The sequence below is a fragment of the Choloepus didactylus genome, chromosome Y (genome assembly GCF_015220235.1).
Source record: "Choloepus didactylus isolate mChoDid1 chromosome Y, mChoDid1.pri, whole genome shotgun sequence".
Lineage (NCBI taxonomy): Eukaryota > Metazoa > Chordata > Mammalia > Pilosa > Megalonychidae > Choloepus > Choloepus didactylus.
Window position 1 is genome coordinate 52,927,187 of NC_051335.1, and position 255,155 is coordinate 53,182,341.

The following is a 255,155-nucleotide window of genomic DNA, read 5'->3' on the forward strand; positions in this document are numbered from 1 at the left end:
AAAAGTATCAATCACAGGCTAAATAACTTTAAATTAGCAGGGTCAAATGCTTCAGGGAGGTCAAGGAGGATTCAATGTGTCAGCTCTTCTGCCGCTCTCTTTTTTCTTTAAGCATAATAATTGACTGTCTTGAGGACTCTATACATTTCAATTTCAAAATATTTCTTGCATGTCTATCATTTACAAAACCATATACTAGACTTGTGGGGGGTGCAAATTGCAAAGATCTGTAAAACCAGATTCTTGTCTTCAAAAATACGTTTCTCTTCCACTCTCTTCAGTATCCCTTCCCTCTTCTATTCATATGCTATATAATTTTTCAAAGGTTATTCAATCAGAAAGCCAAGTCAGTGACATACAATTTTAATTATTGCAAATTTGTATCCCTATTTATGAGTTGTAATATTTTGGTGGGCAAATACAGGGTGCAGGTGGATGGTGTCTAGCGTTACTAGACTGAACTCTTAAATTGCCAGTGAAGCAAGAGGCTACTTCTTATTTATAAGTCCCTGATCCAGTTTTTCCTATCCTGTTTCATCACTTAGATACTCTGCCTTGCCTCATGCATTTCAATGTTCCTTCTCCAGGTTTTGAATTTTTGTATCCTAATACTCAAAATATAATTGTAGATGTTCTCAAAAAGCTTATAGTGAATTTCTCTAATCTCTTTAATTTTAATATATTTTCTTTGCCCCAGGAGGCATTAAGTACAAGCTAAGGAGAAATGTTAGAGCTGGTACTGGCCAAGCTCATGAAAATCATTTAGCATGAATAAAATTTAACACTTGATAAGATAGTTCAACTTAAAAGAGTACTTGAAAAATAGCTGATGTATGTGTGTATGAATGTGTGTGTGCCTGTGTATTATACATATCTCCTGAGCCCAATATTGAGAAAAACTCCAAGTGAATATCCAGGGAAATGTTGTTTTTCTCCCTTTCTCATTGGGCAATGTATTTCTGGTCCAGGCCAGGTGGGGACCAGAGGATAATCTTAAATCCAGGTGTTCCAAAAGGCCTACTCTTGGAGGACTTGAGACACATTCTATATTAACCTAGCACTTCAGTTTTATTCTAGGGGAAATTGAGGACTTCAATTTAGACCAAGATCCCTTGGAGCATACCAGCCTTCCCCAGAGCAGGCTCAAATCATTTTTCCCAGTTTCAGAACACTCCAGTCTGCTATGTACCTAGTAAATGCTGTGTACCTAGTGGATGACCAACCTCTGGGTCAGATTTCCTGGGACTGTTCAAAGACAAAGCAATATCTAGGACTAAGGGACTGCTCAACTTTTGGTGGTATGGGCAAATTTTTCTTAGTCTTAGTCACCAGTCTCTCTTTAACTCTGAAAGCAAAATCTGAAATGAATTTGCAAAATCAAATTCTTAAATCATTTTAAATATCTGGATCTCTCAGAAAAAACAGAGCTATGGATTTGGCTATGTGACAACAGTCAAACCATAACTTTCTATATTTCATCATCTTAAAAAAAAAGATAGGAATATGTGTGTTCCAGTTTGCTAATGCTGCCAAAAAGCAAAACACCAGAAATGGATTGGCTTTTTAAAAGGGGGTTTATTTGGTTACACAATTACAGTCTTAAGACCATAAAGTGCCCAAGGTAACACATCAGCAATAGGGTACCTTCACTGGAGGATGGCCAATGGCATCTGAAAAACCTCTGTTAGCTGGAAAAGCATGTGGCTGGCATCTGCTCCAGAGTTCTGGTTTCAAAATAGCTTTCTCCCGAGACATTCCTCCCTAGGCTCCAGCTTCTCAAAAATGTCACTCTTAGTTGCTCTTGAAGCATTTGTACTTTCTTAGCTCCTCCAGAGCAAAAGTCTGCTTTTAAAGGCTATCTCCAAAATGTCTCTGGAAGCTGAAGCTCCTTGCTCAGCTCCTGTGTGTTCTTCAGAGTGTCCCTCTTGGCTGTAACAAGCTTTCTCCTTCTGCCTGAGCTTACATAGTGCTCCAGTAAATTAATCAAGGCCTACACTGAATGGGAGGAACCACATCTCCATGGAAATTATCCAGAGTTATCACCCACAGTTGGGTGGGTCACATCTCCATGGAAAAAAATCAAAGAATTACAATCTAATCAACAGTGATGCATCTGCCCACACAAGATTGCATCAACAACAATGGCATTTTGGGGGACATACATCCAAACTGGCACAGTGTGCCATCCCTGTCTGTCTCTCAAGGCTATTGTGAAGATTCAATGAGATGAAGGGGAAAGTACTTCAAATATCCAACATTGTAAAACAAGCTAATATGTTATTATAGGCAGAGAAGTAAAACCAGTTTTTTATCATTAAACACTAAAAATAATGTGCTAATTTATTCTGAATATCTTTTGTACATTTAAAATATATATCTTTCAGAAAGAAGCAAGCCATTTAAAAATAACATTTGAAACTTTTTAGTGTGTAAACTTTTAACCCCTACTCTGTAATTGAATAAAAAGACAAAATAGCACAGTTCAAATAGTGTCTATTTTGTTCATTTTAAAAATACTGTTGTACTGTGAAAGGTCTCTAGTACATTTTTAGCGTATTTTACCAGTGGCTTATCTCTCTTTGGAAATTTTTTTTTTTACTTTTGTTGCTTGTAAAAAATGTAATACATAAAAGGATATTTGGCCACAGCCTACACTTGGGATTGCCCAAAATATGTCTTAATCTGGTGTAAATATGGTACCCTGTTTTCATACTTTCCATAAAAATAATTATTAAATTTTCAAGATGTATGGGTTTAAAGATTCTTTTAAAAGTCTTTGAGTGGAACCTAAGATGGCGGCTAGGTGAGACAGGGCAAAAAAACACCTCTGTGAAAAATACTAGATAAAAACCAGAAGGTGACCCAGAATACTGGTTTCAGTGATGCACCAGCTGGACAAGGTCTGCTAGAACCACAGGGGCCATACAATTCATGAAACTGGGAGTCTGCATTCTGAAATGAGTGAGTAAGTCATCTGAAAGACCCACAGCCGTGCTGCAGTGTGGGGAAGCCAGGGGTTGGCATTTGGAGATGGACTGATTCTTTAAAAAACAAAAAAAGGGGAAAACCCAGGAGCTGCTGCAGTTGCGACGGTGGGAACCATGCAGTGAAACACAGCAGGAGTGGGCTGAGCTGGGCTCTCAGTGTCTGACGTGGAGGATAGCCTGCTGCAGATTCCCTCAGGGCCAAGGGAGTGGAGGAGAGAGCCAAAAGGAGAAAGAAACCTCGCTGCTTGCAGCTGGCTTCCTGGTGGGCTGGAGACACTCCTGCCTGGGGCCGTGCCCACAGCCCAGAGCCGTGCCAGTTGTCCTGGAGCTGGGAAGGAGGAACTGTGTGAGGAGGGGCGGGGTTGAGATGCCCCATTCAGCCATCTTTGCATCAGGCTGAGAGCGCCCCTGCACGGCCTGGCAGCCCGGGGCTTCCCTTGAGGAATGGCATGCACTTGTGACATAGCACAGCCTTCCCTCAGCAGAGGTCCTGGAAGATCACAGCTGAGAAGGGGGGCCCACTTGGAAAACCCAGGGGTGCAATGTCAATGCTGGTGGTTTGTGGGTCAGCAACAGAGAGAGTCTGGGGCAGAACTGAACTGAAGGCTTAGACTCTTGCAGCAGCCTTGATTCTCCGGGAACACCTCGGGGGTTTGAATATTAAAGCTGTCCTGCCTCCCTAGCCACCCAGACACATGCCCCACATTCAGGGCAGATGGCTCCAGCAACACAGCCAAACTGAGTTCACCAACTGAACCCCACAAGAATCATCTCCCCACACACCACAAGGACAAAGTTGAGGAGAACTGACTTGAGGGGTATAGGTGACTCGCAGATGCCATCTGCTGGTTAGTTAGAGAAAGTGTACACCACCAACTTGTATTTCTGAAAAATCAGATTGGTATTTTTTTTACAACTTGAAAGAACCCTATCAAGCAAATCAAATGACAAGAGGCCAAAAACAACAGAAAATCTTAATGCATATGATAAAACCAGACGATATGGAGAACCCAATCCCAAACACCCACATCAAAATATCAGAAGAGACACAGTACTTGGCACAACTAATCAAAGAACTACAATCAAGGAACAAAAACATGGCAAAGGATATAAAGGACATGAAGAAGACCATGGCACAGGATATAAGGGACATAAAGAAGACCCTAGAAGAGAATAAAGAAGACATTCCAAGAGTAAATAAAAAAAATAGAAGCTCTTATGGAAATAAAAGAAACTGTTGGCCAAATCAAAAAGACTCTGGATACTCATAACACAAGATTAGAGGAAGTGAAGAACGACTCAGTGTCCTAGAAGCCCACAGAACAGAAAATGAAAGAACAAAAGAAAGAATGGAGAAAAAAACTGAAAAAATCGAAATGGATCTCAGGGATACAATAGATAAAATAAAACATCCAAACTTAAGATTCATTGGTGTCCCAGAAGGGGAAGAGAAGGGTAAAGATCTAGAAAGAGTATTCAAATAAAATGTTGGGGAAAATTTCCCCAACCTTCTACACAATATAAATACACAAAGCATAAATGCCCAGCAAACTCCAAATAGAATAAATCCAAATAAACCCACTCCAAGACATATTCTGATCAGACTGTCAAACACTGAAGAGAAGGAGCAAGTTCTGAAAGCAGCAAAAGAAAAGCAATTCACCACATACAAAGGAAACAACATAAGATAAGTTGTGACTACTCAGCAGCCACCATGGAGAAGAGAAGGCAATGGCATGACATATTTAAAATTCTGAGAGAGAAAAATTTCCAACCAAGAATACTTTATCCAGCAAAACTCTCCTTCAAATTTGGGGAGAGGTTAAATTTTTCACAAACAAATGCTGAGAGAGTTTGCCAATAAAAGACCTGCCGTACTTCAGATACTAAAGGGAGCCCTACAGACAGAGAAGCAAAGAATGGAGAAAGAGATATAGAGAATTTTAAAAGACATATATAGAACCTTACATCCCAAATCACCAGGACACTCATTTTTCTCTAGTGATCATGGATCTTTCTCCAGAATGGACCATATGCTGGGACATAAAACAAGCCTCAATAAATTAAAAAAAAATGGAATTTATTCAAAGCACATTCTCTGACCACAATGGAATACAAATAGAAGCCAATAATTTTTAACTGTAACTCCACTATTTACTTCCGATGTGATATAAAATACACAAACTCTAATGACAAATCAGTGGTTTTGAACTCAATGTAAAATATGTAATTTTTGACAAGAACTATATATAGGTGGGGGAATGGAGGAGTATAGGAACATAATTTATGTGTCCTATTGAAGTTAAGTTGGTATCAAAGAAAAACAAGATTGTTATGGATTTTAGAGGTTAATTTTAAGCTCCACAGTAAACACAAAGAAATTATCAGAGAATATGACCATAGAGATAAAAAGTAGAGTATGGGGTAAGAGGAATGGGGGAAGTGGCAATGGGGAGTTAAGAAATGAATGTAGGGTTGCTGTTTGGGGTGAAGGGAAATTTCTAGTAATGGACGGTGGGAAAGAGATAGCATTACAACATTCTAAATTTGATTAATCCCACTAATGGAATGCTAGGGAGGGGGTGGAATGGGAAGATTTAGGCTGTATATATGTTTCCACAATTGAGAAAAGAAAAAGAAAGAAAAAGTCTAAATAGGCAATGACAATTAAATTCCAAGGATGATCCTGGATGGGATCTGAGGATGGAGGAGAGGAGGCTCAAAGGGACACAGTTGAGACATAAGGAAAAGGAAATATAGAATGTAAGCTTTGTATCAATGTTGAATCTCTTGTACTTCTTAGCTGCGCTTAATGGGATCACATAAAAGAATGTTCTTGTTCATGGGAAATGTATATGTGAATTATAGTGTTTGTTCAAGGATGTGTGCAGCTTGCTCTCATATGTTCAGAAGACAGAGCAATAGATGATGATAGGGAGGGAGAGAGGGAGGGAAGGAAAGAAAGAAATGGTAAAATGACAAAATATTAAGGTTGGTAGATCTGGGTATTGGTGGAGGAGGTTGGGGTAGGCTGGAGTTCTGTGTATGGGGTTTGTTTTATTTTTGCAACTGTTCCTATAACTTTGAATTTATTTCAAAATAAAAGAAAAGAAAAAGTCTATGAGTAGGATGGGGCATAGGAAAGTGGAGGAGCATAGAGGGATTTGGAGAAACAAGCTGGGAAGAAATATGTATATGTATGTGTTTGTGTATGTATTAAAGTAAGATGTAAAAGTAGGTAAAATTATAATAGGAGATCACTAAATGAAAGTCTAACTGCTAATATAAATTAGCTACAACTTTTAAAAGAAGAGTTAGATTTCTCAAACATATTTGCACATGCAAAACAGAGTATTTTTAAAAGGATATATGGTAAAATATTTCAAGGAAATTTCTTCATTATTTTTCCTCTTGGATTGCAATTTCTTAATAACAAGGATGTGACATTCATCTTGATGTTCCTTTTTCTTATATAAGTGCTATGGACCTAGTGGATGCTCAATTAATATCATTTACAGATGATAAAGAGTAGAGGAATCTAGTAAATAGTGCTCCTTTTCACTTCTCACTTCCAACTCTCATACTGTATCAAAGACAAAGAAATATCTACATCAGTGTGTGGCCACCAGATTAGCCACAATATTCTTGGATTTTCTATTCAATTACAGAATGAATTTGTTGATCACACAATTGATTAGATCACCCATGAAGCACTATAATTCAGCCACTAGAATGATCAAAATGTCCCAAATTCTATCATGTTCCAGTTATTTTTTGTCATATATACCAATCACATAAACTGTAAATTTCATTTCTGTTAGCTTTGCTGGAATGTTCTGTGTTTGAAATTTTCTATATCCAGTTCTATCTACTTGAATCCCCAGAAAACTTGCTGCAAAGGGACTCCTTTTTGGAAGCAGACAAAATTTTGATCCAGCAGTTTTGTTGTATTAAAAGGTCTTTGTTCTGGTCCTGGCACTGAAACGTGGTAAATTCTGAATAGGTTTGGAATAGTTTTCAGCTTCCCCAAAATCCAAAGCTTAAATGAAATCACATAAAATCTGACAGCTGCATGGCACCTAAAAAGGGAGGCACTTTGTGTATCTGTTGCTTCAGCACCTCCCCTCTTAGATAAAAGTTCTCTATGAAACTAATGCTAACATCCATTTTAATCATATACAGAATTTTCAGAAATCAGGCACAGCAAGATATCTGTAACACAAGACTATGAATACTACTTGGCAAGGTTTGATATTCAACTGGTATTTATCACTCTAATATGGGTATTACACAGTTGGAGACAGAAAACTGATAACTGTGCAACGTAGAATAGCTAATGGCAGCATTAGAAAAGTGAATGTGCACAGAAAGCAACTTCTTGCCTATTCTTTAATCACTTCCTTGCTGATGAATTCTAATTTCTTCCCATATTAATCCATTAGTAAATTAAAAATATGATTGCCAAGCTCCTATTTAGAAATGTAAAAGTTTAAAAAATTTGAGCATTAACATATTCATGCTTATTCTTTTATTAAATTAAAAATAAATATAATGCCCAGTCTCAGACTTTATAATTATTTCAGGTTGGGATTTAATAAAACATGTTTACTCTGAAATCATGATTATAAAAAAGCTATATTGACCAATAGTTCCTGTATTTGTTATAATGAAATACAGAGAAAATATTCTAGGCTATAAGATACAAGAAACTAGAATTTACAAAATCAAAATCAGTATCTAAGAAACTTCTTTGTCTCACAAGGAAGATTCTTTTCAAATAACCAATGTTCAGTAGTATCTGTTGTCTTTGAATAAGTTAAAGTCATGGTCATCTGATATAAAATATAAGAGTGATAATAATTATATACCAACTCAGGAGTATCTACAGATGGATAGTCCATATGCTTTGACAAATATCCCAGCTGGATAAAGGTTATGGACTTGCTTCTCAAGAAACTCAATCTAGCTTGTATTATACCAATATTAGGTGTAACAATAGTATTAAGATTACTCACTCACAAAACTATAATAATAATAAACTTTTTTCAGGGTTAGTTTTTCAAATTGTTTTTTTCAAATTTAATAATTTTTCAAATAGCACTTAATAAAGGTACTAAACAGAACTATGAACATGAATGACAGCACCTCTTAGATAATAGCCAATCAAATATTTACTAGATGTTAGAATAACTATTTTGCTTTTTGATAAAATTAATGAAGAATTAGAGCTTATTGATTTAGCACTTTCACTTAATAGTGTTATCACAAGACTCTATCATTCACTCAAAAAAGAAGCAGGTTTAAAATTCTACCACAAATTAATGAGGCCAAGTCTTATACGCTAAACACAAAAATCAGCCTCATTTTATTATAACAGACCAATTGTGAGTAACGCAGAAGAGCTGATGTATATGTGAAAATGGAGGAGTGTTAGAATAATGTCAAGTGAGTAATTTCATGTACCCTAGAAGGCAGTACTTCTATATACATGGATTTCAATCAACAAACACATTTCTGTGCTAAGTGTTGTAAGACAAAACGATAAGCATAAGATATATTTCTTCCCCTCTACTACCTTATAATAAAGTTGGATAAAACAAAGCAACATATGTACATTTAAGTACAGTTAAGAGCTACACTTACAATAAGAACAATAGAAGTTCAGGGTGAGGTATTTTAGTTAGTTTAATCATGGTGAAGGTAAAGTTGAGTTGGTTCTTGGAGGATCACCCGAAGTTGTATGTGCCAGTAATCACTAATTTACTGAGCTGAAAGGTCCACATCAATCTATAAGAATTAACATGCCATATTCATTTTTTCGAGGTACAAATAGATTATAGTCTCAGCCTGGACAGAGTGCAGATTTCAGCTTTCTCTGTTTTCATTTTATGAACTAGTACAACAAATTACAAGGAAAGTCACAACCATCCTAATAAGATACAGCTTAAATTTACATGCCTATGGTTTCAGAAGAAAAAATGATGTAACAACTAATATAAGCCTTGCATTACTATGAAAAAATTAAAACTAAATGTACATTATGTGGCATATGTTGACCTTTGGTCATAAGAGAATTGCTAAAGTATTGAATAAGAATCAAAGTCAGTGTTACAAGTATAACTGGGTGGTGCTATCATTGTTTCCTTGGCAGACATTTTCAGCCTCAATTGAGGTCACTAGTTTCTTTTTAAAATGTGAATGTATCACTTGTGGTTCAAGTAAGAGAAACTTGATGTTCTCCAGATTTGAAGCTGATTTGGGCACAATGCAGAGAGGTCAATGGATGGCCAAGCCTTAACAATTACTGAAGTTATAACTTTGTGGTAAATACCTCTATGAAGTATACAGCCAATCTTCTGAAGCAGAGATACAATCAGGAAGAGTCAGTGCAAATGCTCTTGGCCAAGAGGTCAAATATCTGGCACCTATTCAAGTTTTGTGACAGAATACAATGGGATATGGTGATTTAGGGATTTCTTATTGTGTTTTCTCTTCTGTCTTCCCTGAAAATATTTAATGACTTTATCTTTTAAATTCCTTTTAAATGATCTTTCAAAATACCTTATATCTGCTACAAACACTTAGCATGGTAATTCCATTGAAAGCTTAATCTGTCTCAGTAAAAGTTACTCATTCAAGTTACCCAAAACTGAAACATGGGCTTGATCCTTGATTCTTCCCTCTTCCTCAGTTGCCACATCAATTACCAAGTCCAACCTTCTGCCTTTCATATCTCATAAATTCATCAACCTGTCTCCAACTCCTTTGCCACTTTCTTAGTTTAAGCAACCACCATCTTTTACTTGGCCTATTACTGCAAGCTTCTACTCCTTCCCACCCCAACCTCCAACATCTATTCTCCATAATTGATCCAGCATGAGCTTTCCAAAACATAAATCAAATCTTGTTATTCCCATGACTAAAAATGTTGTAATGGTGCTCAGTAACATACAGGATAAAAACCTTATTCCTTGGTGTGAGTCTTAGTTTTCCAGTTGCTAAAACAGATACCATATAGTGGTTTGGCTTAACAACAGGAATTTATTGTCTTACAGTTTCAGAGGCTAGAAGCTTGCTTCCTTCTGGAGTCCATATCTTCTGGCTGATTGACAATCAGTGGGGCTCCCTGGCTTTCTGTCACATGAAGTACATGGCATCATCTTTTTCTTCCAAATTCTGTTGACTTCAAGCTTCTAGCTGCTCTTGAGGCTTCTCTTCCATGCCCAATTTCTTAAGACCCACCCTCATTCAGTTTGGGCACACCTTAACTATTAACCTATTCAAAGTCATATTTACAAACAGGTTCACACCCACAAGAGTAAGAGGTGGGACCTGATCCTTCCTTTCGTGGGAGATACGATTAAATGTTCAAGAGTATGGCTTACAAAGTTTTTCTGAATTGGCTCCCTGACTTCTTTTCCAACATCATTTTCTATGACTTTCCTTCTACCTATCATCCTGTGCTCCAACCATTTCAAGGTCATTTCAGTTCCACAAACACTCCCTATATTTTCACACTTTCCACTCTTTGTAATTGATATTTTCTCTGCCTGTAATGCCCTACCACTTCTCTGATTCCTACTCCTACTGCCACATGACATGACAAACCCACACATCCTTCAAAGCTTAGTTCAAGAAACATATCCTTTGTAGAACCCTTTACTGATAAAGTTAGACAGTCATTTGCTTCACCTGCTGCTCCCACAGCACCTAATATACACTACCACTATGGTACATGCTACAGAGAATTACAAGAATATACACCTATATTGCCCCATTAATTTGTGGCTCCTTGAGGCAGAAACTTTCATACATTTCTTCATTCCTAGTTCCTAGAGGATTGCTTAGCACCTAGTAAACTCTTAAAAATTATATGCTGGATGAGTTGCTTGATATATTTATAGATGACATTTGGGAAATGAGTTACAGACAACATACCAAAAAAAAAAAAAATGAAACAAATATGTGTATTTTTAAGGTCAGAGGAAGTAGTTTTAATCTTAAGTATGTGATCACAGCTCCACTTTTGATACTTTCACTCTAAAAAGAAAGTACAAAAATAAAAACTAAGGATTATAAAACAGTTTTCACTGAAGGCAAGCCATGGTTATAACTTTAGTGAAAGTTACATACTGTGAGAAGATATACAAATGTCAGGACACAATGATACTCTATAGTCCATATCATTCATTCAATAGATGTTGATTACAAGTACTGTGCAAAGTGCTAGAGACAAAAAGTTGATTATAACAATCTCTGCACTAAAACTCACAGTCTAATAGGGAAAAAATGATGTTAATACAATGTGATCAATGCTGTAATAGAGAGATACTCACAGGATACTATGTGAACCTATATGTGCCTAACCCAAGAAATGTTAGAGAACGCTTTCCAGAGGAGTAGAAGTTATTCAGGCAAACTAACAAAGATAATCCAAAGACAAGGGTCCATTCAAAGGCATAGGAGTAAGTGCAAGTGCGGCTTATTTGAAGAGCTGCACACAATATATTCCTGTTCTAATATACCTGGAGAGTAGGGGGAATGGATAGAAAAGACATGGTCTAGTTCAATAGCATGGTTTATGTCATCTTAAGGGATTTTATCCTGAAGAAAGTGTCAGAAGACAGGGAGTTGGGGGAAAGAATTGAAAGATTTTAAATAGAAGAGTATGATGTGATTTGCATTTTAGAAATATAACTGGTGACTGGTTGGATATGGGTGGGAGTGGAGGGAACTGTTTACAAGATTGGAGACAGAAATGCCAGTTACAGTCAATACAATTGGTGGTAAGGGCCTGAACTGAATTAGTAGTATTGGAATGAAGAAGAGATTCAAAAGATATGATTACAGGTCTATTAGGATGTGTATGTTTAGGAAGAGGGAGAGTCCAGAATATTGGTGTAGGTTTCTGATTTGGGGTTATTGATGTTTGGTAGTACCACTAGGACTGGCAATAAGAAATGAAAAACATATTTGGAAACAAAAGCTTTGGCCCTGTTAAATCTGAAGGACCTGTGGGTCCTGCAGGTGGAAACAAACAGACAGTTGAATATATGGGTCTGCAACTTAAGAGATAGGTATTGTCTATAAATATTGGTTTGGGAGACATAAGAATAGAGATGGTAGTTAAAAAACATTGGATTAAGTGGTTCTCAAATCTTTGTTTTTAACCTAGGCATTTAGTCTGTGCTCTAGACTCAGTTAACACATATTTTCACTGAACTTGAGAAGGACAGAAAGAACATGATAGCAGACTGAGAAGAAAGTAGGTTGTAAAAAGTGGATATTGTGTTTAAGAAGTGTTACAGGATATCAAGTGCAAAGAGCTCAAAAACCAGTGTTATTCCTGGAGAAAATTTATAATCAAAGAGGAGATAGAGGATTAGGAATCAGAAGGAAGAACATATTTTCCATTGAAATTCAGAAAAGGAGATAAAAATGTGTCTGGATAAAAATACTTTTGTCTGTGCGGGCTCAGAAAGTTGAAGGCACGTTCAAAATTGCATTTTACAAAAATCACCATGACAACAGGTAAATATTGAACTGGAATAAGATGATTAATTTCAAAATTGTGTGTATTCCTCAAGAGTGGGAAAATAACAGAGTTTCGGCTCTTCAAACAAGAAGGAGAACATGGCCAACCCAGTCTTACAAACTCACAATAACCACAAGGTTGAAAATGATAAGAAAGAGATCAGGACATAAGGTCAATATACAGATGTTAGTTGTGGACTTCCAGGGAAGATAGTGGAGTAGGAAACTACAGCACTTAGTCCTCCCACAAAAAGCAACTATTAAACAGGCAGGAACTGTCTGAAACAACTACTCTGAAACTCCAGAGGTTACAAGAACAGTGTACAGCATCCAGGGAAGAGTGGGAGGAAGAGGCAGATAAATTAGATAAAGAACTGTAAATTGCTCTTGCCATACAGTGGCTACCAGTGCCTATCACACACTTATGTGGCAGGCCACATTGGGGTCCAGTACTTGGCTAGCTTCTGTGACAGAAAGGGATATAAAAATCCTCTTCCCCAAGAATGGGGTGGGCATGGCCAATTGCTGAACGTGGCTTTTGATTCACAAATTTGGATCTCTGGTTACTGGCTTTGAAGGCAGCAATTGTTTCAAACCACCCCAGACAGAGGCATAAACAGCCATTGTTCAGCCTCACCCTGAAAGAGGATTTAGCAGCCATTGTTTCAACCCTCCATGGACAGGAGCAGAAGCAGCAGAGATTTAAAGGTATAGCACTTCCTCAGGGCTGCAGGAAACAGTTAGCTGCAGGGCTGCTTTTGCTGGGCAAGCCAGGAAAGCTCAGCTTTGGGAAGCCATCTGAGAAGGCTTTGAAGATCTTCCTGGTTCCCTCCACAGGATACTTTGGAGATAATCTACACCCCTTTGAGGGTCACTGCCCCTGTTTTGGCTGGGAAACACTGACTTGTGAAAGGCCTCTCTGGAGTGACACTCCTCCCAGAATTTGTCCCTCAGGGAAAAGCAGCATAAGACAAGTAAAGGAGTGTAATAAACCCTAGAGGTAGACAGTCTGGAACAAAGGCCTGCCAGCATCAAATACCCAGGAAAGGGAGGTCTGTCTCCTGGGAAACAGAGGGGCAATAAAACTCATGTACAAAGGGGAACTCCAAAACAACTAACAAGCAAAATCCCAGGACAAGACAGAGGCCCAGAAAGACAGGCAAAACCCTGCATTTGCCTTGAACAGGTTTTCCTGATGGGACGGTGGAAGCTTAAGAAAATCTCTGCCTTACCAACAGCTGATAACAGCACCCAAAACAGACATTCTGGGGAGTAAATCCCAGAGTTAACATTTAAAAAGATTACAAGGTACAGTGTGCAACAAAAGATTACAAGACAAACAAAGAAACAAGAAATGATGGTCCATCTATAGAAAACACCATCAAAGGAGACAAGAATGTGGGGATACAGCACAAAGTCTTTAAAAAACTCTTACAAATGCTTAAGGAAAGGAAGGAAAATATAAAGGAAAAAACTAAATGATCAGGAAAGTGAGTGAGCAATATGAAGGTCTAAGTAAAGATAATTTTAAAAAGGAATCAAACAGAAGTACTGGAGTTGAAGACCACAATAACTGAAATGAAAAATCCCGAAAGGGTTTCAAGAGCAGACTTAGCTGGCAAAAAAAAAAAAAAAAAAAAAAAAATCAGTGAACTTGAAGACAAAACACATAAAATAGGCGAGGCTGAGGAACAGGGGAAAAAGAAATATTAAAAGCAAAATAGCTTGAGACAGCTAAGGGACACCACCAAGTACACTGATATACTCATTATGGGATTCCCAGAAGGAGAAGAAAGAGAGAACAATGCAGAAGGGATAGTCAAAGAAATAATGAAAGAGAACCTCCCACACTTACCAAAAGATATAAATATGCACATCCAAGCAGCTTGGAGAACATCAAACAAGAGAAACGCAAAGAAAAATACACCTTGTCATATATTGATTACACCATCAAATACAAAGGACAAAAAGAGAGCTCTCTTCTGCTGACAAAAGCAATGGACTATGAACAAGGGAGCCCCAATTAGATTCATGCCAATCTCACATCAGAAACCATGAAGACAGGAAGGAAGTGAAGAAAAACAACTGTCAGCCAAGAATTTTATAGCTGGCAAGACTATCTTTCAAAAATGAGGGAGACATTCACAGATAAAGAAAAAATGAAGGAGTTCATTATCTCTAGACCTATCATACAAGAAATGTTAAAGGGAGTTCTTCAGACTAAGGGAAAGGTCACTAGATAGTGGTTCAAAGCATCATAAAGCAATAAACACCTGGTGGTAAGGTTTAGCCATTTGAGTAATTATAAATGCCAGTAATATCATGTTATATTGTTTGGTAAGTAAACTCCACTTCTTACTTCCTACAGATGTTAAAATGCAAATGCCTAAAAAGCAATGATAAATCTAGGTTTTTGGAATACAATGTACAAAGACGTAAGTGGTAACAAGAACATAAATGGTGGGTAGACATAGGGGTATAGGAAAATATATATGCGTGCTTTTGAAATTAAATCAGTACGCCAGCAAATATGATTGTTATATATTTAGGATGTTAAATATTAAGCCCATGTTAACCACAAAAACATAGATAAAAAATGTATCCAGATAGAAGTGAGAAGGCACTCAATGTGGTACAACACAAAAAAGCAAATGAAAATAAAAGTAAGCTTTACTGGAAGTGAGAGACAAAAAAATATATAAGACTTACAAAAGCTAAATAGCACATTAGCAGAATAAAGTCCTGTGCTGTCTTTAAATGTAAAGGGACTAAACTCTCCAGTCAAAAGGCAGAGATTGGCAGAATGGATAAAAAATTCATGGTTCAACTACATGATCTCTGCAAGAGTCTCAGCTGAAAGTCAAAGACACAAGTAGGTTGAGGGTTAGGGGATGGATAAAAATATACCATGCAAGTAGTAACCATAAAGGCACTGGAGAGGCTTTAATAATATTGGATAAAATAGACTTTAAGACAAAGACAGCTATGAGGGAAAAAATGGTCATTATACACTGATAAAGGGGACAATTCATCAGGAAGATATAAAAATTATAAATACATATGCACCTAACAGCAGAGTCCCAAATTATATGTAGCAAATACTGACAGATTTGAAGAGAGAAATTTATGGTTCTACCCTAATAGTAGCAGACTTTATCACAACAATCTCAATAATAATTGATAGAACATCTAGTCAGAAGACAAATAAGGAAGCACAGAACTTGAATGATACACTAAACCAACTAGACATAACAAACATATAGAAAACTGCACCCAACAAAAACAGAATACACATTTCTCTCGAGTATACATGGATCATTCTCCAGGATAGACCATATGTCAGATCACAAAACAAGTCTCAATAAGTTCAAAAATATTTAAATCAAACAATGAATATTCTATAATAACAGAATGAAGCTAGAAATCAATGACAAGGAGAAATGGAAAATTCACAAATATACAGAAATTAAGCAACATATGCTTAAACAACCAAGGGGTTAAAACGGATCAGAAGTAAAATTAGGAAATATCTTGAGGTGAATGAACATGACACACAACATACCAAACCTTATAAGATGCAGCAAAAGAAGTGCTGACAGGGAAATAAATAGCTGTAATTGCTTACATTAAAAAAGAATAAAATTTGATTTAACGAATGTATATAGAACATTACATTCCAAATCACCAGGATACACATTCTTCTCTAGTCTCATGGAACTTTCTCCAGAATACACCATATGCTGAGACATAAAACAAGCCTCGATAAATTTTAAAAAAAAATTGAAATTATTCAAAGCACATTCTCTGACCACAGTGGACTACAATTAGAAGTCAATAGCCGTCAGAGAATTAGAAAATTCACGAATGCCTGGAGGTTAAACAACACACTCCTAAACAATCAGTGGGTTAAAGAATAAATAGCAAGAGAAATTGCTGAATATATAGAGACAAATGAAAATGAGAGCACAACATATAAAAACCTATGGGATGTGGCAAAAGTGGTACAAAGGGGGAAATTTATAGCACTGAATGCATACATCAAAAAGGAAAAAAGAGCTCAAATCAAAGAACTAATGGAGCAACTGAAGGAGGTAGGAAATGAACAGCAAACTAATCCTAAACCAAGTAGAATAAAAGAAATAACAAGTATTAAAGAAGAAATAAATGGCATAGAGAACAAAAAAATAGAGAGAATAAATAACACCAAAAGTTGGTTCTTCGAGATCAACAAGATTGACATGCCCCAAGCTAGACTGAAAAATCAGAAAGAGAGAAGACCCATATAAATGAAGGGGATACTATGAACTGTATGACAACAAACTGGATAATGTAGAGGAAATGGACAATTTCCTGAGACATATGAACAACCTAGACTGACCAGAGAAGAAATAGAAGACCTCAACCAATCACAAGCAAAGAGATCGAATCAGTCATAAAAAAGCTTCCAACAAATAAATTCCCAGGGCCAGGTGGCTTCACAGGGGAAATATACCAAACTTTCCAAAAAGAATGGTCACCAATCTTACTTAAACTCTTTCAAAACATTGAAGAAAATGGAACGCTACGTAACTCATTTTATGAAGCTAACATCAATCTAAAACCAAAACCAGGCAAAGATGCCACAAAAAAGGAAAACTACAGGCCAATCTCCCTAATGAATATAGATGGAAAAATTCTCAATAAAGAAATCATAAACCATGATCAAATGGAGTTCATTCTAGGCATGCAAGGATCGCTCAACATAAAATCAATCACTGTATTACAACACATTAACAAATCAAAAGAGAAAAATAAAATGATCATCTCAGTAGATGCTGAAAAAGCATTCAACAAAATCCAACATCCCTTTTTGATAAAAAACACTTCAAAAGGTAGGAATTGAAGAAAACTTCCTCAATATGATAAAGAACATACATGAGAAACCCACAGCCAGCATGGTACTCAATCGTCAGAGACTGAAAACCTTCCCTCTAAGATCAGGAATGAGAAAAGGTTTGCTGCTGTCACCACTGTTATTCAACGTCATGATAGAAGTGCTAGCCAGGGCAGTCTGGCAAGACATAGAAATAAAAGGCATCCAAATTGGAAAGGAAGAAGTAAAACTGTCATTATTTGCAGATGGTATGATCTTATATCTGGAAAACCCTGAGAAATCGATGATACAGCTACTAGAGCTAATAAACAAATTTAGCAAAGTAGCAGGATACAAGATTAATGCACATAAATCTGTAATGTTTCTATATGCTAAAAATGAACAAAGTGAAGAGACATTCAAGAAAAAGATACCATTTTCTGCAGCAACTAAGAAAATCAAGTACCTAGGAATAAATTTAATCAAAGATGTAAAAGAACTATACAAAGAAATAGAAAGGGACCTTAAAAGATGGAAAAATATTCCATGTTTATGGATAGGAAGGCTAAATGTAACTAAGATGTCAATTCTACCCAAACTCTTCTATAGATTCAATGTAATCCCAATCAAAATTCCAACAACCTATTTGCAGACTTGGAAAAGCTAGTTATCTATTTATTTGGAAAGGGAAGAGGCCTTGAATTCCTAAAAGCACTCTAAAAAAGAAAAATCAAGTGGGAGGACTTACACTCCCTGACTTTGAAGCTTATTATAAAGCCACAGTAGTCAAGACAGCATGGTACTGGCACAAAGATAGGCATATTAATCAATGGAACTAAACTGAGAAGTTGGAGATAGACCCCAATATCTATGGCCAACTGATCTTTGATAAGGCTCCGAAAGCCACTGAACTGGGACACAACACTCTTTTCAACAAATGGGCCTGGGAGAGTTGGATATCCATGTCCAAAAGAATGAAAGAGGACCCCTACCTCACACCCAATTCAAAAATTAACTCCAAGTGGATCAAAGACCTCAATACAAAAACAGTACCATAAAACTCCTAAAAGATAATGTAGGGAGACATCTTCAAGACCTTGTGTTAGGAGGTCACTACCTAGACCTTACACCCAAAGCAAAAAATAGATAAATGGGAACTCCTCAAGCTGAGAAGTTTCTGCACCTCAAAGGAATTTGTCAAAAAGGTAAAGAGGCAGCCAACTCAATGGGAAAAAAATTTTGGAAACCATGTATCTGACAAAAGACTGATATCTTGCATATATAAAGAAATCCTACAACTCAATGACAATAGTACAGACAGCCCAATCATAAAATGGGCAAAAGATATGAAAAGACAGTTCTCTGAAGAGGAAATACAAATGGCCAAGAAACACATGAAAAAATGTTCAGCTTCACTAGCTATTAGAGAGATGCAAATTAAGACCACAATGAGATACCATCTCACACCAATTAGAATGGCTGCCATTAAACAAACAGGAAACTACATATGCTGGAGGGGATGTGGAGAAATTGGAACTCTTATTCATTGTTGGTGGGACTGTATAATGGTTCAGCCACTCTGGAAGTCAGTCTGGCAGTTCCTTAGAAAACTAGATATAGAGTTACCATTCGATCCTGCGATTGCAGTTCTCGGTATATACCCGGAAGATCGGAAAGCAGTGACACGAACAGATATCTGCCCGCCAATGTTCATAGCAGCATTATTCACAATTGCCAAGAGATGGAAACAACCCAAATGTCCTTCAACAGATGAGTGGATAAATAAAATGTGGTATATACACACAATGGAATACTATGCAGCAATAAGAAGGAATGATATCATGAAACATATGTCAGCTTGGATGAGTCTTGAAGACATAATGCTGAGTGAAGTAAGTCAGGCACAAAAAGAGAAATATATGCTACCACTAATGTGAACATGGCTGGGAGAGAATGCAGTGGTATTGAACTTCCCCACCTCGATGGTTGCTGATGTGCTCACAGACATAGGGGACTGGTGGACTGACGGGCTGAGCCCTCAATCATGGGGCTTGCCCTTGGGTCAACTGTTACTGCAGAGGAGAGGCTAGGCCTGCTTATAATTGTGCCTGTCTCCTCCTGAATGCCTTTGTTGCTCACATGTGGCCCTCTCTCTAGCTAAGCAAACTTGGCAGGTGAAATCACTGCCCCCCCCCCCATGTGGGATCTGACACCCAGGGGTGTAAATCCCCCTGGCAACATGGAATATGACTCCAGGGGAGGAATCTGTACCCGGCATCATGGGATGGAGAACATCTTCTTGACCAAAAGGGGGATGTGAAATGAAATGAAATAAGTTTTGGTGGATCAGAAATTCCAAAAGGAAATGAGAGTACATTCTGGTGGGCACTCTTACACACAATATAGATAACCCTTTTTAGGTTCTAATGACTTGGAATAGCTAGCAGTAAATTCCTGAAACTATCAAACTACAGCCAGAACCCATGAATCTTGAAGACAATTGTATAACAATGTAGCTTAAGAGAGGTGACAATGTGATTGGGAAAGCCATGTGGATCACACTCCTTTGTGCAGTGTACGGATGGTTGAGTAGAAAAATGGAGGCAAAAAAAAAAAGCACCCAGTGTTCTTTTTTACTTTAATTGTTCTTTTTCACTTTAATCTTTATTCTTATTACTTTTGTGTGTGTGGTAATAAAAATGTTCAAAAATTAATTTTGATAATGGACACACAACTATATGGTGGTACTGTGAACAACTGATGGTATGCTTTGTATGACTGCATAGTATGTGAATATATCTCAATAAATTGAATTATTAAAAAAAGAAAGAAAAAAATAGAGATCAACAAAGTCCAAAAAAAAAAAAAAGAATAAAAACTTCAAATCAGAATTCTCACCTCAAAAGTGGAAGAACCAGTAAAAGAAGAGAAACTAAACACAAATCAGGAAGGAAGGAAATAACAAAGATTAGAGTAGAGATAAAAGAGTAGGAAAAAAACTGTATTGGGAAACAACAAAGCCAAAAGGTAGTTATTTTTCAATAAAATTTACAAATATTTAGCAAGATTGACAAAGAAAAAAAGAGAGAGGATACAAATAATCAAAATCAGAAATGAAAAGGGGGAATTGCTACCTACACTGCTGAAATAAAAAGGACTCTAAGAGGATACTATGAAAAAGTGTATGACAATATATTTGATAACCTAAATGAAATGGACAAATTCTTAGAACCAAATTTTCTACATTGACTCAAGAAGAAATACAACATCTTAACAGAACAATTAAAAGTAAAGGGACTGAATCAGTAATCAAAACCTCCCCCAAAAGAAAAGCCCAGGACCAGGTGCTATCATAGGGGAAGTTAACCAAACATTCCAAAAAGACTTAATTCCATTTATGCTCAAACACTGCCAAAAATTGAAGAGTAGGGAACCCCACAACTCATTCTACAAGGCCAAAATCACCCTCAAACCAAAGCCAGGGGAAGATACCACAAGAAAAGACAGCTACCAATAAATATCTCTAATGAATATAGACACAAGAAATCATCAACAAAATACTTGCAAAGCAAATCTAACAACATATTAAATAATTATATACCAGGATAGTGGTTGTTTGGAGGTTTTATAGACCCCATAAAAGATCATGTGCTTTGATTTAGTCCATTCCTGTGGTTGTAGACTTAAACTGTAGTTGGGACCTTTTGATTAAGTTATTTCAATTGAGATGTGACCCAAGGTTGGTCTTAATCCTCTTTCTGGAGGCATTTATAAGAGGATAAGACACATACAGAAGCTAGGAGATGAAATTCAGAGAAGCACCCAGAGAAACTGAGAGATGGAGCAGCCAGAAGCTGAAAGCAATGCAACCTAGGAGAGAAGGAACAGCAGCCATCGCCATATGCCTCACTGTCTGACAAGAGAACTCAAGCTCAGAGGAGGTTCCATCCTGTTAATGCCCTAATTGGGACATTTTCACAGCCTTAAAATGGTAAATTTGTTAATCTAATAAATCCCTATTGTTAAAAGCCAGTCCATTTCTGGTATATTGCACTTCATCAGGTTTAATAAACCAAAACAGATTTTGGTACCAGAAGAGTAGGGTCCTGTGAATTGCAAATACCAAAACTTCTGAAATGGCTTTATAAATGGATAAGGGGAAGTTTTGGAAGAATTGTGATGTGCTTGATAGAAAGTGCCTAGATTTCTCTGAAGAGACTTTTGGTGGAAATATGGATGATAAAGGTACTTCCAGTGAGACCTTAGAAATGATGAAAGTTATTGAAAACTGGAAGAAAGGTGATCCTTGTTTTAAACTGGCATAGAATTTGGCAAAATTGAGTTCTGGTGTAGGAAGGAAGGCAGAATTTTAAAGAGACAAGCTTGAATATTTAGCTGAGGAGATTTTCAAACTAAATGTGGAAAATGCAGCCTGGCTTCTACTTGCAGCTTACAGTAAAATGTGAGAGGAAAGGGATAAGCTGAGAACTGAACTCCTGGGTACAAAGAAACCAGAAATTGGTGGTTTGGAAAATGCTGAGCTTCCAGAAAGCAATTCCCCAAAGAATAGTGCTCCATGTAAGGATTCAACTGAACATGGAACCAGTGATTTTATTTGAGTCAGTATTTGAGATGGAGTTATCCAGAATAGATTTCTGCAAAGTACTATTTTCTGATGGGTGGGAATACTGTGTGCTGAATGCAAAACCAACAAATGTTTTGTGAGATCTGTATGAACAAAACCACTGCCAGCCTGGACTAAAGGGACAGAAAAGGGACAGATTGAAGGAAAACTGACTTCAAAGGCAGAACCCTGGAAGCTGAGGTCTGGAGCAAAGACACCTCTGTGCAGGAGAGTGGATCCACCCATGTATGCAGAAAGGGTGAGCTTGCCCCAGAGCTTGCAGGAGACGGGCCTTCCACCCCATTGTTCAGGAAGTATTACCAGCCTAGGGCTCTCAGATGCCTGGGGAACTCAGGAAAGCTTAGTCACCCAGTTGTTCAGGAAGACTGCTGCTGCCCCTGGCCTCAGAGAGGGTTGAACACATTCCCTAGGGATTGGGGAGAGTCTGGCCGCCACCCCAATGCTTGAGGAGAGGAGCCTCTAGTCCAGCTGCCAGGCCATTGAAATGTTCACAATAGGCAAATTCAGAGACACAGAAAGTAGATTAGTGGTTTCCAGGGGCTGAGGGCAGGAGACATGTGGAATGACTACCAAAGAGTATGGATTTTACTTTTGGGATAAAAGGATTACAGACTCCATAAAAGAAGGAAGCAATATTATTCTCTTTGGTCCTTAGCATGAATATGCACTCAGTGGTACATATTAGATATAATTATTCATTTATTCTTTCAACATTTAATGAATGTCTGCTATGTTTTTGGAACTGTTCTATACACTGCAGATACATTGATATCTAGGATTAAGTCCTGCCTTCATAGAGCTTACATTATAAAAGGGGGTAGGACAAAAAATAAGCAAGCAAATAAGATAATTTCAGATTGTGATGTAACAATGAATTGAGGGCAAGCAATGTTACATGAAATAGTTAAGGAAGACTCTTTGAAGGGGTGATAATTGAACTGAGACTGAAAGGCTGAGGTGAGCCATTCCATTAAAAAAAAGTTAATTAAAGAACTTTCCAGTCAGAGAAAAGAGAAAAGCAAGTACAAAAACCCTAAGGGAAGAACAGCCTTAATGTGTTCAAAGAAAAGAAAAAGTCCAACTTGTTGACAAGGTAGTAAGATCATGTTGGGCTTTTTAGGATATGGTAACATTTGGATTTTGTTGTCAGTCCAGTGGCAAATCACACTGGAGGACTCTCTCCAGAGGAATGATCCTGGCTGCTATGCAGAGAATGGATTGAAGGGAGTCAAGACTGGAATCAGGAGGAAGAGCTCAGAATCTGACAGAAGCCCAAGAAAGAAATGACGATGTCTTGAACTAGGGTGGTGACAGTAGAGATAGAGATAAGTGCACTTCAAGATCTATTTTAGAAGCACAATAAGACTTTCTGAACATGGGGCATGAGGGAAAGAGAGGAACCAAGGAGGACTTCATGGATTTTGTTTTGAGCAACTGAGTAGATGACAAATACTGGAGGAGAAACAGGTTTTGGGATTGGGGAATGTTCTAGTTTGCTAATGCTGACAGAATGCAAAACACCAGAGATGGATTGGCTTTTATAAAAGGGGGTTTGTTTGGTTACACAGTTACAGTCTTAAGGCCATAAATTGTCCAAGGTAACATATCAGCAACTGGGTACCTTCACTGGAGGATGGCCAATGGTGTCCGGAAAACCTCTGTTAGCTTGGAAGGCACGTGGCTGGCATCTATTCCAAAGTTCTGGTTTCAAAATGGCTTTCTCCCAAGACGTTCCTCTCTAGGCTCCAGTTCCTCAAAAATATCACTCTTAGTTGCACTTGGGACATTTGTCCTCTCTCAGCTTCCCTGGAGCAAGAGTCTGCTTTTAATGGCCATCTTCAAACTGTCTCTCATCTGCAGCTCCTGTGCTTTCTTCAAAGTGTCCCTCTTGGCTGTAACTCCTCTTCAAAATGTCACTCACAGCTGCACTGAGTTCCCTCTGCCTGTCAGCTCATTTATATGGCTCCACTGATCAAGGCCCACCCTGAATGGGTGGGGCCACACCTCCAGGGAAATATCTAATCAGAGTTATCACCTACAGTTGGGGTGGGGCACATTCCATGGAAACACTCAAAGAATTCCAACCTAATCAGCACTAAAATGTCTGCCCCACAAGATTGAATCAAAGATAATGGCATTTGGGGGACATAATACATTCTAACCGGCACAGGGAATTAAAATTTCTGGTTTTAACATGTTAATTTGGAGATGCCTATAGATATCCAAGTGGAGATATTGAGTAGGCAGTTGGATATATGAATCTGTATCTTGGGGCACAAGTATGGACTGAAGATAAATATTTGGCAGTCACCAGCAATGGGTGCTATGTCAAGTCATGTTACTGAACTTGTGGCAAGAGTATAGCTATAGAGAAAAAGAGAACTTAGTACCAATCCCTTAGGTGCTCCAACATTTAGAGGTCAGATAGAAAATTAAAAACTGGGCTGGCAAAAAGAAGTGGGATGTTTCAGCCATAGCAGTAAGAGAAAAACCAGGGAAGTGTGGTGTTAGGGAAGTAAAGTTAAGAAAGCATTTCAAGAATTGGAGAACTGTCCACTGTATTAAATACTACAGAGAAAACAAGTCAGATAAGGACAGAGAAATAAGAATTGGATTTCGCTACATGGAGGTGATTGATAACCTTGACAAGAGTTTCAGCAGAGTAGTACGGACAGAGGAAAGTCCCATGTGGATGAAAATGTTGAAGAGAGACAAGGGAATGGTGAAAATGATGAATGTGGACAACTATTTTGATATGTTTTCAAGTGATAGGAAGCAGAAAAATGAAACAAGAGCTGGGAGAAAATGTGGAGTTCATAGAGGTTTTGTTTAATGCACATTTGTATGTTAATGAGAATGATAGAGTAGAGAGGAAGAAAGTGATACTGTAAAATGGAACCGGAATAATTGTATGAATAAAGTCCTTGGGAGGCAGAAATAGGGATTCTGAGCCCATTTGCATGGGTTGGACTTTTGATAGAAGCAGAAACACTTAATCCATGTCAGAGGATATGGATACAGATGCAGGTAAGTTGGTAGATTTCATGATGGGAAGATGAAATAGTTCTCTTCTGATTATTTCTATTTTCTCAGTGAAATAAGAAGTAAGGTCATCAACTGAGAATAAAGAATACAAAAGAGAAGTTAGAGATTTGAGGAAAGATGTGGTGTTGAAATAGTTGTCTCAGAGAGTGGGAGAATAAATTAGCTAGGTAATTGTAGGATGACTGGGTAGTGCTGTTGGACCCTCTGGTGATTTTTACCGTAAATTTTAAAAACTGAAATTTGTCTAACTCTCTGAGGTGCAGTGCCCTCCTGTTTCCAGATATTGCTACACTAGATAACAGCCTTTACTCCACAACAACTGGAAAAGCTTCATGGCCTTCAGGAGGAAAATGAATAGGGAAATGATTTTTCCTATGACTTCCAATACTTGGGTTAACTAGTCAGTCTGTTCCATACGGATTAGATGGACCAGAAAGACTCAAGTGTGTCTTTCTCCACACAAATTGTGTGTTTGGTTTTGTTGTTGTTGTTGGAATGTCATCAGCAAGTTCCAGAAATTTCTCTTCATTTCTTTATTCTTCCCAACCTCCAGATGATATTTTGATCTTCAGTTACAGACTTAGATGAGAATTTGCTGACTTTCCTACACTTATCATGTCCTAAGAAGCTCCTTCAAAGCTTTATCTTTGTCCTTTGAAATCAAGCTGTACCGTGGTTTAATGCCCCACACACTCACAGAGTCAACTTCACTGTGGGTGCTGAAAAATGGAACCCATGATTATGCCTAAATAAAACTGAATAGGTTGTTTCAAAGTTTTCTGAAATAAGATATGGAAGAGGAATTTCTTTTGATGGATAAAGCGGAACCCATATTGAATGTGTTTCTGGAGATCATGAAGAGGCTTGCTTTGGATCTAACAACAATGACATCAAGTAGGGTGACCAGGACAGTCCCAGTTTGTGCCAGTTGTTCCAATTTAAACGTTAACGGCTTCTTCTGTCACTCTCATAAGCATTTTGATTGGAAAATAAATTATATGGTCACTTTACCTCAGTAAAGTCACTTCTAGAATAAACTGTCTTCATTAACTAGCTGCTGTTATTTCTGAAGCCTCATATGCTCATAAGAGGGGAATGCCATGCTCCTATCACCACTCCAATCACTTTCACCCCTGGCACCTAATCTAAAAAAAAATCTCACCATGTCAGACTCCCACTGGCCCTGCCTTCTGTTCTTTTCAACTCTTGAGTTCTGCCTGAGACACTTTTCTACATCTACCTACTTGAATAGAAGGTCAGATATGTATTAATGAGTTTAACTTTAGGCCAATGCTAGACAAATGACAGGTACACAGTCCTTCTATATGCTGAAACCCCTACTATTTCTTATGGGATCCTACTCCCCAGTACACTCATACTTCTGAAGCTAAAGAATCTGTTTTTCTGACCTCCAAATGCAAATTTTAGATAGGCCACTTTCCATCTCCTCAGACTTTATATCCCTCTCTTGCCAGCGGGAGAGAGAAACCTGGACCAATGAAGTTAGGTCCACCATGGAAGAAAAGGTAGCCCCTTTAAGACCTGAAGCATGGAATGGTCAGGAACTTTTGATTTTGGCTACTGTGACATCAGGGAGGAAAGATCAGAGGGACTGTCTGTAGACGTAAGTGAAGCTTTCTTGCCAAGCTTCATTGAAATCAAACTTTTAAGAATCATGGTTTTCCTTTTTTGTTTTTTTGTGGTTGTTTGTTTTATTTTAAGGAAGATTGTGAAAACAAAGCAGAAAAGAAAAGCCCAAAGACAAAAGAAAGACATCTGAACAACGGAGAAGAAACATTGGGTCTGTCTCATTCTTCCTGTTTGTATTGGTTTGTCTTTCCAGATGATACCTAAACTCTATCTCATTCCTGATATTATTCTCACCCCTAATTCACCCAGGATCCCACCCCTACTCCACCCCAGTTGTTGTGTAGATGAACTGAAGCTTAGGGATTGGTAATGGTGTCTATGTTACATACTACTTAATTTTTTTGAATCAGAAAAATTTTATGGATTTCCTCAAAATTTCCATGTCAAAATAGTTACACCAAAGTGAACACATAAAAATATCCTTGATTTCAAAATGACTACATCAAAATGGCCATGCCAAAATGTTAAGTACCTACCCCTAACCATTCTGGATATAAGAATAGGCTCTGTGTAGCCCTGATCTGGATATACTGCTATATGCTTCATGTCTGTACCAAAGAGTCTATTTCTTGCTTCAGTGCTCATATTTATACAGTTTAGTCTTTGCTTATATACTTACTCAAAGTATGATCTTTAAGTATCAAGTCTTTATCATTTGACTTGTGTGGATTAGGTTTTCTCCAGTGCTGTTTGCAGTATGCTGTGGTTGTTTGATGCTGCTTCTCTCTATGTTCAGCCTATGTATTCTATGTCTAGTTATTTTTGTCAACTGTATTCCCTCTGGGGCATAGATATTTATCACAATATGGTAATGGGAAAAGGGATTTAAATTTAATCCTTTTGACTGGATCACTTGCTCTTTAGAATTGAGGCTGAAAGGGATACTCCATTTACATTTCCCTTTCATTAAGCATTCTATATCATCCATGGATAGATAATTAAGGATATTAAAAATGTGGAGAGACTTGCTAAATTATTAACATAATATCTAAATCATTGCATTTAACAATTGCCTTTGTTTATTTGTCATTTATATTATGATCAGGACTGGAAGTATCTTGATATTTAGATATTTAGCATGTAGAATCAAAGTGCACTATTTTGTTACAAATTTCCTTAAAATTGTGGCTAACTTTCTTCTCTCTTCCTTAAAAAAAAAACAAAAACAAAACAAATGAAAAATAACAATATGCAGAATCCCTGGAGCTCATCCCTTCAGAGGGCCCTTCCTAGAAGTTCTGTCTCTCCACCACTACAGTTCTTTGGAAGAAATTACAAGTAAGTGCTCTCTTTAAAGGGAAGTTAAAACTTATTCGGAAAGAATTTTTGTAGAGAGTTTTAATTAATGTTTTCATTTTTGGTAGGAGGTGGGATTGCAGAGAGGAAGGGGCATAATCAGAGATAACAATGTTTCTGATGATGACTACATAACTGTGTCAATGCCTAAGTAGATTAAGTCTTTAAAACATTTTCTGAGAAAAAGTCAGCATTGACCAAAATTAATCTGTAAGACTTTTAAATTGTACTTCCTTCATTTCTCTAAGATTAATAATTTCTCAGACATTCTGAGAAGAAAATAAAATAAATATTTCCCAACAAAATCCTTAGGTTAGTGATAAATAGAAGAATGGTTTAGTTCTTTCAGTTTTATGAGGATGCCATTACTTTATTGTATCTGCTATATAAATATAATGTGACTTCCTAATGACTTCATTTATTGCTTCCTAAAGAAAATATTCATAACAATCTACTTCATCATAACACTTAACACTTTGTAAATGACTTTAAGTGTTCTCAAATTTGTCCTGTTTTTTTTTTTTTTCCATTTAAAATTGCTTTATGACACAGGAACCCAAAGAGGACAATCCTTTTCCAGCTTATAATTGGGATGGCTACCAGGGAACAGCTAAACCTGATGCAAATTATGGGAACAAGTATTCTTCAACCTTGCACATGAAGCCTCTCTTCGTATTGTTTTATGCATCTCAATTTTTATGTGGTTATAATCACCGTAATAGAATTAAAAGTAACATAATGAATCCTAAGACTTCATGACATAGCAGAACAGTGTGACAGAATCAGTCAAGAAAAAGGTATGGGAAATTCAGCTTGTATGACTCTATCACTACTATTTCATTTTGTAAAATGGGATTAGAAAATATGAAGGGTCAAAGGTATAGCATATATTTATATATAAACACTTAAATTTGTGAATATTAGAAAAATTTAAGATCAACGGAAATGGGTTAAATGTCATGAGACTAACTCAGAGTTCAGACAGATCTTATGTCGTAGTCATTAAATTGTCATAATTTAACAAGGCCACTGCTATTCTGTTTTACTGTACTTAAATAGTACATTGCTCAACCTAATACTAGGCATTAGGTAATTGTTGATCACTAGTTTTAAGACATATTAACAATAAATACAAAGTGCAAACTGTGTTTCTTGGCAGAAGTAGTTAAAAATAGCAATCAGAGAAAATTTTGTGGAAATGGATTATTACCTGAAAGCTGTCTTTATACATTTTCTTGAGAAATGGAATGAAGTATAGAAAAATGTAACTAATTAACAAGAAATGAATATCTGGTGTTTCTTTACATCTTGAGGCTTTTTTTTTTTTTTGGTGGGGGGAAGTTATGGTTGAGTTGAACACATGGCAAAATAGCCTTCCCTGAAAAACTCACGGTGAGTTGATGAATGATTGACCTACAAAAGATAAATTAAGGAAATGCAAATGTGGGGTGTTAAGGATAATGATTGTTCAAGAAGACAAAATGCATGATTGAATAAAAATCTATTTTTATTGTGTTTAGCAGATATTAGCTATATGTGCCACCTATGTGGACTACTGATTTTGCAAAATAGAACTTGGAAGAAACTGGGAATTTTAATGGGCACATGAATTCAGTAAGGAAAGGAAAAAAGAAATAGTGGGAATGAACACATAGATCAATATATGGAAAAATCCTAAAAGAGAATACCTGAATAGGAAAACAAGAAAGGCTAATATTGAGAATATAGAGGGGAATCTGGCTAAGTTTAAATGCAGGTGCCTCAAGGAAATCAGTTTTGATCCGTATTTTTTCTGTATTACTGAAAAAAATATTATAAGTCTTAGCAAATTAATGCCCATTATCTCAAAATTTCCATGTCAGGAATGTGGGCATGGCTTAGCTGGGTCTTCTGCTGAGGGTCTCACAATCAAAGTGTTGGGAGGCTGCCTTCTCATACAGAGTGTGAAGTACTCTTCCAAGCCACATGGTTGTTGGCAGAATCTAGTTCCTTGAAGTTATATAACTAAAGTCCCTCCTTCTCCCACACCTTTTCTTGCTGGCTGTCAGCTAGGGAAAACTGCGAGCTCTACATTTGGTTGCCATGTAGCTATTAACAGACCCTCTACCACATTGCAGCTTACTTCAAGACCAGCAGAAGAATTTCTCACTTCATTCTGCTGGGACAGAGTCTTATGTAACATAACCTAATCAAGGAAGTAACTATCCCATAATCTTCTCCATATTCTATTGGCTAGAAACAAGTCACAGTTTCTGCCAACATTCAAGGGGAGGGTTTTAGATAAGAGCATGGCATATTGGGGTTGCTCATTAAGCTATATCTAGTTAAATAGCATCTTACCCTTTAAAGGGGACTAAAATGGTACTAACTGAAAATAGCTAAGTTTTTTACTGGAAGACAAGATGAGCAAGAAAAAAAATAATTACTTTAAAGGGTCAAGATTTTGGGAAGCTTGGGCCAGATTAATCATTTAAAACTGAATGAAGCTAACTGAATAATGACATTTTTCATTCATTCAAACAGCATTCACTGGGTGCCTATTATGTGCCAAGTACTGTAGTAGTTTAAACAATGAAAGAGCTGTTTTTTTTTTCCCTGCCACATGGGACATGTAATATAGGAGGGGAAAACAGACATTAAACAAGTAAACACATACATGATTACAAATTGGGATAAGTGCTATGAAGGAAAAGCACAGAGTACAATGAGAATTACAAGGGTGGTACAATCAAATGCAGTGCAGTATTATATCAGTATTACCCTTAATTATGGACACTAAAAGGAAAGCAATAATAACACAGGAGGGGACAAGAGACTCAAAAGGAAAGAAATGGGCCATAGTTGACTTTTGTGGCTATCAAAATTTGTGGCAGTAGCTTGCTGTTGACCAAGATGGTGACATTATATATATTCCAGGGTTCCATTCCCCCATAGAATCTTTGAACAACCAGCAAAATCTGGCAAAGCCATCTTAAGCAGAACTCCAGAAAACAGTTAAATAGATGCAATAACTGGGCAATGTCGAATCAAGGAAAAACAACCTTTAAAATGGTTAATAAACAACACTGAATTATATATTGAATGTTATTAAAAAGGGAAAATTTTAGGTTGTATATATGTTACTAGAATAAAAATTTAAAAAGCAATATAGAACTATACAATACAAACAGTGAACCCTAGTGTAAACCACAAACTATAGTTAATAGTATAATTATGGAAATTTTCTTTCATGAATTGTGACAAATTACCACACTAATGTAGGGCATTAGTAATATAACAATAGGGTGGTATATGGGACATCTTTATTTTATGCATAATTTTTCTATAAACGTACAACTTTTCTAATTTAAAGTAAATGGTAGGAAGGAGGGGAAAGATGGCAGCATAGAGAGAAGTGGAATTTAGTCATCCCCCTGGAACAAATAATAAACAACAAGGAACAACTAGTAAATAATTTAGAATAACCGCTGGGGGACAACCGTGACTGTCCACACATCATACACCAACCTGGATTGGGAGGAATGCCTGAGACTGCAGCATAGAATCCGTAAGTAAAAGTTGTGGAAATGTGCTAAGGGCCCCCTCCCCCAACAATGGGTAACTGCCAAACCTCGCTGTGATAGAAACTAGCAGCACTCTCCAAGCGAGCAAATATAGCTCAGCTGAGGTCCACTGGGGTTTTAATTAACAACTGTGGCTGCTGAATACAAGCTACAAACTGCCAACAAACAGACAGAGGCTTTTAGTGATGGCTGACCTTAAAGAACAAAAATATTCATCTGTCCTGGAAGGAGGAGCCCAGAAGACTGGGTATTACCTCTGGCTGATGAATGAAACTGTGAGGCTGTGTGCTGGCTCCAAAAGGGGGCTTTCTGTCCCTTTTTCTCTCTCTCAACCTGAGGGGCTCAGAAGAGAGAGCTGCAACCATTTTCAGTTTGCAGCAGTCTGACCCAGACAGAGTTAGAGATAACAGAGTCAGAGAGACTATCCAAATGCAGGTGATAACTACCCAGGGGGTGTATCTTCCCTAAGAGTAAGGAGGTGTGGCCCAGCTTTCCCTTAAGAACTTTCCCTTAAGAGACTGGGGAAAAACAGCCAAAATAGAAACTGAATTTGCCATATTTCCTTACACCAGTCAGGAGCAACAGGTTGACAGGCATGACCCACTGGACAGGTTAGAAAAAGCACAGCAAACGGAAACCTCACAGGAAAGTCTGTCATTCCTCTAAGATGCACCCTGAATATAACCCCACTCTGAGACCTGAACCCATTCTGATCTGGGAAAATCTGACTGGGGTAACCAAGGAAACCAGATGCCTAGACAACAAAAAACAACAAACTATACTAGGAAAAACAAAGATATAGCCCAGTGAAAAGAACAAACTTACACCTCAATCAAGATATGTTGAGATCTTGTTTCACTTTAACGAAAACATGTATTAAAAATTTTCAAAGAAATATGGTAAATCAAATCAAAAACCAAATCAATGAGTTCAGGGAAGATATAACAAAAGAGATGAAGGCTATAAAGAAAACACTGGACAAACATAAGGTAGAAATCAAAAGTTTGAAAAAAAACCTGGTAGAATCTATAGAACTGAAAGGCACAACACAAGAGATGAAAACAACAATTTGAGACATACAACAGCAGATCTCAAGAGGCAGAAGAAAACACTTAAGAACTGGAGAACAAGACACCTGAAATCCTACACATAAAAGAATATGGAAAAGAATGGAAAAATATAAGCAATGTCTCAGGGAATCAAATGACAAAATGAAGTGCATGAAAGTACGTGTCATGGGTGTCCCAGAAGGAGAAGAGAAGGGAAAAGGAGCAGAAGCAATAATAGAGGAAATAATGAAAATTTCCCATCTCTTATGAAAGACATAAAATTATACATCCAGGAAGCACAGCATACCCCAAGCAGGATAGATATGAATAGACCTATGCCAAGACATAGGTTGTCAAACAGATTATCAAATGCCAAAGACAAAGAGAGAATCCTGAAAGCAGCAAGAGGTAAGTGGTACATCACATACAAAGGAAGCTTAATAAGATTGTGTGCAGATTTTTCAGTAGAAACCATGGAGGCAAGAAGGAAGTAGTGTGATATATTTAAGATACTGAAAGAGAAAAACTGTCAACCAAGAATCCTTTATCTAGCAAAACTGTCCTTCAAATATGAGGGAGAGTTTAAAATATTCTCTGACAAACAGATAATAGAGTTTATAAACAAGATACCTGTGCTACGGAAATACTAAAGTGTGCATTACAGACAGGAAAATACAGGAGTGAGAGGTTTGGAATGCAATTTTAAGTGATGGTAGCACAGTAATGTAAACACACTGAACAAAGGTGACTGTGAGTATGGTTGAAAGAGGAAGGTTAGGAGCATGTGGGACACCAGAAAGAAAGAGGAAAGATGAAGACTGGGACTGTATAACTCAGTGAAACCTAGAGTGTTCAACAGTTTTGATAAAATGTAGAAGTATGTTTTTACATGAGGGAGAACAAATGAATGTCAGCCTTGCAAGGTGTTAAAAATAGGGTGGTATTGGGGAAAAATACAATGAATGCAAACTAGAGACTATAGTTAACAGAAACTTTGTATTATGCTTCCTTTAATGTAACAAAGGCAATATACCAAAGCTAAATGCCTATAAGAGGGGGAAATAAGGGAGGGGTATGGGACTCTTGACATTGGTGATGTTGTCTGCCTCTTTTATTCTACTTTACTTTAATTCTATCTTTCCTTTCATTGCTTTTTACCCATCATGTTTTTTTTCCTTGCTTTGTCTTTTTCTTTTCTCTCCCTACCTTCTTTAATTCTTCCTCCTTCTTTATGGAAGAAATGGAGATGTCTTTATATAGGTAGAGGTGATGGTGGTGAATACATAAATATGTAACCCTACAGAGAGCCATCGATTGTTTACTTAGGACAAAAAGTATGGTGGGTTAACAAAGCCATCTTAAAAAATAGGTTGATGAAGAAACCTTGAGAGCACTACATTGAGTGAAATAAGTCAGACACATGAGGACAAATATTGCATGGTCTCACTGATATGAACTTATAATATGTAAACACATAGACAAGAAATATAAGTTAATAGGATATACGATGAAGCTAAAGAATGGGGAGTTGTTGTTTATTATGAGCATAATATTCAATTAGGTTGAACCTAAGTGTTTGGAAGTGGACAGAGGTGACTGTTATATGCTATTGTGAGAATAAGTAACAGTGATGAATGGTGTTTGAATGTGATGGAAAGGGGAATCTTAGAGTCATGTATGTCACAGAAGGAAAGTTGTAGGTTAAAAGATGGGAATGAATAAAACAGTGAATCTTTTGGTGGACAATGTCCATGATTAACTGTACAAATGTTAGAAATCTCTTTCATGAGCTAGAACAAATGTATGACAGTATAACTAGAAGCTAATAATAGAGGGGTATATAGGGAAAAAAGATACTGTTCTAGTTTGCTAATGCTGTGGAATGCAAAATACCAGAGATGGATTGGCTTTTATAAAAAAGGGGTTTGTTTGGCTACACAGTTACAGTCTTAAGGCCATAAAGCGTCCAAGGTAACACATCAGTAATCGGGTACCTTCACTGGAGGATGGCCAATGGCGTCCGGAAAACCTCTGTTAGCTGGGAAGGCACATGGCTGGCGTCTGCTCCAAAGTTCTGGTTTCAAAATGGCTTTCTCCCAGGACGTTCCTCTCTAGCAAGCTTGCTCCTCTTCAAAACATCACTCATAGCTGCACTGAGTTCCTTCTCTTTGAGTCAGCTCATTTATATGGCCCCACTGATCAAGGCCCACCCTGAATGGTGGGGCCCTGCCTCCATGGGAATATCTCATCAGTCATCACCCACAGCTGGGTGGGGCACATTCCAAGCAAATCTAATCAGCACCAAAAGGTCTGCCCCACAAGACTACATCAAAGATAATGGCATTTGGGGGACACAGTACATTCAAACTGGCACAGATACCTATTGCAAACTATGTACTACATTTAACAGTATTTTAACATTGTTTCATCAAGTGTAACAAATGTACTATACCAATACTATGAGTCAATAATGGAGGGGGTGGTTTGTGGTAGGGGAGAAATGGGTCATTATTTCTTTTCTGGGGTAATTAAAATGTTCTAAAAATTGGGAAAAAATTAGTTGTGGTGACAGATGCACAGCTCTATGATGGTACCATGACCAGTTGATTTTGCACTTTGGATCTTTCGATTATTGTATGGTATGTGAAAAATCTCAATGAAATTAAATTTAAAAATAAAAGAAATGATAGGAGATACTTCTGGTTTCCTTGCTGGCTGCTGCCCCACCCCCATCCCTGGCATGGTGTGGAGCCAGCATGAGTTCTCATTGTTGGTCCCTGGCCCTGTTCCAGAGGTAGCAGAGCATTATGTGCATACTCAGGTGCCTGTTTACTGGTTCCAATCTATCAGGTAGAAGCCTGAAGTTCTGAATCAGGACACTTGTCTTTGGGTCACCGTCCCAGAATTTGCTTGCAAGCCAAACAACTTCAAGGCAGCTAATGCAGTGAAAGAAATGATCAAATCAAAATATCCTGGAGCAAAGGATTACCAGTTTCAAGACATACAATAGCATACCCAAGAGGGGGAAAGTCTATTTCATAGGGAATAGATGGAACATTGGATCCCTGCCAATTGGGGAATTCCTAAATCCATGAGCACATGCCAAAGACAAGACGCATGGTCTAAAAAAATGGATAGGCATCCATGTTTTCACCTCAGGCTGTTCTTAGCAAGAGAGCTAAATTCTGTAAAGGAGCACCAGCCAACTCAGATCCAGTTGGCCAAGATTGTGAAATGTGTTTCTTCCATTTTTTGTGTTTGTTTTTGTTAACTCCTGGATAACATCAGGAACAGACAACTCAGAGATTAGGTCCCAGAGTTAATACATTAAAATATTAAAATATACAGTGTGCGAAAGACTACAAGAAAAACAAAGAAACAGAAAGTGATGGCCTATCCAAAGGAATAAAACACTACTTTGGAAGCCATCAACAAGGAAAACAAAGACTTTTTAAAAATTATCTTCAATATGTTCAAAGATGTAAAGGAAAATATGGAGAAAGAACTAAAATATATGAGTAAAGTGATAAATGAACAAAATGAGAACCTCAATAACGAGAGAAAAATTATAAAAAGCAACCAAACAGAAATACTGGAGTTGAAGAACTCAGAAACTGAAACAAAAAAAAAAATTCTATTTACGATAGCAACTAAAAAAATCAAGTATTTAGGAATAAATTTAACCAAGGATATAAAGGACTTGTTTATCGAAATCTACAAAACATTCCAAAAAGAAATCAAAGAAAAGCTGAATAAATGGGAGGTTATTTGGTGTTTATGAATTGGAAGACTCAATATTGTTAAGATGTCAATTCTACTCAATGTAGTTTACAGATTGAATGCAATTCCGATCAAAATTCCAACAGGCTTCTCTGCAGAAATGGAATAGCCAAACATGAAATTTATATGGAAGGGTAAGAGTCCTGAATAGACAAAACTATCTTGAAAAAGAAGAACGAAGCTGGAGGACTCACATTTCCTAATTTTAAAACATATTTCAAATCTACAATAATCAAAACAGCCTGGTATACTGGCACAAAGACAGATGTATAGACCATTGAAATAGAATGGCAAGTTCAGAAATAAACCCTTACATCTATGTCCAGTTGATTTTTGTCAAGGATGCCAAGGACACTCAATTGGGAAATAATTGTCCCTTCAACAAATAGTGTTGGGAAAACTGGGAATCCATATGCAAAGGAATGAAGGTGAACCCCTACCTCATGCCATATATGTAAAATAACTGAAAATGGATCAAAGACCTAAATAAAAGAACCAGAACTATAAAACTCCAAGAAGAAAATATAGAGAAGTCTCTTCAGAACCTTGTGTTAGGCAATGGTTCCTTAGACTTCTTTTTTTTTTGTATTTTGAATTTTATTAGAAACTTTCAAACAGTTTTCCAAAATGATCAAACCATTTCTTGTGTCCTTATCACATGGATTCACTGCCCTTCTTGATTGCCAGTCCTCAGTTTTCATTTTCTTCTCTCCATAAAACTGCCCTATGACTTCACACTAGTTTGTATGCTGGGGCTGAGAGGGGCTGCACTGGTTCTCACCGGGGAAAGCAGATTCCAAAATGCCTCCAGCAAGCCAGCAAGGAACTGAGCCAGCAGACCCAAAGGACCCGAATCCTGCCACAACCATGTGAATGTGGGGCCTTCAGACCAGACCCACCTCTGGATGATGCCTTGATGCAGCCCTCGAAGGATCCTATTAGTCAGTGCCGGGATTCCTGACCACCAAAAATTGAAAGATGATAAATGCGTGATGTTTGAGCCACTGGGTTTTGGTGATATTGTCACATAGCAATAGATAACAGATAGCTTTGTAATACTGTTACAGAGCAATAGAGAACTAATGCACTTATGCAGACTCTTCTCTACATCCCTCAGAGAATGGTGCCTGAAACAAACAAATCACTGTGGCCACCATGGGGAGAAGGGGGGACTTCAAGTGGATTTCTGAAAAGGGCATAGGCTTTTTTTTTTTTTTAATCTTCATTTTATTGAGATATATTCACATACCACGCAGTCATACAAAACAAATCGTACTTTCGATTGTTTACAGTACCATTACTTAGTGGTACATTCATCACCCAAATCAATCCCTGACACCTTCATTAGCACACACACAAAAATAACAAGAATAATAATTAGAGTGAAAAAGAGCAATTGAAGTAAAAAAGAACACTGGGTACCTTTGTCTGTTTGTTTCCTTCCCCTATTTTTCTACTCATCCATCCATAAACTAGACAAAGTGGAGTATGGTCCTTATGGCTTTCCCAATCCCATTGTCACCCCTCATAAGCTACATTTTTATACAACTGTCTTCGAGATTCATGGGTTCTGGGTTGTAGTTTGATAGTTTCAGGTATCCACCACCAGCTACCCCAATTCTTTAGAACCTAAAAAGGGTTGTCTAAAGTGTGCATAAGAGTGCCCACCAGACTGAACTCTCGGCTCCTTTTGGAATCTCTCTGCCACTGAAGCTTATTTCATTTCCTTTCACATCCCCCTTTTGGTCAAGATGATGTTCTCCGTCCCACGATGCCAGGTCTACATTCCTCCCCGGGAGTCATATTCCACGTTGCCAGGGAGATTCACTCCCCTGGGTGTCTGCTCCCATGTAGGGGGGAGGGCAGTGATTTCACCTTTCAAGTTGGCTTAGCTAGAGAGACAGGGCCACATCTGAGCAACAAAGAAGCATTCAGGAGGAGGCTCTTAGGCACAACCATAGGGAGGCCTAGCCTCTCCTTTGCAGCAACCGTCTTCCCAAGGGTAAAACCTGTGGTAGAGGGCTTAACCCATCAAACCACCAGTCCCCTATGTCTGTGGTCATGTTAGCAACCATGGAGGTGGGGTAGGCGAATACCCCTGCATTCCCCACAGGCTCCTCAAGGGGGCACTACATCTTTTTTTTTTCCTTGTTTTTCTTTTTTTTTTTTTAACTTTCCCTTCTTTTTTAAATCAACTGCATGAAAAAAAAGTTAAAAAGAAAACAAACATACAATAAAAGAACATTTCAAAGAGACCATAACAAGGGAGTAAGAAAAAGACAACTAACCTAAGATAACTGCTTAACTTCCAACATGTTCCTACTTTACCCCAAGAAAGTTACCTAATATAGCAACATTTCTGTGAACTTGTTCCTACTATATCCATCAGAAATTAACAGACCATAGTCATTCCTGGGCATCCCCAGAACGTTAAATAGCTTATCTGTTCTTGGATTATTGTTCCCCCTTCCTTAATTGCTCTCTATTGCTAGTTCCCCTACATTCTACATTAAAAACCATTTGTTTTACATTTTTCAAAGTTCACATTAGTGGTAGCATATAATATTTCTCTTTTTGTGCCTGGCTTATTTCGCTCAGCATTATGTCTTCAAGGTTCATCCATGTTGTCGTATGTTTCACGAGATCGTTCCTTCTTAATGCCGCGTAGTATTCCATCGTGTGTATATACCACATTTTATTTATCCACTCATCTGTTGAAGGACATTTGGGTTGTTTCCATCTCTTGGCAATTGTGAATAATGCTGCTATGAACATTGGCGTGCAGATATCTGTTCGTGTCACTGCTTTCCAATCTTCCGGGTATATACCGAGAAGTGCAATCGCTGGATCGGATGGTAACTCTATATCTAGTTTTCTAAGGAACTGCCAGACTGACTTCCAGAGTGGCTGAACCATTATACAGTCCCACCAACAATGAATAAGAGTCCCAATTTCTCCACATCCCCTCCAGCATTTGTAGTTTCCTGTTTGTTTAATGGCAGCCATTCTAACCGGTGTTAGATGGTATCTCATTGTGGTCTTAATTTGCATCTCTCTAATAGCTAGTGAAGCTGAATATTTTTTCATGTGTTGCTTGGCCATTTGTATTTCCTCTTCAGAGAACTGTCTTTTCATATCTTTTGCCCATTTTATAATTGGGCCGTCTGTACTACTGTCATTGAGTTGTAGGATTTCTTTATATATGCAAGATATCAGTCTTTTGTCAGATACATGGTTTCCAAAAATTTTTTCTCATTGAGTTGGCTGCCTCTTTACCTTTTTGAGAAATTCCTTTGAGGTGCAGAAACTTCTAAGCTTGAGGAGTTCCCATTTATCTATTTTCTCTTTTGTTGCTTGTGCTTTGGGTGTAAAGTCTAGGAAGTGGTTGCCTAATACAAGGTCTTGAAGATGTTTTCCTACATTATCTTCTAGGAGTTTTATGGTACTTTTTTTTATATTGAGATCTTTGGTCCATTTTGAGTTGATTTTTGTGTAGGGGGTGAGGTAGGGGTCCTCTTTCATTCTTTTGGATATAGATATTCAACTCTCCCAGCCCCATTTGTTGAAAAGACCATTATGACTCAGTTCAGTGACTTTGGGGGCCTTATCAAAGATCAGTCGGCCATAGATCTGAGGGTCTATCTCTGAATTCTCAATTCGATTCCATTGATCTATATGTCTATCTTTGTGCCAGTACCATGCTGTTTTGGCAACTGTGGCTTTATAATAAGCTTCAAAGTCAGGGAGTGTAAGTCCTCCCACTTCGTTTTTCTTTTTTAGAGTGTCTTTAGCAATTCGAGGCATCTTCCCTTTCCAAATAAATTACCAAAAATTTGTTGGCTTACAGCAACACAAATTTATTCTTTTATAATTCTGTAGGTCAAAATTTGGATGTCTCTCACTAGGCTAAAACTATGGTGTAAGCAGGGCTGCATTCCTTCTGGAGGCTTTAGGGGAGAATCCATATCTTTTCCTTTTCCAGATTCTAGAAGCTGTCTGTTTTCCTTCAATCATGGCTCCTTTCCCCTCTTTTCAAGCTCAGAACAGTGTGTTGAGTCCTTCTTGCATTATTCTGAACTTCTTTTCTGCTTACCTCTTCCACTTTTAAGAATTACATTGGGCCTACCTGGATAATCCAGGATAATCTCCTTATCTCTAGGTCAGTTTCAATACCTTAATTCCATCAGCAACCTTAAGTCTCCTTTTCCATATAATATAACATTCATAGATTTCAGGGATTAGGACATGGTAATATGTATTTATTTTTTAAGAGGGGCATTATTCTGCTCATTGCATTGCTCAAGCCAGAAATTTAGTAATGAATGTTTACTCCTTAATCTCTTTAGAATCCAGTGCCTCTTAGGATTGCATTTGTGTGCAAGTAAGAGAAATCCCAATTCCAGTAGCTTCAACATATGCATTTAATTATCTCACATAACACGAAGTCCTGAATTAGGCAGTCTGGGGCTAGGGCAGATACTCATCTTTCTAATCCACTGTTCTCAGCAGGTTACTTTCAATCTTATGGCTATAAGATGGCTGCTCTACCTACAGCCTCACAACAATGTTAAGGAGGAAAACAGAATAGCAAAGGGGTAAAAAGTGAAAGGCAAAGTACTTGTCTGCTGAATCTGTCTCTTTTAGAAAACTCTTCCTGAAAGTCCCATGAAACAATTTCCCTTTATATATCATTGGCCAGAACTGGTCACATGGCCAATCCTGATTGCAAAGGATTCTAAATGGGTAAGTTTTGCTTTGATCAAAATCAACATTGTATTCACAAGAGAGAAAGAGAGACTATATATTAGAAAGGCATCCAGCAACATCTGCCACATGACTCAAATCCAATTGTAACCCTTGCAGTAGTTCATTTTCCTCTTATTGAAAGGCAGATGGGAATGGATAAATAGGGGATTGGTTTAACTGTTTCTTCAACTACTCTGTTGTCTGCAAGAAAGTCTTCATTGCCATTTAGTACTCCACAGTGAATATGTTGCTACCCTTGTCAACAACTGGAAAGAAGGGATACACACTTCCTTTTTTGATGGGGTGCTTTGAAGCCTATGTTTCCCATGAGAGAATACACACTAATTACTTCTTTATCAAAGGGACTCATGTGATTGCTCCAAATTTGGGGGAAGAAAAATATGGCCTAGTGCTTCTGACAGCTACTTTATTCCCTTGTGTTGCATAAACGGTAAGATCTGCCTAGGCCTCCTCTGTGGAGAAGAGGGAGCATGTAACTACTCCTTGATCCTTTGATGAGTAAATCAAAAGGATCCTCCTCATTCCCTAAACCACTCCATCTCTTTGTTTCTCTCTCTTTCTCTGATCTTCCAGTACCCTTTTCCCTTTTTATCACCACTTCCTCAACTTTCTGGGTAAGTCATTCCTAGAAAGAGCCTTAAAGATATGCTCAAATCCTAAAACACATTTAGGATTTTGCAAATTCCATGACATCCAGTGTCATTTGTAGCATCTATTCAGGTTCCATGGATGGAGGGGGGAGGAAGAAAGTGAAGATGTCTTTTTGTCCAGGTTGCAATGAGTCTAATTCTCCTTTAGAGTATCTAAAATTAAACATATTTCTCCACACACTAATATACTAGCCTTATTAAGGTAAAAGAGAAATTGCCCCCTCTTGGATCTAGAAAGCATCACAACATGTCCAACACTAACTTGTCAACTCCTGGTTCTGTTCTTCCTCTATTTCTCTCTAATCTCTTGGTGTAGATGGGAGAGATGGGAAAAGAGAAGTGGTTGTCAACTCTTGGTAGTTACCAATCCCTGCCCCTTCTATTTCCTAAATATATCTCAAATATGTCCTATCTTCACCTTTATTTCCATCCACTCTGACATTAACCTAGTGTAATATAACACCATCTTCCTCTTGGTTTACTGCAACAAACTCCTAATTGTTATCCCCATATCTATACCTGTCTCTCTCCAATTCTTTCACCATAATAAAACCAGAGTAATATTTAAAATGTAAGTCTAACCATGTTATTTCCTTAAAACCCTTCAGTGTCTTCCAATAAACCTAGACTAAAGCTTCAAGTCCTCACCATGGTCTACAAAGTCCCCTAAGACTCCAAGACCAGGGGTCTCTCTATCTATAAACATATCTATACCTATATCCATATCTATATTCATATCTGTATCATATGTATATTTGTTTTTTAGTGTGTAATATTTACAGATACAATGATCCATGCATGTGCAAAATGCATTACATTCATTCCTCACAACATCCCTATGAGGTATGTATTATGACTTCCCTCATTTTACAGATGAGGAAACTGGAGATTTGAGTAGTTATTAGCTTTCCAAAGACCACACAATTTTGTCAGAGCCAGAATTCAACCACAACTAGCCTGACTCTAAAGTCTGTAGCAGCTACAGTATATTCTTTCCAGTTTCATCACACACTGTTTTCCATCATTTTCTGTGCTCTAGTCAGAATGTACTTTCAGTTTTTCTTTTAGGAAAGTCATACATGTTCTTTCAACCTGAATAACCTCATCAGAAATAAGTCCCTGGCATTCAGATGCTTCTTCTTTAGTAGCTGTGGCTATCCCACAAGTCTCTATGGTAGTCTTGCCCTGAAATAGCTCCTGGGTGGATGAAAGTTTCACATGAACTATCACTTAGTCGAGAACAATGAACTTCAGGTTGTTAAAAGTTTCCTTTATGTGGAGCCTGGAATGAGAGGAACAGCTGAGGTCAAAGCAAAATTTGTAAGTTTCCCTGACCAGGGGTCTGGCTCCCCTCTCCACCCAGACCCCATCGATGGTCTCACAGCTGGCTCCCTGAAGGGTAGAAAGCAAATCTGCTGGGAGCAAGAAGGAGGGATTAACCCAGCATCAACTACAGAATTAACAAATTATCTAACTTTCGGAGTTGGGGGTGTCCTGGGTTTTAGAGAAGGGCTAGGCTCCAGGAAGGGGGACACATAGAAGCAGACACCCATTCTGCAGCTCCAAAAAGTCTTGGTATTTTTTCTCTATTTTGTCCCTTTCCTCTATTCTCTGACTCCTTATCTTTTTACACTTCAGTAGCCCCCTGGCGAGGGCAGAATTAAAGCTGTTGGAGAAAACTACAGCTGGCTTCCTGAAGGGAAAAATACAATCTGCTGGGAGCTAGAAGAAGGGATCAACCCAGCCTCAACTTTGGAACTAATTAAATTAAATAATTAACTTCTGGAATTGGGGGCATCTGGGGCATTAAGAGAAGGGCTAGACTCCAGGAAGGGGGCCACATAGAAGCAGGCACACATTCTGAAGCTCCAAAAAGTCTTGTTTTGTTCCCTACATTTTGTCCCTTTTATTTATTGCTCTTTGATTCCTTATCTTTTTACACTTCATAAACACCCTGGCAGGGGTGGAATTAAAGCTGTTGGAGAGTAAATATCCATGTGAAAGAGACAGTAACCTAAAGTGCACATTTTTAAATGATCCATACTGATACTGGGGAAAGGCCTCAAAAGGGATTTTTTTCTTTTCCTTTTTTTCCTTTTTTCTCTTTAAAATAACTATTCTAAGTAACTCTTTACAGAAAGCCTCAGATATTTACAAATGGCCCCTGAACACAGGCAACAGAGAGCTGAAATAGATCTGACAGAAAAAAAAATCAACCTAGTGGAGGAGAAAATGCCCCAAAGAGCACAACTCCCCCAAGAAAAGAGGGACATGGTACAGCTCAATTGGCAGCCCTCCTTCAAAGAACTCAGAAACCAGCTTCAGTCAGCCATGCCCCTGACAGGCTCCCAGTCTGCAAAGAACTAAAGGCACTGCATCTCCTTACTCTGGGGGTGGGGCGGGGGGAGCTGTGGGCTGGCAAGCACCACCTGCTGGACATGATAGGATAAGCACAGAATCTAAAGGCATCATAGAAGGGTGTCATTCTTGGGGAAACTCGATATCCTCCTCCTGAGAACTGGGCATCTCTGGTCTGGGAAAACCTGACGGGGGTTGACCATATTTGAGGAGACCATATCACAAAAAGACTACATAGAAGCATGGCAAGAAACAGAAAACAAGAGGTGAAAAAACTCTGATCAATTAAATAGAACCTAAGTTATAGGTCTAGAATAAGTTGAACAGAACAGCAAAGGTTATAGAACAAAGCCAAACAACAAGAGTCAGTAGGAGCTCCAGAATAAACTAATCAAAAAATCAGATGCCCAGACAGCTTAAGATAATGAACCATGCTAGGAAACACAAAATATGTACCAGCCAAAGGAATAAACTAATATTTCAACCAAGATACAGGAGTTAAGACAACTAATGCTAAACCAATTCAATGAACTAAGGGAAGAACTAATTAAAGATGTTCAAACAAATCTCCCAAATCAATTCAAAAATCAAGTCAGTGAACTGAGGGAAGATATGGGAAAAAAGATGAAGGATATAAGGAAGATACGGGATGACCATAAAGAAGAATTCATAAACTCAAAAAAAAACAAATGACAGAACTTACAGGAATGAAGGGCATAATGGAGGAGATGAAAAACACAATGGAAGGATAAAGAATAGATTTGAACAGCTAGAAGAAAGAATCAGTGGATTGGAAGACAAGACACTTAAATTCATACACAGAAAGGAACAGATGATGAAAAGAATGAAAAAATACAAACTGAGCCTTAGGGAGGTAAGTGACAACATGAAGTACATGAATATATGTGTTATGTGTGTCCCAGAAGAAGAGAAATGGAAAGGGGCAGAAAGAATAACACAAGAAATATTAACTGAAAATAACCCAACTCTTATGAAAGACAGAAAATTAGAGAGTCAAGAAGTACAGCATACTACAATAGACCAACTCCAAGACACTTACTGATCAGATTGTCCAATGTCAAAGACAAACAGAAAATTCTGAAAGAAGCAAGCAAAAAGCAATCCATCCCATAAAAGGGAAGTTCAATAAGACTATGTACAGATTTATCTGCAGAAACCTTGGAGGCAAGAAGACAATGGTATGATGTATTTAAGGTACTGAAAGAGAAGAAATTCCAACTAAGAATTCTATATCCAGCAAAACTGTCCTTCAAAAATAAGGGAAAGGGGAGATGGGGCAAGATGTCAGAGTGGTGAGGTCTAGGTTGTAGTTACTCCTCCAGGGCAGTCGCTAAAAAGCCAGGAACTGCATGGACCATACATCACAGAGGAATTTAGGATTGGACAAACTTCATACAACACTCAAAAACATGTGGAACAGCTGAGATCAATGAAATCTGTAAGTTCTTGTGGCCAGTGGGCCCATGCCCCTCCCTGCCAGGCACCATCCTGAGGGAAGAGGAGCTGTCCATGCTGTGAACCAGGAGGGAGAACAAAAGCTACAACCATAGATAAACTGAGAGCACACACTGGAAAACCTGGGAGCAGTCAGCCCAGCAGAGAGGAAGGCTAGCAAAACAGAAAAAAAAAAAAAAGAAAACAAAATAAAAACAGACTTTTTTGAGTCAGGTGAACAATACAGAGAAGCACAGGGCTCAAACAGAATCAGACACGTATGCAATCCAGGAAGGGATGGCTCTTGTCTGAAAAGCCAGCTTCTCTGCTTTCTTGATTGCTCCTTAATCACCCTCAACTCTTGGTCTTTTAGCATTTCAATAACCTGTTAAATCTCCCAAGACTGTAAATAGTCCATACTGAGTCCTTCCTTTTTGTAATTTTTTTTCTCTTTTTCTAAAACAATTATTCTAATAAGCCCACTACAGAAAGCCTCAAAGACTTGCAATTTGGGCCCAGGCAAGAGCAGAGCTTAAATAATTCTGAGAGAAAAAGCAATAAGTCTAGTGGCAGAGAAAATTTCTAAACATGATAACTTTCCAGCACTTTGGGGAACTCAGATCCTAGGGTCTGGATTCCATTAACTAGCTTCAGTCAGCCACATTCGGGACTGGGTTAAGGTCACCTGGAGAACTAAATTCTCTCTGCCTTCGTACATGGTGGGGGAACTGCAGGCTGGCAAGCACCACCTGCTGGACAGCATAGGAGAAGCACAGAGTCTGAAGGCCTCACAGGAGGGTCTCATTTTCAAGGAAACTCCATAGCCTCCTCCCAAGACCTGGGTCTCTCTGGACTAGGAAAATCTGAATGGGGCTGACAATATCTCAGGAGATAACCAGACAAAAGTGCTACATAAAGGCAGGGCAAGAAACAGAAAAACAAGAGGTGAAAAATTCTGATCAACTAAACAGAATCTAAGTTAAAGGCCTAGAATAAGCTGAACTAAAGACTAAAGGTTAGAGAACAAAGCCAACCAACTAGAAAATCCTAGGTAAAAGAGTGAAAACAAGTTCAAAATAAACTAACCAAGAAAATCAGATGCCTGGACAACTTAAGATAATGAGCCATACTAGGAAATATGAAAATATGGATAAGCCAAAGGAACAAACTAATAGTTCAGTTGAGATACAGGAGTTGAAGCAACTATTGCTAAATCAATTCAATGAGCTGAAGGAAGGACTAATTGGAGATGTTCAAGCAAATCTAAATCAATTCAAAAATCAAGTCAATGAACTGAGAGAAGACATAGTAAAAGAGATGAAGGATGTAAGAAGGACACTGGATGACCATAATGAAGAATTCATAAACTTGAAAAAACAAATGACAGAACTTATGGGAATGAAGGGCATAATGGAGAAGATGAAAAAGACAATGGAGGGATACAACAGTAGATTTGAACAGATGGAAGAAAGGATCAGTGAATTGGAAGACCAGACATCTGAATTCACACACATGAAAGAAGAGATAATGAAAAGAGTGGGAAAACATGAGCAGGGTCTTAGAGAGCTTAGTGATAACATGAAATGCACAAACATATGTGTTATGGGTGTCCCAGAGGGAGAAGAAAGGGGAAAGGGAGCAGAAAGAATAATAGAAGGAATAATCACTGAAAATTTCCCAACTCTTATGAAAGACAGAAAATTAGAGATTCAAGAAGTACAGCACACCCTAAACAGAATAGACCCCAATAGACATACTCCAAGACACTTACTGATCAGATTATCCAAAGTCAAAGACAGAGTTCTGAAAGCAGCAAGAGAAAAGCAATCCATTACGTACAAGGGAAGCTTGATAAGAGTGTACACACATTTCTCCACAGAAACCATGGAAGCAAGAAGACAGTGGTATGATATATTTAAGATACTTAAAGAGAAGAACTGCCAACCAAGAATTCTATATCCAGCAAAACAGTCCTTCAAAAATGAGGGAGAGGTTAGAGGCTGGGCAAGATGGTGGATTGGTGAGCTGTATGATTTAGTTACTCCTCCATGTAAGTAGGTAGAAAGCCAGGAACTGTGTGGACTGGACACCACAGAGCAATCTGACTTTGGGCATACTTCATACAACACTCATGAAAACATGGAACTGCTGAGATCAGCGAAATCTGTAAGTTTTTGTGGCCAGGGGACCCTCACCCCTCCCTACCAGGCTCAGTCCCATGGGAGGATGGGCTGTCAGCTCTGGGAAGGAGAAGGGAGAACTGCAGTGGCAGCCCTTATCGGAAACTCATTCTACTGATCCAAACTCCAATCATAGATAGACTGAGACCAGACACCAGAGAATCTGAGAGGAGCCAGCCCAGCAGAGAGGAGACAGGCAAAAAAAAAAAACAACACGAAAAACTCCAAAATAAAAGCGGAGGATTTTTGGAGTTCTGGTGAACACAGAGAGGGGAAGGGCAGAGCTCAGGCCCTGAGGCTCATATGCAAATCCCGAAGAAAAGCTGATCTCTCTGCCCTGTGGACCTTTCCTTAATGACCCTAATTGCTTTGTTTCTTAGCATTTCAATAACCCATTAGATCTCTGAGGAGGGCCCTTTTTTTTTTTAATCCTTTTTTCTTTTTCTAAAACAATTACTCTAGGAAGCCCAATACAGAAAGCTTCAAAGACTTGCAATTTGGGCAGGTCAAGACAAGAGCAGAACTAAGAGAGCTCTGAGACAAAAGGCAATAATTCAGTGGCTGAAAAAATTCACTAAACACCACAACTTCCCAAGAAAAGGGGAGTGTCCGTTTACAACCATCATCCTAGTGGACAGGAAACACTCATGCCCATCAGAAGCCCCATACCCCAGAGCTGCACCAGACAACCCAGTGTGATGGAAGTGCTTCAGATTACAGGCACACACCACAAAACTGGGCGTGGATATTAGCCTTCCCTGCAACCTCAGCTGATTGTCCCAGAGTTGGGAAGGTGGAGCAGTATGAATTAACAAAGCCCCAATCAGCCATCATTTCAGCAGACTGGGAGCCTCCCTACACAGCCCAGCAGCCCAGAACTGCCCTGGGGGGGATGGCACTCACCTGTGACATAGCACAGTCATCCCTCAACAGAGGACCAGGGGGTGCACAGCCTGGAAGAGGGACCCACTTGCAAGTCTCAGGAGCCATACGCGAATACCAAAGTCTTGTGGGTCAGTGGCAGAAACAAACTGTGGCAGGACTGAACTGAAGGATTAGACTATTGCAGCAGCTTTAAAACTCTAGGATCACCAGGGAGATTTGATTCTTAGGGCCAACCCCCCTCCCCGACTGCCCAGAAACACGCCCCACATACAGGGCAGGCAACACCAACAACACACGCAAGCTTGGTACACCAATTGGGCCCCACAAGACTCACTCCCCCACTCACCAAAAAGGCTAAGCAGGGGAGAACTGGCTTGTGGAGAACAGGTGGCTCGTGGACGCCACCTGCTGGTTAGTTAGAGAAAGTGTACTCCATGAAGCTGTAGATCTGATAAATTAGAGATAAGGACTTCAGTAGGTCTACAAACCCTAAAAGAACCCTATCAAGTTCAGCAAATGCCACGAGGCCAAAAACAACAGAAAATTATAAAGCATATGAAAAAACCAGACGATATGGATAACCCAAGCCCAAGCACCCAAATCAAAAGACCAGAAGAGACACAGCACCTAGAGCAGCTACTCAAAGAACTAAAGATGAACAATGAGACCATAGTACGGGATATAAAGGAAATCAAGAAGACTCTAGAAGAGCATAAAGAAGACATTGCAAGACTAAATAAAAAAATGGATGATCTTATGGAAATTAAAGAAACCGTTGACCAAATTAAAAAGACTCTGGACACTCATAGTACAAGACTAGAGGAAGTTGAACAACGAATCAGTGACCTCGAAGATGACAGAATGGAAAATGAAAGCATAAAAGAAAGAATGGGGAAAAAAACTGAAAAAATCGAAATGGACCTCAGGGATATTATAGATAATATGAAACGTCCAAATATAAGACTCATTGGTGTCCCAGAAGGGGAAGAAAAGGGTAAAGGTCTAGGAAGAGTATTCAAAGAAATTGTTGGGGAAAACTTCCCAAATCTTCTAAACAACATAAATACACAAATCATAAATGCTCAGCGAACTCCAAATAGAATAAATCCAAATAAACCCACTCCGAGACATATACTGATCACACTATCAAACACAGAAGAGAAGGAGCAAGTTCTGAAAGCAGCAAGAGAAAAGCAATTCACCACATACAAAGGAAACAGCATAAGACTAAGTAGTGACTACTCAGCAGCCACCATGGAGGCGAGAAGGCAGTGGCACGATGTATTTAAAATTCTGAGTGAGAAAAATTTCCAGCCAAGAATACTTTATCCAGCAAAGCTCTCCTTCAAATTTGAGGGAGAGCTTAAATTTTTCACAGACAAACAAATGCTGAGAGAATTTGCTAACAAGAGACCTGCCCTACTGGAGATACTAAAGGGAGCCCTACAGACAGAGAAACAAAGACAGGACAGAGAAACTTGGAGAAAGGTTCAGTACTAAAGAGATTCGGTATGGGTACAATAAAGGATATTAATAGACAGAGGGGAAAAATATGACAAACATAAACCAAAGGATAAGATGGCCAATTCAAGAAATGCCTTCATGGTTATAACGTTGAATGTAAATGGATTAAATTCCCCAATTAAAAGATATAGATTCGCAGAATGGATCAAAAAAAATGAACCATCAGTATGTTGCATGCAAGAGACTCATCTTAGACACAGGGACACAAAGAAACTGAAAGTCAAAGGATGGAAAAAAATATTTCATGCAAGCTACAGCCAAAAGAAAGCAGGTGTAGCAATATTAATCTCAGATAATATAGACTTCAAATGCAGGGATGTTTTGAGAGACAAAGAAGGCCACTACATACTAATAAAAGGGGCAATTCAAGAAGAAGAAATAACAATCGTAAATGTCTATGCACCCAATCAAGGTGCCACAAAATACATGAGAGAAACACTGGCAAAACTAAAGGAAGCAATTGATGTTTCCACAATAATTGTGGGAGACTTCAACACATCACTCTCTCCTATAGATAGATCAACCAGACAGAAGACCAATAAGGAAATTGAAAACCTAAACAATCTGATAAATGAATTAGATTTAACAGACATATACAGGACATTACATCCCAAATCACCAGGATACACATACTTTTCTAGTGCTCACGGAACTTTCTCCAGAATAGATCATATGCTGGGACATAAAACAAGCCTCAATAAATTTAAAAAGATTGAAATTATTCAAAGCACATTCTCTGACCACAATGGAATACAATTAGAAGTCAATAACCATCAGAGACTTAGAAAATTCACAAATACCTGGAGGTTAAACAACACACTCCTAAACAATCAGTGGGTTAAAGAAGAAATAACAAGAGAAATTGCTAAATATATAGAGACGAATGAAAATGAGAACACAACATACCAAAACCTATGGGATGCAGCAAAAGCAGTGCTAAGGGGGAAATTTATAGCACTAAACGCATATATTAAAAGGGAAGAAAGAGCCAAAATCAAAGAACTAATGGATCAACTGAAGAAGCTAGAAAATGAACAGCAAACCAATTCTAAACCAAGTAGAAGAAAAGAAATAACAAGGATTAAAGCAGAAATAAATGACATAGAGAACAAAAAAACAATAGAGAGGATAAATCACTCCCTCACTTCTTTCAGATGTTTACTTAGATAACATATCAATAGAGTATTCCCTGATGCTGCTATTTTAAATTGCAAACCATTCCTCAAACCACATCTTTCTTCCTTTCTTTATTACTAACATACCACCTACTTTATTTAGTCACTTGTTTATTTTCTGTCTCTGATCTTCCTCAGTGAAATGGAAACAATATGAATCCAGGGATTTTTACCTTTTTTGTTCACTGACGTAGCCCCAGTGCCTAGAAGAGCATCTGGTATATAGTAGGCACTGAACAAATATTTTTGAATGAATCAAAGAATTTAGACAGCTAAGCTGTAGCCAAATCACACTAGCAGAGCCAACTTAGTCAAAGATCCTAGGGCCCATGATAACTTTATGGACTCATGAAAATGTTTAATTTTAATTTATTGTAAAACCAGAAGCAGGAACACTCATTAATTGTTGGTGGGAAAGTAAAATGGTGCAGTTGCTGTGGAAAACAATTTGGCAGTTCATCAAAAAGTTAAGTACAGAATTACTATATGACCTGGCAGTCCCACTGCTAGGTATATACACAAAAGATTTGAAAGTAGGGACTTGAAGAGAGATTTTCACACTGATGCTCTTAGCAGCACTATTTACAATGACCAAAAGATGGAAACAATCCAAGTGACCATGAACAAATGAATGGATAATCAAAATGTGGTATATATATTCAATGGACTATCATTCAGCTGTGAAAAGGAACAAGATTCTGATACATGTATCTACATAAATGAAACTTGAAGATATCATGTTGAGTGAAATAAGCCATAAGCAAAAGGACAAATACTGTATAATCTCACTCATAAGAGCTAATTAGAATATGCAAATTCTTAGAAACTAGAATACATGTTACCAGGGACTGAGCTGGGGTTAAGAAATGGGGAGTTAACACTTGATTGGTGTGGAACTCCTGTTTGGGTTGATGGAAATATTTTGGTAATTGATGATGGTGATTGTAGCACAATACTGTGAATGTAATTAACACCACTGAATTACATATCTGAATACAGTTAAATTGGGGAAATTTTAGTTTGTGTAACATGTTACTAAAATAAAAATTTAAAAAGAGAGGGACAATGACAATTAAATTCAATACATGATCCTGTACTGGAACTAATAGTGGATGAAAAAAGGCCCAAAAGGATTTTATTGGCACACATGAGAAACCTGAAATATAGACTGTTAGCTTTATGTCAATGTTCAATTGCTTGAACTTGATTACTGCACTTAAGGCAGTTACATAAGTGAATATCTTTCTTTTAAGGAAATGTGCATAAAAGTATTAAGTGTTTAAGGAATGTGATGTATAAAACATACCCTCATATGTTTAGGAAATTGATAGGTAGGTAGATAGATGATGGATTGATGGATGGGTGGATATAGGGATAGAATGATATGGCAAAATGTGGCAAAATTTCAAGTCAGTGGATATGGGTGTCTGGGTGGAAGGTATGTTGGAATTCTCTGTGTGGGTTTTGTATTATTGTGGCAATTGTCCTGTACATTTAAAATTATTTTTTAAATAATTTTAAAAATCAGAACAAAAAATGAATAAATTAATAATGAATTCATAACAATGATTCCAGTCTGGATTTTATTAGTCTTTATAACAAGGCTGTCACAAAATACAATTTTTAATATTGTATTATGGAGGAAGGCAAAGTTCCTAGGGTTCATGAAAGTCAGGATGTGGCCTTGCACACTGGGTTTTGTAGGCTAGGTTAAGGAACTTAATACTGTAGAATAATGGGGAGCCATAGGACTTTTTACGGAAGATAGTAGAGTGATTAGATTTGCATGTTTAAAAATAACCTTTATGGAGATAAAAGTTATAGACTGAAGGAGGCAGAACCAGTCAAGAGACATGTTAGGAAACTATTGCAGTGATACAGGTGAGAGAAGATGGTGGCCTAAAGTATCATATACATCCTGGAGATGAAGAATCCAAAACATATTTAGAAGGTAGAATTAATAGAAAAAATCCTTCAATGACTTCTCATTGTGAATAAAATAAAACCCAAACTCATTACAAGGTCTTGAATGATCTGGGCTCTCCTACTTCAACTTCATCTTTAATTGCTCTCCTCACCTACCATGATCTAGCCATGTGGGCCTTCTTTCAGTTTCTCAAATGTGTCCAATTTTTTTCTTGTCTTGGGGTCTTATCTCTGTGTGACAGTCTTTCCTCAACTCTTCTTCTGATTAAAATTTTCTCATACTTTGGGTCTGAGCCTCAATATTACTTCCTCAGAGCACTCATTCTGATAGCCTCTCCTTTTCCTTCATATAAATTACACAATTTGTATATATGTACTCACTTGTTTATTATCTGTCTCCCAATTAAAATGCAAGCTCCAAGAGACAGAGACATACTAGAACAGTGCCTAGCACATAGCAGGCATTCAAAGAATAAGAATGAATGAATGACTTTAGTAACTTTTTTGCTTCCAGTTTTGCCTATTTCAAGTGCTGCTACAACTGCTCTTGTATATAATTTTTGTCATACATATGCATTTCTGATGGGTATATACTACCTAGAACGGGAATTGCTAGGCATCATGGTATGTATATATTCAATTTTAGTAGACATTGCCAAAATGTTTTCCAAATTGGTTGTAACATTTTAGAGAACAGCACTTGTTTGGTCACAAGTTGCCTAAATTTTACTTGTTTTGAAATAAAGTGGATTCTTATTATAGAAATCCAGAAATTAGTAGGAGTATTTCAGTGGTGTCCTGGATATACTTGTACTGACTTAGATATTAGATGGAAAGCTTTCAGTCTTTCACCAGTGAGTATGATGTCAGCAGTGGGCTTTTCATATATGCAAAACAATTCATTGGAGAAAGGATATGCTTTCATCAAATTTTGTTGGAAACTTTGGTCATCCATATGCATAAAAATGAACCACAACCCAAATCTCACACCTTTATATAAAGAATAGCTCAAAATGGATCATAGAAAGTGAAATTATCAAAATGGCAATGTAAGACATCCCCTGGAAAAGTCTCCCCTCAGAGACAACTAACAAAATGATAAATCCCACTTGCTAGGATTTCTGAATGATAGATACTGGAGAAGGACTCCACAAATGCTGAATCAATTAAAAAGGAAAAAAAATCCAAAAACAAGGTAGGATATCTGCAACCCAGTCCATTCCTCTTCACTTGGTTCCAAGCAGCTTAAGAGTCACACAGAAGCAGCATGGCCTGGGGTCTTCCTGCCATGGATTCAGACCATAGAGCTACTCACAGAAGCAATTTAGAACCCCACACATATCCAGGCACAGGCACCCAAGGCTGCATAGAACCGGGACAGAACAAAAGCAACTGAGGAGTGCCACATACAAAAGTGTCCCCAGGGAAAAAAGAGACCATGGCAGAACTGTTGGCAAGAATTACACACACTCAATCCAGTCTGTTTGCTGGACCACATAAACTCAAAACAGACCTTTTTGGATTGACCCTATCTGGCTCCCTGGGAGGCAGGATACCCTAGTGGGAAAGTAATCAGAGGCAGAAAAGCTTCATGGAAAAATAAAATGGAAAACTGAACTACCATAATTCAAGATTGTTCCCAGGACTAGAAAGTATAATTAAATTGGGGCACTGAATGAGGAAGAGAAGTTGAAGCAAAATCACAGGAGATGGGGAGAAATTTCTACACAGAAATAAACAGAAGAGGTCAGGATTCTCAGAGCTGGAACATCAGAAAGGAAGCTTTCCTGGAGGTGAAACAATTACACACAAAAGGGCAATCTTAAAGTTGAAAGCATGTTCTGAAAATAAACAGGTGCAGAAGGCCTAGGAAAGTTTGAAAAGTTAAATAAGGGATTCTCTAATGATTCAGTATTGGTGGGACCAAGCATCAAAGAAGATCCTTAAGGCATAACCAATCTATGATAAAACCATAGGTAAGAGGCAGAAACTGACCCACAGCATTAACACATCAAAATAATCAGATGCCCAGACATCAGCAAAAAAATTAGAAGTCATACTAAGAAACAAGGAGATATGACTATGTCAGGGGAAAAATTTAAATTTTGGAGGAGACACAGACTTTGGAACAACTGGTCATGGAAATTCAAACAAATCTCCTAAATCAATTAAAGGAGATGAAGGAAAATATGGATAGAAATAAAGTATGAATAAAGACTAAATGATATTAAGATGACAATGTGTGAGCAAAAAGAATTAAAAATTTTAAAAGAAAACATAACAGAGATTACAGGGATGAAAGGAACAATAATTGAGATTATAAATATACCAGATGCATGCAACCACAGATTTGAATCAGTGAATTTTAATCAGGCAAAAGGAAGAATCAGTGAATTAGAAGACAGGACAATTGAAATCATAGAGTCAGAAGAACAGATGGAGAAAAGAATTGAAATAATAGGCTAGTGTCTAAGGGACATGAGTGACAGCATGAAGAGTACCAACATACACATCTTGGGACTCCCAGAAGGAGAAGATAAGGGAAAAGTGGCAGAAAGAATATTTAAGGAAATAATGGCCCAACATTCCTCAATTCTTATGAAAGATAAAAATAAATGTGTCCAAGAAGCACAACTACTTCAAAGAGAGTAAACCCTAACAGATCTACTCCAGGCACACATTAATCAGAACATCAAACACAAAAGATAATGAGAGAGTTCTGAAAGCAACAGGAGAAAATCAATTCATCACATACAAATGACCCTCAATAAGACTATGTTCCAATTCCTCATCAGAAACCGTGGAGGTGAGAAGGCAGTGGTATGATATGTTTAAGGTACTGAAAGAGAAAAACGCCAAAATTCTTTATCCAGCAAGACTGTCCTTCAAAAATGATGGCGTTTAGAATATTCATAGCAAACAGAAACTGAATTGCTAAAGCGAGTTCTCCTGGTTGAAAGGAATAGTCAGAGAAAAATGGGTTGGAATAGTGTGAAGAGTGAAGATCTTCAGTAAAGGTAATTATATGGGTGAATACAAAACCCAATAATACTGTATCCTCAATATATAACTCTACTCTTTAATTCTTATGAGTTAGAATGCAACTTAATAAGAAATAGCCACATTTCCTGAAAATGGACATGCAAAATATAATGTGTGAGAAAACAAACATAAAGACCCCAATGGAGGGATACAGGAGCAGAGAATGTGTACGATAATGAAGTTCAGTTGGTGTCTTTTAAAATTAGTAGGTTATATGTTTAGGTTGTTTAATACAAACTCCAATGCAACCACAAAGAAAATATTTTAAAAAGGCAGAGAAATGGAACTGAGAGAGGGATCAGGCAGAAACATCACATAAGATCATAAATACATAAAAGGAAGGTGCAATAGTGGAAAGGAGAGTCAAAAATATGACAGATAAACAAAGGACAAAATGGCTGAAGTAATTACTGTCTTTACAATAATAGCACTGAATTTTATTTTTAATTCAATTTTATTGAGATATATTCACATACCATAATACAATGCAGTCATACAGAGCGTACAGTCGTTTGCAGTACCATTACATAGTTGTTTATTCATCACCAAAATTAATTTTTGAACATTTATGTTACCACACACACAAAAATAATAAGAATAAAAATTAAAGTGTAAAAGAACAATTGAAGTAAAATAGAATACTGGGTGCCTTTTTTTTTGCCCCCATTTTTCTACTCATCCATCCATACACTGGACAAAGGGGAGTATGGTCCATATAGCTTTCCCAATCACATTGTCAACCCTCATAGCTACATTTTTATACAATCGTTTCCAAGATTCAAGGGTTTTGGTTATAGTTTGTTTGATAGTTTCAGGTATTTACTGCTAGCTATTCCAATTCATTAGAACTTAAAAGGGTTATTTATATTGTGCATAAGAGTGCCCACCAGAGTGACCTCTTGGCTCCTTTTGGAATCTCTCTGCCTACTGAAGCTTATTTCATTTCATTTCACATCCCCCTTTTGGCCAAGATGTTCTCCATCCTATGACGCTAGGTCTAGATTCTTCTGTGGGAGTCATATTCCATGTTGCCAGGGAGATTTACACCCCTGGGTGTCAGATCACATGTGGGGGGGGGGCAGTGATTTCACCCACCAAGTTGGCTTAGCTAGAGAGAGAGGGCTACATCTGAGCAACAAAGAGGCATTCGGGAGGAGGCTCTTAGGCACAATTATGGGGAGGCCTAGCCTCTCCTTTGCAGCAACAGTCTTCCCAAGACAAGTCCTGTGATAGAGAGCTCAGCCCATCAAACCGCCCGTCCCTTATGTCTGTGAGCACCTTAGCAACCATCAAGGTGGGGAAGCCCAACTCTCCTGCATTCTCCACCAGCTCCTCAGGGGCACTCTGCATATTTTTTTAATTGTTTTTGTTTTGTTTTTTAATTAACTATTTTTTAAATTAAATAGTAACTATATCAATTTTTTTAAAAAAATACAGTAAAAAACATTTCAGACAAAACATAACAAGGGAGGAAGAAAAAGACAACTAACCTAAAATAATTACTTACTTCCAACATGTTCTTACTCCACCCCAAGAAAATAACCTAATACAGCAACATTTCTGTGAACTTGTTCATACCATTCCCACCAGAAAATAACAAACCATAGTCATTCCTGGGCATTCCCAGAAGTTTAAATTTACCCATGGTAGCTTATCTGTTCTAATTGGGTTATTTTTCCCCCTTTGTTAATTGCTCTCTATCACTAGTTTCCCTACATTCTACATTATAAACTATTTATTTTACATTTTTAATGTTCATATTAGTGGTAGCATATAACATTTCTCTTTTTGTGCCTGGATGATTTCCCTCAGCATTATGTCTTCAAGGTTCACCCATGTTGTCATATGTTTCACGAGACTGTTCCTTCTTACTGCCACGTAGTATTCCATCGTGTGTATATACCACATTTTATTTATCCACACATCTGTTGAAGGACATTTGGGTTGTTTCAATCTCTTGGCAATTGTGAATAATGCTGCTATGAACACTGGCATGCAGATATCTGTTCATGTCACTGCTTTCAGATCTTCTGGGTATATACCAAGAAGTTCAATTGTTGGATGGAAGGGTAACTCTATATCTAGTTTTCTAAGGAATTGCCATACTGACTTCCAGAGTGGCTGAACCATTATATGGTCCCACCAACAATGAATAAGAGTTCCAATTTCTCCACGTCCTCTCTAGCTGTTGTAGTTTCCTGTTTGTTTAATGACAGCCATTCTAATTGGTGTGAGATGGTATCTTGTTGTGGTCTTAATCTGCATCTCTCTAATAGCTAGTGAAGCTGAACATTTTTTCGTGTGTTTCTTGGCCATTTGTATTTTCTCTTCAGAGAAATGTCTTTTCATATCTTTTGCCCATTTTATAATTGGGCTGTTTGTACTCTTGTCATTGAGTTGTAGGATTTCTTTATATATGCAAGATATCAGTCTTTTCTCAAATACATGGTGTCCAAAAAATTTTCCCATTGAGTTGGCTGCCTCTTCACCTTTTTGACAAATTCCTTTGAGGTGCAGAAACTTCTAAGCTTGAGGAGTTCCCATTTATCTATTTTTTTCTTTTGTTGCTTGTGCTTTGGGTATAAGGTCTAGGAAGTGGCCACCTAATGCAAGGTCTTGCAGATATTTCCCTAAATTATGTTTTAGGAGTTTTATGGTACTGTCTCTTATATTGAGGTCTTTTATATTGAGGGCTCTGGATCCACTTTGAATTAATTTTTGAATATCACCAAATTTTAATGAATTAATCTTCCCAATCCAAAGTCACAGGTTGGCAGAATAGATAAAAGCATGATAAAACCATATGTTGTTTTTAGGAGACTCACTTTAGACTCAAAGACAGAAATAGGTTGAAAATGAAAGATAGGAAAAGATAACCCATGCAAATTGTAACCAAAAGAGAACTGGGGTAGTTATATTAATATTTAACAAAACAGACTTTAAGTCAAAAGCTGTTATAAGAGACAAAGAGGGACACTATACATTAATAAAAGGGGAATTCAGCAAGAAGAAATAACAATCATTGATATTTATGCATCTCACCACAATGCCCCAAAACACATGAGGCAAACATTGGCAAAACTGAAGAGAGAAATAGACACCTCTACAGTAATAGTTGGAGACTTCAATACACCACTTTCATCAATAGATAAAACATCTAGACAGAATGCCAATAAGGAACAGAGAACTTGAATAATGTGATGAATGAACTAGACCTCACACAAAGATACAGAACGTTGCACCCCAAAACAGCAGGATACACATCTTCTCAAGTGTGCATGAATCTTTCTCTAGGATAGAACACATGTTGGGTTACAAAACTAATCTCAATAAATTTAAAATATTGAAATTACAGAAACATTTCTTCTGAACTCAATGAAACTGTAAATCAACAACAGGCAGAGAACTGGAAAATTGACAAATATATGGAAGTTTAACAAACTCTTGAACAATCAATGGGTCAAAGGAGAAATCAGAAGGAAAATCAGTAAATACATTGAGACGAATCAAAATGAGAACACAACCTACTAAAACTTATGAGATGCGGCAAAGTCAGTGCTCAAAGAGAAGTATCCAACCTTAAATACTTGCAATGGAAAGGAAGAAAGAGCTAAAACCAAAGACCTAAATGCACACCTGGAAAAACTAGAAAAAGAATAACAAGCTAAACCAAAAGTGAGGACAAGGAAAGTAATAAAGATTAGAACAGAAGTAAATGAAAATGAGAATAAAAAACAATAGAGAGCATTAGTAAAACCAAAAGTTTATTCTTTGAAAAGATTAATAAAATCAACAGACCCTTAGCTGGGCTGACAAAGAAAAAGAGTACCCAAATAAGTGATGTCAGAAATGAGAGAGGGGGGCATTTCTACTGATCCCACAGGAACAAAATGTCCATAAGAAGTCACTATAAACAACTGTATGCCAAAAAGTTAGAAAACCTAGCTGAAATAGACAAATTACTAGAAACATACAAACAACCTACACTGATGTGGGAAGAAACAATATCTCAACAGACCTATTACAAGTAAAGAGATTGAATCAGGATATTAGTTAGGGTTCTCTAGGGAAACAGAATCAACAAGAGATACCTGTAAATACAAGATTTTATAAAAGTGTATCACACAACTGTGGAGATGCATGAGTCCAAATTCCATAGGGCAGGCAACAATCTGGCAACTCCAATGAAGGTGTTCAATGAAGTCCTCAGTGAACTGACAACTGTGATGAAGGTGTTCGATGAACTCCTCAGGAAATGCTTTGCTGGCTAGCTGAAGAAGTGAAATTCCTCTCTCTCTCTCCCTTAAAAATCTTCAACTGATTGTATTAAATACAGCTGATTGAATTTTCTCATGTGGAAGACATGACCTTCATTGATGTAATCAGTCGCAGGTGCAGTCAATTGACTGATGATTTAATAAACCAGCCTTCTGGTTTATTAACTGGCCACAAATGTACTTGCAATAATGGTTAGGACTATGCTTGCTCAACCAGGCACCTAGATGCCATCACTTGGCCAAGTTGACACATAAACCTAACCATCACAATCAGTAATCAAAAACCTCTCAACAAAGAAAGGCCGAGACAGGGGAATTCTACAAAACATTCCAAGAAGAATTAACACCCCAAACCACAGCTAACTTCATACTTGATGCAGAAAGACTGAAAGCTTTCCCTCTAAGATCAAGAACAAGGGAGGGATGCCCACCATCACCATTGTTATTCAACATTCTGCTGGAAGTTCTAGCTAGAGCAATTAGGCAAGAATAGAAATACAAGGCATCCAAATTGGAGAGGAAGAAGAAAAACTTTCACTGCTTGTGGATGACATGATCTTTTTTTTATTCAGTTTTATTGTGATATATGCACATACCATACAATCACCCATGGTGTACAATCAACTGTTCACAGTACCATCATATGGTTGTGCATTCTTCACCCCAATCTATTTTTTGAACGTTTTCCTTATACCAGAATGAATCAGAATAAGAATAAATAATAAAAATGAAAACACCTAAATCATGCCCCCATGCGGGACACTGATTACGTGCTTCAACTTGGCGGGCCTGGGCCAGGGGACCGGATCCGCCCCTGGGGAGGGTGGTGGGCACGGGCGACAGCGCCCTCCACAGCCCCCCAGGCCTGGGAAAGTGAGGCCGGAGGCAGGCCCCATTTCCTCACCCAAAATTCCACCGTTAGGGGAGGCTTGCCGGAGGAAACCGCCTTTTCCCCACCCCCTTATCTTGCCCGGACACTCCCCGTTGCCAGTGCAACTCCCATCACCACCAGTGCGCATACATTGTTGCCAGACACCGTTGCCAGAGCAACTCCCGCCCCTTTTCAAACAACCTCCGTGCCCTCTTAGAACCAATCCTAACCTCCGCACCCTCTCAGAAACCAATCCTAGCCTTTATCCCCTCAGCATTGGCTTGTAACAACCCCCGCCCTCTATGCCAGCCTATATAACCTGTGCTCACCCCTAATAAACTCTCTTGGCTTCTTCACCCTCAAAGAACCGTGTCCTGCCTGTTCCTTCTCGCCGCCCTCCACACCTTGCACGCCTCCGCCGGGGACCGAGCCCAGTCCCCCGCCTCGCCCTCGCCTCCGGGAAAGAGCCCCCGCCGCCGGTACCCTCCGAGCAACGCCGAGAGCCGAGGGTTCAGCAACCGCCCCCCCCCCCAGACAAATCAACTGCGACCGCACCCCCACCCTTTTTTCATTTAGCTTTGGCCCCATTTATCTACTCATCTGACCATACACTGGATAAAGGGAGTGTGATACACAAGGTTTTCACAATCACACTGTCACCCCTTGTAATCTACATTGTTATACAATCATCTTCAAGAGTCAAGGATACTGGGTTGGAGTTTGGTAGTTTCAGGTATTTACTTCTAGCTATTCCAATACATTAAAACCTAAAAAGTGTTATCTATATAGTGCATAAGAATGTCCACCAGAGTGACCTCTTGACTCCATGTGAAATCTCTCAGACACTGAAGCTTTATTTCATTTCATTTTACATCCCCCTTTTGGTCAAGAAGATGCTCTCAATCTCACAATGCTGCATCCAGATTCATCCCCAGGAGTCATATTCTGCATTGCCATGGAGATTTACACACCTGGGAGTCAAGTCCCATGTAGGGGGTAGGGCAGTGAGATCACCTGCTGAGGTGGCTTAGTTAGAGAGAGGGGGCCACATCTGAGCAACAAAGAGGCATATGGGGAGCAACAGTTAGGCACAATTATAAGCAGGTTTATTCTCTCCTTTGCAGTAACAAGCTTCATAAGGGCAAGCCCCAGGACAGAGGGCTCAGCATGTCAAGCTGTCAGTCCCTAGTGTCTGTGTGAGCCTCAGCAACAATCCAGGTGAGGATGTTCAACACCTTCACATCCTCTCCTAGCTCCTCAGGGGGGTCCTGAATATATATTTTTATTTTCCTCCCAAATTACTTTGAGATGTGTTGCTATTTCACTCTAACTTATACAGACCTACCACATCTCACTTCCTATTCAAAGTTCTGATGACATGATCTTATATGTAGAAAATCCAGAAAAACTTCAGCAAAGCTACTAGAGCTAATCAGTTAATACAGCAAAGTCGCAGGCTATAAGATCAATATGCAAAAATCAGTAGTATTCCCACACACAAGTAATAAACAACAGGAGGAGGAAATAAAAAATCCATTTACAATAGCAACCAAAAGAATCAAGTATTTAGGAATAAACTTAATCAAGGCCACAAAGACCTATACAGAGAAAGCTACAAGAAACTGCTAAAATAAATCAAACAGGACCTAAAAAAATGGAAGAACGTACAGTGTTCATGGATCGGAAGACTAAATATAGTTAAGATGTCTATTATACCTGAACTGATTTATAGATTCAATGCAATACCAAGTAAATTCCAAAAACTTACTTTGCAGAAATAGAAAAGAAAAGAAATAGAAAAACTGATAACCAAATTTATTTGCAAGGACAAACTGCCTGGAATAGTCAAAAATATCTTGAGAAAGAGGAATGAAGTGGGAAGTTTCACACTACCTGACTTTAAAGCATACTGCAAACCTATGGTGGTCAAAACAGCATGGTGCTGGCATAAGGATAGATATACCAACCAATGGAATCAAATTGAGTGTTCAGAAATAGATCTTCACATCTATGGGCAACTGATCTTTGGTAAAGCTATCAAGCCAAAGCAGCTGGGACAGAGCAGCCTCTTCAATAAATGGTGTTTGGAGAACTGGCTATCCATATCCAAAATAATGAAAGAGGACTCCTATCTCACACCTTATCCAAAAATGAACTTGAAATGGGTCAAAGACCTAAATATTAGTGCTAAGACAATAAGATTTTAGAAGAAAATGTAGGGCAATACCTTAAAGATCTTGTGATAAGAGGTTGTTTCCTAGACCTTACACCCGAAATGTGAGCAATCAAAGAAGAAATAGATAAATGGGTTCTACTCAAAAATAAACACTTTTGCAGATCAAAGTACTTTGTCAGAAAAGTAAAATGGCAGCCTATGCAATGGGAGACAATATTTGGAAACTACATATCAGATAAAGGTTTAATATCTAGAATATATAAAGACATGCTACAACTCAACAACAGAAACATGGATAGACACTTTTCGGAAGAGGAAATACAAATGAGTCAAACACATGAAAAGATGATCAATTTCACTGGCTATAAGGAAAATGCAAATTGAAACTACAATGAGATATCTCACACCTACTGGAATGGCCACTATCAAAATAACAGAAAATTACAAGTGTTGGAGAGGATGTGGAGAAAGAGGCACACTTATTCTTTGCTGGTGAGAATGTAGACTAATGCAACCACTCTGGAAGACAGTGTGGAAGCTAAGTATAGAATTGTCATATGATACAGCAATTCCATTGCTAGCTATATACTCAGAGGAACTGAAAGCTAAGACATGAATGGACATTTGTAAACCAATGCTTTAGCAGCATTATTCACAATTACCAAGAGATGGAAAAAGCCCAAGTGTCCATGAAGAGATGAGTGCATAAAAAATCTGTTGTAGGTTCACATGATGGAATATGTGAACCAGCTGTAAGACAGAACAAAGTCATGGAACATATAATACCATGGATGAATCTTGAGGATGTTGTGTTCAGTGAAGTTAGCCAGAAACAAAAGTACAAATACAGTATGTATTTTATCTCATATCTCACTAATATGAGATAACATTAATGAGCAAACTTTGAGATTTAAAACCTGAGAATACAGGTTATCAGGAGATAGAATGAGGGTTGAGATCGGGCATCTTATGCTAAAGATTTATAGAATGTTCAACGGAATTGATTGTATAGATCCAGAAATGGATAGCATAACACTGTGTGATGTAGCACAATATTGTAAGTACACTGAACAAAGACATCTGTGAATAAAGCTGAAAGAGGAGGGCTAGGGGAAAGTATGACACCAGAAGTAAAGATAAATGGTAAAGCCTGGGACTGTATAATTTAGTGAAACCTAGAGTGGTCAATGATGGTGACTAAAGGTACAAATATAAAAATGTTTTTACATGTGGGAGAACAAGTGGAACTCAAACTTGCAAGGTGTTGAAAAGGGATGGTATTGGGGAAAAATATAAAGAAAGCAAACTGGAGTCTATAGTTAATGGTAACATTGTTCTATGCTTCCATAAAATGTAACAAAGGCAATATACCAAAGCTAAATGTCTGACAGGGGGCTATAAGGCAGAGGTATAGGATTTGTGGTAAAGGTGTTGTTGTCTGACATTATTAAATTGTATGGTGTTTTAATTTTTATCATTTTATTATGCTTTTTAAATTTTTTTTTGCAGTAATGAATATGTTCAATAGTGATTGTGGTGATGAATGCACAACTATATGATGATACTGTGAACAATGGATTGTACACTATGGATGATTGTGTGGTATGTGAATATATCTCTATAAAATTTCAGGGAAAATTATAAACAAGGAAACAAATGCTGGAGAAAATATGGAGAGAGGGATGTACCTGTTTACTCTTGGTGGTGAAGTAGAATGATATAGTCTATCTGGTGGACAGTGTGGTGGTTCCACATGAAGCTAAGTATGTGGGTACCATAAGGTCCCACAACCTCATTATGGGGTATATACTTGGAAGATCTGAGAGCAGGGACATGAGTGGACATTTGCACACTGGTGTTTATAGTGGCAGTATTCACAGTTTGCAATGGGTGGAGGTGGCCTAAGGGTACATGAATTGATGAACAGAATGATGAACTGTGGTGTATGCATGCAATAGAATATTGAGCAGCTGCAAGAAGAAATGAGATACACAACTAGGTGAATGGATCTTGAGGACAGCATTTTGAGTGAAGTAAGCCAGAAACCATAAGACAAACATTATAATGCCTCACTAATATGGACTAACTATAATGTGCAAACTCATAATTGAATCTTGGAGCACAGCTTATCAGCAGAATGTTTGTTGTAATGGTCCCTAGATTGTAAGCTCTTACAACAGTCATGTCTATTCCTGAGTTGTAATGTTTATCTCCAAATTCTCAGATACTGAGCTCTGTGTGTATAACCTGGTCAGTCTCTAGAACTTTAGGTATTTGTCTGACACCCGAAACTCAGAGCTAGAGCTCAGCAGTTATGAATGTCAGTATCACCTCATACAGCAATTGTTAAAAAAGCTGAAAGAGTTCAGAATTCAATTAGAAATATGAATGAAACAGATCTGGTTAGGACTAAGTCAAATCAGGCCAAAGGGTAAAGGATGATATTTTCTGTGTTTTAAAACTTCAACTTCTGTGTGACACCAAGGAAAGAGATATTTATTTGGTGCAGGATGCGTATTTTCTGTGGCACACTAGATAATTTAACTTGTGTGGTGAGTTTATGCAAACAACATATTTACATGGAGCTTTGAATAGGAAGTGAGATCTGGTAGGTTTATACAAGTTAGTGTGAAAGCCTGATATATCCTAAAGTAATTTGGACAGAGAATAAAAATATATTTGCAGGGTCCCCCTGAAGAACTGGGGAAAAATGTGGAAATGCTTAACTTCCCCAGCTGGGTTATTACTGATATTCTGACAAACATTGAAGACTAACAATTCAGTAGGATGAGCCCTTGATCTTGGGGCTTGCACTTATGAAGGTTGTTACTGCAAAGGAGAGGCTACTTATAATTGTGCCTAAGGGTCTCCCCAGAGAACCTCTTTGTTGCTCAGATGTGTCTCTCTCACTCTCTCTAAGCCCACTAGGCAGGTGCTCACTGCCCTCCCCCTTTACATGAGACATGAGTCCCAGGGGTGTAAATCTCCCTGGCAACATGGGACATAACTCCTAGGGATGAGCCTGGACCCAGCATCGTGGGATTGAGAAAGTCTTCTTTGCCAAAAGGGGGAAGAGAAATGAAACAAAATCAGGTTTCAGTCACTGAGAGATTTCAAATGGAGTTGAGAGGTCACTCTGGAGGGTATTCTTATGTGGTATATATAGATATCCATTTTTAGTTTTTAGTGTACTGGAATAGCTAGAAGGAAATACCTGAAATTGTCAAACTGCAACACAGTAGCCTTGATTCCTGAAGACAATTGCATAACTATGACTCTTACATGGTGTGACTGTGTGATTGTGAAAATCTTGTGGCTCACACTCCGTTTATCCAGTGTATGGACAGATGAGTAGAAAAAAGGGAACAACAACTAAATGAAAAATAGGGTGGGATGGGGGATGGAACGCTTTAGGTGATCTTTTTAACTTTTATTTTTATTCTTATTTTTATTCTTTTTAGAGTAAAAAAATGTTCAAAAATTGGGGTGGTGAATGCATAACTATGTGATAGTATTGTAAACAATTGACTGTACACCATGGATCACTGTGTGGTATGTGAGTACATCTCAATAAAAGTGAATTTAAAAAAATTATTTAACACCTATCCTGCTCAAACTCTTCCAAAAAATTGAAAAGGAGGGAACACTCCCTACCTCATTCCACAAGGCCAACATCACTCTCATATCAGTGTCGGATAAATACACCACAAGAAAAGAAAATTAAAGACCAATACTTTTTATTAATATAGACGTCAAAATCCTCAATACTATACTATCAAAATGAATCCAACAACAGTTTAAATAATCTTACACCATGATTAAGTGGGATTTAGCCCAGGTAAGCAAGGGTGGTTCAACATAAGAAAATCAGATAACGTAATACACCACATTAACAGAATGAAGGGAAAACAGCACATGATCATCTCAACTGGTGCACAATAGGCATTTGACAAAATCCAACATCCTTTCTTGATAAGAACACTTAGAACACTAGGAATAGAAGGAAACATCCTCAACATGATAGAGGGCATATATGAAAAAGCCACTGCTAACATCATACTCAATGGTGAAAGACTGAAAACTTTCCCTCTACCATCTGGAATAAGACAAGGATATCCACTGTCACCACTATTATTCAACATTGTCCTGGAAGATCTTTCCAGAACAATTACTCATAAACATTAAATAAAAATGTATTTGAATCAGAAAGAAGTAAAACATTCCCTATTTGCAGACACCATGATCCTATATATTGAATCCCCCAAAATCTGAAAGAAAACTGCTAAAGCTAATAAACAAATTCAGCAAAGTGGCCAGGTTTCTGATCAACAACCCCCAACATTAGCAGTGTTTCTATACAATAGTAATGAGCAACCTGAAGAGGAAATCAAGAAAAAATTCCATTTACAGTTGCTACTAAAAGAAACAAATATCTTTGAAAAAATTTAACCAAGGATATAGAGACCCTATACATGGAAAGCCACAAAACATTGCTAAAAGAAATCGAAGAATGTCTACATAAATTGAAGGATATTCTATGCTCATGGATCAGAAGGCTAAATATTGTTAAGATGGCAATTTTACCCAAATTGATTTACAGATTCAACAGAATCCTAATCAAATTTTCATCAGCCTTCTTTGCAGAATTGGTAAAGCAAATTATCTAATTTATTTGGAAAGGTAATGAGCCCCAAATAGCCAAAGCTATCTTTAAAAAGAATAATAAAGTTGGAGGGCTCCCCCTTCCTGACTTTAACAATTATTACAAAGCTACAGTGGTCAAAACAGCATGGCACTGGCACAAGAATAGATATATATATAGCAATGGAATCAAATTGAGAGTTTAGGGATCAACTCTCACATCTTTGTCCAACTGATTTTTGACAAGCCTGCCAAGTCCACTGGACTGGGAAAGAACAGTCTCTTCAAGAAATGGTGCTGGGAGACTTGGATATCAATATGCAAAAGAATGAAAGAAGACCCCTATCTCATACCATATACAAAAATTAACTGAAAATGGATCAGAGACCTAAATATAAGAACCAGGATTATAAAACTCCTAGAAGAAAATGTAGGGAAGCATATCCAGGATCTTGTGTTAGTCAATGGTTTCTTAAACTTTACACCCAAAACACAATCAGTGAAAGTAAGAATAGATAGACGGAAACTCCTCAAAACTGAAACTTTTGCACATCAAAGGTCTTTGGCACAACAGTGAATAGACAACCTACTCAGTGGGAGAAAATATTTGGAAACCACATATCTAATGAGGGTTTAATATCCAGAATATATTTAAAAATCTTACAAGTCAACAATAAAAAGACAAACAAACCATTTATAAAATGAGAAAAAAAAAAAAAAAACAAAACACTTGAATAGACATCTCTCAAAAGGGGATATACAAATGGCCAGGAGGGGAGAACCTAATATGGTGGCTAGGTGAGACAGGGCAAAAAAAAACACCTCCATGAAAAATACTAGGTAAAAGCCAGAAAGTGACTCAGAACACCAGTCCCAGAGATGCATCAGCTGGATAAAGTCTGCTAAATCCACAGGGACTGTGCACTTGTGAAACCAGGAGTCCGTGTTCTGAAACGAGTGAGTGAGCCTGCTGAATATCCAGCAGCCATGCTGCAGTGTGGGGGAAACCATGGGTTGGCATTTGAAGGTGGACTAGTTCTTTTTTAAAAAAACTCAGAAGTGGCTGCAGATACGGCAGCAAGAACCACACAGTGAAGCGCGACAGGAATGGGCTGTGCGAATGCCTCAATACCTGGCCTGGAAGATAACCTTTCATATACCCACTGCTAATTGTCTTGGAGTGAGGAAGGTAGAGGTTAGCCAAAAGTGGAAAAAAACCACACCCCTTGCAGCTGTCTTCACGGTGGGCTGGGAACACTCCTGCATGGCACAGGCGCCACAGCCCAGAGATGCCCCAAGGGACCCAGTGTGACAGAAAGTGTTTCCAGCAACATGAGCACACACCACAATATTGAGCATGGATAATAGCCTTTAGTGCACCCACAGCTAATTGTCATAGAGCTGGGAAGGTGGGGCTGTGCGAAAAGGGGGAAATTAACACGCCCCATTCAGCCATCCTTACAGCAGGCTGGGAACGCACCTACACGGCCCGGAGGCCCAGAACTTCTCTTGAGGGATGGTGCACACTTGTGACGTAGCACAGCCTTCCCTCAGCAGAGGCCCTAAGAAGGGCATGGCTGGGAAGAGGGACCCACTTGGAAATCTCAGGGACCATATGCCAATAACAAGAACTTGTGGGTCAGCGAAAGAGACTATCTGCGGTGAGACTGAACTGAACATTTAGATTCTTGGAACAGCCTTAAATCTCCAGGAACACCTGGAAGGTTTGATTATTAAAGCTGCCCTGCCTCCCTAAGCAGTCAGATACATGCCATACATTCAGGGCAGGCAACACCAACAACACACCCAAACTTGGCGCACCAATTGAACCCCCAAAAAATCAGACCCCCACACACCACAAAGACAGAGTTGGGCAGGAACTGACCTGAGGGGAATAGGTGACTTGTGGATGTCATCTGCTGGTTAGTTAGAGAAAGTGTACGCCACCAAGCTGTAGATCTGACAAATTAGAGATTTGTCCTTGAATAATCCTACATATCCTAAAACAACCCTATCAAGTAAAGCAAATGCTAAGAGACCAAAAACAACAGAAAATTTTAAAGCATATGAAAAACTGAGACGATATGGAGAATCCAAATCCAAACACCCAAATCAAAAGATCAGAGGAGACACAGAGCTTGGAGCAGTTAATCAAAGAACTAAAGACAAACAATGATAGCATGGCACAGGATATAAAGGACATGAAGAAGAGCATGGCACAGGAGATAAAGGGCATGAAGAAGACCCTAGAAGATCGTAAAGAAGAAACTGCAAGAGTTAAAAAAAAATAGATGATCTTATGGAAATAAAAGAAACTGTTGACCAAATTTAAAAGATTCTGAATACTCATAGAACAAAACTAGAGGAAGCTGAACAGTGAATCAGTGACCTGGAGGATGACAGAATGGAAAATGAAAGAACAAAAGAAAGAATGGGGAAAAAAAATAATCAAAATGGACCTCAGGGATATGATAGATAATATAAAACATCCACATGTAAGACTCATTAGTGTTCCAGAAGGGGAAGAGAAGGGTAAAGGTCTTGAAAGAGTATTCAAAGAAATTGTTGAGGAAAACATCCCAAATCTTCTAAATACCATAAATATACAAATCATAAATGTCCAGCAAACTCCAAATAGAATAAATCCAAATAAACCCACTCGGAGACATATTCTGATCAGACTGTCAAATATTGACGAGAAGGAGCAAGTTCTGAAAGCAACAAGAGAAAAGCAATTCACCACATACAAAGGAAACAACATAAGACTAACTAGTGACTACTCAGCGGCCACCATGGAGGTGAGAAGGTAGTGGCATGATATATTTAAAATCCTGAGAGAGAAAAATTTCCAACCAAGAATACTTTATCCAGCAAAACTCTCCTTCAAATTTGAGGGAGAGCTTAAATTTTTCACAGACAAACAAATGCTGAGAGATTTTGCTAATAAAAGACCTGCCCTACTTCAGATACTAAAGGGAGCCCTACCGACAGTGAAACAAAGAAGAGAGAGAGATATAGAGAAATTTAACAGACCTATATAGAACATTACATCCAAAATCCCCAGGATACACATTCTTCTCTAGTGATCATGGAACTTTCTCCAGAATAGACCATATGCTGGGAAATAAAACAAGCCTCAATAAATTTAAAAAAATGAAGTTATTCAAAGCACATTCTCTGACTACAACGGAATACAAATAAAAGTCAATAACCATCAGAGACTTACAAAATTCATGAACACCTGGAGGTTAAAAATGAGGGGGTGATGAAAACATTCCTAGATAAGCAAAAGCTGAGGGACTTCATCACCAGTAGATCAGTCCTACAAAAAATGCTAAAGGGAATTGTGTAGGCTGAAAGGAAGGGACACTAAACTGACTGAAACCACATGAAGAAATAAGAATTTCCAGTAAAGATCACATGGTAAATATAAATACCAATGCTACTGTATTTTTGATTTGTAACTTCACTTTTTACTCCCTACAGGATCTAAAAGACAAAGTGCAATGATAAATCAGTGGTTTTGGACTCAGTGTAAAATATGTAATTTTTGACAAGAACTACTTAAAAGTGGGGGAATTGAGGAGTATAGGAACATAGTTTATGTGTCCTATTGAAGTTAAGTTGGTATCAAAGAAAACAAGACTGTTATAGATTTAAGATGTTAAATTTAAGCCCCACAGTGAACACAAAGAAAGCATCAGAGAATATGATCATAGAGATGAAAAGTATGGTATGGGTTATGAGAAGTGGGGGAAGGGGCATTGGGGAGTTAATAAGAAAAGAATGTAGGGTTTCTCTTTGGAATGAGGGGAAATTTCTAATAATGGATGGTGGGAAGGTGATGGCATTGCAACATTGTGAGTGTGATTAATCCCACTAATGGAAAGCTCGGGAGGGGTTGGAATGGGAAGATTTATGCTGTATCTATGTTTCCACAATTGAAAAAACAAAAGACAGTCTAATTAGGTAATGACAATTAAATACCAAGGATGATCCTGGATGGGATCTGAGGATGGAGGAGACAAGGCTTAAAGGGACACAGTTGGGACATAAGAAAAAAATGAAATATAGAATGTAAGCTTTGTATCAATGTTGAATTTCTTGGACTTCTTAGCTGTGCTTAATGAGATTGCATAAAAGAATGTTCTTGTTCATGGGAAATGTATATGTGAATTATATTGTTTGTTCAAGGATGTGTGCAGCTTGCTCTCACATGTTCAGAAGACAGAGCAATAGATGATGGATGATAGAGACGGAGGGAGGCAGGGAAAGAAAGAAAGAAATGGTGGAGTGACAGGATGTTAAAGTTGGTGGATCTGGGTATCGGTGGAGGGCAGTTGGGGTATGCTGGAGTTCTGTGTATGGGGTTTGTATTGTTTTTGCAACTGTTCTGTAAGTTTGAATTTATTTCAAAATAAAAAAAATGGCAAGGAATCACATGAAGAAGATTCTCAACATTACTTGCTTTTATAGAAATGCAAATCAAAATCATAATGATATACCATTTCATATCCACTAGAATGGATATTATTTAAAAAAAACAGAACATTACAAGTGTTGGAGAAGATATGGAGAAATAGGATAACACATTCATTATTGGTGAGAATGTAAAATGTTGCAGCCACTGTGGAATACAGTTTGGCAGTTCGTTTGATAATTAGGCATAGATATATCAAATGATCTGGCTATCTCACTTCTCGGTATATATCCAAAAGATTTGAAATCCGGGCCTTGAAGAGATATTTGCACACCAATGTTCATGACAGCATTATTCACAATTCCCAAAAGGTGGAAGCAACCTAAGTGTCCATCAACCATTGCCTGGATAAATTAAATGTAGTATATACATAAAGTGGAATATTATTCAGCCATAAAAAAGGAATGAAGTTCTGATACATGCAGCAACATGGATGAACCTTGAAGACATCATGTTGAGTGAAATAAACTCGATACAAAAGGAAAAATATTGTATGATCTCACTGATAGGAAATAATTAGAATAAGGAAACTCATAGAGAGAGAACATAAGAATATAGGGTACCAGGGGCTGGCATGGAGGTAGGGAATGGGGAGTTCATGCTTAAATTTTAGAGTTTCTGCTTAGGTTGATTGTACAGTTTTGGTAATAGATGGTGAGGATGATAGTACAATGTTGTGAATGTAATTAACAGCACTGAATTAGATATTCTAATGTGGTTAAAAGGGGAAATTTTAGGTTTTATGTGTTACTGGATGAATATTGAAAAATTGTTGTTAACCGTGGACTATAATTAATAGTACAATCATATTAATGTTTCATAAATTGTGTCAAATATACTACGCTAATGCAAGGTGTTAATAACAGAGTGGTATATGGGAAGTCTGTATTTTATATGATTTTCCCATAAACCTACAACTTCTCAAAAAAAAATAATAATGTACTCTGGATTTGTATGTCTAGCCTGTCTTCCAAAATATCCTTCATGATTGTTATAAATGTTAGTATAGTAGTTGCTTGTGGAAGAAGGGGTATTGTGATTGGGGCGGCACACATAAGCTGTCTGGCAAAGATCTAGTCCTTGATCTGGGTAGTTTTGCCTTATAATAATTAATTAAGTTACACATTTGATTTGTGTGGCTTTCTTTATCTATATTTTATTTTACAATAAAAATTAAACTTTTATAAAATAGATCCTAGATGTAACAGTAAAACCTATGATTATAAAACTTTTAGTGAAAATACATGGAAAATATCTCTGAGTTTGGGTAAGGCAAAGAGCTCTTAGAATTGACACCAAAAGCACAATCTATAAAGGAAAAAAATGACAGATTGGGCTTCATCAAAATTAAAAACTTTTGCAGAGCAAAAAGACCACGTATAGTCGGGGAAATATATTTGCAAATTGTATATCTGATAAAGAACTCGTATCGATGTTCCAGCCCAGATTGTTCCCAGGACCACAGAACACACCTGGACACAGAGTTACGCATGAGTTTAATTAGGGACTTACACACAGGAGACGAGTCTTCTGGATTGTGGTGGTTCAGGAACACTGAAGTCAGTGGTCCACAGAGAGAGAGAGAGAGGAGCGCCAAGGGGGGACCCTATAAAGGTTTATGACAATGGAGTCTCTTGTGAGATTTGGTTACAACAAGGTCTTGTGAGGTTTGGTTACTAACAGTGATTGGGGGGGGGGGAGTTTTAATGCTTCCACCACCTTGGGGTGTGGGCCTGTTGCCTGGTCATGTAGGTGGCTGCATGTATCTCAGTAATGGAGGAGGGGTCAGGGCCCTGGACCCTGGGTCCTCACAATCCAGAATATATATTTTTATAACTCTCAAAAGTCAACAATTAGAAAAGAAACATCCATATTATAAGATGGGCACAGGACATGAATAGATGCTTCACCAAAGAAATTATGGCAAGTAAGCACATGAAAGCACTAGTGACCAGACAAATGCAAATTAAGATCACAATGAGATATCACTATATACCGATTAGATCAGCTGAGATAAAAAAAATAGTGACAATACCAAATGCTAGTGAGGATTCAAAGAAACTGATTAGAAGTTTACTTAAACATGAACTTTATAAACTTTATAAAGTTTTTCATCAGTCTTTCATTTAATGTTTCACCCAGTGATGATCATTGCCTGGATATTCATTAAGGACTGTAAAATGGTGATTTTCTGAATCTTCCATTTCATCTATATTTATTAATGGATTTCTTGCATAAAGAAGAACTTTACCTCATCAAACCAGGGATATTTCATTACCCTGAAATAGTTTGTACAGGAAAGACAGAATGCAGTGCTGAATTCTTTTCTTTTAATTGATTAGTAAGGGGATATCTTTCTCTGTCTTTGTCACTCTTGAGCACCATTAATCAACTCCTGAGTTTCTATGTACTCTATATGTTTCAATTAATTGCAGTTACTATTATTTTTTGATGCTCTAGTGTCCTTTTGAGATGATCCCATTCGTCTTTGAGGTTTTCCTTGCTCTCTGACCCAACAGTATGAAGCAAGATCATCTTATTTATTCCTATTTCCAACCTTGGAATTAACTATTTCCCCAAGGAACTGGTGTTTTTAGGGGGAAGAGTATTTGGAGACCTTTCATGTGTCATTTTGTATTTTTTACTATAGACTATTTTAAAGGGAAAAATTTGTACCCTCAATGTTGATTTCAATTAGTTTTATTATAATGTTACTTAAACATGAACAACATAGAGCTATGTATAAATAAATGCCTTAGGTTTACACTGCTTATACAACTATAAAAGCAAAACAATAAATGACAACTAATAGGTTAACAGTATTAGTTTAATATTATGCATTATATTGTTTTGCTGAAACTAAATTATAGCTAATAGCATGAATATGACTCTACAACAGCATATTTTGAGTGTAGCATGTCTTATTGAATGCTATGGGATGAGTCACTTCCCTCATCACTTTATTCTATCAAGAAATTTTATTATGTACAGCATGCTTGGTGGGACAACATAATTTACAAATGAAGTCTGACTCTCTCATTTCAATTAAGGTCCAAACAATTAAAGTAGAACTGTCTGGTGTCCATGTGCTTGCAAACACAAATACAAACGTGAGTGTTAATATATGACAGTATTCAGTTAAAAAGTGGTCTTCTAGACGATCTCGAATATGCTCATGCTAATTTATTTCAGATTATCTCCTTAGGAGATGGCCAGGTTTCAGTTAAAGCAAGAAGTCTAAGAAACTTCTCAGAGAAGAGGTTCAGGCTAAAGGGAGTGTAACTGACAACAAACTGAATCTAGAGGCATATGATGAAGAAGAAGGGACATTGATATTTGGTTTCTAAATGTACCATAGCAAAACACTATTAGTTGGCCAAGATTACTGGGGGAAGTAGATGGAGTGAAGTGAGCAAACCAAAAAACAAAGCAAGCTACAAATTACAAAGCAAGCCACATGAAACCGCAAAAATACTAAAGCCTGGACATAAAGACAGCACTTAACTATGTAAAAAATAGCACGAACAGCCATCCTTAAGAGTTCTTATTCCACACAGTATTCAGTTTACTCCTTTACATAAATATTGGCCAAATATCCAAAGGTCTTCCACATTATTGCCCATCTGGGGTTCCTGCAAGTCTCATTCTGTCCTTTCCTGGGTGTCATCCTTGACTTCCAGTGACATCTGACAACAATATTTTAGCAGAGGAGAGTCATTGTCAGTTTTTTTGTTTGTTTGCATGTTCTGGTATGGAAATGGGCTCTGTGGCTGTGTAGATTCTACACTGTAAAATGTATCAATCACAGTGAAGAGAGAGTTGGAGAGAAATGAGTCAAAAAGGTATTGTAAGGATCCAGTTTGTTCAGGATGCCAACTAAAGCAATGGCAGTGAGAATGTAGTGGGGAGGCTTGATTTGAGATATTTTTCTGTGATTGCTGATTTCAGGATTTGTTGAGTAAATGGACAACAAGGAACTAGTTAGGAGGGTGTTGCTCTAATCCATGCAAGAAGTTACATGAACCTGAACAAGATAATGGTATGAATGGAGAGAAAGGGATGGATTCCAGATATTAAGGAGATAAAATTTTTAGGACATTTTGATTGACCAGAAGTTTGGAGAAAGAGAGGGGAGCAAAGGTGATCCTTGAGTTTTAAAAATTATCCATCACGGTGTGTATTTCACAAAGGTGATTAATGTGCAAACTTCATGTCCTTTTCACATTTTTTCTATCAGTGCTCTATTGGAATTGTCACTGAGAGAACACCTTTCAAGAGTATTACTAAGATATCCAATATAGAAACATCTCACGTATGGGAATAAACTCATAAAAAATACCTTTCTTCATCTAGGAGGGAGAACTAAAGAGTAAATAAATGTAAAAAGAGTAAAAAAAATGTCCTACAGGAGTTAGCAAACTACAGCTTGCAATGCAAATCTAATCTGGACTGCTGACTGTTTTTTATGGTCCATGACTAACAATTTTTTTACATTATTAAATAGTTAAAAAAAATACAAGGAAGAATTTTTCATGAATTGTGAAAATGATATGAAGTTCAAATTTCAGTGTCCATAAAGGTTTTTTGGAACAAAGCCATATTCATTTGGGTACCAAATGTCTATGGCTGCTTTGGAGCTACAAAGGCAGGATTGAATAGCTATGACAGAGACCCTATGGTCCCTCAAGCCTAAAATATTTGCTATATGGTCCTTTACAGAGAAAGTTTGCCAATTTCTGGTCTACTATGAGTCAGGCACTGTGTTAGGGCTTTGACATCTTATCTCCCATAATTTCCTCAAAAATTTTAGTGGTATGTATGTATTAAGTTATAGCGACCTGGAGAAATTATCTAGTTAATACAGAATAATAAAATATTTTGCTTGTAAATATTCAAAATACTTAGACAATAGTAATGAGTTACTTTTTTTTTAAAGGATTGAAGGATCATATGCTTTCCCTGCTTAAACACTGCCACTGGTTCCAAATGCTTATGATATTAACGCTAAATTATCAGAATAAAAGACCCTTTGCAAATGTAATCTAGTCCCCACCCATCTTTTAGTCGCATCTCATCACTTTTTCCCCACCCCTTACCCACTCCCACCTTTCTAAGTGCAGACACAAGCTGAGAGTGACTCATTCAAGAGATATTTAGTGTTCAAGTCGCTTTGATCTCTTGTCATCTGCACTATGTTCACCTTTCTCTTCCACCCTTTCCTTTCTTCACTCTCCTTTACTTTCTTCATCGAATTGTCTACCATTACGAAATATAAAGGAACAAATGAACGGAGGGAAGAAGAGAAAATGCAATACATACAGACTTTATTATGCGTGGGGGGGGGGTGGAGCATACCTTTTATCACTCTGGTAAACCTAATCTGTCAAATCCTCGAGGATAGGGCAGATTTTTTTTTTAAACGACGTCCAACCTCCATTAGAGGTTCAACGACAGGTCATTTAGTCACTGACTCCCGCTAATCCCACCCCCACCCACCTTCCTCTCTGGAGAGAAACCTGGAAAACAAAATCTTCCCACTGAAACTCCTCAGGGGCGCGCCAATATCTGGGCTTGCGCACTTGGGTTTGGCGGATGCTGCAGCCCACACTGCAAGTCTGCGGGGTCCCAAGCACACATCCAGAACAGGCTTGAGGGTCTCCCGTGCAGGTGCGCGTGTGCTCCCCCTCCTGGCCCCTACCCTGCAGCAAAGGTAACGTGACGTAATGCAACTTCAGCATGTCAGCGGCCGTATAAACGAGGACGAGGCAGCCAGCGCAGCGCGCCTCCCAGACGCAGAGTAGCTTGTGATTGGTCCGAGCTGCGGGACTTCGGAAACCCGAATCTTAGGACCTTAAGACTCCACGACTGCCGCCCCCTGCGGAAATCCGAGCGCGGTCGGCGTCCAGTTGTCGGCGGCAGTTCCAGCAGGTAAGGAGATTCCTGAGGAGAAATTGGAGATGCTTGTGTCGGTTGCGCTCAGGGTCCATGTGAGGGGAGGAGAGGCTCACACCCAGCGTGTAGTGTAGGGCGAGGGGAACAGTGGAAGGGGCGTCTAGTCCTTAAGCTTTCCCTCCCCCTGGGACGGACAGTTTTTCTTCTCAGCCGCAGCTGGCGGCGAGTGGAGTTGAAAGAACTGTTTTCTCCTCAGACTACCTCTTCTTCCTGTAGGCCAGACCCTGTGGAGTGAGAGCCCTCTTAGAGACCGTCGGTGGTTTAGGGTGACGGGAAAATGGCGGAAAACAAAACAGTGAAGAATGCGGCGTCCCCTGGCATTTCTTTCGGCGTCACCCCCTTGCCCCACCCCCCGCCAGTATTCCTTCCACTTGCGCGCCCCCCACCTCACCCCCATGCCCTGCCTGCCGCTAATAGTAATCTTTGGAATGCGCGAGGGATGGCGGCGTTCGCGAGGTTGGTAAATGGATAAGGCATTTTAGGGAATAGGGAGCCATCAGAGCCTGGGGGGCCGTGTGCGGCAATTGTCGTCTCCATAAAACCACCATTTTGGTTCCCAGCCGTGTTCCATATAGCGGGGCACAGAGGGAGCCGGAGGATGGTGAGGGGTTGGCCAGCACGGTGTGGGTAACAGCGGTGGCGATCGCTGCACCAAGTGAGAGGAGGGAGGAGCAAGGGGCATTCTTGTCTTTTCGGTCTCTTCCTCTCTGCGGCGAAGGTTCCGTTGTTCTGTTTTAAGATTCAGTCAGATGGGTAATACAGGAGAGGACCCGTGTGTGCATACTGCTCGAAATGATTGAAACTTGGCATGGTCGTGGGAAAGGGAGACTTATGTGGGTAGAGGGCTGCGTCCAAAGCTGCAATACTGCTACTTGCCAGGGCTCCTTTGTCTCCTTTCTCTGCAAATACTACTTTAGCATTCTCTTGCTCTGCCGCCTTCGGTTTTCTCTTTTACCTCTCACCCATTTACATCACTGAGAAGCTAAGTCTTGAATGAACTGTTTTGAGGAGATGATTAAGGGTAAAAAGAAATTGTAATTTCTGCCCTCGTTACATCGATCGAAAATGTTTACTTGAAGCGTACTTGTTGGGTTACCTCCATTCACTAAGGATGTTAGATACACCCTTGAGAAGACTGAGAAGCCCAGCTATCTATTGGTTAGTGAATACTTAACACTTTACTGCTGTTTTCATACCTCATTTCTTATTATTGAGCTTATTGAATCTTCGTATATGGGTAAAAATGCTCCAGCTTGTTTATTTGGTATTCATATAGTGTGGTACTTCCCCAGAATATAGTATGTGTTATAGCTTTCACACTTCATTGAGCAATAGTGAGATTTTTCTCTGGATTTGACAAGAATAAAGCTTGCCCTTGATTCTCTTTCACTTTCCAAAATAAGGTGTTGCTAGTGATTTAAAAAATGTGCTTTAGAGAAGATATTTAATCAGGTAGTTGAATTTTAAGTGTAGTAAGGTTGCTTATGTTGGTAGTAGGTCATTACTGGAATTCTTTTCATTACTTCTTAGCTTAACACAGATTTGCACATTTGAACCCTTCCTAACCTCACTCTGCAAGTTAAAGTGTAAAGAAAAGCATTCTTAAGTTGTGTAAGAGATTTGAAGTGTTTTCTAATATCTAATATCGAATGTATTTTTACAATAGGTAAAGAGAACGTTTTCCCAAAGAAAATAACATAGCTCAGAAGGAAAGATAACAAAAAGAATTGCTGCAGATTTTATTTTACAATATATAAGAAAACCTACAATTTCTTCAAGACACCCGTATTAAGGTGATTAATAAACTACATGTTTTATTTTTAACAGTTAAATGAAATTAAGCTTTAAAAACATTTTAATGACATTTGTAATTGTTATATTAGTTATGTGATAAAGGAAGCAATTAATCTAAAGTCGAAATAGTACACAGTGTTTAAGTGTTAAGAAGAACTCCTAATAGCATTTTAATTTATCTGTGTGACCACACAGGTAGTTTATTGTCAACACTCTTGGCCTCATTTTACATAATAGCAAAGCAGAAAACAGTGTAATATGTTCAGAAGATAAAATACAGCCAAGAATTGCTAAAAAATTTGCAATTTTGCTCATACGTAGGTAAAATAATTTTGTCTGAATCGTTTAATACAGAGAAATGTCACCTATTGCTGTAGGATATTTATGAATACAACTCATTTATAGGGGTTACACTGTGAGACTTTACTGTGTCTTATTTACCTATAGAACTTTAAGGTAAGTAAAAAACCTTAGTGATCCCCCTGTACTTAATAAATATAAAAATAGATTTTAAATTGTTTTACATCACAGCTCTCTAAAACTTGATGCAACCTCATCTGTTATGCAATATAGCCCAATTTATTAAACACTAACTGAAATTGAGATAAACTCCTTATAAGATTGAGTCTTCTTGGTTGATTTACTTAGAATCTTATCTTTGAAGGGAAGTACATATATATAATTGTAAGAAATAAATTCAGTGGCAGCATCTGCCTTTATGTTTCATAATATCTGATGATCTTAAAAATAGGTTGTCATTTGAAATGAAATAGGTTGACCCTTGCTTTCAAAACCAGCATGAGCCTAGCATGACTTTATTAATCATTAATGAAAAAATCAGTTGTACAGTTACAAGTAAGTGATATGCTGCAAGAAACAATTTGCTGAATGTTTATATGTGATTGATTTTATCTTTACTATATTTAGGAAGCAGTCATGTTTCATGAGTCCTCAAAACCGTGAGATGAGAGAATGTAGTTGAGTGAGGCCAGAAGTCATTACTGGTTTAAAGAACTCCAGGGAAACTGAAATAGCACATTTTATATTATAAGTAGAACCCTGGGAGCCAAAGGTGAAACAAGTTTATCTGCAGAACTCGGCTGCAGGGCTGATCTGAGTCTGGAAGAAATGGATGAGAGCTTCTGGATGAAATTCACTAACACTAGACACCTGAGTCCTCTAGTAACGTATAAATATCCCAACTACTGTCTGTTGTCATCGTGTTTTTTTTCCTTCTTTTTTAGCCCCTTCTTTCATAACCAGTTTTTTAGTCAGAACCTCAACACTGCAGTTTTGTTCTTTTGCTTGCTTCTGTCACTTCCTTATGACTGATCCCCTGACACCTGTCTGGATCTTATTCTTCATCATTTTTTATTTACTTCCCTTAGTCCTTCTATTTTGGCTGTTACATAAAGCATCTAATCAAGGTTTTTGTTTGTTTATTTTGTTTTCCTGCGTCATGAAATTTGTATACTTGGATGAGAGACATTGTAAATTGCCTTTTTTCCCCCCAAAACTACTTACTTTGGCCTAAATGTAGTTACACTGTTCTAAAAACCATTTCTTTTACAGAGATTTGTGAATGAACTTTGTTGAGTATGGATTCCGGTGGTGGAAGTCTTGGATTGCACACATCAGAATCTAGAATGGCCCATACCATGATTTTGCAGGATTTTGGTAAAGCATTTTCCTTGTTGTATTTTTTCTTTCAGTTTTAAAAGTCAGAACATACTAAAAATTAAAAGTAAATTGAGGAAGGTGAGAAGATTTAGAATGAAAACTTGTATTTTATTGGAAAATATTGGTAAACATTTTCTTAAGGCTGTATGTTAGTAGTCTATTTAACATCAGTCTTCCAATTATGTGGGGAGGATAAGGTAAAGAAATTTGGAAGAGAGCTGTAAAATCAATTTGCATAATTATTTGCATAATTATATCACATTCTGATAGTTTTTATCATTTTTTTTACACGGAGGAAAATGTTAAATTGGCTTTCAAAATACATTTTAAATTGCATTGTTAATAAAGCTGGAAAAGGAGGGACTTCTATCAATTCAAATAAATTAGATGCTTATATAGTGATATGGAAAAAATCATGCGCTAGGTGATTGGTTATATTCTCATTGCTATATCCTCAGAAAGTCGTTACCAGCAACAGATTTTTCTTTTTTAAAAAAGAAGAGACTCCCTATTATTGTGGCCATGTTTTTCAGTAGCCTCTTAATTGTAGTCATTTTGATGAACATGCAAAACTATTGACAGTCGACAAAGAAACTGAATTTGGGCAGGGTTGGTCTGAATTATAGAGGAGACAGAGGTATCTGAAATATAAGAGGCAGGGTGGCATGACTAGAATTGAAGACAAGATTGGAATTAGTGCAAAGAAGACAAACTGGGATAAAAAATGAATAGGAAACATGAGGTATGTAGTTATTGAAGCTGAAATTATGGATTGGGGACCAGAACTAGTGATACTTTGCTGAATTAAGGAAACGGGATTACCGTCTAGGATAATGTAGTTGAATATATCATTTGGCTCCCTCTAGCAAAGCCCACTGTAAAGGGAGAGAACTAAATTCTCATCACAGGCAGTAGTATTAACTGGTTGTGTAAACTTGGGAAATTACTTAGTTTACCTTATAACGGGTAGGTTAGACTGGATAATATTTAAGATCCTTTTCGGTTCTAAAATTCCTCAACAATTCTGTCTGATGAATAAAGGTGGGTAGATAAATATTTAATATGATAAAAATGGAGAAGATGTGTAGTTAATTGACAAAATAGAAAGGAATCATGGATTTATTCTCATGCAGGAGTCAGAAGTATGTTGAGTTGATTATGGATGATTTAGAAATGATTTTGGGTGAAAAAATAACAGGAAGAAATTCTAGAGGAAGGACACAGGGCTGAAGAGTAAGAGCTGGATTACAGGTGACTTGATGAATTCTTTGCTAGTTTTCAGAATACTGGAACACTTGAACTTTAGTATGGTAAATACATTTTGTTTGAAATATCAATTTTAATATTTTTATCTTTTAAAATAATGTAGAAATTTTAAAAATGGAGGTAATACAGTATTTCCTTCCTTTAATGCAAAATATTACCTAGCCTGTAGCGTTTGGTAAAGTGTCAGAATCCCCTTTACTCCTGAAGAAGTTGTCTCTTAGCACCTGTAGGTGTGATTCCTTTCAGAGGATGATAAAATGTCTGATTAGTATTGATGAATATTTACTTGGTGCTCCTCTTACCTTATTTTCCATTGTTTTTCCTCAATATCTTGAGATTTAATTAATCCTTTATATCTAATACTTCATTTCCTTTTGATTGTTAATGAAGTGGAATGTACATATTGAAATATTTTGTATATATTCTTTAATTTTCACTAAGATATAATTCACTCATTTTAATATGTACAGTTCAGTGGTTTTTAGTATCGTCAGAGTAGTGCAGCCATGATTACTACCTAATTTAGATTATTTTGTCATTCTAAAAAGAAACCTCATACCTATTAGCAGTCATTCCCTATTTCTCCCTACCCCAGCCCTAGGAAACCGCTAATCTACTTTCTGTCTCTCTGGATTTGCCTCTTCTGAACAAATCATATAATAGTGGCTCTCTGTGTCTGGCTTCTTTCACTTAGCATACTGTTTGCAAGGTTCATCCATGTTGTGGCATGTTTCAGAACTTCATTCCTTTTTATTGCAGAATAATATTCCATTGTATAGATATACCACATTTTGTTTATCCATTCGTCGGTTAAGGGACATTTGAGTTGTTGAAGTATTTTTAATTCATTAGAACAATTTTGTGGCTGACCTACAGCTTTACATCTTAGGTTGTGGTTTGAATGCCTTTGGAGGCATGTGATGATGTGCCTAGGGCTACCTGAAGCCACAGGATAAACAGCATATCTTCTTGGAATCTCTTTCATTTGAATTGAGAATAATATACATGCATACATATATATCTATGCACAATTTATCTACATCTCCACATGTGTACTTGCATAGGTATGTTATGTGGTAGAAAGCAAAATTTTCATTCACTGCTCCTTATCGTTTTGGGAGTAAGAAAATAGAAAAGTTTGAGAACTACTAACCTATTAACTTAAGGTTTCCAGATTTTTTGTTCATATTTTCATAGTACCGTTTAAAGCCCTTTCTGAAAAGAATTTAATAGCATAAATCTGTTTATTCCAGAGGAAAGTTTAAAGTCATTTTTTTGTTAAAGAGCTATTAATAATACAACTACCCAGTAGTATCTTGTGGTTACAGTTTCTTTGAAGGTAGGTTCTTTTTTAATTCTATTTTTATGCCCTTTTAAATTAGGAATATAAATTGATAGCAACTAAGTACATTTTCGTGAGATTATTTTGCTGAATTTCCAATTAGATCAGGAATGGCTAATATGGATAATATTCAGTCATTTGTGTTTACAGTTTATGTTTACCTAAAATGTGTTATGTTCCATTTGTCCATGGAAATAGATTCTGAACTCTTAGAAAGTAGGAATGCTCTATCTTTTTTTTGATATACAGTTCTGAGTACAATTTAATACCTTGGTGTTTTCATTTTTTTTTTTTGGTATATTTTATAAAATTCAAAGATGTGAAACAGGGCTAAATCTAAAGGGAACTTTATGGGGAGGATTTTTGACAATGGAAATGTTGGCTCTGGTGACTTCAGTTGCTTCTGAAAGCAGCATCCCTGTACTTAGTTCTCCCCCCACCCCATTAAACTTTCTAAATTCTGAAATTTGGTTAGAAATTAGATACATGCTCCTTAAATTTCTATTAGCACCAAAACTTAGTATTTTCAACCTCCTAGAACAATTTGAAACATAATAGATTTTAGCATACACAGGTAGAGCTAGCCAAGTGAGTACACTGTGTGGCACAGGATCTCTAAATTCTACAAGGTTCTTGGTTGGGGGTAAGGGATATCTACTACATGTGCAACCTGAGACATAATTAATTCAGAAATTCATTAGGCCCATTTCTTTTAAAGAATATCTCAGGTTTAAAAATTTTCAACACTGATTTATGTGATCATTTTACTGGTATCTGGGTATAAGGTATAATAGTTATCCATAGATTCTGTGCCATTGAATTTAATATTAAGATTTTAGAGCTGCAACAAATCTGTGTTGTTTTGGGGCTTGTATAGCTAAATGGCCTTGGATAGTGGTCCAAGACAGACCCACAAAATAGCAAATTTTATGTTGTTATTCTGGTGAAGTTCTAGGTATTCACATTTAATGGAATAACTTTAGTAAAATGGGAAATGTTTAACATGAAGATTTGTTTTTTACTGTTACCTGACTAGCTAATTGATTTCACAGTTTTAACTTATTTTTATCTTATTTGTTATTTACTAAGCTACTGGGAAAAATTTAATGCCACATAATGCTGTTTACTAAATGCTTTAAAATTTAAATGGGATGACTATGTGATAGATTTTTTAACTCTTTCTGTCAAACTATTCTTCTAGGAGTGCCTCACTTTGTTAACCCTTATAAATCTTTGTAAAATTATTCTGTAGAGTAAACAAATTCTATTCTTCCCCTTCAGGTAATCAGAAAAAAAGCCAATCTGGAGTCAAGCTATGGGTTCAGTTCCCAGCTTAGGCAAGCTATTTTAATTCTCTGCACTGTAGTACCTACATATTTGAAATGGGGGATAACACCCACCTTATAGGGTGGTTTTGAGGATTAAATGAGATAATGTATGTAAATATATTAGCAGGTTGCTTGGTACATAGTCAGTGCTCAATAAATACAGCTAGTATATATCGAAATGAATGACTGTTTAGAAAGTTAATTGAATCTAACAGATGAGCTGATAAGAGGAAAAAGCAGATTTTAATAGGAGACATCTTGGATCTTGGTCAGAGTAATTTGCTAGTACCGTGTGGAGTTCTTGTCAGTTCTTGGTCTGGGATCCTTGAGATCATTTTGTTCAGGGTGAACAAGCAATTTGGATTTATTTTGGGTTAGATCTGATTTATTTTGACTTGTAAGTTCCTGCTGGAAAAATAGGAACTAGGTGAACTTAAAAGCACTTATTCTGTTCTCTTAGGAACCTCCCAACCAGGTTAATTTAACCCAGGCCAGCGCTAGCATTATTCTATGCTTCCATCCTTCTCTAGTGTTGTAGTTTGCCAGTGCTACACAGTGTGTTGGCTTAAGCAACAGAAATTTATTATCTCATGGCTTTAGAGCCTAGAAATTCAAACATCAGGTTACTTGTAGGGCTTGCTTTTTTCCGTTGTCTGTAGTGTTCTGCTAGTCCTCCATTCCATGGTCATCTCTCTTTCCTTATGTCTGCCCCTGTGATTTCTGCTGGCTTCTGGCTTCTACTTCCATTTTCAATTTCCTTTGCTTATAAGGATTCAGCCATAGTGGATTAAGGCCCACCTTCATTCAGTTTGGGAACAATTTAATGATAAGATATTCAAAGGTCCTATTTACTAATGAGTTCTCACCCACAGGACTGAGGGTTAGGACTTGATCATACCTTTTCCTGGTGACATGATTCAGTCCACAACACTTAGGAACCAAAATAACTGCCAGTAGTACTCTAAAATAAATGGAATTTCACATATTTTAAAACTTTGACTTGTGAAAAAATTTTATAAGATTTTAATTTGTTTATTGTTTATGTAGGTAGAATTCTAATACTTTGAATTTTACAGGCATAACAGTTTTTGTTTGCCAGTCTGGTTGAATGCTAAGTTTGAGATGTCCCCCCAATGTCTGAAATGTCCAGTGGAGTAAAAAGTGAATGGAAAGTACTTGTTTTATACATACTCTGTCTACTGGAGTTCCAGAGTTTGGGCTGTGACCTTTTGGAGTAATTGGTGGTTTAGGCAAGAGGTTGAGAATGGTGAGGATACAGTAGGGTCGAAGGGAAAATAACCCCAAGAGTCCTGTTGAAAGTGGAGCTCTCCCTCACCTTTGATGGATTAGGGTATTGGTAGTGTTCACTTGTTTCCATACTAAGTTGTTAACAAACTTCCATTATAAATTGCTTAATAATAGTGAATATTATATAGCAAATGGCATTTTTTCAGATACTACTTTATAGAAAGTGATCATTGTGTGGACAAGGCTTTGTACTGGATTATTTCTTGTAGATAATTTGTTACAACCATGTCCACAAACTATCTTAACCTGTTTACATTACTACCTTAGGAAGGCAGAACTTATCAGAATTCCTCATGGAAGGATTTTTATGCTCATACAATATTTATAAGAAAGAAGAAATTGGTGTTTACAAGTCTGCTCAAGAAAAAATACTATTTAAGCTTGAGTCCTTTACATTTACTTAGAATTTGACATAATTTAAAATTCATATATATGATTTTTAATAAAACCAAATATTAGTCTAAAATTGGTAGATTTTGCTTTTTCAAACCAGGGATTAAAAGATAACCTTCAACTTCTGGTTGTAATAATTCTTACAAGTTAAAGAAGTTCAGGACTTTAATATTTATAATGCATATTTTATAATGTATTAAGCTTGAAATATTTTATTAACTTCATCTAACATATTAGTACCTTTTAATGTTTGTGTCTTTTTTAATTTAAGTTTTTGAAATAATTTTAGATTCACAGGAAGTTGAAAAAGTGGAGAACCATGTATGTTTCACTCAGCTTCCCCCAATGGTGGTATCTTATGTAACTGTAATATGATTTCAACACCAGGAAATTGACATTGCATGTTTAGTTTTATGAGAAACTGCCAAAATGTTTTCCAGAGTGTCTGCTCCCATTTTGCAGTTCTACTAGCAACATACACAAGATATGGTTTCTCTTCATCCTTGCCAGCCTGTGTTATCATTCCTTGTATTTTAGCTGTTCCAATTGGTGTGAATTGGTTTCTCATTGTGACTTTTATATTTTACTTGAAAATAAAGTACATTATTTTTAAGATCTTAATTTAGCTTTCATGAACATTGATTTTATCCACCTCCACCCCAAATTTCTGGTTAGTGAGGGTTTTTATTGTGGCTAAATCATCATGATATATTTTAAATGATACATTTGGCCAATATTACTTAATATTAAACTCTTTTGTGTCATCTGATAGATTAAATGCAGTACTGTTAATAAAATAACTTTTTTTGGATAATTGTTTGTATTTTAGTGGCTGGAATGGCTGGTACTGCACATATCGATGGAGACCATATTGTTGTTTCAGTTCCTGAAGCCATGTTAGTTTCTGATGTTATCACAGATGATGGAATAACTCTTGATCATGGCCTTGCAGCTGAAGTTGTCCATGGGCCTGATATCATTACAGAGACTGATGTAGTAACAGAAGGTGTGATTGTTCCTGAAGTTGTACTTGAAGCTGATGTTGCCATTGAAGAAGATTTAGAGGAAGATGATGGTGATCACATCTTGACTTCTGAGCTAATTGCAGAAACTATTAGGGTACCTGAGCAGGTTTTTGTGGCTGACCTTGTTACTGGTCCTGATGGACACTTAGAACATGTGGTGCAAGATTGTGTTTCAGGAGTTGACTCTCCCACAATGGTATCAGAGGAGGTTCTTGTAACTAATTCAGATATGGAAACTGTGATTCAGGCAGCTGGTGGTGTGCCTGGTTCTACAGTTACTGTAAAAACCGAAGATGATGATGATGATGATGATGTCAAGAGCACTTCTGAAGACTACTTAATGATATCTTGTAAGTGAAACATGAAGCCCATAATTGCTGGGGAGATTGATTATATAACCTAGAAAGGTTTTCTGGCATTGAGAATGCATACAATAAAAATCATGAAGGAAATCTTTTTTAAAAACAATTTTTTTTCAAAGCTGTGTTGAGATGCTTTTAAAAAAATTATTTATTTTTGAAATTTGCTCAGTGGAAATTCATACCCAAAATGAAGTAAAATATTGCCACTTACTAATATCTTAGAGTAGAAATATAGATTTGGAAGATTCAGACAAGTACATTAAATGATAAAAACTTTTAATGGTGTGTATATGTGTGTGTGTGTGTGTGTGTGTGTGTGTGTGTGTGTGTGTGTGTATATATATATATATATATTACAAAATGGGTAGTTTCTTTTACACGGCCACTGCCTTCTTTTTAATATGGCAGGTACTGGAGTTGTCAATTCAGCATTGCTTAGGAATTTAAGCATTATACATTAAGAAATGTGTATTTTTTTAGTAAATATTTGAAAGCAAATCATAAACTCAGATTATGTTCTATAGTTCTTCCTGTGTTTATCTTCTTTTTGTCTATATGTGTATATATCCTATGCAAAAATACTTTAGGATGCTTATTTTAAACTGCTTTATCAGGTCTTTAAAACATACCATCTAAAGAAGGAAGATGAAAATATTTTGTTCTCATTTTAAGTGGTGGGTTTACCTGAGCAGCAATAATAATAATCTCATGACAAATTATTGATGGAGCTTGAGGTATAGAAGTGGGTCTTTTCTCAATAAAATTTGAAGGGATCATGCAAACTTCATTTTTCAAGGGAAGGTTTTTTGTTCTCTTCTTTTTAAATACAAAAATGGTTGATTGAGTACATTGCCACCAGGTGGAATGTGTGTTTGTGTGTGTTATGTGTATATGGAGTGATTTTGTGTTGTATGTGTGTGTCAGTGAATTTAAAACTAAAAACAAACTAGATTTAATTCATGAAAAAAAGATTCTGAAGTCTAGCTTGTTTAACTTTTTTTCTTCTATAAGCACTTTTGAATGAGGATATTTACAGTGTTTTCTAAAGAAAGATTTAAGCCACAAAAAGACTGTGCAAATCTTATTACCTGCTTTTAAATAGATGTGGATTGCTAAAGCAATTCCATTATTTCCATCTTAATATGACATAAAAAACTGGTTATTGTTATATAAAACGGTGTGGCAGAAGTTGGTAGTCTCTCTTATAACAAAATAATTCAATGTACCTTTAAATGGGTATTTGTCAGATTAAACTAGTATTAAATTGGTCTAAAATTTAAATGTCATATGTATTGTGAATTGTCACACATTAAGATATCTTCTGTGGTTGGATTCAGCAAGAGGTTTTTACAAATGAGTTTCTAGAATATTTTGTTAGAATATTTGTCTTGATATTACCATATATGTCAAATGAAAACAATTTCTGTCCCTCTAGTCTAATAGAATTAGACCGAAAGAGCATTGTATTGCTCTAATAATACTGGGATTGCTGAGGGATCATTTTAGAGTGGTATTCTGTATGAATTAACTACTTAATCATTAATAAACAACAATAACCTTCAAAACCCAAGTAATTTATTGTGGAAAATAAAGTATACCAATAAGCAAAAATTAAATATTTTTTGTATCATCCATTCTCCTCCCACCCAGGTCCTTGCCCATTTTCCAATGGTTATAATATTTAAATTGGAAATTTAATGTTAGAAAGTCTGACTCTTTCTTACCATTTCATTTATTTTATTTTATTGTATTTTGATTTAGCTCTTCCTGTTGTTTTATTTTTAAACATCTCTTCCTTAATCTTCACTGTCTTTGCATCTTGCTTAAGTGATTTCTGTTGGCCATTAAATCATTCAGGAGTTAGAGAATGAATTGCCTTGAAAGGCATTGATGTTATTAATTCAAGAGGTTCTCTTTGATTTTCCAAAATAGAGATTTTCACAATATCCAAGAGTTGAAGTTGAGGAGTTAACATAGACCAGAATTCCTAAATATTTCTATAAGGAAACCTCATCATTAATTGGGTTTTGGAAATAGGGAGTCTGTCTTCTCTCATTATCTGAGGTTCATCTGTGTTTTTCCCCTTTCAGGCCAAGCCTCACAAATTCTTTTATCTTATCAGATGGTTTGGCACTCCCACTTGTGCTAAGTAACTTGGAAATTAATATAGAGTAACCATTATCTGTTTTAAGTTGTCCCAGATTTTTTTTTAAATACATAACACCCATAAGACATTTATGGATGATTATTTTTATGAAAAGCTTCACTGGAGGAAGCAGATTCCTTCAAATAATGAGCCAATATAATGCATTTAAATGATCTTTTACTTACAAAAATCACTTTATTTCTTTCAGGAACATAATTTTGTAGAAAGCAACATATTTTCATGTGGAAAATATTCAAATCTCACCAATTTTAGAGGTAAAGGAGAACAGCTTTGTAATTTTTTTTGGCGTAACAGCTTTATTGAGATCCAATTCGTATACCATACAATTCACCCATTTAAAATGTGCAATTCAATGTTTTTTATTGTACTCACAGAGTTCTGCAACCAAAATCAATTGTAGAACTTTTTCATCACCCCAAAGAGAAACCCTATAAACTTTAGCAGTCACCTCCCCATTCCCCCCACCCCTCAGCCCTAGGCAGTCACTAATCTTTCTCTCTTTCTGTATTTGCTTATGCTGGGCATTTCATGTAAATTGAATCATACAATATGTGGCCTTTTGTGTTTGGCTTCTTTCACTTAGCATAATGTTTTCAAGGTTCATCTACAGTATAGAATATACCAGTAATTTGCTTTTTATTGTCAAATAATATTCCAGTGTGGAGATAGTACCATATTTTATTTACCCATTTGTCAGTTGATGGACATTTGGGTTCTTTCCACATTTTAGCTATTATGATTAAGTTTGCTATGAACATCCATGTGTAAGTTTTTATGTAGACATGTGTTTTCATTTCTATTGGATATATATGTAGGAGTGGAATACCTTTGTAACTTGAATATTGCTAATTTTGTTGTTTATTAACATTGTGCAATACAAATCCTATGCATATTGCCTTCCTCCATCCCTGTGGTACATCAGTATATCCTATTTTGGTAATATCATATCCAACATATAATTTTTGTAGATGTGTAACATAAAAGAGTTAATGTAAAAAGCCTACTTACTCTTGAAACTAATATTATATTGTAAATTCTGCTAAAATGGTATTTTGATAATTCAAATTTTGCCAGTGGGATATAAAAGAATACTAACTTTGCAGTGTTGGCAAACAATGCACCTTACACTTTTTTTTTTAATCATCATTTTATTGAGATATATTCACATACCACGCAGTCATACAAAACAGATTGTACTTTCGATTGTTTACAGTACCATTACATAGTTGTACATTCATCACCTAAATCAATTCCTGACACCTTCATTAGCACACACACAAAAATAACAAAAATAATAATTAGAGTGAAAAAGAGCAATTGAAGTAAAAAAGAACACTGGGTACCTTTGTCTGTTTGTTTCCTTCCCCTACTTTTCTACACATCCATCCATAAACTAGACAAAGGGGAGTGCGGTCCTTATGGCTTTCCCAATCCCATTGTCACCCCTCATAAGCTACATTTTTATACAACTGTCTTCGAGATTCATGGGTTCTGGGTTGTAGTGTGATAGTTTCAGGTATCCACCACCAGCTACCCCAATTCTTTAGAACCTAAAGAGGGTTGTCTAAAGTGTGCGTAAGAGTGCCCACCAGAGTGATCTCTCGGCTCGTTTAGGAATCTCTCTGCCACTGAAGCTTATTTCATTTCCTTTCACATCCCCCTTTTGGTCAAGAAGATGTTCTCCGTCCCACGATGCCAGGTCTACATTCCTCCCTGGGAGTCATATTCCACGTTGCCAGGGAGATTCACTCCCTTGGGTGTCTGATCCCACGTAGGGGGGAGGGCAGTGATTTCACCTTTCAAGTTGGCTTAGCCAGAGAGAGAGGGCCACATCTGAGCAACAAAGAGGCATTCAGGAGGAGACTCTTAGGCACAAATATAGGGAGGCCTAGCCTCTCCTTCGCAGCAACCGTCTTCCCAAGGGTAAAACTTATGGTAGAGGGCTCAACCCATCAAACCACCAGTCCCATATGTCTGTGGTCATGTTAGCAACCATGGAGGTGGGGTACGCGAATACCCCTGCATTCTCCACAGGCTCCTCAAGGGGGCACTACATCTTTTTTTTCCTTGTTTTTCTTTTTTTTCTTTTTTTTAACTTTCCCTTCTTTTTTTAAATCAACTGTATAAAAAAAAAAAAAGTTAAAAAGAAAACAAACATACAATAAAAGAACATTTCAAAGAGACCATAACAAGGGGGTAAGAAAAAGACAACTAACCTAAGATAACTGCTTAACTTCCAACATGTTCCTACTTTACCCCAAGAAAGTTACATAATATAGCAACATTTCTGTGAACTTGTTCCTACTACATCCATCAGAAATTAACAGACCATAGTCATTTCTGGGCATCCCCAGAACGTTAGCTTATCTGTTCTTGGATTATTGTTCCCCCTTCCTTAATTGCTCTCTACTGCTAGTTCCCCTACATTCTACATTATAAACCATTTGTTTTACATTTTTCAAAGTTCACATTAGTGGTAGCATATAATATTTCTCTTTTTGTGCCTGGCTTATTTCGCTCAGCATCATGTCTTCAAGGTTCATCCATGTTGTCATGTTTCACGAGATCGTTCCTTCTTACTGCCGCGTAGTATTCCATCGTGTGTATATACCACATTTTATTTATCCACTCATCTGTTGAAGGACATTTGGGTTGTTTCCATCTCTTGGCAATTGTGAATAATGCTGCTATGAACATTGGCGTGCAGATATCTGTTCGTGTCACTGCTTTCCGATCTTCCGGGTATATACCGAGAAGTGCAATCGCTGGATTGAATGGTAGCTCTATATCTAGTTTTCTAAGGAACTGCCAGACTGACTTCCAGAGTGGCTGAACCATTATACAGTCCCACCAACAATGAATAAGAGTTCCAATTTCTCCACATCCCCTCCAGCATTTGTAGTTTCCTGTCTGTTTAATGGCAGCCATTCTAACCGGTGTTAGATGGTATCTCATTGTGGTCTTAATTTGCATCTCTCTAATAGCTAGTGAAGCTGAACATTTTTTCATGTGTTTCTTGGCCATTTGTATTTCCTCTTCAGAGAACTGTCTTTTCATATCTTTTGCCCATTTTATAATTGGGCTGTCTGTACTATTGTCATTGAGTTGTAGGATTTCTTTGTATATGCAAGATATCAGTCTTTTGTCAGATACATGGTTTCCAAAAATTTTTTCCCATTGAGTTGGCTGCCTCTTTACCTTTTTGAGAAATTCCTTTGAGGTGCAGAAACTTCTAAGCTTGAGGAGTTCCCATTTATCTATTTTCTCTTTTGTTGCTTGTGCTTTGGGTGTAAAGTCTAGGAAGTGGCCGCCTAATACAAGGTCTTGAAGATGTTTTCCTACATTATCTTCTAGGAGTTTTATGGTACTTTCTTTTATATTGAGATCTTTGGTCCATTTTGAGTTAATTTTTGTGTAGGGGGTGAGGTAGGGGTCCTCTTTCATTCTTTTGGATATGGATATCCAACTCTCCCAGCCCCATTTGTTGAAAAGACCATTATGGCTCAGTTCTGTGACTTTGGGGGCCTTATCAAAGATCAGTCGGCCATAGATCTGAGGGTCTATCTCTGAATTCTCAATTCGATTCCATTGATCTATATGTCTATCTTTGTGCCAGTACCATGCTGTTTTGGCAACTGTGGCTTTATAATAAGCTTCAAAGTCAGGGAGTGTAAGTCCTCCCACTTCGTTTTTCTTTTTTAGAGTGTCTTTAGCAATTCGAGCCATCTTCCCTTTCCAAATAAATTTGATAACTAGCTTTTCCAAGTCTGCAAAGTAGGTTGTTGTAATTTTGATTGGGATTGTGTTGAATCTGTAGATGAGTTTGGGTAGAATTGACATCTTAATGACATTTAGCCTTCCTATCCATGAACATGGAATATTTTTCCATCTTTTAAGGTCCCCTTCTATTTCTTTTAGTAGAGTTATGTAGTTTTCTTTGTATAGGTCTTTTACATCTTTGGTTAAGTTTATTCCTAGGTACTTGATTTTTTTAGTTGCTATTGAAAATGGTATCTTTTTCTTGAGTGTCTCTTCAGTTTGTTCATTTCTAGCATATAGAAACATTACTGACTTATGTGCATTAATCTTGTATCCCGCTACTTTGCTAAATTTGTTTATTAGCTCTAGTAGCTGTATCGTCGATTTCTCAGGGTTTTCTAGATCATATCATCTGCAAACAATGACAGTTTTACTTCTTCTTTTCCAATTTGGATGCCTTTTATTTCTTTGTCTTGCCGGATTGCCCTGGCTAGCACTTCCAGCACAATGTTGAATAACAGTGGTGACAGCGGGCATCCTTGTCTTGTTCCTGATCTTAGAGGGAAGGCTTTCAGTCTCTCACCATTGAGTACTATGCTGGCTGTGGGTTTTTCATATATGCTCTTTATCATGTTGAGGAAGTTTCCTTCAATTCCTACCTTTTGAAGTGTTTTTATCAAAAAGGGATGTTGGATTTTGTCAAATGCTTTTTCAGCATCTATTGAGATGATCAATTGATTTTTTCCCTTTTGACTTGTGAATGTGTTGTAATACATTGATTGTTTTTCTTATGTTGAACCATCCTTGCATGCCTGGAATGAACCCCACTTGGTCATGGTGTATGATTTTTTTAATGTGTCTTTGGATTCGATTTGCAAGTATTTTGTTGAGGATTTTTGCATCTATATTCATTAGGGAGATTGGCTGGTAGTTTTCCTTTTTTGTAGCATCTTTGCCTGGTTTTGGTATTAGATTGATGTTAGCTTCATAAAATGAGTTAGGTAGTGTTCCATTTTTTTCAATGTTTTGAAAGAGTTTGAGTAAGATTGGTGTCAGTTCTTTCTGGAAAGTTTGGTAGAATTCCCCTGTGAAGCCATCTGGCCCTGGGCATTTATTTGTGGGAAGATTTTTGATGACTGATTGGATCTCTTTGCTTGTGATGGGTTGGTTGAGGTCTTCTATTTCTTCTCTGGTCAGTCTAGGTTGTTCATATGTTTCCAGGAAATTGTCCATTTCTTCTACATTATCCAGTTTGTTGCCATACAGTTGTTCATAATATCCTCTTATAATTTTTTTAATTTCTTCAGGATCTGCAGTTATGTCACCTTTTTCATTCATTATTTTGTTTATATGGGTCTTCTCTCTTTTTGATTTTGTCAGCCTAGCTAGGGGCTTGTCAATCTTGTTGATCTTCTCAAAGAACCAACTTTTGGTGATATTTATCCTCTCTATTGTTTTTTTGTTCTCTATGTCATTTATTTCTGCTTTAATCCTTGTTATTTCTTTTCTTCTACTTGGTTTAGGATTGGTTTGCTGTTCATTTTCTAGCTTCTTCAGTTGATCCATTAGTTCTTTGATTTTGGCTCTTTCTTCCTTTTTAATATATGTGTTTAGTGCTATAAATTTCCCCCTTAGCACTGCTTTTGCTGCATCCCATAGGTTTTGGTATGTTGTGTTCTCATTTTCATTCGTCTCTATATATTTAACAATTTCCCTTGCTATTTCTTCTTTAACCCACTGATTGTTTAGGAGTGTGTTGTTTAACCTCCAGGTATTTGTGAATTTTCTAAGTCTCTGATGGTTATTGACTTCTAATTGTATTCCATTGTGGTCAGAGAATGTGCTTTGAATAATTTCAATCTTTTTAAATTTATTGAGGCTTGTTTTATGTCCCAGCATATGATCTATTCTGGAGAAAGTTCCGTGAGCACTAGAAAAGTATGTGTATCCTGGTGATTTGGGATGTAATGTCCTGTATATGTCTGTTAAATCTAATTCATTTATCAGATTGTTTAGGTTTTCAGTTTCCTTATTGGTCTTCTGTCTGGTTGATCTATCTATAGGAGAGAGTGATGTGTTGAAGTCTCCCACAATTATTGTGGAAACTTCAATTGCTTCCTTTAGTTTTGCCAGTGTTTCTCTTATGTATTTTGTGGCACCTTGATTGGGTGCATAGACATTTATGATTGTTATTTCTTCTTGCTGAATTGCCCCTTTTATTAGTATGTAGTGGCCTTCTTTGTCTCTCAAAACATCCCTGCATTTGAAGTCTATTTTATCTGAGATTAATATTGCTACACCTGCTTTCTTTTGGCTGTGGCTTGCATGAAATATTTTTTTCCATCCTTTCACTTTCAGTTTCTTTGTGTCCCTGTGTCTAAGATGAGTCTCTTGTATGCAACATATTGATGGTTCATTTTTTTTGATCCATTCTGCGAATCAATATCTTTTAATTTGGGAGTTTAATTCATTTACATTCAACGTTAAAACCGTGAAGGCATTTCTTGAATCAGCCATCTTATCCTTTGGTTTATGTTTGCCATATTTTTCCCTCTCTCTATTAATATCCTTTATTGTACCCATACCGAATCTCTTTAGTACTGAACCTTTCTCCAAGTCTCTCTGTCCTGTCTTTGTTTCTCTGTCTGTAGGGCTCCCTTTAGTATCTCCAGTAGGGCAGGTCTCTTGTTAGCAAATTCTCTCAGCATTTGTTTGTCTGTGAAAAATTTAAGCTCTCCCTCAAATTTGAAGGAGAGCTTTGCTGGATAAAGTATTCTTGGTTGGAAATTTTTCTCACTCAGAATTTTAAATATATCATGCCACTGCCTTCTTGCCTCCATGGTGGCTGCTGAGTAGTCACTACTTAGTCTTATGCTGTTTCCTTTGTATGTGGTCAATTGCTTTTCTCTTGCTGCTTTCAGAACTTGCTCCTTCTCTTCTGTGTTTGACAGTGTGATCAGTATATGTCTCAGAGTGGGTTTATTTGGATTTATTATATTTGGAGTTCGCTGAGCATTTATGATTTGTGTATTTATGTTGTTTTGAAGATTTGGGAAGTTTTCCCCAACAATTTCTTTGAATACTTTTCCTAGACCTTTACCCTTTTCTTCCCCTTCTGGGACACCAATGAGTCTTATATTTGGACGTTTCATATTATCTATCATATCCCTGAGGTCCATTTCGATTTTTTCAATTTTTTTCCCCATTCTTTCTTTTATGCTTTCATTTTCCATTCTCTCATCTTCGAGGTCACTGATTCGTTGTTCAACTTCCTCTAGTCTTGTACTATGAGTGTCCAGAATCTTTTTAATTTGGTCAACAGTTTCTTTAATTTCCATAAGATCATCCATTTTTTTATTTAGTCTTGCAATGTCTTCTTTATGCTCTTCTAGAGTCTTCTTGATTTCCTTCATATCCCGTACTATGGTCTCATTGTTCATCTTTAGTTCTTTGAGTAGCTGCTCTAGGTGCTATGTCTCTTCTGGTCTTTTGATTTGGGTGCTTGGGCTTGGGTTATCCATATCGTCTGGTTTTTTCATATGCTTTATAATTTTCTGTTGTTTTTGGCCTCGTGGCATTTGCTGAACTTGATAGGGTTCTTTTAGGGTTTGTAGACCAATTGAAGTCCTTATCTCTAATTTATCAGATCTACAGCTTCGTGGAGTACACTTTCTCTAACTAACCAGCAGGTGGCGTCCACGAGCCACCTGTTCTCCACAAGCCAGTTCTCCCCTGCTTAGCCTTTTTTTTTGGTGAGTGGGGGAGTGAGTCTTATGGGGCCCAATTGGTGTACCAAGCTTGCGTGTGTAGTTGGTGTTGCCTGCCCTGTATATGGGGCGTGTTTCTGGGCAGTCGGGGAGGGGGTGTGGCCCTAACAATCAAATCTCCTTGATGATCCTAGAGTTTTAAAGCTGCTGCAATAGTCTAATCCTTCAGTTCAGTCCTGCCACAGTTTGTCTCTGCCACTGACCCACAAGTCTTTGGTATTGGCGTATGGCTCCTGAGACTTGCAAGTGGGCCCCTCTTCCAGGCCGTGCACCCCGGGTCCTCTGTTGAGGGATGACTGTGCTATGTCACAGGTGAGTGCCGTCCCCCCAGGGCAGTTCTGGGCTGCTGGGCTGTGTAGGGAGGCTCCCAGTCTGCTCAAATGATGGCTGAATGGGGCTTTGTTAATTCACACTGCTCTACCTTCCCAGCTCTGGGACAATCAGCTGAGGTTGCAGGGAAGGCTAATGTCCACACCCAGTTTTGTGGTGTGTACCTGTTATTTGAAGCACTTCCGTCATAGTGGGTTGTCTGGGGCAGCTCTGGGCTATGGGTCTGGCGATGGGCAGGAGTGTTTCCTGTCCACCAGGATGGTGGCTGTGAGCGGACACCCCCCTTTTCTTGGGAAGTTGTGGTGTTTAGTGAATTTTCTCAGCCACTGGATTATTGCCTTTTGTCTCAGAGCTGTCTTAGTTCTGCTCTTGACTTGACGTGCCCAAATTGCAATTCTTTGAAGCTTTCTGTATTGGGCTTCTTAGAGTAATTGTTTTAGAAAAAGAAAAAAGGATTAAAAAAAAACAGGGCCCTCCTCAGAGATCTAATGGGTTATTGAAATGCCTAGAGGCAAAGCAACCAGGGCCATTAAGGAAAGGTCCACAGGGCAGAGAGATCAGCTTTTCTTCGGGATTTGCATATGTGCCTCAGGGCCTGAGCTCTGCCCTTCCCCTTTCTATGTTCACCAGAACTCCAAAAATCCTCCGCTTTTATTTTGGAGTTTTTCGTGTTGTTTTTTTTTCTATGCCTGTCTCCTCTCTGCTGGGCTGGCTGCTCTCAGAGTCTCTGGTGTCTGGTCTCAGTCTATCTATGGTTGGAGTTTGAATCAGTAGAATGAGTTTCCGGTAAGAGCAGCCACTGCAATTCTCCCTTCTCCTTCCCGGAGCTGACAGCCCCTCCTCCCACGGGACTGAGCCTGGCAGGGAGGGGCGCGGGTCCCCTGGCCGCAAAAACTTACAGATTTCGCTGATCTCAGCAGTTCGACGTGTTCATGAGTGTTGTATGAAGTATGCCCAAAGACGGATTGCTCTGTGGTGTCCAGTCCACGCAGTTCCTGGCTTTTTACCTACTTTCCTGGAGGAGTGACTAAAACATACAGCTCACCAGTCTGCCATCTTGCCCCGCCTCTGCACCTTACACTTTTATGTTACATGTAGTGTCCAAGTAGAATTCTGTGGTGAACATAAATATTACCAGCTTATTACTTTGCTAGGATGTCGTGTGGGTAGAAGCAAGGCTATGGGGCTTTGATAATGCATGCCTTACAACAAGCCAAAAAATTAAAGTTGAATTTTAGGTATTTAAAGAGTTATATGCATTAAAAAGAGTCTTTGAGGATTTATTTCTGAAGCCAGTTGATTGTCTATTAATTTTTTAATTTTAATTTTAAAATTCGATAATTTTGCATTTCCTATAAGAAAGGATATAGGATAAATGTTAACCTAGCTGATGGTTTTTCTCTTAAAATTTCTGTCTGCATGCCAATGTATTTAATAGTCTTATCACCTTTATAAACTTTAAATATGGAAAAAGCTAAGTTGTAGTCAACACATACAAAACTTGTTCATTTAGAGGAATGTAACCCAATGCATATGTTAGTATGGAGCTTAGGTAGAAATGGAATCAGAGAGAATAGTAACAGTAATTTCAGTATTCTAGGCTAAAATTGTGGTGCAAAACTGATGAAGTGTGACAAAAATGCATGTATCATTTATGAGTTTTAATTTTGTGAATTATAGTTTTAATTCAGTTTATCACAGAGGGAAATGTGGTTACTTTAAAGCATTCAAGTGTAGTAAAGCAGTGTTTATTAAACAAGAGTACTTTTATTATTTCATAAAATTTACTGTAAGTTATCCCAACCTAAGAGATTCATATTTGGGACACTATTTTGAGTTTTTTGTATATCGTATGTCTTTATTTCTAAGAATGAGAAAGTACTTTTTTGTAAGCTTAACTTTCTAATTTAATTTTTCTATGCACTCACATAGTTTTATTCAACATATTTTTAAAAAAGAGAAACTGTTTAACAAATAACATCAGATACTTTATCATAATTTTTTCATTTCATTTCAATTTTTCCCATTGTTAAAAATTTACTTGCCGAAAAATGTAGTAATAGAATTAGGGACTGTAATGGCATAAAAATATTTTAGTCTATCTATTTTGCTCAGTTGGGTGCTTTCTTTTATAGACATGAACTATTTGAAATCTTAAATAGTGTGGAATCATTTAAATTTAACCAGAAAGTTAAAGTAGCTTTCTCTTGTAAAAAGGATATCTGGAATTTGTTATTTTTCACCATTTTGAGAAGTTGAAAGAATATTTTTGAAGTTATATCAAATTTGAAACTGAAGTATGGAAAATCTGGACTTTGACCCATCTATATCTTCCTGAAATTTGTTTTTCAAGAACACCAAGTTAATGAAACTTCTCTTATATCATTTTATTTTAATAGTTCTAGAATTGTTGGAGGCTTCAGGGTTTTATGTTTCATATATGATACCAATATGATATCTATAATAGGGAGGAGCAGATTTTCTATTTAGAATGCATTTCATATATTTTCAGTTTTTAGAGACATAAGCATTGAAATAAATTGGTATGCATAAAATATTTGGAGGAGGTATATTGTTATTTATGGTCAGGGGACAAAGTTTGTCAATATAATATATTCATTACATAGTTCATGATAGTACTCATGTGAAATTAAATGTTATCCTTAAACACTGTATAGCAGAGATTCAGATTTTGTAAGCATACTTAAAAAGCAAGTAAAATTCTCAAATACTGTATTACCATTGTATAAGGTTTTGAAATAAAGCATGAATTTCTAAATTGAGAAGTATGCAAAATTTCAAGTTTGAGGTTGTCTTCCATTGACTCAAATGAAATGAGAATATTTACTGAGATTTTATTTTTACAATAGTTCCTGAAAAGCCCTTTGTAAAAAGTCATTTAGGTGTTTTCTGTGTTTTCTCTTTTTATGCAATCCTAGATTTAATATGTTAATTGGTTTTAGAAGCAGCTGCTGTTTAATTTGTTGTTAGTGTTTAATTTGCTCCTCTTAATTTTAAGGAAAGTATGTATTTTATGTTCTAATTATTCTGTTTTTAAATTTGATGTTGAGATTTAATTTAAAATGTTGAAAGTTGTAGAAGATTACTTACTCTTTTCCCAAACCGTTTTCTTAAAGCTCTATGGTTATTGAATAGTTTGTATATATAAATTGAAATCTGTGAATAAGTTTTTAATATAATTCTTATCATGTTGTATATCTGATCTCATATCTGCTTTTCTATGAAACTTAACACTTTTAATGACTGCGTGGTTGGTTACCAAATGAATATAGGGGGTCGGTGGTTAACACATTATTTCACATTGCACTTATGCCCAAACACCCACTAAATGCCAGTAGTAAATTTTGACTGACAGAGTTTCCTGTTTGTGTTTTACAGTGGATGATGTTGGGGAGAAATTAGAGCATATGGGGAATACACCATTAAAAATCAGCAATGATGGTTCACAAGAAGATGTTAAAGGAGATGGGTTTGGTTCAGAAGTAATAAAAGTGTATATATTTAAAGCCGAGGCAGAAGATGATGTTGAAATAGGTACAAAGACTAATTTTAATTTATTATTTTACTAGTTAGGAATTGGAACTTAATATGTTTTCTGTGTAGTATGCTGAAATTGTCCTCAGAGTGCAAATGATTTTGTCAGTTTCTTTGGGGATGGTTATATAAAAAATTGTATTTGAATATAAAACAAGAATGCAAAATATGTCATTCTTAGATTTTTTCAAGCATGAGTAGTATATTGCAGCTGAAAATACCAAAACACTTAAGTAGAGAGGATTTGGTTTAGAGTAGGATAATGAATATTTAAGAACATGGATTCTAGAGGCAGTCTACTAGGGTTTTAATCCTGGTTCTTGCACTTAGCTGTGTGACCTTTGGTGAGTTTCTTAACCTCCCTGTTCTTTAGTCTCATACATAAAATGGCCATAATAGTAACTATGTCATAGGGCTGTTGAGAGGAACAAATGGATAAATATATGTAAAAAACTTGTACAGCACTTGGCATATAAGTATGATATGTGTTAATAATTGTTATCATTTCTTAGTGATGACTGAAAATTTGAAATGTAATCTGTATGCAAATTTTATTGACTCTTGGAAATTTATATTGGAATAATTTTTTAAAAGACAGCATTTCTTTAGATAATCTTATTAATTTAGGGAGTTTTTCCATGAAACTTCTCTATTTTGATATGTGTTTTAATTTTCAAGGCAGAACAGAAATTGTCACAGAGAGTGAATATACCAGTGGACATTCTGTAGCTGGAGTGCTTGACCAGAGCCGGATGCAGCGGGAGAAGATGGTTTACATGGCAGTTAAAGATTCTTCTCAGGAAGAAGATGATATCAGTAAGAATAAAAAGGCCTGTAGTGACTTAGCAGCAGTCATGATGCATTCTTTTAAAACATAGCAATCTCAGAGATACAAGCACTGTATAGAAACAAAGTTAATAAAATAAGCCTGACCCTTTGCTGTAAGTAATTTAAAGGGGAAGGGTCCTATTGTCTAATACATGTATTATTCATATCAGCAAACATGAAATACCATGTCTCAGGTACTATCCTAGGGATACAGAGATGATCAACATATAGTTTCTGACTTCAAAGGAGGTCACAAATATATAGAAGACTATTGAGTAATTGGTTAGTGCTAGGCATTATTGGATATGTTGCATATATATTATTTTATTTGATTATCACAATTCATCTCTGATGTAGGTGGTATTATACCTGTTTTATGGAAGGAAAAAGGTTCAGGGAAGTTAAGTAATTTGCTCAAGACCATTCCAATATTAAGTGAGGAACTCATATCTGTCTAACTTTAAAACCAGTGTTCTTTTCACATGGTAATGAACACTGTTGGTCTCTCTCTGGATTCAGCAGTGGAAGGGTTAACTGGTTGTTCTGTCACTGAGGGATTAGCTGAGCAAGCATTATCCCAAGCCAGGGTGCCAGGACCGTTACTTACTATGCTATTGATGGAGTCCAAGTAGTTGCTGTCAGATTTCCTGGGGCTGAGTACCACAGGGTGACAAACACTCCTCAGGTTTCCTTACCTACTGGGCTGCATTGTTCGTAAGTTATTTCTTTATTCTGTCCACTTTCTTCTCACCTTAGCACAGGAACACAGCTCTTCCCTAAGGCTATTTTAGTCCCCTTGCTTTACTGACACAGCCACTACTTTGTTTTGTCCTAGAGGGGCTTGAATCTCCACTTCTGCCACATTACCTTGCCAATATGGGGCTTTACCCGTGCTGCACTGTGATCTTCCTTCCTCAAGTTTCCTTCCTTCTCTAGAACCCATGGGGAGATGAATTCCAATCCTGTTTAGGAAACGAGTTGATTGAAATAATTTCTATTTGGTCTCCACATTTTTTTTTTTTTTATCTTTTTTACTCTTTGGTCTGGAAAGGAGTAAAGTAGGAGGTTGGGGATGGAGCTTAGATTATCTGAAGCCAGAATTCCATAGGGATGTTAGAAAATTTAGACCAGTGTCTGGTTAATGGAAAGAAGGGAAACTTAGAAGGAGAGGGACACTTTTTTCCCCACATTTCTGTTTCATAGTCAATAAAAGATCCCAGTATGCGAATCAAAGAAAAAGCATAAATTCAAGCCATTTTTAAATATCAGGTTATAGCTAAACAGATTATTTCACATAAAATATATTAAACGACCTCTAGGTTTAAAATTTTTTTCCCTACCACAATACTAGTTTGTTCTTTTTTTGTTGTTGTTAAATGAGCCTCACTTAATTTAATTTTTCCCCCCTCAGTAGTGTCTCTTTAAATATCTTGCCTCTTGAAGGGTGTCCACATTTTCTTGAGCACCAGCATTCAAGTTTAATGTATGTGCATGTGTATACATGTATATATGTGATTTTAATTATTTTTATTTAGTTTTTCTTTCAATTACTAGTTTTTTAAATTATTTTTTATTACATGGTACAATATTGCATTTCATTTATGGTATGTAGGATAGCATGGACCAGATTCTGGTATTGTTTCTAAGAAAATGCTTTCTGAGTTCCAAAGATATGTCAGGTAAACTTATGGAATACAAACCCTTTTTATAAACTGGTAATGCCTGATGGACTGTAAAATCAGTTAATATATTTCAAGCACACAGGTTTTATGTAATCAGAAAGCCATTTTCCTGGGATAAGTTCTAAAAGGAGAATAAGAATTTTATTCAATGATTATCTACAAATGGCACTAGCTTCCGAAAGTGCCTCTCTCTCTCTCTCTCTCTCTCTCTCTCTCTCTCTCTCTCTCTCTCTTTTCATCTTAGCCAAGATGAAAACTTGAAAGTTGAAAGATTTTAAATGTTTGGAATTTATTACCCATTTATCAGATATTTGGGGTTATAAACAAACAATTATCTCCAAAATTTAGGTTGTGCTGAAATAGCAGATGAAGTTTACATGGAAGTCATTGTAGGGGACGAGGAAGGAACTTCTCTCCCTGAGACACAGCTTGAGGACTCTGATGTTAATAAAATAGTTGTCCCTGTTGTCTGGGCTGCGACATATGGTAGGACACTGGCATTTTTTCACCTGATAAGTACATAACATATGTATTTGATCAGCCATTAGGCTATTAAATATGCTGTGCTAATGCCACCATGAGTTGGCTAATACATTAAAATGTTTTGCTGCGAACTAATTCATCTCAAGTTACTTTACATGATTTTCCTACCATATACCTTGTGTTATTTAAAATGAACCTCGCTTAATGCAGTGTTTTTCAGTAGGGTCTCCTACCTGTATTAGTGAGTGCCATAAAATTTTTTATTTCTCTAGATCAGGAATAACCTTTGAAAATTGATCCTTCCCCTTTTGGAAAAACTTATTTCGTATATTAGCACTGCAGATAATAAGATTTTTGGGTTTTGAAAAGGAACAGAAATCCAGGTGTGCTCTTTTAGGAAGTAGGTATACAAGATAAATTTATCATGCTTGTTCTTTTCTTTCTGTTTATTTTATGTCATTCCTACTTAATTTACAAGATGGTCTAGGTATAGTCCTTACTTTGGAAAATTCTGTTGTTCAAATGCATTATTTTATGTTTACTTGGTTCTCCCAAAAGTTCATTCATTCAACAGTCATTTATTGAGCGCCTTCACTGTTCAGGTACTCTGCAGAAATATCTATCCAGTTTCATTTAAAAAATTACTATTCTAGATGTTAACATCTCCAAGGATGCTGACAACAGCCCTTATTTACAGGGTTTGAAATTATATAATCTTTGGGAGTGGAAGAATTTAACAATTTTTTTTTAATCCAAGGAATGGTGGTCAAATTAAGATTTTGTAGATTAAGATGTGATCCACTAGTAATCATTAAATCAGCATATCTGTTTTTGAATTAGTCTTTTTTTTTTTAGGAGAAGAAAGAAGAGTTTCCCGAAGATATGAAGATTGTCAAGCATCAGGTGAGAGAGCATTATATATGAGATGTATACTGCTTGGTAAGAGTGAGTAGTGTGTGTCTGTAGACACAATACTTGGACTTTTGCCTGGTCAGGCTTAGCTAGTTACATAGGAGTTTGCCTCTTTGGGGAATTGATTAATTTATACATAGACATAATATGTGTTAATCTGTGAACGTAGTTCGTTTTAGATTTACCTCAAGATACAAGTAATGGGTAGCTTTCCACATGGTACATAAAAAGTTGCTATGAAAAAATTATAAAATAGAAATTATTTTGAAAAAAGTTAAATTATTTAGGATAACAAACACTTTTTAATGTCTTTCTTGGAGCTGAACTGTTTTCTTAATTTCTATGGCAATACGTAGATTTACATAATTGCTACATAAAACCATGTGTCAGTTTAAATTGGTTGTAGTTTTAATGAATGTCTTACAGTATTATTCCATGGTTGATAGCTTTTTTTTTTTTAGTAGGCAGAGAGACTTTTTCTCACCATAAAGTGTCTGATTGTTCTTGGAGACGTATTTGACTCTAAATTTAAATGTAGGCTTCAGAGGAATCAGTGAGAGACATATATCACAGCATATAAACCAAACTGACATTTTGTAGGTCTACATTTTTAAAGTAAATTGCATAAAACCACAACAGAACTGTAAGAACTAGGATTTTTTCCATCTAATATTTTTTATTAGACCAGTTGTAGATTTACAGAAACATCATGCAGGAAGTACCATTTCCCATATATACCCCTCTCACACACACAGTTTTCCCTATTAACATTTTGCATTAGTGTGGTACCTTTGTTACAATTCATGAAACAATATTATTATAATTATACGTGTGCTACTAACTTTAGCACACTGTTTACATGGTGTCATGAAGTTCTATGGGTATGTGTGTGCACATGCACATGTCTGTGTGTGCATAACTTACGTAACTTAAATTTTAGATTGCATATAAGAATCTAGGTTTTAGGTTTATTAAAGAACTAAGATTTTATTAAGAACTTTATGCATTGATCCCATGGATATTGCAGGAAATTATTTGCCACATCTATTTTAACTCTCAAAATCAATCTTAATACTTATTACTCTTCACATTAAATAAACTATTCTAAAGCATATTCACAAGAGATCTGTTTGTTAAACATTACACATAGTCAGCATGACTATACTGGCTCACTGATACATATATATATATATATACTTCTTGCTAAATTACTTTAATTTTATCAGCCTTCAGTGGTGAGAATTTGGTTTGATGCAAAGATTTTGTTTAGGGTGCTAAAATTCGGTTTCTTATACTACATTCTCCTTATCATTTTATTCCATTAGGATAAATAAACTGGTATATTTTCAAGTTAATTTCACATAATATGCTATTCAAATTACTTGCATGTACACGTTTGTGTGTGAGAGAGAGATATAAGAGAGTGTGAAAATCAGTATACTTTGTGAAATTTACTACCTCAGTGGCAACTTGGTGCTATGCCATCTCCAGTAATTCATCTAACCTAACCTTAAAAAGGATAAATATATGTAGCTTATTGGTGTATTAATTTTTTCAGGAAATAATTTGGACTCAGCATTAGCAAACAGAAGTAGTACAGCAGCACAGTACCTTCAAATTTATGATAGTATTAATACGAATAAAGTGCTTAAACAGAAAGTCAAGAAGAGGAGAAGAGGAGAAACCAGGCAGTGGCAAACAGGTAAAATACTTTGCTTTATGATTTATTTTAATAATTTGAGATGTGGGAGTACTTTTTGTAACTATAGAAAACAATAAGTCATTTGCAGTGTAGTCCTATGCCAGTGTACTTATTTGTGTATGATATAGATAATCAGTTTTTTAAAAGTGTGTGACTGATTGGTACTTAGTAAAACTATGTTTGCTCTTCACCCAAAAGATGCTTTTAAAGAGAGTTTTCAGACAAAGAGTGCCTGTTTCAGGTTTCCAAGTGTAATATAGCATTTTGGCAGGTAAGCCTTATAGTAGTTCTGCTCATTATATTGTTAGTATAGTTATCACATAGTGAATGTAAGCTAATGTTGGCACCTTCGTTGTAAAACCTGTTACAGCAGTCTTTGACCATATGTCACAACTTCCTTTTTTTTATCTAGCTGTTATAATAGGTCCTGATGGACAGCCCTTGCCAGTATACCCTTGCCATATTTGCTCAAAAAAGTTTAAATCCAGGGGATTCTTGAAAAGACACATGAAGAATCATCCTGATCATTTGATGAGAAAAAAATATCAGTGTACAGATTGTGACTTTACAACTAACAAGAAAGTGAGTTTCCATAGCCACTTAGAAAGTCATAAGCTTATAAACAAAGTTGACAAAACCCATGAATTTACAGAATACACACGAAGATATAGAGAGGCTAGTCCATTGAGTTCTAATAAACTTATATTAAGAGACAAGGAGCCGAAGAAGCACAAGTGCAAATACTGTGACTATGAAACTGTAGAACAGGGATTATTGAATAGACATTTGCTGGCTGTTCACAGCAAGAATTTTCCTCATGTTTGTGTTGAGTGTGGAAAGGGCTTTCAACATCCTTCTGAACTCAAGAAGCATATGAGAACCTATACTGGTGAGAAGCCATACCAGTGTCAGTATTGTATCTTCAGGTGTGCAGACCAGTCAAATCTGAAAACTCACATTAAGTCTAAGCATGGTAATAATTTACCATATAAATGTGAGCATTGTCGCCAAGCATTTGGTGATGAGAGGGAGCTTCACCGCCATCTGGATTTGTTTCAAGGACATAAGACACACCAGTGCCCTCATTGTGACCATAAGAGCACCAACTCAAGTGACCTTAAACGGCACATCATATCTGTTCATACTAAGGATTTTCCTCACAAATGTGAGGTCTGTGATAAAGGTTTCCATTGTCCTTCTGAGCTCAAAAAACATAATGATATACATAAGGGTAGGAAAATTCATCAGTGTAGGCACTGTGACTTTAAAACATCAGATCCATTTATTCTTAGTGGCCATATCCTTTCAGTTCATACTAAGGACCAGTCACTGAAGTGTAAAAGATGCAAGAAAGGGTTCAGACAACAAAATGAGCTCAAGAAACATATGAAGATACATACTGGAAGGAAGATTTACCAATGTGAGTACTGTGAATACAGCACTACAGACGCATCTGGCTTTAAACGACATGTGATATCAATACATACAAAAGACTATCCACATAGGTGTGAATTCTGCAAGAAGGGATTCCGAAGACCATCAGAAAAAAACCAGCATATTATGAGGCACCACGAGGAGGCCCTTTTGTAATAAAATCAATATGAAGAAAGAAGTTATTTAGAAATATTATGTGCTAATTGGGAGGAAAATCTGACAAACTATTTCATCTGGTTTCAAAGCTTGATATTAGATCATAACTTTACATAATTTGTATTAAAGATCTTAAAATTTTTGAATTAACAGGGGTTCTCATAGACTTTTGAAAATCACTTAAAGATTTGAAGAAGCACCATAGAATGGTTTCTGAAAATATTATTTAATAGTATTATATACATAGTTAAACTACAGAAGGGAAAGCAAAGACAACTACTTTATTTGGCTAATCATACTAGAGACAAATGTTCCTGAATGAGAATACACATAGAGGAGTTTAGCAGTGCTTTGCTATAGAAGGCAAGCCTCACTTTTATGCAATTTTAGAAATGGTGTGGGGAAATAAAATGCATTCATGCATCAGTTACTTAGCCATTGAGCTTTTCTCATTGTACTTGAATTCCAGATATAGAAATAGTTTTGTACATTCATTGAAAAAGTCTCACTGGAAAACAGGTTAGATTAAAAAAAAAGAATTTCAGAGGTGCTAATATTTTATCACAGGACAGGATGTTTAAAATACAGCATTCTGTGATGAAGTCTAAGATGAAGTTCAAGGATTAACGTTTCATGTGTGTATGTATGTATATATGTATGTACATATATATATATATATATATATATATTTTCCCTCTTATCTAATGTTCAAATTGATTTTTGTTCAGTATGGCATATGACAAAAGCATATTTGAGTCAAATGTGGCTTTCTAAAATGGATGCAACAGTAGTGTTGCAAAGTCAGCACTATTTTTTAATGATCTAAAGATTAAATCAAGAGAACAGAGTTTTCTTAAATACAATGTTTAGAGGTTTTTTGTTTTTTTTTTTCCTTAGGACAGTCTTGGCAAGTGTGATTGCTCTAGTCTTACTTGCTGTAATGTTTAAAGGTGCACTTTTATGCCATTATTGAAATGTTTGATTTTTAAAATCTATATACCATATTATTAACATGCATTTTCAATATGAGGCAGTATTTATGCAGTATTTAACAGACGAGCATGCTGCCAATAGAGTTTGGAAGTGGATATTCAGTTTACATCGTAAAAATTTAAAATATGCATCCCTTTAACAATGCTTCGTGTTAGCATGCTGCAAATCAAACTGGCGCTTAATATAAAAAGCTGGTTTAGGGCAATTTAATGAAAATCCTGTTCATAAATGTAATGCATATGATGTGTACTTTTAAAGTTTATTTTCTTCTTATTTACCCACAGCTGTTCAACATAATTAAAATGTAATTTTACTTCATCTATATTGTGGTTTTGTGTTTCAAATACTGTTCACCTTTCTGTTCTGCACCAGGTAAGAATCACTTCCTTGAGAATAATTTTTTTATCTTTCTTAAGTTCACAATATTAAATTTGGAAAATCTAAAATTGTGTGTTTATGTGGCTGTAAATGATGTACACACTGTAAAATAAGATTGTCAATGTTATGTGGGATTATTATTTCTAAATGTTACTCATTGAAATGAGCATAAAATAAAAAGCATTATTGCACTTTAAGGTTTTATGTGTTTATTTAAAGTTGTGTTGTAATGTTCACTCTATTAAAAGACTTTTCACTTAAAATTACTTTTAGGTAATTCAGTTGTTTTTTTAAACATCTTGTTGAATTTTGTGCATTAACAACATCATAAGCCAGAAATTTAAACAATTATGATGACTATAGCATGATTACCCCTCAAGAATGTATGTTATTTGCAAAAACTATGACAAAGTCCTTTAAGGTGCCCATTTAAGACCTCTTATTTTCTATTACAGAGAGAACTAAAAATGCTTAACTTGTTTAAAACATTACAATCCTGAGTAATGTATACATCTAATGATGTTCCCAGTATAAATATTCAAAAGAAGAATGTTGAATCAACTATTTGGGAAAGATTCCTGCAAACTGACATAAAAATAACTTGATGTGTTCAAACAGGTCAACACTGAGAAGAGTTCATGTAGTAGATAATACTAGTTCTTAAGACTTTATCAATTGAGTTTGTAATTATTCCTTAATAAGCAATAACAGAAAAAGAGGAAATCTATTAGCAATTACATGTTAGGCCAGTGCTTATGAAACTTAAATGTGCACACAGTCAATTTGGGGATCTTGTTAAAAGACAGGTTGTGATTCAATAGGAGTTTGCATTTCTAGCAAGCTCCCAGGTGATACTACCATGCTTTGAGTAGTAAATTGTTAGACAAGAGCCACCAGTGTAACTCTGGTACACTAGCAAGTTTGCTTAAATAGATATCTGTGGTGAGGAGATAGAGGCGGTCTATTAGGACATGGCATTTGAGCAGATGTTGTGGAAGAGCATTAATTGCAGAGAAATCTGCAAATGCAAATAACCTGAAGTGAGAAAAGCTTTGGCTGAGCAAGGGGTGCTGACAAGAGATGAGACCTGCGAGGAGATTGAAATGGGAGGCCACTGTTCGGTTTTAAGGAAGTCAGCAATGTAATCTGATTTACATTTTTGAGATCATTCTGGAGGCTATGTGAAGAATATATCATAGAGGAGCAGAAGCAACCAGGAAACCTTGTGGAGAGGTTTTTCCAATTTGTGGCTGCAGTGGAGCTGGAGAAAAGTATGTGGGTTTTCCTATCTTCCGTTTATAAATTGGGCCTAGAAAACCTCAGCCTAGGAGGAATTTATATGAATCCAGTATGTTAAAAACGAAAGATTTCCTTTAAGAAAACCTAATTTTTACAGGTGCAGGCCTCCTCTATATGCCCCAAAAATTTACCTAAAAAATGTAGATCTTCAGGTAAATGTACCTTCACGAGAAAGAGAAGTAATTTAGGAATTACTGAAAAAGTGTTTTTCCAGGACAGTTCAGGGCCGTTTTGTGGAGATGGACTTGTCTAATTGTCACTTCTAAGTGGCCTGTGCCATGATGGAGAGGAATGTACCCAGGAATGTACCCAGGAAGGGCCCTCAAGTGCAACTGTTCATGTCTGGTATGGAACAAATACCGGTTTGTACCTTGACCTACTCTGAAAAATATACAGGAGATTTTCTATATATATCTCCAACATATCTTTTATTACAGAAAATTTTCAAATATATACAAAGGTAGAGTAATATAATGAGCACGTATGTACCTATCACCCAGTTTCAACAATTATCACCTCATGGCAATCTTTCATTTATATTCCCCCTCCTCTCTTCACCCACCTACCGCTGACTGGCTTATTTTGAAGCTCCCCTCCCCCATCCACAGGTTTACTATGAAGCAAGTCCTAGACATCTCTTAAGAATTTTTAAAGGAAAGTAAAGTACAATTCTTAATTTTTATATACCTGCTTACAGGAAAAAATTTATGTGCCTATCATGAAGGCAGAAGAACAAAAACCATCCTCCTACTCAAATCCTGATTACCTCCTCTTGTGAGAACTATGGAAAAGTTGACTAGGCTTGGAATTCTATCCAATGTTTTTAGATTTATAAGGCTTCATTTAGAGTAAACACAGGACTAGATAAGAACCCTAGGGTTTCACTGTATTAGAGAATCTTCCCAACTTTCCCACTTTGTTTAGCCCTACCTTCTCCTTCCTAAAGAATTAACTTGTAAATTTGGAGCTGGTTGAGAAAAGTCTGTTAAAACCTGGGATCCTAGATAAGAACTGTATATTTTTATTGGCAATATAGAGGCCCTGCAGTAGAAATGTATTAAGTTGTAGGCTCAAGGCTCTAGCACTGGATAACCCAAACTAAAAATGTTTCCACTTTCCTAGTTTCAGTTGCTATGCCTTTCTCTTTGAGCATTACCCAAGTAACTACTACAAAGGGGACTCTGTTCCTTTTTTAAATCTGGGCCAGCTGACATATTGAAAACGATCCTATTTAACATGACATAATGTAAGTCTTGTGCACCTCCCATTCAACTCCCAAATCTTGTCATCCTAGATCCCACCACCACCCACGCATTGTAGCATGGCAGGCTCATTCCACCCCTTTAAGGAACTGCCTCAAAAATCTTATATATTCTTTCATTTTAAGAAATTGGTTGGCTTTGTGTATCTTGTCACACATGAACTAGGAATGTTTAACACACTGTGTTAGCAAATCAGTTATTGAATGAAAGCCTTATATTGCAAAGAACCTCTGGGGCATACCTTTCAATAACTAATTATTTTAATGAGGTGGGATAGGAAACCAAACATAAAGATCCTGAACTTAGCAACCCAACTTCTACAAGAAACCAATCCAAAAAGATTACCTAAGGAAGTCTGCCTGGCTATCATCTAATTCATATAATAATTCCAGTCTTCCTATGTAGACTCAAAAGAGGTATGTCTTATTCTGTCACTATATATTTATAAATGTTTATTAAGAAAGATGCTATTGTTTATTACATTCTTTATGTTTAAAAATCTTTTATTTATACTAGGATAAGCATAAAGTATTTTGTATTTTTTATATTGGACAAAAAGTGCTATAGAAATCTAAAACTTAATAACGGGGTGGTGATGGGAATATAGTTTGTAGGGAAATCTTCAAAGCACATTAAATTAAAAATAATTATGTCTACCTGTCATCTTCGTACATTACAATAATGGGAAAAGATTGAAAATAACTTTTTGTTAAGGTGATCTAAATTCGGTGGTGAGATGCAATTTTTAAGCTTTATAATCTTTGTTCGTTTTGTACTGCTTATGTTGAGAAAAGGTATTATAGTTGAACTACCATTACAAGGATGGAAAGAATGTTTCATGAAATCATGTTTGAAACAGGTGAGTTATGGGACTTAGAAAACTAGGTTTGTAAGCAAAGAAATTCTAATTTAAAGTTGATATTGGCATCAACTGGCGGTCTAACTATGTTAAAGTGGTATCTCTAGTTGTCCATGGGAGGAATTATATGTATATATATATATATATATATATATATATATATATATATAAAAGAGTGGTGGTATCTCTAGTTGTCCATGGGAGGAATTATATGTGTATATATATATATATATATATATATATATATATATATATATATATATATATATATAAAAGAGTGGTGTATGTGCTAACATGAACATTCACATGATGATAACTTCTGGCAAAAATAGTACAGCTAAGCTAAAAATTCTTCCTGCACATTTCTTGGACTTCCACAAAGACCATACAGATACATCACATATTTTATTTAGACTCTTAAACACATTACTTTGCATCCTTGCTTGACAACAACTTTGCAGTTTTCAGAGATAAGCTGTGTGAAACTTATGAGAGAAAAGTATCACTGCTCTTTCCACTGATCTTAATCACAAATTGAAAAAAATACATATATTTAAATAATATGACTCCATTCACTATGCATGGATCATGTGGACCAGTCACTTGGTAAGTAGTTGTAACTTCTTAATTGCCCCCTATTTTGTACTCTTGTTATTTGTGTTATTTTGAGTATTTTGGAAAAATCACACCTCTGATTTTTCAAATAGTGGTGGTAGACTTGTCGCAATCTAATAAAACTTCCACTTACATCATTTAAAATGGATAGTAACATGACATACATTTGTTACAGCTACACATGTAAGTCGTTTGCAGAGGTGAAACTGCTTTGTTGTTGCTATACCAAAAGAAAAAGAAATTAAGGACTATAGCTCATGAATAATATTAACATTTTCTGTCACAAATTGGAATTGTATCAATTCATGTCACAGAGCTTAAAATGTTAGCATAAGTATTAAGAAAACATAAACAATGTTTTTAACTTCCCATCAAGACTAATTTGAATATTTCTATAAAGCAGAATTAAAAGCATTTTTCTTCTCATTTATGGTTTGATATATGTAGTGCCTCTTCTGTTCCTATCTTAAGAATTTCTCAGTATAATGAATAATTATTACAATATAATTATAAAGCATGACAGAATTCTATACAGATTATTTGAAGAAATTTATCAATGCAAAACTTCAAATATATCTAACCCTGATATATATCTGTTTGCCTTATGCTATAGTTTACCAAATGCAAAAATTTTAGTTTTTGCTGATTCTTAATTTTAGCCAAAGAGGTTGAAAGTAAGAAATTTAATTCTTCTAATATGTTTAGAAAATGTATGTGTTCACTTTTGTTCACTTTGTAAGGTCATTGGAGCCCAATTGTTCAACCAACTTATAAATATATTAAATATCCTATTATAAAATCTCTCACAAGTAGGATACTTGGACACAGACATAAAAAATTTGTCATTCCTGTTCTTATTAGGTCTATGCAGTATTTCATGTTACATTTTATAGATCACTGTATATAAATTCATTACTGCAATATAGTAATATATGTTTTTAAGGAAGTAGGTGGGCTCATGCGGCGAGGATATATTTGAAAGAACAGATTTACAAAGGCACTAATATGTATTTAGAACCAGCATAGCACAATGTACATTTAAGTAGATTAGTTATTTAAAAACATATTATCCCACTTCCCTGCTAAATGAAATTAATGATCATCCTTGATTTTCTTATGTCTCCCAGTGGTGTAAACAGCATGTAATAAAACATCTTCAGTCACAAGATTTAATGTGAGACAAACAAGTATAGGCTGTATATATCATGCACTAAACTGCTTTTTTTTAACCATTGTCTTTTGCCCCTTCCTTTTTTGTTAAAAAGCAGTATTTAATGTTGTAGTTGAAGTGCATATCTAATATCAGAAAAAATTTTCTAATGGAATAACTTGTAAAATCTCTACCCTAACAAATTAATTCAATATCTAGGAAGTTCCTATCTGAAAAACAGTGGTTTTTGTTCTTCAGTATCTACAAAGTTTAAACAAGCAGGTCTCTTTCAGTTTGTTGCTATATTGAATACATGAGTGTTATAGAAAGGATTCAGGTGTTACAAATGACTGGAGAAGCTGTCACATGCAGAACTAATTAATTTCACTAGATTCATCGGTAGTAACATGGTTCAAAATTTTGACTGGCCTTTAGTAACAGAAAAGAACAGCTAAACTAATAATGCAGACACAGCAAAACTCCTTTTAGTTGTAATACTTTAAAGTGGATTCATTGATGGCTGAAAAAGAAAAAAAGAGTTAGCTTACAACTGATTCATAATTAATTTAAGCCACTGTTATTCTTGTATGCACACAGTTATGGAGGTGATTTAAAGTGATAAGTATAAAACCAAGGAAATGTGTTGCACTTTTGTGGTACTCATATGTATATCCAATGAAACAATGGTTTGTTTATCTGATCTTTAGTCAAGGTGTGCTTCAAATGACTTAAGCAAGAGTGAGGGAGGATTGAGTAGATTTCCTCATTGGTGTCATATTTGGAGGTTAGGTATTCCCAGACATCTCTAACGATTAATAAATATAGAATATATTCTTTATATTCTATATTTATATATAGAATATAAATAATATATCCCTTGAGATGTTCAGTTTGATATTTATTGCTACACATTATTAATGGATAGAGAAGTAATGTCAGCTATTAGACTCTTAATTTGGCAGGTCCTCATGCTGATGCCACCTCTGGGTGCATATGGTTATCAGCAGCATTTGCTTCTCAGCCTTAAAGTTCAGCATCAAATTATCTCTGAATGACAAATTATAAATCCTGTGCTGACTTTCTCTTGCTGCTAATCTGGCTCTTGAACCATCAAATACCCCTTATCCATTAATAATTACTAATAAATAATATTCAACTAATAAGTAATATTCAACTAATTAATGATCTAAGGAAAAACGTATCTTGAAGCTCAAATTATGCATTCACTTTTTGGATGTGGGTGGGTTACCAGATCTTGGCTGCTCCCATTGATGATAGACAACCATAGTTACACAATTAATGGCTTGATTTTGGTTAGAGAAGGGCTATCCTTCAGAGTTAAAAACTTTCTGAATATTTTTGCTTACTCAAATATTTTGAAGTTCAATGAAAATAATTTTAAGTGAGCTTTTTGTGAACAGATGGCTAATTTTTGTTAACTATACATCTGCAATGCAATCTAAAAATTTCTGTTAAGAGTTTCTGCAGAATAATTGGTTTGTATATCTGTTGCTTATCGCAGTATACCTAAGCAGTTTGAGATTTTTACTAAAGTATAATTCATATTCAGAAAACACATACACTTATGTGCTTATCACTCAGATCAAGAAGCAGAACATTATTAGCACCCTAGAAGCCCTTCAAATGCTCCCTTCCAATCAGTACCCCAACCAATCCAAGGATAACCACTGTGACTGGCTTCTGTCACGAATTTTGTCTGTTTTTAGAACTTGAGCAGTTTGACAAGTGAGGAATTTTAACAAAACAAAGGCTGTCATTTTCATAATGTTTAAGTCAGATTCAGTATGGTTTTGGAGCTGGGTTTATCAACCTTTCTCCTCCCCATTGCACCTAAGAGATATAACACATTCCCATAACTCTCCATGGCTCATTATCAGAATCTTCCTGTTAACAGTGTACAAGAATATAAGTAGGACAAAAACCCAAGGTCATTCTGATTTCTAATAGAATTTCTCAGCCTCAGCACTATTAACATTTTGTTAATAGTGGATAATTCCTTGTTGTGGAGGACTGTTCTTTGCATTGTAGTATATTTAGCAGCATCCTTGTTCTCTACCCACTAGATGTCAGTAGCTCCCTCCAAGTTGTGACAACAAAAGATACTTCCAAATATCGCCAAATGTCCCCAAGGAGGGCAAAATTCCCCCTTTTAGAAAACCACTGTGCAAGACAAAATATACTCCCTATTTGATGATCACTGCTGTAAAAGTTAATAGGTCAATAAGTAAATGTTTTAGGGAAGTAGCTTTCAGTCCTTTGTAAGAAGAGGGTTTTAATAATCAACCCCCTAAGGAATAGATTGGACTGCTTAGGAAGGTGCTGAAGTCCCTGTCATCAGATCATCTTGGAGTATGCTATAGAAGGTAGATATTATAGAGTAGATGACCTTTTGAGTACTCTTCAGCCTAATTATCATTGTGGGATTTAAAGCTGGAGGATCTTATAATATAGTGAGAAAGATAGACACATCTCCTCTCTGCTTTCAAACTTCTAAAAATTTATTATTTACAGGAATAAGTAACACATTCAATATTGCAAGATAAATACTATTAAAAATGCCTCTCCTCCATCTTCCATTCCCCTTAATTGTCTATGATATTTGCTACCTGCTTTAGAAAAAATGAAACTTTTTTTTGAAAATTTAGAATTAGTTCAATAACTCCTGAGATATGAAATAAAAGAAATAAAGTTAATATTCTGTTAATCTTATTTGGGGTAAACATCAACCTAGTTTATTATAGTTTGGATAATTAGATTACCCCATGTATTGATCATTTCAAAGTTTATTAATTCCCACTATATATCAGTAAGGAAAACATGGAAAAGCCTTAAGAGGGAACAAACAAACCTCTCAAAGTTACTTATTTTAATGATGTTTTATCTCAGTTTTTAAAGGATATTAACAAGATAGTCAAAATCGGACTAGAAGTGTCCATGTGAACTTACACCAGTCCATTTGTCTTCTCTTTGCTCAGTCACAATAGTTTGTGTGTCTCTACCTGGTGGTATACATTCATATTCATCATACAGAAGGCCTAGGATTGGATACTGTGTCTTATACCTAGACAGAAGAAAAGAGTTAGTTTACAGGTTGGATAAGAAAATAACTCATTTAATTTTAGTTGCTCCTACTTTGATTCCCCTTATTAAACTGGTTTGGCTCTGGGTGACTTTGTGTTTATAAAAATAAAATTCCTCTCTTAATGAACAAAGGTTTTTTACCATTATTTTCAAGAGTCGCTCTTGAGTAGCTTCTCCTTCTCGCTGTGATGGACTACTGGCAGTGCAAGACAGTGATTCTAGAGAAAGAAGGCTAATGTTGTGAGCCTCAGAAGTGCACAAGTCACTGCCTGGAGAAATTTTCCTTGATATAGGACAGGAAAACGGAAGGCAGACAGGTCCTAGCCTTCTTACCAAGTTGAGGAGATAGAGCTTAGCATAAAGGTATGCCAAGGCAGCCAGAATTTGTGGGACAGTATACCAGACAGGAGAAAGCTACATAGAGGTCAGGAGACCTGTACATGGTTCCACATGAGTCTTTGGCTGAGTACTGATCAGTGTATGCATGTGAGGTAGCCATTGAGACTGGGAAAAGAACCAGAAAAAATGAGCAGGCTAAGAATCCCTAGGGCTCACATAGGGACATAAATAGTTTGTTTCACTAGCTACAGTGGAAAGGCCTCCTATGGAGCAGGCATCAGGTGGAGATCTAGAAGAATATTGCCTTTGTAGCAGGATGATATTAACACTAGACTATAGGCTGCCTTAACAGAGCTTAAAAGCAAGATTTGAAGGTATAAAACTATTTTTTGAATTAACTTCATCTCAGAACAAACCCTCCAAATATTTAAAGTAATACCGAAAAGAGTCTAGAACCCAACAATGTAAAATCACAGTAAAAAGTTAGTAGGCCTGCATTGAAGCAGGAAGATGTGACAAATAGTGAAGAGAAAAATCAATTAGGTTTTTAGTAGAAATAGATCAAAAAATGAAACATTAAAAAAAAGAGTGGACCAGGGCTCAGCTATCAGAAATCTATACTCTCTATGTTCAAGAAGTTAGAGGAAAGCATGAGTGTGATGTATAAAAAATGTTCACATTAGACTACCAAAGATGAAAAATACATGTTTTAGATGAGCAGCAGATTAGTCACTGCAGGATAACAGACTAGCAGATTTGAAGACAGCAAGAAAAATGATCCAAAATGAAATAAGATAAAAAGATTGAAAAAGTGTACAGAGCACAAGTAAACTGTGGAAAATACCAAGCAGCCTTGTTTATGTGTAATTGAAGTCCTGAAGGTTTGACAGGAGACAGAACAAAAACAATTGTTATAACAAACAAATTGTTTCCAAATTTGATGAAAACTATAAACACAGATCCAAGACACTCAATGAACCTCGCAAAAAAGAAACGTGAAGAAAACCACAGACAGGTTCATCATTATCAAATTACTGAAAATCGGTGATAAACAGAGAATTGTAAAAACATCCAGAGGAAAAACAGGACATTGCTCAGGGAGGATCAGTCATAAGATTAACACCTGACTTCTTGTCAGATACATGAGAGTCAGAAGACAGAGTGGAGTGATATCTTTAAAGTAATGAAAGAAAACACTAACAGCTTAATAGTCTACACACAGCAAAAGTATCTTTCAGTAAATAAGGTAAAATACTCTTTTCAGGCAAAAAGCCAGGAGAATTCTTCAGTAGAACAGCATGACAAGAAATATTAAAGAAAATCTTTTGGGCTGAGGGAAAATCATAACCTGGAAATTTGTATCTAAGCAAAGAAATGAATAGCAGTAGAAAAAGTAAATAAGTGGACACATTAAAAATTTTTTTTTAATTTCTTTAAAAGGTAACTGGCTATTTGAAGCAAAACCAGTAACAATGTATTTGGGTGGCTATATGTAAAAATAAATATATATGACAAAATAGTTAAAAGATCATGAGGGGGAAATGGAAATATACTATTATAACTTTGCTGTGCATGATGGAGTATGATATTGTTTGAAGTAAAAACTGTGATTAGGTAAAAAAAAAACATACTGTAAACCCTAGAACAGCCATAAAAAGAGGTATAGCTAAGTTAATAAAATAAATAAAATGAAATCATGAAAAAATGCTTAATCCAAAATAAGAAAGTAAAGGATGATCAAAGAAAAGATGAGACAAACAGAAAACAGATGGTAGATTAAACTCAACCTTATGGGCTATCACATTAATTAATTAACCCATCCAATTAAAAGGCAAAGACTGTTACATTGGATGAAAAAGCAAGATAATGCTATCTACAAAACTCTCACCTTGATATAAAGACATTGATAGATAAAAAGTAAAGTGATGAAAACATGTAGCATGCATTGTGTATTCAAAAGAAAGCTGGAGAAATTATATTAATATCAGATGAAGTAATCTTCATAACAAGCATTATCAAGGATAATGAGGGTCATTTCACAATGATAAAGGAGTCAATACATCAACAAGATATAACAATCATAAATGTTTATTCATTGATAGGACATAATCCTTAATGTTTATGCACCTCCTTGCAGAAAGGAGAAATAGATAAATCCACAATTATAGTTGGAGATTTGGCATGCCTTTCCCAACAACTGATAGAAGAAAATACAGAAAATCAATAAAGGTATAGAATACACAAACTTAATCAAATTGACCTGACATTTACAAAACACCACACCCAAGAAGAATGGAATACTCATTTTTCTCAAGGTAATATGGAACATTTACAAAGAGAGACCATATTCTGGGCCATAAAACAAGTCTAAATAAAATGATTGAAATCAAACTATATTATATGATCAAAGCAGAAATAAATTAGAACTTGGTAAGAGAAAGATATCTGAAAAATTCCCAAATATTTGGAAACTAATAAACACAATTTTAAATTATCCATTGGTCAAAGAATAAATGACAAGGGAAATCAGAAATATTTTGAACTGAATGCAAATGAAAACAACTTGTGAAAATTTTGGGATGCAGTTGAAGCTGTGCTTAAGTGGAAATTTATAGCATTGAAGGTTTATATTTGAAAAGAAAAATGGTCTAAAATCAATGACCTAAGTTTCCAGCTTTAGAAACAAGAAAAGGAAGAGAAAAAATAAGTGGAAAATAAGCATAAGGAAAAAATAAAGAAATGAGAAGAAATTAATGAAATAGAATACAGAAAAATCAATTAAATCAAAAGCTGTTTCTTTAAGAATATTGATAATATTGATATAGCTCTAGCCAGACTGATCAGCAGAGAGAGAGAGAGAGAGAGAGAGAGAGAGAGAGAGAGAGAGAATGAATAATAAACCAATTTCAAGAAAGAAAGAAGGGCTATCACTAGAGATCCTAGAATCTTTCAAAGGATAGTAGAGGAATATTATGAATTTTGTGCCAATAAACTTGACAACTTCAATGAAATGCAAAACTTAAAAGAAAAACCACAAAAGCTCACTCAAGAAGAAATAATAACCTGAATATTCATACATCTATTTAAAAAGTTGAATTTGCAGTTGAAAATTTTCACATAAAGTAAACTCCAGTCCACTTAAGCTTCACTAATTCACTCCACAAGATTTTAATAATACCAGTTTTATTGGCATTATTTTATTTAGTAATACCAATTTTATTCCAGAAAATAAAACAGTAGGGGACACTTTCCAATTCATTCTATGGCGTCGACATTACACTGATGCTAAACCAGTCAAAGGCATTACAGGAAAATTAAAGTAAAAACCAATACTTTTCGTGAATATAATGCCAAAATCCTTAACAAAATTTTAGCAAATCAAATCTCACAAAATATACAAAGGATACTACATGACAACCAAGTTTATCCCTGTAACTCAAGGTTAGTTTTACATTTCCACATCAAGGAATATGATTCACCATTGTAACAGATCAAAAAGTATAAAAGCTTATGATCAGCAGTGGGATTTATGGAATGGAGCAGTAAGGCTCTCAGTATACCCTTAACCCAATGAAACAATTTAACTGTTGAAAATTATTAAAATAAGCAAACAAGTAAAAATCAGTCATTTAGCCTCTGGAAATTGTTCTCAGGGCAGACAGCATATAGAAAAATATTAATTCAAGAAAATGTACTACATTTTGGTAAGAATAGTGATAATCTATGGGATTTGAGCCACTACTTGTTCCCTTACCCCTCTCCTCAAGCTCTAAGCTGGTAAGGTGCAGCCAATAAGACAGAAGCTCCCTCTCCCACCAGCTTTCAGTCTGAGGCTACAGTTCCACACCACGAGAGACAGGCTGCCTGCATTTCTCTGTGCCTCCAAGAAGGCAAGAGTGGCTCTTTTCCTCCACTAATCCCCACTCATAGGGCAGAAACTCCACTCCAAGCACTGGGTCCTTTGTCACCCCCACCTGACCATGCTCCTTGGATGGAGATTCCACGAGAAAAGAAGATCTTGAGAAGATTAAGGGCTACCAATTCTCCCAGTGTCCACTGGTAGAGCAAGGATGTCACTCTGGAAAAAGCAGGCCCCTGCCCCAGCTCTGTTGCAGTAGCAAAGGAATTCTGCTTATGGGCCATAAGAATGAAGAGTGTCACAGCTCTGCCTGATGGGAGTGATTTTATAAGAAATAGAGAGTGGAGAACTCCATACATAAGAATGTTGTTGAAAACAATGGCAATCTTGGAGATTCCAAAGGAGGCTGGTAGATCTGTAAAACAAGCAAAATGGCAAAGCAGGCAGAAGTTTAATAGAACTAAACAGGGAAAGAGACAGTCAAGAAGAGTCCTCCTGGGATCACAGCCATATGTAGGGGTCAAGAAGGCTGTGTATATGTGTTAGGCTACACCCACTAAGAAACAATCACAACAGGACATAGGACAAACTTGAGAGACTCCAAAAGGGGCACAAAGAATCACCCACACAGGATAGAAAACTCACTGGCATAAGGTGCTAAAATGCTATCCCTGACCAAACACTGAACAATAAACTACTGTGACCCAGAAGAGATGCCTAGGAAGCCTGGCTGAAAAGGAAGATCAGGCTCATTTCTGGAAGATCAGGCAATCTGGAAGACTATACCCAAGGTTATGCGTTATCAGGCACAATCAGGGAGAGAACCTCCAGTCTACTAGGCTCTGGCTGAATACAGGCAAAAAAAAAAAAAAAATGTAAAGTCCCTGAACTGTGAATAAAAATTCCAAGTCATACACATATTCAGCAGTAAAGTGTAAAAATCCAACGGGCTAAGGTTGTATAAACACAACTTTTGTCTGTAAGTGGCTTATATAGAGCCAGGGGAAACTCTAGGTAGGCAGGATAAAAAGACAAAAACAGAAAAATGTCTGAACTGAGACATCAGATGCTGCACACATTGAGGAAAATAGACTTCAAAGAATTAGTTCAGTAAAGTCACTAAACAAATAAGCGTCAAGCAAACAAAAAACACAGCAATCCCCCAGTTGGGAATAGGGATCAGTATCCAGAGTTGCCTAAAATGTCCAGTTTTCAACAACAAAAAACAAGATGTACAAAGAATCAGAAAATTGTGACACCAAACAAGAAAAAAAAAAAAAAGTAGGCAAAAGAAACTACTTTAAAAAGGGATCAGGCAGTGGACCTAGAATACAAAGACTTCAAAGTAGCTGTAATAAATATGTTCAATGAGCTAAAAGAAACCTTTCTTAAAGATGTAAAGGAAGTTGACTTCAGTGAATATGACAGAGTAATGATCTCCAAAATTTCTCTCCTCCATAAAATCAGCTAGAAAACTGGCAAAAATTGTCAAAATCAACTTTTTCAGAACTCTGCAATTTATCCAAGGCTTTCAGCAGTCAGGGAGCATTTATTCAAGAAAAGTGACTAAATCTTGGTTAAAACAGAGAGCACTGTGGAGTTTGAACTTGTGCTTTTCCCATCCTGCCTCTCCAGCTGTGTGGTAGACTTGAAAACCAACAGCTCACAATCACAGTAAAAACCAGCAGCTTGGCAGCTACTAGAAAACACACAATGGGATGGTGTGCTTCAAAGTCTCATTCCAAGAGATTGTCATTGTTTGACCTGTCTGGTAATTCCATGGAATACTCCACTTGCAAGACTGTTTTTTTTTTTTTTTAACCCAACTTGGAGCTCGCACGGTGCAAAAAAACCCTTTCCCCAGGACTGTTTATACTCAAAACAATCTTCAGAAAGTGTTTAATATTGCAGATGCCTAAAACGGCTGTTAAGAGTTAGGGCAAATAAAAAGCTGACCAACAAATGTAAAAGGAAAAACTGCGGAATGAGATAGTCACAAACGGTTTTGAAAACTTCTCATATATTCCTGGGAATCTAGGAGGCCACAGTGTGTGTGGAGGGCTCTGCACATGCTCAGAAATGTATACATGCTCAAGATGCAGAGAAGACCCTAAGCTCTCACCCCTGGCTGACCATGAAACTTTGTGAAGCAGGAAGTGAAGGCTAAAGCAGAGTTGTAAATTGCCTGTCAGAGCATTCAAGATGTGCCTTAACTGCACAAAGAGCCTCTCAGCAAAGACTTGGAGATTTATTGGTCTCAGGAATTTAAGGAATTCTCTTTCAAATCATTAGCTCACCACTAAATTAAACTAGCAGAGACTTAAAAGGCCACACACAAAAAGAATACAGACATTAGAGAATAAGATCAGATAAAACACTAAACAAACATTAACAACAGATAGCAACAACAACAAAAATGCCACGAGTGAGGGGAAGAATCTGATTTCCAGAGTTGCCACATTATATTATTTAGAATGTCCAGGTTTCAATAAGACATCATGAGACATGCAAAGAATCAAGAAACATTATCTACACAGAGGGGAAAAAGCAATCAATAAAATCATCACCAAGGAGCCTAGATATTGGACTTGTTAGACAAAAATTTTAAATCAGCTATTTTAAATATGTTCAAATAATTAAATACCATGTCTAAAGAGCTAAAGGAATTTATTAGAATGATGCCTCACTAAATGGAGAATATCAATAAAAAATAAATTATAAAAATAAAACCATATAGAAATTCTGAGGTTGACAAGTATAATAATTAGAAATTTCACTAGATGGGCTCAACAGAAGATTCGAGTAGGAAGAATCTGCAAACTTGAAGGTAGGACAATTAGGGTTATCCAAATTGAGTAGCAGAAAGAAAAAAGAATGAAGAAAAATCAGAAGAAACTCAGAACTGTGGGACAGCATATGCATTGACTTATACACATAATGGGAATCCCACAGGGAAAGGAGAGAAAAAGTGGCAGAAAGAACAGGTGAAGAGGCAATGGCTGAAAACTTCTCAAATTTGATGTAAAATATCAATCTACACATCCAAGTAGAATGAAATCAAAGAGTTTTACACCTTAACACACCATGATCAAATTCAAGGGCCAAAGAAAAAGTAAGAATTTTGAAATCAGCAAGCAAGAAGTAACTTACAATGTAAGAGGGAGTCTCAAAAATCTGATTTGTCATCAGAAACCATGGAGGCCAGAATGCAATGAAATGACATATTCAAAGTGCTGAAAGAGAAAACTGTCAACCAATAATTCTTTATCCAGGAAAACTGTCCTTCAAAATTGAAGGAAAAACAATACCTTCACACAAGAAAAAAAAAAAAACTGAGAAAATTTGTCTCTAGCAAAACTGCCTTATAAGAATTACTAAACAGAATCCTTCAGGCTGAAATATAATGACACTACACAGTATCTCCATTCCACATGAATAAAGATCATCAGGAAAGGTAACTGTATACGTAAATATAAAAGACAATATAAATATATTTTTGTTTGAAATTTTTATGATATTAAAAGCAACTGCATAAGGCAATAATTATAACTCTATATTGATGGCCAAACCATGTATAAAGATGTGATTTCTATGAAAAAGCACAAATAAGAGAAAAGAGAACAAGTCTATGTGGGAGCAAAGATCAAATTAAGTTGGTATTAATGCAAATTAGATTGCTTTATGAGCACATAAAGACCATATAAGATCACGTAAACAAAAAACAAAACAAAAGAAAAAGAACACCGGTGAAGGAAATTATAAAAGATAGTATGAGCCCATATTTCTTCACTTTTCTTTTAACTGATTTCAGAAAGGAATTATGTCAAACAAAATGCATATAATTGTATTGTTGGGTCTATGACATATATAAATATAATATATTTGACAATAACAGCCTCAACGAGGCAGGTGGGAGTAGGGCTATATTGGAGTGAGGAAATTACTTCAAATGGAAACTCAAATCCATGAGAACAAATGAAAAGAACCAGGAATGGTAAATAAGAAGTAAATATAACAAACTCTATAGATATATACTACCTTTCCCTTCTTCTCTCAACTTCTTTAAAAGAGAAAATGATATAAAACAGTAATTATGTCAAGGTATGTTTGGTCTATAACATGTATGCATGGGATAAGTGTAACAATAATAGCACAAAAAAGGAGAAGAGGAAATAGAGCCATATATAAGTATTGTCCATGTGAAATACTGGAACTAAGTTCATATAAATCTGAACTATATTTCAATTAGTTAAGATGTATATAGTGGGGCAGGGCAAGATGGTGGAGTGGTGAGGTGCAGAATTTCGTCTCTCCCCTAGAGCAGCTGGCAGTTACCCAAGGACTATATGAAACAGTGTTTTCAGGGTGTCCAGTAACCAGTCACACATCGGATGCAAGTTTGGAATTGGAGGAAAAGCTGAGATCACAGTGAACACTGTAAGTTCCCCGGACCAGGGGTCTGGCACCCCTCCCCACCCAGACCTCACAGACTGTCTTGCTGCTGGCTCCCTGAAAGGGGGGGGGGGGACCAAAAAACAGCAATCTGCTGAGGGCGAGAAGGAGGGCTCAACCCAGCCTCAACTGCAGAATTAATTAACTAATTAATTAACTAATTTTGGGTGTTGGGGGTACTAAAGAAGGGCTGGGCTCTGAGAAGGGAGTGCACATAAAAGCGGGCACCCATTCCCAGGCTCCAAAAAAGTCATTTTTTCCCCTTACATTTGTCCCATCTGGCTTCTCACTGACTCCTCATCTTTTTGCATTTCAATACCCCCCTGGCAGGGGTGAAATTGAAGCTGTTGGAGAGTAATTATCAGACAATAGCCCAAAGTACATCTTTAAAGGCTCTATTCTGACACTGACAAAACTTCCAGGCTGGGGAAAGACTTTTAAAAGGGACTCCATTTTTTTTTTCTTTTCTATTTTTTTTTTTTAATCTAAAAGTAACATATGTGGTTATTTTCTGTCGGAAAGCCCAGGTTGAGGGACTAGGCTGGGCTTGGGGGGAGACAGAGTACCCACAGTGTCTTTGAGTTCTGGATTCATTTCTGAAGAAGGTCTCCACCCCCATCTTTAATTGGCAGCTCAGGCTGGCAAAGGAATCTAGCTGGAGATGCCCCAAAGAGGAGAGGGGAGAAGGGAATAGTGCCCCTGAGAGACAACTGGAGTTCCTAGGATTGGGAGAGTGGAGGGAGGTCCAGCTCAACTGGCAGTCCTCCTTCTGGGAACTCAGACCTCAGGGGCTGGAATTCAGATTCCAGCTTCAGTCAGCCTTGCCCCTGACAGGATCAGAGTCACCAGGAGAACTAAAGTTTCCATACCTCCTTACACTGGTGGGGCAGCTGCGGGCTGGCAAGTGCCACCTGCTGGACAGGAGAGGAAAAGCACTGATTCTAAAGGCCTCATAGGAGGGTCTCATTCTCAGGAAAACTGTGTACCCTCCCAATGAGACCTGGGCCTCTCTAGACTGGGAAAATCTGACTGGGGTTGACCATATCTGAGGAGACCCTCTCACAAAAAGGCTACATAGGGGCAGGGCAAGAAACAGAAAAAAGAAGAAGTGAAAAATTCTGATCAACTAAATAGAACCTAAGTTAGAGGTCTAGAATAAGTCAAAGTGAATAACAGAAGCCAGAGAACAAAGCCAACCAAGAAACTCCTAGGTAAAAGATAGAAAACAAGCTCCAGAATAAGCTAATCAAGAAAATCAGATGCCTAGACAATTTAAGATAACAAGCCATACCAGGAAACATGAAAATATGGACCAGCCAAAGGAACAAACGAATAGTTCAACTGAGACACAGGAGTTGAGGCAACTAATGCTAAACAAATTCAATGAACTGAAGGAAGATATAGTGAAAGAGATATAAGGAAGACACTGGATGACTGTAAAGAATTCATAAACTTGAATAAACAAATGGCAGAACTCATAGGAATTAAGGCAACAATGGAGGAGATGAAAAACACAATGGAGGGACACAACAGTAGATTTGAAAAGGCAGAAGAAAGGACCAGTGAGCTGGAAGACAAGACATTTGAATTCATACACACAAAAGAACAGATGGTGGAAAAAATGGAAAAATATGAGCAGGGTCTTATAGAGCTGAGTGACAATATGAAATGCACAAATATATGTGATATGGGTATCCCAGAAGGAGAAGAGAGGGGAAAAGGGGCAGAAAGAGTAATAGAAGAAATATTCACTGAAAATTTCCCAACTTTTATAAAAGACAGAAAATTAGAGATTCAAGAAGTACAGCATACCCCAAATAGAATAGATCCCAATAGACCTACTCCAAGATACATACTGATCAGATTATCCAATGTCAAAGACAAAGGAAGAGTTCTGAAAGCAGCAAGAGAAAAGCGATCTATCACATACAAGGGAAGGTCACTAAGACTATGTACAGATTTCTCTGCAGAAATCATGGAGGCAAGAAGACAGTGGCATGATATATTTAAGATACTGAAAGAGAAAAACTGCCAACCAAGAATTCTATATCCAGCAAAACTTTCCTTCAAAAATAAGGGAGACATTTAAAACATTTTCAGACAAACAGACACTGAGAGAGTTTGTGAATAAGAGACCAGCACTACAAGAAATACTAAAGGGAGTGTACAGGCTGATAGGAAAAGACAGGAGAGGGAGAGTTGGAGAAGAGTGCAGAAATGAAGATTATCAGGAAAGGTAAAAGGAGAGAGAGGAAAAAATAAGATATGACATATAAATTCCAAAAGACAAAATGGTAGTAGAAAGTAGTGCCCTTACAGTTATAACGCTAAATGTAAATGGATTAAACTCCCGAATAAAAAGACACAGACTGGCAGAGTGGATTGAAAAACAGGACCCATCTATATTCTGTCTACAAGAAACTCACTTTAGACACAAGGACAAAAATAGACTGAAAGTGAAAGGTTGGAAAAAGATATTTCACGCAAACAACAACCAGAAAAAAGCAGGAGTATCTATATTAATATCAGACAAATTAGACTTCAAAAGTAAAACAATTTAAAGAAAAAAATGACACTATATATTAATAAAAGGGTCAATTCTTTAAGAAAAGGTAACAATCATAAATATTTATGCACCAAGCCAGAATGCCCCAAAATTCATGAGGCAAACACTGAGATCACTGAAAGGAGAAGTAGACACCTCTACAATAATAGTTGGAGACTTCAGTACACTGCTTTCATCAATGGGTAGAACATCTAGACAGAGGAGCACTAAAGAAATGGAGATGTTGAATTGTATGATAAATGAACTAGACTTGACAGACTTTTATAGAACACTACATCCAACAACAGCAGGATACACTTTTTTCTCAAGTGCTCATGGAACATTCTCTAGGATAGACCACATGTTGGGTCACAAAGCAAGTCTCAACAAATTTGAAAATATTGATATTATACAAAACACTTTCTCAGACCATATGGAATGAAGTTGGAAATAAATAACAGGCAGAAGATCATAAAATTCACAAAATATGGAGGCTAAACAACAACCTCTTAGAAAACCAGTGGATAAAGGAAGAAATTACAAGAGAAATTAGTAAATATCTCAAGGCAAATGACAATGAAAACACAACTTATCAAAACTTATGGGATGCAGCAAAGGGGGTGCTGAGAGAAAAATTTATTGCCCTAAATGCCTATATTAAAAGAAAAGAGAGAGCAAAAATTGAAGACTTAATTGTTCACCTGGAGGAATTAGAGAAAGAACAGCAAACTAACCTCAAAGCAAACAGAAGGGAAGAAATAACAAAGATTAGAGCAGAAATAAATGCAACTGAGAACAGGAAAATAATAGAAAGAATCAACAAAACCAGAAGTTGGTTCCTTGAGAAAATCAATTAAATTGATGGACTGCTGGCTAGGCTAACAAAAAACAAGAGAGAGCAGATCCAAATAAATGCAATCAGAAATGGGAAAGGAAATATAACTTCTGACCCTGCAGAAATTAAGGAGATAATGAGAAGATACTATGAGCAACTATCTGCTAATAAACTAGACAACTTAGATGAAATGGACAACTTCCTCGGAAAGCATAAACAGCCAACATTAACTCAAGAAGAAACAGATGACGTCAACAAACCAATCACAAGTAAAGAGATTGAGTCAGTCATCAAAAAGCTACCAAAGAGGAAAAGTCCAGGACCAGATGGCTTCACATGTGAATTCTACCAAGCATTTAAGAAAGAATTAGTACCAATCCTGCTCAAACTCTTCAAAAATATTGAAGAAGAGGGGAAGCTACCTAAATCATTCTATGAAGCCAACATCACCCTAATACAAAAATCAGACAAAGAAACTACAAAAAAAGAGAATTATAGACCAATTATTTTAATGAATATAGATACAAAAATCCTCAACAAAATAATCAAAAAATGAATCCAGCAACACATTAAAAGAATTATACACCACGACCAGGTGGGATTTACTCCAGGTATGCAAGGCTGGTTCAACACAAGAAAATCAATGAATGTAATAAACCACATCAATCAATCAAAGCAGAAGAACCACATGATCATCTCAATCGATGCAGAAAAGGCATGCGAGAAAATTCAACATCCTTTCCTGATGAAAACACTTCAAAGGATAGGAATAGAAGGGAACTTTTTCAGTATGATAAAGGTGATATATGAAAAACCCACAGCTAACATCATACTCAATGCGGAGAGACGGAAAGCTTTTCCTCTAAAATCAGAATAAGACAGTGATGCCCACTGTCACCATTGTTATTCAACATTGTGCTGGAAGTTCTAGCTAGAGCAATTAGGCAAGAAAAAAAATAAAAGGCATCCAAATTGAAGAGGAAGAAGTAAAACTTTCACTGTTTGCAGATGACATGATTCCATAAGCAGAAAATCCAGAAAAATCTACAGCAAAACTGCTAGAACTAGTCAATGAATACAGCAAAGTGGCAGGTTACAAGATCAACGTGAAAAAATCTGTAGTGTTCCTTTACACAAGTAATATGCAACAAGAGGAGGAAATCAAGAAAAAAATCCCATTTACAATAGCAACCAAAAGAATCAAGTATTTAGGAATAAACTTAACCAAGGACACAAAAGACTTTTACGCAGAAAACTGTAAGAAACTACTAAAAGAAATTGAACACGACCTAAAAAAATGGAAGTACATACCATGTTCATGGATTGGAAGAGTAAATATAGTTAAAATGGCAATTTTACCTAAACTGATTTATAGATTCAATGCAATACCAATTCAAATCCCAACAAGTTACTTTATAGAAATAGAAAAACCAGTAACCAAATTTATTTGGAAAGGCAAGGTGTTCCAAATAGCCAAAAATATCTTGAGAAAGAGGAACAAAGTGGGAGGTCTCACACTACCCAACTTTGAAGCATGTTACAAAGCTACATTGCTCAAAACAGCATGGTATTGGCATAAGGACAGGTATACCAACCAATGGAATTGAATTGAGTGTTCAGAAGTAGACCCTTGCATCTACGGACAACTGATCTTTGATAAGGCAGTCCAGCCAAAGCAACTGGGAAAGAGCAGCCTCATCAATAAATGGTCTTTGGAGAACTGGATATCCATTTCCAAAAGAATGAAAGAGGATGCCTATCTCACATCTTATACAAAAATTAACTCAAAATGAATAAAAGACCTAAATGTTAGCACCAAGACCATAAAAGTCTTAGAAGAAAATGTAGGGCAATGTCTTAAAGATCTTGTGATAGGAGGTAGTTTCTTAGACTTCACACCCCAGGCACGAGCAACCAAAGAACAAATAGACAAATGGGATCTCCTCGAAATTAAACACTTTTGTACATCAAAAGACTTTGTCAGAAAAGTCAAAAGGCAACCTACACAATGGGAGATGATATTTGGAAACCACATATCAGATAAGGGTTTAATATCCCGAATATATAAAGGAATCCTACAACTCAATAACAGAATGACAAACAATCCAATTAAAAAATGGGCAAAAGACATGGACAGACATTTTTCTTAAGAGGAAATACAAATGGCTCAAAAACATATGAAAAAATGCTCAACTTCATTGGCTATTAAGGAAATGCAAATCAAAACCACAATGAGATATCATCTCTCACCTACCAGAATGGCCATTATCCAAAAAACAGAAAATGACAAGTGCTGGAGAGGATGTGGAGACAGAGGCACACTTATTCATTGTTGGTGGGAATGTAGAATGGTACAACCACTCTGGAAGACAGTGTGGAGGTTCCTCAGGAAGCTAAATATAGATTTTCCATATGACCCATCTATTCCATTGCTAGTTATATACTCAGAGGAACTGAAACTTAAGACATTTGCAAACCGATGTTTACTGTAGCATTATTCATGATTGCCAAGAGATGGAAACAGCCCAAATGTCCAACAACAGATGAGTGGATAAACAAACTGTGGTATATACGCATGATGGAATATTATGCAGCTGTAAGACAGAACAAAGACATGGATCATATAATAACGTGGATGAACCTTGAGGACATTATGTTGAGTGAAGTTAGCCAGAAACAAAAGGACAGATTCTGTATGGTCTCACTAATATGAACAGACATTAATGAACAAACTTTGGGAGTTAAAAGCTGACAACAGAGGGGATGAGGAGATAGAAAGAGGGTAGAGATCAGGCATTTGATGCTGAAGGACTACAGAATGTTTAGCAGGATTGATTGTAGAGATCCAGAAATAGATAGCATAATACTGTGTGATGGTAGCACAGTATTGTAAGTACACCAGACAAAGATGTCTGTGAGTAAAGCTGAAAGAGGTGGGATAGGAGAATGTATGGCACCAGAGGTAAAGATGGATGATGAAGACTGGGTCTGTATAGCTTGGCAAAAACTGGAGTGGCCAATGACTGTGACTAAATATACAAATATAAAAATGTTTTTGCATGTGGGAGAACAAATGAATGTCAATCATGCAGAGTGTTGAAAAAGGGATGGTATTTGGGACAAAACATAATCAAAGCAAACTGGAGTCTATGGTCAACAGTAGCATTGTAATATACCTCCATTGGATGTAGCAAAGGCGATGTGCCAATGCTGAGTGTATATGAGATGGGGATATAGGGGAGGAATATGGGATTCTTGGTAGTGGCATCTAAACTTTCAGATGCTGATCCCTTAGTGTATAACCTGATTGGTCTCTGGAAGAATGTGTATCTCTGAGATGCCTGAGGCTCTGAGCTAGAGCTCAGCAGATATGAATGTCAGTATTGGCGCATACAGCAACTGTTAAAAAAAAAAGCGAAAAAAGAGCCCAGACTTCAATTAGTGGTATGAATGAAGCAGATATGGTTAGGACTGGGGCAAACTGGGCCAAAGGGTAAAGGTCAAAAGTAACTGTCTTTTAAAACTTCGGTTTCCTTGTGAGACCAGGAGAAGAGATGTCTATTTGGTGCAGAATCTATATTTTCTAAACAGTATAACTCTACAGTCGGTTTGTTCAGACAGCACAATTGCATGGAACTTTGAATGGGAAGTGAGATGCGGTGGGTTGGTATAGGTTAGAGTGAAATAGTGACACATCCCAAAGTAATTTGGGCACAGAAAAAAATATATATTTATAACCTCCCCCCAAGGAGCTGGGGGATGGTGAGGAACTGTTGGACTTCCTCACCTGGACTGGTGTTGATGTCACAAACATTGGGACTGGCAGTTTGATGTGCCGAGTCCTCTGTCATGGGACTTGCCCTTATGAAGCTTGTTACTGCAAAAGAGAGGCTACACTTGCATATAATTGTGCCTAAGTGTCTCCCCCTGAGTGCCTCTTTGTTGCTCAGATGTGTCCCTCTCTCTCTCTCTCTCTAACTGAGCCACCTTGGCAGGTGGACTCACTGCCCTCCCCTCTACGTGGGACCCGACTCCCAGGGGTATAAATCTCCCTGGCAACACAGGATATGACTCCCAGGGATGAATCTGGACCCGGCATTGTGGGATTGAGGGTATCTTCTTGACCAAAAGGGGGATGCAAAATGAGATGAAATAATTTCAGTGGCTGGGAGATTTCAGGTGGAGTCGAGAGGTCACTCTGGTGGACATTCTTACGCACTATATAGATAACACCTCTTAGGTTTTAATGTATTGGAATAGCTAGAAGTAAATGCCTGAAGCTACCAAACTCCAACACAGTAGCCTGAACTCTTGAAGATGATTGTATGACAATGTAGCTTACAAAGGGTTACAGTGTGACTGTGAAAACCTTATGGAACACACTCCCTTTATCTAGTGTATGGATGGTTGGGTAGAAAAATGGGGACAAAAACTAAATGACAAATAGGGTGGGATGGAGGGGATGATTTGGGTGTTCTTTCTTTACTTTTATTTTTTATTCTTATTCTGGTTCTTTCTGATGTAAGGAAAATGTTCAGAGATAGATTGTGGTGATGAACGCGTAACTATGTTATCATACTGTGGACAGTTGATTGTATACCATGGATGATTGTATGGTGTGTGAATATATTTCAATAAAACTGAATTAAAAAAAAAGATGTATATAGTAAAACCTAGAGCAAACACTAAGAAAATAACTCAAAAATAGTGAAAAAAATCATTAAAGGCATCATAATGTTACACTAGAAAATATTCCCTTAATGTAAAAGAAAACAGTAAAGGAGGAATAAAGGGGAAGAAGTACATGAGACATAGAACACAAAATATGAAAGGGATGATGTAAATCCTCCTATATAAATAGCACTAAATTAAACAATCAGATCAAAGGCAAAGGTTGTCAGACTAAATAAAATAAGTGAGATCCAACTATGTCCTGTTTACAGGAGACAAACGTTAGATTCAAAGATACAAATAGTTTGAAAGCAAAAGAATGGAAAAATATATAGCATGCAAATGACAACCATAAAAGTGTTGAAGTGGAAATATTAATATCATAGAATAGAAAACAAAATATTTTACTACAGATAAAGAACATTCCAAAAAGATAACAGGGTCAATCCATCAGGAAGATAAAAGAATTATAAATATATGCACCTAACACTAGAACCCCAAAATACATAAAGCAAAACTGACTGAATTAAAGTTAGAAATAGGGAATTTAACTATAGTATTGGAGACTTCAATGCAAACTTTATATAATGGATGGAACAACTAGGCACAAGATGAGCAAGGAAATAGAAAATGCAAACAACACTATAAACCAACTAGAACTAACAGGCATCTGTAGAATACTCCACCCAGCATCAGCAGAATACACATCCTTCTCAAGCACCCAAGAAATATTCCCCAGAATGGACCATACACTTGACCATAAAACAAGCCTCAATAAATGTGAGGGATTAAAATAATACAACAAAGTTTGGTCTCTGATCACAATGGAATGAAATTAGGAATCAATAACATATGGAAATTTAAGAAATTCACAAATATGTGGAAATTAAATAACACATTCCTAAATAGCAAATTGATCAAAGGGGACATAACAAGGGGAGTAAGAAAATATTTTAAGATGAAAGAAAGCAAAAACACAACATTCCAAAACTTATGGGATATGGTGAAAACAGTGCACAGGGGAATTTATAGCCATAACTCCTATTTATAAAGGAAGAAAGATCTCAAGTACATAGCCTATCCTTCCACCTTAAGAAACCAGAAAAAAGAAAAAGAAAACCCAAAGCAAGAAGATGAAAACTGAAATAAAGATTAAAACAGAAATAGATGAAACCGAGAATAGAACAATGAAGAAATCACCGAAACCAAAAGTTGGTTCCTTGAGAAGGTCAAAAATATTGACAAAACTTTAGCTAGATTGACCAAGAGAAAAGATAGAGAAGTCAAATTACTAAAATCAGACACAAAAGAGGGGAGATCACTACTGGCCTTACAGAAATAAAAATGAGTATATGGGAATATATGAAGCATGCACGCCAGCAAATTATAGATAACTTTGATGAAAAGAGCACATTCCTAGAAAGATTCAAACTACCAAAGCTGTCTAAAGAACAAATAGAAAATACAAATAGACCTAGAACAAGTTAAGTGATTGAATTAATAATAAAAAAAACTTCCCACACCACAATGGAAAGTCCAAGCACAAATGGCTACACTGGTGAACTCTGTAAAACATTTAAGGAAGAATTGATACTAATCCACAAGAAACCTAAAAAAAAAAAAAATGGAAAAGGAGTGCATATATATCATATCATTCTATGAGGCTAGAATTACCCTGAAAACAAAACCAGAAGAAGATACCACAAGAAAACTACAGACCGATATTTCTTGTAAATATAGATGCAAAATTTCTTAACAAAATTCTAGCAAACCAAATCCAACAACATATAAAAATAATTAAGTAACATGACCAAATGGGATTTATCCCAGGGATGCAAGGTTGTTGTAAAACCTGAAAATCATTTAAAGTAATACACCATATTAATAGAATAGAGAACAAAAATCTTATCTCAATAGACACAGAAAAAACATTTGAAAATTTCTAACACACTTTCTTGATAAAAATGTCAAGTAAATTAAGAACAGAAGGGGGCTTCTCAACCTGATAAAGGGCATCTCAGAAAACTCACAGCTAAAATCATACTTAATTGTGTAAGAATGAATGTTTTCTCCTCAAGATCAGGAACAGATGAGAATATACACTCTTGCTATTTTTAACACTGTCCTGGAGGTCCTGACCAGGGAAATTAGGCAAGAAAAAGAAATAAAAGGCATCCATATTGGAAAGAAAGAAGAGAATTACCTCTATTTGCAAATGGCATGATCTTGGATATAGAAAAATCTTAAGGAATCCACTGAAAAGCCATTCAAACTAATAGACATATTTAGCAAGGTTTCAGCATACACGATCAGCACATATAAATTAATTGTAATCCTATACACTTACAATGAACAGTCTGAAAATGAAATTAAGAAAACAATTTCATGTACAATAGCATCAAAATTAATAAAGTACTAAGGAATGCATTTAACAAAATAACTGTAAGACTTGTAGAATGAAGACTAAAATATTGTTTCAAGAAATTAAAGAGGATTAAAATAAATAGAAAGCATTTAAGACATTAAAGAGGATCTAAATAAACAGAAGACTTAATATTAAGATGGCAGTACTACCCAAAGTGATCTACAGATTCAATGCAATCCCTTAGCAAAATCCCAACATTCTTTTTTTTTAAAAATTGGCAAACTTATCCTAAGATTCCTATGGAAATGAGTGACCCAAATTAGCAAAAAAAAAAAAAAAAAAAAAAAAAACTCTTTAAAAGAAGAAAGACATACTCTCAACTTCAAAACTTACTGAAAAGCTACAATAATCAAGACAGTACAGAACTGGCATAAAGATTGACACATAGATCAATGAAATAAAATTGAGAGTCTACAAAAGTTAATCTTACCTTTATGGTCATTTGATTATTGACAAGGGTGCCAAGACAATTAAATGAGGAAAGAACAGTATTTTCCACAATTGATGCTGAGACAAATGGATATTCCAGATACAAGAATGAACTTGGGCTCAACTTCACACCGTATGAAAATTAGCTCAATATGGATCATAGAACTAAAAGTACTAGATAAAAATATAAAATTCTTAGAATACAATGTTGTGTAAATCCTCATGACCTTGGATTAGGCGATGGTCTTATGACACCAAAAGCACAAGCAATGAAAGAAATTGGATTTCATCACAATTAAAAACTTGATACTAATAAGATGGTGAAAAGACAACTGAAAGAATGGGAGCAAGCATTTGCAAGTTATATATCAGACAAGTAACTTGTATCTAGACTATATACAAATCTCTTACAACTCAACATTAAAAGGCAAATAACCTCATTAAAAATGGAGAAAGCATTTGAATAGATATTTCTCCAAAAAAGATACACAATGGCCAATAAGCACACAAAAATAGCTAAAAGCTTTAGTTATTAAGGAAATTCAAATCAAAACCATAAGGAGATACCACTTCCCATCCAGTAGAATGGCTACTATCCAAGAAATGAACAATAAGTGTTGATGAGGATGTGAAGAAATTGAAATCTTCATACTGTGCTCGTGGGATTGTAAAATGTTGCAGCTACTTTGTAAAATATTTTGGTAGTTCCTCAAAAACTTAAGCATAGAGTTACTCTGTGACTCAGCAATTCCACTCCTATGTATATGCTCAAGAGAGATGAACACATATGTCCATGCAAAAATTTGTACACAGATGTTCATAGCAGCGTTATTCATTATACCCAACAATTGGAAACAACCCAAATATCCATCAACTGTTGTATGGACAAATAAAATGGAATATTATTTAGTAATAAAAAAGGAACGAAGTATAACACATGCTAAAGCATGAATGAATTTTTCAAAATATGCTAAGTGAAAGAATCCAGTCACAAACGACAACAATATTGTATGATTCCATTTATATGAAATATCTAAAATGGACTTTTATTAAAACTGTTTGTAATGAGTTACTTTCAACTTGGTTTTCCTAAGCTGCTGGAATGTAACCTGTGACATACTGCTACCATGAGGGGAGATTCTATGTGAGAATGAAAACTACACAGAAAACAGGAAATACCAAAGATAGAGACAGATTTCTGAAGATGCATTTTGAACACATGAATCCAACAATCTAAGTTAGGTGAATCAAATGATTCCCAGTTGAGTTGAGTTTCTGTCAAATTATACTGAAAGAGTCCAGGCCAATACAGTTGGTTAAACAACCAATTACTTTGCTTTTCACTTTCACAGTATTTAATATTTTGTAAACACAGGAAAGATGTGATACAGAATTTTATTGACCATAATGGGAATTATTCATTCTTTCTAGGGGTGTGTGATTATATAATAACCAAAGCCATATTGAAGTCTTATTATAAAAACACATTACTTTTTAGTCGTAATAGTCCTTCCACCACTGGAGGGTTGGTTATGAGATGAATGTATTTCTTGTCTCAACTTGGAGAGTTCCTTATGAATAAAAGACAAAATAATCAAAATGCAGAAATATGAGGTAAGAAATATGTTTGGTAATTTAACAAGGTGATTAAGAAAAAATGCCCCCCTTTCCTTTCTTTTTATTCTTGAGGCAAGAACATTCTAAACCCAATTGTTGAATATCATACAGTTTTGCTTCAGAATGCCCTATAACTTACATTATATATTTGTGAAGGAATCCTCTAACTGGTGTAGGATTTCTATATTTGGGTGACAACATGAGAATGAATGGGCATGGTGTTTTTTTAAATGCAATTTTATTGAAGTATATTCACACATGATATAATCCATCCAAAGTATATATCAGTGGCTCACAGTATCATCTTATAATTGTGCATTCATTGCCACAATCAATTTTAGAACATTTTCATTATTTAAAATAAAAACAAAATAAAAATAAAAAAGAACACCAAAAATATCCCATACTACTTACCCCCTATTATTTATATATTATTACTCATCTGCCCATACGCTGGCTAAGGGGAGTGTCAGTCACAAGGGTTTCAACAATCACACAGTCACATGATAAAAGCTATATCATCATCAAGAATCAAGTCAACTGATTTACAGTTTCACAGATTCAGGTTTTTCCTTCTAGCTAATCTCACACACTAGAAACTAAAAAAGGAATATCTATATAATACATAAGAATAACCTCCAGAATGACCTCTTGATTCTATTTGAAATCTCTTAGCCACTGAAACATTATTTTGTTTCATTTCTTTTTCCCCATTTGGTCAAGAAGGCATTTTCAATCCCACGATGCCATGGCTGGGCTCATCTCTGGGAGTCATGTCTCACATTGGCAAGGAGACTTACACCCCTTGGAGTCATGTCCTACCTGGGGTTGGGGTGGGGAGGATAATGAGTTTATTTGCAGAACTGGCTGAGAGAGAGAGAGGCCACATCTGAACAACAAAAAAGGTTCTTTGGGGATGGCTCTTAGGCATAATTATAAGTAGGCTTAGAGTCTCCTTTGCAGGAATAAGTTTCATAAGGACAAGCTTCAAGATAGAAGGCTTGACTTATTAAATTGGGAGTCCCTAATGCTTGCGATAATATCAGGAATTCCCCAAGTGAGGAAGTTTAATATTTCCACATTCTTTGCATCTATATGTATAATTTTCTGCCCAAAATACTATGGAATGTATCAGGGTATTACATTAACCTGTACAGAATTACAAGATCTCATTCCCTATTGTAGGTTCCTTGTAATTATGTTGTTTACATAAACTGAATTTACAGGTTAGATTAGATAGTGTATTATAGAGAATATAAATTTTATACCAAATAAGTGTCTCTTAAATAACTCAGAAATAGATGTTACCGATGTAAGAGCTTATAATCTAGGAACATTTACAATAAACCTTATCGAGCATTTTGTACTCCTGCATCGTCAATTGCTCAATCTCTGCCTACATTCTATCCCCTGCTAATCTAGGGCACAGTTTTTAAGATAAGGGTGTGAATGTTTTTGTTCTAAAAAGTTTGAAAAGCATGGCCATAGCAGAAAAATATTGAAGCTTAAATATGGTAGTAGCTATTGGTTCCTAACAGAGAGTCTATCACTGAATCTTATTACAAGCATGATTTGTTCAATAAGAGCAACATAATATTAAACACCATTTTTGGTATTTCCTTAAGTACCTAATGCACGCTAGATACTGGGAGGAATATTAACACAATCCGTTGCTGAAGCAGCTCATAATCTAATAAAGTGCTCACAGACTTTTCATGAGTTCTACCGCTAATGAGATATAAAATCAATGTTTTTAAAATATCCAGTGTACCATAGCACTTATTTTTTGCTTCAATCTAGCTTTCATCTGAATTATTTCTCTTGGAATATTAATCTTCTACTTTTTCACAAGCAATTAACTTTCTATTTCCTGTAATAAAGTGAGTCGTAGAAATGTGTCCTTTACTAGTCCATGGGAAGTATTTATCCCACATGCCTGTGCTGTATTGTTCTTCTCTGTCCCCACCACTTTTTTTCTTACCACTGACTGACGCTTAATAAGGGAATCCTTCTCTTCTAGCAAGCTTGTCAGTTCATGAAGACTGAATTGGAAGTCACTGCATTTCCTTCTCTTCTTGATACATCTTTTTGGCACTGGTTTAATTGGGTCTAAGGATTTAAAAAGGAATAAGCATTATAATCCTCATTTATAAATTAGTTAATTGAGTTACAGAGGGGTTAAATACCACAAAATCATAAAGCTAGTTATGAAATGAAGAGCAAAATACTAATAGGTATAAACTTCTGTAGAATTTTCAAAATGTAAAATATGGATTGAAATGCCAGTTAGGAAATTTCATTTTTTTGAAAGCTGCATTTGCTATTTTGGAGGAGGCATTACATAAGTACCAGTCCTAGACTACAAGAATTAAAATAGGCTAAAAAAAACAGGAACTTTAGATTCCTTCAAATAGTATAAGAGAAAACTAAATACTAATAGTTAATATTATATCATAATTTTAAGTTCACAAAATATTCTTTCTGCATGCCTTATCTCTATCGTCATGGCAGCCTTGAGAGAAGCATTATAATCTCCTTTTACAAAACTGTGTAAGTGAGTTCCAGAAAGCATAAGTGACACAGAGTCACACAGCTCAGTAAGTAACATAGATACAACTTTAGGTCTTTTGACTCCATATCCTTAACATTTTCTGCTTTATTACATACTGTGCACATAAATGGCTATTAGGTTGAAGTGTTATTAGTACCCTTAGCATGTAAAAAAAAAACAGTGGAGGAAATCTGCTTAGGTTTTTTGGACAAATTATGCTTTTTTTTGGTAAAGAATGCATGGTAATATTTGGAAAATCTGTGGTCACTTTGCTCATTAAAATACTTAAATATATCTATCTAAATTTAGGCATCAGCAAATTAAAGGTTAGACTACATCAATTTGAGCTAGTATTATAAGACAATGTATACATACTCCAGCAAATATCACCCTAATTTTGCTACCAATTACGGGTACAAAAAATTCAAAAGAGTTCTCTGTTTTTATATTCTTGTTTGACAAAGTCCTTGCTATGAATGGTCCCTCAAAGTGAAGTGAATATTTTTATGAATCCAAGTCTTGCTTTGCTGGATAATCTCGAATGTTGCTCATGCCTTCATAAATACGCTTTAGGCAAGGAACGTAAAGGGTCTTCCTCCTTCCAAAAGAAAAACAAATGAAACACTGAATTTAATGTCTTCTCTTACTTTCCTATACTAGAAAAACACTTAGCCATGATGTTCTATACACAATGATGTGCTTTTAAAACAAAAGTTTCTATGGCATATTCCTAAAACTTTACCTTTAGCTGGGTTTTTATTTTTCTTTAGCTGGGTTTTTATTTTTCTTTCTAGTTTTAAACTTGAAATCATCATTATCTTCTAGAAAGTTTGTGCTGATCTCTGTGTTTATGCAATTTAGTATCAACATACCCTTAGCTTGCAGATCTCTCTATCTTTCTCCATTCTCAAGTTTTTTACCATCTCCATGTAATGGTTGCCAATCTCATCCATTTTAGCCTGCAACATTGTACCTGTGCAAGTCTAAGAAACCTACACAAGACAAAATTACTTTCTATAATTGGACTGTTATGAATGAAATACATATTATATTGCAATGCTTATTATTAGATGAAAGACACATGATTAAAAGAGACATTGAAATAATGAGAGTGATTTTTGGAAAGTGCATTATACAGCTCAAATGGTGCTGAGAAAAGACCTAACTGTGTGTGTGAGCGCATTAGAAAGCAGACCATGTATTTTCTCAAAATGGATGGGCTGTGTGTGTGTGTATAATGTATATATGTTTGTGTATGTATGTATTTTTTACATATCTTTACTATTGGCAAACACTAGGATTGCAATTGTATAACAAAGGCAATAACATATATTTAAAACAAAATTTTAATACCTGCATTCTAAGGTTTTTATTCTCTTGTTCTAAATTACATTTACAGTATTCCAGTTCTTTTAGTCTATATTCCATGTCTGACAGTGTATGTTGAAGAGAGAGATTGTTTTCTTCCAATGCCTGGCATTTTGAGTTTGAGTCTTGAAGTCCTTGCTGTGAAGAATACACAAGTGCATAAGACAAATGCATTCTACTTTTTATTTGCGGAGGGGGTGCTCTTTTGGTTAGCTCATTAAGTATCCCAAGAAAATATTTTCCATGCCAAGGTTTCTTATATTTTTGCCACTAGATTGTAAGTTGAATCAGTCATGCAAGATATTAATTCTTGCTCCTTGTCTGACTTGTCTTTAGTAAGGAAACAAGACTAGCTGAATTTTCGATGCCCTGTTTAGCAATCTGACTCCTGCTGCTCTTTGACAGTACTGTTTCTTGCCCTCTATTAGGCACCAAAATAACATATACCCAATTATTTTTGTGACAACTGGAAGCTGAGCAAGAATTTGGGACCATCATGGTAATTAAGATTAGGAAAGGCTGAGCTTCAGAGACTCATTACAATTTCCTGGGAATCGTCTCTGCTAAGACATCCAGAGAATTCTGCGGTTCATTTGTTCATTTATTCATTGCACAAATTTGTGTTGAGACCTACCAAAACTTTTTTTCATCAACACATTTGTAGGTTGAATGAATGAGTGAAACTAGATTTTCAATATTTATACAATTCTTGTCACCCAACAGCACATATAATTGTGCATTGTATGTACTTTATATCTAAAATACATAAAGTTATTTGTTTTACTGAGAGGATTTTCAGTCATGGAAAATACCAAAGCCATTCAATTCTCATATAGCTAAATTTTCCGATCATATTTTAATTCTAACTTTCTTGATTGTATTTCATAACTCCACTGTGCCAGCAATCTGCCTTATCATCAATAAAACATCAATTTACCTGCTGCTGGCAATTATTTGCTCTCACTGATCCCAAGAGTTCTTCATACTCTTTTATTTGAGTTTCTTTAAATGCCAAATCTTTCTCAAGTCTTATCTTGTCATTTTCCAGTGACTAGACATATAAAGTATTTGTTATGACTCAGAGTTAGAACAGTGACATAAAAACTTCCTTTACATTGGGTGATTTAATTAAGCTTTTGATTCATTTGTTGTTGCTTAATTAAGCAGAATTCTTTAAAAGTGAAGCAAAATATGGCACAGAAAAAAGACTGAAAACTAAAAGCCTGTGTTGAAAGAGACATCTTGATGGATTGATTAAGTACAATAAATCAGAATCTTTTGAATTATTCTGTTTTCCTCCAACCTACAAAGACCCCTTGTTAATTCCAGCAGGTGGTAAAATTTCAAATTGGAGTCTAAATGTGTTCATCAGAACCCAGAAACAAACAAACAAAAATACACTCCAAAATTCTCACTGAGTTGTTCATTGTATGGAAAGTATTCCAAATGCACCTAGCTGCTGGCACCAAGAATACCAATTAACATACGGAATACAAAAGTTTAAGTTCTTAAAGAAAGTTTTCAAGTTATTATGTTTGAAGATAAATTCAGAGTATGCTTTATTATTACAGAAAAGGGGAATTTCCCATTTAGTTAAGTCAGATTATTCTAATTTGTGAGCTACTCCTTGGCTTTAAGCATTAAATTACTTTAGTGGTAACCTCAAATTAGAGATACATACTCAAAATGTTTTTATTTACACATTGGACAGCTCTTTTCTCCTTTCTCCTCAACTTCAATTAATTGTTTCAAGAAAATAATTTAGCTATGCCTGAGTGAGCATAACGTTGTTTTAAATGTTTAAAATGCAGACCGAATGCCTTGATTTTTTGTTAGGAAGCTATAAAATAAAAAGGCTGTGGAAAGAAAAATCAAAGTAAATCTTACTGTCACGTCATTTTGAAGATGTCCAAGCTCCTCCCGTATGTTGCTGAATGTGGACAGCACTAGCCGGAGTGACTTGTCAGACATCCCCCTCATCTGGAAGAAGAAATGATCAATGGTGTATTTTTACTAACATTTGAAAATAGATAGTAAAAGTGATAGTAATCTTAGTTTTCTGTAGCTATCAGCAAACGTATTAACAAATTTATTTTGGATGTGGGATTATTAGAATAGTGTTTCATTTTGTCAGCAATGTGCTTAAGTAAACCAAGCAATATTTTTAAAGAGATCATAGCTATACGTTTAAGACAAGGGTCTATTTTTTTTCCCATGATGAAGTATCATCTCTCTCATAAGGTACAATTCTATCAGCAAATTCTCAAATTTACTTTTATTCTTTACTTAAAAGATTAGATGGATTGAGAAAGTCAACCTTGCAAAAATAAAATGTATCTCCCTAAGTGTGCTGGCTGGTAAATGGAATTTTCCTGAGGTGAAGAGAATATAACACCAATTAAGTTTAACTTGGAAGTATAGAACTATCTCAAATTTTAGGGAAGAGGAAGTAAACACTTTTGCAAGATTACACTCATTTATTCAAAGAAAAATGCTTAAATAAGGTGACTTCTGCTTCTGGAAAGATGGAGTACATATACTTCTTGTTCCTCCCACTAAGCACAACTAAAAACTCTGGACATTATATATAAAACATACATAAGAAAGACTCCAAAAGTGAAAATAAGGAATAAAGGCTATAGATCTTGGAACCTGAGGAATGACACAGTAGTGAGTTCCCTAGGTTTTCTTTTTGTTCATGTATTCCAGACATGGCACAGGAGAAGTTGGTAACCTAGAAACACTAATGGGTGCAGACACAAAAAACACCAAGAGAAGTCTGCTGTCTTTAGCAGAAGGATCAAGAAAAGGGCAGCCTAATAAGACAGAAAATGTTTAGATAATAAACTCTTAACACCAGAAAACAAAGATGTTAAAATTATATGACAAGAATTTTAAAGCAACCATCATAAAAATTATGAACACACTAGAAACAAATTAAAAAAATAGTCTTGAGAAGCTAAGCCTACTTACAATTTTGCCTGCGTCACCCCCAGAGCACCTCTTTCATTGCTCAGATGTGGCCTCTCTCTTTAAGCCAACCCTGCAGGTAAACTCACTGCCCTCCTCACCATGTGGGACATGACTCCCAGGGGTGTAAATCTCCCTGGCAATGTGGGACATGACTCCCAGAGATGAGCCTTGTCCTGGCATCGTTAGATTGAGAATGACTTCTTGACCAAAAGGAAGAAAAGAAATGAAACAAAATAAAGTATCAGTGGCTTGGAGGTTTCAAATAGAGTTGAGGGGTTATTCTGAAGGTTATTCTTATGCATTATACAGATACTCCTTTTTATTTTCTAGTTTATTAGAATAGCTAAAAGGAAATACCTGAATCTGTTGAACAGTATGCCAGTAGACTTGATTCTTGATGATGATTGTATAACTATATAGCTTTTTTCATGTGACTACATGATTGTGAAAACCTGTGACTGACACTCCCTTTATCCAGTGTATGGGCAGATGAGTAATAAAATAAAAACAAATAAATAAATTAATGATGGGGGGATAAGGGTTATGAGATATTTGGGGTTTTCTTTTCTCTTTTTCTTTTTTTATTTACTTTGGAGTAATAAAAATGTTCAAAAATTGATTGTGGTGATGAATGCAAAACTACATGATGATACTGTGAGCCACTGATTGCATATTTTGGATGGATTATATGGTGTGTGAATGTCTCGATAAAATTGCATTTAAAAAATAGTCTCAGCAAATAAAGAGAAGAGATAAGAAGCAAATGGAAATTTTAGACTGAAAAACACAACAATGAAGCCAGAACAGAACAGAAAATCCAAAAACATCAATGGATGGAATAAAAAGCAGAATGCAGAGGATGGAGGAAAGAATCAGTGAATTTGAAGATAGAAAAATAGATGTACGCAATATGAACAACAGAGAAAACAGATTAGAAAAACAATGAACAGAGCCTCAGACTCATACAGCTATAACAAATGTCTTAACATTCATGTCATAAGTGTCTTGGAGGAAAAGGCGAAAGAGTGTGGAGCTGAAAAAGTATTTGAAGAAATAATTGCTGTAAACTTCCCCAAATTGCAAGAAACATAAACCTACAGATTGAAGAAGCTAAGAAAACCTCAAATAGCAAAATCTTAAAGAAATCCATGCCCAGACAAATCAGAGTCAAATTTCTAAAAGTTAGTAACAAAGGAAAAAAACATCTTGAAAGCAGTAAAAGAAACCTTAACTTTAGGGGAACAGCAATTCAAAGGTCAGAAAATTTCTCATCAGAAATCACTGAGGCCAAAAGGAAGTGACACATAATTTTAACAAGTGCTGAAAGAAAAGAACGGTCAACCACAAATTCTGTGCCCATTGAAAATATCCTTTAGGAATGAAGTGGAAATCAAGACATTCTCAAGTGAAGGAAAACAAAAAGAATTTTTGACCAGCATATCTACCCTAAAAGACTCATTAACGGAAGTTCTCTGAATAGAAAGAAAATGATAAAAGGATGAATGTTGGAACATCAAGAAGGAGAAAATAACACAGTAAGCAAAAAATATGGATAAATACAATAGGTTTTCCTTCTCATGAGTTTTCTAAATAATGTTTGATGATTAAAGCAAAAATTTATAACACTGATTGATGTGGTTCTTAATGTATGTAGAGGAAATATTTAAGATGATTATATTATAAATGTAGAGGTAAAGGGAACAAAGGTTTCTACAGTTCACTGAAACTGGTAAAACATCAACACCAGTACACTGGGATAAATTATGTATATATAATATCACACAGCAGCCACTAAAAGAGCTCTATAAAGAGATACATTAAAAATCACCATTGATAATAAATCAGATGGAATTCTAAAGCGTGTCCAAATAACCCACAGGAAGGCAGGACAAAGAAAACACGGAAACCAAAGATAAAGAATAAAAATGGCAGATCTAGCCCTAACACATAAATAAATACAAATGTTCTAAATAAATCAATTAAAAGACAGAGGATGGTTGAGTGTATTTACACACAAAAATATGACTCTACTATATGTTGCATAAAAGAAACTCACTTAGACTATAACAATAATTTTAAAAAGTAAAATGAAAGTATAAGGTTGAAAAAAGCTATACCATGCAAACACTAATTTAAAAAAAATCAGGAGTGGCTACATTGGTATCAGATAAAATCGACTTCAGAGCAAAGAAAATTACTAAGGACAGAGAAAGATTTTATATGATGATAAAAGGGGCAATCCACCAAGAAGACATAGCAACCCTAAAAGTTTATGCAGCTTTGCCATTTGAAGCAAAAACTGATAGAACTTAAAGAAGAAATTGATAAATCCACAGTTACAGTTGAAGACTTTTAAACCCCTCTCTCATCAACCGATAGAACTCCTTGACAAAATCAGCAGGGATTTAGAACTCAATAATACCATCAACCAAAGTTTCTAACCAATATTTAAAGAAAACTACACCCAACAACAGCAGAATATATATTTTTAAGTGTCCACGAAACATATGGAACATATACAAAGATGAGCCATATCCTGGACCATAAACAAATCTCCGCCATTTAAAAAGAATTGCACTCATACAGCGTATGTTCTCTGACTTCAGTTGAATGAAACTTGAAATCAATAACAGAAAGACAACAGAAAAATCTCTAGACACTTGGAAACTAAACAATACACTTCTAAATAAGTCACTGGTCAAAGAAAAAGTCTCAAGGGAAATTAAAACTGTGTAGCTGAGAGAAAATGAAAATACATATCAAAATTTGTGGGACACAGCTAAAGTCATGCTAAGAGAGAAATAACAGTAAATGTTTACGTTAGAAAAGAGGAAAGGTCTCAAGTCAGTGATCTAAGTTCCTGTCTCAAAGAACTAGATAAGGAAGAGCAAAACAAACCCAGAGCAAGCAGAAGGAAGGAAATAATAAAGATATGCATGGAAATAAAGAAAATTGAAAACAGGAAAACAATAGAGAAAGATAATGAAATTAAAGTTTGGTTCTTTGAAAAAATCAATATAATTAATTGATATACCTCTGGCAAGACTGACAAAGAAAAAAAAGAGAAGAATCAAATTGCTAATATCAGGAATTAAATGGGATATCATGACAGAAACTGCAGACATCAAAAAGGAAATAAGGGAATATTTTGAACGACTATACACACATAAATTTGACAATTTAGACGAAATGGACCAAGACTTAAAAGAAAAACATGAACTACCACAAATCACTCATTATGAAACAGATCATTTGAATAGATCTATAATTATTAAGAAAATTGAATTTGAAATTTAAAGAAATCCAAAAAACAAACCTCCAGGCTCAGATGGTTTCATTGGAGAATTCTGCCAAATGTTTAAAGAATTAACACCAAGTCTACACATTCTCTTACGAAAATAATAAGGAGGAAACACGTTCTGATTCATTTTATGAGACTGGTATACCCCTGATACCAAAACTAGTAAAGACGATATAAGAAAACTACAGACTAATGTTATCTCGTAAACTTAGATGCAAAAATCCCCAGAATTTTTTTTCCAAAGAAATAGGCCTAGAAAACATATCACCAGGTATAATTTCAAGGATATCATCAAGACTGAGTTTCTGAGGAGCATATGTATTCCACACCACTCTTCTCTCTATAACACAGACTATGTGTCAATAAAAACTGTTTCATTTAAGTTTCACAAATATGCCACAGTGGCCCAATACCTGAATGAGCAGCAAATATCTGAGACCAAATATCAAACTTAGAAATTGGCCTCACTAGACAAAATTAGATTATCTTTAGGCTGTTTTCTTGCAAACACCTGTACTTTTCTTTCTAGTCATATTTCCTTGGGACCTATTTTGAGCTATGGTCTTACCTTTCATCAGAGGGGAATTTACTGTTCCAGTGGTCTCTAGCCTTCCACAGCTTTGGAAAAGCAAGGTACTGCCTTTCTATCTTTCACTTCAAGGAGTAGCGTGGGGTGGGGTGGAGTGGCGGTAGAGGGTGGAATGGAGAAATGGAGGGCAAAAGCTGTGGTTTAGAGTTCGCTTGTGCTAAAGCAGTGAGGAGAGAATAAGGGCATTCTTCAGCAGGGAATATTTCCAGAATGCCTTTCTTCACAGTAGTCATTCAATACTAGTCTTTGATGGTCTGACTAACCTATAATACTATCCCTGTTTAGTGAAAGTATAATTGTCTCTTTTGAAACAGAATTTTTATTTGGAATTTCTGTTTTTAAATAAGGGATGCATCCTAAACTAGCAGTTTGTCAAGTGCTGATCTCACATCCCCACTCTTTAACCCTCTCACCTGCAGAATATAGCGAATTTGCTGTTTTGTAAACTCTGACAATCCTTTAGGAATCAATGATTCAATGTCTTCTGACTGTAAGAAAAAGAGAGACTTATCTATTGAACAAATATACGTTAGTGTTTTACTCTTAGTGTTAGCAGTCCATGGACTTTTGTGGAATGGAGCCTATTTTTACGGATATTAAAAGATTAATTCATTTTTTGGCATAGTTTTTATGAAATTCATTTCCAGCTTTATCAGTTCTTGCTTTTAAAAAATCTGTTGCTACATACACCACAGAAAGAACTCTTAATTCTAGGCATTTTAGGGAAAAGCTTTGGGCAACCAATAATACATTCCACAATACAATTATAAAAATCTTCTTTCAAGAATTGTAAAAAATGTACCACAGTAATGCAAGGTGTTAATAATAGGGTGGTATATGAGCGCTCTATTTTATGCACAATTTTTCCATAAACCTACAACTTCTCTAACGAAAAAAAAACGATGGTCTATTAAATACTATTACACGTTTTATTTCAGTTTATCTTTCAGAGTGGAAGTTTTTTCAGTTGGTAGACATGATATTTTAGAGGCTGATTTTTAAAAAATAATGGAAAATTTGGGAAATAAAAAAAAATTGGGATGCTACAGAATTTGTTGAGAATTTACATAGAGCTGTGGAGACTTTTGAAAGATTTTGGTATTGCCACAGCAATACTGAATAACTTCCAACTAATTTTAAGTGAGAAGCTAGATCGGTTAGTACTTTTTAAAGGCAATTTATGATTTACCAGATTATTGTAATGAATGCAATATACAGATACACTGGATATAAAGATCAAAATAATACAAAAGAGCTAATTGTGCTTTTCATTACATTGAAATCAGTTCTTTCTCTATTTGACTACTTATTCCATTAAAGGCAATTATAAACACAATATGCACATTCAATAGAATTAATACTGGAAAAAAATTTACTTCAAGCTACTGGGCATGGACATACAAGATTTCAAAGCTCGCACATATTAAAACTAAATTTACTATTTACTTAGTAATGTGGATTTCAGTTTTCTAAAGCATAGAATAATGGTTAATGAAATTTTGAATATTGTTCTGGTAAGCAAAGACAAAATTAAATCATAAAGTGACAACTGATAAAACATGTTTTATTTTGTGAATGATTATTGCTCTTGTAAGCATTAAAAGGATATCAATGATTATATCATTTGAAAGGGTAAATGAACATTGTTTCCTACACTACCCTGCACTTTCAGTCAAATAATGATACCAAACTAAAGGAATATTATTAGTGCAAATATCAGAATCTACTTTTATTATCAACTATACTTGATTTTCAACTACTTTTGCACTTAACCTCATCTGTAGAATCAAAGTCCCGTTTGCTACAAGAATGAAAAAATGAGATTGACAACCTTAGAAAAATGCATTCATTATCATATATGAATGTTAGTGTTCTATTAATTTTTATCTTGCTTTTTAATATATCATAATAACACTGAATCAATTTATAATCACAAGTAAAATTTACAAATTAAGGTGATACAGTACTTGACAAAAATACGGATTATTTTCCTGGAATTAGCCGATCTATTTAAAATGAACAAAATCTGAGTAACAAAAAGAATATGCAAAATTAGGATCATCCATAGGACTAGTCCATTTGTGGCTAGATGTAATTGTCCTTCTGCTTGTAGAAAATTCTACTTGGCTGAATAAATAACAGAAGTAGTTGTTCTTTCTCTATTTCTACCTCCATTTTCTCCTTGAGTTACTCCATCAGTGCTGATTCTAGCTTCTCCGGTGTCTTCATACTCTCTATACCCTCTTTATCAAAATCAAAACTTGCAAAGCAAGACTGAGTAATTCATTTAATCAAGACTACAGTATATATGGCAGTGATGAGGCTTGAAGGGTATTCGGAGTTTTACATAGGGACAAAGCTTTAAGTGAAATGACCAAAACTGTAGTATGATAATAGCACCAAACTGTAGTGGATGTTGGCCATGGGGATGGAAGGCCCTTTGTGGAATCATGTTAGGGAGGCAAATGCTGCGGCAGAATTGTTAATAGCTATACCAGTCTGACACTTGCTCCTTTGTAGAATGGTGCAAGCTGGGAAGGACACAGTTCTAGTGTTGTCAGTTTGCCACAGAGTATTTTTGCTTGCTTGCTCCCTCTGCACTCAGTAGAATAATTAGGCCCCAAGTACATAAGGTGAACATACTTTTCAAACCAAAATCAGTACACATGCTCTGATGGCAAGACAGAAAATTCAAAAGTAAGACAGTCTTAGAAAATTCTAGCTATATGGATGTCATACCCTCAGTATGCCAGAAAATTATTTTAGTGATAATTTGTTATATTAGCACTTACCTTTACCTTCTATGTAATTGCTTATGAGTAACATATTGCTTACAGAGATAACTGGGTCACTTACTGTGCAAAGCCTCTTACATGCATTTATAAAAACATGCAAGCTACTGTGTAAAAAGAGAACTGAAGATTCTGTTTTCTGAGAATTGATCGTGCATGTGCAATTGTCTGTATGTGTATATATAGTATTTCCTGTGTTGCCAAAAAAATAGAAATTGTGGGAAGACCTTAGCAAAACACTGAAATATCTTCTAGTGTTTTGTTGGCGTGTTTTACTAAAGTAACCACATAGTACCTACATGCATGTGTGTGTGTGTGTGTGTGTGTGTGTGTGTGTGTGTGTGTGTATAGGTAAAACGAGTTGAAAACCTGATTCACAATGCAGTTTTATTAGACTTTAATTACTGCTAAATGTAAATATGAAAGTATTAATAGATATTTTATGTTATAAAAGAGACATACTTCTTTCTCCATTCTAATGCCAATCTAGTATACATGTCCCCTAGTCACTTACTTCTTTCTATAAATAATAAAACAAATCAAAACAAAGAGACAAATCAAGGAACAGTCAACAGCAGTTAATACGAGAATTTTTTAAAGTTACCAGAATGGTTTTATGAGACAACCCTCCTTGATTCTGACTGTGCATCCCATTCATTACTGAAGTGCAATGTGGAAAGAGGAGAAAAGTAGAGACAAAAAGGGAGGGAGAGAGGGAAAAAGTGGAAACAAAAAGAGCAGAGCAGGCAGGTGGAAAGTTTGGTGTAGATCACATATCCATTATGCACTTGGGGATGATAGCTAGAATTACACTGGGCAGAAAAAAGAAACGGAGTGGCACTCACTATATGCCATCTCATCTCCTAGAAAGGAAGGAAGGGAATAAGGAAAACGAGAAGACAAAAAGAAGGGATAATGGGAGGAAGGGATAAAGAGAAAGAAACTCACAACCCTCTAGCAAATAGAAACTCTTAAGCACCAAGACATTATGAGACCCTTTCCAATCTGGAATGACACTAGCCTTCCCTTTTCTTTTAGACATTTTTAGATACTCTAGGAATTAAATGAAAGGCTTTGCAGTGCTTATACACTTAGATCACTCAAGTATGTTTATTAAAACTTCTTAATGAGAAGAAATTATTTCAAAGTCCTGTATTACACATTTACCTGGATGTTCATTTTGGAAGCTTTCCTTGCTCAGTTTCCTTCTCTACTTCTAATTAGTATGGGCCTAATACGCTTGGAATATATTTAAATTTCATTCCATAAACCCTTATTGAGCAGCTACCTTCGCAAGGCCATGTGCTCTGAATTGTTGAGCAATACAAAACACATATTATTCTGTCCTGTAATTCATGCAAACATAGTTATTCCCAGGCAAGATTTGAACAATGTCAAATCGATCTAAATCTTGTGACTTTTTGAAATGTGATTATTTAAAAAATTGATAATTCATTTAAATTCATCTTGAATAACAATTTGCCTGATGTTACACATCTAGTATGTGAAAAGTTAAGTGATTTGCCTAAGGCAAAAGAAGTTGGCAGAATGTGAGTTCTAGTCCCAACTTTTGCCACTTTCGTTGCCTTAGGTGATTCTCAAATTTGAGTATGCATCAGAATCTCCTGGGAGGGCTTGTTGAAACAGATTGCTGGGCCCTACCCCCTGAGATTTGATTCTGTAGGTCTATTTCCAACAGATTTCCACATGACTCTGATCTTTGTAAGCACGTCTTAACTCATTTATTCCTTATAACAAATATCTGTTATTGTAATCCTTTAATTTACAGATGAAAAAACTGAGGCACAGAGAAGTTAAACAATTTGCCTGTTACATATCTAGTATGTAACAAAAGCTGGGACATGAACCCAAGATATGAATTCTGGATCCAGAATCAGGGAATGATTTCTTTATAAGCCTTTGGATTTTACAATATGATACTTTGATAGAGATATTCATAGGGCACCATTAACCCACAGAAGAGGAGCACCTAGACCAAACTAAAGATCTAGGGAAGGCTTTTCAGAATAGCTTAGACATAGTTTATAGGTTAATGAGTAACTCAAAAAATTTGAATCCATATCAAGCACTTAGTGGCTATGTGATTTTAAGTTAATAACTTTCCCTGAGTCTTTTTTTCTCCATCTGAAAATGGAGACTCAAAGAGAGTAAGTTACTAACTTTGTAGGGTTATTGTATAGATTAGATAATGCAGATAAAACACTTAGCACAGTGCCTGGCACATCATGAACATTCAATAAATAAGTGACTACTGAGAGTGAAAGGAAATATTTTAAGATAGTGAGCCTGTGCAAAGAGAGGAATGTGTGAATTAGCTGTTTTGGGGTAGTGGGAGAGGATGTTGATTAGGATAAAACAATGATGGAGTCTTAGCTGGAGATAGAAATCATGCATTTATATAATAAACAACTGTGCTTTCTCTAACAGTGCTCAGTTACCTAAGTGTAGTAGTAAAGAAGACATTCACTCATTTAACAAATATTTATTGTGCACCTGCTATGAGCCTACCACCATGCTAACCACCAAGGACACCAGGGTAAATGAAACAGCTCTTTTGGAGCTCTCTGAGTCTAGGGGTAGTGGATGTTGGGTATTTGATGGAGGAAGTGGTGGTAAAAACAGACAATAAATAAGACAGAGAGCTAAACTGATCCAGAGTTTAAATCTTGCCAAGTGGGACAATTGGATAAGGAGGTAAGGCAGTTGAGGGTGATGGTAAGCTTTCATGGATATGAAAGCAAGAAAAATCAGGAGGGAGGGAACTAATAAATGGAGAGAAAGGACAGGGAATGGATTAAATATCACTAAGAAGTAGAAGAACCTAGTTAGTGAAAAGTCTGAATTAGAAGAAAATGCATACTTTTCCTTTCTTCTCCAGATTACTCTGAACCTGAGGATCTTTCCTATATTTTGCCTGATAAATGACCACATATAAAATGTGACTACATAATAAAAGACAACTTTTGGGGTGTAGCTTATGGAATCCATTTCATCACATAAAATATTCTCAGTGCATGTCAGTGGAAGATAAACATGAGTGTATTTGGCAGTTGGACTGTATTATATCATGAGTGTAAGATATTAAAAGAAATCATACTATGCCATGCATTTTTGAACTCCTTGCTCGAAAGGTTTCTTTTGCCCTCAAATGAATTACAGAGGAAGGAACACAGAATTCTTGACTGATCCTAAGAGGATTGATGTAGTCTCTTTGTCAGATAATTTTCATAAAGTTCTCCCCTTAAAGAATGACAATAGTTTCTGACACCCTGTAAGGGACTTGAACTGTACATTAACTCTTTATATTAGACATTTGTTCAGTTATGCTCATATAGTTGCTCTGTTTTCCCATTAAAAATACTAAAGTATTGTAAAATGTTTGGTAAATACAAGATAGCGGTAAATGATATATCTACAGTACCTTCCTCCAATTCTTTGCAAATGTTCTAATAAGCAGTGATATAGATCTGTATTCTTATGGCTTAGATCAGCAAGCAACTCTCCAAAATACTTAGGGTCCAATTTTTCAGGGCCATCATCCTTAATTATCACCTAAAGAAAGCATAAATCACAATTATAAACAATATTAAGTTTTTCTAAATTCACAGATATTTTGTTGTAAAATTAAGAAAGTGAAATATTTTATTAACACAAGTAAATAATTTCACAGTTATCACATGAATCAAGCTGCTATTTTTTTTTTTATCTGAGACATACAAATTCTTCCCATTTCAATATGGGATGAATGCAAAGGAAAATGAGATTGCAATGACATTTCCCATTTCATTTCAGTCAAGGCAGAGTGATTTAATAAATGTAAAATTTGAAAAAGTTATATAAAAATTCTTCAATATACATGCTTAATTAAAACGGTAAAACAAGTAGGTCGAAACATCCGAATTGTTTACTTATCTGTGGGAAAAAGAAATGTGAATTATTTGAATTATGTTCCCTATAGAAAAATTACTTTCATCTGTACTTGCATCTTCTCACTGTATCTTATATTTAGTTTAAATAAACCTAATCAATTCAGTGTGTTTTATGTATTTCTGTGGGACTCTCTCCATTTATCACTTGGACAGCACATCTAGTCAACCTAACATAGGAAAGAACAGCTCAAGACCAAGTGCAGACAGTTCATCGACCTCAGTGATTTTGAAATCCTGAACACAAATTATTATGAATAATGTCCTAGTAAAAACACATTCTATTGGCTTCCTATATTTTGGTGCCCATCTTTTCAATATTAGCCACCTTGCCTCCCATCCCCAAGACACATTGCCTGGAAGATAATAACTTTGGTCATACTCCATACTACCTTTGGTATTGCATGTGGAACTGAAGATGCCCTACAAACACATTTATTCTTAAGTATGTAGATTCAAATGGATTTAGAATTTGACCATTGATACATCCTTTTGATCTATCCTCTGAAGGCAGACCCTAAAATGATGCATGCTGTGGCAAATTGAAGAACTGCAATGTAAGCAAAGTTGAGCCTTCATAATCATGTCTGTGGCTCCCAAAACACCGATAAGTAAAAAAGGCAGTAATCAAAATATTGTATAGTTCCATCATGATTTTATTAAGATATGTACATTCACATTTTTAAAAGTATGGAAAATACACCAGAATGTCAGTGGTTATTTCTCAGTGGGTGAAATTTTTCTTTTTTTTTTCCTTTGCCTATGTGTTCTATTTTTCTATAAGAAACACAGATCATATCTATTTTTAAAAAAACAGAAAGGAAAGGACCAAAAGAAAACAAAACACTATTTTGTAGCATTTCCCTTACTGTTTTCATTTAGCTATTGTGTCCATGTACCTTTTAGAACTGCTTTCTTAGGGAGGCAATAATTGTCTCTTAAATAGTGTGGTGTCCTATATGAATGCATGAGTAGATGGATACACTTGTAAAGTCAATGTCATTACATGCTATGTTTAATTGTCACAGAATCAGTAAGTAGCTTGTACACATATATACATACATGCATAATCAACATAAAACTTCTAAATGCTTACATTAACAAAGTAATCTGTTCTATTTCCCAATGTGCTGTCTACTCCAACCATAGTAGATTTCCTTGCCCTGGGCACCCACCATGCTATTTCTGTCGCTGGGCCTTTCTCCTATTGTTCATAGTTTAGAACACCTCTCTCCTTCTTGCTATGTATCCAAATATCATTCATGCTTTGAGACCCATCTCAACATCTACTACCTCCATGAAAACTGAAACTATTCCAGCCAGCAAACTAAGTTTGATTTAGCTCTTTGCTGACTTATCTTGAATTGTTTTCATATTATTTTACATATGTGAGTCTTGTTCTCGAAGACCCTCTCACTGCCACAATAGGAAAAAAAACAAAACAAACTTTAGAGTAAAGAAGGTGTTCTGGTTAGCTAATCCTTCACAGAAGAATGGCCAATGGCGTCTGGAACACCTGTGTTGTCTGGGAAGGCACGTGGCTGCTGTCTTCTTTCTTTGCTCTCAGCTTGTGTTTCAAAATGGCTTTCTCCCAGGACATTTTTCTCTAGACATCTGGGACTATTCTCTTAGCTTCTCCCAGGCAAACTCTGGAGTAGCAAAACTCTACTTTCAGTGGCCGTCTTCAAAATGTCTTTCTTGGCTGCAGCAGCTCCGTGGTCCTTCTGTTTGTGAGCTCTTTTATAAGACTCCATGAACTACTCAAGACCCACACTGAATGAGCTGGGCCACACCTCCATGGGAACCATTCAATCAAGAGGTCATACCCTAATCAAAGGTGTCACTCACAGTTGGATTGGTCACATCCCTACGGAAACAGTAGAAAAGTTCCAACCTAATCAACACTAATACATCTTCCCCACAAGATTACATCAAAGAACATGTCATTTTGGGAGACATAATACATCCAAACTGGCCAGACAGAGTCATACTTTCTGGTAAATCCCATAGTAGCTGGCACAGTACTTATTGAATGACCTAGTACTGTTCAGTAAGTGCCTACTAAATTGAAAGAATCATCTACCTGATTAGAATTGACCCTGATTCTTGATAGAATTTTTTCCCTACCAGTTTCTCTCTTAAAGCCACCAACCAAGAATGGGTAGGCAGCACTTCCCCAAGAATATCAGCGACTCCTTACACCCTTCCCTTAAGATCAGGTCAGTCTAATTACATCAACTTTAACGAACTTCTTGTAGAGTTGGAGACTGCCATTTGAGTTCTATGCATATTTCTGGATATTTGCCATTAGCTTCTCAGTGATGGGCCCCTCTCAGGAAATGAAGGTCAATATTAGATAAGTCTTATTCAGAATAACCAAGAATAGTTAGATTCAATTTCATGGTTTATTCATGCATTTCTTCCTTGCGGATCAACTATATATTCACCAAACAGGGAGTGAACTAAAAGCGTGGTTTCAAATATGATTTTAAAAATCAAGGTTAACTGGATAAGAGGGAAATCTATCTGTCATATCTGTTACTCCACTAATCTTCAGGTTATTTCTATTGCTATAACTGGCCATGTAGATGCCCACTTCCTCCCTCACCATTCTGTGTGTGTCCCTTCCCAAACTGCACCCTTTCCCAGTAGAAGAGGTCATCTCTTAGGCCAAGTGTATTCAAGTGGCAAAGCTCCCCTGATAGAATCTCCAAACAACTAATTTCATATGTTTAGTATTTTGCACATTTTTCTCTCTTAGCTGATACTAATCCCCTCATTGTGCTGTGAAAAAACATATTTCTTTCCCTTCCAGTTTGATTCATTTGACAAAGAGCAATTTCATAATTTCAAATTTTTCTTAAAATATTTATTTCCTTTTTATTTTTTGGTACGAATGTTCTCCTGCTGTTGTACTGCACACTGGTAAACATTTTTGATACATAATTCTTAGCCCACATGAATCTTTAGTGCCATTATTGAAACCTCTGCTCAGGTGATTTCTATATGGTGGATCTAAGCATCCTTAGATTCCCCATAAGGAATCACAGAGGCCAGGACAAGGAATGATTTTTAACATTGTGTCTTCATTCATAGCTGGAAAGAAGTGCCAGAAGCTACCAATGGGAAGTAAGTAGTAATAACTAATATTTATTTAGCACTTACTATATGCCAGGCACTGTGCTATGCACTTAACATGAAGATTAAATGACATATATAATACTGGTTATAATCGTTGCACAATATTGCCTCTCCACATGACCCCTTGTATTTATTCTCTTGGTTATGTTGGAATTACACCATACTAATTGTATTATTTTGGTGCTAGTTGGGGTAGAACTGAAACAGTAAGGTGTTTTTTTTTTTTTTTTTTTTTTTTTTTTAGCATGAAACTATGCAAAATATACCTGAAGTTCGGGTAATAACTTCTATTCAGCTGGTGAGAAAATAAGAGTCTTAACATAGAAGAATGAGTTCTTTGGAAAGAGAGATGTTGAGGTGGAAAAGCAAGAAAAAAAAATCACTCTTATGTCATTGTATTCCAGTATTATACAGTCTACAAAACATTTTAGTAACACTTGGCAAAACCCAAAATGGAAGGAGCAGGGCAAGATGGTGGAGTGGTGAGGTGTGGGTCTTAGCTACAACTCTGGGGCAGCCGGTAAATAGCCAGGACCCATGTGGAACAGACACCTCAGGGAAATCAGATATACATCATACAACAGTCTCGAACACAAGAAGCAGCTGAGATCAGCGAAACTTGCAAGTTCTCACAGCCAGAGAGCCCACACCCCTCCCTGCAAGGCAGGATGGACTGTTTTGTGGCTGGTTTCCCAAGGGAGGAGGGGCCATTGGTGCTGGGAACAATGAGGGAGGCTCAACCCAGCCCCAGTTGCAGAACTGATTAACAAATTCAGACTGCTGAACAAATCTGCAACCATAGATAAACTGAGACCAGACACTGGAGAATCTGGGAGCAGTTAGCCTGGCGGAGAGGAGACGTGGCCAGCAAAAACAGCAAGAAAACAAAAACAAAAACAGAGATTTTTGGAGTTGGGGGTGAATATAACACAGCAAAGGGCTGGGCTCAAACAGAATCAGGCACATATGCAAACCCTAGAAGCCCTTCTCTGAAAGGCTGTTGTTTTGTTTTGTTTTTTTTTGTTTTTGGTTTCTTGTTTACTCTTCAATTGCTCTCCAGCTCCTTATTTTTTTGCATTTCAATAGCCCATCAAAACTGCAAGGGAGAAATTAAAGGTGTCTCAGAGTAACTATCAAGTAGGAAGACATAATAAGACTAAAGTGCTTTTCCTTAAATAGTCCATACTGGACCTTTCTTTTTCTTTTCTTTTGTTTTTTTTTTTAACTTTTAGCCTCAAAGATTTGTAATTTGGGCCCAGGCAAGAGCAGAGCTAAGATAGCTCTGAGAGACAAAGCAATAAGTCCAGTAGAGACAATTCCCTAAAGGGAATGACATCACCCAAGAAAAGCGGGGTATGGTCCAGCTCAAGTGGCAGCCTTTCTTTGGGGAACTCAGACCCAGGGTGGGGGCTGGAATTCAGAAAGGAACTTCAGTCAACCACACCCCAGACAGGGTCAGAGTCATCAGGAGAACTAAAGGCTCCACACCTCCTCACAATGGTGTGGGAGCTGCTGGCTGACAAGCACCACCTGCTGGACAGGATAGGAAAAGCACAGCATCTAAAGGCTTCACAAGAGGGTCTCATTCTCAGGGAAACTCCATATCCTCCTCCTGAGACCTGGACCTCTCTGGAGTGGGAAAACCTGAGTGGGGTTGACAGTATCAGAGGAGACCCTCTCATAAAAAGCTACATAGAGGCAGGGCAAGAAACACAAAACCAAGAGGTGAAAAACTCTGATCAACTAAATAAAACCTGTTAGAGGTCTAGAATAAGCTGAATTGAACACACAAGGTTAGAGAACAAAGCCAACCAACAAGAAAACCCTAGGTAAAAGAGTGAAAATGAGCTCCAGAATGAACTAATCAAGAAAGTCAGATGCCTAGACAGCTCAAGATAATGAGCCATACTAGGAAACATGAAAATATGGACCAGCCAAGGGAACAAACTAATACTTCAACTGAGATGCAGGAGATGAGGCAACTAATGCTAAATCAATTCAATGAACTGAGGGAAGAACTAATTAAAGATTTTCAAACAAATCTTCTAAATCAATTCAAAAATCAACTCAATGACCTGAGGGAAGATATGGCGCTAAGACCACAAGACTCTTAGAAGAACATATAGGGCAATATCTTAAGGATCTTGTGATAGACGGTGGTTTCCTAGACCTTACACCCAAAGTGTGAACAACCAAAGAACACACAGACAAATGGGATGTCCTCAAAATTAAACACTTTTGTACATCAGAGGACTTTGTCATAAAGGTTAAAAGGCAGCCTACACAATGGGAGACAATATTTGGAAACCACTTATCAGATAAGGGTTTAATATCCTGAATATATCAAGCAATCATACAACTCAACAACAGAATGACAAACAACCCAGTTAAAAAATGGGCAAAAGACGTGGATGGACACTTCTCTGAAGAGGAAATACAAATGGCTCAAAAACATTTGAAAAAATGCTCAACTTCACTGGCTATTAGGGAAATGCAAATCAAAACCACAATGAGATATCATCTCACACCTACCAGAAGGGCCATTATCCAAAAAAACAGATAATTACAAGTGTTGGAGAGGATGGGGAGAAAGAGGCACATTTATTCACTGTTGGTGGGAATGTAGAATGGTCAACCACTCTGGAAGAGTGTGGTGGTTCCTCAGGAAGCTATGTATAGATTTGCCATATGACCCAGCTATTCCATTACTAGGTATATACTCAAAGGAACTGAAAGTTAAGACATGAATGGACATTTGTAAACCGATGTTGATGGCAGCATTATTCACAATAGCCAAGAGATGGAAACAGCCCAAATGTCCATCAGTGGATGAGCGGATAAACAAACTGTGGTACATTTACACGATGGAATATTATGCAGCTGTAAGACAGAACAAAGACATGAAACATATAATAATGTGGATGAACCTTGAGGACATTATGTTGAGTGAAGTTAGCCAGAAACAAAAGGACAAATATGTATGGCCTCAGTAATATGAACTAACAATAATGGGCATACTGTGAGAGTTAAAAGCTGATAACACAGGCTACCAGGAGATAGAAAGAGGATAGAGATCTGGCATTTCATACTGAAGGACTACAGAATGTTCAGCAGGATTGACTGTATAGATCCAGAAATAGATAGCATAATACTGTGTACTGTTAACACAATATTGTATGTACACTGAAAAAGATGTCCATGAGTTAAAGCTGAAAAAGTTGGGCGAGGTGCATGAATGACACCTGAGGTAAAAATAGAATATAAAGACTGGGACTGTTTAACTTGGCAAAAACTGGAGTGGTCAATGATTGTGACTAAATGTACAAATATAAAAATGTTCTTGCCTGTGGGAGAACAAATGAAAGTCAACCATGCAGGGTGTTGGAAAGGGGATGGTACTGGGGAAAAAATATAATCAAAGCAAATTGGAGTCTATGGTCAACATTAACACTGTAATATGCTTCCACTAAATGTAACAAAGGTAATATACCAAAGCTAAATGTGTATGAGAAGGGGATATAAGGGACGGATATGGGATTCTTGGTAGTGTTGTTGTTGTCTGACCCTACTATTGTATTGTATGATATTTTATTTTTCTTTTTATTATCTTTTTTTTATTATTCATTAAAACAACTTTTTTTCATAGTAACAAATATATTCAAGTGCTGACTGTGGTGATAAATGCTCAACTGTATGATGATACCATGAACAACTGATTGTACGCTGTGGATAGTTATATAGTATGTGAATATAGCTCTATAAAATTGTATGGAAAAATATGAACAGGGATAAAAGTCCTGGAGAAAACATGGAGAGAGGGATGTACATATTTACCGTTGGTTAGGAGGCAGAGTGGTGTAGCCTTTCCGGAGGACAGTGGGGTGGTTCTGCACGAAGCTAAGTATGTAGGTGCCATAAGATCCTGCAACCTCATTAGCAGGCAAACATTTGGAGGGCATACATTTGGAGGATCTGAGAGCAGGGACATGAATGGACATTTGCACACTGGTGTTTATGGAGAGACTATGCATGATTTGCAATGGGTGGAGGTGGCCTAAGAGTACATCGACTGAGGAACAGATTGGTGAACTGTTATGTGTGCATACAATAGAACATTGAGCAAGTGCGAGAAGGAGTGAACCTGTGAGACAGGCAATGAGGTGAATGGATTCTGTAGACAGCATTTTGAGTGAAGGATGCCAGAAACAAAGGCAAACAGTATAATGTCTCACCAATATGGACTAACTACAATGTTTAAACTCAGAATTGAATCTTGGAGCACAGCTTATCAGGTCCCTAGATAGTAAGCTCTTACAGCAATCACATCTATTCCTGCATTGTAATGGCTATCTCCAGATTCTGAGGTGCTGATCCCCTTGTGTTTAACCTGATTGATCCCTGGAACTTTGAGGATCTGTGTGACACCTGAACTCAGAGCTAGAAATTGGCAAGTATGAATGTCAGTATTAGCACATATAGCAAGTATTGAAAAAGCTGAAAAAGGGTCCAGACTTCAATTAGAGATATGAAAGAAGCAGATGTTAGGACTGTGGCAAATTGAGCCAAAGGGTAAATGATGATACTGACTGTGTTTTAAAACTTCAAATTCTATGTGAGACCAAGGGAAGAGAGGTTTAGTTGGTGCAGGATCTACATTTCCTAAACAATTTTACTCATTCAGTTTGTTCAAATATCATAATTACATGGAACTTTTAATAAGAAGTGAGACCTGGTGGGTTTACATAGGTTAGTGTGAAATAGTGACACATCCCAAAGCGACGTGGACAGAGAATAAAAATAAATATGCAGGGTCTCCCTGAGGAACTGGGGGAAAATGCAGAGGTGTTGGGCTTCCTCTCCTAGATTGTTGCTGATGTTCTCACAAACATTGGGACTGGCGGTTTGATGTGCTGAGCCCTCGAGCATGGGACTTGCCCTTATGAAGCTCCTTATCACAAAGGAGATTCTACACTTGTATGTAATGGTGCATAAGAGTCTCCCCCTGAGTGCCTCTTTGTTGCTCAGATGTGGCCCTCTCTCTCTAACTAAGCCAACTCGGTAGGTGAACTCACTGCCCTCCCCCATATGTGGAATCTGACTCCCAGGGGTGTAAAGCTCCCTGGCAACTTGGGTTATGACTCCCGGGGATGAATCTGGACATGACATCATGGGACTGAGAACATCTTCTCGACCAAAAGGGGGATGAGAAATGAAACAAAATAAAGTTTCAGTGGCTGAGAGTTTCCAAATGGATCAAGAGGTCACTCTGGTGGGCATTCTTATGCACAATATAAATAACCCTTTTTAGGTTTTAATGCATTGGAATAGCTAGAAATAAATACCTAAAACTATCAAACTCCAACCCAGTAGCCTTGACTCTTGAAGATGATCGCATAGCAATGCAGCTTACAAGGGGTGACAGTGTGATTGTGAAAACCTTGTGGATCACACTCCCTTTATCCAGTGTATGGATGGATGAGTAGAAAAATGGGGATAAAATCTAAATGAAATATAGGGTGGTAGGGTGACTTGGGTGTTCTTTTTTATTTTTATTTTTTATTCTTATTTTCACTTTTTCTGGTACAAGGAAACTTCAAAAAATAGATTGGAGTGATGAATGTATAAGTATATGATGGTACTGTAAACAATTGATTGTACACTTTGGATGATTGTATGGTATGTGAATATATGTCAGTAAAATTGAATTTTAAAAAATGACTGTAAAACAAAAACAAAAACAAAAACCCAAAACAGAGTTGGATTCAAAAAGTTGGAGGGGAGAGTACCTCAGAAGCCAGATTCTCATCTAGTGTTATCTTTGACAAGACTAGTGCTCCAGAATAAGGTGAAATTTCCCAGCGATAAGCAGTGACATTCAGGTTACCAATATTTTCCATTACTACATTACAAGTCCTTAGAGCTTTTTAGTTTTATTGGAACTGGTTTGTTGGTGTGTTTTGTTATTTTTTTTAGAGTTGGCCCCAAACCATGCTCTTGTTGCCTTACACAAACCAAGATAAGGAACCTCTCAAGGAAACATGAACACTTTGGGCCAGAATAATGGTAGCTCTAATGAATGACTGTTTTCTCTCTGTGACAATATTGAGTTGATAGGAGACTTTAGATATAGCTGTTCTCCATATATGCTTATCTTCCTGATGAATGAGAGTTATCTCAAATGTCATTCTTGGATACTAGTTTTAGCTTTTCACATATAAACAGGCCAGGAATACAGACTTGCTGAAGAATAGTTGTTTCCAAGTATACAAAATGTGCTATTTTTCCAAAAGGACTACAGAAATTATTAAGGAATCTTTAGCATGCTTCAATCAAGTAGCTTTAATCAGATCACTATTTGACTATGAAAATGGCTACAAATATGGCCAAGCAGTCCAACTCCTTGTCTTTGATTGCAAACAGAATCCCTTGATGAAATTTGTTTCAGCAAACCCAAAGCAAGGCAAGTGTTTCAGTGTGCAGAGGCAAATTAGCGGTCATTTTTCAGAAAATCTGTGGAAAGGAAGTAAGGGGATCATGGACCTTGGAAGTTCTTGCTATGGTTCCATCTGGGGGTTTTGTTTCATATGTGTTATCTATGAGATTCTAGGAGTAGTATGTGGTCTTTTCTTGTAAGCATCTACATTACCTAAGCTTTCATATTCAAAGTTAATGCTTTTGTGAACCACCTTTACAAAGTGCAGTGGAAGAAATGCCTTCCACATAGTAGACACACACTAGTTGCTAATTTGAGCTGAGCTGTCTCTATTTTCTTGCCTGGTTCCTCTCATGCCTAATGACACACATTTGTGAGAATGCTGCTCAGGGCTAAGTGTTGGTAGTTTGTGGTTAATGAACAAATCAAAATCTGATATTGAAACAGAGTTGGAGGAGGCAAGTCAGGTCTCAAAATGGAGGTACCACCATCTGGTAGTCCTCAGCCCAACTCCGGCCATTGCCGCTGCCACGGGGGTAGGAGGGCCCTGATCCACAGGAACCAGAGCAATTGAGAAAAGTGTTTATTGGTGGTTTGAGCTTTGAAAGTATGGACGATATTTTAAGGGAACAATTTGAGAAATGGAGCACACTCACAGATTGTGTGGTGATGAGAGACCACCAAACAAAATGTTTCAGAGATTTTAGTTTTCTGACTTACTCTTGTGTTGAAGCGGTGGATGCAGCAATGTGTGCTGGACCACACAAGGTTGATGGGCATGTAGTGGAACCAAAGAAAGCTATTTCTAGAGAGGATTCTGTAAAGCCTGGTGCCCGTCTAACAGTGAAGAAAATTTTTGTTGGTGATATTAAAGAAGATGCAGAAGAATATAATTTGAGGCACTACTTTGAAAATTATGGCAAGATTGAAACCATAGAAGTTAGGGAAGGCAGGCAGAGTGAAAGAAAAAAGGATCTGCTTTTGTAACTTTTGATGATCATGATATAGTTGATAAAATTGTTGTTCAGAAATACCAGACTATTAATGGGAATGACTGTGAAGTGAAAAGGCCCTTTCTAAGCAAGAGATGCAGTCTGCTGGATCACAAAGAGGTCACGGAGGGAACTTTGGAGGTGGTGGAAGGATCTTTGGCCATGGTGGAAACTTTGGTGGAAGAGGAGGCTATGGTGGTGCAGGTGGCAGCAGAGGTAGTTATAGAGGAGGTGATGGTGGATAAAATGGATTTGGAGGTGATGGTGGCAACTACGGCAGTGGACCTGGTTATAGTAGTAGAGGGGGCTATGGTGGTGTGGTGGTGGAGGATGTGATGGTTCCAATGGGGGAGGAAATTTTGGAGGTAGTTTATGGTGGTGGTGGGAACCATAATGATTTTGGAAATTATACTGGACAACAGCAATCAAATTAAGGACTCATGAAAGGGGGCAGTTTTGATGGAAGAAGCTTGGCCAGTCCCTGTGGTGTTGGTTATGGATCTGGTGGTGGAAGTGATGGATATTATAGCAGAAGTTTCTAAAAACTTAACAGAAAATGGCTACAGTTCTTGGCAGGAGAGAGAGCAAGTAGTTGTCAGGAAAGCTGTAGGTTACTTTGAGACAGTCGTCCCAAATGCATTAGTGGAACTGTAAAAATATGCCACAGAAGCAAAGACGATCCATAGTCAGAAAAGTTACTGCAGCTTAAACAGGAAACCCGTCTTGTTCAGGATTGTCATCGCCAGTTTGCAAAAAGTACAGCTATTGATTAATGCAGTGTAATGTCAAGTATATGTACATTCCTGAGGTCTTTTCTCTGTCGTAGCTTTTCCTTTTCCTTTTCTTTTCATTACATCAGGTATATTGCCCTGCAAATTGTGGTAGTGGTACTAGGAATAAAAAATTAAGGACTTTTTAACTTTTCAGTATTTGTGTAGTTCAGTTTTTCTACATTTTAGTACAGAAAGTTAACAAAATGCAGTTTTGAAGTTGTTTCTTTGTGAATTAAGTAAAGAAGATCATTGTTAATTACTATTTTGTATGACTTTTGCTAAATTAACTGTAAAGAACCACCTGCTGACTTGCAGTTTAAGAGGAATCTGTTCTCCCCATTTGCAAACTATGATATGAATGGGCACTGACATGTGGAGACAATAGATACTTGTAAGTTTGGAATGTGTGTTTTAGATAACAACTAGAATTGGGCATTTAAATTAGCATATTTGTGAATCTAGTAGCATTAAGATTTACCTTCCAATGAAAAATATCAAAATTCCTATTTGTTTTTTGTGCGTTTTCTTTAAAAAATGTAATAATCATTTTAGCATGTTAACTTTGCTAAAAGTCCTAGTTGTATTTAGAAAATCTCCTTTCTCCATTTACCTTGGTCACACTTGAACTGCTGCCATATTATTTGAATGTATAGAAGGCCTACTGCCCTCTGCTTAAATTCTAAAATGGAGTAGTGGGTTTTTATCCTTTCCTACTACTTTAAAAATCATTCTTAAAAACTTGTCAAAATACAGGACCACTAAGCCTGCTGTATTCAAGCAAATTAGTGGCTACTTTTGTTTTCCTTTCTAAAGCACAAGAGACCCATAAATCTTCAGTTATTTTCCTTGGATTAATATTTTTTTTAATTGACACAAGCTCTTAGAGCAAGAGAATAAAAATCATGCACTTTTGAACTCTTACCTGGCTGGCATGCTTTCCTGTTGGCACCCTGTGCATTTTATCAGACAAAACCAAGGATAGTCTAGGTATAATCATCCAAAATAACTTAACACAGCAGAAATGCAGCACAGTTGCTTAGATAAGCTTCTCAATGCCCAAAGGTCTGAATTGAATTTTGGGCAGTCTGAATTCTTACTCTCACTTTACTTCCCAAAGAACACACTATTATTCCATGTGTATGTTTCAACCTAAATCATGTTGCTATGGATTAGCAATTTGTTTGCAAGACCCTGGTTGAGAAGACATTTAGATAGCAAAAATTATATATATGAAAACCAATGTCTACTGCTTTGCACCAGCTAGTGCGTATAATTTGATTTGAGCCCTAAGTAAGTGCCCTGCTGTTTTTCTCTTAGGCAGTTGAACATTACATTCAAAGATTCCTCTTCCTTTAAGAAGAACTAAGCAAAACAAGCAATAAAAAGGGGAATGGGGAAAAAAATCCATTAGTACAGGACCTTAGTTTAATTAAATTTACTCCCACTGGGTAAGTGGTTTAAGTGTGTGCATGTTTCACCTACTTAGAAGAGTTTTCTTAGATACTGTAATGTACTTAAAATGCCATGTTATATTACAGTGATTATACATAAATGCTTAGCCCTCTGAAAGGTCATGAACCTGTTAAGAAACAAGGTCTGTTGTGCTGAGACCCAACTAGGTAGTAACTTGTGGATTGTTATATGACAATGGAAAGTCTCACTGTTAATAAAAGATTACAATGTGTAGATTAAGCCTATATGTCCAGCAAGGTTCATAAAGATACGATGATATTTGTAGATAAATAAGGTTAGTATTTGATTAATTTTGCTTTGATTTGGGACATTTAATTGCTCTCAGACTGATTCAAACCATAGTTAATGCAAGGGGCATTAATCCTAATGAAATTAAATGTATTTTGGCTGCAATATCATTTGCCTAATAAGGTAAAACAAAAAAAAAAAAAACGTAATTGGTCTCTCTTCCTAGTTTGTGCCAGTAGTTGCAATCATTGCTGGGGGAAAAGTGACAAATTTTAGGTTCTTAAGATCCCCACTGCTATTTTCATCTCTGTAGATATTTTAGTAATAGATTGATGCATTTTACTGAATCTAGTACATTATTGTAGATTTTCAATAAATGCCATTAAATTGAATATACTCTATAACAGTCACAGTTCTAAAATGAAGACTACTTGAAGTAAAGGCCTAATTTAATTTTCTAAGTGAAGAAACTTAGACAACAACATGTTTCAATGAAGAAAGAGTGAAATCTAGAGCCAAAAGACTATAGCACATGCCTTTGCTCCCACTTCCTAGTTATAGGTTAAGTAAATAGCTTAACCTCTCTGAATCTCAGTTTCCTTTTCTATAAAATGGAATAATTTACTACCTATTTTATAAAGTTGCTGGAGGTATCAAATAAAATCAATTAGGGTGTGAAGTGATTTTCAAATTATCATACCATTATGCAAATCATGATTTCAATTAATTTGAAGCATATAGACAATTGACTATTAGAATAATGGTAGAAGGAGGGGAAGAAAATTGTAGGTTTTCTACAAGACTCCCAACTGCCTGAGTGTAGAGACGCTGTCTTTATATCTTTTTATTTACAGCACCTAGTATAGTGCCTGAATAAACTATACACTCAATAAGTATTTGTTGGATAAATAAATAACAGATTAAATATTTTCATCATCATAAATACAGTACTCATGCTGAATCTGCACAGAACTCATCTTGTATATGAAAACATACGTTAGGGACATCTTCTAACAGCCTAATCTTAAAAGGTAGACACTGAGGAAGTTGTTTATAATAAACAATGAGCTAGGGGCTGTATTAAGCAGAATAGATGGAAAAGCACTGGTTGGAAGAAGTGCTTTGACAAAGAATATAGAAATGGACCTTAGTGAAACCTAATAAGGCAGTCCTTACTCTCTTTCTGTGTGTGTGTGTGTGTGTGTGTGTGTGTGTGTGTGTGTGTGTGTGTATGTGCCCACCCAATTTAAAACCAGGTAGGTTGTTTGGATTGTCATTTTATAATGTATACAGGTGATTTAATAATAACATTTGTAACAGCTTAAATTATTCTTCCTGGCAAGAAAATAAAATGTATGATATTTTTCTATAGTACCATGTGAGTATCAAGAATTTACAAAGCTTTTCTCATGGACAATGGGAATTTTGTTACTAAGTTTTCCTTTTGTTCATATGGCTTCCAGGAAGCTTAGAGCCAAGAGTATGACTCAATTTTCCTAAGGACATAGAACCCTGTGGCCTGCATTTCTGTATACTCTCTTTTCCTCCTGTTGTTTTCACTCCATTATATTTACACTGTCCCTGACGTTTATTTCTTTTCATACTCTATTGTGTTTTATTTGTTCTCATTAGCTAATCCCAAACCATTTTTCCATGAATTAGGAGTTACAAATACATAAATATGTACATACAGGTATATATGATGAAGAAATGAATTATAACTAATTTTTATTTTTAAAATAATATGTAATTCTTGGTAGCCCCTTTGTTACTACCTCTTTTCCTCTCCACCACTCTGTGATTTTTCTATTCTGCTGTTCTTTAGCATATAATTTACTCAAGAGATGGACCCTCTTTTATGTTACCCAGACCAGTGGAGGAACATACTGCACCAGCTCTTTTAGTGCAATTTATCTTATATTCTAATATTTTTCTTAAACCTAAGGCTAAACTCTATACTCGCAAGCCAAATGCAGGATTTACAAGGTCTCAATGGCATGATCCTTTCATTTATTCCACACACATTTATTGAGAACTTACCATATCCTAACCATTTTCTTAGGGTACTGTCCTAAGCACTACTGGAAAAAAGATACCTCAGTTACTGTTACCTCCATAAAGGACTTTCAACTATGAGAAGTTGAATGTAGGATTAATCAATCAGACTATGGCAACTGATTAGGTGTGAGATAGAAAATGACAGGTAAAAGCAAAAAATTATGCTAAATTTCAAGCCTGGTGATTAGGGCACTGGAGATATCATTAATAGAAATAGGGGGCATAGAATGAGAAGTTGGTATGGTCAGTTGGAAGTAATTGTTGGGCAGCCAAGTAGAAATGTCAAGCAGGCAATTTAAAAAGATGGATTGGAGCTAAGAAGGAAGGTTTTTGGAGTTTTCCATGTAGGGTTAGTAGCAGAAACCATGATTTTATATGATATTACCAAGGGAGAGAGGGTAGAGAGAGGAGAAGGGGGATAAAGATGGGTTCTTGGTGAAGAAAGGAAGAATGTGATAAGAAGACTTAGAAACATCAGTTCTAAGTTCCATAGTATAATGAAACAAAATAATATACCAAGAATAGAACATCAGTTCTAAGTTCCATAGTATAATGAAACAAAATAATATACCAAGAATAGAACTGGAGAAAGAGAAGGACTAAAAAAGGAACTGGAATTTGGTAACTCAGAGGTCAATAAAATCAGTTTTGGGAACATTGTGAAGCTAGACTCTAGTTTCAAAAGTGTTAAGACATACGTGTGTAGTGAGGAAATGACAGCAGGGAGCATGGCTTCTTTTGGGAATTTTGCAGGCGAAGGAAAAGAATAAGATGAGATCATAAGTCAGTGGGAACGGTAGGGATGAGAAATGGTTTTTAAAGATTAGGAAACTTGAGTATGTTATAGGCTGTTATAGGCAGGGTGTTCTCTGGAGAGGAAAAGATGGAAGGTACAGTAGAGAGAGATGAAAGACGTAGGAACAAAGTAATGGAGGAGATGGTTTCGAAAGCACAGATGAAGATGAAGGAAGTCATCTTGAAGACAAGGTTAGGTTCTTAATTCCTGAAGATCAAAAGAATCAGAGGTTTGCTGAAGGTATAAGGAACATTTTCAGTGAAGTAGGGCATTGAAAGAGTTCACATAGTAGTTCTCAAAGTGTGGTATCTGGACAATAGCATTAGGATCATCAAGCAACTTAGAAATACAAATTTCAGGCCCCAGAATCTCTATTTAAACAGGCCCTTCAGCTGATTCTGGTGTGCACTAATGTTTGAAATCCACTGCCCTTGCTCCGTAGAAGGTAAGGCTTCCTGTAGGGAGGGAGGGAGCAGCAGTGAGAGTCAGGGTATGAAGAGGGTGGAAAAGGTAAAGATAAGATATTGGAGACTGTGATAGCAAGTCAAGTAGAATTCATAGAAAGGAATGTCTAGCAATAGACTGTCCAGCTAAATAGAGACAGTCAGTATCAAAGTAAACTGTACTAGTTTGGGGATGTTTTCTGGAAGACAAACAAGTAAAATCTAGGTACAGAGAAAGTGGATGGTATAGTCTATCCAAGGTAAAGGATAAGTGAAGTGAGGACAGTAATTGGAGAAGACAGCTGTGCAGGTTTGGATCTGTTATGTACCCCAGAAAAGCCCATGTTCTTTTAATCCAATCTTGTGGGGGCAGACCTATTGTGGGTGGGACATTTTGATTAGGTTGTTTCCATGGAGATGTGACCCACCCAATTCAAGGTGGGTCTTAGGATAAAAGGCAGAGATAGCTTGGAGAGAGTAGAGAGAAGCTAAGAAAGAAAACACCCTGGGAAAAGCAAGAAGGACCCACAGAAACTGAGACAGCCATTTATAGACCAGAACCAAGGAGAAGAATGGCCAGCAGACATTGTCATGTGCCTTCCCACATGACAGAGGAAACCCTGATACCATCAGCCTTTCCTCAGAGAAGGTATCTACCTCTTGATATCTTAATTTGTACATTTTCATGGCTGTAGAACTATAAATTTGTAACTAATCAATCCCCACTGAAAAAATCAATGCATTTCTGGTATATTGCATTCCAGCATATTTAACAAACCTAACCGAAACAGCAACAAAAAATTAAGGGTTTCTATCATGAGCATTGTAGAAATGACTGACAATAGAGACTAGCCTGGCTTAGAACTTACGGCTGGAGAGCTTGATGAGGGTGAAGTTCAGTTGGAATGAGGGAGCAGGATATTAAATAGAAAGAAATTATCAAAGGAGACATTCAGAATTTGAGATTAATTTCAAGTGACGAGCTCAATGCTTGGCAAAAATCTATGTGGGCTGAAGAGATAATAAAAATGAAGAAATTGATGGTGAAGAATCATGAGGCCAGAGTAAGGGAAGGATCACTAATATGGGAGGTGAAATTCTCATAGATGATTCCAGGGTAAGGGTAGAGGAAGAGGAGATAAAAAGAATGTAAGCCAGTTGATGAAACTGTTGAAGGATGGGGAAAGTGCCCAGAAGGTCAATAGATAGTAATAATTAGAGCCAAGAAGGATGGTGTATATGGTTTGCATGACTTTCAAGAGAGCAGAAAATTAATGAGAGATCATTGATAAACAAACACACACAAAAAAAACAGAGCATTTGACTGTGTATACAATAGTATTGAGAAAAGAATTAGCAATAGATGTATAGAAAACCAAGCAAAGGAAAATAAGGGAATTATTAACACCAGCAAAAACAGTTAAACCGATAAAAGAATCAAAATGACACACTAATTGGTTCAGCAGTAAACAGTATCTTCAAAGCAATGATAACATAAACACTGAATACTGATATAACAAAAATGTTGGGATTTAACTATATTGAGAAGAGGGAAGGAATGGAAGCAGGTGGATAGGGAATTAATAGAACTAAATCCTTACATATCAGAATTACTAGTAGATAATATAGAAAATTAATAAGCCAAAAAATTGCAGCACAAGTACATGAATACTATTAGCTGTATGGAGGTAAATACTAGAAGAAAAGGCTAAGAGTTGAAAACGGTTGCTTCTGATGATCAATTCTGGATGGTGAAGAAGGTTTGGACAGGGAATTGTGATTTGTAATATGCCTTTTAGTATTATGTGACCCTTTAAGTGATGTACATGCATTACTTTGATAAAAAAAAACAATTTAAAAAATGCATTTAAATAATTAAAAGAATAGAGGTGAGTTTGTTACGGAACAAGAGTTCAAAAGGGCACCATGACAGGAGGTTGCAGGAGATAGCAGGAGACAGATAAGAGTTGGGAAAGGATAGGCTCCAAGCAAACAAGAATTAACTTTTTGGAAGGGATAGATGTTTGCATAAAAGACAGTTTTCAATAGTGGAGATGAAGAAGCCAATAAATATGGAGAGAGACTTGGGCCACATGTTAATGAGTGAGGGAGAGACATAACTGTTGAGTTGTTAAACTAACCAGCCCCCAAATTCCATCATTGGTGAATTATGCTAAATAAACATTACAGCAAGATTCCTGGAGAACTACCAGTAAAAAGCACCCGACACTAAAATCTGTGCTGTCTTGATGTTGACAGAAACTTAATTTTCAAATCATGGAAGAAAAGCATCACATTACAAGTTGGTGTATTTTCCATTGGCAAAACCAAGTAGGCAAGATGTATCACCACTTTCTTATGTCTTGTAAGCCATACACTACTTGTGTGACTACTTGTAAAATAAAATGAATTCAGATGAGCTTTTCTCTGGCACTAATGAGTGTGAAATTATCTTTTCTGTTATAATGGCAGGAAAATGATCACACCATGTTATTCTTAATTTCCCCAGGGATGAAATGTTACTGGTAATATTTTGTATTTGAATCAAAATGATGATTTTGCTAGGGTGGACCATGGAACACACATGCATTCGTTTTATAAAAAATACTTTCAAGCCAGGTTTTTGGACACCAGAGTTTGAAAATATTTGATTGCCTTTTGCTTCAGGGAAAGAACTTAAAAGGGGATTTTGTTTCATCTAAAACAAGCATAGCAATATGAACCAATTTCTTACATTGGTGCTTTGAAACATCTGGGAATTTTGGATGGTGGCGGAAGATGATCAAGAAATGAATATTTATTTGATCATATACTATGTACCTGGAACTATGCTTGGTACTTTATATATTTTATCTCATTCAGTCCTATTATAAGATACAATACACATTAAATATGATTCTTCTTCTTTTATAGATGAGTAAACTGAGGTTCAGTCAAATCAATTGCCTAAGATTAAGCAGCTAAGCAGCTGAGCTGAATCAGATTTTATAAATCTAGATGTCTGAAATGAAAAGACTGTCTTTTCCACTTTACCATTCTACTTACAAATTACAATTCAACTGTAAATACAAACTATAAAAATGGACCAAGTTGTAGTTTTAAAAAAGCCTAACTTATATCTGCTCCATTACCTTTTAAAGGGACTGCAATCCATGTGTCTCAGGCAATATGTAAATGCCAAGGAGCCTAGGTGATAGAACTCTCTCTGCCCTGCTTTATCTGTGAGAGACACACAATCAAATTACCCAGGTCTTCCTGCTCTGAGCTAGCTCAACTTTTGTTTTATCACCAGTACCTTCCCTGTGGAGGTATTGCTCTATTCATGTCTACAGCATTGATCCCAGACTCTTCACATAACTGATCCAAATTCAAGGGGGAACACTTAATGGGTTCTGGAGTCAGACTACTTGTGTTTGAATCTGGCCTCTACCACATGCTAGCTGTGCAAGCTTTCACAAGTAGCTTAAATTCTCTGAACCTCAGTTTCCTTATCTAAACAATAAGGACAAATACAGAACCTTCATTATATGGTCATTTTGAGAAAAAAAAAAATGAATCAAAATGCCAATCTATCTTACACAAAGCTGCTAGGGTAACTTCCTAAATCATGCCTATTGTAGTTTTTTTCCCTACTCAAAAAACCTTCACTCACTTTCCATTGCCTACCAAATAGAGCCCAATCTTTTAAACTTAACATTTAAGGACCTCATGATCTGGCCCTAATGTATCATGTTAGTCCTACACCCTAATACTCCCTATCACGTCTTCCATGCCATTCAAACAAAACCATTAACTATTCCTAAAATCCTGTCTATTTTCTAATATCTGTAACTTTTTTTCATGTTATTCCCTCTTCCCAGGATGTTATTTCTGAAAAGTTCCAGAACACCAGTATGGAGATTTCTGCCCAGTATTCAAAGCCCAAGACAATTTCCACCTCCCCAATAAAGCCTTCCTTTATCTCCTGGCTGAAATTAATTTTTTCTCTCTTCTGCCCTCTTCTGTTCCTCTTTTATGACAGGCAACACTTTTCTTTGTATTATGTTTTATGTGCTTGTCAATTCTCTCCAATTAAACAGTAAGCACTCATAAGAAATGTAACAATTTCTTACCCACTTTTGAATCTGTCACAGTACCTAGCACAAAGCTTTAATACATGTTTATGAATAATAATTACTACTACAAACTAATAATTACCATTTGTTAAGTACTTACCACGTACACCCAATTGTACTATGTGCTAAACATATGAGTCATAATTTATTCTTACAATAACCCCATGAGAAATGATAATCTATTTTACATATGAAGAAACTGAAACAAAGCAAAGATAAGTATCAGATTGAACCATATGAAATTGTTGCTAGTCAACCAATTTTGACCTATAAAAACAACAATTTTAAATGGTATAATCTAATAAAATGTCTTTTTATGATAATTACTAAATACATTCAATGAGAGAAATTCAAGCCTTTCTGGCCTGTGCTTTACCGTAATTCTGCAGGTCAACATTTCCATGCAGATATTCAGAGGAAAGACAATTTTAGTTTCTTCAGAATGGAAAAACATGGATTTTAAATCTTTTATGGTTCTTTTTTGGTCAATATGGTCAAATTGCATATTTCAAAATTTCAGTCCTTAGAAATAATATCATGGCTATTTAGTATAAAACAATCAAGGTCTTATGGTTACAGGCTCCTCCTTTATTCTTATTTTTTCCTTTTGTCTTTTAGAAAGAATTGCCTTACAAGAGAGGTCAATTTAAGCAAATTATTGCTTGATGGGAAAAAACCTGAAAAAATGTAAATGATGGCTGATTCCCTATTATTTCAGTTATCATTGTTATTTTTACCAAGATACAAGAAAATTTTTTTTTTCTTTAACACTTACAGTAGGTGTTTATAAGATTCCAAAGTCTTTAAAACATAAATTAGTCACTGAGGATTGTATCCCAGGGGACTTTTCCTTAGCTACTGAGTTTTAGTTTATGTTTTACCAATGTAATGTACAATAAAATGTATGTATATTCTGATGAGTTTAATTTAGTTTATATTTTCAAAGAAGAAATATAGGAAGTAATTACCAGCTTGTAAACTGTGACCATTACAATCATCTTAGATAATACAAATTCTAGTCATTGTTCATTTAAATACCATACCTCATGAAAATATTTAATGCTGTACAGGTATTTGGCCCTTTTTAGCCCCAAGATTCAGCTAGACTTTAGGTATTCATTAGTCAGTTCATAATTCCCCTTATAGATATAATTTATCAATGGGCCTGTGTTGTTTTGTTTTCTGATTGGAGATGGAAACATTTGTTTAAAAATGCTATAAAAAACACAAATACCAGTGGTATAACTGTTCAATATTTTGATGAAAATTTAATGTGGGTACTTGTACAGTGGTGTGGGAAAACTTTGAGAGTGTTATTTCAGTTTGATAAGAAATTAGCTGATCTTACCTACTGATGTATCTGACTTGATCCACCATGGCACAGTTCATGTACAGTGTTTGTAGATAAAGAATCACTTCCTGTGATGGTTTGGATTTGCTGGGTAGAATGGGATTGTTGACAGTGTGGAGAATGGATGATCTGGGGTTGTTGGACAATATGATGATAGCATTGAACCTGAGGATAGCATTCCTAAAACATATACACATTCAGAAGTCAACACTGAGAATGAAAATTGCTAATCAAGGAGAAAAAACCTGAAGCTAGTTTTTTAAAACTGTAATATGTTATTTCAAAAGAGAATTCAAGCCCTAGGGTTTTTAGTTTTATTTTTTTTCATTTTTATTTTTATTATTTTTTTTTAATCATCATTTTATTGAGATATATTCACATACCACGCAGTCATACAAAACAAATTGTACTTTCGATTGTTTACAGTACCATTACATAGTTGTACATTCATCACCTAAATCAATCCCTGACACCTTCATTAGCACATACACAAAAATAACAAGAATAATAATTAGAGTGAAAAAGAGCAATTGAAGTAAAAAAGAACACTAGGTACCTTTGTCTGTTTGTTTGCTTCCCCTACTTTTCTACACATCCATCCATAAACTAGACAAAGTGGAGTTTGGTCCTTATGGCATTCCCAATCCCACTGTCACCCCTCATAAGCTACATTTTTATACAACTGTCTTCGAGATTCATGGGTTCTGGGTTGTAGTTTAATAGTTTCAGGTATCCACCACCAGCTACCCCAATTCTTTAGAACCTAAAAAAGGTTGTCTAAAGTGTGCGTAAGAGTGCCCACCAGAGTGATCTCTCGGCTCGTTTTGGAATCTCTCTGCCACTGAAGCTTATTTCATTTCCTTTCACATCCCCCTTTTGGTCAAGAAGATGTTCTCCATCCCACGATGCCGGGTCTACATTCCTCCCCGGGAGTCATATTCCACGTTGCCAGGGAGATTCACTTCCCTGGGTGTCTGATCCCACGTAGGGGGGAGGGCAGTGATTTCACCTTTCAAGTTGGCTTAGCCAGAGAGAGAGGGCCACATCTGAGCAACAAAGAGGCATTCAGGAGGAGACTCTTAGGCACAAATACAGGGAGGCCTAGCCTCTCCTTTGCAGCAACCGTCTTCCCAAGGGTAAAACTTATGGTAGAGGGCTCAACCCATCAAACCACCAGTCCCCTATATCTGTGGTCATGTTAGCAACCATGGAGGTGGGGTAGGCGAATACCCCTGCATTCTCCACAGGCTCCTCAAGGGGGCACTACATCTTTTTTTTTTTTTCCTTGTTTGTCTTTTTTCTTTTTTTTTTTTTTTAACTTTCCCTTCTTTTTTCAAATCAACTGTATGAAAAAAAAAGTTAAAAAGAAAACAAACATACAATAAAAAAACATTTCAAAGAGACCATAGCAAGGGAGTAAGAAAAAGACAACTAACCTAAGATAACTGCTTAACTTCCAACATGTTCCTACTTTACCCCAAGAAAGTTACATAATATAGCAACATTTCAGTGAACTTGTTCCTACTACATCCATCAGAAATTAACAGACCATAGTCATTTCTGGGCATCCCCAGAACGTTAAATAGCTTATCTGTTCTTCTTGGATTATTGTTCCCCCTTCCTTAATTGCTCTCTACTGCTAGTTCCCCTACATTCTACATTATAAACCATTTGTTTTACATTTTTCAAAGTTCACATTAGTGGTAGCATATAATATTTCTCTTTTTGTGCCTGGCTTATTTCGCTCAGCATTATGTCTTCAAGGTTCATCCATGGTTTTTAGTTTTAATAAGTGATATATTATTGTTTCAAATTGTTCCATTAGGAGAAGTTGTATTTAACTGTATTTTTATTTGATCAGGTGGCTGTGACCATCCAAATACTTGCCTAGATTGACCAGTGAATTGAATATTCCAATTAAATTCATATTCCAGTTATACTTAACAGCAAAACTATAAGGAATATTAATATTAATCAGTCTTTCTTTGATGATTCAACAGTCTCTTCAGGGTATAATTACATAATAATACCATAATACTGAAGATGCAGATGGATATAAAATTAGTAAATAATATAATGTAGTGATTCTCAATGCCAGGAAGTGTATTCAAATCACAGTGAGGGGAAGCTGGAGCCCTTATACTTATGAAAATGGGCAAGAATTAAGAAAAAAGATTGAGAAACAGTGACTGCAGTTTTGGAACCAGAAAACATAAATTCTAACTCTGATTCTACCACTTAGTTTGTGATCTTGGACAACTATATACACAACCTTTATGGGCCTCAATTTCTTCATTTGTAAAAGTGGAGATAGCACATGCCTCATAAAGTTGCTGCAAGGAGGAAATGAAATAATTAATGCCTATAAAGTGCCTAGTACAGAGAAGGTGGGTAATTAACATTTATTGTAATCATCATCATGCTCCTTACCTTTATCTACAACCACCCCCTTTATTTTAAAGGTGGAAAAAAAACCTCAAGGTCCACAGGAGTAGGATTATTTACTCATAATGACACAGCTAGCTGATGGCAAAATTGGGACTGGAACTCATCATTTCTAGCTCTTTTGGTATATCAGGCTGAATTTATGCTACCCTCAAGATATCCTGGGATTTGTTTTTAAACTAAATCTTTGCTATCTGCTTGTTTATTTGTCATGGATTTTTCTGATAAGTATAGAGCACAGAATAAGAAAAGATTGTGGTTACTTCAGTTTGGGAGATTTCCAAAGAATGTAAATTTGCTATGTTATTCTACTTTCATAAAAGGCATCTGAAAGCCTGTTTTGAAAGGAAATATACTCTATTTTGAATCATTATGCTACATTCTTATACATACAATTAGCTTTGAAACTATAAATTCAATTTTCTATTTCCTTTTGACTGGAAAGCTAGCCTATATTAATAAAGTAAAATATTTAAAACTTAAAAATTTTTATATGTAACAATTTACAAGCTATATTAAATGAAAAAAGCAAGGTGCAAATAATGAATACAGTATGTCCCCCAGTGTAACATTTTTTAAAAATGCACCTACATATATATTTACAAATATATATAATAGCTTTTATATACATAAACCAAAAAACTTTTAAAAGCAGCTGCCTTTGTGAAGAGGAACTGGGGGATGAGAGGGTCAGGATAAGGAGGCTTATTTTTCACTGTATTCCTTTCTATACTGTGTGAAACTTTTTACCATGTATGCAAATTGCATTTTCAATAATAATACATAAAATATTTAGAAAGAAAGAGAAACTAAAGTGACGCATTTTACAAATATAAGTTGTCTTTGATAGTCACATAGATAATAAAGGTCAAAGAATCAGTTAATCGAATCATTTTCTCCAGACTCTTGTTAAATATGACTTGCTTACAGCTATGCTAACACTAAGAAAGTTTAGGAAAGGTCTGACTATGAGCTATTAGCAATTTTGTACAATTTTGGGGGGTGAATGTACTATCTGTTCTTTTATGTTACAAAATGCCTTCACATAATGAATTGGGATAAAGTCAGACTGAAAGACTAAGACCTATCAACAGAGGGCAATAAAGAAGACAAAAGCAATTTCTCAATTATCTTCCTTCGTTAATGTATCTGTTGAGTCTTGAATAGAGCGCTGGCAATCCTGCCATCTGGGGTGCCTTGCCTGGGCTTATTTGGCCTTTGAACCACTCATTGCTACCACTGAATTCTTAGCAGGTTTTCAGTTTTCAGTTCTCACACTTGACTCTGAAATTATTGTTCTAAACCAAGATTTTCATATATTACTCATATTTTTAAGCATATCACCAGCTGAATTTTCAAAATACAAGAGATCAAACATTTCTTATTTATCATATTTTTGTTTGATGGAGAAAATGATTTAGAGCAAAAAATCATATGAAATGGATAATTATCTTGCAACTGATACCGTTTTACCACATTTCTACTACAAAGACCTCTTTTCTGAGCAGGTTCCATCTCCTAAGGGTTAGTTTTATTTGAACTAATCTTATGTGATAGTAAGAAGGCTCATACAGACTTTGGATTTAACCAGCTTGCCCAATTGTATTTCCAATTCTGATGAAACTCAATTAGGATAAAGTTGTAACTTGTTCCATCTGCATGGTTCCTTTTACCTTGGGGGGCCTCTCATGGCAGTTCCAAACCCCCCAAATCATTTAAGTCATTAATAAGAAAAAGTGGGCTTAAACAAGTAAATATGCAAATTAATACAAAGTAGCAGCAGCATTCTCTCAAAAGAACTCTAATTATTCCAACTGTATAGCAATAATAATGTACAGGGTATTCAACCTCTTATTCTAGAGATCAAGATCAGGAAAACTGTTCATACTTCTTGAAGAAAGAAGTTGGAAACAGCGTGAAATGATGTGCTTCAAACATCCCTTACTATTTAACATGTGTCAATGTACTGTTTTGGAAGTCTAGTAGGATAAAGGACAGGTGCTATAATGTTACAGCTTGTGGAAAGTGTCTTGAAGAACAGACATACTTAATGAATTTTCTTTACTTGGTATCATAATCCAGAAATATCCTGTTGCTCCTCTGGAAGATATAGGTTCTATTGTGCCATACAGAACCCTTCGGATTACATCCAAATTACCAAGCAGACCAGAATCTTAATCTGCTTTCTGATTCTGCGAGTTTACTCCATTTCAACGAATATTTATTGGGCATCAAATAAGTAATAATGTATTAGTTATTAAAAATCTGGTAATAACTACTTATAAGTGTTCATAAAAATAAGACATTCTTCTTCCTGGAAGTTTAAAAAGGGAAATTTAGAATATTTTAGATAGTTTCATTTGTAAATGAGAAAAATGATTTTGTGATCAACATTCATTTGATATTATTTAACTTCATTAGTTGAAGAAAGGCCAAGAGACAACAAAGCCCAATTCAGGATTAGTCTGGGCTGGACATGCTTATATTCACTGAGCAGATGAGTGTGAAACCTCTGCTACCTGAACAGCTTGGGGTTCTAGATGCCTTGCTGCAGTTTTGCAATCTGTGTTTGGTTTCTCAATTAAGCTTAATGAATTTTTGAAAATATATCTTAAAACTTTAGTTTTCCAGATTTTTTTTACAGTTTATACTGTTTTACATATCTGAACTATTTTAAAAACTTATTTAAATTTCATTTGCTATTAAAAGAATTAGAGAAAAATTATGTTTTAAATTATGATTTTTGTAGGCCAGTTTGAAAGACACATATAAGGAATTGGAATATCTACATTGAATTCATATTCTACTATTAATTTCCTATGTGACTTCACATATCTTTACTTCAGTTTTCCTTTCAGTAAAACAGGGACAAAAGTACTTTACATGAGAAAATGAATGTGCAAGTATAAGAGAGTATGAAGGGCTGTACACATAATATGGAATTATTTTGACTCATGGTAATCTTGCTTGGCACTTGGCAATTGAAATTCAGTTTAACTCTATCAAAATATTCATAATTCAAAATTATACACCTACAAAACAAATATTAAAACAAATACTACTGACCTGATTTGCGTTTAGCTTCTCTACTTTTCTTATTGTTTTTTTCATAAATAACATTGTTTCCTGAGAAGAAACTCCTTTTAGGAATGGAGACAGTGATTCCTACAAAGCCAGCAAATATTGTGTTTTACTTTGAAAGTTACCTTTACAGAGGAACCTTAATATAAGCAAACATCAGTCTTTAATAGGATCTGAGATAGTGGCAGACTTTTGGAGGAGAGTGAAATGAAATCCTAAAAAGATTCTGAGAGAAGTAAGGTAAGGAAATAACGATATAGTCCATTTTCTCAAATAGGACAAACTGAATCTCACCTATTACATTTTCCTTAGCCTATCAAAGTCTTTTGGGGAGATTTCAAGGTGCTGTGAAGAATAATCTTTGTTTCTTTTCCTAAGGCAAGATATAATGAGTTTCTTCTCAAGTAGACAAGCATAAGGTCAATATGATTTAAATTGAGTTCACTGGTAGATTTCTTTCCCTGCAAAATATTATGGGAAAACTGTAAAATAAATGTAATTTAGGAACACTGAGCCATAAAGTAGGCAGAACTATATTAAATATTTTTTATTGGAACTCAATTTGGGTACCCTCGAAGTGTGCAATTCTCATTTGTGATTAAAATCAATGCTATGACTCTGGGTGCAACATATGTTTTAAATACTGAGAACAGAGTAGAGGCTTTCAGAGCTACTGTATCTCCATATAATCAACTAAATTGCTGTGGGATTAGCCAAGTGCTTACAAGATGTCAGCCAATAGACTGGTGACATGTCCAAGATCTTAAAGAAACCAGGAAAGAGTTAATGAGAATCAGGCCAAGAGTCTAAAATAAATGTAATGTGCACTATATCTTTTTTCCCTTCTTTTGGTTTTAATACGAGATTTTACTTGTGTAGGGGGAGTTAGGATTGTTCTGTTACAAACCAAAAATTGCATTCATTTATTTTTATAATATATGGGAACAGTACAGAAGATGGGATGGCCAAACCTGGGATCAGTTAATTTGTTTAGCACTATTTTAAAATTAGCAGAATTTACTAGCATTGTTGTAGTCCACTATTTTGAAACCTCTTAGAACAACTGGACTAACATACTGATTGTTGACAAAGCAAGATTCTCTAGAACACAAAGCTATATACTTGTTATTGTTCAAATTTGAATATGCTTTAGCTAAATGTTTCTGATAATTCAATAAAGCAAACACAAACTAAATTTGACTAGCTGATGAATTATTAAATCTAAGGATATACATATATCCTTAAATATATTTGAAAAGATTATACTAGAAGCTATTTTTTGTTTATTTATTTGTATGAGTCTCTTTGGTAGTTGTTTGCAATCACATAACACGTGTTTAAGGGATTACTATGCATAATGTACTTTTCTAAGTCCTATGAGGCAAGCAAACATGAATCACACCTACATTATTACCAAAAGCATTTACATTTAATACTACAGCCAGCAGCCTGTTGTTTTTTTTTAACTGCCCTCCAGGTAAGAATGTTTTATAGACTTTTAAAGGACTGCCAATGAAAAACAAAAGCAGAGATCCTATGTAACCAGCAAAGCCTAAGATGTTTACTACTTGACCCTTCATAGAAAATGTTTGCCAATTCTTGGTCTAGATAATACATGAACAGAATCATCTATAATACATGGTAGAGAGCGATGGTGCCATAAGAGGTACAGAGAAAGAACTTATGGGATGGAATTCAGAGGAGGAAAAATTGACTTCCATCCGTCAATGCTCACATAGGTTACTTGGATCAGGTAACATATGACAGAAGGATGAGGTAGAATTTGGATATGAAGAGATGGAAGAAATTAGTTTTCCCAGGGAAGGAAACAAAATAAATTGATTCACCAAGGTTTGAAAAAGTTAAGTAGGGCCATACTTGGCAGATGAACCTTGGTTCTGCAGGCCTTTGTGTGCTTTTAAATGGGGGTATGAGGTGAATAGAAGTCTACTTCAGAAATATTAATCAGAAAGGGGAGATAGTACAGGTGAGGAGAACAGTTAGTAGATTGTCTTAAAAATGAAGTATAGTACTTTTCAAAGATGAACCTGAGATCTTGAATCTGAGCAGTCTAACACTTAGTCAATGATGCCAAAAACAAAAACAGGGAAAATTGGGACACATTGCGTTTTTACATGCTTCTGATAAGAATCTAGGCCTGATTCATGTTTTTGGTCTTTGTAACAGTTGACAAAATACGTAGTACATGGTAAGTCCTCTAACATGTGTTAAATGATTGCAAAGAACTGCTGAAGAAGCCCTTTTATAAAAATGTGCTGGTAAGACATTCAGGAATTGATGCACAGCATGCAATTGAAAACAGAGATCTGGAACTGGTGGAGGATTCCAAAGCTGCAGATCTACATTTCAGAACCATCTAATTAGAAGTGCTAGTTAAAACCATGCAGTCACTGAAAAAGCATATGTAGGCTAAAGATATAAATAGACAAATCTAAAGAATCAGCAGAATAAAGTGTCATAGAATTCAAGAGAAGATAAATTTTCAGAAAGAGTAGGAAGTTGAAAGTATAAATGCTTCAGAGAGGTCAAACAGATGATAATTACAAATTAGATAGGATTTGAACTACAATAATTCCATTGGATTTGACTACTAAGATCAGTGGAAGCAGGTATAATAGGAAAAAATATGGAGTCATAAAACCTAGGTGTCAGTTTTGCCTCCATCACCTACTTGTGTGAGTTTAGGTAAGATATTTACCCTCTCTGCAACAAAGTTTCCTTATCATAAGGACCATAATGTAGGGTACTTGTTGTCAAGTAAAATAATGTATTTTGAAGTACCTTTAATCTGTAATTTGTAATGTGCAAATGGCACTGGTTTTCTTAATTTAATTTTATTGAGATTGTTCATATACCATACGATTATCCAAAGATTCAAAGTGCACAATCAATTGCCCATGGTACCATCATAACAGCTGTGCATCCATCACCACAATTATTTTTTTTTCAATTTTTAGAACATTTTCATTATTCCAGAAAAGAAATAAAGACAAAAAATGAAAACTCAAAACCTCCCATACTCTTAACCACCTCCCCGATTATTGATTCATAGTATTGATGTTCTGGTTTGCTAATGCTGCCTTTTCACACAACACCAGAAATGGATTGGCTTTTATAAAGGGGGTTTATTTGGTTTCAAAGTTACAGTCTTAAGGCCATAAAGTGTACAAGATAAGGTGTTAACAATTGGGTACCTCCACTGTAGGATGGCCAATGGCATCCAGAAAACCGCTGTTAGCTGGGAAGGCACATGGCTGGCATCTGATCCAGAGTTCTGTTTCAAAATGGCTTTCTCCCAGGACATTCCTCTCTAGGCTGAAACTCCTCAAAAATGTCAATCTTAGTTGCTCTTGGAGCATTTGTCCTCTCTTAGCTTCTCTGGAGCAAAAGTCTGCTTTCAAAATCATCTCCACAGTGTCTGCGTAAGCTGCAACTCCTCTCTCAGCTCCTGTGTGTTCTTCAAAGTGTCCCTCTTGGCTGTAGCCAGCTTGCTCCTTCTCTCTGAGCCTATATAGTGCTCTAGTAAACTAATCATCTACACTTGGTGTGTCGCATCTCCATGGAAACCCTCAATCAAAGAATTACAATCTAATCAACACTAATATGTCTGCCCACACAAGATTGCATCAAAGATAAAGGCATTTGGGGGGACATAATACATTTAAACCATCACAATTGGTATAGAACATTTGTTATGTTGATGAAAGAACATTAAGATACTACTAACTGTAGTATATTGTTTGCAAAAGGCATATTTTCCCTATATGCCTCTCTATTATTAACTTCTCTTTCTAGTGTCATACATTTGTTCTAGTTCATGAAAGAGATTTCTAATATTCATAGAGTTAATCATGGAGATTGTCCACCACAAGATTCACTGTTTTATACATTCCCATATTTAACCTCCAACTTTCCTTCTGGTGACATATGTGCCTCTAAGCTTCCCCTTTCTAACACAATCACGTACCATTAAGCACTGCTAGTTATTCTCACAATAACGTGCTACCATCACCTCTGTCCAGTTCCAAACATTTAAGTCCAACCTAGTTGAACATTATGCACATATTAAGCAACCTCTCCCCATTCTTTAGCCTCACTCTATATCCTGGTAACCTATAGTTCATGTCAATGAGTGTACATATTATAATTAGTTCGTATCAGTGAGACCCTGCAATATGTTTCCTTATGTGTCTGACTTATTTCACTCAATGTAGTGCCCTCAAGTTTTCTTCATCAATCCATTTTTTAAGATGGTTTTGTTCACCCACCATACTTTCTGTCCTAAGCAAACAATCAATGGTTCCCTGTATACTCATATATTTATATATTCACCACCATCACCACTATATAAGGACATCTCCATTTATTCCACAAAGATGGAGGAAGAGTCAAAGAAAGTAGAGAGACGAAAGAAAAAGAAAAAAAAAGAGAGAAAAATAAAAACATGATAGCTAGGAAGCAACAAAAGGAAAGACAGCATCAAACTAAGGTAGAATAAAGAGTCAGACAACATCATCAATGCCAAGAAGTCCCACACCCCTCCCTTATATCCTCCTCTTAAATGCTATTAGCTTTGGTATATTGCCTTTGTTACATTAAAGGAAGCATAATACAATGTTTCTGTTAACTATAGTCTCTTGTTTGCTTTGACTGTATTTTTTCCCTAATGTCACCCCATTTTTAACACCTTGCAAAGTTGACATTCATTTATTCTCCCTCATCTAAAAACATATTTGTACATTTTATCACAATTGTTGACCACTCTAGGTTTCACTGAGTCATGCAGTCCCAGTCTTCATCTTTCCTCTTTCCTTCTGGTGTCCCATATGCTCCTAACCTTCCTCTTTCAACCATATTTACAGCCAACTTTGTTCAGTTTACTTACAATGCTGTGCTACCATCACCCAAAATTGTGTTCCGAACCTCTCACTCCTGTCTTTTCCTATCAGTCTGTTGTGCTCCCTTTAGTATTTCCTGTAGTGCAGGTATCTTGTTCACAAACTCTCTCATTGTCTGTTTGTCAGATAATATTTTAAACTCTCCCTCATATTTGAAGGACAGTTTTGTCAAATATAGGATTCTTGGTTGGCAGCTTTTCTCTTTCAGTATCGTAAATATATCACACCACCCCCTTCTTGCCTCCATGGTTTCTAATGGGAAATCCACACATAGTCTTATCAACCTTCCTTTGTATGTGACGGATCAATTTTCTCTTGCTGCTTTAAGGATTCTATCTTTGTCTTTGATGAATGATAATCTGATTATTAAGTGTCTTGGCATAGTTCTATTCATATCTATTCTGTTTGGGTATGCTGCACTTCTTGGATCTGTAATTTTATGTCTTTCATAAGGGATGGAAAATTTTCATTGATTATTTTCTCTATTATTGCTTCTGCCCCTTTTCTTTTCTCTTCTCCTTCTAAGACACCCATGACATGTACATTCCTGCACTTCATGTTGTCACTCAGTTCCCTGAGATGTTGCTCATATTTTTCCATTCTTTTCCCTATCTATTCTTTTGCACATAGGATTTCAGGTGTCTTGTTCTCCAGTTCCTGAGTGTTTTCTTCTGCCTGTTGGGATCTGCTATTGTATGTCTCCATTGTGTTTTTCATCTCTTGTGTTGTGCCTTTCATTTCCATAGATTCTGCCAGTTTTTTCTAACTTCTGATTTCTACCTTATGTTTGCTAGGGTTTTCTTTATATTTTGTTATATCTTCCCTGAACTTGATTTGGTTTTTGATTTGATTTAGCATATTTCTTTGAAAATCTTTAATAGATTGTTTTCTTAAAGTGAAAAAATATTTCAATTGTATCTTGACTGAGGTGTAAGTTTGTTCCTTTGAATGGGCTATATCTTCATTTTTCCTAGTATAGATTGTAGTTTTCTATTTTCTAGGCATCTGGTTTCTTTGGTTACCCCAGTCAGGTTTTTGCATACCAGAACGAGTTCAGGTCTCAGAATAGGGTTATATTCAGGGGTGTATCTTAGAGGAATGACAGACTTTCCTATTAGGATTCCAGTCACTGTGCTTTTCCTAACCTGAACAATGGGTCGCGCCTGTCAACCTGCTGCTCCCAACAGGTGTAAGGAGGTGTGGCCCCTTCAGTTTCTGTTTTGGCTGTTTTCCCCCAGTCTCTGGGGTCCAGTTCTGAAGGGAAAGCTCAGCTCCACTTCCTTACTCTTAGGGAAGATACACCCCCTAGGGATTTATTACCTGCATTTAAATTGCCTCTGTGTCTCTGCTATTTTCACCCATCTCTGTCAGATTTCTGCGAACTGATAATGACCGTGGCTGTCTCCTCTGAGCCCCTCTGGTTGAGAGAGAGAAAAAGGGACAGAAAGCTCCCTTTTAAGGCTACTACACAACCCTTCAGTGTCACTCATCAGTCAGAGGTAGCACCTGGTCTTATAGACTCCCCGTCCCAGGACAGATGAGTCTTCTTATACTTTAAAGTCAGTCATCACTAAAAGCCTCTGTCTGCATGTTGGGGGTTTGTAACTTGTATTCAGCAATCCACTTTTGTTAATGAAAACCCCAGTTGGAACTTGGTTGAGCTACATTCACTTGCTGGGAAAGTGCTGCCTTCCACTGCAGCAAGGTTTTATAGCAAAGCCTTCCATGGGGGAAGGGGACTCCCAGCACCATTCCACAGTTTTTACTTATAGGTTTTATGCTGTGATCTCAGGCATTCCTGCCAATCCTGGTTGGTGTACAACAGTCATGGTTGTCCCCCAGCAGTTATTCCAAATTATTTACTAGTTGTTCCTGGTTGCTCATTAGCTTTTCCAGGGGGCTAACTAAATTCCACTTTTCTCCATGCCACCATCTTGCCCCTTAGCATTGGTTTTTAATAATATAAGTTTCCTGGGCTGCTCAAGCAAATACCATGCAGTGTGTCAATGTAGACAATGGCAATTTATTTTTTCACAGCTTTGAAGTTAAGAGAAAGAATAAATCAAGGCACCATAAAGGTGACGCTTTCTTTGCAAAAAATAGCATTCTGTGGCTGGCTGCCTGCTATCCTTGGTCTGTATTCTCTTCTGGGTTCCTTTGATGTTAAGCTTTTGGCTCCTCCCCGTGTGGCTATCTCTATGTCTGAACTTCATTCTGCTTATAAAGTACCACAGTAATAGGATTAAGACCCATGCTGATTGAGGTGAGCCACACATTAACTGAAGTAACCTCATCAAAGTGTCCTACTTACAATGGTTTCAAACCCATCAAGAATGGATTAACTTTAAGAGTGTGTTTTTCTGGGGTACCTAAAGCTCAAAATCACCACACTCCACACTCTGAACACCTAAAAGACATGTTATTTCTACATGCAAAATACATTAATTTCATCACAACACCCCCTAAACCTAAATTCTTTTGGTAACAATGCTAAGTACAAAGTCTCAAAATCGGTTATGGGTGTGGTCTTTCTTGGGGCACAATTCCCCACTGTATGTAGATCTGTGAAATTAGAAAACAAGTTATCTGCTTCCAACATACAAGGGAGGGACAGGAATGGGATAGGCATTCCCATTACAATAAGTAGATATTAGAAGAATTCCAAAGCCTGGCAGGGAAAAGTTCATTAGATTTCAAGGTCTGAATGTCATCTATGGATCTATGTTTCATCATCTTGGCCTGATAGAATGGCAGCCCCTCCCTTTCCAAATGCTTAGATAGCAGCCATTCTCTCCCTGAACACTGGGGTGAAGACTCCACCCTCAACAAATACTGGGATGGCAGTCAGGCTACCTTCAAATGCTGGGGCACAGGCCTCACCCTCTCTGAGCACTGAGGTGGCAGCCAGGCTTTCTGAGAATGACAGGGCACAGGTCCCAATGTCTCTGAACATTGGGGAGTTAACACTATTCTGGAACAATGCAGAAGGCCCATCATCTCCAAGTACAGAGGCAGATACAACCTTTCCACACACATGGGTGGGCCTACTCTCTTGGACCAAAGAGAACTCTTTGGTCTAGACCTTGACTCCTGTGGCTGTACTGTTGAAGTAATTCTTCCTCATTTGTCCTTCTCTGTTCCTTTAAGTCCAAGCTTGCAATAGGTCCACTTATACAAATCTTGCAAAAACCTTCTCGGCTTTGCATGTAGTTCACAGAAGTCCAATAATCAGACAATAGGACTTTCCACAGATCCTTCCTTCATAACTGCATTCCCAATCCTGACTTCCTCTGAAATAGCTCATTGGTTCCATGTTAAGTTAAACCCTCACACAGAACCCTATTCTCCAGGGACTCGCTATCTGGAGGACCAGGGATGTCCTTCATAGAGCCACTTCTAGCTGTAGTCTCAACATACTATTTGGATAGGCTCAGAATTTTTCAAACCACCAATTTCTGATTTCTTTGTGCCTAGAAGTTCAGTTCTCAATTTATTCCTTTCCTCTCTAATTTCACTATAAGCTGCAAGGAGAAATGAGGTTGCAAGTTCCATGCTTAGCTTGGAAATCTCCTCAGCTAAACATCAAGTTCATAACTTTCAAGTTCTGCCTTTCATCTGACATGATAACTCAATTTCACCAAGTTCTCTGCACTTTAAAACAAGGATTGCCCCCCTCCCATTTCCAAAAACACATTTATAATTTCCTTCCAAGACATCACTGGAACTACTTTTAACATCCATATTTCTCCCAACATTCTGTTCATGATGATTTATGAATTCTCTAAGATGATACAAACTTTCTATATAGCTTTTACTCATTTTTGAACCCTCACAATTCCTCCAGCCTCTGCCCCTTACTCAATTCCAAAGCTGTTTCCGTATTAGTGGTATTTTCAATAGCAAATCCCCAATCTCCTGGTACGAAAATCTGTTTTAGTTTTCTGGACTTATCAAGCAAATACCATGCAATAGCTTTGCTTAGACAGTGGGAATTTATTTGCTCATGGTTTTCAGATGTAGAGCAAGCCAAATCAAGCCATTATCAAGGCAATGATTTCTTTTGAAACACTGGCATTCTGGGTCTCGCTGCTGGTGATTGTTAGTTCTAAGCTTGTTGCACCACAAGGCACATGTTTGTGTCTCCCAGTCTCTCCTTTCTCTTCTGGATTTCATTGATGTTAACATTTTGGCTGCTACCTCTGTGGCTATCTCCATGACTGACTTTCATTCCACTTATAAAGGACTCCAATAAAAAGAATAAGACCAATCCTGATTGAGGTGGGCCATGCCTTAACTGAAGTAACCTATTCAAATGGTCCTACTAAAAAGAGGAATTAGAGAGGTAGTAGGAAGATAGTGCAGTAGGGAGCTCAAGGTCTCAGTCTTTCCACCAGAAAAATTATTAAATAAGCAAGAACTGTCTGAAACAAATATTTCAAAACTCTAGAGGCCAGAAGAATACTCTGCAGCATCCAGGGAAGAGAAGGAGGAAGAGGCTGATAAATTACATTAAACAATAATAAATTGCTGCTTATGCATGGTGGTTACTGGCACCAACACTCATGGCAGGCCATCATGGACTCCAGCTACCTGGTAGTTCACTGGTGACAGAAAGGGACATAAAAGTCCTCTTCCCCAAAGCCAGGGATGGGCATGGCCAATTACTAATCATGGCTTTTGATTAGAGGCTTTGGATTGCTGAGGGCCAGGCTCTAAGGGCAGCCATTGTTTCAACCTGCCCCAGACAAAGAGGGCAGATAGTTGAGGACTGAAATTACTTGGGCAGGCCTAGGAACCTTGGCTTTGTGGAGCCACAGAAGAAACTCTTGACAGCCTTCCTGATCCCTACCCCAGGGCATGCTGGAGCCTGCCTGCACCCACTTCATGGGGTCCTGGCCCTATTTTGGCTGGGAAACACGGACTTGGAAAAGTCCACTCTGACATGCCCCATCTCCCAAAGTTTTCCCTCCAAGCAAAAGAAACTTTAGATGAGAAAGGTGTATATAAATGTAGAGCAGCAGAGAGTCTGGGTCAAGTTTTGCCAGCTTCAAACACCTAAGAGAGGGATGTCTGTCTCCAGGGAAACAGAGATGACAACCAAAATCCTGTAAATGAGAGAACTCCAAAACAAGAAAATCCCAGGAAGAGACATGGGACCAGAAAGACAGAGAAAACTGAGATACACTGCATTCTCCTTGGACCAACCTTCCTGATAGGAGGCATGAAGCCCAAGAAAATATCTGTCTTATCACCAGCTGGTTACAAAATAAAGAAACAGACATTTCAGGGAATAAATTTCATAATTAACATTTTAAAATGTTAAATTGTACAATGTGCAACAATGGAGCACAAGACAAAGAAAAAATGATGGACCGTACAAAGAAGGAGGATAAAAATCCAGAAAACACCAATGAAGAACACCAGAATGCAAACATACCAAAGACTTTTAAAAAATGATCTAAAAAATACTCAAGGAGATGAAAGAAAATACAGAGAAAGAAATAAAGGATATCATGAAAACAATGAATAAGCAATATGAAAATATTGGTAAAGATATACAAATTATGAAAAGAACCAAACAGAACTACTGGGCTTCCAGCCCACAATAACTGAAATGAAAAATTACCAGGAGGGTTTTGAGAGCAGATGGTAGCTGACAGAAGAAAGAATCAGTGTTTTCAAAGATAAGACACATGACATGAGTCAAGCTGAGGAGAAGAAAGAAATAAGAATCACGAAATGAGAAAATAGCCTAAGACACCTCTGAGACACCATCATACGTACGAATATGCACATTGTGGGATTCCCTCAATGAGAAGGAGGAGGAATGGGTCAGAAGGAATATTCAAAGAAATAATGACAGAGAATTTCCCAGACATACCAAAACATGAATAAACATATCCAAAAAGCACAGGGAACACCAAACAGGGTAAACATGAAGAAAAACATATCCCAACATATAAATATTGCACTATTGAATTAAAAGGGCAAGCGGGGAGTTCTGAAAGCTGCAAGAGAAAGGCAAATATTACATACAAGGGAGTCCTAAATAGATTGTGTGCAGGTTTCTCATCATAAACCATGGAAGCAAGAAGTAAGTGGGTTGGTAGACTTCCAGGAAGATGGCAGAATAGGATAGGCAGAACTCACTCCTCCATCATAAATCTAGAGAACAGGCAGAAAATGACCAGAACAGTGGTTCCAGTGTCCTAGTGACCAGAGAAGGACCTCTTGCACTATATAAGGAAGACCTGGAAGGAAAAGTCAAGAAACTGTGACTGAGAAATTGGGGTGAGTGTACTCAATCATGACCACCTCTAAGGTCTGCCACTATGCAATGGCCAGATCAGGCAGCTGAAAAGTGGTACACCCATGCTTCATAGTAGTGGAGAGGCAACACTCTCAGTTCCACAGCCTAGCATTCCCATGGGAACCCACACACAGAGACCCCACTGCAGGCATCTGTACTTGGGGGAGTCTGCAAGTCTGCCACTTGGGAGGAGAGGGGAATACAGAGAAGAGCCCATCTGACAATTGACTGGCAAGAGAGACTCAGTCCCACTGCCTTGATCCTATCATCACAGGGGCTCAGGGTGCTTACTGTGTACATGGAGAGAGAGGCTGGTGTGAGAGCTGCAGTGCAACACCAGGTGCCCTTCTCCCACCCCTGAGGTGCTCTTGCTGGCCAGTAAAAAGCAGAGCACTCCTACGCTGTCTGCTTGCAGGTGAAGTTGAACCTCTCAGTCCTGCAGCCCAGATTCCTTCCATACAGGAGTTTGGGACTCACTAGACCCATTGCACTTACAAGCCAGTCTTCACCATGGTGCACAGTGCCTAACACCCCCTCCCTCCCAGAGCTGGTGGCTTCTAGCATGTCCAGGGGCCTGCAGCCTTGACTGGATTTTCAACTGTTCTGGATGCTTCCCAGTGGGCTGTTGCAGATGGGGAGATGTGAGCTTGTAGGAAAGAGGTGGCCCAAGAGTGCCATCTTCTGAGAAGACTGAGAAAGTGCAGTCTGGGAAGCTGCTCCTCTGCCCAGCCTCCAACAGTCTTCTGAAAAGGGCTGTACCCCTTGAGTTAAGCCTTGGCCTTGGTTTGGCTGGGGATGACTGACAAACCAAGTGCCAAAGGAGACCTTCAAAACAAACCCAAGCAAAAACAAAATATTAGATGAGTGACGGAAACCAGCATTCAAAATAATCTTATCAAGATAATCAAATGCCAAGAAACCAGCAAAAAATCACAACCATATGAAGAAGTAAGTAGATATGGCCAAGTCAAATGATCAAATTAAGAAGCTGGAGGAGACACAGAATTTGTAACAACTAATCAAAGATGTTCAAACAAATTTCCTAAATAACTTCAGTGAGTTGGCCAAGGAGATAAAGGATATCAAGAAGACACTAGAAGAGCATAAAGAAATGTCAGTTGAAGTACTTAAAGTGCTGAAAGGAAACAACTGCCAACCAAGAATTTTATATCCAGTGAAACACTCTTTTAAAAATGAAGGAGAGAGTAACACATTCCCAGATAAACAAAAGCTGAGAGAGCTCATCACCACTAACTCTGACTGACAAGCAATGCTAAAGGGATTTCTTCATACTGGAAGGAAAAGACACTAGACAGTGGTTCAAAGTGACATAAAGAAATAAAGACAGGGTAATGGTAAGCATTTTGGTTATTTTAAATACCAGTATTATTGCAGTGTATTATTTAGTATGTATCTCCAATTTTTACTTCCTACTGGTGCTAAAATGCAAGTGCATAAAAAGTAATGATAAATCTATGGTTTTCAACATAAAATGTACAAAGATATAAGTGGTAACAAGTACAAAAATATTGGGATATAAGGTATAGAAAAAGTGTATGTGTATACTACTGAAGATAAGTTGGTATCAAACCAAATATGATTGTTATATATTTAAGATGTAAAATTTAGAGCTCAGTGTTAACCACAACAAAAAGAGATAAAAAATACATGAAGATGGAAAAGAGAAGGCAATTAACATGGGGCAACACATAAAAAAAAATTCTTAATGGAAGAATTGAGGGAACAAAGGAATAAGACTTAAAAAGGCTAAATTATAAAATGGCAGAAGAAAGTCCTGCATTATCATTAGTGATTTTAAATGCAAATGGTTTAAACTCTCCAGTCAAAAGGTACAGATTGGCAAAATGGATTAAATGAAAACACTACCCAATTATATGCAGTCTGCCAGAGACTCACCTTAAATTCAATGGTACAAGTAGGTTGAAAGTGAAGGGATGGAAAAAAATATACCATGTAAGTGGTACTCAAAAGAGAGCTGGGTCACTATATCAATATCAGATAAAATAGATGTTAAGTCAAAAACAGTTACAAGGGACAAAGATTGTCATTATATACCAATAAAGGGGACAACATAACAGGAAGATGTAACAATTATAAATACATATGCACCTAACAGAAGAGCCCAAAATATATGAAGCAAAATGTAGATTTGAAGGGAGAAATGCACCATTCTACATTAATAATAGCAGACATTAGTGCATCACTCTCAATAATAGAATATCAGGTCAAAAGATCAGTAAAGATATTACAAGACTTGAATGATACACTCTAAACCGGTACGACCTAACAGACATGTATATAACACTTCACCCAAGAAAAACAGAGTGTACATTCTTCTTAAGTGTCCACAGATTCTCCAGGATAGACCATCACAAAACAAGACTTAATAAATTAAAAAATACTGAAATCATACAATACATATTCTTTAACCATAACAGAATAAATATGGAACTCAATAACAGAGGGAGAAATGGAAAATTCACATGTCTGAAAACTAAACAACATACTCTTAAATATCCAATGGGTTAAAGAGGAAATCACAAACAAAATTAAGAATACCTTGAAGTGAAAGAAAATGAAAATACAACATACTAAAACTTATGGGATACAGCAAAAGCAGTGCTGACAGGGAAATTCATAGTTCAAAATCTTTACATTAAAAAGAAGAAATACTTCAAATCAAAGACCTAACCACAAAAATTGAAGACCTAGAAAAAGAAGAGCAAACTAAACTCAAGAAGAGCAGAAGGAAGGACATAAAAAAGATGAGATTGGAGACAAATGAAATACAAAAGCAAAAAAAAAAAAATAGAATCAACAAAACCAAAAGTTGGCTCATGAAAAGATTTAAAAAATTGACAAAACTTTAGTTAGATTGACAAAGAAAAAAAAAGAGAAAGTATACAAATAACAAAAATCAGAAATATAAAAGGGGGCATTACTACCAGCCCTGCTGAAATAAAAATGACTATGAAAGGATGCTATGAACAACTGTATGCCAATAAATGAGATACCCTAGATGAAATGGACAAATTCATAGGAACACACAAACTACCTACCCTGAGCTCAGAAGAAATAGAAGATCTCAACAAGCTAGTAACAATTAAACTTGTAAAGACATTGAATCAATTCAAAAACCTCCCAAATAATAAAAGCCCAGGATCAGATGGCTTCACAGGGGAATTCTACCAAACGTTCCAAGAAGACTTAATTCCAATTCTGCTGAGAATCTTCCAAAAAACTGAAAAAGATGGAACACCCCTAATTCATTCTATGTTGCCAACATCACACTCATAACAAATCCAAATAATGATGCCATGAGGAAAGAACTACAGTCCAATAACTCTCATGAATGGATGTCCAAAAATCCTCCACAAAATATGAGCAAACCAAATCCCACAGCATATTAAAACAATTATACACTATATTCAAGTGGGATTTATCCCTTGTATGCAAGGTCAGTTCAATGTAAGAAAATCAATTAATGTAATATACCACATTAACACATTGATGGAAAAAGCCACTCAATCATCTCAATTGATGCAGAAAAGACATTTGACAAAATCTAGCAATGCTTCTGGATAAGAACACATAGTACATTATGAATAGAAAGAAACTTCCTCTACATGGTAAATGGCATATATGAAAAACCTACATCTACCATCTTAATGGTGAAAGACTGAAAGCTTTCCCTCCAATATCTGTAACAAGATCTGGCCAATGTCACCACTCTTATTTGACATTGTAATGGAAGTTCTTGCCAGAGCAATTAAATAAGAAAAATAAATACAAGGCATCCAAATTTGAAAGCAAGAAGTAATTTTTTTTTCCTATTTACAGAGTTCATTATCCTCTATAGAGAAAATTATGAAAACTTCAGAACAAAGTTCCTTGAGGTAATAAATGAATTCAGCAAAGTGGCAGGGTACAAAATCAATACTCCCAAAATAAGTTATCTTTAAATACACAGGCAATGAACAATCAGGAGAAGAAATAAAGGAAAAACTTCCACTAAAATTAACAAATAAAAGAATCAAATATTTAGAAATAAATCTAACAAAGGATGTGAAGGATTTGTGCACAGAAAACTATAAAAAATTGCTTAAAGAAATCAAAGAAAGATCTAAATAAATGGAAAGACCTCCTGTGTTCATAGATTGGAAGACTAAATATCATTAAAGACGTTAATCCTACTCAAAACAATATATAGATTCAATGTAATCCCAAGCAAAATTCTAATAACCTTCTTTTCAGAAATGGAATATCCAATCATGAAATTTATATGGGAGGGGAAGGGGCCACAAAAAGCCACCTTGGAAAAGAAGGATGAAGTAAGACTCACACTTCCAAATGTTAAACTTTATTACAAAGTCACAGTAACCAAAACAGCATGGTACTGCACAAGGACAGACATATTTGTCAATGGAATCAAATTGAGAGCTCAAAAATCAACCCTCACATTTGTGGCAAAATGATTGTTTACTACAGGTCAAAGAGCATTCAACTGGTAAACAATAATCTCTTCAATAAATGATGCAGTGAAAACTGGATCTCCATTTCAAAGAAAAAGGGCCTCTAGCTCACAACTTATTAAAAAAGTCAACTCAGAATGGCTCAAATACCTAAACATAAGAGCCAGCACTATTAAATTTGTAGAAGAAAACATAGGAAATCATCTTTGGGACCTTATGTTAGGCAACAATTTTTAAACTTTACACTTAAAGCACAGCAACAAAGGAAAAAATAAAAAAGATGTTACCAAAATTGAAAAAAAAATTCACCTCAAAAGACATAATCATGAAAGTAAAACTACAACCTACAAAATGGGAAAATATTTGGAAACCACATATATTATAAAGGTTCACTTTCCAGAAACTATAATGAAATCCTTCAACTTAACAAAAAGACAAATGACAAATTAATAAATAGGCAAAAGACTTGAATAGACATCTCTCCTAAGAAGATGTACAAGTTTCCAGAAAGACCATGAAAAGATGCATGACATCATTAGCCATCAAGGAAATGCAAAGCAAAATCAAATAAGCTACCATTTCACAGCCATTAGTATGGCTACTATTAAAAAAAAAAAACATATAACAAGTGTCAGAGATGATGCAGAGAAATAGAAACACTTGCTCATTGTTGGTAGCAATGTAAAATTGTGCAGTCCCTTTGAATATAGTTTTGGCTGTTCTTCAGAAAGCTAAGTATATATCTACAATATGACCCAGCAATCCCATTACCAGGTATATACCCAAAAGAATTGAAAGCAGGGACTTGAACAGATATTTGCACACTGATGTTCACAGTGGCATTATTTACAACTGTGAAAAGATGGAAGGAACCCAAGTGTCCATAAACTGATGAATGGATAAATAAAATGTGGTCTATACATATGTACAATGTAATATTATTCAGCTTTAAAAGGAAATGAAGTACTCATGCATGCAACAATGTGCATGAACACTGAAGGCATCATGTTGAGTGAAATAAGCCATACACAAAGGGACAAATATTGTATGATCTCACTGATTTAAAATAATTAGAATAAGCAAACTCAAGAGTCAGAATCTAGAATCTAGAACATAGGGGTGGGGATAGGGAATGTAAAGTTAAGACTTAAAATGTACAGGGTTCCTATTTGAAATGATGGAAATATTTTGTCAATGGTTGGTGGTGATGGTAAAGCAACATTGTGAACACAATTAACAGCATTGAATGTGATTAAAAAGAGAAATGCTATATTGTATATATGGTAACAATAAAATTTTTATAAAAATCCATGGAACTACACTACACAACCAGTGAGCCCTAAGTTAAACCTATTTGAAATGATGGAAATATTTTGTCAATGGTTGGTGGTGATGGTAAAGCAACATTGTGAACACAATTAACAGCATTGAATGTGATTAAAAAGAGAAATGCTATATTGTATATATGGTAACAATAAAATTTTTATAAAAATTTTTATAAATTTTATAAAAATCCATGGAACTACACTACACAACCAGTGGGCCCTAAGTTAAACCATGGACTATGGTTAATAGTACAATTATAAACATGTGCTGTGCTAGTTTAGATCTGTTATGTACCCTATAAAAGGCCGTGTTCATTCATTTAATCCAATCTTGTGGGGCCAGACTCATTGTGGATGGGAACTTCTGATTAGATTGTTTCCATGGAGATGTAACCCTGCCCATTCGGGGTGGGTCTTAATCCTTTACTGAAGTTCTTTAAGAGAGTACACAGAGAAAGAGAGCTCAGAGATGCTGAGGAAGACACTTTGGAGAGAAGCTAAGATATGTAATCCAGAGTTTGCCCCCAGGGGAAGCTAAGAGAGAAAACCTAAGATGGAAGCCAGGAGACATTTTGAAGAAGGCCATGGAAACCAGAAGCTAAACCAAGGAGAGGAGGAGCAGACTCTGGCCATGTGCCTTCCCATGTGACAGAGGAAAACCCATGCCATCAGCCTTTCTTCAGAGAAGGTTATCATCTTGTTGATGCCTTAACTGGGACATTTTCATGGCCTTAGAACTCTAAAATTGTGAACTAATAAACACCCTTTGTAAAAGCCAATCCACTTCCAGTATTTTGGATTCTGGCAGCATTAGCAAACTGAAACATGTGCTATCAGCAATTGTAGTAAATGTTCCACACCAGTGCAACATCTTAATAATAGGGTGGTATATGGAAATCCTGTATTTTATGCATGACTTTTCTGTAAACCCACAACTTCACTAATAAAGGAAAAATGGCCCTACTTACAATGTGTTCAAACCCACAGGAACTGACTAATTTAAGAACTTTTTTTTACATACAGCCTCAAACAACCACAATATTAATATAGTATTTAAAAATTATCCTGTACTTAAAACAATTCATGAGAACATTGTTAGAGCTATTCCAGGATAGCAAGTTAAAAAATTTACCCAAGTGGGCTTATTGAGATCCAGAACTTTTCCATCTTGGATCCCTGTTAGTGAATGAATAAATGATTGAATGAGAAAGGATGATATGAACCTATATCTTAAGGAGGTAATTATATTACAAGAGAGGGAAAACAAATTTAGCAAAAGCATGAAATTTTCTTCTATGTGGACTAAACTTCACTATAAATATTGAACCTTTATATTTTTAAGGAAGAAAAATTGTTTAGGTAGTAGAAGTGTTGATTATCTCTAAAATATGTGTTTGGGTTTATTTGAAATGACTTGTTGAAAAAAAACCTCCAAATTTAGGGAACTATTGTTTTCCCGAAATCAATGAAAAAAAAAAAACAAATATTAATATGGGTAAATCATTGTGAGTAAAACATGTCAGCAAAATAAATTTACTTAAAACTCAGTTTTCTCAACAAATGAACTACTAGGTAGTTTTACTATTCTGGCAACTTCTTTTATTCAATCTGTACATTTAAATAGGTGCCAGATCCACCATGAAAACTAAGTTGTTTTCAAAGATGAATGATCTTATATATTTTTTGTTTATGTTGCTTAATGGTTTTATTAAATAAACTTCACATATTTAAAGTGTACAATATGGTATGTTTGACATTTCTATACACCTGTGAAACCATCTCCACAATCAAGATAGTGAAAATGTCCTCATTCACCAAAGTTTCCTCATAACCCTTTTATAGCCACAGCCCCCTCCGTAATTAATCTGCTTCCTAACACTCAGAAACCAGTAATCTGTTGAACATCTATAATTTTATTATTTTGTTCATTGTATTCTTTTTTAAATTTATTTTTTCATTATTAGAGAATTGGGCTTACAGAAATATCATGCATAATGTACAAGATTCCCATACACCACCCCATCAACAACACCTTGCATCAGTATGGAATATTTGCTACAATTGATGATAGCACAACTTTACAATTATATTACTAGTTAAGACCCATGGTATACCTTAGGGTTCACTGTTTCTTGTAGTGCAGCTCCACGGATTTATTTAAAATATTTTTATTCTGTTACCATATACATAATCTAAGATTTCCCCCTTTAATTCATATTCAGATATGTATTTCAGTAATGTTAATTATGTTCACAATGTACTGTCATCATCACCATCCATTACCAAACCATTTCTATCATTCCAAGTAGGAAATCTGTACATTTTAAGCCTTGACCTCCAATTCCCTACCCCCAACCCACACACTAGTAACCCACATTCTAGATTCTAACTCTGAGTTTGCTTATTCTACTTGTTTCAGATCAGTAAGATCACACAATATTTGTCCTTTTGTGTCTACTCATTTCACTTAACATGATGTCTTTAAGGTTCATCCATGTTGTCACATGTATCAGGAGTTCATTCCTTTTTATGACTAAATAATATGTCATTTTATGTATATACCAAATATTATTCACTCTTTTTTTGGTTGATGGATTCTAGGGTTGATTCAATCTTTTGGCAATTGTGAATAATGTCACTATGAACATTGGTATGCAAATACCTGTTCAACTCCCTGATTTTTGGGTATATATCTAATAGTGGGATTGTTGGGCCATATTGATTCTATATTTGGTTTTCTGGGAACATAAAATTTGTCTTCCACACTGACTGCACAATTTTACATTCCCACAGAAATCAAAGAGTATTCCTATTTCTTTACATCCTCTCCAAAACTTATTTTCCTTTTTTTAATAGCAGCCCATTCTAATGGGTGTGAAATGGTATCTCATTGTGGCATTGTGGTTTTGATTTGCATTTCCCTGATGGCTAATGATGTTGAGCACCTTTTCATTTTCTTTCAGGCAGTTTGTATATCTTCTTTGGAATATCATCTGTTCAAGTCTTTTGACCATTTTTAAATTGAGTTGTCTTTCTGTTGTTAAGTTGAAAGATTTCTTTATATATTCTGTATATTAAACATTTATCATATATGTGGATTCCAGGTATTTTTTCCATTGTGTAGGTTGTCATTTTACTTTCATGATAAAGTCCTTGGAGGTACAAAGGTTTTTAATTTTGATGAGGTCTCATTTATTGATTTTTTTTCTTTTGTTGCTTGTGCTATGGATATAAATTCTAAGAAACCATTGCCTAACGTAGGGTTCTGAAGATGATTCTTTTTGTTTTCTTCTAGTACTTTGATTGCTTTTATGCTTATATTAAGGCATTTGATCCACACTGAGTTGATTTTTCACATAGTGTGAGGTAGGGGTCCTCCTTCTGTACCTTGCATATGGAGATCCGGTTTCCCCAGCACCATTTGTTGAATGGACTATTCTTTCCCAATTGAGTGGTCTTTGGCAACCTGTCAAAAATCAGTTGGCTATTAATGTGAAAGTTGATTTATGATTTCTCAATTCAATTCCATTGGTCTACATGTCTATTCTTGTGCCAGTACTGTGCTGTTTTGTTTACTGTGGCTTTGTAGTAACTTTTAAGATTAGAAATGTGAGTCCTACAACTTCATTATTTTTCCAGATAATTTTAGCTGTTCAGGGCCCTTACCTTTCCAAATATATTTGATTATTGGCTTTTATATTTCTGCAAGAAGGTTGTTGGAAATTTGACTTGGATTGCATTGAATCTACTAATTGCTTTGTTTAGTATTGACAGCTTAATGATATTTACTCTTCCAATTCATAAAAATGGAATCTCCTTCCATTTATTTAGATCCTCATTAATTTATTTTAGTAATGTTTTATAGTAGTTTGTGTGTAAGTCCTTTACATCCTTGATAAAATTTATTCCTAGATAATTGATTCTTATTAGTTGCTATTGTGAAAGGGATTTTTTCTTTATTTCTTCTGATTGTTCATTGCTTATGCACAGAAAAACTACTGAGTTTTTTGCATTTTGATCTTGTACCTGTCACTTTGCCTAATTCATTTTTGGGGGCTGTAGGTGCTCTGTTGTTGATTTTTTTTTTTTTTTTTGGATTTTCTGTATATAAGATCATATCATCTGCAAATAGAGAAAGTTTTACTTCTTCCTTTCAAATTTGGATGCTATTTATTTCTTTTTTCTTGCCCAAGTCCTAACAAGTTCCAATACAATGCTGATTAACAGTGGTGACAGCAGTGGGCATCCTTGTCTTGTTCCTGATCTTGGAAAGCTCTCAGTCTTTCACATTGAGTAAGACGGCAGCTGCAGGCTTTTCATATATGCCCTTTCTCATGTTGAGGAAGTGTTTTTATCAAGAAACAGTGCTGTATTTTGTCAAATGCCTTTCCCTCATCAATTCAGATGATCATGTGTTTCTTTTCTAATATTCTGTAAATGTGGTATATTATTTTATTTTCCTATATTGTACCTACCTTGAATTCTATGGATTAATTCCACTTCACTGTGGTGTATAATTCTTTAATATGCTTTTGTGCGGGATACTGATTACGTGCTTCAACTTGGCGGGCCTGGGCTGGGGGACCTGATCAGCCCCTGGGGAGGGTGGTGGGCACGGGCGACAGCGCCCTCCACAGCCCCCCAGGCCTGAGAAAGTGAGGCCGGAGGCAGGCCCCATTTCCTCACCCAAAATACCACCGTTAGGGGAGGCTTGCCGGAGGGAACCGCCTTTTCCCCACCCCCTTATCTTGCCCGCACACCCCCCGTTGCCAGAGCAACTCCCGCCACCACCAGTGCGCATACACTGTTGCCAGACACCGTTGCCAGAGCAACTCCCACCCCTTTTCAAACAACCTCCGCGCCCTCTTAGAACCAATCCTAACCTCCGCACCCTCTCAGAACCAATCCTAGCCTTTATCCCCTCAGCATTGGCTTGTAACAACCCCCGCCCTCTCTGCCAGCCTATATAACCTGCGCTCACCCCTAATAAACGCTCTTTGCTTTACCCTCCTGAAAAAAGCGTCCCGCCTGTTCCTTTCTCGCCGCCCTCCATACCTTGCACGCCACCGCCGGGGACCTGGCCAAGTCCCCCGCCTCGCCCTCGCCTCCGGGAAAGAGCCCCCGCCGCCGGTACCCTCCGAGCAACGCCGAGAGCCGAGGGTTCAGCAACCGGCCGCCCCCCCACCCCAGATAAATGAACTGCGACCGCACTTTTGTATTCTGTTTATTCATATGTTGTTAGGATTTTGCATCTATAATCATAAGAAATGTTGTGCTGTGGTTTTCTTTTTTTGTGGGATCTTTATTTGGCTTTGGTAAGAGAGTGATGTTGGCCACATAGAATGTATTAGAGAAGATTCTGTTTATTCAATGTTTTGAAAGAGTTTAAGCAGAATTGGAATTGAGTGTTCTTGGAATGTTTGGTAGAATTCCCCTATGAAGCCATCTGGTCCTGGGCTTTCCTTTTTTGGAAGGTTTTTGATTACTGATTCAATCTCTTTACAAGTAATTGGTTTGTTGAGATCTTCTATTTCTTCCTGACTCAATGTAGGTAACTGGTGTGTTCCTATGAATTTGTCCATTTCATCTAGGTTATCTCATTTATTGTCATAAGTTGTTCATAGCATCCTCTTATAGTCATTTTCATTTGAGCAGTGTCAGCAGTAATGTCCCCCTTTACATTTTGGTTTTTGTTATTTGTTTCCTGTATCTTTTTCTTTGTCAGCCTAGGTGAAGGTTTGTTGATTCTATTGATCTTCTCAAAGAATCAACTTCTGGCTTTGTTGATTTTCTCTATTGTTATTTTTGTTTTCTATTTCATTTATCTTTGCTCTAATCTTTGTTATTTCCTTCCTTCTGCTCATCTTGGATTTAATCTGCTCTTCTTTTTCTAGTTCTTCCAGTTTTGTAGTTAGGTCTCTGATTTGAAGTCTTTCTTCTTTTTTTTGTAAGCATAAATAGCTGTAATTCCCCTGTCAGCACTGCTTTTGCTGCATCCCATAAGTTTGCTGTGCTTTATTTTCTTTTTCATTTACCTCAAGATATTTTCTAATTTTGCTTCTGATTTCCTCTTTACCCCATTGGTAGATTAAGAGTGTGTTTTTGAAAATACACGTCTGTATTTTATTTTCCACTTCTCCCACTGTTACTGATTTCTGGCTTCATTCTGTTGTGGTTGGAGTATATACACTGTATGATTTCAATATTTTTGCATTTATTGAGCCTTGTTTTGTGATCCAACATATGACCTATCCTGGAGAACTAACCATGTGCACTCAAGAAGAATGTTCATTTTTGGGGTGTCCTGTTCTATATATGTCTGCTAGGTCTATTGATTTAGTGTATTATTCAGACCTGTACTTCCTTATTGATCATTTGACTAGATGTCCTATCCATTATTGAGATTGATGTGCTAAAATCTCCTATTAATGTACAACCATGATTTTCTCCCTTTAAATCTGTCAGTTTGGGTCATATATTTTAGGGTTCTGCTCATAGGTGCATATATATTTATTGTTGTAGCTTCCTATTGAATTGTCCCCTTTAACAGCGTATAATGACAATCTTTGTTCATCCTGTTTTTGACTTGAAGTCTATTTTATCCAATATTGGTATAGCCATCCAAGCTCTCTTTTAGTTATTACATGCATTGGATACTTGTCTATTCCTTCACCCTCCACCTACTTGTATTTTAAATTTAAGGTGAGTCTCTTGCAGACAGCGTATAGTTGGGTCTTTTTTTAAAATCAATTCTGCCAATCTCTGCCTTTTTGACTTGAGAGTTTAATCCATGTACATTTAAATCACTGTGAAATACAGGACTTTCTTCTCTGATTTTGCTATTTTAGCCTTCGTAAGTCTCATACCTTTTTGGTTCCTTATTTTTGGTAATTCCTACTTTTATATTTATTTGCTTTTTTGTGTTGTCCCATATTGTGACTTCACTTTTCTTTCACAATATATCTTTCATCTATTTTCCTTGCAGTTACCATAGGGTTAATATTTAACATCCTAAATATATAGAGATCATATTTGGTTTGATACCAACATCAGTAGTATGCTCATATAATTTTTTATATTCCTGTCTCCCCACCATTTTTTGTTCTTTTAATCACATATTTTTGTACATTGTATATCCTAAAACATAGATTTATCATTAATTTTTATGCATTTTCTTTTAGTACCTGTAGGAAGTAAGAAGTGGAGTTACATTCCAAACAATACAATAAAATAATACTGGCACATATAATTACCCAAATGGTTACCCTTACCACAAGGCTGCATTTCTTTATGCTGCTTTGAACCACTATCTATTGTCCTCCCCTTTCAGTCAGAAAAAATCCCTTTAGCCTTGCTGGTAGGGCAGATCTAGTGGTGATTAACTGTATTAGCTTTTGTTTAGTTGAGAATGTCTAAATCTCTCCCTTATTGTTGAAAGAGAGTCTCCCTGGATTTAAAATTCTTGGCTAGCAGCTGTTTTCTTTCAGCACTTTAAGAATTTCCACCTACTGCCTTCTTGCCTCCATGTTTTCTGATCAGCAATTGTCACTCAATTGGGACTCCCTTGTATGTAACATGTTGCTTTTCTCTTGCAGATTTCAGAATTCTCTCATTGTCCTTTGCAGTTGATAGTGTGATCAATATATGATGGGGCATAATTTTGTTATGTTTATCCTGTTTGGTATTCTCTGAGCATCTTGGATGTATTTGTTTACATCTTTTTCTAGATTTGGGAAATTATCTGCTATTATTTCTTTGAATATTTCTTCTGCCTCCTTCTCTCTTCCTCCTCTTCTGGGACTACTATAATGTGTATATTGGTATGTGAGATGGTATCTCCGAAGTGCCTTGGGCTATTTTTGCTTTTTATTATTTATTTTTACTTTCTGTTCCTCAGCCCACCTCATTTCAAGTATATTGTCTTCAAGTTCACTGATTCTTTCTTCTGCCAGCTCCAATCTGCCCTTGAAAACCTTCTAGGCATTTTAAATTCCAATTATTGTGGTCTTCAACTCTAGTAGAGAACTACTAGAGTTTGGTTCCTTTTTAAAGTTTCTATCTCTTTAATAATAATTCTCATATTGCTGTTTTCCTGGTATCCTTTATTCTTTTTCTGTATTTTCCATCATTTCTTAGTGCATTTTTTGTTGTTCTTTTTTTTTTTTGTATCTTTGTGAATTTTTTGGTCTTTTATGTGTATATATATATATGTATATATGTATATATATATATATTTTTTTATTGAGATTGTTCACATACCATACAACTATCCAAAGATCCGAAGTGTGCAATCAATTGCCCATAGAACCATCATACAGTTGTGCATCCATCAACACAATTAAATTTTTTTCAACTTTTAGAACATTTTCCAGAAAAGAAATAAAGACGAAAAAAGGAAACTCAAATACTCCCATACACCTAACCACACCCCACTCCATTATTGATTCATAGTTTTGGTATAGTACATTTGTTACCGGTGATGAAAGAATGTTAAAATACTACTAACTGTAATATATAGTTTGCAATAGGTTTATATTTTTTCCTATATGCCCCTCTATTATTAATTTCCAGTTATAGTGCCATACATTTTTTCTAGTTCATGAAAGAGATTTCTAATATTTGTATAGTTAGCCATGGACTTTGTCCACCATAAGATTCACTGTTTTATACATTCCCATCATTTAACCTCCAACTTCCCTTCTGGTGACATACATGACTCTGAACTTACCCTTTCCACCACCTTCATACACCTTTCAGCACTGTTAGTTATTCTCACAACATGCTACCATCACCCTTGCCCATTTCCAAACATTTAAGTTCACCCTAGTTGAACATCTGCTCATAATAAACAACCACTCCCCATTCATTAGCCTCATTCTGTATCCTGGTAACTTATATTTCATGTCTGTGAGTTTACATATTATAATTAGTTCATATCAGTGAGACCTTGCAATATTTGCCTTTATGTGTCTGTCTTATTTCACTCAATATAGTGCCCTCAAGGTTTCTTCATCAACACATTTTGTTTAAGACAGTTTTGTTCACACACCATACATTCCATCCTAAGTAAACAATCATGGATTCCCTGTATAGTCATGTATTTATGTGTTCAGCACCATTGCCACTATCTATATAAGGACATCTCCATTTCTTCCATAAAGATGGAGGAAGAGCTAAAGAAGGCAGAGAGACAAAAGAAAAAGAAGAAAGAGAGAGAGGAAAACAAACACACAACAACAAAAACCAAAACTTGACACCTAGAAAGCAACAAAAGGAAAGATAGCATTAACCTAAAGTAGAATAAAGAGTCAGACAGCATCACCAATGCCAGGAGTACCATACCCTTCCCCTATACCCCACCCTTCCACATGCATTTAGCTTTGGTATATTGCCTTTGTTATATTAAAGGAAGCATAATACAATGTTCTGTAAATTATACTCTCTAGTTTGCATTGGTTGTATTTTCCCCCCAGTCCCATCCTATTTTTAACACCTTGGAATGTTGGCATTCATTTGTTCTACCTCATGTAAAGACATATTTGTACATTTTTTTACAATCATTGAGCACCCAAAGTTTCCCTGAGTTACACAGTCCCAGTCCTTATCCTTTGTCTCTTATTCTGGTGTCCCACATGATCCCAACCTTCCTCTTTCAACCATACTCACAGTCATCTTTGTTCCGTGTACTTATATTGCTGTGCTACAATCACCCCAAACTGTTTTCCAAAACTCTCATTCCTGTCTTTTCCTTTCTGTCTACAGTGTTTCCTTTAGTGTTTCCTGTAGAGCAGTTATCTCTCATTGTTTCTCAGAGGATATTTTAAGCTCTCCTTCATATTTGAAGGATAGTTTTGCCGGATATAGGATTCTTGGTTGGTGGTTTTTCTCTTTCAGTATCTTAAGTATATCACCCCACTTCCTTCTTGCCTCTATGGTTTCTATTGAGAAATCTGCACATAGTCTTAAAAAGCTTCCTTTGTATGTGATGAATTGCTTTTCTCTTGCTGCTTTCAGGATTCTCCCATTATCTCTGATGCCTGATAATCTGAATATTAAGTCTTTTGGTGAAAGCCTATTCAGATCTATTCTGTTTGGGGTATGCTGCTCTTCTTGGATCTGTGATTTTATGTCTTCCCTAAGAGATGGGACATTTTCATTGATTTTTCCTTTATTATTGCTTCTGCCCCTTTTCACTTCCCTTCTTCTTCTGGGACTCCAATGCCATGTGCATTCTTGCTTTTCATTTTGTCCTTAAGTTCCCAGAGACATTGCTTATAATTTTCCATTCTTTTCTGTTTTTCTGTGTGTAGGCTTTCAGGTGCCTTGTTCTCCAGTTCCTGAGTGTTTTCTTCTGCCTCTTGAGATCTGCTGTTGTATGTTTCCATTGTGTCTTTCATCTCTTGTGTTGTGCCTTTCATTTCCATAGATTTTGCCAGCTGTTTTTTGAACTTTCAATTTCTACCTTATGTACGCCCACTGTTTTCATTATATGGTTCATGTCTTTCACCATAGCCTGCCTAAATTTTTTGAATTGACTTATTATTAGCTGTTTAAATTCCTGTATCTCAGTTGAAGTGTAAGCTTGTTCCTTTGCCTGGGCCATAACTTTGTTTTTCTTAATGTAGATTGTAGTTTTCTGTTGTCTAGTTTCCTTGGTTACCCCAATCAGGTTTTCCCAGACCAGAATGGGCTCAGGTCCCAGAAGGAAGAAATATTCAGTATCTGGTTTCCCTGATGGTGTGTCTTAGAAAACTGGTACACCTTGTGATGTCTCAGGTCACAGTGCTTTTGTGCCCAGTAGGTGGTGCCTGTCAGCCTGTAACTCCAGACTGGCGTAAGGAGGTGCGGCCTGTGGCTGTTTTCCCCCAGGCTCTGGGGTCTGGTTTTGAGTGCAAGATGGATAGTGGGGCTGGGCCCCACCCCTTTCCTCTTAGGGAAGATACCCCCTCTAGGGAGAGGTCATTAGCATTTGAATAGACTCTGCCTATGCTCTCTCCACCCCTGTCTGGGTCAGAGTGCTGGGAACTGAAAATGGCTGAGGCTTTCTCCACTGGGCCAAAACAGAAACAGAAAGCCCCCTTCAGGGCCTGTCCATGGTCACTCTTCAGCTCTCCAAGGTCAGTCATCACCCAAAACCTCTGTCTGCTTGTTGGGGACTTGTAGCTCTTAGTGAGCTGTTCACGCTTCTTAATTAAAATCCCAGTTGGAGCTCAGCTGAGCTATATTCACTTGCTGGGAGAGAGCATCTCTCTAGCACCACGAGGCTTTGAAGCTTGGGCTGTGGGGGAAGGGGGCTCCCAGCTTGGATCCACAGTTTTTACTTACAGATTTTATGCTGCAATCTCAGGCATTCCTCACAATTCAGGTTTGTGTATGATAAGTGGATGGTCATGTTTGTCCCCCCCACAGTTATTCCATATTATTTACTAGTTTTTCCTGTTTTTTTTATTAGTTGTTCCAGGGAGACTAACTATCTTCCACTCCTCTATATGCTGCCATCTCTTTGTGCATTTTTAAGATCATTTTTTAAAGATGTGGTTCAATATATCCACATTCTCATCTATTTCCTTAGTGTTTTCTGTATTTTTATCATCTTCCTTTAGATCAGCTATCATTTCCTGTTTCTTTGTTTATCTTGTACTCTGTTATTGCACACTGTACATTTTTATATTTTTAAATGCTACCTCTGGGATTTATTCCCTGAGATGTCTGTTTCTTGGTTTTGTAATCAACTGGTGATCAGACAGAGATTTTTTTTTGAGCTTCAGCTGTCCTAACATGAAGGTCCACCCAAGGAGATTGCAGTGTTTAGGGATTTCCCTGTCATTTGGGGCCTCTGTCTCATCCTGGCCTTTGGCTTTTTAGTTGTTTTGGAATTCCCCTGTTTTCAGGAGTTTGGTTTTCCCATCTGTTTCCTGGGAAACAGATCTCATTCTCCAGGGTGTTGAAGCCCACAAGACTTTGTCCCAGACTGTACACCTCTATAGTGTTTTTACACTCCTTTCATTGTCTCAAGCTTATTTTGCCTGGAGGGCAAATTCTTGGAGGAGAGGCACTTCAAAGAGGCCTTCCCTAGTTGGTCTTTCCCAGCCAACATAGAGCCAAGGACCAAGAAAAGGGGATGCAGTGGATGCTGACCAGCTCCAAATTGCCTTGGGGAAGGGATCAGGAAGGGTACCAAGAGCTTCTCTGATGGCTCCTCATAGCAGAGCTTTCCTCTGAAATCTCCACCTCTCTTCCTCTGTCTGTGGAGAGTTGGAAGACAATATGGAATGCTTAAAAATTTGTATGTCATCCTTGCACAGGGGCCATGCTAATCTTCTCTATATCTTTCCAATTTGAGTATATGTGCTGCCAAAGTTAGCACTCCCATTACTTATTAATCTTTTAAACTGGGCCATCATACTCCCAGTGTTTCAGGCTGAAAAAAATTAGTGTCATATTTGACATTTTCCTTCTTTTAACCTCCATATCCAATAAGTTATCAAATATTGTCAAACTATCCCACTCTCAGAAAAGCTTTCAAAAAATAGAAAAAAAAGGGAATGATGAATTTCAAATAGAAGACCTGAGCAATAATGCTGATTTAAGCTTTAGTTTCCTCATTTGTAAAATGATGATGACAATGATAATTCTAATAGTACCTTAAATCCCACAATAACTACTTCCATGATCTCCCCATACAAATATGTTATCTCTAGCATCTGAACTCCAAAAAGGCTTCATCTATAGTTCTTTCATGAGGTTTATAATACCTCCCACCTTGTATTTTAGATAACTATTTATGCACATGTCTTATCTCTTTTCTGAACTGTAAGATCCTTTGGTTTAGGAAAAAAATCACTTATTTATTTCTCTTAGAAATTGTGCAGTCCCCTCTTCATAGCAGGAGACCAACAACTGGAAAATGAAGAAAAATGATTAGTATATTTGGATTCTATCCACTGATGAAACAGAGTATTTCTTTCATTTCAGGCTCAAGTTATAAACCAGAATGCTTAAACCTTTTGACTAATTTGAAAACAAATGGAGAACAAGGAAGATTATGAACAACAACAACAAAAAGTATGAACAGAAGTAGAAGGCAATCATAATGAGAGAAGTGGATTGATAGTGGTTTAATTACAGGGAGGAGAAAATGATTAGACAAGATGGGAGGTGAAAGAGGATAAAGTTGCCATTTAGAACGCTTAGTGTATAAACATTGTAATTAAACTAGAATCTTATCCTGTGGGATTTAAAATAGAAAACAAAACAGAAAATACTTAGATAAATAAAATGAGGAATATATCTACACAGGATTTTTAATTTGCTTTGTAGAACCAGTTACATTATTTTTCTTTATGAGCTATGGGGGTTGAAATTTGTTTTATTCCTCATTAATAGAGAGCGTTCAAAGCTTGAAAATGATGGCTTTTCTTCAGCACTTTGCTGAGTCTTCTATCTGAGAAATGATTTGTTTCTCTGCAGTGGAACATGGCCATAACAATGAGGTTTTTGCAGGTGCATGCTCAGTGTTTCAAATATGCTATGTACTGTCATATATACTTCTAATATCCCTGTCTTTGTAACCTCACAGTGGTGTTGGGGTTTGTGTGATATTCTCTGGATCCTAATTCAATATTGTCAATTGACCTTAATCTGCAAATGTCTCTTCCCTAACACTGCATTGCTCAATTCCAGTCCCAGCTCTCCCACCTTGTAACTGAATGGTTTGGGGCCAGTTGACTTTAAATTAACAGAAGGCTGGAACCTTGTTTTGTTCTCTGCTTTATTCCTAGTTCTTAGGAAAATTTCTGGCACATAGTAGGCAGTTAACAAATATTCATTGAATAAATGACTGACGTCTATCTGCTTCTATTTTCTCAATTTTTTAGTATTAAATGGGATAAAATATGTAAATTGTGTAGCACAGAGTATGTACTCAATAAATACTGATTAATCCCCATTAACTAAAGAATGAAGTTTCATCCAAAGTCACATAAGAATCGCTGGCAAAGTGGATCAGAATCCAAATTATTTGATATTTGAAAACTTACTCTGAATATATTTTAAGCAAGCCCAGCAGTTCTCACATTATGAAAAAAAATGCTACTTAAAACTAATTCTTTGAAATCCAGGAATATCAAGTGTGATAGAATCCAAGTAGGCATATCCTCCAATTTGTGTAGGAAATAAAGAAATAGAGAGGGAGGAAGAAGGGGGCAATTAGTCAAATGACACAAAGATACACACTCTCGGAGGCGGGGCAAGATGGCAGACTGGTGAGCTGTATGTTTTAGTTACTCCTCCAGGAAAGTAGGTAAAAAGCCAGGAACTGCGTGGACTGGACACCACAGAGCAATCTGTCTTTGGGCATACTTCATACAACACTCATGAAAACGTGGAACTGCTGAGATCAGCGAAATCTGTAAGTTTTTGCGGCCAGGGGACCCGCGCCCCTCCCTGCCAGGCTCAGTCCCGGGGGAGGAGGGGCTGTCAGCTCCAGGAAGGAGAAGGGAGAATTGCAGTGGCTGCTCTTACCGGAAACTCATTCTACTGATTCAAACTCCAACCATAGATAGACTGAGGCCAGACACCAGAGACTCTGAGAGCAGCCAGCCCAGCAGAGAGGAGACAGGCATAGAAAAAAAACAACACGAAAAACTCCAAAATAAAAGCAGAGGATTTTTGGAGTTCTGGTGAACACAGAAAGGGGAAGGGTGGAGATCAGGCCTTGAGGCGCATATGCAAATCCCGAAGCAAGGCTGATCTCTCTGCCCTGGGCACTTTTCCTTAATGGCCCTGGTTGCTTTGTCTATTAGCATTTCAATAACCCATTAGATCTCTGAGGAGGGCCGTTTTTTTGTTTTTTTTTTTTTCTGTTTTTTGTTTTTAAATCCTTTTTGCTTTTTCTAAAACAATTACTCTAAGAAGCTCAATACAGAAAGCTTCAAAGAATTGAAATTTGGGCACGTCAAGTCAAGAGCAGAACTAAGAGAGCTCTGAGACAAAAGGCAATAATCCAGTGGCTGAGAAAATTCACTAAACAACACAACTTCCCAAGAAAAGGGGGGTGTCCGCTCACAGCCACCATCCTGGTGGACAGGAAACACTCCTGCCCATCGCCAGCCCCATAGCCCAGAGCTGCCCCAGACAACCCAGTGTGACGGAAGTGCTTCAAATAACAGGCACACACCACAAAACTGGGCGTGGACATTAGCCTTCCCTGCAACCTCAGCTGAATGTCCCAGAGCTGGGAAGGGGGAGCAGTGTGAATTAACAGAGCCCCATTCAGCCATCATTTGAGCAGACTGGGAGCCTCCCAACACAGCCCAGCAGCCCAGAACTGCCCTGGGGGGACGGCACCCACCTGCGACATAGCACAGTCATCCCTCAACAGAGGACCCGGGGTGCACAGCCTGGAAGAGGGGCCCACTTGCAAGTCTCAGGAGCCATACGCCAATACCAAAGACTTGTGGGTCAGTGGCAGAGACAAACTGTGGCAGGACTGAACTGAAGGATTAGACTATTGCAGTAGCTTTAAAACTCTAGGATCATCAGGGAGATTTGATTGTTAGGGCCACCCCCCCTCCCCGACTGCCCAGAAACACGCCCCACATACAGGGCAGGCAACACCAACTACACACGCAAGCTTGGGACACCAATTGGGCCCCACAAGACTCACTCCCCCACTCACCAAAAAGGCTAAGCAGGGGAGATCTGGCTTGTGGAGAACAGGTGTCTCGTGGACGCCACCTGCTGGTTAGTTAGAGAAAGTGTACTCCACGAAGCTGTAGATCTGATAAATTAGAGATAAGGACTTCAACTGGTCTACAAACCCTAAAAGAACCCTATCAAGGTCAGCAAATGCCACGAGGCCAAAAACAACAGAAAATTATAAAGCATATGAAAAAACCAGACGATATGGATAACCCAAGCCCAAGCACCCAAATCAAAAGACCAGAAGAGACACACCTAGAGCAGCTACTCAAAGAACTAAAGATGAACAATGAGACCCTAGTACGGGATATGAAGGAAATCAAGAAGACCCTAGAAGAGCATAAAGAAGACATTGCAAGACTAAATAAAAAAATGGATGATCTTATGGAAATTAAAGAAACTGTTGACCAAATTAAAAAGATTCTGGACACTCATAGTACAAGACTAGAGGAAGTTGAACAACGAATCAGTGACCTGGAAGATGACAGAATGGAAAATGAAAACATAAAAGAAAGAATGGGGAAAAAAAATTGAAAAACTCGAAATGGACCTCAGGGATATGATAGATAATATGAAACGTCCGAATATAAGACTCATTGGTGTCCCAGAAGGGGAAGAAAAGGGTAAAGGTCTAGGAAGAGTATTCAAAGAAATTGTTGGGGAAAACTTCCCAAATCTTCTAAACAACATAAATACACAAATCATAAATGCTCAGCGAACTCCAAATAGAATAAATCCAAAAAAACCCACTCCGAGACATATACTGATCACACTGTCAAACATAGAAGAGAAGGAGCAAGTTCTGAAAGCAGCAAGAGAAAAGCAATTCACCACATACAAAGGAAACAGCATAAGACTAAGTAGTGACTACTCAGCAGCCACCATGGAGGCGAGAAGGCAGTGGCACGATATATTTAAAATTCTGAGTGAGAGGAATTTCCAGCCAAGAATACTTTACCCAGCAAAACTCTCCTTCAAATTTGAGGGAGAGCTTAAATTTTTCACAGACAAAGAAATGCTGAGAGAATTTGCTAACAAGAGACCTGCCCTACTGGAGATACTAAAGGGAGCCCTACAGACAGAGAAACAAAGACAGGACAGAGAGACTTGGAGAAAGGTTCAGTACTAAAGAGATTCGGTATGGGTACAATAAAGGATATTAATAGAGAGAGGGAAAAATATGGCAAACATAATCCAAAGGATAAGATGGCCGATTCAAGAAATGCCTTCACGGTTTTAACGTTGAATGTAAATGGATTAAACTCCCCAATTAAAAGATATAGATTCGCAGAATGGATCAAAAAAAATGAACCATCAATATGTTGCATACAAGAGACTCATCTTAGACACAGGGACACAAAGAAACTGAAAGTGAAAGGATGGAAAAAAATATTTCATGCAAGCTACAGCCAAAAGAAAGCAGGTGTAGCAATATTAATCTCAGATAAAATAGACTTCAAATGCAGGGATGTTTTGAGAGACAAAGAAGGCCACTACATACTAATAAAAGGGGCAATTCAGCAAGAAGAAATAACAATCGTAAATGTCTATGCACCCAATCAAGGTGCCACAAAATACATGAGAGAAACATTGGCAAAACTAAAGGAAGCAATTGATGTTTCCACAATAATTGTGGGAGACTTCAACACATCACTCTCTCCTATAGATAGATCAACCAGACAGAAGACCAATAAGGAAATTGAAAACCTAAACAATCTGATAAATGAATTAGATTTAACAGACATCTACAGGACATTACATCCCAAATCACCAGGATACACATACTTTTCTAGTGCTCACGGAACTTTCTCCAGAATAGATCATATGCTGGGACATAAAACAAGCCTCAATAAATTTAAAAAGATTGAAATTATTCAAAGCACATTCTCTGACCACAATGGAATACAATTAGAAGTCAATAACCATCAGAGACTTAGAAAATTCACAAATACCTGGAGGTTAAACAACACACTCCTAAACAATCAGTGGGTTAAAGAAGAAATAGCAAGAGAAATTGCTAAATATATAGAGACGAATGAAAATGAGAACACAACATACCAAAACCTATGGGATGCAGCAAAAGCAGTGCTAAGGGGGAAATTTATAGCACTAAACGCATATATTAAAAAGGAAGAAAGAGCCAAAATCAAAGAACTAATGGATCAACTGAAGAAGCTAGAAAATGAACAGCAAACCAATCCTAAACCAAGTACAAGAAAAGAAATAACAAGGATTAAAGCAGAAATAAATGACATAGAGAACAAAAAAACAATAGAAAGGATAAATATCACCAAAAGTTGGTTCTTTGAGAAGATCAACAAGATTGACAAGCCCCTAGCTAGACTGACAAAATCAAAAAGAGAGAAGACCCATATAAACAAAATAATGAATGAAAAAGGTGACATAACTGCAGATCCTGAAGAAATTAAAAAAATTATAAGAGGATATTATGAACAACTGTATGGCAACAAACTGGATAATGTAGAAGAAATGGACAATTTCCTGGAAACATATGAACAACCTAGACTGACCAGAGAAGAAATAGAAGACCTCAACCAACCCATCACAAGCAAAGAGATCCAATCAGTCATCAAAAATCTTCCCACAAATAAATGCCCAGGGCCAGATGGCTTCACAGGGGAATTCTACCAAACTTTCCAGAAAGAACTGACACCAATCTTACTCAAACTCTTTCAAAACATTGAAAAAAATGGAACACTACCTAATTCATTTTATGAAGCTAACATCAATCTAATACCAAAACCAGGCAAAGATGCTACAAAAAAGGAAAACTACCGGCCAATCTCCCTAATGAATATAGATGCAAAAATCCTCAACAAAATACTTGCAAATCGAATCCAAAGACACATTAAAAAAATCATACACCATGACCAAGTGGGGTTCATTCCAGGCATGCAAGGATGGTTCAACATAAGAAAAACAATCAATGTATTACAACACATTAAAAACTCGAAAGGGAAAAATCAATTGATCATCTCAATAGATGCTGAAAAAGCATTTGACAAAATCCAACATCCGTTTTTGATAAAAACACTTCAAAAGGTAGGAATTGAAGGAAACTTCCTCAACATGATAAAGAGCATATATGAAAAACCCACAGCCAGCATAGTACTCAATGGTGAGAGACTGAAAGCCTTCCCTCTAAGATCAGGAACAAGACAAGGATGCCCGCTGTCACCACTGTTATTCAACATTGTGCTGGAAGTGCTAGCCAGGGCAATCCGGCAAGACAAAGAAATAAAAGGCATCCAAATTGGAAAAGAAGAAGTAAAACTGTCATTGTTTGCAGATGATATGATCTTATATCTAGAAAACCCTGAGAAATCAACGATACACCTACTAGAGCTAATAAACAAATTTAGCAAAGTAGCGGGATACAAGATTAATGCACATAAGTCAGTAATGTTTCTATATGCTAGAAATGAACAAACTGAAGAGACACTCAAGAAAAAGATACCATTTTCAATAGCAACTAAAAAAAATCAAGTACCTAGGAATAAACTTAACCAAAGATGTAAAAGACCTATACAAAGAAAACTACATAACTCTACTAAAAGAAATAGAAGGGTACCTTAAAAGATGGAAAAATATTCCATGTTCATGGATAGGAAGGCTAAATGTCATTAAGATGTCAATTCTACCCAAACTCATCTACAGATTCAATGCAATCCCAATCAAAATTCCAACAACCTACTTTGCAGACTTGGAAAAGCTAGTTATCAAATTTATTTGGAAAGGGAAGATGCCTCGAATTGCTAAAGACACTTTAAAAAAGAAAAACGAAGTGGGAGGACTTACACTCCCTGACTTTGAAGCTTATTATAAAGCCACAGTTGCCAAAACAGCATGGTACTGGCACAAAGATAGACATATAGATCAATGGAATCGAATTGAGAATTCAGAGATAGACCCTCAGATCTATGGCCGACTGATCTTTGATAAGGCCCCCAAAGTCACCGAACTGAGCCATAATGGTCTTTTCAACAAATGGGGCTGGGAGAGTTGGATATCCATATCCAAAAGAATGAAAGAGGACCCCTACCTCACCCCCTACACAAAAATTAACTCAAAATGGACCAAAGATCTCAATATAAAAGAAAGTACCATTAAACTCCTAGAAGATAATGTAGGAAAACATCTTCAAGACCTTGTATTAGGAGGCCACTTCCTAGACTTTACACCCAAAGCACAAGCAACAAAAGAGAAAATAGATAAATGGGAACTCCTCAAGCTTAGAAGTTTCTGCACCTCAAAGGAATTTCTCAAAAAGGTAAAGAGGCAGCCAACTCAATGGGAAAAAATTTTTGGAAACCATGTATCTGACAAAAGACTGATATCTTGCATATACAAAGAAATCCTACAACTCAATGACAATAGTACAGACAGCCCAATTATAAAATGGGCAAAAGATATGAAAAGACAGTTCTCTGAAGAGGAAATACCAATGGCCAAGAAACACATGAAAAAATGTTCAGCTTCACTAGCTATTAGAGAGATGCAAATTAAGACCACAATGAGATACCATCTAACACCGGTTAGAATGGCTGCCATTAAACAAACAGGAAACTACAAATGCTGGAGGGGATGTGGAGAAATTGGAACTCTTATTCATTGTTGGTGGGACTGTATAATGGTTCAGCCACTCTGGAAGTCAGTCTGGCAGTTCCTTAGAAAACTAGAGATAGAGCTACCATTCGATCCAGCGATTGCACTTCTCGGGATATACCCGGAAGATCGGAAAGCAGTGACACGAACAGATATCTGCACGCCAATGTTCATAGCAGCATTATTCACAATTGCCAAGAGATGGAAACAACCCAAATGTCCATCAACAGATGAGTGGACAAATAAAATGTGGTATATACACACGATGGAATACTACGCGGCAGTAAGAAGGAACGATCTGGTGAAACATATGACAACATGGATGAACCTTGAAGACATAATGCTGAGCGAAATAAGCCAGGCACAAAAAGAGAAATATTATATGCTACCACTAATGTGAACTTTGAAAAATGTAAAACAAATGGTTTATAATGTAGAATGTAGGGGAACTAGCAGTAGAGAGCAATTAAGGAAGGGGGAACAATAATCCAAGAAGAACAGATAAGCTATTTAACGTTCTGGGGATGCCCAGAAATGACTATGGTCTGTTAATTTCTGATGGATGTAGTAGGAACAAGTTCACTGAAATGTTGCTATAGTATGTAACTTTCTTGGGGTAAAGTAGGAACATGTTGGAAGTTAAGCAGTTAGGTTAGTTGTCTTTTTCTTACTCCCTTGCTATGGTCTCTTTGAAATGTTCTTTTATTGTATGTTTGTTTTCTTTTTAACTTTTTTTTTCATACAGTTGATTTGAAAAAAGAAGGGAAAGTTAAAAAAAAAAAAAAAAGAAAAAAGACAAACAAGGAAAAAAAAAAAAAAACAAAAACGATGTAGTGCCCCCTTGAGGAGCCTGTGGAGAATGCAGGGGTATTCGCCTACCCCACCTCCATGGTTGCTAACATGACCACAGACATAGGGGACTGGTGGTTTGATGGGTTGAGCCCTCTACCATAAGTTTTACCCTTGGGAAGACGGTTGCTGCAAAGGAGAGGCTAGGCCTCCCTGTATTTGTGCCTAAGAGTCTCCTCCTGAATGCCTCTTTGTTGCTCAGATGTGGCCCTCTCTCTCTGGCTAAGCCAACTTGAAAGGTGAAATCACTGCCCTCCCCCCTACGTGGGATCAGACACCCAGGGAAGTGAATCTCCCTGGCAACGTGGAATATGACTCCCGGGGAGGAATGTAGACCCGGCATCGTGGGATGGAGAACATCTTCTTGACCAAAAGGGGGATGTGAAAGGAAATGAAATAAGCTTCAGTGGCAGAGATATTCCAAAATGAGCCGAGAGATCACTCTGGTGGGCACTCTTACGCACACTTTAGACAACCTTTTTTAGGTTCTAAAGAATTGGGGTAGCTGGTGGTGGATACCTGAAACTATTAAACTACAACCCAGAACCCATGAATCTCGAAGACAGTTGTATAAAAATGTAGCTTATGAGGGGTGACAGTGGGATTGGGAATGCCATAAGGACCAAACTCCACTTTGTCTAGTTTATGGATCGATGTGTAGAAAAGTAGGGGAAGCAAACAAACAGACAAAGGTACCTAGTGTTCTTTTTTACTTCAATTGCTCTTTTTCACTCTAATTATTATTCTTGTTATTTTTGTGTGTGTGCTAATGAAGGTGTCAGGGATAGATTTAGGTGATGAATGTACAACTATGTAATGGTACTGTAAACAATCGAAAGTACAATTTGTTTTGTATGACTGCGTGGTATGTGAATGTATCTCAATAAAATGATGATTAAAAAAAAAAAAAAAAAAAAAAAAAAAAAGATACACACTCTCCTCTCCCAAGGCCTCCCCTCCCTGTTGTCCATGCTCCCCAACCTTTCAGATTTGTTTCTTAATTTTATTTGGTTCTACAAAAGAAGGAGTTGACAGGAGCTTTAGCTATAATCATACTCTCCTTTGATATGTACATGGATATATGGAAACTCAAGCAAATGTCCAAAGCGAACACTCCCAACTCATAGCAGGGACCCTAGCTAAGGAGACATTACAAAATGTTTTTAAAACAAATAAACAAGAGGAAGAGGGGAAATAGATACACGTAGAATAGTGCATTCTTCCCCACCCACCTTCCCACCTAGAATACTAGCATGCATGTTACCCTAATTTAGCCATTTGATTTCCACAGCTGAAAGAAATCACTTAATTTTCTAGGTCAGGGGGGAATTATTTACTATAATAGTGGAGAAATAAAGAGCAATACAAAGTATTGCTGTATTCCTATCTGCCTCTAGAAGTAGATGTGAAATTGATGTCCTGATAGCCTCACAGAATGTCTCCTTGCAGCTAATGAAATTGCACATGCATGCATACGTGTGTGTGTGTGTGTGTGTGTGTGTGTGAGAGAGAGAGAGAGAGAGAGAGAGAGAGAGAGAGAGAGAGAGAGATAAGGATGGCTTATTAACTGTGGAGAAAATAGTTCTCTATTTTCTGTGCAAAATAATATAGAACAATATTAGAATTTGTAAAATGTAAGATTATATACATTAGTAGAAAATATAAGAATGTAATTTTCTAACCAGCTCATTGCTAGGTACAAAAGTTCATACATCATAAGCAACAAAGACATGAGGACCCTTTTGAAGTTTCAACAATTAATTCTCTTCTTTCTAGTCTATATCTCAATGGCAAATCTAAATGGACTAGATAAAGACTCCAGCCCATGATACAAGAGATGACACAATTTTTATATGAAGTCCGTGAAAGAACTTTGTTCCTTTTTTCTTTGGTTCAAAGTGCACAAAAATCTTTTGTGGGTGGGGCTATAGAACTAGAAAACTTTCATAACCCAAGGATTTCCATGCTGCTTGGTACTGCTGTGTCTCTGAATCAGAATGTATGGGCACACAACTATCTAGAATTAAAGATGGCATTTTTTTTTTATTAGCAAATAGAAATTAACTTTATAACTGACAGAAAGTCGAATAATCTGACTTTAGAGATCTGGTAACTGATGCATCCTTCTTTTTGAAATTATCAACCTCTAAAGAATTATATGCCAAGAAAAGAGTTTTTTGGCATATCTTACCTGTTCAGGATTTTGTACTATATATCTCCTAATAGTAGTCTGTGGGTATGTAATGACTTTCATTGTTGGAGAATGAAGTTCCTGTGAAGAAGATAAAAGTTGCATTTAACCATAGTTATTTAGTGACCTTGGATTCATCAATAATAGGGAACAATTTTCAGAGTTGAATTTTTAGAGTTATTTGCATGTATAATGACATCATTTTATGATTTTGTTCATTTTAATCCCAGAAACAAATATGAAAGCAATGTGTTTTGTACTCAGCACTGTGCTAGGTACTCTATTATACTCATTTCAATGCAATTCATCCCATCTCCAAATTGTGTTTGATGATACCTTCAATATATTTGTTTCACTATAAATGCTCCCACATGATTAGAAGAAAATATAACTTAATATTGATTAATTAGATCTTTGGTCTGGAAAGGGCATCCTGCATTTTAAAAAATGGGAGGAATCACAAAGGGAAAAAGTGTGTGTGTGTGTGTGTCTGTGTGTATACTTAAACACCGAAGACTTCAGTGTTATGAGTTTATGGAGGGGAGGATCATAAATAACATTAAAAGGGAAATAAAACAGTAGTTTAAACTTGTAAACTTTTGAAGGAGAAAATCAATATCATTAATATAAAAACAGTTCTTATACATTGATAAGTAAAAACATTTCCATATTAATAGAAAAAACGAGAAAACGACATGAACAATTTACAAAAGAAGAAATGCAAATAATTAATAAACTTAAGAAAAAGTGTTCAGCCAAGCTAAGAATAAAAGAAACATAACAAAGGGATACCATATTTTATGTTTAAAACTGGAAAATTAAAAAAACAAATCTGATGAGGGTAGAGTAGGAGAAGCACTCTCCTATGGAGAGGAGAAAGCCTAAATAATCATCCATAGATGAAATATGTAGCCATTAAACTAATGTTGTTGCATAATACAAATTTACTTTTAAAAGGCTCACAATATATTATATAAGTTCAAGTGAGAAAATCAGGATGTAAAACTGCGTATGTGGTATGATACAACTTTGTATTTGAATGGGAAAAAAGTGTTAAGAGTATTATCTCTGAGGGGAATCATAGGCAATTTTAATTTTTTTCTTATTTATGTCCTTTCATAGTTCCAAAATTTTCTACAATTAGCATACATTTATTATCAGAAATAAAGCATATAGTAAACACAATTTTAAAGTCCCTCATTATGAAAAAGAACTTAGTTAATACAATTTTTTAACTGGATTCAAGTGCAGTGAACAGCTTGTGACTTAATTGGGCTGACTTTTCTGAGGAAATCCAAACTTGGTGGTCCTGGAATGCTCCATTTCCAACTCCAATTATAGCTTTTATCCCACTGTTCTATGGTTTGTTGTGTATGCAATCCATCCAATTGTGAGTTCCTTGGGAATAGTGATTAGGTTTAATCCATCTTTGTACAATGTTTAGCACAAGCTAGGTTCTCAGCAAATGTTTGCAGAATAAAGACATGACTCTATCTGACTAGGATTAGTTCTAGGCTAGACCAAATTGGGAAGTGGTAAGCAATTTTTTAAAAATAATCTTCTCATTTGTCCTACATAATATCATTTGTCTTTACTGCACCCAAGTTCCAGAAACCAGTTTTGCCCATTCGTCCCCTCACTGTCCATGTTCATACCCTGTCACCTCATCTGGGCTGGCCTGTTTCTGTTTTCCTTAGAACAGGGTATCTCTCCCTACTGTCTCCTAAATCCCTGCAGATCTTTTACTTCCCTCCCATATAACTCAAAACTTAGGGTGTTTTATGTTTTATTTTTTTAGAATTTAGTTTTTGATATATGGCAACTAGCTAATTAAGCACATATTAATATGACATTGAAATATTATTTTGAGACACAGTGCATAAACTCATCCTAAAAGTGGGATTATTAGGCTATAAAGGCTGACGGAGATCTTTTCTTTGCCTTTCAAATCATATACTTACTGGAAGGCTAGTTTCGTCCATAGAATTTATTCACTCTGAATGTAAATTTGTAGCATTTTCACTCATAAAACCAGGTTCTCAATCAATCAAAGATCAAGTTATTTTATTTTTGCACAAATAAAGGACCCTTAAAATATTCATACTCACTAGGAGATTGCTGGCAAAAATAAAGTGCACTCAAACTTTAAAAAGTCAGATTGGGTAGGCAATGAAATTGAAAAATATGGTTCACAGCACTTGTTTCACATTCTGCTGATTCTCATATGTGTGAAAACTCTTTCTTGCTGTATGATCCTGTTATTTTGTGAATGTCTAAAGTCTTTTGAGGGCCTGAAGAGTATTTAAACATATAAGCAAGACTTACACAAGAAGAAATGAAAAGAATCTAATCCATAACTTCTTTACCTGCTCAGTATTTTGAGTTATATGTAGAATGCTTGGGGCACAAGTAGATATTTTCAGAGTTGGAGATTGGAGTTCCTGTTGAGAGAAACAAAAGAAGGTTCAGAAATTATTACTGAGCAGTGTTATTTGAAAGTCTTAAGAAGTTCTTGAGGCATTATTTCCCTTATTTTTATAATAAAAAGATTAGTAAGAAACAAGAGCATTACTTAGTGTTTTCTTAGACAATGTCTTTTCAAAGAGCAGATTACTAAATTTACTTTGTCAGCTTTGCAAGTAATCTAATGATAAAATAGTTTCTAGAGTACTTTCATAGTAATACATGGTCTTTGCACTTTTGGGTTGCATTCACTTTTTTGAGAACTCTTTTAAGAATGCCCAATATGTCTGCAATTAACAAGATGCAAAATTATCAAACAAAATCATTACAAGTAAAAATTCTCAAACCAAGATTGTAAACTTCCTTAGAAAACTCAACTAAGGCTATTGCCCTTCAAGCTCACTCTTAAATATGCTTTGATCTGTGTCTAGTTTAACTTCAAAGTGTAGGATCTGCTGTTAAAAAATGATCCATGAAAGTTAAAGTTTTTGATTTTAACAATGATTACAGAAAATTATCATGCTGTCAATGACACTTTATTCTTTACATTTTTTTCTAAAGCAGCAAAGCTGCATAGCTTTATTAGTGTGCAAAGAGTTGAGTTGATGGAATAATTCAATCTCTCTATATATCTTACTATAATTTACAATTAGCTGACACAATTTCAGGACATTTTCCCACAACAGTGATCTCCTTTTCTTTAGAACAAGAGATCTACTAAAACTCAGAATCGTGGATTTGCAAAGGAAACACTGACAGTGTCATACAGAAGTATAGCTATGATGTAGGTGTTTTTTAAGACATGCTGTTTTTAAAATAGGGTTATGCATTTACTCAACTGCCAAATATTCCGCACACTGTGTTTTTTCTTTTGTTTTTGTTTTGATTTGACTTGCTAACATTTTCATTTTCTTTTAGCCCCTAGTGCTACATCAACGGCAATACAGGCTTAATGTTTCAAGGCAGCCTTTGAATATGTTCCCAGATTTTCTGCAGGTAGCTGAGGTGAATTGATCAGGCAAATGCAGTGAATTAAAGATTGTAGCTCAAATGGTATGTAGTCTTTGGTTTAGGAAAATGATTTAAAATACAACCAAGCACAGGTGACTTTGGATCCAAGAGGAGCAGAAAAGATTACTTTAAAATTATGCAAACAGTGCATGCACATATCCTTAATATAAAAATGGATACAAAATAAAAGACCTTCCCTTAACTATCCTCCACTATCCAAATCCTTTCAATGTAAGCAACCATTGTTGTCAGTTAGGCATATCTTCATCTATGCTTTTACATATATGTATCAATAGTAATATGTATTGCCTTTTTTGTTCTCCAACTTAAACCAGACAATATCTCTTTATTACAGATTGCATATATGTCTTAATTTATTATTTTAAATTGATAGTCTTCCATATTGTTTGATTTATAACTTGTATATCTATTTCCCTACTGATCAATGTAAATGTTTTAAATATCTTAAAATTTAAAAATCGTTTCCAGGTTTTCACTTTGCTTCAGTTTAGCATCTTTGTTAAATAAGATACACACACACATATATACACGTATATGTGCATGTATATGTGTGTGTGTGTATATATATTTATACACCTCATATGTTTAAGACATTTATTATAGTAGTAGTATAGATGTGATTAATTTATGCAGATGCCAAGATAGTAGGTATTTAAAGGGCAAATTGATGTATTTGGGCAAAGACTAGTCTGGCCCTAATATGAAGGCATTCTTTAATCTTTTCATATTAAAAAACCTGGTACATTAATTCCATAGATTATAATTTACTTAATTGTAATTTACTTAATTGTTCTTAGCTTCTACTTGAGCCTTCATTCTTAGAAATGCTCTTTTCCCACACAACCCATATAAGAATGTTACAGGACAAATAAAGTAGCTTCGAAAAGTAAAACATGACTGATGTTGACTTAATGTGAGTCAAAGAGATTTAGACTTACAGTGTTATCCAGCAAGAATTTAAATTGCAGCAGAGAAGAATCATAAGGAAAAAAATGGCTGAATATAAATTTTATTAATTTCAAAAAGACTTGTTAATGAAAATCCTTTTCCCCTGGAAGTCTACAGAAGTAGGTAGGATAGTCTGTGTAAAAGTCCAAAAAGGACAATATCTTGGTGATGGAAAGTACTTGCTCTAGGCAGGATTACAAATCACTTTGCAAATAGCCATTGCCTGTTCCATATGAAGTGATGATAAAAAATTCTTCCTCTTCTTCTTCTTCTGAATGAAAAGGATGTTTTAGGTTTAAATGTGCTGTGGGAATGAGAAGCCAAACCTCCCCCTTGGTAACCTATATATGTTTAGTTTTCAGTGTCACTCATCTGTATATAGTTTACCTAAATCATTAATTCCAAATAACAATTACATATTTGGGGCTTATGTTATCTGTGCCCCCAAATTCCTGATGACCATTTAATTAAAGACAGGGAGGGTCTATCACGATATATTGGAAAGAGTCCTGAACTTGGAGTCTAGTCCTGGTTCTACTACCACCCAGCTGTGTGATATTGGACAACTCATGTCATCTCCCAAGCTTCAGTTTCCTCATGTGTGAAATGGGATGTGGGTGTGGGTAAGTGTGGACTAAAGGATATTTAAGTTCTTTTCTATCTCTGTAGTAGGAAATGATTTCAACTTATTTTTTCCATCCAGACAAAACAATTTCAAATCCTTCAAACTGGTCAGTCTCTGTTAAGTGATTTCTGTGCCAAAAATTTTATTTAGATTATCTTATTTAACTCCCACAACAATCCCATGAGGAAAGTACTATTACAAACCCATTTTACAAATGAATAACTTAGACAAAGATAGGTTATCTAACTAGCCAAAGGCCACCCAGCTAATAAATAAGGATGCTTAGAATTCCAACTCAGGCAGCATGACTCCAGAACTCATGAGCTTAGATCACTATACTTTGCCCATCTATAGCTTGCCTCAGTATATTTTCTACATTTTTCAAGTTGTGGAACCTAATCTTAGAGTTAGTTTAGATTAGTGGTTATAATAAAAGGCTAGATATTTGCCTTTTTAATTTTTTATAGTCAAAGACAATGTTTGGATGCCTGAAAACAACAGACCCACCTAAAAGTGACCATATGGGAGAATGGCCCTGATTAAATAATGTAAGCATCTAGAATTTCAACAGGGGTTGTTTATAGAGTACATGACATATTTAAGGAGTGTAGTCACAGGTCCTCAAACTCAGTAAACATTACATTTTTTTATGTAATACTCATATCATCTAAGTCCTTTAATTTTGCAGGAGGACCCTACTTTTTCTGATCACATATTAAGTTATTATTGGGTCATTTATTTCTGTGGCTCAGATATACTAAATACAAAAAAATATTACCTCATTGACAACTTTTTTTTAGGTAGTGTTCTGGTGATAAATTTTGTTAGTAAGTGGTCTCCAGACTGATACAAAATCCAGATCTGTTTTCCTGCACTGCTTAAAATGATGCTTCTCAACTTTGGAAAAGTTGTAACAATCTTTCTCCTCCTCCTCTAAAGAGTGTCATATGGTAATACTAATTTTAAGATCAGAATGGATTGAAATCAGTCTGCTTTTGGGGGTAATTTCACTACACTCTTGAGTTAATTGTCTGTTACTGTAAATCAGAACTAGGGAATTATGGTTTCCCTGGGGAATTCACTATTCCCGAACATGTATCTTATTTCTAATTGTTTGTTGAAATAGCTCTGTTTTTCAGAGTTAATAAATCTGATGAAATGAAAATGGCTCCAATCTCTCAGTTATTTACTTCAGCGATAGTGCTTTTGAGTAGCTCAGGGCAATGGAGATAGAGGGAAAGCAAATGCTAGAGAGGTGTTTTCCTCCTTCAGCTATAAAGGAAATCTTAAAAACTTAGGATATTCACTGAATTCCAGGACCTTGGGAATAAGAACAGAAACTGGTTTTGCTCTGTAATATATTTTTGATACGTTCCATTCTGATGTGGATGATTTTCTAAAACGAAAAAATGAAAAGATGTTTAAACTGAAAACGCTTTAGTACTGAACTCAGGCTATTTAAGGGAGATAGCTGATGTAGTGGAAATAGTATCAGGAGGTGGCTTCCCGGGCATTCATTAACCAGCTGTGCTAACTTTAGTAAGTTATTTTGAGCCACTTGAGACTCAGTTTCATTATTTGTACAGTGAAAAAATAACATGCCATCTATTGTCTTTATTTGTACAGTGTACAATTTGTAAATAGAGATAGTAATGCTTTTATTACTTATATCTTGGTATTCCAGTGATAAACTAATGTATGCAAAGAGCATTGAAAAATAAAAAGAATCATTTTTTAATATAAGGCATTAACTTTACTGGATTGGTTATATATGTGACTAAGTTATTAACTTGCACTTTGTCCTACACTTGTTATTGAGGGAGATATAAAGGATGTATAAAGTATCATCCTCATCAAAATCAAAACTAGGCAAGGGAGAAAACTACGATTATAAATAACAATAAAGCAGACTATAATAATAGCTATTTGGAGCTTATATGGGAGTTCTGAGGCTGAGAGATAACTTCAATCTGGGATAACCAGAGAATTCATCATGAGGCTACATTTGAGGAAATCTTGAAAAATTGGTAGGATTTCAGGATGTTTAGATTGGTAGGCGTGGGGGATAAGGAGCATTTCGGGTATAAGAGCAGCTTGAGCAAAAGGTATAACTGTGGAAAATTGGGAGCTATATTTAGAGAAAAATGCTTTCATATTTTGTGGAAACATAGACACTAGAAAGGGAGTTTCAGGAGGAAAGGTTCTTGGGAGCCAGGTCATGGAGCACTTTGAAAGTCAGACTAAGGAATTCATAGATATTGAGTGTCATCAAAAGTTTTTGAGGAAAGGAGTGATTTGAGGTGTTTATAGGGAGTTCAAGCAACTTTTCTAGAGAATATATTATTAGATAACTAGGTTTGTGAAGATTTTAAAATCATTTTATGCAGGAATCTATGCATCCAAGCTAAAGTCTGCATGAGAAGAGAAATATTTGAGGATAAAAATATTTCCTTGGAAAGTTCTTCTAGAGGTGTTTTGGTGTGTGGATGAGCACTGGCCAGCAGTAGTAGCATGTATAAGGAAAGTAATGGGCACATAACTAATATATTATACAGATTATAGGGAAACTGGGTAAAATTGAATAAGTAAAAGCACTTCATATAGTGAGAAGTTTAGTGACTGGAGAGGTGGAGGGAGCATCTTTATAAGCAGACTAATTAGCAGCTTTGGGCTAATTTGGTTAAAGGAAATATCACAACAAGTTCCCAGGGAAATGATGTGATGACAGATCAGAATTTCTACTCATTTAACATTTGCCATAATACGTGATATATATTTGCTTATAGAAATAAAAAGTATAAACAATATAATAAATGAAATTAAGACATTTAATGGGGCCCATAAACTAGAATAAAAAACTAATTGACATTAAACAGCTTCTTTAAATTTATTTTCTACATTGCTCACTTTTTTAAAAAGCAACTTGTTTCTTAGTTTCCATTTTCAGTTCAAAGACAGGAAATAGAAGAGTGAAACCCACAAGCAATCCTAGTTGTCATATATCTTTAGTAAAGCCACTGCTGACAGCTACATGCAGACATTTTTACAAACCATAATCAGAGAGGGGGGGTTACTGACTCATAATTTCTGGTTGCATTCTATTCTCCAAAACATTACAAAACAATGCCTGATTCACCTTTGAGTTTTGATTAAACAAACAAACAACAACTCAACCTTCAGGAAGTGTCTAAATTCATGGAGGTGGGGAGAAAGAACCATAGAAATATTATACTGCTCAGTATTATAAATGCCTGTCTAGTCTTAGAATTGAATAATGTGAAGTGATAATAGATCTATAAGGAGACCACATTTGAGATGTAGGTGCAGATGGAGTGCTACATTGAGGAGAGGATGAGAAGATGCAGGATTAGAAAACCCTCAAAGAAGACTTCCCAGATGGATTTTGAGGGATGGATAGGATTCCAGCAGCCAGTGATGGGTATTGCCAGAGCAGGAAACAGAATGAACAAAGGTGGGGGTGGGACAGTGGCAAAATGCTCACTTTGTCCAGGAACCAGAGCACAGTGCAGTGTGTCTGGGACACAAGGTGGGAGGAGGTGGGTCATGGGAGATAAGACTGTAAAAGTAGGATGGGACAGAAAGGAGACCCTTTGACATCATCAGGGTGAAAAGTTTGAACCTAACTTTGCAACCTGGTTTTCAATATCTTTGAAAAGATTGTACATTATAAATCAAACACCAATGTATTGCTGAGATCAGAAATTTCACAATAAAGTAGAAGCTGACTTTATTTCTTCATAGCATTTCTGTCAAAGTTCTCCCTTAACATTTATGGGTCTGTGCATAACTAAAAACTAATCAACTTATTGCCCAGTGCTGGAACATTGCATAGTTTGATATAAATATCTACCATATTGTGAAATTTCTGATCTCAACAATACATTGGTGTTTGATTTATAATTTACAAACTTTTCAAAGATATTGAAAACCAGGTTGCAAAGTTAGGTTACACTTATAGGAAAAATATTTTTTAAAAAAAGAATTGTGAACAGCAACAATAGAACCATCTTCCTTCTTGGAAAACAATGTAATATCTTTGAAGCATCAAAATAAGCATTTACATTACTGTCAAAAAGCTGACTCCTGGGAAAAATTATGTAGATAAATAGATTGAGAGATAGTTACGCACATTCATAAATCCTTCATTCAGCTCATCTCTTAAAGATTTAAGAATTCAATCATCCTTCTTCTAAAATAGTAACTATAACCTTGTAATTTGAGAGGTTGTGGCTTCATTTTTCTGTTTCACACTTACGTACCCATCATAGCTGGTAATGTAAATTGGCGGCACTTTATCACGCATTTGTACCACCACGAATTTCTTTGAATATATTGGTCTTGGAGGTGTTTCTATAACTAAAAAATTGAATGGCTTCAGTGTAGAGAGTTGTACTTCCAGTCAAAATCTCTTCAACCGCCTGTGTTATCCTACATGGCAGCCACTAGACACATATAGCTGTTGAGCACTCAAAGCTTGGCTACTGTAGCTGAAGAACCAAATATTTAATTTTTATTTCATTTTAATTAATTTAAATTTAAATGGAAGCAGCCACATGCTGCTAGTGGTTACCATACTGGAAGCACAGATCTAGGGGAAACATTAGGTGAGAGGCAGAATGTAAACAGGCTTTAATGCTTGATGTCACTTTATATGTAAAAAAATAAAAAAGAAAAACAACAAATAAAAACTCCATCTCAAGATATTGAGGTTCAAGTTCAAAGACTCTAAGAGCATGGGAACTTCCACATTACTCTTTCTAAAGGTTATTTATGCCTATAAAAACATTCCTGCTGTTCCACCCTTTTGATCATGTATCATGTGTTTTAGAAAATTACATAAATGCTTTTCCTCATTAGGCTTCCTTAGCTAGTAGAGCCCTAATAAGGTTTTCAAGCCCATGTGTTTACCATATCTGTCCAGTGTGAACAAACTCTTACTTTATAGACCACTCATTTAGTTTATCTTTATTTTATCTGTGCAAATAGGGGCTTTTGATGGCTGCATTTTTGTAAATCAACAATACAAATAAAGGAAAGAAAACTATTTACTGAGTGCTAACTCTGTTCCAGGCATTGTACTGGACACCTTCACATGATATCTCATTCACTACTCACTACAACCCAGAAGGAAGGTATTATTGACACTTTACAAATGAGGAAACTGAGGCCCTGAGAGGTTAAGTGATTTATCCAAGGTAATACAGCATTTAACACCTACTTTGTGCTGGGTACTATGCTATATGCATTTTAAACCTTTTAGTATCACATTTGATTCTAAAAACAGTTATGATTTAGATGTTATTATTTCCATATTTAAGAGATGATACAACTGAGGAAAACAGCTAGTAAGTCTCTAAGCCAAGAATTCAACCCAAGAAATAAAAAAACAAAGTCTATATTTTAAGGCACTATGCTAGACTACTTCATAGTTCTGTTCTGCCAAAGTCTCCCTCATCACTGCACATTTATTATTTGCTGTTCTCCTTGAGACATTCTACCTGTCTGCATGGACATTTTCTCTGTGTAATGTTCTCTGTGATCTTTAGACTGTGCAAAATCTGAGACTCCAGTCAATTTCTATTGGCTTCTGTTTTCCTGTTGACAGCTCTGGTTAAAGAATTCAAGACCCTGATGCACTAGCATACAGGAGAGACTGATGGGGATGAAAATTAGGTAATGGACAGAGAGAGAACATTATGTACGTAGTAGAGATGTTGTTTTCTAAAAATTTGGAAATTTGTTGAAGTGAATATGGAACACTTTCACGTTGTCTAATTTGAATTTAAAACTTTACATAAAAATTAACATATATTACAATCTTCTAAGAATAAAAACCAAGGGAGCTTGTGGATGCTTCTATCAGTCCTAATGACTAAGAGAATCATCAAAAGTAATAATAGTGAGTTAGGAACAGTCTAGGATGACCTGTTTCAAAAGAGGCAATATCTTTAAAAGCCACCTGACAATTATGCTGACAGAATTTGCCAAGGCAAACTGCCATTTGAATAAATTCCCCAAATAGTATGGGAGATGCTTTTGTTAGAACCTCTCAAAGCCAGTAACATTGTTAAAGACCTGTCTTAGGTTATTGTTGAAATGCTGTACTAAACTTTATACAGCAAGAAACGTAAATTACAATGATCTCTCTTTTGATGAAACAAACACTTTCTTAATTTAGCATGACATCTGTGATTTTGTTCTCATGTAACAGAAGCAATAATATTTAACTAGTTCCCCTCCCTCTTGGCCCCCAACCCAAAACCCTAATTTGAGGCTTATTCCTGGATTATTTCTTTCCTTCTCATAAAGGAAACTAGAAGATGGAGAGAAAATAAAATATACAATCCCTCCTCAATGCATGTTTTCTGTCTTTAAAACTCATAACTATATATGCTTCATTGGAAGTGAAAAAAGACCTCTATTGCTATAGCTGCTGGTGTGAAGAAAAAGTTGGCTCAGATACACTTGCTTAGAAAGGTTTTCACTTTTAAATGGGATTCAGAAGCATGGCAAATCTTTTAAAATATTTTACCAAGAATTGTCAAAAGAAGAAATTTGGATCACGACAGTTCCCCTCCCTTCCTCTTGCCCCACCCTGTTTGCCATACACACACAGTGATGGCTTGTGAGCATCACTGACTAAAAACAGGTTCAGCAATTTACCAGTCCTCATTTAAACAAGAGACAATTGGCATGTGCATTTTCATCCAGCAATTAGTTGCACTCACAATTTCTACAGCTTCATTTAATTGTAGGCAAAAAAGGAATGACCCAAAATGAAAACAGGTGCTCTTTTATCTTATGACCTCATTCCTATTTTTCAGGCAACCTACTTCCTTGAACAATCATTCACTTTAGTGACCACTCCCCTGAATGACAATTTATCAAAGCAACACACACCTTCTGACAGAACAGGAAAGTTTTTTAATGGTATATAGAAATCCTGGCACAGTGGGAGAACTTTTCATAACCTTTATAACCAAAGAAACAGGGGAAGAAATCATGTAAACAAAGGGAAGGCCTGGCTGAATAATTATCCAGATCAGAGGCCATTCATAAACACACATTCTCCCTTGGGCTGCTCTCCAGAGTTGGTTCAAGTTTAAAATTATAAAGAATGGTAACCTTTATAAAACATACATTAAAAGATACCTTCCTGCACTAAAATTTGATATAGTCAATAAAATACTGATGACCAAAACACAAAATAATCCTACAAAATAACATTTAGGTAGATATATGGGACACCTACAGACCAGGCACTGTATGTCTGTCCTCAAAGTGGGTAAGCAAATGGCATTTGTTTAGACTACAGTGCTTCCTACATAATAGACATGTTAAAAATATCTGTGCAATGAATGAATGGTATTGAAAAACATTTTATTTTGATCCATTTCTCTCCCACACATAAGAACTCCTCTGTATATGGAAAATGTCTTGAATTTCATGAAAAGCTAAATTAATGGAAGGGAAAAATACAAGTACAATGAACAATTCACATCAATATTGTTCATAGAAAGCAATATTTTGTGTTGAGTCAATAGTGGTAGGTTATTTCAGCATTTTAAAAAGTTGCTCTGTCAGTTATTTTTCTTTTGTTTTAAGTAGCTCCTAGAACTCTATCCATTTACAAGTCCACATTCAATTCTAAAATGTATTTTACAACCTAGATTACACCTGCATTTGATTATACCTGCTGATATTGGTAAATCCAGTCATTTGAATGCTACCATTGACTTAGACACCTTTACCAGTTGCCTACATTTAATTTTCTCTGAGAAATGTTCTGTAAAGCTGACAAAATAATAAATGAGAAAATTGTAAAATATCAGTTGTAGATGAGAAACAAACAACACTGATTATCTAGAGAAAATTAAAATGTTTATGTCTATAAATACCATTTTAGTGCAAGAGAATGCAATGGGAGAAAAACATGTACTATAGAGCCAAAAATATAAAATATTAAGGTGCTGCAAAAGGCATTTGATTAAATCTAAAATGTCTACTACATGAACTAAAATTAAGTTTCAGGAGGCAAAGCAGAGTGGCATCAACTTTGGTTTCTCAAAGGGAACATAATTTCCTAGTGGCCATTAAATTTACAGTAAAATCTCACAAATTCTCTGAACATCATCCAAACAACAAAATGCTAAAAAACAAAATTAAAGCAAAAGCTTAATTGAATTCATGACGATCAAGTCGTACCAATGTAATATCCATTTTCCTAGCTGCCATGGTCCCAAGTTCTGGCATCAAAATAATCTACATACCAAGTCAAAATGTCTCTGAAACTTAAGGAGAGACTTTATTAGAACATAAAGTGAAAAAAGTTTTTGGAGTAATATGTACAGCTTGCTCATGCTTGTATGGAACATAGTAACAGTACCATCACATTTTACCTATTTCTTCAGCATAAAGGTAATTCCAGATTACATTTAGGCACTATTTTACACAATGCCATTCTGCCAATAAATGAGAAAGGAAAATAGAAGCGTTCCCTAGTCACATTCTTTTTGGCAGCTGATATGAAAGCTCTCTCGCCAAATTCTCTTTTAGTGGATTTGTGAATGTCCTTTCATAGCCATCTCAGTTTGAAATTTTGTCAAATTTTCCCTCTTCTCTCACTAAGAGATTAGGACATCTCATTCTTTTTTCTTTTCTTCTGTCCTCATAGCTAGAACCTCACCAGCCTTATTCTGACCCCAGCACTTACTTTTCTCTCTCATTTCAATGATGAAGAACTTCAGACCTCACAACGCCCTTTATTCCAATCTCTTATTCCAGTTTCTGTGGCCACACTTACTGTCCCTAAGGTTCCTTATAAACTCTTCTGTGGGGAACTAAGTTTCAGGATGGAGAGAGTCCTATAAGGATCACTTCGGCAAATATCAGGTGGAAAGAAGGAAAGTCTTGAAAGAAAGCTGAACCGGTTCTGGTATTATTAAAAGAGCAAGTTCAACCAAGGAGCATGTAATAAAGTGTGACCCTAAAAGTTCAGTAAACAATATTAATAATGTGCTAAATTTCAGCTCTAATATTTATGTCTATTTAGCTTTCATTTACCAGCAAATTGATAAAAAAGAGACTAAATATGTTCAAATAACTGGTAAACGGTTATTTTAGCATTCCTATGATAACAAACATTGTTGTTTTCAGCCTCCACATTATTGTTACTTGGGCTACTATGAAACAAACATGACACTACTCAATTTGTTGTGCATTAATATCCTAACTTAATATTGGGGTATACATTTCCTTTATTCTTATCACTTATACAAACTACTATTTTTAACCTTCAGATTTTTCTTCCCTTTGACCTCAACATAGATGGAGTTTTTCTCAAACAGGAAATTAGTGACAGTAAATCCTGGAATTATTCTTTCATATTTTATTTTTCTACAACTAAGCTAGGGGTGAAATAAGAGTGAAATTTTGGCCTTTGGAATTGAAGCTTATCTACATCTTTGCAAAATTCTTTAACAAATAGTTGTATTATACACTTTAGAGATGTCACTTTGTATCCTACTTTAAATTTGCGGGTTTTGTGAAAAAAATCTATATTATTCCAGATTAGTTTTCCAGATTGGTAATGTTGGATAATTGATAATTTAGGATAACTGATAATGTAGAATAATATTCACCCTGGTAGTTGCTTTATGTGCTCTTTCCAGCACAAAATGTATATTGAACACATGATTTCAATTGGGATAGAAGTTTCCACAGAGCTTAAAGGAATACAAATTTAATGTAGAGAGTCAAAGAATGAAAATAGATATAGAGCTGTTCATTTTATATACTCTTTCAATTTTCCTTTTCATTTATTGTAAGGTCATTAACACAGGTATTGGTGTAAAAATAACTCCTTTAAAAAACAAATCTATTTCAATTAAAGGGTGTCTTAGAGTTCCACCTTTATTAATTTTCATATAACAATTACTTATATCTCACCTTCCTTAATCCTACATCCACTCTTCCAAAACACCTCCTACCAACATTCTATAAAGTATTCACCTTGGTTGTACAAGAATTAACGCATCATTTTCAGAAGATGAAACACATATGTCAATTCAAATAGATATTTGTACCTGTCATATATCCTGGAGCAGCATACTATACAACTTGCTAAACACAAACAATTGCTAGTAACTCCATACATGCCATTGTCCCTGTACCTATATATACATTGATACAAAGAAAACTGTTTGCTTCTGATATGAAATGAGTCAGTGGAAATTTGTTCTGGAAAAAATACTGAATCCAAGTCAAAGATTTCTTTGTGGTAGGGGCAAAAGAATGACTTGTATCAGATCTTTGAACTAAATCCCACAAGAAATGAGTCCTCCTATGCTCTGGGTATATTATGAAAATCTTTGGAACTGGCAAATAAACAACTATAGATACTAATAAAAGAAAGAACAGCCGAATGATGGAAATTGGCTGACTGTCCAATGTATATATAGGTGCAATTCCCCAAAAGGTACATAGGCAGAGAAGCTGAAAGGAATAGGAGAATTGAGGTGCAAGCTTTCCCTTTCCACTACCCTGACATACGTGCCTTTGTGGTACCTGGGAATGGTCGCTCCAAACCAAATTTTGGTTGGAGGAGGTAGTTTTGAGAGGGGAGAGCATTTCCCATAAGCTGATGGGGTCCAAGGCCTGCACCACCTTGTTCATGGGCCCACTGTAAGTCCTCACTCATTCACACACTGCATTTTTTTTCTGGAGGCTGCCCGAATTGACTTGATTGATGGCAGAAGGGGTAATGCTGGGGCTGGCACTACAGCACTTCTGGGGGCTGCTGGGTCCCACAGCTGCTGCTGGTGCTCTCACTCCTATAGTTAGAGCTCATCATCTTCTCAGTGGTCAGCAAGTGACTCTCCAGATGATCTCACTAAGGAACAAACAGAAAGAGAGTGAAAGAAAGGGGTAGAAAGGAAGACCAGCAGGCAAGCAGGCACACGTGTAGAAGCCACTCACCAACCACCCCTGCTTGTAGTGGTGCCAGGGAGAGATGAGAATTACCTGAGCAGCAGCAGGAGCAGGTCTGGCAGCTGCAGAGGAGGCAGCAAAGTATTTGAGCTCAAATGGAAAGTGGAGCCACCCTGTGAAATTGCTCCAGGAAATTGTATGGTCACACCCCTGAGAGGCAGACTCACTGAACAGGTTTACTTGCCAAGAGAGGCAGTGCCTTGCCACCAAGATAGCTACCCAGCCACCCAGTAGCTGAAGGAGTCTGGAAAGAGCAGACATGTGAATATTCAGGGTGGAAGCCAAAGCTTCCAAGCTATGGGTTCAGAAATTCACTTCAACTGTAAATAGGCACATGAAGACCTGCTCAAGCCAAAACTTACTAGAGAAAAAAAGTTGCAAACTTCATATGAAAGTGGATTTCCCACAGATCTTAATCTTAGCAAAAGTAGTTACAAGTGTAAGTATTAACATTCCAGAACTTCAGACTAAAATAAGGGGTATTAGCCTGGTGACACACTAATTTCACAGATAAATTTGCCTTCTTTGCAAAACCCAGTAGATAATTGCAGTTAAGGGAGATTGCTATGGGGTCTCCTTCTAGCAAGTCTCTCTAACATATGGACCTGTTTATCTTGCTCCAGGCCTAGTATGCCTTTTGCGACATACATAGAAGGAGATTTGTCTAAATGATTGAATTGCTGTCTATAAATGGAGGGGAGATGAAAAGAAAAAATAAAAACCCTAACCATTCCATAAATGCTTTGTGTTTTAGCATTTATATTTATTGTTCGGTATTTTCACAAAGGAATTTACCCTGGCTATATATTTGCCCTTGGAAAGACTGTGAGTTTGATTGCCTTTTTAAATTGAGTTGTTAAGGGGGCTGTAAGTCCTGAGAAATGCCTTACCTGACATAATGAGATTTAAATGTTTTCAGCAATTACATTTATTACTACTTGAAATTCCAATCATATTGCCTATTTGCCCAACACATTAAGCCTTTCAAGACACTTCAGCCTCTCTGAACTCCAGCATACTGAGGGTGTCTTCAGAAAAGTTGTGTCTTCCTGGTGTGTATTAGCACCGTAGGACAAAGCATGCCATCACCATTCTGAAGAGGAGGAGAATGTCATCCAGCTGGCTAAGCCAGCTTTTTCTTCTGCTGAGTGAATAAAGATAATAATTTACTGTACTTACTGTGTGCCAGGTCCTCTGCAAAGAGCTTTATGTGGATTATCTCATCCTCACAACAACCTTATGAGAGTTTATAGGTTAAGAACTAAGAGGCAGATACGGAGAAGTGGAAAAATTCCCCATGTTGCATCACTGGTAAATGATGGATCTGGGATTTGTACTTAGGGGGACACATTCTATAGTTTATCTATTATATTATACTGCTATATAAATTTTAAAATTATGTTTTACATCTGGCTATAAGTCTAGGTAAAAATCAAAATATATTTCAGAATTGCTAGCTTGTAGATGACTTAAAAGGAATCTTTGTTTTTTTACGGGGAGGGGAGTACAAACATTGTAAATGTGATTGACACCACTGAATTATGTATTTGAATGTATATAGAGGGGAAATTTTAGGTGGTTACTAGAATGAATTTTTTTAAAGAAACAACATAAGACTGTATAACATAAACAGTGAACCATAATGTAAACTATGGACTATAGTTAATAGTACAATTATAATAATATCATTTTATCAATTGTAACAAAGTTACCATATTAATGCAAGGTGTTAATAATAGGAGGGGATATATGGTAACTTTATTTTCTGCATGATTTTTCTGTAAACTTACAACTTCTCTACTAAAAATGTGACAATGCTAAAAACCAACCTTAAAAACTCTAAGATAATTTGTGGTATATTTGCATTCATATTTTTGTGCTATAAGAGAATCTTTAAAATAAAATCCTTGTTCATTTTAAGGCTGTTCCTCAAGAATTAATGAAAATTTAATTAGGAACATGTGACCTGACAAACAGCGTGGTAAAATATCAGATCAGCAACTCACTAATGTCATTAGCAATATCATTTTGAAGAAGCTTCATGTGTGAACAAGAAATCAGTGTTAAGTGGGGTTATCCAGTCAGCTCTGATTGTTGAAACCTGAATTCGAAACTAGACACACACACACACACACACACACACACACACACACACACACACAGTTAACATCTACAGCCAAGAGCTGACTGACCTAGAAAATAAAGAGATTGAGATGAAGAATAAAAATTCCTTCATTCATAAAATAGTGACCATAACTGTCATCCACATTTCTTGGATGTATGTATTGTGAGGCAACCACCTTGTCACAGTTAGGCTACAATTAATGTGTGTAACTGACACCCTCACCCAATCCCTGAGCTTCATCCATCTTTGCCCCCCATCACAGGGTATGAGGGAGGGAGAGTCTGAAACTCAGGGATAGTATTTAAGAAATAAGATTAGACACTATCTGACAAACCACATTTAACTAGGAGACAGATGTTGATCACCCTTGTTTACTTCAAAGAGATTTATCAATCATTCACACCAAATTTCTGCTCCTTTTCTGAGAATTCACTTGCTCCTTGAATGAGCTGCATTTCCAATTGTTTTATTTCTCCTTTAAGAGTATGATGGTGATGTTTTACTCATTCACTTTTTCTTTTTCTATGCAATTTTATTGAGAGACATTCAAACACCATGCAATCCATTCAAAGTATACAATCAATGGCTCACAGTATCATCAAATAGTTGTGCATTCATCACCACAGTCAATATTAGAACATTTTCAGTACTCAAAAAAAGAAATAAAAATGAAAAAGAAAACCCAATATATCCCACACCCTTTAAACCCCCTTGTTATTGACACTTAGCATTGGTGTAGTACCTTTGTTACAATTGATGAAAAAAATATTAACATATTACTGTTAACTATAGTCCATATTTTACATTATATGTATTTTTCCCATATACCACCCTATTATTAACACCTTGTGATAGTGTTGTACATTTGTTATAATTAATGAAAGAACATTCTTATATTTGTATTATTAACCACAATCCATTGTCACAATTCATTGTGATATACAGTCCCATGTTTTATCTTCTAAATTTCCTTCTAGTAACACATGTGACCCCAAATTTCCCTTCAACCACATTAACAAACATAATTCAGCACTGTTAATTACACTTCCAATAATGTGCTACCATCACCACTATCCATTTCCAAACATTTACAATCAACCTAAATAGAAATTCTGCACAAATTAAGAGTTGGCTCCCCATTCTCTACACCGTTCTATCCCCTGGTAACCTATCTTATATATTCTAACCGTATGAGTTTGCTTATTGTAATTAGTTCATAGCAGTGAAATCATACCCTATTTGTCCTTGTGTGTTTGGCTTATTTAACTTAACATAATGTCCTCAAGTTTCATCCATGTTGTCACATGCATGAGGACTTCATTCCTTCTTATACCTGAATAATAAGCCATCGTATTGCTTATACCATATTTTGTTTATGCATTCATTGGATGATGGACACTTGGGTTACTGCCATCTTTTGGCAATTGTGAATAATGCTGCTATGAACAACAGTGTCTAAATTCCTGTTCAAGTCCCCTTTTCGAGTCTTCTGGGTATAACTAATACAGGGAGTGTTGGATCATATAGTTATTGTATATTTTGCTTCCTGAGAAATTATCTCCCACAGTGGCTGCACCATTTTACATTTGCTTTAGCAGTGAATGAGTGTTCCTATTTCTCCACATCCTCACAAACACTAGCAGTTTTGTTTTTTTTAATAGCGGTCAATCTAGTAGGTGTGAAATGATATCTCATTGTGGTTTCAATTTGCATTTCCCTATTAGCTTGTGATGTTGAGCATCTTTTCATGTGTTTTATACCCATTTAAGCATCCTTTTTGGAAAAATGTCTATTCAAGTCTTTTGTCCATTTTTTGATTGAGTTGTTTGCCTTTTTATTGTTGAGTTGTAGGATATCTTTATATATTATGGATATTAAACCTTTATTGGATATGTAGTTTCCAAACATTTTATCCCATTGAGTAGGCTGTCTTTCTACTTTCTTAACAGAGTCCTTTGATGGACAAAATTTTAATTTTGAAGAGATCCCATTTATCTGTTTCTTCTTTTTTTTCTGTGCTTTGGGTGTTAAATCTAAGAAAGCATTGCCTACCAAAAGATCTTGCTTCCCTACATTTTCTTCTAGGAGTTTTATATTCCTGCTTCTTATATTTAGGACTTTGATTGATTTTGGTTTAATGATTCTGTCAGATGTGTGATAGGGATCCTCTTTTTTTATTTTGCATATGGATATCCAGTTCTCCAAAACGATTTGTTGAAGAGGCTGTTCTGACTCATTTGGGTTGAATTGGCAGCCTTGTCTAAAACCAATTAGCCATAGATGTGAGGGTCTATTTCAGAACTCTCAATTTGATTCCATTGATCAATATATCTATCTTTATGCCAGAACCATGCTGTTTTGACAACTGTAGGTTTGTTAATATGGTTTAAGATCAAGAAGTATAAGGCCTCCAACTTTGTTCTACTTTTTAAAGATATTTTTTGCTATTCAGGGCTCCTTACCCTTCCAAATAAATTTGATGACTGTATTTTTCATTTCTGAAAAGTAGGCTGCTGGAATTTTGATTGGAATTGCATTGAATCTGAAAATCAATTCAGGTAGAATTGACTTTGTAATGATATTTAATATTCCAATCCATTTTATTTCAATCTTATATTTATTTAGGCCTTACATTTATTTATGTCTTTTAAAAATTTATTTTAGCAAAGTTTTTTGGTTTTCTTTTTACCAGGAATTTATATTCTTGGTCAAATTTATTCCCATATATTTGATTATTTTAGCTGCTACTGTAAAAGGAATTTGTTTCTTAATTTTCCCCTCAGATTGCACATTACTATTGTATAAAAAATCTACTGAATTTTGCATGTTGATCTTCTATCCCACCATTTTGCTGAACTAGTTCATTAGCTCTAGCAGCTTTGTTGTAGATTTTTTGGGACTTTCTATTCATAGGATCAAGTAATCTGAAAATATTGAAAGTTTTACTTCTTCCTTTCCAATTTGGATGCCTTTTATTTATTTTTCTTGCCTAATTGCTCTAGCTAGAACTTCTAGCACAATGTTGAATAACAGTGATAATGGGCATCCTTGTCTTCTTCCAGAACTTTGAGGGAAAGCTTTCAGTCTTTCTCTATTGAGTATGATGTTGGCTGTGGGTATTTCATATATGTCTTTAACCATGTTGAGGAAGTTTCCTTCTATTCATAATTTTGAGATGTTTTTATCAAGAGAGGATGCTGGATTTCATCAAATGCCTTTTCTGCATCATTGAGAAGGTCATGTGGTTTTTCCTCTTCAATTTCTTAATATGGTATATTACATTAATTGATTCTCTTGTGTTAAACCACCCTTGCATATCTGGGATTATGATTATGATTATGGTGTATAATTCTTTTAATGTGTTGTTGGATTTGATTTGCAAGTATTTTGTTGGGGATTTTTGCATCTAGATTTATTAGAGGATTTGGTCTGTAATTTTCTCTTCTTGTAGTGTATCTTATCTGGATTTTGTATTAGGGTGATTTTGGCTTCATAGAATGAGTCAGGTACTGTTCCCTCTTTTTTTTTGGAAGAGTTTGAGCAGTATTAGTATTAATTTTCTTGGAATGATTGGTAGAATTCACATGTGAAGCCATCTGGTCTGGTCTTTTCTTTGTGGGAGGTATTTTGATGAACTTATTCAATCTCTTTACTTGTAATTTGGTCTGTTGATGTGTTCTATTTCTTCTAGAGTCAGTGAGGTTGTTCATGTGTTCTACAAATTTCTTCTAAGTTTTCTAATTTGTTGGCATACAGTTGTTCTTTTTTTATATCTGTGAAGTTAGTAGTGATGTTCTCCTCTCATTTTTGTTCTTATTTTTTGCATCTTCTGTCTTCTTTTTTCTGTCAGTCTATGTAAGCCTTTGTCAATTTTATTGATCTTCCCAGAGAATCACACTTTGGTTTTTAATTCTTTCTATTGCTTTTTTATTTTCAATTTCATTTATTTCTTACCCTAATCTTTATTATTTCTTCCTCTGCTTGCTTTGGGATAGATTTTTGTTCTTTTTCGTTTTTTACAGGTGTAGAGTTAGATCTTTTGATTTTAGCTCTTCTGTTTGATGTAGGCATTTAGGGCTTTAAATTCCCTCTCAGAACTGCCTCTAGCTGCACTCCATAAATTTTGATGTGTTGTGTTCTCATTTTAATTTTTCTCTAGATATTTACTGATTTCTCTCTGGCAGTTTCTTCTTTGACCCACTTATTGTTTAAATGTGTGTTATTTAACCACCATAGTATTTGTAAATTTTCCATTTCTCTGCCTGTTATTGATTTCTAGCTTCATTCCATTATGGTTGGAGAGAGTGCTGTGTATAATTTCAATCATTTTAAATTATTGAGACTTGTTTTGTGACCCATTATGTGATCTATCCAGGAGGAATGATCCCATGAGCACTTGAGAAGAATGTATATCCTGCTGTTTTGAGGTGTAATGTTCTTTATCCTTTGGTTTTTACATGTCATATCTTATTTTTGTCTCTGTTTTTACCCTTTTAATTACCTTTACTGACAATCTTCATTTCTAATTTCTCTTCCAAACTGCTCTCTTGTCTTTTCCTTTCATTCTGCAGAACTCCCTTTAATATTTCTTGTAGGACAGGTCTTTTGTTGATGAACTCTCAGTTTCTGTTTATCTGTGAGTATTTTAAACTCTCCCTCACTTTTGAAGGACTGTTTTGCCAGATTTGGGGCTTGCAGTTTTTCTCTATCAGAATCTTAAATATATCATACCACTAACTTCTCACCTCCATGGTTTCTGATGAGAAATAGGCACTTAGCCTAATTGCATTTCTCTTGTGTGTGACAAATCACTTTTCTCTTGCTTTGTTATTTGACATCTGATTAGTATGTGCCTCAGAGTAGGTCTAATAGTATTTCTCTGTTTGGAGTATGTTGCATTTTTGAACATGTACATTATGTCTTTCATAACTGCTGGGAAACTTTTGGCCATTATATCCTTAAATATTCTTTCTGACCCCTTTCCCTTGTCTTCTCCTTCTGGGAAAAACATGATGTGTATGTTTGTGCACTTTTTGCTGTCATTCCCATCTCTGATACTGTGCTTAACTTTTTCCATTCTTTTCTCTATCTGTTTTTCTTTCTGTAATGTTTCAATTGTCCTGTCTTCTAGAGCACTAATTCTTTCTGCTGCCTATTGAAATCTGCTGTTGCATGCTTCTAGTATTTCTTAAATCATTTATTGTGTCTTTCACTCCCATAATTTACATTATGCTTCTATTTTTTTTCCTACCTACGAATTTTTTGTTGGAAAATAACTGGGAACTTTTTTTTTCTTTTTAAATTCAATTTTATTGAGATTAGTCACATACCATACAATCATCCAAAGTGTACAGTTGTTCATGATACCATTATATAGTTGTGTACTCATCACCACAGTTATTTTTTTTCAATTTTAGAACATTTTCATTAGTCCAGTAAAGAAATAAAAATAAAAAAGAAAACTCAAATCCTCCCATACCCTTAAACCCCCTCCACAATTGACCCATAGTGTTGGTACAGTACATTTGTTACTGTTGATCAAAGAATGTTAAAATATTACTAACTGTGTAAATAGTTTGCAAAAGGTACACTTTTCCCCTATATACCTCTCTATTAATTACCTTCTAGTTATACTGTCAAACATTTGTTCTGGTTCGTCAAAGAAATTTCTAATATTTGTACATTTAATCATGAACATTGTCCCCACAAGATTCATTGTGTTATACATTCCCATGTTTTAACTGCCCAACTTTCCTTCTGGTGACATATGTGACTTTAAACTTCCCTTTCCACCACATTCACACACTATTCAGCACTGTTAGTCTCACAATAACATGCTACCTACACCTCTGTCAATTTCCAAACACTTAAATTCAACCTAGTTAAACATTCTGCTCATATTAAGCAACCGCTCCCCATTCTTCAGCCTAATTCTATCCTGGTAACCTATATTTCATGTCAATGAGTTTTGTATTATAATTCATTCATACCAGTGAGATCACACAATATTAGTCCTTTTGTGTCTGACTTATTTCACTCAATATAATGTCCTCAAGGTTCATCCATCAACCTGTTTTTTTTTAAGATGGTTTTATTCACACACCATACATTCCATCTAAGTAAACAATCAATGGTTCGATAATTGTATTCACATCACCACTACTATGTATATAAGGACATTTCCATTTTCTCCATAAAGAAAGAGGAAGAATAAAAAGAGGTGGAGAGAAAAAAAAAAAAAAAAAAGAAAGAAAAAAAATGACAGCTAAAAAGAACAAAAGAAAAGATAAAAATAAAGTACAATAAAAGAGTCAGAAAACATCACCAATGCCAAGAATCCCATACCTCTCCCTTATGTCCCCCTCTTATAGGCACTCAGCTTTGGTATATTGCCTTTGTTACATTAAAGGAAGCATAATGCAATGTTTCTGTTAACTATAGACTTTAGTTTGCATTGATTGTATTTTTCCCCAACACCAATCCTTTTCAACACCTTGCAAGGTTGACATTCATTTGTTCCCTCTCATATAGAAATATATTTACATTTATCATAATGTTGACCACTCTAGGTTTCACTAAGCTATACAGTCTCAGTCTTCACCTTCCCTCTTTCCTTCTGGTGTCCCACATGACCCAACCTTCGTCTTTTAACCATACTCACAGTCATCTTTGTTCAGTGTTCCACGTTGTGGTGCTACCATCACCCCAAATTGTGCTCCAAACTTCTTACTCCTGTCTTTTCCTATTTGTCTGTAGTGCTCCCTTTAGTAATTCCTATAGAGCAGACATCTTGTTTATAAAGTCTCCCATTATCTGTTTGTCAGAGAATATTTTAAACTTTCCATCATATTTGAAGGACAGTTTTGTCAGATATAAAATTCTTGGTTGGTGGGTTTTCTCTTTTAGTATGTTAATGTATCACACCACTGCTTTCTTGCCTCCATGGTTTCTACTGAGAAACCTGCATATAGTCTTATCAAGCTTGCCTTGTATATGATGGATAGCTTTTCTCTTGCTACATTCAGGATTCTGTCTTTGTCTTTGACATATGATAATCTGATTATTAAGTTTCTTCGTTTAGGTCTATTCAGATCTATTCTCTTTGGGGTATGCTGTACTTCTTGGATCTGTAATTTTATGTCTTTCATTAGAGATGGGAAATTTTCAGTGATTATTTCCTCCATTTTGCTTTTGCCCCTTTTCCCTTCTCTTCTCCTTCTGGGACCCCCCAAGACACATACATTCATGTACTCATGTTGTCATTCAATTCCCTGAGATGTTGCTCATATTTTTCATTCTTTTCCCTATTTGTTCTTTTGTGTGTAGGATTTCAGTTGTCTTTCTCCAGTTCCTGAGTGTTTTCTTCTGTCTCTTGAAATCTGCTGTTGTATGTCTCCACTGTTTTTCATCTCTTGTGTTCTGACTTTCATTTCCATAGGTTCTGCCAGTTGTTTTTTCAAACTTCCTTATCTTTACCCAATGTTTTCTTTATATCTTTCATCTCTTTTGCCATATCTTCCTCAACTCATTGATTTGATTTTTTGAATGTTTTAGGAGATTGGTTTGATTAATAATTAGCTGTTTCAATTCATATATCTCAGTTGAAGTGCAAGTTTGTACCTTTGACTGGGACATCTGCATTTTTCCTAATGTGATTTGTAGCTTTCTGTTGTCTAGTCATGGTTTCCTTGATTCTATTATGTTTCTTTTCATGTTTTCAAATTCTTCTTTGTACTCACATGTTGTCTTCTTTATATACTTTATGACTTTAGCCATATCTTCCTTCATCTCCTGAATTGATTTAGGAGATTTGTTTGAACCTCTTTGATTAGTTTTGTCAAATTCCGTTTCTCCTTCAAGTTTTAATTGGTTACCTTGACTAAGCCATATCTTCCTGATTCTATTGTGGCTTGTAATATTTTGCTAGTGTTTAGGATTCTGATTACCTTGGTACATTCACTGGAGGTCAGTTTTTTTCTTACCTAGTGTTTTTATTGTTGATTGGCTTTGTGCTAAGGCCTTTTATGACATTTGGTTCAGCTTATTATAGACCTTTAGAATAGCTCATGTTTAACTGCTCAGATTATTCAGCTTTATTCATCTGATTCTTGCTTGAATAATTGCTCTATTTGTGCAATTATTTCACTCTCAAGAGACAGTTTCCTTTCCCCTGTTCCTTCTCCAGGAGTGTTGACCTGTTCTTTTTGCTTTTTTATTTGCCTCTATAGTTAATTTTTAAACACTCCTTTCATTATCTCTAGCTACTTTGCCTGGAGGCAAATTCTAGGATGAAGGTCACCCACAGAATGCTTTCCCAAGACAGTGTTTCCCAGTCAAAACAAGGCCAGGGGCCCATGAAGGGGTGTAGATTGTTTCCAAAGTGGCCTGGAGAGGAGACTGGAAGGATGCCAAACATCTATTTGATGAGTCCTGGGATCTCATAGCATTCTTTACAAAGTATTTCCCACAGTCCTAATGTGATACTGTGCCTTTAAGTTTAAATTGACTCTACCTCTTTTGAAGTCAGAGGCTGTCAGTCACTTTTGTCCAGGGCAGGTTGAAACCTTAGCACTGGGTTGGCTCTCAGCAATCTTAATTCAGTAATCAAAAGCTGTGAATAGTACTGGACAATGACCCTTCTTTTTCTTGTGGAAGAGCCACACTTCAGCAACTGTTCCCTGCAGTCCCATAAAGATACTGTGTTTTCTAAATTGCCCCCACTTCTACCCCTGTCAGGGGAGGGGCTGAAACAGAAACTGCTAGCAAATTTTGTCCTGGTCTGGTTGAAACTAGCTGCCCTCAGAGCCAGGCACCATCATCCTGAATTCATGACTCAAAAGCCATGATTGATGCTCAGCTAGGTACCCCCCCACATACACCTTTCATGGGGAAAGTGGTGGCATGCAATGAGAGTGGATGGTGGGCACAAACCTCTATTGCATGAAGAGTTTTACTTACAGCTCTTCACCACAGGTTATCAGTCTCTTCTGTCTGCTTTTTATTGATGGTATACAGTGTTCTTCTGGTCTCTGGAGCCCACAAGCAGATGTTTCAGAGTCCCTGGCTGTTTAATAGCTGTCTGTAGGAAAACTGAGTCTTGAGCTCCCTACAATGCCAAATTACCCAGAAACTCTTATTACATTTCTAGTAATACGTTTGTTTCGCTCTAATATGGGTATTTTGTGTTTAATACTGAATAAAATTCCATTTATGATGATGGATTTGGGAGGCAATGGATATACTCTTAGAACTAATTCAGTAATAAAAACCAAAAACTTCTTTTTGTTTCGATTATGAAATAAGTGATATACAAAATTCAAATTGTAAGGTGTTAATAATAAGGTTGGATATAGGAATTTTGAATTATATGCATGATTTTTCTGTAAACCTAAAACCTCTAATTTAAAAAATTAAAAAATAATAAAAAGATTCAAATAACTAATGATATGAATAAAATAGAAAATGAAATTCCCCATAATCATGGTGGGAGTAAGAGATGCTTAAGTAAGAGGGATCAAGAATATCTGTGGCATATATTATTGGTAATAAAAAACAGAAATTTACATTTTGACTGAGCTATCTAGAAGGCCATATAAAAAAATCCTGATTGATATCTCTCATAAAATCATTAGGATCAAATCTAAAAGTGCCTGCTGATTATAATACACCATACAGATATAATATTTTAAAGTATATTATTCACAGATGGAGCCATGTAATTTTTATTTAAAAAGGCTTTGAAAAGGAAATTTAAATATCCCAGGAGGCTATAGGCCTGGCTTTTGAAAAGTTTAGCTACCTGAAACTCTTAAAGTAAAACAGATAAGCAATTTATTTATCAAAATTGTGTACAGACTATCTAAGAGTATTAAACAATAGAAATAATTTAATATTTAGCACCAAATCCTGTACTCCACCTCCTGTTTTATTGATATGCTTACTCACTGCTTGGAGCTAATTGTACAACAAGGGATAGGGAGTTAAAGCAGAAGTTACTCAAATCATTTTACTTCTGCCATCTCTATGGTCAAGGAGAACTCTGTTCATACTGAGAAGAGTAAAAAAGCTTCATCAGAGTGAGTTGAAGTACAAGGTAGGTAAGATAATTGTATGAATGCACTTATGATTCACTAAATCAGACCAAATCACTTAATCTAGTGGAACTCAATTCCAGCCTTCTGACAGAATTTAAAGTTGAACTTGCTTAACTGTATTGGGAAACTTTGAGACTAATATTTCAGAATATCAGATATGAAGATAATTTTGTTTTGATTTGAAAAAAATATATGGTGGTGTTTACAAACTGGCCAATTTAGTCTGACATCAATTCAAGTCAGATAAGCAGGTGCCTGATGATACACATAGTTATAATGGGATTAGGTGATCCCTTAGAGATCTTGGTATCCCTCCATCCTGGTCTGTGAATATCTATCATTAAACTAAATTTTATCTGTAGCATATTTTGCTCAGAACTAACTGATCTCAGTGTTCCAAGACCCACACTAGAGAAAATCAGACCTGGATTCTGGGAAGACTATATAAATCTTTAGTATGATTTGAATGAAACGGAACAGGCACCAAGTTTTTATGGTTTTGGAAGACCCCAAGAGAAGCCTGACCTCTACTTTAAAAGAAGATTACTTTAGAGTAAAATTTTCAAAATGTGTCCTGAAGAACACCAGTTCCACAATAAATTATACCAAGAAAAGTGTTTTGTGACCAATCAGTTTAGGGATACTTGGTTAAATATAATTTGAGAAGTAGCTTTATTGTCAGAATTATTACAGCCTTTCTTAAGCTAATTTACACTGTGACCTTCTCAAT

The 255,155-nt window shown here is 36.4% G+C and overlaps 2 protein-coding genes, 1 non-coding gene and 1 pseudogene across 4 annotated transcripts; 2 read left to right on the forward strand and 2 right to left on the reverse strand.

Moving 5' to 3' along the window:
- Nucleotides 1–80,570: 80,570 nt before the first annotated feature.
- LOC119524295 (zinc finger protein 711-like) lies at nucleotides 80,571–110,127 on the forward strand. Of its 2 annotated transcripts, XM_037822918.1 has the most exons (9): nucleotides 80,571–81,741; nucleotides 82,127–82,231; nucleotides 88,701–89,246; nucleotides 102,681–102,836; nucleotides 103,515–103,652; nucleotides 105,695–105,832; nucleotides 106,685–106,732; nucleotides 108,300–108,443; nucleotides 108,856–110,127. In XM_037822918.1, exons 2-9 carry the CDS (start codon nucleotides 82,153–82,155, stop codon nucleotides 110,031–110,033), a joined length of 2,427 nt encoding a protein of 808 aa, XP_037678846.1. In that variant the 5' UTR covers nucleotides 80,571–81,741; nucleotides 82,127–82,152; the 3' UTR covers nucleotides 110,034–110,127. The 2 variants fall into 2 exon arrangements, with proteins under 2 accessions (XP_037678846.1, XP_037678847.1); XM_037822919.1 differs by lacking the exon at nucleotides 105,695–105,832 and having other exon boundaries at nucleotides 80,571–82,231.
- Nucleotides 110,128–119,532: 9,405 nt separating this feature from the next.
- POF1B (POF1B actin binding protein) lies at nucleotides 119,533–242,066 on the reverse strand. Its single transcript, XM_037822817.1, is given in 19 exon segments — nucleotides 119,533–119,671; nucleotides 140,738–140,817; nucleotides 142,845–142,927; nucleotides 142,930–142,972; nucleotides 144,287–144,406; nucleotides 144,768–144,920; nucleotides 145,720–145,833; nucleotides 146,670–146,762; nucleotides 152,059–152,133; nucleotides 153,419–153,446; nucleotides 157,880–158,010; nucleotides 180,185–180,367; nucleotides 185,699–185,737; nucleotides 185,739–185,769; nucleotides 192,747–192,787; nucleotides 226,129–226,209; nucleotides 228,495–228,569; nucleotides 241,784–241,933; nucleotides 241,935–242,066. Coding segments are annotated over 19 exon segments (1,791 nt in total).
- On the forward strand, nucleotides 168,434–169,492 carry LOC119524178 (annotated as a pseudogene).
- Nucleotides 215,021–215,127, reverse strand: LOC119524340. The gene has a single exon (XR_005214793.1). It is a non-coding gene; the product is annotated as a U6 spliceosomal RNA (small nuclear RNA).
- Nucleotides 242,067–255,155: the final 13,089 nt, after the last annotated feature.

Coding starts and splice junctions, on each gene's coding strand:
- LOC119524295 (XM_037822918.1), top strand. CDS start 82,153: ATGGATTCCGGTGGTGGAAGTCTTGGATTGCACACATCAGAATCTAGA. Junction 89,247..102,680: donor AGACTACTTAATGATATCTT/GTAAGTGAAACA, acceptor TGTGTTTTACAG/TGGATGATGTTGGGGAGAAA. Junction 106,733..108,299: donor TGAAGATTGTCAAGCATCAG/GTGAGAGAGCAT, acceptor TAATTTTTTCAG/GAAATAATTTGGACTCAGCA.